This window comes from Canis lupus, chromosome 21, assembly GCF_048164855.1.
Source record: "Canis lupus baileyi chromosome 21, mCanLup2.hap1, whole genome shotgun sequence".
Lineage (NCBI taxonomy): Eukaryota > Metazoa > Chordata > Mammalia > Carnivora > Canidae > Canis > Canis lupus.
Genome location: NC_132858.1, coordinates 30,258,649 through 30,482,317, shown reverse-complemented (window position 1 = coordinate 30,482,317; position 223,669 = coordinate 30,258,649). Strand labels below are relative to the sequence as shown.

At 42.6% G+C, this 223,669-nt stretch overlaps 2 protein-coding genes, 3 long non-coding RNA genes and 2 other non-coding genes across 13 annotated transcripts; 3 read left to right on the top strand and 4 right to left on the bottom strand.

Moving 5' to 3' along the window:
* The first annotated feature begins 739 nt into the window (after positions 1-739).
* Positions 740-4,763, top strand: LOC140612935 (uncharacterized). Its single transcript, XR_012014060.1, has 2 exons — positions 740-854; positions 3,821-4,763. It is a non-coding gene; the product is annotated as an uncharacterized lncRNA (long non-coding RNA).
* A 2,341-nt stretch (positions 4,764-7,104) lies between these two features.
* Positions 7,105-16,617, top strand: LOC140612939 (uncharacterized). Its single transcript, XR_012014065.1, has 2 exons — positions 7,105-8,243; positions 9,058-16,617. It is a non-coding gene; the product is annotated as an uncharacterized lncRNA (long non-coding RNA).
* Positions 10,641-45,527, bottom strand: ALKBH3 (alkB homolog 3, alpha-ketoglutarate dependent dioxygenase). Of its 6 annotated transcripts, none has more exons than XR_012014063.1 (11): positions 45,355-45,522; positions 43,467-43,612; positions 43,062-43,165; positions 42,020-42,054; positions 38,730-38,777; positions 35,988-36,091; positions 34,210-34,319; positions 28,474-28,683; positions 27,187-27,341; positions 11,728-11,826; positions 10,641-10,997 (listed from the first exon to the last, which is right to left on the bottom strand). XR_012014063.1 is itself a non-coding variant. In XM_072791189.1 (10 exons), the coding sequence occupies exons 2-10, from the start codon at positions 43,543-43,545 to the stop codon at positions 10,896-10,898; spliced, it is 891 nt and encodes a 296-aa protein (XP_072647290.1). In that variant the 5' UTR covers positions 43,546-43,612; positions 45,355-45,513; the 3' UTR covers positions 10,641-10,895. The 6 variants fall into 6 exon arrangements, 4 of the variants coding, with proteins under 4 accessions (XP_072647290.1, XP_072647291.1, XP_072647292.1 ...); XR_012014064.1 differs by having other exon boundaries at positions 27,187-27,338; XM_072791189.1 differs by lacking the exon at positions 27,187-27,341 and having other exon boundaries at positions 45,355-45,513.
* Positions 32,620-32,692, top strand: TRNAK-CUU (transfer RNA lysine (anticodon CUU)). The gene has a single exon. It is a non-coding gene; the product is annotated as a tRNA-Lys (tRNA).
* An 8,178-nt stretch (positions 45,528-53,705) lies between the features above and the next one.
* Positions 53,706-207,962, bottom strand: HSD17B12 (hydroxysteroid 17-beta dehydrogenase 12). 2 transcript variants are annotated; one of them, XM_072791186.1, is made up of 11 exons: positions 207,653-207,962; positions 150,640-150,686; positions 148,920-148,995; positions 106,642-106,749; positions 91,454-91,518; positions 90,563-90,607; positions 75,023-75,057; positions 67,978-68,059; positions 66,024-66,089; positions 55,466-55,615; positions 53,706-55,177 (listed from the first exon to the last, which is right to left on the bottom strand). In XM_072791186.1, the coding sequence occupies exons 1-11, from the start codon at positions 207,810-207,812 to the stop codon at positions 55,073-55,075; spliced, it is 939 nt and encodes a 312-aa protein (XP_072647287.1). In that variant the 5' UTR covers positions 207,813-207,962; the 3' UTR covers positions 53,706-55,072. The 2 variants fall into 2 exon arrangements, with proteins under 2 accessions (XP_072647287.1, XP_072647288.1); XM_072791187.1 differs by lacking the exons at positions 148,920-148,995; positions 150,640-150,686 and having other exon boundaries at positions 207,653-207,951.
* Positions 79,808-79,913, bottom strand: LOC140613692 (U6 spliceosomal RNA). The gene has a single exon (XR_012014581.1). It is a non-coding gene; the product is annotated as a U6 spliceosomal RNA (small nuclear RNA).
* Positions 113,213-115,354, bottom strand: LOC140612937 (uncharacterized). The gene is made up of 2 exons (XR_012014061.1): positions 115,230-115,354; positions 113,213-113,550 (listed from the first exon to the last, which is right to left on the bottom strand). It is a non-coding gene; the product is annotated as an uncharacterized lncRNA (long non-coding RNA).
* Positions 207,963-223,669: the final 15,707 nt, after the last annotated feature.

Here is a 223,669-nt window from a genome sequence, read left to right as displayed (position 1 = left end):
CCAAGGGTGCTCAGGCTGCCGGTGGGGGGAATGGGGCGCCCCGGCGTCGGCGGGGGCTCTTGGCCTCTGGGCCTTGCGGTCGGCGTGGGCTCTCCGGGACGGATGCAGTGGCCTCCCCTGGGCCCACGGCGCAGGGGACAGCCGTTACGGGGGTTGGAGCGGCCCGGGGTCCGCACCCCGCCCCTGCTGCTTTGTGTGTGCCTGGGGGGTGCCTAGTCACCAGAAGGGGGAATCGGTGCTCCGGGGCTTGGCGGGGCCACTCTCAGCGCCTCGTGTACCCAGCCCCGGCAGGCAGCAGGCGTGCTCACCACCTGAGCACCTGTCTCCTGTCCCCTGCTGTGCGGCCCACGGCACCCGACGGGTCCGACATGCAGGGGGCTACGGATCGGCTAGCTCACCCGGGGCTCCAAGGCCTTGGAGCAGCTGCCCCCACCCCTGGCTGGCTTTCTGGGGCCACCAGCCCTAACGTCAGGATCCTCAGAGGCTCAGGACGAGGTAACCCATCACAGGCCGTAGATGCTTCCCCTGGTGCGGACGGTGGCCAACGGCTCAGGTGCAGGCTGCGGGGCAGGCTCACATCCCTGGGGGCTGCCGGGGAGCAGATGGGGCAAGAGGATGGGACCAGACCACCTAGGGGCCTGGCCACCACCTCCCCCACAGCCCCACCCACGCTCTGGCTTTTGGGCAGAGCCTAGGTTTAAAAAAAGCAACCACCAGTTCTTCAGCTAATAACAGGGCTCCGTTGCCAAGGAGCCTGCAGCACCCCGGCCGGGTCGTCCTGGGAGCAGAGGCTGGGCGCCACGGAGGCCCCCTGCAAGGCTGGCAGCGCCAGGGTGGAGCAGTTCTGCTCACAGGTGTGCCTCTGCGTCTGGGGGCGGGGGGGGGGGGGGCGGTCAGGTCCCCTCCTGCGACCACTTTGCCTCCCCGCCCCCCCCCCCCCCCCCCCCCCCCCCCCCGCGCCGGGCCGGTGGCCAGCTCGGAGCCCTGGCCAGTTGGGTCCCCCGCACACACCTAGGAGTCTCCCCAGAGTTGATCTCAAGCCTCCAAAGGCTGAACGTGGTGACAGCTACTCCAGATGTTGCTGTTTTATGGGGGTGTTTGGTCCCCACTGTGCAAGTCCGTGTGCACATGTGAGTGCGTGCAACTGGGTGGGTGCAGTGGGAAATGTGAATGTGGTGGAGGGGGAGGGAGGGGTCAGCAACAACTACCACCTGGGTGCCAGGCTGTCGGGCCTGCTGAGCCACCCTCACCTCGTGCCCCCAGGAGCCTCCCTGCAGAGCCTATGGCTTTGGCCTCTGCTTCCGCCTTGCTCAGAATTAGCACTTCGTCTGGTACTAGTGTGAGCACAGAAGTGTTTTGATAATTTTGCTGGAGAGTTGCCATGACAATCCTCAGTAAGCTCCAAGAGGGGGTGTCAGTGTGCATGGGAGGAAGGGAGGGAGGGAGGGGGAGGGGGAGGGGAGGGAGAGGGGGAGGGAGGGAGAGGGGGAGGGGAGGGGGAGGGGGAGGGGGAGGGGGGAGGGAGGGGGAGAAGGAGAGGGGGGAGGGAGGGGGGAGAAGGAGGGGGGGGAGAAGGGGGGGGAGAAGGGGGGGGGAGAAGGAGGGGGGGAGGGAGAAGGAGGAGAAGGAGGGAGAAGGAGAGGGGGGAGGGAGAAGGAGGGAGAAGGAGGGAGAAGGAGGGAGAAGGAGGGAGAAGGAGGGAGAGGAGGGAGAAGGAGGGAGAGGAGGGAGAAGGAGGGAGAGGAGGGAGAGGAGGGAGAAGGAGGGAGAGGAGGGAGAGGAGGGAGAAGGAGGGAGAAGGAGGGAGAGGAGGGAGAAGGAGGGAGAAGGAGGGAGAAGGAGGGAGAGGAGGGAGAGGAGGGAGAAGGAGGGAGAGGAGGGAGAGGAGGGAGAAGGAGGGAGAGGAGGGAGAAGGAGGGAGAGGAGGGAGAAGGAGGGAGAAAAAGGGGGGAGGGGGAGGGAGAAAGGGGGGAGGGGAGGGAGAAAAGGGGGAGGGAGAGAGAGGGAGGGAGGAAAAAGGGGGAGGGGGAGGGAGAAAAAGGGGGGAGGGAGAGGGAGGGAGGAAAAGGGGGAGGGGGGAGGAGAAAAGGGGGAGGGGGAGGGAGAGGGAGGGAGGAAAAGGGGGAGGGAGAGGGAGGGAGGAAAAGGGGGGAGGGAGAGGGAGGGAGGAAAAGGGGGAGGGAGAGGGAGGGAGGAGGAAGGGGGAGGGAGAGAAGAATAGGGGAAGAGGGAGGGAGGGAGCCCAGAGGCGCGGAGAGGGAGAGCCTGCCAAGGCGGGTGGGAGCCAGGGCTGCCCAGCAGGTGTCACCGGCCTGCAGACACCCGGGGCAGCAGGGCCGCTGCGCTCCCAGGGTACCCCGAGGCCCACCCCACAGTCCGCGGTGCCGGTCCCGGCCCCAGGGTTGCTCCCCGCCGCTCCGCTGCGCCCGTCAGAAACCGCCGCCTGGACGGCCCGCGCCGCGCCCCGCCCCGCGGCGTCCCGTGTGTCCCGCGACCGAGGCCGGCCCGGGCAGGGGCAGGGGCAGGGGGTGGGACGGGTGCGCGGCGGGCCGGGCCTGGAGGGAGCGGCCCACGACCGCGGATGCCCTCCGGAGCGCCGGCTGCCCGGGACCTGCGCCGCCGACCCGTCCCCGCCCGGGCCCGGGGCTCCTGCCGCAGCCTGCGGCCCGGCCCGGTGGTGGCGAGGGCGCGGCCAGCACAGCAGCCCCGGAGCCGCGGCCAGCGCCCTGCCTGTCCCCGCGGCCGCCGGGAGGCCCCGCCTGTGCCCCGCCTGTGCCCCGCCCGCCGCCGCGTGGGCACCGCGTGGGCACCGCGTGCTGCCGCGCCCGTGGCCTGCCCGTCGGGGCCGCGGGGGTCCTCCCGGGCCCAGCTGCGCGCGGCCTGTCCCGCTCTGGCCCCGCTGTCCCCGCCACAGGCCCCGCACACGGAGCTGGGGTCGCTCCCAGGCCCGCCGCCGCCGCCGCAGCGCACGGAGTCCCGGGCTCCCGAGCCCCCGACCGCGCCCGAGCCTGGGCGGGGGGCGCAGGGGCTGGCGGCGGGCCCAGGTGCGAGGCCGTGCGACGGGCGGCCGCCCCGGGGCCCAGGCAGCGGGAGGCCCGAGGGAGGCCGCGGTGACCCGGCGGGACGGGGCACCCGAGGGCCGGCGCGGGAAGCAGCTTCGGGCGCCTCGGCTGGAGCGGAACACGCCGCAGGGGCGGGGACGCAGGCTTTTTTTTTTTTTTTTTACCGTGGGTTTTGGTCAAAGAAGCTCCCCCAGGGACACCGGTGGCTCAGCGGTCTGGCCCCGCATCGGCCCAGGGCACGACCCCGGGGTCCCCGGACGCGCGGACTTCCCTGGTGGCGGCTTGCAGGAGGCACCGGGTTAGGGCCCGGCATTTGAGCTCAGGGCGGGTCGGGGCCCGGGCCTCCGTGGGGGCGCAGGAGCAGTGGTGGGTGTGGGTGCGGGCGTGGGCGGTGGTGGCCGCAGCCGGGGCCTCCCTCCCAGCTCGGTCAGGGCCGCCGCTGTTCTCACCCGTGGCTCGGCCTGTGGGGGTCTGGCTCCTGCGATCCTGGGGTACCCAGGGGCTGCCCTGCCCCTCGCTCCTCCTGAAAGCGGCCTCGCAGCCCCCTCCCGCTGGCCAGGCCCCTCAGCAGGCCACCTAGGCCGCCACCGCCGGACAGCCCTCTCCACTGGCTGCTGCCCCCGAGCGCAGCCCTTCCCCACGGCCGCCCCAAATCCCATCTCATGCTGCTCCGAGCGCAGCAGCGCTGTCTGGGCCCCGTGCTTCACATCCACCTTGTCATCGAGCTCCTTTGCCAAGTGTGGGTCTTGTTTTCTCAGCAAATGACACAAGACACAGCCTCAAGGCTGACGCTGCCCGAGACGGACGGACTGAGGGCTGGCGTGCTCCGGGCAGGGCGGCCAGCTGCCCCTTCCTTCCTGGACAGAGACGCCTCGCGGGGGGCCCTGCGTGGGGCCTGAGCCCGGGCCGGCTACTCCCGGTGCTCAGAGCGCAGCTGGGGGTTCTCAGGTGTGCTCAGCACCACTGGTAGGAAAAGCTGGCGAGCCCTTTCTGGAAAGCCACGGACACCATAGATTCGAGGCCTCATGGATACACAGAGCCTTCCAAATCCGGGCGAGGACCGTGCTTTTAGGGACGTATTCTAGGAAATAATAATGGACGGGCACGAAGGCCAGCCACAGGACAGCAGCCTAAGTGAGGAGGTGCTTCTGTTTCCTGAGTTGCAAAATGAGGATAAAAATAGCTCCTGGCCCCAGGCGGCTGTGACGGTTAATAGTCATGAGGCGATACACGTGCGGCACTGAACACAGCCTGGGCGCCATATCCAGGCTCTGTAGAAACGTTACCTGTTCTTTTCATTTGAACTGAAGTCTGAATGAGGCCAAAGCCTGGGCTCTTAGCTACGACGCCACCCGGCCTCCCACGGGCCCCTCTCCTGATTTCCAAAACTGACCGGTTACTGATAACAGCAAACACCACCCCAACGTCAACAACGATCTAAATATCCAACGTGATGGCACAGGTTAGAGACCACCACGACCAGACACAACACTACGCGGCCACGCAGAGCCATGTAATGGAGAGTGATTAATGTCCCGATGGAAGAGCAGCCCGGGGGCTCAGTGGGTTAGCATCGCCTTCAGCTCTGGGGGTGACCCCAGGGTCCTGGGATTGAGTCCCCGCAGGGAGCCTGCTTCTCCCTCTGCCTGTGTCTCTGCCTCTCTGTGTCTCTCATGAATAAAAAAAATATTAAAAAAGTCACACACTGATGATCTTTTTTTTTTATGGTGAAAAAATCTATATTTAGATTTATAGCCGGCTGGACTCAGTTTAGATGATCCCAGTCTGATCAAGGTGCTGACCTTGGCCACATCAATGTCATAGAGCTTCTTCACAGCCTGTTTGACCTGGTGCTCATTGGCCTTGACGTCCACAATGAACACAAGGGTGCTGTTCTCTTCTGTTTTCCTCATGGCTGAGTCAGTAGTCAGGGGAACTTGATGGCATAGTGATCAAGCTTGTTTCTCCTGGGGGTACGCTTTTGAGGATACTTGGGCTGACTTTGGGGCGCAGGGTCTTGGGCGATTGGAATGTAGGTGACATGCGGATCTTCTCTTGGTGACTGTGCAGCCTTTCAGCACCGCTGTCTTAGCTTTCAAAGCCTTTGCTTTTTGGCTTCGGCTTTGGGAGGGGCAGGGGCTTCCTTCTTCGTCTTCAGCACCATCTTCGTGAAAGGACGCACTGATTTTTTTTTTTTTTTTGCACCGATATTCTTAATAGAAAAGGCTAGGAAAGGAGGAGTTCCGTACAAAGTTGCTTTTTTTTTCTTTTTTTGTTTTAAGCTACAAATATGTAGAAAAAACACTGCAAAACGTGAAGAGCTATTTATGGTCTCTGGTTGTAAAGTTACAAGTGATTTTCCTCTTATCTTTTGAATTTCTTGCAAAAGAACACATACTCCTTTTGTAGTCAGGAATAAAAACAATTTTTTTTTAATAAAAACAAAAAAAATTTTTGAGAAAGAAAATGAAAGCCATGCTGGCTTACTTTCATCTGTGACGGGAGGGTCGTGTCCTCCTCTTGTATGTTCCCCGCTGCATCTCACACACGCTCTGTGGACGTAAGAGCCCTGGTCCTGAACCGCGTTCCAGCCTGGCAATCCTGTTTAACCTTCCAGGCCGAGGCGTTCTGTACAGAACTTAGTGCCAGCAAGGACGAGAAAACCACGGGACTGTGGGGGTGCGTCCGAGCCTGGCTGGCGACCTGTCCCCCAGGCTGGGGACCCTCCAAGGCGGCCCCGGGAGAGACAGGCAGTGGGGTTAGGCGGGGGGGGGGGGGGGGGGCGCGAGGGGACCAAGCCCGGAGCATGTGGCGGGGCCGCGGGGAGCACGGGGCTCTGAGGCCAGGCCGCTCTGGCACCTGGGAGCGCTCGGCCGCGTGGCCTCGGAATGTCCCAGGAGACGCCTAAGTGCAGCCGGATCTTGACACGATGGACCCCAGTTGTGGACAATTTTCATTTCGCCCATCCTCCTCCCGAAGCTCCTGGGCCTCCCTCGCTGTTGCCCGCAAAGCTGTGGGGCCCCGGAGCCCGCCAGGGGGACAGGCAGGGGCACAGGCAGGGCACAGGGCCGCGGTGGATGGCAGAGGCACAATTCGCCCGCGGGAGGCCGGGCTGCGGTCACCAGGGCACGTGCGGCGTCCCACTTGGGGCCAGCAGCCTGGGTGACCAGCCACAAAGGAGGCCTGGCAGGGGGGGCGGGCCACGAGCTGAAGCCACCCGGCTCCCTGCCCCCGCTCGGCTGCAGTGTCCCCACCACTCCTGGTGCCCGGGTGCCCGGCGCTGAGCAGCCCTGGACCTCAGCCTCCTGGTCGGGGCGGGGGCGAGCAGCCTGCAGGCTCCGGGCCCACCCGTGCCCCGGCTTGGCCCGGGGCCTCCGTACCTCCTGCGGGCCTCCTGCTCGCTGCCTCCCGCAGGTGCAGGGACCACAGGCTCCTGCCAGAGACGGTGCAGAGGAAGCTGGTGGCCAATCCCCGACATTGCAGAGGAAACACTGCAGTTTCCTCTCCCCAGGGAGGGCGAGGGCACGGAAGGCATTCTCGGGGGCCTGCCTGGGCATCCCGGGGCCAGAGGGGGAAGCCCCCCCCCACCCGCCGCAGCGTCCCTATCCACCCCTCCCACGTTCCTCTGGCAGGGAGGCGTGTTCTTGGGGGGTGCGCACTCCCCTCCTGGAGGGCCCCACCTGTGCCGTTCTCCAAGCACAGGAGGGCACAGGATGGGGGCTGGCGGCACAGGGACAGATGGGTCACCACGGCCCGGGACGGGGCAGCCAGCCCTACAGTGCCCGGGGCGCACGGCTTCCGCCGGCCTGCGCAGGGGCGTCCCGGCCACCACGTGTGCTGCCCCGCAGGCCACTCCTGGGGTCTCTGCTGCTCCCGTGGGAGGACCAAGAAAGCAGCCCCTGCAGCCCCAGGAGTAGGAGCAGGGGCGGAGGGAGAAACCGAGGCCGACTCTGAGCGGAGCGCCAGCCCGTGACCCGTGCGACCATGGCACGAGCCAGATGCCTGAGCCCCCGAGCCCCCAGGCCCAACGCAGGTCAGGGAAGCCCCTTCTGGCGTTCACCTTTGCTTCTGCTCAGAAACCTGTAATCTGCGTCCACAGGGACAGCTGGTGGGATGAGAGGCCAGGATCCTGCCTGAACACGTCCACGCTTCTGGAGGCCCCAGGAGAAAGGGGACCAGGCGTCCAGGAGTGTGACGGGCTGGGGTGACGGCACAGACGCTTCTGTAACGACGATGCGGTCACTCACACTGTGCGCAGCACTGAGAAAACCGGCTTTCCAGGAATGCTGCTGCAAGCGTCCCGTCTAAGTGCCCCTGCTCCCCACACTGCTCCCGGACGCACGGCCCCTCACCGACCGAACAGCAAAGAGGAGGCTGGCAGGGCACTGCACAGGGGCACGGGCCGAAGCCTGCTGGAGAGGAGCCCACTCCACTCTGAGGGACGAACGCCCGCGTCATCTCCCTGCTGACCTCACACGGGGCGCCGCGTGCCAGGCTGGGCTCCAGCAGCCACCTAAGGCCTCATGCGAGGGTTCTTTCCAAAGAGGAGATGGGGAGAGGGGCACGGCTACGGCCCAGGCCCGTCCGAGGGCAGCGCGGGGCTGACTCGTGTTAAGTAAAGATTCAAATCAACAAAATGCATCGCTATGGAAACATTCAGCTTTTTCAAAACCATCGCTCAGAAAAATAAAGCAATCGAGACTTCAGATTCAACACTTACCAAGTGTTTATGACCAGAAAAGGCAATGTGGGTCTTGGATATTCCGCAGCCAAGTAAAAGCTGCCAGACTCAGCGGGGCAGAGACCCATCACGTGCGGGATTCCTCCACAGGCCCCCCGGGGCCTCCACTCAGCACAGCACCCTGTTGCGTGGCGATTCAGGGCACAGAGCCACGCACTGAGCAGGGCCAGCCACAGGGGCCAGGAGGCCGCAGACTCGGGAAACGTCAGGGTTACGGGCTGTGATCCAAATGCCACCGAAGTCAGTGGACCAGGTTTCACGGTGGAGGATACATGATCGCTAGCTGCTGTTCTGAGGCGGCCTGCCTGTCATCGAGGCGCTTCCAGGGCACCACCCGACCCGTTTCTTCGGGCCACCTGCTCGCCGCAGCAGTACCCTCATGAACTATGAAGCGTGATGCTGACTTTGCGCGTCCTCGGGGCCCCCAGTTGTACTCACAGGTAAGCATGAAGAGGAAGGGGCCACCACCCACCGGAGTTTGCTGGGATACCACCAGGAAACACGGTCTGGGTCACAGGAAGGGTGGATGAGATATATCCAACTTGCCAAAAACTGGGTTCTGGTCCCCAAAATGAGCTTCCTTAGTTAAAGGGCCAGTTGGAGATGCTAATGATGAGAGGAGATGCAGAGGCCTGCCCTCGCATACGGGAAAGCAGAGGACAAACACGGGGGCCTGGCAGGGGCCTAGGGTGAGCAGGGCCTAGGGTGAGCTCCAGCAGGGGCTTAGGGTGAGCGGGGCGGCCAGCTCCGCAGGAGCGAGCGCAGGGGTCCAGGCTCTCAGGGATGCCCGGCAACTATTGGGCCTACATCCATCATGGCGGAGGAATAAGCACACAGTTTAAGGGCTCACCCGTGGTCTGAATTCTGGTTCTGCTACTTCCAAGGCCTATTACCTCACTCTACCTTGCTTGGGGGACTCAGCTGCCAGTCTCTGCAATGGGAAGAGCATCCCTCTCCTGCAGGGCTGTGGGGAGGATGAAGGATGACATAGAAAGTTTCCAGGACAGTGCCTGGCAGGTTACTAAAAATCAAAAAAGGGCAGCAAACAACTAAGGGGGTTTTTCTTCATGGTACGTTGTTATATTTACTTCCTCCGTTTTACAAGCGCTGTCAGCAAAGTAGCTCAGCCCTGAATTCCTGGCTAAGATTTACGGCCAGTAAAACACAGCGGCAGGTTGGTGCGGTCACGGAGCGTCCTTGGCCAGGTTCTGAAAAGTCCTGTCCAGTCCTAAACCCTGTGCTTTAACTCCACAGCAAGTATCTGCTTGTCATTTCAAAAGGGATATCATCTTCGTGGTTAGAGAAAAAAAAAGGCAGTCCTACCACCGGGTGCCGAGAAACAGAAGCTGCGGTTGCTGCTCTCAGATGAAGATGCCCCGGCGGTGGCCCGGCTGCGGGCACGGAGCATGCATCTGTCTCCCTGGCAGCCCCAGCAGCGACGAGGGAAGAGATCAAATGTGCAGCTGACACGAGGGGAGGCCCTGACCCTACGTTAGGAGGGACGCCGTAGGACCGGGGACCAGCTGCGGGTTCTGTGGTCTACGGGGGCGGAAGAGGAATTTCCCGATGTCATGCATCAGACTCACAACCCAAGCTGGCTGTACCATCCTGGCCAGATTTTGTTTAATAGGAAAACAGCCAGGAATTAGAGGCTTTATTTTATTTTTATGGTAATTTGTATCTCCCTCCCTAAAAGGCTTGGTGTGATGTTCAGATTTTATAAAGCGCTGAGCATTTCTTAGAGAAAGGAGCTATCCACACGCAAAACATCACCAGAAAAGGGTGGGGGTGGGAGGGAGCCAGAATCCGACAGAGAGCAGGGCCTGCCTGGCCCAGAGTCCCATCAAGCACCGGGGAAGAGCCTGCCAGCTGGTGGCAAGTCCCACCATCCCCGAGACCGTGCATCTTACAGCCCGGAACACAAACAGGATCACAAGCAAGAAGCCTCTACACATTTTCCCAGCAGGCAGCCAGGGAAACTCTAACTCTCCTGCCCTGTTTTCATCCCTTTAATTCCATTTTCTTTCTCTTGAGTTTTCCTTGGTTTGGAATCAATCCTGGGCAGCGCTCCTAGGTCAAGAGGTCAAGACGACACCTGATTTATGATGCAACACAGGGCGGCCACCCTGTTCTGTTTTGGGAACCTTGGTGACATCACGGACTAACTGTGGGATCTCGGGAACTTGTGTCTAAGAGGGCACTGAGTCAGAAGACAGCTTTCGTCACAGGGCTCCCGGAACCTAAAGGAAAAATGACTATTGGGTAACCGAGTGTGTCCCCAGGGGACTGCTCCCGCTTCTCTCTGGCTTGGGCTTAAGTGACTCAAGTCGTTCTCCAGGGGAAACTCATCTGTGCGGGACAGCTGTCACCAGCAGGACATTTGCTGCTCTTCAGCCTAAATTTCTCATGACATCACTCCATTACTTCTCTCTCCGAGGGGACAGGCTTCTCTCGTGTTACAAGTTTCCCGGTGGCTGCCTGCAGATGGCTGGGCTACCGGACGAAGCCTCTGCTCCTTGTTCAGAGGCCTGTACCCAGCGTGTCCCAGGAGGGAGACTCGGTTAGATGAAGTGCTCCCGGAACACGCAGCTTTCCATTACGGAAGTGGCAAGCCAAGATGCTGGGCCGTTGAGGTGGACTTCACGAGACTCGGTGAGGCCTCCTCTGGTTCTGGGCAGCGGTCTGCCTGCCGAGGGCTGCGGTCGCCGATGCCTGTTTATATCCTACTTCACGGAGTCACAAGGAGCAGACACGTGCGCATTTACCCTGGTGGCGGGGCCCACTCAATTGCCTCAAACGAAGCAGGGAGGGCGGGAAGAAACAGTCCACAGACAAAATCACCCGTGAGCACGGCCACAGCAGTTTTAATTTGTGTAAAGGAAATATGTGATTTCAAGATGTGATCGGGGAGCAGCGTCCCAGCGGTGAACAGAGCACGCACGCGAGCCGCTGGCCGTCTCTGAACAGGACTCCGAGCTGGGAAGCAAATCCCACCCCGTCTTCCCCACAGCTACCCCGAGAGATGAGCTGCACCAGCCTCTGCAGGTTTCTTCGCAGCGGGAGATGTGCTCGGTGTCAGCACGGCTGCTCTCTCAAGGTCTCACACCACCAGTGCCTCCGGGGTCTGGATAAACCGTCCGAAAAGTCAGGTTTATTCTCGGTTCTCTAGAGTGGTACTCTCTGGGGACTCGGTGCTGAACAGAAATATAAATAACGCTGACATAAACACATTTATGACGACAGGACGATTTTGATTTCACCCCCCCTTCATCCCCTGTGAGCATCAGTAAAGGATCTGAAGTTTCGTGGAGAAAGGTTTTCTTCTCTGAAGTCAAGTGCCCTCCCACCCCCCGCCCGCCCATCACTCCGATAAGCCAGCGCCTTCACAGGGAGGTCTGTATCTCTTGTAATCGTGGATCTTCCTCGCAGCTTTCTGCCACTTCCCACATCTCCTAAGCACATAAGCGGCTGAGAGCCAAGACGGCCATGAGCTCGCACTCCCGTGCTAAGCGTTTACGTGAACTTGCACACCCTACAGGTGACCTGGCTTTAACACACGCAGGCCTAAGGTGTGAAGCTGTGCTAGCCACTGGCTACCTGAAGCTATTGAAACGAATTTAACTTAAATTAAAAATTCAGTCTTTTAGCACACTAGCCCCATGTCAAGAGATCAAGAATAGCTGTGGGTACTACACGGGGACTTAGGAGACGCAGATACTTCCCCCGTCACAGAAAGCTCGACTGGACGCCACTGCTGCGGATGTTTGCTCTGTAGAATCAAAACTCCTTGAAAATGTGCCACTGTCCTGCCTTTCGATCATGATAAAAGCAACTTGCTTTTCACCATATGTACTAGGGAAAGTACTACTCGTGGCCGTCAGGGCACCGCCTCCGTGTGAATCCAAATTCCTTGCATGTTCTCACCTGCCAGTCGGCTTGTGTGGCTCCTTCCATGATTAACAAGGTCCCATGATCCAAGGGTATCTTCACTCTTTCTACATATGTGTAGTCTCCGTTCTCTTCCTAGAAAACAGCATTCATTGCACTACATTTTCTGCTTGTGTGATCAAGATGCAGCAGAACCTGACAATGGTCAAGGGATGTGAACCTCTGCTCAGCTAGACTGCAGGGGTTCACCTACTGGCTCCGTGCGTGGCAGCCGCTGGGCCTTAGGCAGGTTGTGTCACCACTCTGTACCTTAGTTTACTCATCTGTAAAATGGGGACAACGACACGACCTGCCACATCGGGCTGTTTTAAGCCTCCACTGATGCGATTTGCATAAGTCACTTGGAGACTGGCACATATTAAGTACAAGTGCCAGATACTATCATCATCAGCATCTAAAATGAACAAGAACCCGTTCTGGCCTGTGAAGAAATTAAGTCACTTACACAAGAACTCTTTACGTGTGTTTTATGCTGCGCTCTGTGTTTTGACATAGTGTGGAAAAAAATGGGATTTAAACAAGACGTGGTGTGATGAGTTCTCATCGCCTTTTTACAATTTATGCTAATTCACTAATCATGCCTATGTTAAAACAGTTTACAACTCTTCCTATAGCTCCTCTGGCGTCTTGGAGATGTATTCTTGTTTCTTTCCAGAAGCGTCAACAGCAAGATTTTCTTACATAAGGGAGCTCTGGCTTGACCCGAACACTGCTGCAAACCGGGACTGGCGGTCAAACACTTCAGATACAAATGCCTTGCATTTACATTGCCCCTCTCCTCCAGGGAGCTCAAAGTCAACTCCTGTCTGGGACTCTAGTGGAGCTTCCCGCATGGCCTGGGAAACAGCCCAAAGGTGGGGTCCTCCTGCTTCGCAGCCAACAAAGGGGTGCATCCGAAGAGCTAGTCAAGAGTTGAGACCCAAGTTTCCTGAGTTTTCCACGTCCATTCTGGGCAGATCCACCCATTCACCTACTTCACTTCTGATGCAAGGGATTGCGTTTGGCTTACTGTAGGATTGATTTCACTGCAATACTGTGTTTATGTTTATACTGTAGGGGTGCTTCTCAGAACATAACTATTTATAATGATTTCCTTTAGGAAAGTCAAAATCAAAACAATAATGAACTTGCATAAACAGTTTAAGTTCCAGGTCCTGACCCTTGGCAGTGACTTTGTGGAGCACAGTCCTAACTTCTACAGGCAGAAGATAAAAGCAGTGTTTGAAATAACTTTTGGTCTTGGTGATTGACTTTAATTATGTCGCCACCTTTTCTTTTGTAGTAGCAAGTAATAACTATCCTCTGACCCCTCAGCCAGCCAGAGGGCAGTGCGAAGGTGACCCGGCCCTGGGTGGCCCCGTTGCATCTCCGAGAAGCAAAAGTCAGCTCTCTGAAAAAAAGGATTCCAACCAGAGAAGATGTATGTCCTGCTGGACAAAGTATACCAGAAGGGAGCGCATCATCCATGAGATCAGAGGCGCAAGGCTCCTGGATTTAGGCCGCAGAGTCCGTTACTGACCACGGCTCAACACAGGGAGGAGCAGACCTCCCGTGGCCCTCCGCATGCCGCATGCTCGGAGTGCACAGCATGACCTACTCTAAGTGCAGACATGGGACAGGGCGGCGTAGTGGAGAGAGGAAAGACGCTGAACTGCACATAAAGCCAATCCTGAGACAAAGATCTCTTCAAGCGGTAGAAACACTACTGAGGAGGAAGGGACGCCAAGGCCAGTGGAAAAGGAGTGAGCACTGTACTTCCACCTGGAAACATGTGGCGGGCACAGAGCCAGCAAGGGAGAGAGGGTTCCACGTGGCAAGTGGGAAGCATCGGCCCTGACAGAAAGTGACGTTCAACAGAGCCATGTTTCACTTAATGTTCCTAAGATCTGAATTTTTCAAAGGAGAGAAAGCCTCAGGTTGCTGTTAAACACACTACATTCCATTTAAACTTTAGCTCTACCTAAAAGCAGAAGACGGAGCTCCTTCACGAGGGATAGAGCTACTCTTGATCAGTCCCCAAAGGACAGTGAGACCCAGGGCACCCACTGTAGGAGGTGAGGTCATTACTTTGCTGCTTGTTATCTGTCCCTTCCAACACCCTTGGCTCCGAAAGCGTATTCCTAATTTGTAGAAGGAGATAGGAAAGAGGGCAAGGGATTCTACTAAGGCAACACAGCTCACAGATACATCCTCCTCTTGAGGCCAGAGCGCCAACAGACCCCTGAGCCACCCTCTAACTTAAGCAGGGCACACACACACTTTTTCCACTTAGGAAATAGATTAAAAAAAAAGAAAAAAAGAAAAGGCCAGTGGAGCTCATGTGGCTGTGCCTAAAGCTCAACTTGATAAATGGATAAGCAACGCTGGAAGGAAGGGTCAGACTGTTTAGAGGAGTACGTTCACAGCCATTAAGCATGCTTAAGTTACCAAAACACGGCTCTGTAGCCCTTTTCATTTACTTAGGTCTTTCTTCAAAACAAAACAAAACAAACCCCTAAAAAAACCCATGGCTTAGGATAAAATTTTCCATTCCTGATCTCAGTTAAAAGAGGCTTTTTAGGGGCGCCTGGCTGGCTCAGTCAGTAGAGCATGTGACTCTTGATCTCAGGGCTGAGTTCAAGCCCCATGTTGGGCAGAAAGCTTTTTTTTTTTTAATTTTTTTTAAATTTTCTTTTTATTTTTTATTATTTTTTTAATTTATTTATGATAGTCACAGAGAGAGAGAGAGAGAGAGAGAGAGAGGCAGAGACACAGGCAGAGGGAGAAGCAGGCTCCATGCACCGGGAGCCTGACGTGGGATTCGATCCCGGGTCTCCAGGATCGCGCCCTGGGCCAAAGGCAGGCGCTAAACCGGTGCGCTACCCAGGGATCCCGCTTTTTTTTTTTTTTTAAAAGAGGCTTTTTTTTTTTTTTTTGAAAGAAACTTTTTTTTTTTTTTTAACTTTTATTTATTTATGATAGGCACACAGTGAGAGAGAGAGAGGCAGAGACACAGGCAGAGGGAGAAGCAGGCTCCATGCACCGGGAGCCTGACGTGGGATTTGATCCCGGATATCCAGGACCGTGCCCTGGGCCAAAGGCAGGCGCCAAACCGCTGCGCCACCCAGTGATCAGTGATCCCGAGGCTTTTTAGGGTCTCAATCGGCTTATAGGGTGGGCTCCGTTGTCACTGACATTCTGGTTTTCTACACAAAGTTTTACAAGTAGATGAAAAAAGCAAAAAACATGCTTTTATATGGATTCTGATCAACACTCTCCCCCCTCTCCCCGAGCACAGCTGGTTCATCTGAACACTCGATTATGATTCCCAAAGAGCGCTGGGGCTTCCCGAAGTTCTGCACGCCCACTTCTGCCTCTCAATGTAAACCTATTCAGTTTCCTTTAGAAAAATGGTATTTAGGGGAAAACGTCTGGCTGTATTTATCGTTCTGTCATTATTAACCATCCAACAGATAGGAAACCTAAATATGTTTCTTTTTTTTTTTTTTAAGATTTTATTTATTTATTCATTCATGAGAGACACAGAGAGAGAGGCAGAGACACAGGCAGAGGGAGAAGCAGGCTCCATGCAAGGAGCCCGATGTGGGACTCAATCCCGGGTCTCCAGGATCACACTCTGGGCTGCAGGCGGCGCTAAACTGCTGCGCCACTGGAGCTGCCCCCCTAAATATGTTTCTTTTCATTGGAAAGGTAATTTCACATTTTATAAGCTATATGTAGATTTTTTCACATATTCGCTCCTTTCTTGTCCTAAAAAGGTGCCTTAGGAATTTCAACCAACAACTGATGCTTGAAAATCCGCAGCAGCGGTGTTTCTCTCTACTACAAAAGTAACACATGTTCACTGAAGTAGGAGACACATGTAAACGACTGGTTTGATGTCTGCTTTCCTGCTCCCTCCCCGATAAACCCCGTGAACAGAGGACTGCGTCGTCCCGTCCTCTGAAACATGCTCTGCACCTACCGCACGCACCAACCAATAGCTGCTGAATGACTGAGTGCCAAGAGCACCAAGAACATACAATCCTATCATCCAGGATCAGCGCCGTGCATGCACAGGAAACATCCTCTCTACATAATCACTTTACACTTGGAACATTAGAGCGTGAGCAGGTTTCTTCATCTCAAATGTACAGTATTTCAGAAATGGGGTTATAGAATATTCCTTTATATGAACATATCTTTCCTTCTTTAAACTCACAAATATTTTTTCACCACTTGTGTCTGTCAGGCACTGAGCTAATGCTAAGAATACAGTAATGAGGTACACAGTGTTGGACACGGAGATTTTAATACACCAGCACTGCTGGAAAAAAAAAAAAGAAGACAAGAAAGAAACAAAGGCTACTGCAAGTAGATCCTGGGAAAAACATTTTTGATTATTTTTCTAAGGATATGCTCTCAAAAATGGAATTACTGGATCCAAGAATACGAACTTTAAACCAGTTTGATTTATACCATCAAACTGCTTAAGAAGGTTGTGGCAATTTAGAATTCCATCAGGAAAATACTACAGTACCTATCTTTTGGTCACATCACCAATACCAAACATTACCAACTGAAAATGACGAAAAAAAATTCAGGGGAAAAGTGACAATTCATTATTCAAACAGAGAATTCTTTAATTATTAACCCAGTTCAACATTTCTTCCCATGACTATTTGCTGTTTGCATTTACTCTGTTGTCAACTCTCTGTTCATGTTCCTTGTCCATTGTTCTACAGGATGTTAGTATTTCTCTTATTGATCTGTAACCACAGATAGTGAGATGTTTATCCTTTGTCATACTTTCTGAAAATATTTTTCTCATTTGGTATTTGTCCCTTAACGGAGTTGATGATACTTAATATAGAGTAGCTCAAAGACTTTTGGAGTCAACTCTGACCTTTCTTTGGTTCTCCTTCATGGTTTTTATGCTTAGAAAGTCTTTTCTCAACCTGGGGGAAGTTAAATATACAACTGCCCTTTGGTTAACAACAACAAAAAAAAGAGTTACACTTCTTTAGATTTAACTTTTTAATCTACCTGGAATTTGGCTTCCCCCAACACCAGGCTTTTTCTGGTGACAATTTCCAAATACTTAAACCAAGGCATCCTGCTAGACTTTTTGGACAGGATCAACCAGTGTATGCTGCCCAGGGACAAGGCTTGTTAGGAACTATACATACATCATTGCTAATGCTTATTACAACCCCGTAAGGGAGGTGATATTTTCCATTTTATCTTAAGCAAAGGGAGCTGGAGGGAAAGCACATCTCCAAGGCAGAAGGCCACAGGAGGAAGGCAGGGTTAGGATTTGGACTTAGATCTGCCTAGCTCTAAAGCTTATATTCTTCCCATTATACTGTGTTCTCCAAAGTGCACTCTATTCCTTCTGAAATCCCACAACACTTTCTGTCCTAATTACACGGCACCCTGACTGAACTGTTGAGGGTCACAGACACCAACAAGTGGCACAAATGAGGAGTGTGGGCAGGATGCAATGCAGTGGGGGAGTGGAAACCGTGCAGAACCAGAGAGCATGGGGCCTGCACACAGGCGGAGCTGCTCCACGGCTCTGGCTCACTGTTCCTTCAGGGTTGTCTGATTCTCTGGGTTTTCCAGGGAGGCGAATATATGGGATTTTTATGTGAAAGCTCCTGAGTCATAAATTTTGACAAGTAATTGGATTTCTTTAAAAACGCTGAGCTGTATAAATAAGTCTGAGGAGCAGATTCACCACAAGAGCTGTCCACCAGGGCTGATGATGGGCCCATCCCATGACTCCTTCTATGCCCACGTCTTGTCATCCTATCTGGCCTGGAAGTTCCCAAGCAAGGCCCGTTGTAATCTGCTGGGCTTCTTTGATCCTGCTTTGCATTCCAGACAGTAGTGCCTGATAGAAAGTTCAGGAAATCTGCTATTTCAAGTATATATTCTTAATGCCAGTGACCCAACTCAAACAGAAAAGGTCATTCAAAGCAAAATATACTTCCAAATTAGTAATCTCAGTTTACAGTGAGAGATCTGAATTTTCAAGTCATCTCTGATCCTCTGATAAGTAGAGAAGCCATTTTTTAAAAAAGATTTTATTTATTTATTCATGAGAGACACACAGAGAGAGAGAGAGAGAGAGAGAGAGAGAGAGAGGCAGAGACACAGGCAGAGGGAGAAGCAGGCTCCATGCAGGGAGCCTGACGTGGGACTCCATCCGGGGTCCCAGGGTAATGCTCTGAGTCAAAGGCAGATGCTCAACTGCTGAGCCACCCAGGCATCCCCAGATAAGCTATTTATTAAAAAATTTCCATCATTTCACTAAGAAGATGTTGATAAAAACAAAACAAAATGAGCAGAAAGAACAAAGCAAGAGCCTGCTACCTGTTTCTCATTTCCTGAGCTCTCAGGAAGCACCCGACACACAGTAACTATGATTAGTTTCTGCACTGGAGGCATCAGGGAAGGCTTCAAGGCTACAGAGAGCCTGAATCCTAGAGCAGACTTAAGTTAACAGGTAGGTGGAGAAAGGTGGAGAGTGAGCGCAAGGGAGGGCAGAGAGGTGATCTCAGGGATTGGTGCAATCACACAGGTAACAGGCAAGACACCAAAGCAGGTTGGGCATAGATTATGTAAAGATTTGACAGTCTGAGTGAGGAGTGGACATTTATCTTTTGTTCCAATTGGAACAAATAAAGGCTTCTGAGTTGGGAAACAAAGTGATGAAAACAGTGAGCCCAATCCTGGCTCTCTGCTTCTCTTTAGCTATTCTCTTGCTCTGAATGATGATGTGCGGTTCCGTAGCTTCCCACATTACCTACATCGTTAGTTCTAACTCAGTGTAACAAACAGTTATCTGAGACACGCTACGCAAGTGATTTACCAGTGAGCTTCAGCCGCCTCATCCGTACAGCAGGGCGATTAGCGGTATGGACTCCCCAGGGTCATTGGAGGGCTGAATATAAAGCACTCACAACAGGGCCAGGCAGAGGCAGCACCACACATTTGCTATTTATCATCATCATCAGTATCCTGTCATTGTCATTCTGACAATTCCCAAATGATGTTCCTAGCACAGGCCTGTTATCTGAACTGCATACCTAGATAGCCAATGGCCTGCTTCCCGCTGGAAGTCCCAGTATCTCCAACTTAGCAGACAGAAGGAACTCTTGATTCCATCTACAAATCTTCCTTAAGACCACAATCGAATGCAAAAATCCCTGCTCCATCTCCATCTGAGTAAATAGCACCTCTACCCACCAACTGCTCAAGCCAGAGACCTGGGAGCCACTGATTCTTACCCTCGTATCTAAACTATGGTTGGCAACTTCTATTGGCTCACCCTCAAAACACACCTCAAGTTCATCCACTTCTCTTCATCCTCATTGCTACCACCTTAGTTCAAACCAGGAGTCTCCCACCGAGTCTCCCATCCTATTTATTCTCCTGCTCTTGTCTTTCCTCAAACCATTCTTCACAGAGCAGCCCGAGTGATCTTTTCAAAATATAACCAGATCATGTCATAATCTCATTTACTCCTACTGAATTTGGAATAAAATCCAAACTCAGAGTTCTAACTACAAGTTGTAATTATTTCTCTGTTCATTTGATTACTGTCTAGCTCCTAAGACCCCCACGACGGTAGGCCATGTCCATTGCTCTATCTTCAGAGCTGAGCATAGTACCTGACATATAGTAAGTAGGTGCTGAATTAGTATTTGAGGGACAGAGGAGATAGAGAGAGAGCAACCTGTTCTGACTCTTCATGTGAGCTGGGACTGTGATCTCGGGGTTGTAAGATCGAGCCCCCCCCCATGGGGTTCTGTGCTCAGCGGGAAGTCTGCTTGGGATTCTCTCTCCCCACCTCTCTGTCTCCTTCCCCCCCACTGAAATAAATAAATAAATAAATTTTTTTAAAAATGAAGATAATTTCTATGTGAACCTGACCAAGAGAACAGTGATATCATGAGCATAAATGGACTTACCAACAGGTAGAACTGTGGAGTTTTCTGAGAGAACAATAATACATCTGATTTTATAATTTCAGTTCAGAAGCCACATATGCTATTTAAAGTGGAAATGCCCCCCCCCCAATAAATAAATAACTAGAAATGTTCTCTGAACACGTAAAAGTTATGACCTGAACTTGAGATAAAAGTCAAGACTGGAGATAAGAGACTGAGGAAGTCACTCCACCTTAAGAAGGAACCGTTGAAGCCATAAGAACAAATGAAATCATGTTTATTAATTTATTCAACCAAAATACATATATACCCACGCATAGTGCTAAATAATGGGGACGTGGTAAGAGGGAAATGGACCTTGCCCATACGGCATTTACAATCTATAGCCGGTTGATAATCTCCTAAAAACTAGCGGAAACAAAGATAACAGACAGAATCAAAGATAATTTTGAATGTCTGTATCAGAGGGGTTGAATGGAAAGGAAAAACCCTTAAAGGAGGTAGGGAAATAGCAATGAGAAAAGAGTGAGAGTAGCTAAAACAACAGTATTCCAGCCAATAGGAAAAGGAAAAGGCAGCTAAGAGACGGTTGAGTTTCAAGCAGAGAGGTGATGGATACGGAGACCAATATACAAGGAAGACAAAATGATGATCAAGAAAAGGCTCTTTAGGACAATGGTACCTCTGTGTTAGTAAAATGACGGAGATGGATCTACAGAGCAGGTGCTCAAGAGTGAGTTCCGTTGTAAGGAAAGGCAAACTGCAGACATAGAAAACTTATTCCAGAATTTGTGCTTCAAAAGCAAAGAAACAAAAAGCCACCCCAGATGTTAGTAAGAATGTCTGCAGAATCAAGGAAAGGGTTTCCTCAAGATGGTAAGAGGTAGAAAGGAATTTCCCGAGCTCTCTGGTCCAAGCACCGATACATGACGGAGCTGCCTGACAAGCACGATCAAGGCTTTCTGCAGACTGAAATGATTATTGAAACCGAACGTCAGCCTGTGCTACTATTATGCAACCTGCTGAGGGCCAGCTGTCCCTTTACTTGCCCTGCCTCCCAACTTAGGACTATGCCAATGCTGTCTCCCTCTCTGCCTTTTTTAAAAAAAGATTTATTATTTGAAAGAGAGACAAAGAGTACACGTGCACGTGTGGGGGGGCTTTTGGGGGAGAAGCACAGGGAGACAGTCTTTAGCAGACTCCCCACTGAGCGCAGAGCCCAACTCCAGGCTGCTGGACATGGGGCTGGATCCCACAACCCTGAGAGCATCACCTGAGCCGAAATCAAGAGTTGGACACTTAACTGACTGAGCCACCTGGGCACGCTTCCCTCCCCACTTTTTCAAAGATTTCTTTTCAGCTTGTTTTTCCAATTAAATAATGGCGTTTTCTCTTGCCCTTGAGATCCCAGCTGGCTTCTAGACTGCTTCAAGGATCAGCTAAGCTTGCAGCTATATTTCAACTGCAAAGTTGTTCCTACATTATAGAGCGTTGATACGGGAACACAGCCAGACTTAATCTTCATAGTGGTAACATACTTTTTAAATCTGACATAAACAAAATATATTAGTCATGGAAATTATGGAAAGAGAATAAAGCTAGGACCTGACAATGTCATTTCTAGTTATTCTGCTGACTCGAACCACACTCTAAGTGATGGCATCCTCAATATTGATCTGAAATACATTACTTTAAAAAAAGAAGTAGCTGTTTCTGAAACGAGATCTGCTAAAGTAAAAGGCTGGCTGGAAAAATAATAGATTTGAAATCACTGAGGTTATCTGTTCAAACAAGTTTAAGCTCACTTGCCACATACAAATCCTTGGGTTTTTATCCAACTCTTTCCTGATTTTTGGCACTGATTTGGTGTGAAGGTTCTGATGAGGTGAATGAGAATACTATAGGCGTGAGGGACTGGTACGGGCGATCAAGCATCATATCCCAGCGATGCTCAGTGATCTCAATAGTTCAGTAAGGCAGGACCTCACCCAGGTCTTGCTTGGGAGGTCTGGGCAGTTGTTCCTCACAACAAAGGCTCTGTTAAAACCTTAGCACGGGGGACCAGACTAGCAGAACTGCCTGTCCTTCTGGATGGAAACACATGGAAAGGCAAATGGAGGGAAATACTGCTGGCAGTGTCTGTTGTTCAGACTTGTTGTCAGCATGGTATTGGGGGCAGCAGGGGAGCAAGGAGTTAGTGAGCTTCAGCAAAAATAAACATGGCTTTACCCTCATTACAGTCATCTAGCAACACTGAATGTGCATTTGCAACCAGAAGACTCGATGTAATGATGATTCCATTCTTGGTAGGATATTTCCAAGAAATGTAACTTAAAGGAACTGCTATCTGGAAAGAGCTCCCAGCCAACACTGTAGCGCCAGAAACAAATGCTCTCCTTCGTCTAAGGGCAGGCAAACAAGAACAAATTCCACCACGTCTGACATCCCGCTGACCCCAGGCCCCAGCCAAAGTGCAGGGTTCTCCAGTCATCCATTAAAACCACATAACTCATTCCCCAACCGTTCTTGCCCGTGAGCTGATCACACACAATTCCCCCACTCTCTCCCTCCTGTACCCCTCCACTGTGTGCCCCGGAATTCCCAGTCAGCGATGAGCAAACACTCCTAAGCCCCCAACTTCAAGTGCTCTGAAGGTTCCCCTGTCCTGCGTGTCCTAACGGAAACTTTGCTATCTCCAGGATCCTGAATCCCTGAAGCCTCTCATGTGGAAAGTGACTGTATCTTTCACCTCCAGACAGCCGGGAGCTGCAGCACACGAACACTTTCAGACCATTATTCCCATGCCTCTTCTAGAAATCCCTGCTCCTCTGAGCTCATGTCCCTGCACCTGCTCATCTCCGCCTTCTCTGCCTTGGTGCCAGGTAGGCACGAGGACTAACAAGCTCTTAATTGGTCTCCTGGCTTCCACTCTTGCTCCTTTCTAGTCCGGGCTCCACACAGCAGCAACTGACTCTGTAAGACGGTAAGATTATCCATCAGATCACGTCACTCTCCTGCTTCACACATTTCAGTGGTTCCTCATGTATCTCAAATCTGCTCTTCCTGAGGCTCAGGAGCCTCTCCACGGCCTGGCCCCCACCCACTCTCCCCATCTCTTCACCTGCTCCACTCCTCGCCTGCTCACTCTGCTCTGGCGTGGAGCTTCCTTCTCCTTCCTCAGCCTCACTAAGCCCTCTTCCGCCCTAGGCAAGCAGTCATCTACCATGAAAACAGCACTTAGGAAAGAGGAGAACATCACCAGAAGGCTCAGGAATACTTTTTAAGAGTATGGCAAGGGGAGAAAAAAAACTCTACCATTGGGACACGATTTTAAAAAGCCAAGTTTGGAAGCAGACCTCCTTCCTAACCATGGCACATGCAAATCTGATGAATCACTTTGGAAAAGGTTGTTCTTCCAACAAGGACTGTCAGCAGCACTATAAAGCTGGGTGATCCTTGGCAAAAATTAATTCTTCCAGTGGCAGTCAGGGCACGGATTCCAGCTGAGACAAGGCCCCAAGGCAGCAAATGATGATTCCAATTCCTATAGGACTTTGAGTCTGAAGATAATTCAAGTCCTACCAGAACTACTCAGCTTTATCAGCTCAAACGTACATTTTCATTTGTCCACCCATCCACTCACTCACTCAAACCAAACCATTAAACGGCTCTAGAGCTATGAGCTCAAAAACTCAGTCCACATTCTTGATGCACAGGTCACTTCACCTTCTTCCCGAAGTCTCCCTTCTACTCCCTTAACAAATCCCATTTCACAGCCAAGGCAATCTTGGGATTTTGGTTTTCACGGCTATTCATTTCCTTTTCCGATTTCCACATCTGAGAAGTCACTGTGGCATCTACCATTTTTAACAGCTTAAAAATTCACTGATTATTCCAACAACTTTGCTCCCATAACATAGCCATCAATTATCACCCCATTTACAAAAAAGAAGAAAGTATAAATGAGATGGATAGGTGCTTTTGACAGAAACAAAATAAAAAAGTGATCTTCTAGATTTCATTTGGGGTTGTATTAAAAAGACCATAGCTACCAACAATTTCTTTCCAGTATTTCTCATAACTTCTCAGAACAGACGCTCTGAACTGTAGAGGGGCTGATTAAGAAATACGGATGACAGGCCCGGCAGCAGAGGGGTGCCAGCTCCATGAAATACTGCACCGTGCAGTTTATCTAGCTCTTAAATCTAGTCAGTGTTACAGTATTTTGGATTCTAATATCCTCACTTCTTCTGAAGTCCTGGAAAAATAGGAGTATTGATGATCAAAGTGAGCTGCTCACACTCCACTCTCCCCTTAGTGGGCAAAAAACCAACGAGCAAGATAGGTACTAGGAACTCTAATCCACGGGAAGCTCACACGGCCTCCACCATTGGAAGTGGTTTTACAACCATCTCTTCTGGTGCTATAGACAGGGTCTGCATTCATCAGAAGGTGCTAGAAAAAGAAGTGGCTTGAGAAATGTTGAACTTGCCTCAACTCAATCACCCTGGGTGGACAGAAGCCCTTCACATTTTCAGGATTCAGCTGATGAAGGGCAGAGCTTATCCATGGGTGATGTGCTAGAAGAATAAGGCTTCTGGCATCTAAACCTCCAGCACATCACAAACTTCCTGCTATTATCTAATATCCCCCCAACTCAGCCATCACTGTTTCCATGGTAACCGACAGAGAAATAACAGCCTGCCAAATGGCTTTTGTAGTTCCTTTTCCAGCTTGTTTTTCAGGATAGAATTAAAGCTAGCTGGGAAAAGAACCAGACTAATCTTTACAGCAGAGACACGATGCATTTTGGAAAGTACAACTGGGTCTGGGACAACGAGTATAGACAAACTTTAATGAGCCCAGCTTGATAGAATAAAAAAAGGTTCTTGGTTTCTAAAAGAGTGTCCACTAAAGTATATTTGGTAAGCTTTACTTTTGTCTTGAGATAGTATATCCTGACATTGGCCAGAAGGTGGATATGGTGCTATTCACACTGTCTTTAACTGAATTAACAAAAGAAGAGATGGGTGAACGGAACGGCAAGATCAGGCAAGTTTACTTCACCATCAAGTACCTTGTTATCATTAAAGGAAATGGTGGGACACCTGGGTGGCTCAGTAGTTTGGCGCATGCCTTTGGTTCAGGGCATGATCCTAGGGTCCCGTGATCGAGTCCCGCATGGGGCTCCCTGCAGGGAGCTTCTGTCTCTGCCTCTCTCGTGCTTCTGTCTCTGCCTCTCTCTCTATGCGTCTCTCATGAATAACTAAATAAAATCTTTTTAAAAAAATAAAGGAAATGGTAATTTACTCTAAAATCAAAATGAATGAGCAGGAGTTGACTGGCTTGGACTAGAGGACAGTGAAGAAGAATCAGCATCTTGGAGGAACAAAACATTTATCCTAGGGATGATGCCTACATGAGGCTGGCTGGGCCAAGTACATGGATCGGTACTTAGGAAACAGAGAGCTCCGAGCCCTCTCAGCACAGGGCGACTGTGAGGAAGGCCATGTAGAGAGTAGAACTGGGGCAGCCTTCAGATGATCAGCAGCTACGGAGACCTGCCGAAGGTGCGAGACAGCATGACAGACAGCTGCCACAGGGGTGGAGGGGATGGCATGTAACAACAACGACAGCAAAATGGCCCCAAATGGATGCTTTTCCTGTCTCAAAACTGCATACTTGAATAAAGTACACAAAATCTCATGATTCTTCTGTGTCACTTTCAGATGAGAAACTTTGACTCAAGTCAAACAGGTATTTAGCTTCTCTTCCGATAGGTTAAAACGAACTGGATTTTGAAAGAGATTCCCTCCCACAACCTCTAACATACTCTGAATGTCTCGTTGACAGACGTGAAAATTACAGCCTATAGTGGCCTACTAAGTTGGGTTCCTAAGTTTCCTGACAGAAAATCAGACTCCTACAAATTTTGCACAGAACGCTAACGTAATTTATACTTTTTAATTTATGCTTTTACCCTGAGTTGTATGAATCATGAGTCATGCTCTCAGAGCCCTCACCGGAGTTTAGCAAGAAGATTCACAATAACCACTTCCTTTCAATCCTTCATAAAAGGGATCATTATGATGAGATAAAGATGATGTACTCGAACATGCATTTCTAAGGCTGTCAGCTCAAAGAAAGGCTTCTGTACTTCCAGTCTAGCTTGATTTATGAAGCCCTAAGGTTTGGCGTCAGTTAAAGAAACCTGAGTGAGTCCTTTCTGAAGTTTAAACTTGGGTCTTATTTACCCAAGAACGGAACTTACAGGTTCTGGGAGTAAAAAGCCACTTTTAAACATATTCACTAACGCATGATGATAATTTCCAATACATTCTCCTTCAATTTTCCCATCTTGAACAAACGTCAGAGTTGAAGGGATGTACAATTACAATAAACTCAATTGGAATTCAGATTACACAGGAAGCCATGACATATTAGAGTCAACAGCCTGGGGTAGGACACTGACACCTTTATGTTTTTTCCCAAATCTGTTGCCTCAGCCGACTCAGTTTCAAGAGCCCAGATGAATTTTCTTATGAGGTCTGTATTTTTATTATATCGGCCATCATAGGTATAGTGTAGATTCCTTTGCTACTGGCAAATAATGAGAGGGATGTTACCACATTTTTAGTATTTCATGGCCTATATTTTCACTATACTCATCAAAATAAACTGTAAGCCTTGAGAAGATACAGCTTCAGTATGGGCTGTCTCCCTCTTAAACTGAGATTTTATTCCAAATGGTTCCCTTCAAGGCTGCGTGGTAGCTGTATTATCCATCTACTCATTAACCTAGAACATAAGTCAGGTATATTACCAAGAAATAGCTCTTGGTTGCCACGAATAATGTTTTTATACGAGAAAATGAAGACCTTCCGCTGTCTGGGGGAGAAATGGAATAGGGGTATTCTGGGCACCAGAACACTGCTGATGCTTAATGGCTGGAAACTGCTTCTACAGTAAAACTAATTATCCAGACAGCACGCTTTGGGAATCCTTAGGCTTCAAATCTATAAATAGGCCAAAAATGTTTGTAAAAGGGGGTGGTGGTGAATGTATGTGTGTAAAGAAACAGTAATTGGACACTTAAATACCTGGCAACAAAGAAAGTAACCGAAAAGAACAAGAGGCTGGGATTGTACCAAACATTATAGTGGATCTCCCACAGCTTATGTGCTGGAGCTGGAAGGAAAACTCTCGTAGGAAGGCACAACACTAGCATGTGCTAGCTCATAAGCTCCAGGAGGGAAAACATCACTTCATCTTACTCAGTCATTGCTACAGCCCCAGCTCCCATGACCATGCCTGACAAAAGGTTGGTGTTTCTTACTCTCGGCTTGAAAAGAGGATCTGAACTTAAAAATGAGACACGTGGTGTTCCTCTGCTATTCACGTAACAGGAGTCTTACCAAGGGCAGGCTGAACCATTCATATAATTTCTTTAACTCGGTTTTAACTGAGTAGAAGGCTGCGTAAAAAAATATAACCATACCCGAAGAGAGTATGGCAAAGGCTGGGTTGTCTGCTCCTTGAGTGGTACTCCCGGTATGTGAGAAGGCTAATAATCACCAGCGAAACCGTGAAGTCTCTTTGAAGTGCTCAGGAACAAGTTCACTCAATAAGTCACTGGCAAATGACAATCCCCTGCTAACACAGACCAAAGAAACAATGCAAAGAAAACCTAATCAATGGGAATTATACCAACAAAAGCTGCTTCATGGCATAAATGCAAAACAACACAATATGCTTCAAAATACCATGCTTGGAAGCCGAAATCCATGTCAGGGAAAGAGCCCAGTCCATTAACTATATTCTTAGAAGCATATCTGATGAAGAACAGACATGAGCACTGACACACTAACTATTTGGTCTGGATTAGGTCATATTCTAAACATAGCCTTATAAGCCTTTCCACACGGACTGAGTCTGCTTTAATGTTATAAGCTAAATGGCTGCGAACCTTGGTTAGAGAAAGACACAAAGATAATAAGATAATCTGGTAGAGGTTTGCTCTTTTGAGTTCCTACTACCCTTAGTCCTACAGTCTTATACTTCCTTGATTTGAGAAAATCAACAGTCTTCGTGTCCCTCAAATGTCATGAAATACAGGCAAAAGCTGGGATGGAAAACTAAAGTTATTATGTAGTTTAGTGACAGCTTCTCTAGCCTGGACAGACCACCACCTCTGGTGATCTGGCTTGAATATATACCTGTTTCTGAAAGCACTGCAGGTTCACCTCTGCCTCAGAAGATGGCTGAGAAGGGAGTGAGGATGCTCACAATGTTCGCTCACAGGGAGGCAGCAACACAGCCGCGGGGAAGCCTTACTTACACTAAAGTCTTCTTCAGGGGCATCCTTCCCACCTCACATCTACTAGCTCGAGCCTTCCCTTTATAAGCCTTCCTTCACAGCACTCATCGTGGTTCCAATATTTCAATAATTAGCACTATCTGTCTATCCTGGGTCTCCCGAGGACCGGGATTACGGCTGTCCTTTCCACCCAATGGGAACGGCCCCTGGTGCTGGTGCACGGTAAGCAATCTCTGTCGGGTAAGTGAATGAATGAATGAATGAATGGCTGCTTTGGGAGTCCAGAGTTAACCAGCGGAGAGGCAACCAGCTGAAAACGTTTCAACAAAAAACATACTCCTATTTCCTACATCTGAAAACGTGAGCTTTTAAGAGCTCTACTTTTTTCACAAAATATCAGAAGGTATGAAAAAGATTAAAAACAAACAAACAAACAAACAAACAAACAAACAAACAGAGAATACTCACTGGTGGGGGCTTCCTTCTCATCTCAAAAGCACGTGTGGCACCAAAACTCAGTGAAGCAATGACGGGACATCTCCCCAGCGAAGGTTCATCGTCGCTATGCCAGTCAACGCTGTCCTTCTCATCTCGGTAAAGATTGCAGAGCAAGGAATTGAAGGTGTGGCCGGTGTTCTCTTCGATTTGGTCCTTTAGTGTGCGCAGCACAGCAGGCCACTGCCATGGCAGGCCGGGAAAAGGGGGCAGAGACAGTTCACAGAAGACACAGGGTGGCAGCCACATGGAAAACAGAGGAAAGTGTAAAATCGGCCATGTTATAAACAGGGGCGTGGAAGAGGCTAAACACTTGGAGGGAACAGCCAAAGGCACGAGGAGTCCATTCCCTCCCGCTGTTTCTATTTTGAAGCAAGGTGACCTCCACAATCTTATTAAGGTACCGAATCGGTACAGCAAGGTCACGAGGGCCAAGCCCACGTACCCATCTCAGCCTTTCCGTGTGAAGGAGCACCTGTCGTTACACTCAGGGCAGCCACCTCCTTAAGGGACCAGGTCACCCCCATGGGCGCCGGGCACCCAGGTAGTTGGCAGGGACAGCCCGAAGTCTGGGGAGTGAAACAACTTTCCCACTGGGTGGCCCTCTGTTCATTTGATTGCTATTTTATCATGAATCACAGACTTGCTTTAAAAAAATATTTAGTATTTCCAGAGTGGCTAACTTCCTAAAAATAGAACCTGAAGGGAAAAAACATTCTACAGAATAGAACCATGACGTGGCCTGTGAACTAGAGTTTAACCAGATTCCACGGCCCTGCCTCCCGAGCACCAGCTCGCGTCTGTGCAGTATCTGGGACTTGCTGTCCCGCCGCGCGGGCTGCAGGAAGCTGTGACCCCTGACCTTGGGTTGTACTGGAGCTACCGCAGCAGAGCTATCAGTCCTTGTTAGACTCCTGTCCTTCCAAGAAGCCTCAAGAATTTTACAGAGCTTCCTTTTCTGACAGTCGTTCTCTTATCACTATCAAAAATTATTGAGGACCTCACAGAACTTTCTGTTACAGCTATGGCGTTTATCACACTAAAATTAAAACTTAGGGATCCCTGGGTGGCACAGCGGTTTAGCGCCTGCCTTTGGCCCAGGGCGCGATCCTGGAAACCCGGGATCGAATCCCACATCGGGCTCCTGGTGCATGGAGCCTGCTTCTCCCTCTGCCTATGTCTCTGCCTCTCTCTCTCTCTCTCTCTCTGTGTGACTATCATAAATAAATTAAAAAAAATTAAATTAAAACTCAGAAAATTAAACTATTGGTTAATTCATTTAAAACTACAAACCTGTGATGCGTTAACATAAATATTATTTCACAAAAAATAAACTCTATTTTCCAATACAAAAAATTATCAAGAAGAGTGGCACGGTTTTCCAAATCTCTTTAATGTTCGGCTTATCTGAAGAGAGGTGATTCTCCTGTCTGCTCCTGCATTCAGTCTGTTATAATATGTTGTTTTATAGAATTATACGAAGAAAACTGGCCTCACAAGAATATGTTGTTAGAAAAGGGCACGAGTCTTTTCCAGCCTTTCCAAATAATTGTGGATACTCTGTGCTATTTTAACACCAAAACTTAACAAGTGCTGATCTCCTAAATGTCCGTTGCAGTGTGGGATCTGAAGTGTGGGATCTGAAGTCGTATCAACAAAGTTCTCATATTTGGTTACATTTAAATCTACTGGTCTGGGACACCTGGGGGCTCGTCTGTCCTTGGCTCAGGGCGTGACCCCGGGGTCCTGGGATCAAGTCCCGCCTCGGGCTCCCTGTGAGGAGCCTGCTTCTCCCTCTGCCTGTGTCTCTATCTGTCTCTCTCTCTCTCTGTGTCTCTCATGGATGAATAAATAAAATCTTAAAAAAATAGAATAAAATAGATCTGCTGGTCTGGCTTGCACTACTGGTCTTTTAATCCTACATGATTCTGTAACATCAAGCATTGGTCATGTGGAAAATACTGACCCACTGAGTAATGCAGGCTGACATTCCTGTTGATACATTTCATTATATAATTTTTAAAAATCATACCCATGAATATCACCACTGATCTCATCAGAAAAGACTAAGTAATAGAAAGAGGTCAGGATTAAAGTGGCAGATACAGCTTTTTCCAAAATTCTAAATTTCTTGAAAACTCAACTTTCATAAGTAACAAATTCTATCCATTGTTTTCCTTGCAGTGACACTCACTTCACTCATTCATGAGAAAATGTCTACTAAAAACTCAAGCCTGAATAACTACAGTTTGTCTGCTAGTTGTTCTACTAAACAAAAATGGTCCATGATAAAAATAGGTAGTTCAGCTACAGCTTAAACAATCACACAAGTGTTTTGCCTTGACAACCACCATAGCCTGGCTTGTAGCAGGAGGGCTTTATGCATGTTTCCACTTCTTCAAACTATCAAAGAGACAGGAGCTAAAATACTGAGTTTTAATGAAACTAATAATGTTTACTGCTTTGAGGAACATTCTTAAATGAAACCAGTTTTTTTTTTTTTTTTAAACTGGAAGTGCACGGTGGTGAAGAATACCATGATTATTTGTATAGTTTGGTGACAATGACCTGATTTATGCTCAGGCTCCAGCAGTTTTATCCACCATTACTTTTGTATCATCAGTGCAAATTCGACATAGTGAAAATGTCATATATTCTTAGTATTATCATAAAAATAGTTTGGACTTGGCACTCCTCAAAAGGACTTTGCAGACCCCTCCAGGTATCCACAGATTCTACTTTAAAAACTTTTAGTGAAGGATGTTCAACAAAGCATGATATTATAAGTATATCCCATGGCTACTTTGGGGTAAAACTGCCAAGGAAGCATATGTGGGAATCACTCAGCTTTGCTGTGATGTAGCAGTCATGTAAACTGGGATTTCTTATTATGATACGAGCATTACATTCTAAGCAGTTTTTTTTTTTTAAATAAACAATGACAACACCGCATCCAACTTAGATCAGTAAAACAGAAATGTTATTAAACTAACCTATGTTCAAGAGAATAAATTTCAAAGTGAAATCCCATAATAATGTTAAGTAAGTTGTATTTCCTATTTATTTTATGGTTTTAAGCTTATCTTCATGGAGGTAAAGATCAGATGCTAGGATGATACACTTAGCAAGAAAAACAAGAATGTAAAGGAGGAAGATAGCTCTTCTGTAATGTGACTGAGAAACTAATTAGCACCTCCCTGACTTGCTTAGGGACTGAGTACTGTGATAACTCCAAGTTTGCATTATGTTTCTAAGTGGGCATATATTTTTACTGGTTATTTTTGGTGGTGAAGTAAGGAGGAAAAAAAGGGGATAATGAACTCGAGGATTAATTTAGACTCTCCAACCAATACTCTATATACAGATCCCTCAGAACTGAATGTCTAAATTAAAATTCAGCATCATCTCACTGTTCAGTGAAGACATTCTATCCTTAAAAGACATTTAAGGAAAAGAGTAGGAGAAAATATGAATCACAGAAGTAAAAGGACCTATTCAGTGGGTTTCAAAAAGTGTTTTGTAGAGTCTTAGGTACCACAGAGAGGTGTCTCTGGCATTACAGTAGGAGAAAGGAGAGGTCAAGCTGGTGGGACTCAAGGCCAGTCAAGGCACTCCTTCATTTTCATACATTGGATTCTTTAAGATTTAGTTCAAAAAAGGCTAAAAGAAGTTTCATAACCTCTGACTGAATTTGCTCCTGTGCTTTAGATTATTAAGCTTGAGGTAATAATTTTAAAATTAAACAAGTTAAAATTAAATAAGAACCCCCAACACACCTATATACCTTTAAAAAAATCTAAGAAAGAGGCATCTCTTTTGATTTTGTTCAAGATGGCATATAAACAAAATCTTTTAGCAATAAATGCAAACTTATGAGCCAGCCAAATTCAAATAAAAGAATTCTAGTTTGACACCTTAATATCCAACAAAAAAGCTTGCTTGAATAAATTACGGTATGTACATGTAGATTATGGGATACTACATAGCTATTAAATATGATGGAAAAGAATACTTAATGATATTAAGACATATTAATGATATAGTTAAATGAAGTATAGTACACATAATTGAAATTTTTATAGAAAAACTCTATTTCCCTAAAATGAAAAAAAAAGGGGGGCCTTGCTGGCTCAGTTGGTAGAGCATGTGACTCTTGATCTCAGAGTCGTGAGTTCAAGCCCCATGTAGGGCATGGAGACTACCGGCAAAAAAAAAAAAAAAAAAAGACTGGAGCCAAACATCAGATGGAAGAATTACCCAAAATTTTAATATTCTTCATGTTTATCTGCAGTTTGTAAAATTTTCAGTAATAAATTCATATTACATACATTGTAAGAAAGACTGTCAGTATAACATTATTTTGAAGAGTTGTCAGATTGTCCTCAAAGCGTAGGTGGCCATATCTCACGTGCCTTATGTTTACCTAAAGCCATGGTTCTCAGCCAAGGGCAATTCTGCTCCTAGCAGATGTCTGGCAATATCTGGGGTCATTTTTGATTGTCACACCTGGGTAAAAGAGTGCTTCGGGCACCTACCGGGCACAAGTCGTGGATACTGCTAAATCTCCTACAGTGTACAGGCCAGCCCCAACAGCAATGCATTATCCAGCCCCAAAAGTCAGTAATACCAAGGTTGAGAAATCCTGTTCTACAAGATTAACTAAAATGATGGGAAAGAACTTCCCTAGAGCCTATTTAATCCTCAACTTCTCTGTTATGACTGTTGACAAGCAGGTAAGTTAATTCTGGCAGGAACATGGCCAGCCATCTGCTGGATGGGTCTAATTCAATTCTCTTCATGTTTCCAAACCAACCTCAGCTAGAAAGGGTCTCAGCACCTCGCTGGTCACAATTCTAAATGCAGCCCTACAAACAAAAGCATGCAGCTATCTCTTAGGTGAAAAAGCCACGTCCCCACTCCCACCTCCATCAATATTCTACCCTTAAACATTTTAGTAAAGTGGGAGTTTATTATTACAAATTACTACAAGCTCTAAAATGTGTCATATTTCTGCTTATCTCAATGTCCTAAGCAACACTCCATTTCCTTCAAAGTCTCGTTCAATAAAGCACAAAATCATTTGCCAAAGGCAAGATTCCAAGAACTAAACAGGGAGCTATTTCTTGGACCTTAACTCTATCCTTTGGAGAAGCTTAATTTATATACTAGAATCTCCTTGTCTACTGTCATGGAAATTTTCAAAAACAAAAGAAGCAGCAGAAATAAGCCAAAAGCATGATAAGATTTCCAGAGTCTAAGAGCTGCAGCCACAGAATGAGTACAAAGCCAACAAGAAAAACACCCAATTTTTTTTTCACAAATGGCAAAAGAGCCTGAGAAATGGAAAGAGATGTTCTGACCTCACTGGCCAGTCATAAGAATTTGGCTCCACAGCAACGTGTACCAGAAGGCTATGGTCAGAAAAGTTGGGGAAAGGGGAAGATTTGAAATAATGGTTCATTTTCCTGAAATCCTTGAGCCTAGTTCCAGTTTATTCTAGTTCCAATTTTTCTCATTCTCAGAGTTCATCTCTAGACCAAAAAATACATCAAGAATGATAAGCACAAAGACTCAGTGTTTGAACCCAGAGGATTTTTGGAACTAGGAACCAACATGCAACTGGGTAAGAAAATATGCGTTATTTTATAGTAATCTACATTAATAGTACATAGTCTATAAAACCATACCAATGACAATATTCCAACATACGTGAGGATTTGGTTCCATAGTGATTCTTGAGTAAGTGTAAGGAAGTTCTCCATACCATGCTGTAAGTCTCGGTTGCTTGTAAGTTACATCTAAGAAAGAAAATATAGGGCCTTTGAAATGGTTTAATGCCATTTAGGGTGTATCTACTGAGTGCCATGCAAATGTGCAAGAAACTATGAGAAATACACGGGCAGAGTAAAGATGGGCTCTGACCCAGGGTTCCATGTTCTTAGAGGACATGGGATTTCAGGAGTAGAAGCAGTCAAAGGAAGAAGACGAGAGGGTACATGGGCAGAAACCACGTCGGCAAAGGCTCTGAGGTGAGAGTATGTGTGACTTGTTTGTGTCAGTGATGACATGAACAGGAGTGGAGGCACACTGCAGAACGGTTCAGACTAGGGAGGTCTATAAAGCTGCGTCTGAACACTTGTAGGCAGGAGTCTGTGCCACCAACATCCACACAAGAAACAGGCAAACTGTTCATCCACGTGTCACCTTTTGATTTTGATGAAGACAAAGGGGCTCTGACCAACCACAGCATGCAAATGGGTGTAGTCAGAAGTTTCTGATGTTCAAGTGATCTAGAAGGGAGTTATGCATACATCTATTTTTCCCTACAACTGATATCAACTGCTATCATTAGACCGATAATGATAAAGGCAGCCAACCTTCACTGAGGGCTTACCGTGCACCAGTCATTCTGCTAAGCACTCATCATGCAGTATCCCACTTTATTATCACAACAACCTTACGAGGTAGGTACTATCATTAGTCCATTCTACAGATCAGAAAAGGAAGGATCCAAAAACTATTTAACTATAATTTGCTTAAAATTAACATTTACTGGACACCTGGGTGGCTCAGCAGTTGAGCGTCTGCCTTCGGCTCAGGGTGTGACCCCAGGGAGCCTGCTTCTCCCTCTGCCTTTGTCTCTGCCTCTCTGTGTCTCTCATGAATAAATAAATAATATCTTTAAAAAAAAATTTAACATTTACTTTGTATGACAAAGCCAGCAATCAAAGCCAAGCTGGCCACCAAAAGCCCTACTGTGGAAACTCTGGAAGTCAGGAGAAAAAGTGGACTCCTATTCTATTGCCTGAGTCATAGAAATGAAGCCAGTATACTTTGCCTCTTTCTTTACAGAAGATCTGAATTCAATGTACCAGAAAGCAACTTTTACGCTGGAGCATAGACGTCCTCAAGTGGCCACGTCTGGTACAGCAGATACTGTTGGCCTGTGGATGCCCACAGAGGAGCTGGTTCCAAGTCAGGTAATCTTTACAAGCTCACGAGAGCACAGATGCTGAAATGAAAGGACACCAGACTCTTCCAGTGAAACTAAAATGAGAACAAAAAGCCAGTAACAAAGATTATAAAAGAATGTCTGCCAAATAGTATCAGAAAAAGGAACGCTCTGCAAGTTTCTATAAAGAAAGAGGAAAGATGGCACTATTTAAGTAATAAAGGTAATGAACAAACCTGAAAAGAGAGATATCAACCATTGATCGGCCCAACAAACATCCTTTGGTTCCTTGACCCCCCGTCTCCACGTTCCTGCCCCGTTGCCCAGATCTCTGAGCCTGCCACCCGCTGTTTCTTCTGCCTGGAAGACTCTTCCCTGCCCCTTTTGACTGGTGAGTCCCTACTCATCTCTACGGTCTCTGTTAGGTTTTGAATCTGTTTAATTAAGACTGGCCGTGGTCAAAGAGGCAACGGCATCAGAAAACATTCTAGAAAGGGAGACCAGGCAGCAAGTGCGATCTCAGACATGTACTTACCCTCTCTGATGCCGGTCCTCTGCTTCCAGGGAACGACCTCACAAAGCTGTTCCAATACCCAGTCGGCTTCTTTTAAGTCAATAAAACCAGGATACAAACACAACCTTGATGCAGAAAGAACCATTATTAACTAAAGAACACAGAAAAGAGGGGTGCCTAGGTGGCTCAGTTGGTTAAGCATCTGACTCTTGATTCCCATTCAGGTCATGATCTCGGGGTCCTGGGATTGAGCCCCATACTGGGGGCTCCACATGCTCACTCACTATGGTCTGCTTGAGATGCTTTCCCTCTCCCTCCGCCCCCTCCCCCACTGGTGTGCACCCTGCAAATAAATAAATAAATAAATAAATAAATAAATAAATAAATAAATAAATAAAATATTTTTAAAAAAGAACACAGAGGTGTTCCACCTGGGGGCTCAGCAGTTGAGCATCTGCCTTTGGCTCAGGGCGTGACCCCGGGGTCCTGGGATTGAGTCCTGCATTAGGCTCCTTGGGCAGAGCCTGCTTCTCCCTCTGCCTGTGTCTCTCATGAATAAATAAAGTCTTAAAAAACAAAAAAAAGAACAAAGAGAAGACAGGCTAGTCTCTAACCGTTAGTGGAGGAAGTTAATCTGGATGCTTCCTTTCATGGGTAGATGAAATCATCTTACCACATACGCATGGCAAGCAGAACCTAAGTATCACTAGGTCATGACGTTCCAAATGTGAAATAAACTTTCATGTTAAGGCAAATAAAAGAGGCAAAAAAGGAAAAAGAATGCATGAAGGCTTTTAGAAACATGCCTCAGACAGTGCTCCATGACCACCTACTGTGAAACCTTGGGCAAATTACTTAACCTCTCTGAACCTTGGTTCTTCTTACCTGTAACACAAAATTAATCCCACCTCATAGTTTCACTATGAAATGTAAAGAAACTAATAAAATGCCTGGCCCTGTGTATTTTCACAATTGCTCATTTTCTGAGGCTGTTAATGATAGGGAAAGCCATCACTTATGACCGTATCAAAATAAACATTGCTAAATGAGGGTTCTTTCTCTCACTGAATATACATGCATTTCAATAATGACAAATCAGCTCAAAATCATTTTGAATATCCTTCTTAAGAAATGTTCTCAAAGGGATGCCTGGGTGGCTCAGCGGTTGAGCACCTGCCTTCGGCTCAGGGTATGATCCTGGAGTCCCAGGATCGAGTCCCAGGATCGAGTCCCGCATCAGGCTCCCTGTGTGGAGCCTGTTTCTCCCTCTGCCTGTGTCTCTGCCTCTCACCTCTCTGTCTCTCTCATGAATAAATAAATAAAATCTTTAAAAAAAAAAAAACAAAAAAAGGAAACGTTCTCAAAGCCCTTGGAACATTCTGTTGAACTTCACACTCTGCAGGTGTGTTTGATTTTTTGAAAGAGCCAAAGCTCACTTCAGCCATACCTGGTTAACAATGAGATGCGACCAAAATAATGCAACTGGTTTTCTTGCCTGATAGTTAAACTGCTTGGAAAGAAGTTTCTGAAGTTCTTTCTAACACCTCATTTAGATATGCAAGTTCTGATATATTGAATTTAAATGCTTTATTGTTATAGTGACAATTAGTATACTCTTGCATTAAGGGAATGCTTTCAAAATGTTTTAAGATTTTTATCTATGTATTTGAGATAGAGAGAGTGTGTGTACAAGCAGGGGAAGGAGCCGAAGGGGAGAAAGAACCTCAAGCAGACTATTCACTGAACACTGACCCTGATGTGGGGCTCAATCTCACGACCCTGAGATCGTGACCTGAGCCTAAACCAAGATTGGACACTCAACCACCTGAGCCACCCAGGCATCATTCAAGGTGTTTCTGTTTTTAAGATTTATTTATTTTAGAGTGAGAGAGAGAGAAAGAGAGTGTGAGTGCACAAGTGGGAGGGGCAGAAGGAGATGGAGAGAGAAACTCAAGCAGACTCTGTGCTGAGCGTGGAGCCTGATCTCACCACAGGCAAGATCACAACCTGAGCCGAAACCCAGGGCTGGATGCTTAACTGACTGCACTATCCAGGTGCCCCTCAAAATGTTTTTAATGATTAATGCTAACTATACCCTAAAGTGTGTATGCTTTAACTTGACTAAAACTTACCTTAATATAGATTACTCATGTAGATTAAGGATAAATTTTTAAAAATAAAATATATGTAATAATATTATTAATGTGATGATAATAAATGTAGTAATACATATGACGTAATATAATAATAATATGCAGCACTCAGAGCACAGCAGTGGAGGCTAGATAATTTAATTTTATTTTTTAAAAGATTTTATTTATTTATTCATGAGAGAGAGAGAGAGAGAGGCAGAGACACAGGCAGAGGGAGAAGCAGGCTCCATGCAGGAAGCCTGATGTGGGACTCGATCCCGGGTCTCCAGGATCATGCCCTGGGCCGAAGGTGGCACTAAACCGCTGAGCCACCCGGGCTGCCCTAACTCTAATTTTAAGTTACTATGTGGCACTAGGAAAAAGTTCTCAATCTCCCTTTGGCCTTCATTTCATCTGGAAAATTCTAGAAGTAATAGTTATTATACCTGACAGAGAGGCTATGAAAATGTTTTGAAGTTAGAAATGCTATATAAAAAGAGATATTACTAAATTCTCACTCCCCAAGACCTTCAGAGGCAGAAGTTAACTATTTCAAGTAAGGGAGCAGAATATCCTAAGAGACTGTAACTCGATAATAATTATGGTCACTTCGTAGAGAGTATTCACTTACCTAGATATGCCTGTGGGTGACACGCTGATTTCATACACACCCTCTTTGCTACAGAAATGAAGAAAACAGACTCGTTAATACCAGCAAAATAATATATTCCAGTGCCCACTCTTTGCAGTGAAAGAGCTGTGCTTAGTAGTTCCCAAACGTCTGGTCACCAAAACCATTTCAGAATGAGGACGCACCACAAGGGAGGCATAACTGCACCTTCTTCCACCACTGAGGTGAAGGGCAGGGTAAGATGGGGGCAGATCACTGATGTCACTGGGAACTGAACTCTGAGAGCATCAGGCCATGGAGACAAAGACTGGGATAAAATAAATTCTGACTCTACTCCACTGTATTTCATCCATAATTTAGGCTGACGTGGTCCAGAAATCTAGCCAGGTGGTACCAAAAGGAGCATCTCTTTGGGGACTCTGGATTAGGTGCATCTAACAGGTAGCACGTACACCTCAGGGCTGAGCTGCTGCTGCTTTCACATACATGTCTGATGAGGTTCTGCTCTGATTAAATCCTTCAGAGGCTCCCCACCAACTTCTCAGCACTCCATTCAAGGTCCCCCTGATGTAGCTCCCACCCACTCACGATCCTCTACTGCTGTTTGGAATTTCCTGAATACACCCCAGTATTTCTTTTTTGTTGTTGTTAAAGATTTTATTTATTTGAGAGACAGAGAGCTCAAGCACGTGCAGGGCAAGAGGGAGAGGGAGAAGCGGCCTCCCCGCTGAGCCGGGGGCCGACGCTGGGCTCCATCCAGGACCAGCCTCCTGGCAGACACTTGACCGACTCAGACACCCAGGCGCTCCATACCACATATTTCTAATCCTGCTTCTCTACAAGCTGGAAGGCCTCCCTGCCACCCAGCACCCCAATCCAATCCACCTGAGCTTTGGTCTGGCAGAAAATTCTAATTCATTCCTCAGTATCTCAGTTCAGCCTCACCTTCCATGATGCGTTCCTGACCTTTACCCACCCAAACAGTGTTGACCATCACCTCTTCTGTGCTACCTCTAGACCTTACTCCAAGTCTACTGTTTCACTATATACATGACTGCAATTTATCTGAGCCGATGTCCCTTTCACTTACTAAACTATAGGTGCTGAGGGGCCAGGAATGGGTTACTGCTCTGTCTCCCAGTGCCCAGCACGTAGCAGATGGGCAGTAAAAGCTTGGAATTTAATCAAATGTGCAAAAGTACAAAACTGTTCCAGATGTGCAAGGTGGCCAGGTCCACAGTGAGAGAACTGATCCAGGCTGCAGAGGCTCCTACACCAAGCCAACGGTGTCAGATCCTTCTCTGACCCAGAACAACACGAAGGGACAGTTTCTACTTCACTGTCTGCCATGCAAGTTAGCAGCTGGGCTCTTAGGCAGATGTGAGAGCGCCTCTGAGCAAATATGTAGGCAGTTATTGTCCCGTTTACCACATCCCTGAATGAGTTGCCTATAGTTTCTAAGAAGGCGAATATACTGTTTCAGTGTGATTATTTTGGACCATGTTTAGAGATTAGCTCACGTCAAACATGGGTGAAATTTTTATTTAATAAAAATCTAACAGAGCTAACTTACGATAACCAGAATTAACAAACCCGGGGGTCAAGCAGGAAACAGCTGTGTCATTTTACTCTGACTTGAATATTCACAACTGCCCATTTTTTCAGCCTGCGTGTCCCATCTGTACCTGGTAACAGGTTTCATGGTTTTGTTTATTCTCCTTATCACCAACAAAGGCAACGTCACATTGATGTTCATAAAGCAGACTGTTAGAGCCACCAGACTCTGCCTTAAGTGATCATGTAGTCTAAACCTTCAACATTACAGACAAGGAAACTAGAGTCCAGAGAAATGGCCTTAACTTACCTAAGGACTAGTCACATAGCTAACTAGCGGCCAGGCCATGATTGCATACCCTCTTTGAAAGTATGATGACATCGTGTTGGTTTCGAATTTTTCTAGGCTATACAAGTCAACCTGCAAACAGCCAAACAGCCTAACAGACCATTCATGAGCAATAACATACACACGCTGATTTGTTAAAATAAAAGGATGCTTTCTAGGGCAACCTATCTATATCAGAAGGAAACATAAGGAAAGGAGAAGTCAAAGCATCTTTTTTTTTTTTTTTTTTTAAAGACTTATTTACTGTGATGCCTGTGTGGCTCAGCGGTGGGGCGTCTGCTTTTGGCTCAGGGCGTAACCCCAGGGTCCTGGGATCAAGTTCTGCATCAGGTTCCCTGCAGAAAGCCTGCTTCTCCCTCTGCCTGTGTCTCTGCCTCTCTCTCTGTGTCTCATGAATAAATAAATAAAATCTTTAAAAATAAATATTTTTATTTATTTAGAAAGAGAGAGAGCACACAGCAGGTGGAGGGGCAGAAGGAGAGGGAGAGAATCTCAAGTAAGCTCCAGCTCCCTGTTGAGCAAGAGCCTAATGCAGGGCTCGATCTCCTCACCCTGAGATCATGATCTGAGCCAAAATCAAGAGTCGGACACTAATCAACTGAGCCAGCCATGTGTCCCACAAGGCATCTTTCATTAATTTTGCAAAAGAATATTTTACATACAGATCAGTGTAGGAGGAATTATAAATTAAAAAAGATATTTTATATACAAATCAATATAAGAGGAATTTAAATTGCTCTGGAACAATTGCAAGAACACGTAAGGCCCTTTAGATTTCTAGCAGCTTTCATAAGTGTTGCTAGTAAAATAGTACCTGACTAAAGTCTCTTCAAAAAGCCGTGTTTTAGGGCCCCTGGGTGGTGCAGCCAGTTAAATGTCTGACTCTGGTTTCAGGCCAGGTCATGATTTCCGAGTCTTGAGATCGAGCCCTGCAATGGGCTCCAAGCTCAGCGAGGAATCTGCCAAAGTTCCTCTCTCCCTCTGCCCCTCCCTGAACACACTCTCTCAAATAAATAAATCTTAAAAAAAAAAAAAAAAAAAAAAGTGCCATGTTTCAATGACTCAGAAAAAAATTCCCCTCTGTTTTTAGCTAGGAGGTACTTTAGCTTACAGGGATCTTAATGAAACAGGTTCAGGAAATCAATACCAGTGTCCGAGTTTAAGGTACACACATAATCTTGTTGCATTTTCCACACCACCAGCAAATCGAGGAAGGCTTCTCAAGAGACCAGGTGTAAAGACACGTAAAGATACAACTATTCCAGCCTCAAATTATGACAGTGATTGGGCCGTTATCTCTTCCAGATGGAAAAACTGGGTGAGGGAGAGACCTGGGCTCTCCATTTTACTGTGGGCAACAAATGCAGAAAGGCAGGAAATTACTTACTCAATCACTCGTGGCTCTGGGGCTCTGCGTACTACCTGTAAGGAAACAGGCAGGTTTTACTTCTGGAATGATCCTTAATGCTCAGAAAGGCTTATTTGCAAGATTACCATATCCTCTCATTTCTGGAAAAAATTAAGTCAGATTTAAAACTATCTCTCTTTTATTTCAAGCTCTTATTATCCCACCAGAGACCTTGTCTGCTTTTCTTAGAACTACTTCACAGTTGCTAGTGGGGAATTAAAAATAATAAAAGCAGAATTAATCCATTTTCAAAGCAGCCGATAATTCTGAAAAACCTTCATTTCAGGAGATCTTCTAAAATAGAAGATATATTGGGCCACCTGCACGGTGCAGCCAGTTAAGCGTCCGACCCTTGGTTTCAGCTCAGGTCATGATCTCAGGGTTCTGAGACCAAGCCCTGCCTCAGGCTCCAGAGTTAGCACGCAGAGTCTGCTTGAGCGATTCTCGCCCTCTGCCCCCCCACTGGCTCATGAGCATGCACACTCTTTCTGTCTCTCTCAAATAAATAAAATGAAATCTTTTAAAAAATAAAACAGAAGATATAAACTTTAATCATTATTTATGCAATCACTATTACAGAAAGATGCCTGATTTTTAGTTTTCCATGTTACTGAAAACAGTGAATCTTCACTGTTTCTTACAAGTTTTCCCCACAAGAAAAAAAAAAAAGCTAAAAAAATCAGGCATTGTGCTAGCTGAAAATTTCAACTCAATTCCAGAGACGTCCGCTACACTAGCACCAAAGACGATACGGTTTTAGAACTGTTAGAACTCAGATAACCAATGTACGTGTTAGTCGTGGTATAACATCCTTTCCCCCAAAATGGGAATTATATGTGGTCATGTTGGGAGCAGACTATAAAGAATCTTCAGACAAGACTAAAGAATTGGTGCTCCACATTTCATTATTATTACAGGCCTTTTATTTGTGAATTTATCCAGCCACTAATGGAATGCCTACTATGTGAATATAGCTTTTACAACCAAATCTGTTAGTGTCCTAGCAGAAACAAGAACTTACCTGCTGGGGTTCTTTGAACACAAACTGCTTGTCCAAAAGCTGATGCTCCTGGTTCATCCAGGTCTGACCAGGCCTCTGGTGGAGATGGCTTCTAGCAGTGGCAGCTGAATCAAGAGCAAGAACAGATTCAAACCAGACTCAGAAAGTCTGCTCTAGAGAGCAGGGGCCCATAAAATCTACCTGAAGATAGCCTATGACACCCAGAAATTAACTATAGTCGGTTGAAGACCCCACTACACACACTGAGACGTTTGAGAGCAGTGACTAAACATGAGGACCACCAAACACCAATCCTCAATAAAAGATCACCATCAAGAAAATCGAAGTACCAGGTACATTTTAAGTAATTCCTTAACATCAACAGAAATGCAAGTGCATTCACACAAGATCCCCACAAGTCCTTGCCTGGCTGCGCAGTGGCCTGGCTCTTAGCAGGGCCAGCCCAGGCTCCCTGCACTCGGGCTCGCCGTCTTTTGTCCTCCATGCTGACCAAAAAGGCTTCTGCAGTTAGCTTTCAGATTTCACTCCTGATTAAAACCACACAATGGTATCTGTTTAAAAAAAAAAAAGTGCTTTTAGTTAGGATTGGGAGCATGGACTACCTAAGGGAGTAATTATAATCCTTTCAGCGTCAACGCAATCAGAGATTCTATGTAAAATTAACTTGTCATCACAAAATCTCAAACAAGGAGCCTACATCACTTAGGACTGCCGGTTTTAATGTTTTCTTTTGCAATTTTATAGTCCTTTTTTCCTTTCTTTCTTTCTTTCTTTTTTTTTTTTGAAATAAAAATTTTTAAACAGGCTTCTTGCCCAGCACTAGGCTGACGTGGAGCTGGATCTCACAACCGTGAGCCAAAATCAGAGTTGGACGCTCAACCAACTGAGCCACCCAGGCGCCCCAACAATCTTAGAGTGCTTTTGCCTCTTTCACAACAAAGTACATATTAAGAAATTCTAAGATCTGGGACCCCCAGGGTGGCTCAGTGGTTGAGTGTCTGCCTTCAGCTCAGGGCGTGACCCCGGGGTCCTGGGATCCAGTCCCAACGTTGGGCTCCCTGCAGGGAGCCTGCTTCTCCCTCTGCCTCTGTGTCTTGAAAAACAAAACTTGTAAGATCTATCATAAACCACATCAGCCTTACTAGTCTGCAAGAAACCTGTAATACTCCGTCACCTATATGGATATGAGAAATAGGCTGAGACTCTGTTTCCAAGGGCATTTCCATATTCCATTATAACTGGGGCACATGAAACGTCCCTGGATGCTCGTTAATGCTTGTTAATGGCCTTGTCTCCGAAGATCTGACCCTGGACAGATACAAGTGTCGGTCTTTGCGACAAGCACTGCAGATGCCCTTAGCGGGCCTGTACGAGGACCACTGGGTTGATGGAAAATCAACTCAGGAAGTCAAGAGGAGGCAGATTAACATTCAAACTTCATTAACTGGGCAGCCCCGGTGGTGCAGCAGTTTAGCACCACCTGCAGCCCAGGGCCTGATCCTGGAGAGTCGGGATCGAGTCCCACGTCGGTCTCCCTGCATGGGGCCTGCTTCTCCCTCTGCCTGTGTCTCTGCCTCTCTCTCTCTCTGTGTCTCTATGAATAAATAAAATCTTAAAAAAAAAAACTTCATTAATTTCCAGCTTATAATAATAATAATAATAATGAAAGACACCTCATAATTGCCATTAATACTTTTTTTTTTACCAATAAAACTTTAGCTCCCGGCAAACACAGGAGCACAGCTACAAAAAGACAAAAACGGAGCTTCGTGCCACCTGTTCTGAACCCGTGATCCATTTCTTTACTGATCCAAGCAAGCTTTCACGTCCTCATGGGGACACGACCTCTCCTTGTGGCCTCTTCGGCCGACGGTTTCCAGTCCTGCTGAGCTGCGCTGAGCTGGGCCCAGGAATGTGGACCTTTGGCAAACTCTCCGCAGGTGATAAGTGTGTCATTCCTTCTCGTTTAATAGGTGGGGGGACGAGGGAGCCTGCCACCCGCCCAAAGGAGTTACGGGGAGGCAAGCAGCAGCCCTGCCGCCGACCTGGGGCCCATCCCCGACCTGCTGGTTCTGTGGCCCACGAGCTGCTCACTCAGCCCATCTTGCATCCTGACTTTTTTTTTTTTAATTTTATGTATTTATTCATGGGAGACACAGAGAGGCAGAGACCCAGGCAGAGGGAGAAGCAGGCTCCCTGCGGGGAGCCCGATGCAGGACTCGAACCCAGGACCCCGGGGTCATGACCTGAGCTGCTTAGACCCCCCCACATCGCCCCTCCCCCCGAGCCACACCTGCCGGCCCGCCCGCGAGCGCCTCCGGCCCGAGTCCCCGCTCCGGGAGGTCGGGCGCCGCGGTGCAGGCCGCGCGGTCCCCGCGGGGGAAGAGCCTGGGCCTCCGCGGCGGCCGCGCCTTGTGTTCCGGGAGCCCCGGGAGCGGCGGGGGAGGTGGGGGTGGGCGGCCCTCTCGCCCGGAGCGCCCCACGCCGCCGCCGCCACGCAGCACCCGCCGCTTCCTCTGACGTCACGCGCCGCCGCTTCCGGCGCACGGACGCCGCGGTCCGGGCGGCTCCGCGTTCCCAGCGCCGCGAGGGCCGGGGGCCGAAGAGGCCTAGGGGGGCCCGGGGGGCACAGGGAGGAGTGGGGGGAGGCCGCGTTTGCTGGGCCGGGCCCCGCAGGGCGGGCCGCAGGCAGCTCGGCCCCCGCCTCCCGGGTCCGCGCCGCGGCGGCGGGGCTGCTGGGACACCGGTCGTGGTGCCCTAAGCGCAGGACCCGAAGGTTAGGGACGCTCGGGGGCTCCGCGGGGTAGCGTCGGCCTCGGCTCCGGGCGTGACCCCGTGGTCGCGGATCGAGTCCCGCATGGGCTCCGCGCGGGGGGCCTGCCCGCGTCTCTGCCTCTGTGTGTGTCTCTCACGAATAAATAAATAAATAGAATCTTAAAAAAAAAAAAAGAAAGAAAGAAAGATAGGGCTTGAATGCTCCCCGGGAAGGCCCGGACGCCCACGGGGCGCGCTCCCATCAGAGCCAGGCGCGACCTGGGCGTGACCTGGGCGAAGCGCCGTGGGGAGGCCGAGCTCCTGATGCACGTAGGGTTGGGCAGGGGCTTGGAGCGCCGCGGAAATTGGACGAAGACGGCTTAAAAAATAAAAAGCAAAAATGCATTTGATCAGTGGAGGGGCGGGGAGGGAACGAAGGGTCTTCACCGCATTTGAGTCTCCAAGTAGCATCTCTAACCGCGGATCTCACCTGCGAACGTGGCACGAGCAGCCCCGCCTGTTCCCAGGCCTACCACGTAGCAGGCACCCGGGGGTCCTTAAAACTCGGCCTGTACCACCTGCCGCTGACCTGCACACTCGGGGTACCCCGCCCACCTGATCCACGGCATCCATCATCCTTTGTTCTGCTTTGTGACATTGAGCAAAAATGATTTATCCTAGAACTGTAAGGAATGAAAAGTAGTAAGGCCACACTGTGATTTGTCTTTTTGGTTTTTGTTGTTGTTCTTTTTTCTTTTTGGTCCCCATCAACTAGTAATTTGAACACTGTCTGTTCCTGGATCAGGAACCTTGGCTGTGTCTCCCAAGGGAGGTTATTTCTTTCTTTTCAGTGATTACAGTTTTGGAACGGGGACAAAGAAGTTTGGACCAAGGGGTCCCTAGGAGTAGTGAACACCTCTTCAGCCTCCAAGTCGAACAGCTGTCAAAAATCAATCCATGGCCCGCTTGCATCCAAAATAACTGTCTTTTTAACAAAATCACCTGCATTTTTTTTTTTTTAAACCAAGTGTTCAAGGTGATTCGGATGCAGAGAAAGTTTAGGAACCTTCAGGATGCATGTAGGGCCCGAGAGGTTTTCCAGGACACAATGCTAAGGGCAGGACGGCTCGGGTTGGTTACCCTCAATACCCGGGAGTATATAGTATCAGAGAGCTGTTCCACGTGAGCCTCGTATCCGGGTTTCCCGTCCCTGCAGCATCTGTGTTGATCAGGGGGCACCCTGCCTGTCAGCAGGCTGTATTGTCCTGCCCGCGCCAGCGTGTCTCCCGCGCTGTGGGGTCCAGCCCTCAGCATCTCCGCAGCGGGGGCTGCAGGTGCGGTGGAGGGGAAGGGGCTCCTGCTGACCCCAGGGCTCCCCTGTCGGCGGGCAGTGCTCAGGCCTCCGTGGGCCAAGTGCAGCCTAGTGGGGCTCCCAGCCTCGTTCGGCTCCTCTTGTGAGGCGACAGCATCGGCCTGAGAGCAACGGGACCCCAGGGTTTGGAGGAGCGACATGTGCTTGGACCCGCTGGCCCCGAGGTCACCCTGCACATCTGGAGGCGCTGGATGTCACTTGCTCTCTTGTCCGAACAGACTGCCCGTCCTTTGCTTGAAAACCCCGTGAAGCCCTCACGGGGAGCCAAGGACTCAGAGCGTGCCATGTAGATGTGGACTTCCCAACAGACGGCAGCGCCTCCCTGTTTGGCGGCGTCCTTGGGGGTTGGGTCACCATTTCGTCCCTGCCGGCCTGGACCGAGGTGTTGGTAGTGGTGTCCCCGCACCTGTGGTGTCTGTGTCCTTACGATGTCCCTTCCCCTTGAGGTGATACCCTATTATGGGATTTGTGTGTGTGTGTGTGTGTGTGTGTGTGTGTGTGGTTTCTGTGTGTCAGGGGTGGGGTGGGGGGTTTTTTTTTGTTTTGTTTTTTGCCTGGAACTATATAGTTTCTGTGTCCTTTTGGTTCCTGTTTCAGGGTGATCGTGGTTGCGGGCTGGGAGCAATAGCCGGCAAGTGGGGGCGGCTGGGCCTGGCCCTTTGAGGAGCGGGCGGGCCCCCCTGCCCAGCCGGTCCCCGAGGCCGGGTTGTGCACTGCTCAGGCTGCCCTGTCTTCCTGCCCAGGCCGGCGGCTCCGCGAAGTCCGCCCGTGTGCACCGGCGACCCTGGGCTGCGGGGCCACACCAACGTCGCCGCCCATCGAGGGCTGGTGGGTCTGGGTGGCTGCACCCCACGTCTGTGCGGCAGCCTGCTCAACCCCGGAGGCCGCAGGTCAGGGGCTCCGTCCAGCTGCGGCGACTCCAGGTGCTGCCCAACGCCGTGGGCTTGCCTCGAGGGCGCGAGGGGCCGCGGGCTGGTGGGGCTGCTTCCGAGCACACGGTGGGGGTGTCCGCGGCCAGGCCGCGACCTCGGGCAGGCTCCCGGGGCTGCAAGGACACGGCCGGGCAGCTGGGCCCGGAGCGCCCACCCCGAGCTGGCAGCCAGGCCGCCTGGCCCCGCTCCGGCCTCCGCTGCCTGCGGGCTGCCCCGTCTCTCACAGTGATCCCGAAGTATTGCATTATTGCAACTGACACTTCATATTCACGTAAAGCATTAAAAGCATTAGTGCAAAACCACCAGAACTGCAGAACGACTTTTGAAAAAGAATCAAACATAACAGCGAAAATTAAAAGCCCAAATGAGGTCGGGAAGTGTCTGCCCCGGGTCCTGGGATCCACCCCGACCCGCTTCCTGCTCAGCGGGGAGCCCGCATCTCCCTCCCCCTGCTTGTACTCTCTCTCTCTCTCAAATAAATAAATAAATAAATAAATAAATAAATAAATAAATAAATAAATAAAATCTTAAAAAAAAACCCAAAAACCCAACAAAGACTCTACTTCTGGGTGGGCCATGGTAGCGGTAGGCCATTACTCCACTGGGACACAGAAAATAAACAAGTAAATTAGTTTTGTTTTTATTTTTTCCCCCCTTTGAAGACTTTAGAGCTCTGCGATGCAGTGCAGACTAGCTTACCTGAAATGCTGAAGAGCGAGCCCTTGCCGGGTAAGTTGACCGCATCGTTCTCTGGGGACATTTTCTGTGTGACAGCTGAGGACTGGGCTTGCGAAAGGCAGTGGCATCTCCAGGGGGAGACAGAGAATCCAGCAGACCGCCTGACAGCCGCTGGGATGGCCTGATTGACTGGAACACCGGGAGCCCCTCAGTGCCCCTAAATGCATGAGTTTCCCTCAGAGGCATTTGCGGAGCCACCAGAGCAAGAGAAGGGAGCGGGCTGGGCCGGGAAAACAAGGCGAAACCGTGTACAGTCTCTGTGCTTAAAAACCAAAGTTCTGAGAAAGAGCCCACAAGAAACATGCGACAGGTTTCCTATGCCGACATTTGAAACCACAGGGCACCGAGGCTAAAAAGGTGGCAACCTAGTCCTGGCTCAGCTCATACCTGCTTGGATCCATCGGTCCTTGCTCCAAGCCTTCTCTGGGGAGCAACATCATCGACCTCAGTCTTTGTGGTTCTTTTACAGAGAATTTCTGGCATATAATAAAAGAACAATTATGGGACATGCAAGGAATCAGAAAAATGTGACTGATCATCAAGAGAAAGCAAAACAAGTAGATCTCCAGATGACCCAAAAGTAGGAGTAAGCAGAAAGAACTTTAAAACAACTCTTATGAATACATAAAAACAGAAGAAAAGCAGAAAACAGGTGAAAATGGTACATTTTCAATAGATAATTGGAATTAAATGAATCACATCAAGTACATAGAAAGATAATAAAATGATTGAAAAAATACATACTACCAAATACTAATCAAAATAAAGCAGAGATGGCTAGTTTGGTATCGCAGAAAACAGATTTTAAGGCAAAAAGCATTAGCAATAAGGCTGTCACTAGATGACAAAAAAAAAAAGAAAAAAGAAAAAAAGTTCAACTCGCCAGGAGAGCATAATTCTAAACTTTATTCACCAAGAAGATAGCCTCAAAATGTATAAAGCAAAAACTGATAAAACAAGGAGAATTTGAAAATCCATCATCACAGTGAGAGATTTCAGAGCACTTCTTCCAATTACTGACAGGTCAGGCAAAGGACCGTGAGTGCAGATATGGAGGTTCGCACAATCAACAAGCTCGGTGTACGTACACAGAAAACACTCGGAAAATAAACATTCTTCTTGAGCACAGGGGGTCCATTTTAAAAAACAGAGAGGGAGGCAAGCTGTAAGAGACTCTTAACTCTAGGAACCAAACTGAGGGTTGCTGGAGGGGGTGTGAGGGGGACGGGGTCACTGGGGACGGGCAGCGAGGAGGGCACGGGGTGTGATGAGCACGGGTGTTGTGCACAGCTGACGAATCACTAAATTCTACCTCTGACACTAGTAATATAGTATATGTCAATTAAATTGAATTTAGGTAAAAAAAAAATTAGCCACACCTAGACATAAACTACATCTCAAACACTTTCTAAGAATCGGTAATATTAACAAGTTTACATTTGTATTAGTTTCCTATGACTGCTGTAATATTACCGTGAACTCAGTGGCTTAAAACAAGATTACTCTCCCATGGTTCTGGAAGCCAGAAGTCCAGAGTCGGTGTGTAGGCCAAGATCAAGGTGTCAGCAGGGCCCTGACTCCCTGGAGCCTCTGGGGAGTAACCCCGCGCTGGTGCCTGACGGCGTCTGGAGGCTGATGGCCTTCCTTGACTTCCAAGCTCTGCCTCCGAGCTCATGCTGCTTTCTCCCCATGTGTAATCGTCCTCTTACTAAGGCAATGTGTGATTCCATTTAGGGTCCGCCTGGATAATCTCATCCCAAGATCCTCTAACCTAATCACATCTGCAAAGACCCTTCCCCACATAACGCAGCAGTTACAGGGTGCAGGGATGCGGACCTGGTATCTTTGGGGGCTGTTGCTCAGCCTGCTGCAACATGAATAAACATATTTACTTTATGCCAGGTTACACCTTGAGCACTTCAGAAATAGGAATTTTTGCTCACCAACAGTCTACGAGATAGGTGCAGGTGCTGTTGTTATTCTCATTTTGAGGAAGGCAAAACTGAGGTAGAGGAAGGCTATAACTCGCCTAAGCTGTGTCATACCCACATGTTCTCTGGCCACGATGTAATTACTTAGAAATCAGTAACAAAAGATTTAACTTTTATCCTGAAAAAAAATTTAGATTTATAGGAATTTTGCAAAGCAGTACATAGAATTGCCATATACCACCTTTCACCTAGATTCTTCCAATGTTAACATTTAACACATTTGTTTTATCATTTTCTGTCACATAATTTTTTCGGAGCCCTTTGAGATTAAGTTGCATAGTTAATGTCTCATTAACTAAATACTCTAGTGTGTATTTCCCAAAAAACAAGAGCTTTTTTACTTTTTTACAGCACAACGATCAAACTCAGGAAATTAACACGGTACAGTGCGATTACCTAAGCTACACACCTTACTCAAATCTCACCCATTGTCTCAAACATGTCATTCTTAATCAAGATTCAACCCAAGATCATGTTAACATTTACTTGTCACATTTCTTTAATCTGAAACTTTTGACAAATTTAATTTGGTTCTTTAAAAACTACTAAGGGAGACAAATTTCTAGCAAAATGGTCAGGGAAAAGAAGGTGAGAAGACACAGAGGATATTGGGAAAGGAACGAGCAAGCTCAAAAAAAATCTAAGATTCCTCAAGTTATGACAATAAATTTGGGAAAAAACAGGAGTCAATGCTTAGAATATTTTTTTTTCCAAAATTGACTCAAAAAAAAAAAAAAATCAAAAGCTTGAGTAGTCTTATCACCATGAAAGCAACATCAGCAGTAGTTAAAAATCTTCCCACAAGTAAATACCAGGGTCAGATGATTTTATAAACTTCGAAGGACAAAGACTGCTCCGATCTTCTCGTCTTGCGGAGCCCAGTAAAATGAACCACATTCCCCAGCTCATTTAATGCAGTTACAGTATCGACACGAAAGGCAGACACTGGCAGACCGGTTCCTAAATACAGATGCAAAAATTCCAAGTAAAATACCAGCAGCTTGAATCCAGCAGTCCAACGGGAGCGAATGATGACCAAGGACGTAAAGGTGATTTTATACTAAAAAGCCGCCACGTAAACTTGACAGTATGTGTCAATTAAATTGAATGTAGGTAAAAAAAAAAAAAAAATAGTACAGGATCTGAGGTCTCCAGCAGACTCCATGGAGGCAGGTACCCCCGGCGCTTCTTGGACGTGCCAGGCATGTGCACCCCCGCTTCCTCGGGCGGGAGGGTCCAGCCGGATTTCCCTCCTCCCCGAAAGGCTCCCAGGACCCTTCAAACGCCACCAGCCGCATGCCCAGCCTGAGTACTGGCTCCCCACTCTCACCCTGCGCACACTGGTGCCCCCCCTTACCTTGCATGACATCCTCCCCTGCAGCACACAGCACTTCCACTATGTCTCTGTCTCGTCACCTGTCTCCCTCCTTGACTTGCCTCCCCTTCCCCCAGCTCCCTTAGAAGCTCTCGGGGGCAAGAACTTCTGTTCCTTCGTTCGCTGTAGCTTCTCCAGCACCCCCAGGAGGAGGGATGGGTGCAGGAGGAGTGGACAAGGTTGTAGGGTGCCATCGTCACACGGACATTGTTTCATGTAATATGTGTGTGTTCTCTTCTAGATGTTTCTGCACAGCCCTCTGCTGAAAGAATCCCATTCCGCAAGGAATTCAGGTTCTGTCCACATGTATAAGTTTTCATCACGAGGTGAGCAGCAAAGTACAAAGCCGTGAAGCCTTCAGCATTTCTAACTGAATTCGTTTCTAACATGTTCGACAGAGAGCTTTGAGAATTTCCTTTGACACTGTAACTGCAGAGCAAGTAGCAGAATCCGGGGCCACCCAACCCTCAGGTAATTGCTGGTGTCAACAGACTTAAAAAAAATCAGAGCACTACCTGAGTTTGTTCATCCTGCGAGGAGTCACCGCACGCCGCCGCTCGCCGCTCACAGGGCAGTTCTGCTGTTTGAACACAACAAACGATCCCACGACGGGAGCTCATCTCTTTAGGGCAGGGCCGCCGTTGAGGAGGCCGAGAAGGACAACACCTGCACTCCCTCCCAGCGTGTGCTGGACGTGCACAGACCAGCAGAGCGGCGACGTCATGACGCGGGCCACACGATCCTGTCGCGCTCCCCACGCCACCGCTCGGATGGGCGAGAAAACGAGAAGCGCAAGGCTGCAGATTCTACAAATCATTCTTTTACTTTACTGGTTCGGGTTCAAACCTTACCTGGCACACATCAGACTAGGACATCACGCGGAAACGCATATAAATCTAAAAAGCATGCTCCACTATTTTGAAAGTTCAGAGTGTGCTGAGCTCTCTTTTAATGACTTCACCTACCTAGAGACAGATTTTCATGCCACTATCTTCAGTCTTGAGTGTCAGATACAAGAAGATACTTGCCAAGTTGAAGTAGGAAAAGCTACAGCTCTGGAGTTTGGAGACGGCGACAGGATTTCCTGGTCAGAACACAACTGTTTTCCAACTTGGATAGAAGAGAACATATTTTGGGGATCCCTGGGGGGCACAGCGGTTTAGCACCTGCCTTTGGCCCAGGGCGCGATCCTGAAGACCTGGGATCGAATCCCACGTCAGGCTCCCGGTGTATGGAGCCTGCTTCTCCCTCTGCCTATGTCTCTGCCTCTCTTTCTCTGTGACTATCATAAATAAATTAAAAAAAAAAAAAGAGAGAACATATTTTGCATGTTTGTACATCGATCCCTCCCCAGCGCTACAGCCTCCACCGAAAACTACTTACTACCCACAACAGTCAACCAAACAATGTGTGAGAGTAAATGAAATATCGCCCAGGTGGTTTCACCATTTCAACAACAAAATGAGAGAGAAAAAGGCAATGTGTTTTTCATAAAACTAAGTTTATTCAATTTGAATGATTCTGAGATTATGGTCTTGCTTTTTGGGTGCTAAAATGTCTTTTCTTCTATATTATGATGCTAATAGCGATAGTACTTTGAATCTTCCTGTTTTTGCTTTACATCCTTAGCTGGCAAAATTAAGAGCTAGAGACACCTAAACAATGTGATTACTTTTTCTTATTTATTTTTTTAAAAATCTCCTGGCGCTTAAAACTCAGAGCCTAAGAACCAACAAGCCTTGGTAAAGACCTACCTTCTGTGTTACTTGTTTCATAATATTGAAGTATTTCTTGGTGATTTCCCTAAAACAAGCTTTGGAGCAGGATACAAGGAAAGTTTAATTTATAGTAAAAGCAAGTGTAAAAACAGCCTTAATTTCAAGCACCAAAGAAATACATCTTCAATCAACACTGTGGTTATATCACCTTTTATTAAAACTAGTCATCTTGCTATGTATAGGGTATCAATTTAAAAGCAGAAGGCCACTTCTGTGTTATCATTATGGTTTTAGGAATAGCCTGCAGTCACATACACGAACAGGACTGGTGCGATGTAGAAGCGAAGGCGGCGGAGGCCCAAGCAGGCCACTCTCCTGGGTCAGGGTGTTAGTGGCACCATCGGTGGCTGCTCATATCAATGTATTTTTGGTCCTTTTACTTATAAATCATACTATCTAGTTTTCAGTATTTACATGCATTTAAACTTGAGAAGAAATATGTATTAGGGGAAAGCACGTATTAGTGGGCTTCAGGTGTCAAAAGGAGCTCCATATTTCTGTGTATTATTTTTACGTCATTAGCTACCTTTGAGAACAAAAAGTTCCACATAAGTGTACAAATTGGGACATGTTTTTAGGAAACTTCATAGCAACGCATATTGCAGTGTGTCCTCCCATAAGTGAATCATTTAATCTCCACTCCCTCAAAGTGTTAAAAACAAAAGAAAGTAGCTAGCCATTACTTTGTAAAGTATATTTCAGAGAAAATACAAGAACCATCATCAATGGTATCTGGGGCCAGATGAAACCACTGAAGCATTATGTCTGATTCTGTCCTGTGATTTGCCAAGATGGTGTTGCTTCCCATTACACTGTTCTTGCTAGTATTCGTTCTATGTCCAATTGATATGAGCATTTATCCTAAACTTCAAAATAATTCCTGGTAGAATTCAAAATATACGTCCAGAACTCCTGAAAGCAACTTCTGCTTTTCTCCCAATTATGCCAATTTCTAGCCTAATAATAACTGATAAAATGACCACCGCAGATTTTGGAGAGGGGTGGGTGCCTTGCCATCAGCATGCGTAGGCTGGCGCACCTGGCCAAGCTACTCAGTGCAGTTATCAATGCTTAGTTCTTCTTGGCTTTCTTCATGTAGCGAGCCCGCGTGGACTTGCCCAAATTCATGGTTATTTTAAAATAAAGCCAGGTAGGCATGGCTGAAATTATTGAGTCCTATGGAAAGAAACAGAGAGATATGTAATTACAGCCTACAATTTGGGCTAATTTAGAGCATCTGATCTTATGTTTCACTATATTGTTGTTTTGTCAGTAAATTTTAAAGTTCTTGGGCGTTTGAAATAAGACGTAAATGCCTCATTAGTAAGTCTAGACGGTGTATGGATGCTAATACATCACATGCTATTCTGTGTGGATGCTAATACATCACACGCTATTCCGTGACTCCGTGGGGAAGAAAACCCCAAACCAAAGTACTGACTGGAGACTCGGAAATCCACATACCATGAGAGAATGGATCAGATACCCGGTGGTTCGGGACTGCAGGCCCACTGTTTGAATCGCAGACTTCACATATGTCTCTGCAGATGGCTTATCCAGGGTTGGCTTTCGGATTTTGGATAGCTTGGTAGCTACGTAGTAGGGCAGGACACTCTGGAAAGGCAACACACATCCGCACCGCAAAGAACAGAAACAAAAAAACATGCTGTTGATTAGGTAGACCACAAACTCGGAACTTAGTGACGCTTGATTTCTCCTGGTGCAATGGGGAAGACATTCGGGTGAAATCTTCAGAGAGAGAAGAAGGGAGAAGCACACCGAGGGCCAGCTTGAGAGAATACATGACAGTGTAAAATAAACTGCAACAAGGCAATCTATCAACGAAACAATCTGAGACTGAGAAAGCATTAAAAATATGCACAAATAGACCTTTTTGAACCTTTAAAAAGGCGGCACTAGACAAACCTAGAGAGCAGAGCTTCTGGAGAGGATACTCTTTCTACCCTCACTACACTGAACATGGTTACAAAACCACCATGAAGACTTTTGACATTTTATTCTCCTAAAGACATAATGCTCATTTTCATAACTTGTGGCTCATTAACATGGTTCTATCAGCTTCAGTGCCTCGAAAATAAGCATTTCGGGCAGCCCAGTGGCTCAGTGGTTTAGCACCGCCTTCAGCCCAGGGCATGATCCTGGAGACCCGAGATCAAGTCCCACGTCGGGCTCCCTGCATGGAGCCTGCTTCTCCCTCTGCTTGTGTCTCTGCCCCTCTCTCTCTCTCTCTCTCTGTCTCTCATGAATAAATAAAATCTTAAAAGAAATTAAATAAAATAAGCATTTCCCTTTCTCAGACCTTAGCTACTACTACCCTTCCTCCTCAGTTTACTACTCTGTGTCTGAGTTTTATAAACTTTGCTACTGTAAGACAGGATCATCCCTCCCCCCGCTTTTTTTTTTCTTTTTTCTTTGCAGGGGAGACACTATTACCATAATGGAAACAGACTGGGTAACCAAGAGAAAGACACTTGACGGGAGTGGTGTGAGATGACAGATCTGAACACTACTTGTTAGAAAACCTTAACTAGTGTCAGGTTCCTTACTGCCTAAGTTTGGTTCATTTGGGGATGATTCAACATAGGACACAAGGAAACCCTATTACAATGGGTCCTGAGTCATGGCACAAGAGGTTCCTTCTACAGCTTGGAATAACTTGGGTTTGGTTGTTCAGTAAAGACTCAATGAATGGTTTTTGCGAATTTATCACCATTCATGTATTCCCCCACTTACTGAGCAAAAATATTTTGTCAAAAAGGTCTTTAATTTTAAAGCCATGCTGCAGCAAGGATATAGCATGTGAGAGCACAAACCAAAGAGAGATCTCAGACTCACACAGTATGAAATAGAGTTCACCGAGGCCCTAACAATGGGTAAGGAAAGAAAACTTTGTTTACTGGGGTGATTAGCAAGCAAAGCAAAAGAAAGCACATGCATATGGACCATCTCAAATGATGAAGGAATATAAGCAAGTCACGTCACATCTCTGTCCTGGTTACAAAAAACCGTGAAGATTTAAAAAACCATTTCCATCTACAGATCACAAGCCTGCTAAGGGTACTGTAAAGTTCTGAGTGTCTCAGGATGAAGACAGTCTGATAATTATACCTTCCAATTACACCATGATATTATCACACACACACAGCCTGTAGATACACAGCATAAATTGGACTATTTTGATCTTGTAGAAGAATTAAGTGGCACTGCCTGGCTGAGCCACTTGATGGTGCCACAAGTTAACTCACCATTCAGCTAAACCATCCAGATAGCTGAGGGAACCTCCTAGCTCTGGAGGTGGAGGCAAGAGACACCTGCCTAGGAATTTCAAGCTGAGCTGTGTTTTTCCAATGAAGAAATGTAAATTCTGTTCTGGAAAGGGTATTTATTTCCAACAATGGCTCAAAATCAAGGCAGTTACCTTGGCCTAGCAGAAGATGCAAAGGATTCAGAGATGAAATGACTTTAGAGCTAACATCTTAAATAAAGTGGAGGACGTTGCCAGGTAAAGAAACAACGGAAGAACGTTTTGGGTAATGAGAACAGCAGGAGCAAAGAAAGGGAGAGACAGAGAAGATGATGTTCTCAGGCAACTGCAAGCTATTCAGTATGGTTCAAATGCCAGAAATGTGTGGAGCAGGGGCAGGAGGAAAGCTAAGTGGAACAGAGAACTAAACCCAATCACTGGAGAGTAGTGATTTCTAAAGCATCAGCTCCATGAAAACACGGTCTTATTCCCCACCACGTTGCCAATGCTCAGAGCAAGTAGTACCTAGCAGACAGGAGGGATGCACATAAGATCTGCTGAGTGACTTAGCAACAGAGTACCTCCATGTGCATGGAACTGTAGAACTGTACTGGGGTCCCCTTGCACTGCTAGGGGTTAATTACACCAGCAAGTCGACGATGTAATATGAGATTTTAAACCAAAATTTTAGATATATTTTTTAAAAGATTTTATTTATTTATTCATGAGAGACAGAGAGAGAGAGAGAGAGAGAGGCAGAGACACAGGCAGAGGGAGAAGCAGGCTCTGTGCAGGGAGCCCGATGCGTGACTCGATCTTGGGACCCCGGGGTCACGCTCTAAGCTGAAGACAGATGCTCAACCACTGAGCCACCTAGGTGTCCCTATATTAGATATTTTCAAGCTTAAGCAAGATCTTCTCTCTAAACCATGACAAACTTACTGGTCTAGCTACTTGCCAAGAATTTAAAAAGGAGTATTTCAAGTTCTATGTAAAAGCAAAGAAATCCACCTCAAAATGTCATCTAGGCATATCCTCAAAGAGTTTACCAAAACCACAGTAAATGATAATTAATCCATTTTCCTGCCTACTCAAGGAAACATATCAGTGAACAGGTTGAGAATACACTCACCCTTCCACGGGAAGTATTTTGGGCAGAACAAATTTCACCAGTCGCTTAAGCTCAAAACTTTGCCATTATAAAGATTACCACTTGGAAACAACCTGGGTCTTCACAGCCACAGGCAGGCAAGTGCCTTGGGATTCCAACTTAGAAGCCCAAAGTGAAAATAACTAGTTAGGCCATAAAGCAAAGCTATTGATGTCTGTCCTTATTCAGCTTGTTTTTTAAAAAATAAAAATCCCTGGAGACAATATGGTATCTTTTTTCTCACCCACTAGAGTAGCTTGCTTAGTTAATTTGGTCCTTAGAAAACAGGGAATCCCTGGGTGGCGCAGCGGTTTGGCGCCTGCCTTTGGCCCAGGGCATGATCCTGGAGACCCGGGACCGAATCCCACGTTGGGCTCCCGGTGCATGGAGCCTGCTTCTCCCTCTGCCTGTGTCTCTGCCTCTCTCTCTCTCTCTCTCTCTCTCTCTCTCTGTGTGACTATCATAAATAAATTAAAAAAAAAAATTTAAAGAAAACAAATCAGGCGGCCTGACTCAGAACAGGAAGGCCACTGTAACTAAATGTCATGGAAAACTGGAAAGGTGGATACCCAACACCATGTGGCAGGTATTGGGGTTCTTGTGGTACAGCACCATTGGAAAGGGCCAAGCAAAATAGATGTTATCAATGACAAACCCGGAGATTCACCTGGCTGGAAAGGATTGGAGTCCAGTGATCCCCAACAGGACTAACGTTACTATTTTTTTAAAAAAGATTTTATGTATTTATTCACGAGAGACACACCGAGAGAGAGGTAGAGACACAGGCAGAGGGAGAAGCAGGCTCCCTGCGGGGAGCCTGATGCAGGACTCGATCCTGGGGCCCTGGACCCTACGGCAGACGTTCAACCACTGAGCCACCCAGGTGCCCCCTAATGTTACTATTCTTAAGCCATTTTTTAATGTTGGTACAGCTGACCAGATAGGATTATTTCCTGGGAGAATTATATTGCTTTATAGTTCTACTTAGATTCCATCTGTACTAACAAAGACACACTCCATTACCTCCTTTTATTGGCATTGGCAATTAACAAGAAAAATGGATGAAGAATTCTGTTTTCAATCCTAATAGCCACTTCTCAGTGTTTAGCTTTCTAGCTCTCTGAAGCCCAATAGATGTCTATGATTATTCTAAGCTATAAAATATTTAACAAAATATAAAAGAGGAATATCTTTTTTTATTTTTAAAAAAACCTTGAATTTTATTTTCTCCTTCATCTCAGTGTGTCCTATTTATTTTTTAAATTTGTTCTGATTAGGGCAGGCTGGATGGCTCAGCAGTTTAGTGCTGGCCTTCAGCCCAGGGTGTAATCCTGGAGACCCCGGATCGAGTCCCACGTCGGGCTCCCTGCATGGAGCCTGCTTCTCCCTCTGCCTGTGTCTCTGCCTCTCTCTCTCTCTCTGTGTCTCTCATGAATAAATAAATACAATCTTAAAAAATAAATTTGTTCTGATTAAAAACTATATTTAGCTGAATTAACAAAACCACCAACTATCACCACCCAAGAGGTTCAAAGTACTGGAAAGTGATAAATTAAGAGAAGGGGGCCCAGTGAATGTCCCCATTACAGTGAGTTCACATCTAAGCAAGTATTCTTCTGTAATCTCACACTAAACATGAGAAAACCCGTTTCATTTTCAGGCCAGTTGAAACCTACAACTGCCTTCTCTGGGTTTCTTGGTCTCAACCTATGTCCTCATCCTCATCTATCCTCTAATAAAGAGTCAGATAAACTAAACCCTAAGGGATGGTTTCAGTTTGCAAATGATCTCCTTGTTGACAGCATTTCCAGAGACTTGGTTTCCCAGCTCCAAGGCAGAAAATTCTATGAAGCAGAGCAACGCCTCCGAAGATCACACACTTCGGAGGTATTCAAGCCCAGGATACAAAATCATGTGTGCTGTTTTGGCCAGGAAAGCATAACATGAATCTAATCATGAGGAAGCATCAGATAAACCCCAAATACGGAATGTTTAATTCAGAAAGAGCAAGAGGAGTACTGTGCTCTTTAAAAATGCCAATGTCTGCTGTTTGAAGCTGGTAAAATAAAAAATAAATAAAAAAAAATAAAATAAAATAAAATAAAATAAAATAAAATAGAAAACGTCCATGTCATATAAACTATGAAAGGCTGTGGATATATTTCAGATTAACAGAAACTGAAGGGATGGGACAAATATAGGATACATGGTCCTAGACTAAATTCTTTGCTGGAGGATAAAAAATGCCATAAGGAATATTATGGAGTCTAAAACTGGAATACAGACAGTAAATAAGGTAAAAATATTATATCAATGTTAACTCTGAAGTCGATAACTATGTTGATAACTATTACATAAGAAAATATCCTCATTATTCGGCAACAGACACTGAAGTATTTACAGGTAAAGAACCATGACGTCTGCAACTGACCTTTCAATAATAAAGCAAATGTAATAAGTTGCATAACATTAAGTGAATCTGGGTAAAGGGGACTAGGGTGTTCTTTGTACTATTCTTATTCTTACAGCTTTTCTGTAGATTTGAAATTATTTCCAAATAAAAAATTTTTTAAAAACAAGGCAGTTAGTGAAGGTTTTACAGAATAAAAGTTCAAGAAGTATAATTTCGGGAAGTTGGTGCAGTCTTAGCTACTTCTTATACTTTTTCAGCACCCTAGCTAGCTGGTACATGGCGTACAGATGGAGCCAGTGCCCAGTCCTACCAACTCGCCAGTCGGGTCACTTAGGATTTTGCCCTCTGAAAGAGTTAAGCGTAATTCTGACTGGGCTTTAATTATAGGGCAGTAATGAAAGCAGTCCTCACCAACATACCAAGAGCACACTTTTGATAAGGCCTACTTAAGAACGAACTTCTTACCCTCAATTCAAATGTAAGAGACAGAATTTATCAGGTCCTAAATTCACCTTTCCATTTGCTGTCTCCACTGTTCATTTGCATTTCCACAAAATCCTTATTTCACAGCAAATCTGAATTTATGAAGTAAATTTTAAATGCTCTCAATTATTATTTTGCTCTCAAAAATTATAGGAGAGAAGTTGAGGGAAAGATGGGAAGAGAAAAGCAAAGGAAAAATATGGATAAGGAATTAATATAAAACAACCTAAATTCAAAAAACATATTATCTTCCTCTCCCCAAAGAGCCATCTGATACACATTCACACGGAGGCAGACCTAAAAAGATAGTTTTCCTTCCAAGGATTACGAGAAACTGAAATTTGGTAACACAGCATTAGCCTGAAAGCCCTCTAGATAGAGAGGTCGAAAATTCAAGACCAGAGGCCTATGTGAGCAAGAGAAGAAGCTCAAAAGGTCTCTAAAATGAATGTGTCCCGCAAAGTATGGCCATGTGTAACCAGAGTCTTCCGTGACCCCAAGCAAAAGGCAGGTCCCTGGTGTGCCCCAAATTACATGTGCCATTAGCAACACAGAGACAAACAAGGTTAAAAAAAAAATCCAGATCTCAAGAATATATTGAAGTGTGGGGAGGCAGGGGGGCCAGACTCTCTGGCCGAGGTAAATAATAAGAAACAGGAGAGCAGAAGGAGAGGCGCATCACGCGGCTGAGATCGGGTTTCCCAGGCAGGTGAAGTGTGGCCTGAGCCCTGAGAGATGGATGGAGATTAGAGGCTCAGGTGTGAATGGGGTGCGGAGACGGGGAGGGGAGAGGAGAGGAGAGGGGAAGGTGTGCCAGCACAGGCGCTAGTCCTGGGCACTGCCGGGGGCAGAGCACGTGCTGGACGCCACATTGCCCAGGCTGGCCGGACATACGGAGAGACGATGGGGTGGCAGGAGAGGCGATGGCCTGCTAGAGTGTGAATTCAATCCTGAGCATCGCAGGCAGCCACTGGGGGGCTATGAAGGAAAGCAACATTACCTAACTAGGGTTTTAGCAAAATCACCCAGGAAACAGTATGTGGGATGGAGTGGAGAAGAAAATTGCCAATAAATACTCCTGGTCCAAAAAATGTGCAGACATAAACCACCACCAAAGAAAAAAACAATAATTTTTAACTCTGAGCTTTATTTAGACCAGATGTTTTTGTTCCTTTGGTCAGAACTAGTATGATATCCTATTCTACTTCAGCATTCTGATGTGTTCACACAGAAATGACAACTGTATTCTCCTTCCCAAATATGTGCGTTTTAATTTTTTCGCCAAATTCACACTACATTTAAACCTTGAATGAATTCATTTGAAGGAAGACAATGAGCAATGAAATTACATAATTCAGAATTCATTATTGGGGAAAAACAAGTTTATCAAAGTTAAATGTCTCAAAAAACAAATGCTAATATGTTTTTGTAGTAGCTTCCAGTCATGCCAGACTAATAGGCAGAGAATATGGAAAAAAGATCTTTGAGGAAAACAAGCTGTGGGAATGAGAGAGGAGACAGTCCTGTCTATTCAGAGAATTTCAGAAATCGCTCGTCTGTGTTCACAGAGTGTAATATCCCCCTTTGTCAAACACTTGCAGCTTCTGACCATGCTGCCTGAAGATCACTCACTGATGGGTCTGTAGGATTCCTGCTTTAGTCTCAGGAGGTGTTTAAAAATTCTGAAATTAATAACTTGATTACAATAGATTCCTCAGAATGAGGAAATGGCACGACTCCGTGTGGCACGGGATGCCTGACCTCCCATGAATGCGTTGCTGCTTTCTTGTTACTGAAAGCCAGCACATTCTGTACGGCAGATTTCAGCTACTGGCATTAAAACAAGAGTCGAGGACAGAAGGGGGAGCATGATAGGTCAGTGTAAAATTCAGGATTCTTGAAAACCCAGTCTTCTTTCCCAATGTGCCCTGTGTATTTACGGGAAGCTGCAAATCACAATAAGACCAAAGGGCTAGGGTGTCCCTGGGTGGCTCAGCGGTTTAGTGCCTGCCTTCGGCCCAGGGCGTGATCCTGGAGCCCCAGGACGGAGTCCCATGTCGGGCTCCCTGCGTGGAGCCTGCTTCTCCCTCTGCCTGTGTCTCTGCCTCTTTCTCTCTCTTTCTGTGTGTCTCTCATGAACAAATAAATAAAATCTTAAAAAAAAAAAAAAAAAAAAAAAAGACCAAAGGGCTATGACGTCTGAGGTCCACTTGGGCGAGACCTCAGGTGGAGGCTTAGAGGAAGCCGACTCTGGATGGTCCTGGAAGATGAGGAAATTCTGACCTGACCTTTCCCTAACAACTACTCCCTCTCACTGTGGGGGCAGTCTTCACAGATAGAATAAAAGGTGTTAGAAACTAGATCTACACAACAGGTAGGGCCGTCTTGACTGTCCAAAGAGACAAGGGATGAAATGCAACCACTCAGCTAAGTACCTTCTGATTCCAGAAATGCCTGAGCTCAGATGGCACCAACGTGTTCAGTACTGTCCTGAAGGCCTCAAATAAGGAGCCCAGTCATTAAAAATAAAGGTTTTGGCGCCAAACAGCCTTGGATTTAAGTCCTGGTTCAACATGGACAAGGGGCTTAATAACCTCTTTAACCTCAATTTCCATAAATTTACAAAAGATGATAATCACACCACCTTATGAGGTCATTACGAGATAAAATGAAATAAATGGATACATATAAAGTGCTTAGCTTAGTGCTGTGCCTGGAAAGTAACCCTTCAAATATTAGCTATTGCGATGACTGGTCATCTGGGGCTTCAGGGTGCAAAAATTGAAATACTGGGCTCCCAGTAATGAGAGCCATGATAACAATGGGGTGCGTCAAGAAGTGGGGGCAGGTCGCAGGTGGGAGTAGGAAAGGGGTTTAAGCATTGCAACTTCTCCTAAGACATTGTCACAAATGTGCCTAAGCATGGAAATGCTGTGAGACATTATTACTTTGTGTTGAGCAAGAGCTGCTTTGAGACAGATACTCATAAAAATTCCTACATTTGCTTTCTCTCACATTTGGTATTGTATTTCCACAGCATTGTATCTGTTAGCTACATAATAAAAGCAAAGATCTCTACAAAAATTAAGTCAAAATGGGTCAAAGGCCTAAATGTAAAAGCTAAATCTATGAACTCTTGAAAGAAAACAGGGGAGACCTTCATGATATTACATTTGGAAATGATTTTTTGCAAAGGACACCAAAAGCACAAGCAATGAAAGGAAAAATAGATAAACGGACTACATCCAGAGTAACAACTTTTGTGCCTCAAAGGACACAATCCACAGAATGAAAAGGCAACCCACAGAGTAGAAGAGAATATTTGCAAATCATGTATCTGATAAAGGGTTAATATCCACAGTATATAAAGAACTCCTACAATTCAACGATAAACAGGTAAATGATCCGATTCAAAAAGGGTGAAGGATCTGAACAGACGTTTCTCCAAAGAAGATATATTATGGCCAATAACGAGGCTGAAAAAGTGCTCAACGTCAACTAATCATTGGGAAAATGCAAATCAGAACCACAGAGACCACATGCTACCCATTAGGACAGCTAAGACTCAAAAACAAAAACAAAACAAAATAACAAGTATCGGCAAGGATATGAAAAAATTGGAACTCTGCTATGTCGTTGTGGGAATCTAAAACAGGTAAGCTCCTATGGAAGAAAGTAAGGGAGCTCAAAGAAAACAATACATACACACACACACACACACATACATATATATAACTGCCACCTGATCCAGCAATTCCACTTCTGGGTACATTTCCAAATGACCTGAAAGCAGGGCGTCAAAGGGATAGGTGGACACCTCATGTTCACAGCAGCCAAGAGGTGAAAGCAACCCGAGCGTCCAACAGCAGCTGGATGGATAAACACAACGCAGTGTACGTTCACGGTGGAATTCTACTTGGCCTGACAAAGGAAGGCAGCTCGCACACGTGGCTGGACGCGGAAGATGTTCGATGGAGCGCACTAAGCCAGGCACAGAAAGACCAAAACTGTATGAAGGCCCCCGAACGAGATCCCTAGAGCAGTCAAATTCAGGGGGACAAAAGCAGGGCGGAGGCTGTTGCCCAGGACGGGGCGGGAAGGGAGGCGTTGCTGTTGAATAGACACTGTCTTGGTTCCGGAAGATGCAAAAGTTCTGGAGATGGATGGTGCTGAGGGCGCACAACAAGGTCCACGCACCTAATGCCCCTGAACTGAATACCCACAAGTGATTTAAATGGTGCTTTCTGGTACGTGTTTTTACCACAATTAAAACAAACCGAACCTCACTCCCACACGGCAGTCATCCTGAGTGTGCCGTCCACTCTGTTCTAGGAGGAGCTGGCTGTCTTCCGCTCCCCACCGGCCCTGCTGGTTCTTACACAGCGGGCTTGGGAACAGTCACAGCACACCTTACACTCCTGGCAGCTAAGAGATGCCGACGGTCCCAATTTTCTCAAAATAATACTGCAAGAAATAAAACCATGCACTTGGTTCTTCTACTTTAAGAATCCCGAGTTAAGAATTCTAGGGGATAATTTTTAAAAATCTAGGCATAAGTGCATAAAAGAAAAAGAAATCATGTCTTTAATGGTGTGCTAACGTCACACTCACTTCCTTAGGAATGGGATTTTCTTTCGTTGCCAAGACAGCAACAGTTGCTGTGGAAACCACACAAAAACAGGGACACGCAACTGAAACAAACCCCACTCACCTGCACAAAGATGCCCTTGCTCCTATATTCCTCATGGAGGCACCGAGAGAAGAAATCCACAAAAGCCTGGGATGGGGTGGGAGTGAGAAGGAAACACACGTTACATCAATCAGCCTGATTTGTAGCCATGGCAACACAAATAACAAACTACCCATTTAACATTGGAGTTTCTAATCATTCTTATTTCAAATGCAGAAGAGACCCTAAAAAAAAAAAACCCTCAAAATCTCAAGTTGTTTTCTTTTCTGCCACTAAATCAAGTATTTTTAGCAAACATAATCTCCAGATCAAATTTTGACTTAACCAGAAAGGGTCTTTTCTTTTTTCAGAAAATTAGTTTTCAAGAAGAAATGTTTTATTATATAACAAAGACTATGTTCCTCCTCCCCACTTGCCATTCAAACAGAAACACAATATGAATTCTGTTCCACTCTCCTCTATAGGGATTTTGTTGTCAGTAAAGAAAAGAAAAGAGCAAGAATCCTTTTGGTCCTTTGGGATGGCAAGATCCAAGAAGTGCAGGTTTGAATGTGACAGCCCATCCTCTGATAGTACAGTTTTAAATCTATTTGTAAAATATAATGTATCATTCTTCAAATATGGACTCAACTCAGGCTTAAAATGCAAAGTATCAATAATGACTCCACTAGGACCCAATTAATCATGTGCCCATGGAGAGCAGGGTGAGAGGGTCCAACAACCACCACAAGAAACATGGTGTCCGTTTTGACTACCCCCCCCCCCCGGTTTTTCCAGCGGACAAAGAGCCAAGTGAAAAAGAAGGCAAGCATTTTGCTCTGGAAGTTCTTATCATATTATATTTTGCTCATTTCCCCCTCAAAGCTGGTTTAATCTCAGCATCCCAATGGTCCTTTTCATTTCAGGGATGTATCCTTTGCCTCAACAATGTATAAGGCGCCATGGACCTGTAGGCAGCAGGAAATGTATCCTAAATAACATTTCCTACTAGTAATGTGAAGACGTGAGTCGTGACATAGTATACAATTATGACATCTTACAGAGAGTTCTAGAAAACTCTGGTCTCACTCCTGTAGTTACAATAAATACCCAGGATTCCGAGTAAGTGGCAAAATACACTCTCACCCGGGCTACCTTGCACCTACTGAGTGAAGTTACGTCCTGACTGGCTGCAAATTCTTCCTCTGGGCTCGGCAGAGTTGGAACTTCTGCTGGAGGAAGCTGACTCATTCACAAACCAAATCCCCAGTCATAAGCCTCACGCTCTGGTCAACAGAGCTGGCCTGGGCCAGTGAGCTCTCTGCGGAAAGCACAGTCAGGCATACCCTGTTCCCTTGCACTTTGCTTTGCCTACTTTACACAGACTGTGCTTACAGAACTGAAGGTTTGTGGCAACCTTGCAGCAGGCGAATCTGTCGGCAGCATTTTTCCAACAGCACATGCTCACTTCTTGGCTCTGCGTCATATTTGCCAATTCTCACAATATTTCAAGTTTTTCATTATTATTATATGTGTTATGGTGATCTGTGTTCAGGGATTACCACATGTCGCAAGCTCAGATGACAGCATTTTTTAGCAATAAAGTACTCTTTAATTACAATATATAGACTGCTTTTGTAGACACAATGCTGTTGCGCACGTAATAGACTACAGCAGAGTGCAAACATAACTTTTATATACACTGGAAAACCAAACCACTCATTTGACTCGCTTTATTGTGACACTCGTGCTTCTGTGGGGGTCTGGAACCACACCTGTAATAACTCCGAGGTATGCCTGAATCGGTTTTAAAACCAGTCAACTATTAGAAGAATAAAGCATCTGTGGATCTGGGATGTTGGCGTCCCACCCCTTTCCTTCCCAGTCTGTTTGAAAACAGCCAAGAAGAGAACTTCAAGAAGCTTCTATGCTTATTTCTCAGACTGAATAGTACTCATCATTCTTATTCTGACATGATTCACTAAAAATTGTTCACCTTGGTTGCAGAGTAGATGGCCAACAGTGGGACTGGGGCCATGCCACTGGCAGAGGAGATGTTCAGAATTGCCCCTTTAGACCTAAAAAGGAAAATGCACCAAGTAAACCGAATGAAATCATATATACGATGGTTCGTAAATTACAGATGGAGATACAGAATGATTTTAAACAGAAGAGGAGAGCTGTCTTTCTAACACACATCTCTCCGCGCCTTTCATCAGCACCTGATATCCGTGGTCAGTGAATGAGGCATAACTCAATCAACTAAAAATAGCTCTTGTTTGCCATGAGCTCATTCCTGTGTTAGTAATCCAGGGCATGACCAGATCAGAGCCACAGTCTCCTCAGTCGATCGCTCCTGTAGGAGGTCTCCTCTGGCCGCTTCACCAAGAATCCTCGCTTTTAGAAACACTCTCATAGTCCTTGCGCACCTTTATTTTGGCCTGCCGTCACATACTGCCTTGCTGTCCTGTTTAATCATCACATGTGTTTTTCACATGTTTCGCACGTTTTTCTCCCTCAACAAAACTATAAGTTTCTGTACATCATAGTCTTTGTCTTCAGCTTTTCCTCAAAACTACCCTGCACAGTCCTGAGCACGTAACAGGTGCTTAATAAAGCCACTGGCGCGAGTGAATGGCTAGGTTCTGCCCTCCTGCTTCCTTCAGGTTAGATATTCAGGCGCTAAACAAAGAGCTGACGATAAAATTATGTAACTCTATAGGTGATCAAACCATATTCTTTGCTAAAAGGCGAAGCTCAATTTCTACTATAACTTCTAGTGACTTCTGAAAGCTGAAAGTCAGAGAGTTATAGGAAATACTAATTTTATTAATAAATGAAAATTAACTGGAGGAAAGCAATGCTGTAAAATACCCGTTATTAGCAAGCACATAAGGGCAAAAGGGTTGCCTGAAGTGTGGAGTTAGGGTTTTAGGAATTTTAAACAGAATTAACGGCCAACTCTCCCCTTTCTTCTCAGGCTGGAGGATGGGATGTCCCCTTCAGCTACTGCGAACAACCCTACCTACCTCCCAGCCTCCAGGTGAGGTTCCTTTCCTTTCAACTCAGCTTCCCTTTGTTCTTTTTCTGAATTTACCTCCTCCAAGACCTATTTTTTTCATATTTTTTTAACAAGATCTATATAGGCCTGTTTTATGCAAAATAATAAAAGAAACATGATTAAATGGAATCTAAGTTATTTTAGACATAAATCTGAAAAGAAATAATCCCAAAAGGTCACCCAGTCCATCTGCCAGCCTCTAGGCGAGATGCCACAAACGAAGTCTGGACCCTCAGCTTCCTGTGTTACCGGAAACAAACTGTTGTCTTTGTTTTTATTTTTGAACCCAAGTCCTTATTAGTAACATAAACGTTCCTAGGCAGTGAAATCCACTCACATTTTGGTCATTGAAATCAAATTTAAAATTAAAAAATGTAATATTACGGTTTTAAGGGAAGTTGGAAATATTTAGGGAATGTGTTGATTATATCATTCTGGTATGTTTTGCTTGTATCTCAAGAGACAGAAAAGCCTTTTGTTTTTAAATAGGGGTAAGAGAGTAAGAGTGTCTCTCAGGAGTTAGAACCCAGTCACTCTAAGGTAAAAGCTAGTAATTAGGAATGAATATCTAAGATTTTGATTTTATCTATATTTGTGATAAACTCCTCCGATCAAAATGGACTAAAAGCCATTTCTGTTACTGGAGACTTTTAACAGAGTATTAATTTATGATGTTTAAAATATCTTTATCTTTTTAGGGTGTTGAAAATGTTCTCAAATTAGATTGTGGTGATTGCTACACAGCTTTGTGAACACACTAGAAACCACCAAATTGTACACTTTAAATGGGTGGTTTTTATGGTATGTGACATAGATCTCAATAAACGTGAAAAAGATAAAAATGTATTTATGATATATTATAAGGTGCCACCTGTAAGCTCAGAGTAAATTCCAACCAAGTGAAAGCTAAGAGAGCTATGGGATCTTCTGCAACACAGAATACTTTCTGAGAAGTAACCCCAAATCCTGATAAGTTGCACCCCCTCCTGAGCTCTAACCTCTTCTCATGTAACCGGGAATTGCTATGGCCTCACTCATTTGGAACAGATGAAGAAAAAGCTAGTTTAGAGTAGTTGTAGATGATAATGTTCTTCACTGAAGCTGTATTATATCAGTGCTGGTTTTATTAGCTGGATTATGTGCTCTATTATACTCAGATTGGCAGAGGTGGTTGCATGTGCCCTTGAACAAAAATCTTAATATTTTAAATTTCATTCCTCACAAGTGAAATGCATTTTAAAAGTCTTCCAAAATTAAAGTTTAACATTACCAAATACATTTTAAAAATTAAATCTTGATCTTACTAACACACGCTTTTAAAACTTCACTTACCAAAGCAATGATTTCAATGAAGGAAAATTTATTTAAAGGCAATAAAAACTACCTGTTTTAAAAAATAATAGACTAATGATCAAATATGCCACAATTATGCAGGTATGCCCTTTGAACTGTTTAGTTCCTTTGAGGGAACTAAGATCTTTGTTTCTCAAATACTCTATTCCAAATAAAATTTCTAGGAGGTAGAGTTTGAATTAGCGAATAGTCAGAATTTGAGGGAACGTTATTCAAACACTCTAGAATACATTACACAAACCCGAGACCAATGAAGTCTAAAGCAAGAGCCCACTAGACCTGAGGAAATAAAAGGAGAGCATTTATAATTGTATCATAATGACAGCGGAGAAACACCCCTTCTACGAAAACTCTGTGCTAACAAGAAGCACACGTATTTGTCTAGCAAAAACCTTCCTCCCACACCCACACTAGCACAGAATTCTCTTTCTCTCCAAGGATAATAATATTCAACTTAGTTTTGTCTGAATCATAAACAACACGCTGGTGCAGCTGTCTCCATCCCTGTACCGTGTGCGGTCTCTATTCCTCACGTAGGGATGGGAATGAACACTTGGGACCGCGAGGCACAACGACTCGTCTTTAAAATCAACTACTTTGTCTGGCTCTAATCCTCCATCTAAGCAGAATTAGTGACGTCAAACCAGTTTCCATGGCAGAGGCAGACTCATGACAGCTCTGTTATATCAAGCAGAAGGACAAAATGGGCTTGTGCTTAATTGCACACGAAAACAAACATAAAACCGAACCTTAGTTAATCTCTCATTTTCTGGGGACTTGGGGAGCAATTCTAAGATTGGAAGGTACATTAACAATATTTGCTGAAGTTCCATAATGAAGACTCATGTTGCTCATACTTCAGCACACTTCCCAGCCCGTTATGACAAATACCCAAATAAACAACTCAAGTAATATTTTCTGTGATAGAACATTCTTAATTCATCACACTGCCTACTTGCTAACAGCCACACGATGGTGTCTCAGTGGTACACATTACTGAGGATCTACCAGAACTAAAATACCACAAAAGCAAAGCAGAAAACACCACTGCTGATAAGGAAGCACCTCTCCACAGAAACACACTCTCTGCAATTACTGCCCTTTCACCAGCCAAACGTGAAACTCATCCAACCCTACAAAATTCAGTATCTGGTATTTGTGGCTTCCTATCGCTATGGTCTCCAGTAGAACTCCCTCAGACCTGTGAAAACCCCATCCTAATACTCTCCTTAATTGTCACCTGGATAAAAAAAACTGGCCAGGCCTTTATTTTCCCATAAGTGCCCCCACTATTCCATCAAGCTGTTGCAGGGTCCTCGTCCACAGCTCTATAAAAATACTATTGTCATAGAGGAAATGCTAGGTCTCCTTTGAATAAGTCACTGATTTCCGCCTTCCTCGGTAACCTCGGCACTGCCCTGCGATGGGGGCTGGGCGGGGGTGGGGGCGCTGCCGTGAAGGACTGGAACACAGGGTCAGCTCCAACACGGGAAGCTAACTGTATACGGAGTTTGATGGCAGACAGGGGAGACTGCAGAAAAGACTCCATGATGATCCTTCCTGTGTCCATTTCTTCCTGGAGGGTCATTATTTATTTATTTTTCTTTAAGCTTAAACATAACACTGAAATTGGTACAGACAATTCTCTAACAGACTCTCAAGACTGAGAAACATATCAAAACAGAGTTCTATGTCAGAGAAGAATCCTGGAACACAGGGGTCAGACATATAATTAGAACCAGCAATCCAAATACATTATACAAATCCTGCTTTGCTGAAGAAGTTTGCAAACATTTCCCACATGAAAGAGAACTGCCTGCCCTAAAACACCATAACATGTCATAATTCCACCTTAAGCAATACAGTATGAAAGGGGCTATTTTTAGCTTTTCCATGGTTGTTATGGCAACCACCTCCTGGCTCCAGCTGTACACAATGTTTATAATTCCAGAGAAGTGGAAAGAGCAAGTTTCCTCTATAATGTAATTATGCACTTTCTACTTCTGTGGTAATAATACCTTAGTTTAATTATAGATACTTGTTTAGTGATAGTCAGTTGGCTTTAGGCTATCGTTCTAGAGGGTTTGGAAAATCTTATACATCAGAGGTAGAAATCAGTGAAAGGGGAAAAACAACAACAACAACAAAGGGTCTTTATAAAGGACTCCGTTTTACTCAATGGAAATATGACTCCTATGGAAACCAACCATAGGAAATACGCCATTTAAGGATGGTGTAAAGGGCAGGCTATACTAAAATCACTTGCAGATGATCCTCTCCTCCTGGGCACACGGCTAACAACATTCCTGGACTCCTAGGCAGTTAGTCGTAGCCTGCAACTGAGTTCTGGACAATGGACTGTTGGCAGCAGTGATGTACACCATTTCCAGGCCTGGCCCAAGAAACCTCCCATAAAACCATCCTCATTCTCTCTTCCCTCATCTGCTAGCTGGATGCAGAAAATACAGCAGAAAACTACAAAGCCCAGGGGAAGAAAAGCCCCTACGTGGAAGGAGTCTGAGATCCCTGATTGACGGGGTAGAGCAAAGCCCAACCACTGATCCACACCGGCTGTGTACCAGCAATCAGGGGGAAAAAAAACCCCTAACCTCTAGAGTGTTAAGCCACTGAGATCTTGGGATGGTCTCTTCTAGCACTCAGCCTACCTTAATGAACACAACTAGTAACTCCTTTGAGTGGGCACCGCTGTCCCCTCCTCTCCCAAACCAAAATACTGATTCACAAAGTCCACTTCCCCTTCTTACTAGTTCTTAGCAAGTGCCACAGTCACCCTCATGGTGTCAGGTTCAGGCTACAGCCTGTGATGGCTTCCCACCAGATCATTTCTCAACCTTAGTCTAAATCAACCTGATTTCCTACAGGCAAAGATCCAGTTCATCTTCCATGATAAACTCTGCTCGGTTAGTGCCTGCTGAATGAATGGATCCCCTTCTTTGCATTCTTATCTAATGCTCCAGCTATGACTGCGATCATGGCTGCTAGGTCTCTAGAGATAGGAGTGAGGTTCCTGGCACCCTAGGTCTGTATCATTTACTAATTATGAAGCTTCACAGCACTCCAGTTCTTTGGGACTCCAACTTTCTGTCTATCAAATAAGGGAGGGGCTGGTTTCAATTACTTAAAGTACTAAAATTCTATGACTATTGAAATCCATTATGATCTGCAAGATTACTTCACAACCATCATCTCTTTTGATATGGTTTTCACCAACTTACTTAAAAATTCCTTTTCCAATACTTCTGTGGCTTATAAGTATTTTGTTTTTAATAGATGGATTCACTGTCCTGAATTAACACCAAGACACTGGCAGATATCAAACTGGGTTAAGATGATGGCCAAAATTTCATCCCTTCTGAGTTCTAATCTGTCAGCCCCAATTCTCTGTAATTTACCATTTTGTCTCCTTTGATCAGTTTGTCATTTCCACATTGGACCATCGGGGGCACATTCCCACTGTTGACCAACTCGAAGCAGTGTCAGGGTTTGAAGGGAAATCTTACTAAAGGAATTGAAATATACCAAACTTCATATAAAATGGAATTACAAACAAAGACTGCAAAGAAGCAGTTTCTCAACCAGTCTCTGCAGATGCCAAGCAAAATGGATTCCTAACCTCGCTTCCTCAACTCTGTACAGTGGTGGGAGGCTATCAAAGGTAAATGAGTTCACACACATCACGTCCTTGTATACTTGGCACATAATCGGTATTCAATAAATAGCTGTAAGCCCTGCCTGAAGCTGGTCATAGAGGCTTCTTCACAGAGGTAGGGTCTTTGGGCTTTGCCCTTTCCAAAGCTGTGATTCCTCTGGATCTCTTCCAAACTCAAAACTGTTTTGCAGAGAAGGATGACTGTGAAGCCCTAAATTTAGCAAATGATCAAGCCAGCTCAAGATGTAAGCCCAGATCTTTTCAACAGGTTTCCTTTGAAAGCCTAGACATCATTCAGGCTTTTCCAAGGGAGAGACAGAGCTTAATTACAATTTTACACTTCATGCTATTTCAAGAAGAAACTCTACGACACATTTCTCAATGAAAATGAAGATATCTAGCATATCTTAGTGGAACCCAACTCAAACTAGAACACACATGGGGCTCCATGGTGCAGGTTTGTGCTCCAAGGGTGGGTTTGACATCTTATAACCATTGTAGAACATGCCTAAGTTCTTCATATGCCCATTTATCAGTTAAGAACTACCCTCCCCCCCAAGAAGATGGGGTCTTGCTTTGTGAAACTCCACTGATTGTAGTTCTGAGAGCATATAGCTTTAAGAAGGCATTCCCAGGAATACCCCAGGAACTCTGTCCGCCCCCTCAGAATAGCAGGCAATTGAGTTGGTGATGGTGACTCAGGCAGACTTTTTAATCCTGATCTAAAGGAACCACCACAACCCTGGAGAGAGAAATAAAAAGGGAATCCAGTGGAAAAGGCCTCCACCACCAGATGACTCATGCTCCATCGTGTGACTTGCCAGGCACATTACTCTGTTGCTAAGACATGGAGGATAGGTTCATTAGTCACTTTAATGAATTTTGCAAAGAAAGGATTCTCCCTATAAATAATCATGAGCTGTCTCTCTAGTGTTTGTGTGAGAGCTCGTGACTCACCTTTCCACCATGCCGGGCAGCACCAGTCGTGTCATCTGCAAAAGAGAAAACAAAACATTCGTGATGGCTGAGAATGCAAGCAACAGATAAAGAGTGGAGAGAAGCCACCCACTCAAAACAGAAGGGAATCACGAAACCACTCACCACTCTACAGACAGCAGTTTATTTTATATACTCTATATAATTTGGCTGTGTCAAGAGTGCATAAAAAGGAATCAGATGAAATCGCTGGAGATAACACTGGGGATACATTCAGTACACTTGGCTAAAATTGGCCTTGCCTTAAACGTAATACTGGCACAGAGATCTTCAAATAATTAAGGACTTACAGTGAGATCTCCCAAAATGTCCTCCTGGAAAAGGACATACTTTATCAAAACAAATATCTGCAAACCAAGATTACTTAAGATTTCTAATCTTAAACACTCCAATGATCTTTTCCTATCAAAAGAGACTTTAGAAGAATGTCATAAAGTGACAGCTTGGCAAATGTTAAGTGTATCTTCCTCTTGTTGGCCTAGCTAGCTGTGAGTAAAACACACCCTTGAAGAAAGTTAAGGTTATCATGATCTCTCGTAACCAATGACAAAAAAGTGACACCTGCATTCTCAAAGGGCCTCATAATAATTGCTGAGGACATACACTGAATATGAGAGAGAGGCTACTTCTAAACTCTGTGTAAGATATTATTAAGTAAGAAAAGGTAAGACATCCACCAGCTTAGTCAAGGCCACATCATAGTTAAGTACTGAGGTCAGAACATGAATTCCTGATTTGCAGGTACCGTTAATCTTCTAAGAAGCAATGCTGCTTTGTCATAGAAAAGTTGGCATGTATGCCAAACACCGGAATTTTAAGCGTTTTTGTCTTGAATAGTAGTAGTATGTCTTAATGAAAACAGTACTCTGATGAGAAAATAATTTTTTTTTCCTAGAATATTTTGAAGAAAGAAAATGTATTCAGCTTTACCAAGGTAAAATCTGCTATGCAAGTGCTCCCAACCCAGATGTTAAGCTGGGAGCTGCTGCATACACTTTTCCAGGAAAAACAAGTTCAAACTGATACTGCATCATGGAAGACAAACTGACACACTGCCAACTTCGAAACAAAGAAGTGTCTTCAAAGCCTAGGGGAATCATGTCAACAGAAATTTCTGGATTTGACTGAATCTAAGGGCCCAGATTAAAAAAAAAAAAAAAAAAAAGAAGAAGCCATGAGAAAGCATTTGGCCTAAAGCATCCCATGTCTCCCTCCTTCTTATGTACAAGTCTACGTTTTTCATGTTAATAAGCTCATCTTCACAGAATGAGGGGCATGTGCTCTATGACTATATTCTACAGCGTGAGATGTGATCAGAAGTAACACCTGCAACTTCTTGATCATGGCCTTAAAGGAGAGAAAAACACACATCCTCTTCTTTACACATTCCTCCTCCTGATGGCTGGAATGTAGCCGTGGTACAAGGAGCTAAAACAACCCACTTAACCCCCAAGATAAGAGCCGTGTGATAATGGTGGCTGAGCAACGAGATGCAGAGGCAGGATCCCTAATGACTGGGGAACTACCCTGCCAAACCCTGATTACCTACCCAGCTTTTTATCTGAGAGAAAGATACATTTCAATTTTGTTTAAGCCACCGGTAGGTCTCTGTTAGAGCAGCCAAACCACTGCTCTAATAAAAATTGACCGTTTGTGTTGACGAAAACCAAGTAATGTTAGGTTTTTAAGACTTAAAGATGAAATAATCCTCAGAGCAAACCCAACCAGAGATTATGCTGACAACCCAAATGGCCTCACTATTTTATAATTTTTACAACATGATTCTGTTTCTTCTCTTCTTCAGGTTTGCTGACCTGATTCAAGATATGCCCTCAGAGCCTCGAACCAAACTGGATGGAGCCAAGGCAGAGAAAAAGCTGATTTCAGAGTTGATCCTTTCAAATTAAATAACTCTTCGAACTTCTTACATGCTTCCCAAGATGTGCCTTCTTATGGGAGCACACAGTAATTGCTCAACATATAGCTACTGAATGTTCCGACAAGTGTGGTACACAGCAGGCCCCGTTCAAATCCCAGCCCTTCCACTTACTAGCGGTGTGACCTGGGGTTACTTCCTTTTCTGCAGAGTGCATATGGATTCAACAAAGGACACTTACACAACATAGGTTTTTATATTTTGAATCTCAAATGAGGTAATGTATATAATGGACCCAGCACAGAGCTTGTCACAGAGCAAGCCTCTGAAGAGAAATCAACATCCCTTACTGCCACCACATACTCTTCTTTCAGGATGCAGCACCACCAAGTATGCAGGCCTCTTGTACATATGTTGTATCCAACACAGTCCAGAGCCAAAAACAATGATAAAGTTTGAGATCATCAAGTTCAACCCACAACACAAGTTTCTGGACAGTTCCATCATTCCATCAGTACTTAAGAATACCTCAGTTGGGATCTTCTTGGGGTAATGGAATTTTTCTAAAATTGGATTCAGTGATAAATGCACAACTTTGTGAATTTATTTACCCTTTAATTATATACTGAAAGTGGATGAATTTTATTGGTTTATAAATTATTCTTCAGTGAAGTTTTTATTTTTTTATTATTATTTTTTATTTATTTTTTTAAAAGATTTTATTTATTCATTCATGACAGAGAGAGAGAGAGAGAGAGACAGACAGACAGACAGGCAGAGGGAGAAGCAGGCTCCGTGCAGGGAGCCTGACGCAGGACTCGATCCCAGGTCTCCAGGATCACACCCCGGGCTGAAGGCGGCGCTAAACCATTGGGCCACTGGGGCTGCCTCTCAGTGAAGTTTTTAAAAAGATTTTATTCATTTATTTGAGAGAGAAAGAGACCACGAGCAGAGGGGAAGGGAGGGGAAGAGGCAGGTTCCTGCGGAGCAGGGAGCTATGGGGCTCAATCCCAGTTCCCCGGGGTCATGACCTGAGATGAAAGCAGATGTTTCACCAACTGAGCCACACAGTTGTCCCTCAATGAAGTTTTTTTTTTTTTTTAATTTTTTTTTAATTTTTATTTCTTTATGATAGTCACAGAGAGAGAGAGAGGCAGAGACATAGGCAGAGGGAGAAGCAGGCTCCATACACCGGGAGCCCGACATGGGATTCGATCCCGGGTCTCCAGGATCACGCCCTGGGCCAAAAGCAGGCGCTAAACCACTGCGCCACCCAGGGATCCCCCTCAATGAAGTTTTAAAAAATATCTTAATAATCATATGATTGAGTTAAAGAACTACAATCACAAAATACAGTGGATATTACTTTATCAAACCCAGGAGAAAAAAGAGCTCTCAGGGCTCTCAAAATGTTCTATGTTTATCAACTTATGGCCTGAGCAACCTGAGGTAATAAAGAGACATTCTCTTGTTTAGTCGAGGCCACGTGATATACTTGAACCTGGGCTGGGTGACAGGAGCTCACTACCTAGCTGGAGAACAGACGTACGTAGAAACAAATCATTGCAAGACATAGTATTAGTGGGACAATAGAGGTAAGAACAGAGAGCACTAAACCTTAGGAGAAAAACTAGTTATGTCTCAGGAATCAGGTCTAGAGCTTCACAGATTGCATTTCAGTTAAGTTCTGAAAGAATAAATAGGAATTCATCAGGCAGAAAAAATATTACAGTTGAAGGAATAGAATACAAAGTCAAGCAGCTGCAAGAAACTACAATGTCCGCCATAGAACTGATGGATTTTAAAGAAACTTCTGTTGAATGGAGTTTATAAAGAAATTCACGTGCATCCTGTGATAGATGTCATGCAACCTGCATATCATACTACATCATGGACAGTTTCCCACGCTCACACAAACTGACGTACTTCAGGTATATCAACAGTTGTGAAGCATTGTATCGTAAGCCTCGGTTAGGTGCATTCCTAGCAACACCTGAAAACATTTTTTATTTAGCACATTTCATCAGGGGACCATAATGCTTAGCTAACGTATGAGGTCCCCAAGCACTCCATGGAGAGAAGCGATCATTTGGTCCTCCAAGTCCTGGGATCACCAGAAACAGAATAAGGAGACTGACAATAGACTGTTCTCGCCCCATGGCAGGGATGTGCGCATGCGTGCCTGCTTGTGTGTATGTGTGCATGCACGTGTACACATGTGCACGCATCTATAAGAGGAAATGAGACTTGTTAACTGAAGACTAGCTAAGTGGAGTTCACTGGGGTAGCGATGACTGGCCCCCCGACACAAAAGGAAAGGATGGGATTTGTAGCCAGTGATCACCCTGAAAAGCTACCAGGGAAGTCTACAAAACCTGTCGATAGATTCTTTTATTCTGACCAGGGAACCCAGAACTATATGGCTATGAACAAGTGGTTGTGCAGAATTGTAAAGTTCAATTTAGATTTTTTCCAAGATATAAATTTACATCCCTAAATATATCCAATAAGAAATATTACTTTAGCTGGGATATTGAAGAAATACAAATGCATGCATGGGGAGCTATTTTTTCCTTACACTGTGTGCATGTCATACATTAAATGTTTCCTTTCTGAATGGCAAAAACAATTATCCACAGAGACAAAATAAAACCCTGTAAGATAGAATCTTACTTACAAAACTACATTAATAGGTAAATATTAAATATTTGTGGGATGGTCTTTGATGTACAGACATGTTCAAAACATATCCTTCCCCTCTCAGTTTTAGTAAGATATAACTGATGTAAACTGTATTAGTTTAAGCTCTACAGAATAATGATTTGATATACGTATATACTGCGAAAGGATTACCACAATAAGTTAACATCAAAATTATGGAATGCTGCATGAATTTCTAGGTCATCCTTGTATATGGGCCATGCTATCTCCATATCATTTCAATTTTAGTAAGTATACTGCTGCTGAAGCAAGCACCAAAATGTATTCTTTATACACGTGAATTAAAACTCAAGAAGTTCAGGGGCTCCTGGGTGGCTCAGTCCAGTTGAGTGTCTAACTCTTGGTTTTGGATCCAGTCATATCTCAGGTTCGTGGGATAGAGCCCCACACCCGACTTCACACTCAGCTCAGAGTCTGCTTGTCCCTCTCCCTCTGCTCCTCCCCCTTCTCGCACGTGCATGTGTGCTCTCTCTTAAATAAGTAAATAAATCTTAAAAAACAAAAATAAAACCCCTCAAGTTTAAGTAACTTAACATAAAGATGAAGGAAGAAGCAGTGTTTTTGACACCTAGGTATTAAAGGACCAGAAATACTTGTTGGATGCCCAATGACCAAATAATCCATCAAGTCCTCTCATGAAAAAGTTAATTCTTTTGCATTGTTCATTAGCTTCTCCTTTTGAATTCTGGCTCTAAACTATTTCTCCTTGCCACAAAATGGGATCTTTTTAGATCTGTCAAATAATAATACCGCAAAGCCTAAGAAAAGTTAACTTGAAATCTGCCATGCTTTTATAAATCTGATTAATAACGCTTTCATCTATACTTAAATTCGCTTTTCTTCTTTTAAAGATTTTATTTATTCATTCATGAGATACACACAGAGAGAGGCAGAGACACAGGCAGAAGGAGAAGCAGGCTCCCTGCAGGGAGCCCGATGTGGGACTCGATCCCAGGACCCCGGGGTCATGCCCTGAACTGAAGGGAGACGCTCAACCACTGAGCCACCCAGGGGTCCCTAAATTCTCTTTTCTTCTAATCAGATTATAAGCCATAATAAATTCGACTTCAAGCCTTCTTTGTTTTCATGTGCATATACAAATAATTCTTAAAATTCTATGCATAAGCAGAGAGGCTTCACCATGTTCAACATCAAAATAAATCTCTTTGACATCAAGTTTTACATAGGATATTTTAACTAAGCTATTAGTAGTCTCATTTTACTTTGCATGCATCGATTGGTATCTTGATATCTGGTTATTTATACCATATACCAAGCGTTTCTGTGAAATCTCACTATCTATCTGAACTCCCATTTCACAGCTCACAAGCTGTTTCTGGAGTTAACTCAATATGCTAATTTTAGGCCATCTGCAGGTGATAATTGCTGTACCAGGAAATTTTTTGTTCCTTTTAAGATACTGCTAAAATAAAGTTACCATAACTTGTAAGTTCAGTGGTTAAGAATATTAGAAAAGTAGCAGTAAACATGATCTCTAGACTTGTTTTCTTCTGTGTTGAAGTCGTTTCCAAAAGTGTAGAGCTGACAATTTAAATTTAATTCTTTCCTAAAAAGTTATAAAAGTTGCTGCAGTAGTACCTCTCCAACAATGAGAGCTTCAAATCTTTGCAGAAAAAAAAAGGATTTAAAGATTTCATATATATATATATATTTTAGTGACAGTTTCATCAATCTTTTCCACAAAAAAAGTCCCAGAAGCCTAAAATCAAAGGGAGAAAGGTCAATATATATCATATTGCATCTAGATATTGTGTTACTTTGTATGCAAGTTGGCCATAGAGTATACAAATATACAAAGATAAATGAAAGTCTTTAGCAATGACAGCTCAATTTAGAAGTCTTTCTGGGGAATACCACATATTCAATCTCAAGAGTGAAATATTTACTGGTATTTATTACCCCAGCTATATATATTCTGGCTAGGAAATAAATAAGAGGCTGATTTAACTCATAAAAAAAATCAAATCAGGATTATTAGATCATTTAGCTGAGATACCAGACTTAAAAATGCATCGGCTGGCTTAAAAAAAAAATCTCTGAAAATGCTATATTAACATGTAACCATCTTAGTATTCTTAAACTTTTCTCACATTTTCGGCAATCACTTGTATGGTTTTTGTAATTAGAAAAGCCCCTACAAATAATGTTATTTCTGAAAGAAATTAACATGAATAATTTTTTTTTTTCTCTTTCACTTCTCTGGTATCAGTAATCAAGAGCTCATGGAAAGGAACTTTATTTTACACTCAAAAGCCCTAAACTTGTAATACAAACAAATTATACAAATTACGCAAATTGTTTTACAAGCAAGTGATTTATTTTAGAAGCAAATTATTTTTGTATCGTGTAACCTCTGGGATTTGGTCAGTTTCTGTAGAGAACAGGACAAAGAAAACACTAGTGTATTATGCTCAAAAAGACAACCAAAAACCCAAACGGGAAGATTAAAATTCAAGACAACTTAGTAAAATAAGAAAACAAATATTGTCACCCACATTGTTATTATATAGAAATAGAATTTAAAGCGTAACAACTTAACCTTAGAATCTCGGCAAAGCCCCAAGATCCAGGCTGTTCATATAAATAATTGGGTCATCACAAATCACCACGTTGTCCACATCTGCCCTGCCTTTTATCCCAGAGAAACCTGCGTGGGGTAAACAGGATCTGAATTCAAGCGACTGAAATACGAACTCATACAAACTAGAAGGAAGTAGATACAAATGCCTTAAACAAGTTTTCAATTGGAATCATTAACAGTAATTTAGAGAATCATAGTCTGATAGTGAAAAGCATTACATAAAGTGACAATGATGTTACACCATGCCTGTTTGGGAGGAATTAAAGGGTGACTCATTGGAAGTCATGCTGGAATGGCACAGCACACATTTCCTTTAGCAACTGTGTAATTTGAGCTCCCTGGCACTGAGAATACAACTTTATTAGAAATTCTTAGAATGTCACCTGTATGGCTAATGGAATATTTAATGCAGAGGGGATTTGGGGGGTAGGCGGTAGTCAAAAGCTTAATTAGGTAAAAAAAAAAGCTTGAGTGTTTTGAGGTCTCCAGGTATTCTTTCATTTTCCTCTTTAATCATGTTTTAAGTCTATGGAAGTTAACAGCCCTCCTTACCATGGCCTGCCCCTTACCACATATTAATTAACCTGAAATTCAACCCCACACCATAAAAAAAAACAAAGTTTTTCCTATCATAATAAATTCTATTTTGATAAATGTTAAAATAATTGAACTAAAGAAAAATAAAAAAACCTTCCAGAACCAAGACGGCTGCACGCCAACGGATAATAATGAATTTAAAGGCATAACCTATAAACTCTAAACAAAAATTAAAAAAACACATAAACCCCCATACACTGCTTTTCCAAGTTTAGCGCATTATGATATGCTACGTTTCCATTACTTAAATTTTCCCCAAATAAGCTGACTTCTCAAAAAGTGACAGATTTTAGGAGGAGAAAATAATTTCTAAAGTTCTCAAAGAGATTTTCACATTTTCCCCCACATAGAAGGCACCTCTCCTATAAACTAGCTTTGCTTTGAGCTGGGAAGAACCTTAGAACCAATCTACAACTACTCACTCGTTTTTCACAGATGAAAGCTATGCAAAGAGTGGTTGTCATGCGGTTTGGCAAACCCATCATTTTGTAGTTATGCCTGAAGCAGCCCTGTTACTGAGGCTCTAAGGGCTAAATGTACCCAATTATTTGGGAATTTTTAGGAGCATAATGGTAGTGACTTTCAAAATGGATTAAAAGACTCTGGAGACTAACTTGGAACGTCTTCATCTAAAAAGCCCCAGGTGGGGGTCAGGGCTGAAGGTCATTCTCTCCCTTCCTACAATTGATTAATTTCCCAATGTTGTTAACATAAATTCTTGGGGCAGGGTGGAGGAAGGCGTTCTTAGCACAATCCCTAAATTAAATCCAATTAGACAGATGAACAGAGATCCTTCTCGTGGATTTCCAAATTAATAGAGGGCTCCCTCTACTGGTACTGCATCACATGCCAAAGGCAAATCCAGGTTAAGAAGGAAGCCAGGGCTTCTGTGCTTTTCCCCCATCCGCAGGTTTCTAACCTACGCTGTGGGCCGAGCGGAGCCTTATGCACTTCTGGCTGAGCACGATGGAGGACTACCTAGCAGTAATAACAGGGAAAAAATAGCTTCTCAAAAGCACGCAAAGCACTCCGAGTGCTTTGATTTTAGATAATCATAGGGATGGAAGAGCCTGATTTGGTTAAAACCGTGCTAATCCTTCAACTCCATCAGGCAGGTATTCCGTGGGAGGAGGACCGGGCACCTGGCGGTACCTGCCCGGGGGGAGCCGACTGCAAGGCCTGACGGCCGGGCGGGTGTCACGAGGGAGCCCGGCAGCCGGCGCAGGCCCAGGCCCAGCGGGGCCAGGGGCCTGGAGGGGCAGGCCTCGCCCCCGACGACCTGCCCCCACCTGCCCCGCGCTCACGTCGGGCGGCAGGTCAGGTCCGCGCGTCCCCTCAGACTTCCCCGGGGAAGCCGGACGCGAGGTGGGAGTGTCCAGATCCCGAGACCACGACCCGAGCCGCCGGGGTCCGCGCGGGGCACACGCACCCGGGCCGGGCTCGCGACCCCCGCCTGGAACCGGGAGGGCACCCGCCTGCGGGTCCCACGCTCCCGCCGCTCACGTCAGTGTAGATGCCGACCGTGGGTGGAAGCTCGGCCTTACACAGTACGTGGGCCCCTTATCCCAAAGACAGAGGGTTTTCCGTTTTCTGACTCATTCATTTACTCGGAAGCATTCGTGCTGGACCTGCCTGGCGGGAGGCCCGGGCTGGGGGCGGCAGAGAACACAGAGAAAGTGGGTCCGGCCCTCGGGCTCCCCGCGCCGCCGAAGCTGGGCGAAGGGGACACCCGCGAGCGTGGAGGCTCCCGCGGCCCCGTGGCCAGAGCTCCGGGCCCCCACTTTGCCTGAATATCTGATGAAGGAAAAACTAAATCGGGATCCCCTGTGGGAGACTCCTCCCCGACCAGTGAACCCAACAGAGCTCGGGGGCCCTCGCCGCAAGGGGAGGCTGCGCTTACCCGCCCCCGCCTGCGCCCGGCTCCGGGTGGTACTGCAGGGGCCCAGGTGGCCTCTCTGCTGTCAGGTCGGCGGCCTGGGACTCTCCTGAGGGGGTCAGGCCCACGCAGGCCCACTACCCGCGGCCACCTTCTTCGGCAGGGCCTCCGCAGCCCCAGGTCAGGGCCACCAGAGGGACCGGCTGTCCCACCCTCAGGCAGGAACTGCAGGGAGTTCAGCTAATACTGTTCCGGTAGGGTCGCCTCAAGATACCCTAAAACTGTCACTAAAGTCCCTCTGAGGCCTGGGACCACGACTCCCCCCCAGCAATCAACGCAGTACCAGTTTCCCTTGCCAACTCTGGGGCTTCTGAGATGGAAAGCCCCCCAGGCTAAAACCACAGCATTTTGGAAGAGTCGGGGTCGCTACCTGGAGGCTTAGTGACCTCCAAACGCCCCCAATTCTGCTCCGAGTGACGCTGCTCTTGAGAAGGAAGACTTACCTCGGATTTTAGTCACAAAGCATCTGAAATCACATTAAAAAAACCCCCCAACACCCTGGCCAGTAGGGCCTCTCTCCCAGAGGAAGGGTGCCCCCCCTGCTATGCGGGTCAGCCTCGGAGCTTCCACACCCCCGCTCTTCCCGCCTGCACTTCCCCACGCGGCAGAGGCCGAGAGCAAGACCGCAAGGCTCTCAGCAAGGCCTCCAGAGAAACTCCCCAGCTGACTTCCACTCGCAGCTGTACCTCCCGTTAAGCAGGTCTCCCACAGCGGCCGGGAGGGCCAAGCTGGGTGCCAGGGTCACGTGGCAGGGCTCCAAGGTCAGAACTATTCTGGTTAACAGTACCCGACTTCCCGGGACCACTCACCAGCCTGCACCGGGGATGACCCACAATTTCTCTGGCCAGGATATCTCGTTTTTATTAGTCCTCTGTTGGCACGTAGAACAGAAGCGACCTTTTAGAGTCCTCTGCACCCGGACCAAACCCTAATCCTGGCCCAAGGGACCAGGTCATTCAGTATTCGCGAAGCGGCCCAGGACCTACAACAAGCTGCGGGGGCTTCCCCAGCAAACAGCTCCAAACTAAGGGCACAAACCCGTGACGGCCAGGGCACGGTGACTTCTCAGCCGGCCGTTCCCTACTACGTGGTTTGGCGAGGACATAAAACTTGGAGCAGCCCGAAGATGAGAAGACGCTGTTCTCTTTCTTGTACAAACCTTTTTCAGTATACGTGTTACGACATTAGGCGGCAGACACCCCTGCCCCAGATCCCCTGATGTCCAGCCACCATAAAATCTTCTAAGATTCTAGAGCCAGACCAATTTTCATCTTCTTTTAAGTTACCCTGGGGCTCCCAACAAAAGTTACATTTCTATGGAAAATGCAGCCCTGGCCCTGGGAACGTAACACAGTCAACTAAAGCACAACAGGGACAATACACCCTAGGGCAAATCACAGCAGCACCAAAGGACATAAACCTGGGAGCCTCACACAGAAAACCTCATCAAGGTGAAGGCCCTTTGTTCAGGACAAAGAAAATAAACACCCACACCACGGAACACACAGGCCATGTCACTCTGCCACCAGACCCGCCTCTTTAAAGGTCCATGGGATCATACCTTCCTTCTGCTCTTAGGCTTCCCAGGGCTCTCCATCCTCCTGCGCCCGGCACCCAAGCTCCCGCACAGTCGCATCCTCAGTCCCCCCCACCCCCCGGCCGCTGGTTGGTCATCCAACGCACGACCCTCGCCTCCCGCTGCTCGAGTCAAACATTCTCCCCCTGAACGAGTACTCGCTAGTCAACTGTGCCACCGAGATGCCAACCCCTCAGATCCTGTTTACGGCACAAAGACCACTTGGCTGTCCTCCAGATGCATCAGGTTCCATGACGAATAAAGCAAGAGTTTTGGACTGTTTTTCCACTAAAAGTGCCCATCACAAAGGCACAGGAAAATTCATGTTTACATGAAGGAGAAATTAAAGGATGATTAGTTAGCGTAATGTACAAGTGGTTTAAATAGCAAACTCCCTTACTGCTTTGTAAATGGGACTTAATTTGCAAAAATCAGGCTTATACACACACGTGTTCAGACTATCTATCCAGTTCATCTGGCGGTGACACTTCCCAGTAATAGGATTCACGGTGGGGTATGACAGGACGTGTTTAATAAGTCAGCATGCCCCGCCCCCCCAACTCATTTCGTGGGAACAAATACATATGCCAACGTGAAAAGAGAAAGTGGAAGAGGAAGATTGAAGAAGTGGGAGAAGCATTTTGTAATCTGTCCAGATCTTAGGACTGGTGCCTCGTTATTACCTCATTGTTGTTTTAAAGAACCTGAGCGGTATGATACCGTGGCGCTGGACTTGAACGGCTCCATCCACAATGCCTCCCAGAACTACTCATCTTCAAGCAGGGACATGAGGAGCTACCACCATCACACCCTGCTCTTGCTCAGATGCGGCGTGGCCATGGAGCACAGCAGGCAGATGGGTTCGCACAGGTCAAGGTCAAGACCCCAGCCTTTTATCATTAGTGTTCTATAGACTGCCAGCCAAAAACACATCTTTTGGGAGTCGGAGGTGGCCAGGGTTTTATATTACAAAGGTACACAAACATTTAAGTACACTGATAAAAGCAGGACGTTGTAGGAGAAAATACTAACGTATCTAGAGTAAAGACTTTGCACGCATCTGACAGGAGTTACAATGATCAGAATTAACACCGCTGTAAAATCGAGTTTAAACACTTAAACATATTTTTCATCATTAACTCATTAAAATATATTAAGAAATACATGTACATAGTTTTAACACTCATTATTTTTAGGCATTTGGCCAGATGTTCCAGAAAAGATAATCAAAACAATAGAACACATCAGTCATTTCAAAAGGCAAAACCACAAATCATAGACCTGAATGTTAATTTTGAACAAAACACTTTGCTTGCTAAAAAATAAACTCACGGTTGCATATATTTACTACAAATCTGAAGTAACATTTAGTGACATTCTTTAGGGGCCTTACGATGATTTGCGTACTCTTCTAAGAGATTTGCACATATGACCTTGTTCAATTCCCAAAATGACTCTATGAGGTAAAGAGATTAACACCCTTAATTTACAGATGAAAAACTGAAGCACAGAGGGCAGGTAATTTGTTCAAGGTCATACAACTAGTAAATTGTAGAGTTATTTAATTATCTCTCGAAACCTCACACAGTTTATTGAAGAATGTTAACATTTATACAGGTGTGCCAAGGGAAATACCTTCCAAACTTACAGACGGCACCCGGGTGGCTCAGCTGGTCAAGAGACTGTCTTAGGCTCAGGTCATGATCGAGTCCTGGGCTCTGTGCTCAGGGGGAGTCTGCTTCTCCCTCTCCTCGGCCCCTCCCCGCTGCTCACGCTCTCTCTCTCTTGCACGCACGCACACAAGCACTCTTTCTCAAATAAATAAAAAAAAAAACCTTAAAGAAAAAAAAGCCTATACAGATCTATTCATATCGACCATGTTTTAAAAGCATCCATTTTGTGTGTGTTGGATCTTGCTCCAAATCTACTCAAAGATCCACTTGTTAGTAGTTTATCTTACTTAAACCGAATCTTATGTAAGAAAAAACGCTGGTTAAAAACAACAGTGGAAAAGACATAGTAATTATTTCTTTTATAAAACTGTCATATTACAATATAAATCGGATGAAGTGCCTTTAAGTAGCGAGCTACCAAATGTTACATGGTATGCATACAGCAACGGTGAAGCTTTCGTTTTGGTAGCTGGTTTATGTGAACCCACATATTGCTAAAATTGTATAAGATCACATAAAAACTGAATTACCGGGCAGCTTGGGTGGCTCAGTGGTTTAGCGCCTGCCTTCGGCCTGGGGAGTGATCCTGGAGACCGGGATCAAGTCCCACGTCAGGCTCCCTGCATGGAGCCTGCTTCTCCCTCTGCCTCTCTCTCTCTAATAAATAAATAAAATCTTAAAAAAAAACAAAACAAACCGGAATTACCTAAGCACTTGAAAAGCAACATATATATTATATTACCCAAGGAAATGGGCATAGCCATACATGAAAAGTTGGACAAGGCATGAGATTTTAGGGTCCTTGCACTTGAAATCAAAGCAGGTAACAGATACGATTTCTCAGGACATGAAGACATAAAGAGAATTTTTCTTTGAACATTCCCAATAGTGAAAAAGATCAAGTCTGTGCCATAAAGTGAAAATTAGTAATTAAGTTCTCATTTGTATTTATATTTATCTGGTTAATTCTGATAGTTTTGAAGTATTTTTTTATTTCCTTAAATCGAGTATGTAAGAAAATGGATTTGGCTTTTGTCAGTACAATGGCTCCCCCTCTTTCTTTTTTTTTTTTTTTTGTTTTAAGATTTTATTTATTTATTCATGAGAGATACAAAGACAGGGGCAGAGACACAGGCAGAGGGAGAAGCAGGTTCCTTACCAGGAGGCCGATGTGGGACTCAATCCTGAGACCCTGGGGTCACGCCCTGAGCTGAAGGTAGCCACTCAACCACTGGGCCACCCAGGGGCCCCATAATAGCTCCTCCTTATCTTCCCAAGGTTTCAAGTTACCCACAGTCAACCCAGGTCAACTGCGGTCTGGAAGCAGATGATCCTCCTCTGACCTACACCGTCAGAAGGTCAGTAGCAGCCTAACACCAGGTCACAGCGCCTACGTCCTTCCTCTCACTTCATCTCATCGCATAGGCATTTTACCATCTCACATCATCACAAGAACGGTGCGTACAGTACCATCAGATATTTTGAGAGAGAGACCACATTCATATAAATTTTATTACAGTATATTGTTATAGTCATTCCATTTTACTATTATTGTTAATCTCTTACTGAGTCTTATTTATAAATTAAAGTGTATCATGGGTATGTCCATACTGGAAAGTATGTATGTATAGGGTCTGGGAGTAGCTGCGGTCTCAGGCATCCATTGGAAGTCTCAGAACATATGCCCTGGGGACAAGGGGGACTGCTGTATGTTCAAATGTGAAGCATTGCCTATGGAGCTTCTGCCTCAGGCACTACTCTCTGCTAGGCGAGGATGTATAATCAAGGTACAGTACCTTACTTTTAGTGACTGCTAACACACAAAGTGTGCTCAGAGGCTCATATTTGCTACCTATTCTTCCTGTTAGCACATGATTAGCTGTGGTGTCTTTGGGTAGCACATACAAATAGCATGCCCACCAACTAGAAACCATGTGTGCCTAATAACAGTCACTCTTGCATTACAGCCCCACACTACCCCAACATTTAACTCATCCATTTACATGGTCACAGGGGATACAAAATGGAAATAATTTATCAGTGAAGAACTGTGTGTAGATGAAAACTCTATAACAATCAATCCTTGGTCTAAGCTAGTTTGTGAGGTCCCAGGGCCTACTACACTGTTTGCATATGTTTGGTGTATAAAATACATTTTATGTATTTATTCATGAGACACAGAGAGAGAGGCAGAGACACAGGGAGAGGGAGAAACAGGCTCCCCGTAGGGAGCCCGATGTGGGGACTTGATCCCAGGATCCCAGAGTCACGCCGAGCCGAAGGCAGACGCTCAACCACTAAGCCTCCCAGGTATCTCTGTCCGGTTGTTAAAAAGCAAAATTATACATTTTTTGGATCTTCAGCTCTTTCTACTTCCTGAAGACATAAGGAAACAGACGGCCTTCATCTGGAATACATACTTACGTGGAAAACAGGAGTTTGAAGAGAACAAAGTGATCATGTGATTTTTAAATAGAACGAACCAAAAAAGGATGACATATTTATAAAGAAGCTGCTTACCTTACAAACAGAAAGAACATTAATATTAATCAGTTTCTTGATGGTCTGCAAAAGAAAATATTGATAATTTTATATACATGTGATCATGGAAGGAACCATATTAGATATTTATGTAAGTGATCTAGCAAACCACAGAGTATTTCCCCACATAGAGACAAATACTGGAAAATGATAGGAGTCAGGGTAGAGAGGCAGATTTTATTTTACTCTCAGTGTTATAGTACTTTTCTACCAAAAGCAGCAATTCATGCTAATATGCAAAGTTTAAGGTAGATGTATTAAGGAAATTCTGGAAGCAAAAGACACTAAATCTAAAATAAATATGCTATTTTCTTTCTGCTAATATCAAAAGGAGAAATTATTGAATCTGAGATCCTCAACAATTTTTTAAAATTCACATATTTCTTCAATGACATGCTTTTCTAATTTTCATTAAAGAATGATGCATGCTGCAAGAATACACCTTTCATTTTGGTAGGTTTACCTGAATCAACCATATTGCTTTAATATTAACATATTTATGATTTCTAAATTGATGTTTAGAATCCTGATACTTAAAACAGAGCTATTTTGATATAATAAAAATAGAAATAAAAATAATACAATGAGTTCTTATTGAACCTGGCACTATACTAATGAGGTTACATTTTCTCATTCAATCCTTCTAACATCCCTATGAAGTTGCCTATTTTATGGAGGTGGGAATGGACACTAAGTGTGGTTGGGATCATCTCCAGTAACTCAGGGATGAGTCAGATGAGCCCAAGAGCCAGAGTGTGAACCTCGGGCAGGCGGACTCCAGTGTTCACACTGTGAACCAGTATACCATACTGCCTCGCCAATATTCACATGCATTCTTTTTGTTACCATACTATGCAAAGAAAGACTTACATTGTCCAAGTCAGGAACATCCAAAAAGTATTCGGGATACTCATATGACATTCCCACGTTGTTCACTGAAATAAGACAAGATCGTTAGCTGGCTGACGTATACTCTATTACACAGATTTCTTGAAATAATGACATTAATAATATCAAGACTAAAATGACACATACAATAACTAAATACTGTTGACGGCTGGTGTGATTTTTCCCACACTCTTGCATCCAAAAATCTATCAGTGTAAGTATATAGTTCAACCATCTTCTCCGTCATTAAACCCTTCCTGTACCTACCATCCAACCCTTGACGAAGGGACTTTTTATTCGCTTCCATTTCCCTGGTCCCCTGGAGTGGGTGTACTCTGCCTCTGCAATAGCTACTTGTACATATCGTCTATCTCCTCTCTAGACTTACATTTTCATAATGTGGGAGAAAGCAAAGAGCACTGACTGCAGTGTGGGGGACTGGAAACCAGAGCTCTACTAGAAGGGGAAAGCATGTGACTTGGGATAAGTCACATATGAGATGCATCTTGGTTTCTTCATCTCTAATGTGAGGGTTTGTTTAATCATTCAACAAATATGTGCCATACACCTGTGTTTGTTTGCCATTCACATGCACTAGGAACTAGAAACACCATGAAGGAAAAGGCGGTTTCTGGCATCACGGAACGTATTGTATTGCAGCAAGAGAAAGGCACTGAACAAAAAGAAACAATTATTTCATTATAAAGGACAGTGCCATGGGAGCCTATTCCTGTGGTCTGACCTTGTCCAGGAAGTGAGAGAAGGCTTCCTTGTGGAGGCCAAGAGAGTGGGCCAGGCTACATGTCTCCAGTGAACCATCCATCCTGACCACATCATGAGCCCTCAAGGATCACGTTCTGGTCCTCCTGTACCTTCTCTCCTCAGTCACCTCACCTAAGGTCGGAACTACAACACAATTGAGAAGCCAAGAAAAAAATTTATATACAACTAGATATAGGATTAACACTCAGATATGATTTTCCCTAGCTTTGGAAAGACAAACCCCAAATAAGGAACATTTGCAGGAATCAAAAAAATACATAAAATATCTTGGAATTTATTTTAACTAGTGTTGAACTGGATAATCTTCTCTATCTACATTTACTCACTATAACAATCCTATTAGGTAGTTCCTATTATAATCTCCCTTCTACATAGTAGGAAACCAAAGTTCACAGCAGTTAAATAACTTGCCAGAGGTCACAGAGCAAAGTAAGGCTGGGACTCTGACTCTGGACATGTGACTTCGGAGGCTCGGCTCTTTGCCACCACCATTAAAGCCACCATATGCCTTCATCCAGTATTCAGTTTGGGGGGTAAAATCAGTAATAACTGAATAATAAACAGAAATCCGGTAGCAATTTTTAGTAAAACTAAAGAATTAGAAAAGAAAGGTTTCAGTAGCAAAAAAAGATGATGAAATGATCAGACTGCTAAAACTTAGAAGGAATTGTGCCAAATAAACTTGACAGTAGTAACAGTTACTTTTTCAATAGACTATCAAAATTAGTAGTTTGAAATAAATCAATAAGGGTTATATTTAGCAGTAAGCCAGTCACTTGAGGCCGTGAGTCTCAAGATGTTACTCGCACAATTTGGTCATGACGGATTGAACAACATCACTGAAACTTATCTGAAAATTTGAAAACAAAGGACAGTGGCAAAGCAAACTGTACTTAATTATGATTCATGCCCCTTTGAACAGGGACTATATCTAAACCTAATTGATAACTGCAGGCCCAAACCCATTTTTAATTTATTCAACAGGTTCTCTGCCCAAGAGAGGCTCAAGGAATGGAGTCTATAAAAGACCTTTCAACAATTGAGACTAAACTAGTTAAACGTGAGGCAGTATGTTCCCTTGCCTTTGCCTCACCCACCAACAGAATTATGAAGGACTAACTCACAGCCTGACCAAGAGAAAGAACAACTAACGCATCTGCTAAAATGCTACAAATAAACAAAATCTTTGTTACAAAGCCACTTTAAAATAACAGAATCCTCAAAGAAAGGTTTTGCCAAATTGTAATGTTCTTCCGGATCGAAGAAAATTTCCAACACATATAGCCAACCCCATCTGCATTCCCTCTCCTGGGTCTAGAAAATTTTCTGCCTTCAGATTTCTTTCTAGCCAATGGAAATATTAGTGCTCTATTTCAAAATGCCAAAGAAAACTGAAGAGTATAATTATAAATCTTTTAAAATCTGGATTTGGGCTGGGGGTTTTTTGTTTGTTTTTTAAATCTGGGAACTCTAGAGACAACACACTTGACTTTGTAATCTTAACATGTACTCCAAGTACAAAGTTGGGCTAAGGAAGCCCACAAAAAACTAAGCAAAGCAGGGAAATGCCACTCTGATGAAGATGGCACTAACAGTAGACAATCTTCAGATCTGTTTCTTTCTTTTTTAAAAAATTTTATTTATTTATTCATGACAGACACGGAGAGAAACAGAGACACAGGCAGAGGGAGAAGCAGGCTCCCCGAGGGGAGCTCGATTCGGGACTCGATCTGGGGACCCCGGGGTCACACCCCAGGCCAAAGGCAGAAGCTTAACCACTGAGCCACCAGGAGCCCCTTCAGATCCGTTTCTAACCAAGCAAAGGAGAGCTGTCAAAACTACCTACTTGCGGGGGCAGCCCCGGTGGCTCGGCGGCTTAGCACCACCTTCAGCCCAGGGCCTGATCCTGGAGACCCGGGATCGAGTCCCACATTGGGCTCTCTGCATGGGGCCTGCTTCTTCCTCTGCCTGTGTCTCTGCGTGTCTCTCGCCTCTCTCTCTGTCTTTCATGAATAAATAAATAAAACCCTTTAAAAAATTAAAAAAAAAAACTACCTACTTGCGCAGTGAAATGAGGACATCTATTTAACATAGTTCTAAAGGAAAACAGGTTCAACACTGAGAACTTCAGCTCAAAGAAATGAAGAGAATCACATAGAAGGGCCATGTTGTTATAACAAAACAACACACAGAATTTTAAAAAAATGTTAAAGCTAGAATAGATCTTTCAAAGCATGAAGCCCAGTTTGAAGAGGGAGAGGTACATGCCAAGGTCACACTGGCAGTTTGTCAATGCTCGGGCTTAGGACTCTTAAATCCCTTCCTGTTTTGTCAGCTGCACATTTTGTTTGCGAGACAGACACCACCCAGAATCTCTCCACGCTTGGTCATCACTTCAGAGTGCAGAGAAAAACAACTGTTGCTCCTAAACAGCTATTTCCATAGATTGTACACTAGTGCAGATCTTGGAAAAAGGCAATCCCATTGCAATTTTATTTTGAGACATGAGGTGGCAGCAATAACCAAACGGCAGACAGAAAGCTTTCAGGGAATTGGAAAAGGAAGAAAACAGGCGTTGGGTAGGAGTGAAGGAAGGAAATATTTCCATTATAATGTAATCTCATTAAGAATGGGTGCGTGCAATGCCATCTTTATATATTACAGAATTCATTATGGAATTTACCAAACCAAATAATGTCGCAAGTTGTTCCAACATTATTCAGATCATTGGAAATCCCTTCTAAACGGTAGCCATTTAAATTGGCATTAAGTATCTGTCGTCTAGTAGTTGAGAGCTATTTCTTTTTCTTTTTTTAATTCTTCAAGTAAGACACCAGAGACAGATTTAAAATTTTTTATTCAGTGACCCACAAAAACCTTTCATTCATGTGAAAGACACCGAGTCTTTCTGAAAACAAAGGATGTCCGTGTAATCTCAGAATTCCAACCAGGACTCCAACAATCATCAGAGGATCACGAACAGATATAAAATCTTCCCATCAGTTTCTCATTGGAGTTCTAAGATAAGAGGAGTTCAACAGAAGAGATGAAGCAAACAGAGAGCAGAGGTCACGAGAGACCAAGAACAAGGACAAGTTAAGTGGAAAGAGAAGGGGAGATGGAGGCCAAAGGAGCAATCCTACTAGAGGGGACCCTCGCTGGGAAGAACTGTCAGAGTACTATGCTCAGCTGTGCCCTCCACGCCCGCCGGGCCGGACTTTCTCGAAAACACCAATACCGATGATGTACGGTATTCTAAAGCCTCAAAATCCAGAGTAATTCTGAAAATGTTACATAAATATCCTCTATCATACTACTGCTAAAAATCATTTCCACACCTCCTTCTTAAAAAAGAACATACACAAGATTTCGGTTTCTTCTAAATTCATTTGCTGCTGTTTTTTTGACATTACTAGACTTCGAATCCTTTACCAAAACCAGCTGTTGTTGAGATAATGCTGTCATTAGAAAATCAGGTTTTTGGTGTCTGGGTTGGGCATGAGGGAGAAGCAAACAATAAATTACTAGAAAATAAAAATCCACTTGAACAGATGCAAAGATGACAGATACAGGTAACCACACACAGAACACCTTCAACCTGCTTTTTCTAGATTAATTAGGCTTAAGAAATTAAGGTGGTATAAAAGTCCATCATTAATGGTTGGGCTTCCCAAAATATGTCAGGTAATGTAAAGTATTCCCGATTTCTCACTCATCATATCAAAGTACAAATGCTTAGGTAATTTCAGTCCCATACACACCACATTTGTAGTGATACATACAAACCCAGTTCAAGCACTCAAATTCAAGTCTAGAGAAGTGGAAAACCTATTACAGTTCATTAATAAAATGGATTAGGAAAAAATGCTGCCACTTCATTATATTTCAAAACAAACTGAATTTTTAAAATGTAGACGTCAGTAATAGTGTATATGCCAAAAGTAGGGGGAAACCTGTTGTGTCTTAAGCTTTTGAATTAACAAGGTTTGGATCTCAGGGTCCAACAGGCCCGAGTTTCAGCGCAGGGTCTCCTACCGCCAGCTCCTACAAGAGGCAAGTGATTTCACCACCATGAGCCTTGGTTTTCTCAATGTCCTTCTATATAAAATAGGGCTAATAACTTAAGAAAATGAGATGGTAAGTATCAAACTTCATGTCAAGGCCCAGAACACATCAGTGTGAGAGTAAGTGGAGGAAGAAGTGTTGTTATTTTTGTGTGGTCATTTATTTAACAGGTAGTCATGGAACTGCTCTGTACCCGACACTATTCCAGGTGTCAGGATGCAGCAGGACGGGCAAGGTCCCTGCTTTCATAAGGTGTGAGCAGCGGTACAGAGGAGAGACGGAAAGATTGCTCTGGACATAACTGCTCGTGCTGATTAACGGCATCCCAGTTCCTCTCTCCTCTCTTTCAAGTGGATCTAGTCTGACAGTCTACAGAGAGTTTGCAGAGTGAGGCAAAGAAAATTCCTTCTTTGCCTTACTTAACATATTGCTGTAGCTAGCACATGTTCATACTCTGACAGATGATATTTGGAACACCATGTAAAACATTTTGCAAACTTTACAGTTTTCATACACTTGTGAGTAGCAATTTCTAAATAAAAGAGAGTTTACAAGGCTTTAAATTTGCAGCGCCTTTAATCAGAAATTGAAAAGTTAAGACTGAGTCAGAAGCAACACAACAGAACATTTCGTTTCCACTGTTTAATTATAAATTGCTATGTGATCCTCACTACAAAACTAGGTAAGATCTTCCATCCGTAAACTCAGGAGAGAGGAGGAAAGACGGATGACATGAAGTTGGTTGTTAAATCTTGCGAACGGGAGGAACATTCATCAATTTCTTGAATTATGGTTCTATTTACATTTCTGAGATCACAGCTAATTACCCAGTTTTAAGTTAAAGGTTCTGCTTTAATTAATACTATTAGTGGTTTTCGAGTGAAAGGAGATACATTTGAATTCTAAGTCTTATTCTCACTTTAGAAATCCAATTTCATCCAACACATCTAATGGAACTATAAGGCGCTACACTTAGTTTGATAATGTTCCTGGTGAGTCTCCCAGTCTTTTAAAAAAAAAAAAAAAATCCACGTATCTATTCCACTTGGCATGATTGGCGACACTAGGCTCCGGTCTCATTCAAGATGAAGGAGGGCACAGATGCCAGAGATCCAAAGGTCTACTTGGATTTCTCATAGCTCTCTCAAGTTTAACATTATCCCAAAGTGAAACTATCTTTTTCTTTACAGAATTTGCTCCTGATCCAGGGTTTCTTGTCTTTGGCAAAGAGCACACAGTTGTTCAAGTCAGAACCTGTAAGTTGCTAATTACTACTTGTATAATTCTGGAAAATGTATTTAACCTCCTTAGGTCTTATCCATAAAATGGGCACAAACCCAGTAATGCCTACCTTATATTTACAGTATTGTTGAGGACTGCAGGAGATCCGTTAGCATGGTGTCTGACATATAAAAGCACTTGAGGATGTTGGCAATAATGATCAGAAAAACCAAACAACCGCTACTGTTATCGATCATTCCTTCTATCAGACAAAATCTTTGATGAGGACCCTCCATCAACAGATGTTAGTCCTGTTTCTATTTCCTGCACATCTCTGTAGTCAATCTACTTCTAACCATTCCCATTGCCCGCATCCTAATGTAGCCACCATCATCTTGTGTCATTGCTTAAAAGAAGCTTACTGGTCTCCTTTGATTAATTCTCGCCCTCTTCCACTCAAAGTCAGACTAATCTCTCTAAAATTCTAATAGGATGTCAATTTACTGCTTAAACTCCACAATGTCTGCGTTGTCCTTCCATTAAGCCCAAACCTATTAAACAAGGTTTTCTAAGCCTTTCGTGATCTGGCCCTGCTTAGTCTCTTGACTCTGGCCACGGTCCCCTTTGTGGTCCGTGCTCTAGATTTACAGGTCTTCCATCAGTTCCTCCAACCTGCCAAGTGCATTCGCTTCCGGGTTTTTCTTCTATCTGGAAACCCTTCCCATATCTCTTCTCCCAGGGTTGATCAGCCTTTACATCTCAAATGTTACTTCTCAGAGACCATCTCTGACACTCTCCACTTTCTCCATAACACAATCTTTTCATCACATGTAACACATTCCCAAATCTTCTTTAGTCGATGTCATACAAGATGGCAGAAATAGTATCAGCTTTATTTATTGCTGTATCTCTGGAATTTTACTTGTTGAATGAACTGGTACATGAATCAACCAACAAATAGGAAAGGAAAGGTGTCCTGTAATGAAGTACTGGTCTGGTCTTTGTTCTGGATTCCCGGGGTACAGGTTCTCAACTCTTGCCATTTCCAGGGTGACAGGAGTTTCTTTGTTATTCATGGTGGGCCTCTGGATCACACCCGAGTTTATGCTAACGAGATGAATCAGGATGGGGCTTGGTCACCAAAAAGACCAAGGGTGTGACTAGAAGGTTAAGGCTTTGAGCCAGCCCAACCTGTGAAAAGGGAGGGGAACTGGAAACTAAGTTCAATCTAAGAGCCAATGATTACCTACATAATGCCTACATAATGAAACCCCAATTAAAAACTCTGGGCACTGAGCTTCCTGGCTGGTGACCATCAATGTGCAGGGAAGGTATTGCACCCTGACTCTACACTGAGGCACAGAGTTCAGAACACTCTCAGAGCTCACCCTATGTGTCTCTTTATTTGGCTAATGTTAATTCCTATCCTTCATAATAAAACTGTAATTGCGAGTATAGTGCTTTCCTAAGTCCTAGGTGTTCTGGCAAATTATCAAACCTGAAGGGATCATGGGAACCCCCAAATTTGTAGCCAGCTGGTCAGAAGTGCAGGTGGCCTGGGGACTGCCGAACTTGCAGTAGGTGTCAGAAGTAGGGTCAGTCTTGTTTGGCACTGTGCCCTTGACCTTGCGGACCCCACACTAACTCTGGGTGGTTAGGGACAAAATTTGATTGTGTTACAAAAGGGAAATTTTAGAAGTGTCTTAAACTCCTAGAAGGCACAAAAAAATCCTATCCTGGTATAATAGGGAAGCTCCACTGCCTCTGCAAACTGTCATCCCATCACACTCCTGCAAGCCTTTCCTGTAGACCTCAGCTAACAGCCTCTGCCCTTTCTTGAGTCTGAGCCCTATACCAGAGCTACAGGGGTGGGAGGGGGAGAGAGGGAAAGGTGGGTGGTATTTCTAAACACATAAAATTGATCTCTGGTTCTCTCTCAACTAACTTTATTTTGCCCTTCTATTCTTTCTCCCTTTCTCTGCACCCCACTGATGACCAACCTACCACTAACAGTTTCCTCTTCAAGTTTCTTCTTTTCCATTTCAAAATGATTTTTCTACATCTTTCACTAATTATAATAGCCATTTCCTATACGTGACTGACCCAGCAAGAAGTAGACTGGTAATAAACTGAATGTACTAATCTCAGTAAGATGTAATGAAGATGTCACTGACCCTTACAGAGACTTTTTCTCTTTTTTTTTTAAAGATTTTTTTTTTTTTTTATGAGAGAGAGAGAGAGAGAGAGAGAGAATAATGAGCAGGGGGGGCGGGGGGGTCTGAGGGAAGGGGACAAGCAGATTCCCTGCCGAGCAGAGAGCCTGACACGGGGCTCGATCCCAGGACCCCAGGATCATGACCTGAGCTGACTGAGCCAGCCTGGCACCCCTTTCAGAGACATTTTAAAAATGTCTTAAAGGTAATTTTTTTTTTTGAGAGAGAGAAAAAGAGAGAAAGCATGTGTTCAAGAGCGGGGGGAGGGGGGGTCAGAGAGAAGAGAGAGTGAATCTTAAGCAAGCTCTGGGCCTCGATCTCAAAACCCTGAGGTCAAGACTTAAGCTGAAATCAAGAGTCGGATGCTTAACCAAGCCACCCAGGTGCCCTTTCAAGCTAATTTCTAATTAGTAAACTTCCTGAGGAGAGCAAGAAGGTAGTAAGTAGCTTTATAAATTTCTAAGCTCTCTGAAAGCAAGACTCTTTGACTTGTAACTTCCTGAGTCAGTTGGGACTGGGAAGCTGCACAACTCCTAACAAGTTCCTTCCTTCCTAGCGATTCCAGAGGAGTTTTCCTCAACCCAGTTCCTGCAGGCCCTTGGCTCTCTCTCTCTTCAGTCTACACCTACTCTTCTTCCTTTGATATGTTGGGAATGAACTGTAAGGAAGCCATCTCTGGATTCCAACCCAAATAACCTGGGAGTTTGCCATTGGCAGCTAAATGGCCCTTTCCCTGATTAGCCAATAATACTCTTGGGTCTTCTGTTAAGCTTTAAGGACTTAAGTAAAAACAGAGATAGAGTAGACTTATCTTACTATCCATCTCTGCTCAAACCATATTTTAGGATAAATATTCTCAACATTCAACTATTCTCTACCCTAGAACATTCTGGAAAATGTAGGTTTTATGGGAGAAAAATGGAACACATATGCCTTCCAAGTATTTCCTGTAATCCATAAGGTTGCATTGGGCAAGGGTAACAAAAAGATATTTTGGGATTTAGCTGAGGAGAAAGTAAGGAATATAATAAAAAAAAAAAACAAAACCCACAACTATCAAATATATAAGTGGAGCAAGTATTCACTTACAAAGGGCATGAGAAGAAAGAATAGTAAGTTCTATTCCAGCTTTTGCAGTCAATAATTTTTTGTAACTAATTGACATTTATTATCTATAGTATTGTTGGATCTATACTATTTTATTATCTATGCTATTATCTATACTATGTCTATAGTATTGTTAATATGATACCATTAAAATGATGTCTCTTGGGGCGCCTCAGTGGCTCAGTTAGTTAAATATCTGCCTTTGGCTCAGGTCACGATCCCAGAGACATGGGATGGAGCCCCATGTTGGACTCCTTGCTCAGCAAGGAGTCTGCTTATCCCTCTCCCTCTACACCCTGCCCCCCGACTGTGCTTTTTTTCTCTCTCAAATAAATAAGTAAATAAAATCTTTTAAAAAAATGATGCCTCTTAATGAAATTGTGGCATTGCGTACAGATAGAAAAAAGTCAACAGGTAACCAAGAGTCCTGAATACACTAAGTGAGCACAGCATCACATCAGCCTGTACCAAATGATTCTCCTGATTTTGCAACTTACACAAAGCACGATAGTATGGGTGAGAAAGACCTTGACAGCATTTGGCATGGGGAAATTCTTGGTCTAGGATGCATTAAGAGCTTGAATAAAGCAATGATTGGCTTTTTTAATGAATCACAAATAAAATAACTATTTTCTTCCAAGAGGACCTTTTTATTTTTCTTCTAGAATAAAGAACGTCACTTTTTAAAGGTTAAAAAAGTCATAGTAGGGGAATTTGAAAGAAAGTATTATTTGTGGCATACATATTATTTGTGGCAAATCCAAGGTTACTCTTTTGGCCTTGGTAAACTACGCCTCCTGCAATGTATTGTGCAAAGTCCTCCAAACCAATTTAGAGCATACATGAGAATCTCTCCTGAGGAATCAAGTAAGTAAAAGCATTATAGCAATCGCATTTTGTTAACCGATTGTTTGCTTATTCAAAGCAGTATTGATGTCATTTTCTCTAAATAGTTGAAGTTTTTTAAGTTTTCTCAAATCTGTGTTTCTTGGCATTTGCCAGAAAGAAGACAGCAGATGCTTACTTACTTTACATAACAGAGTTAAGAATCCAACTTCTCCACCTTAAGCATTTATAGTCTTATCAAGTTACTGTGACCTTTCTGTATAAATCCAGACAATTCATGGCCCTTTTCTCCCCACTTATCTTACTGAAAATCTGATGTTTCTTTCATGACAAAGGGCTTTAGCATTTTCCTTTGTAATTGAGCTGATACTAATTTTCTTTATTAAGCACTGACTACATACTTTGGTGGTTAATGCCATTCAAACACAGAGTACAGCTTGGTGATTTATTTTTCATTTTATCATTACTGGTTTCATTAATACTCAGTAGAAAAAAAATCCTCACCTAGATTGCGAGGTCTTACTAAAAATTGATCTACATGTTTATTATTTTAGGAAATGTTAGAAAGGTGAGACTGACATTAAGCACAGGAGGGAGCACAAATAAGACTACTTCCTCCTGATGAAGCAGAGATGGAGGTATGTGGGATCTGGGTGGGGAGGAGAGGGAAGAAAAAGGAGCTACATACTCCGGGAACCATAAGAAAAAGATATCAGACCTTCATCCCCACCCCAAACAGGTTCTACAGTGTTACATCCACACTAGAGAAGGAACTCTAAGATTAGAGTTGAAATATGACCTGGTGAAAACATGTAGCTCATAAAAAAGTGTTTTATGCTTATATTGAAGGAGTTTTAATAGTTCCCTCAAAAACCTTGACAAATTGGGACACCTGGGTGGCTCAGGTCATGACCCCTAGGTCCTGGGATTGAGTCCCACGTCGGGGCTCCCTGCAGGGAGCCTGTTTCTCCCTCTGCCTGTGCCTCTGCCTCTCTCTGTGTCTCTCATGAATAAGTAAATAAAATCTTAAAAAAAAAGACCTTGACAAATTAAAATTACAAAGCAACGTAAGTATATCTGCTAGTAACTGTCGAGAATTATGAACACCTCATGGTTCACGGTTAAGGAGCCAGATGTGGTAGGACAGGAAGAAAACTAAGCACAGAGCCAGCTAATAAGAGGATGCATGTGGAAATGGCGCCACAGGCTTGAAAGGATTATGTAAACATCAGCTACAACTATTCTTATTATTAATTTGTCACCAAATGGAAATCTACAACACAGGAGTGTGTGAGATCAGTACTCGGTCAGCACAGCGGAGCGACAGTGTAACTCTAAAGCAGGGTGTCCAGCCTCAGGGCTGCGGAGACCTCAGGCCCTTGGCTGTGAGAGCCCGGCCCGGGCACTGGAGGATGTTTCGCAGCATCCCTGACCTCTACCCCTCGGGGCCAGCAGAACTTCTCCCACCTACTCCCTCCATTAGTGAAAAGTAGAAATGTCTCTGGACACCGCCAGACAATGCAGAACTGCTCCTGGCTGGAAACCATGTTAAAGCATAAGAAAAACATAGAAATTATGGCTCTCCCACACAAATTGAGGATGAGAGACAGCCAATATGAACTAGAGTAAAGATGTCCCTCACTGGGCACAGATGGCTGCCGAACACTTAAAATGTGGCTACTCTGAATTGAGACACGCTGTACGAGTAACACACACACTAGACTGGAAGACTTAGTATGAGAAAGAGAATGCAAAATATTTCAGTAATTTTTTACATGCTTCTTCTGGGATGTCTATCATGCAAATTAAGATCATTTTTTTACATGGATTACATGCTAAAGTGATATTTTAGATACAGTGGGTGAAAATAAAATACATTATTAAAATTAACTTTATCTGTTGTTATTTACCTTCTGTGTCTCACATTGTATTTCTACATTTCTACCAGACAGTGCTGAACTTGTGCAAAAAACTATCCCTCCATATATTCCATGCAGCCTTTGATGACAAAGAAGGGAACTAAAAGTGCTCTGTCCTCAGCTTTCTTCTTATACGCTCTATATTCTCCTTGCACGATCTCCAGCCTTGATGCTTCAATGAGATTACTACTAATCTCCAAGTTCTATCTCCTGTTCAGAGCTCAGCTAAAACCTAGATCTGGGGGGCCTGGCTGGCTCAGTTGGTAGAGTATGTGACACTTGATCTCAGGGTTGTGAGTTCGAGCACCCACAATGGCTATAGAAATTACTAAACTTTAAAATAAAATAAAAAAAAAAACAGCGAGAGATCCCTATATTTTTTTTAAAAAATAACACATAAATAAAACCTAGATCCATATACCTAACAACTTACCAATTCCACTTGGACATCCTAAAGGAACCCCAAACTTAAATGATCCTCATTTCAAAATAGATTCCTCCAGGAAGTCCCCATTTTAGTAAACGGCCCCATTGACCAGGTTCTCAATCCAGAAACCTGAAAGTCATCCATGACTTCCCCCTTCTCTTTCATCCCACTTGCAATCTCCTACAAAGTTCTGCTTCATTTACTTCCTAAATATTTCTGGAATCCTCCTTGCTCCAATGCCATTGATTGGGCCAAGTCACCATTACTTCCCTTTATGTCAACTCCCTCTTCCCTTTATACTCTTATTATACCCTGCCCTGCCCTGTCTTTCCTATTAGAACATTACCCTACATGAGGTCAGGAACTTTCTTGTTTTTTGCTGTGTCTCCCGCTCTCTGATGAATGAATGAATGAGAAAAGAGGGTACAAACTGCTAACTCACAGGCTGCAATTTACTAAAGAGCTAGACTACAAAAACAATGGTTCCATTAGCATAGGAGACCGGGAAAATATCGTCTTCATGTCTAAAAGCAGTGCTGATATGTTGACACAAGTCTTAGGATTCTAGAAGTGGAGAAAAAGTGCTTGGCCACTATGTGCCTTGCACACTCATCCTTAACAGATCTTTCTATTGTGCCTAAATTCACACTGTAAACTTTCTAGATGCTGGATCAGGAAAGAACAGCTGAAGAATGTCTTTTATAATCCTCCAGCCTTGTGGGAAAAGGATGCTTGACATTTTCCATCTTCAATGTCATAGTCCCGGAGTACCCATAGTTTCCAAGATACCCAGGGAAAAACAGCTAAAAGTTATGCAAAGCTTCAAACAATCATGAACTATTTCTGAAAGAAAATTATTCTCCCAGAATATAAATTCAGGACCAATCTCTCCTCATTAGGGATCCTCAATCTACTTTTGTGCCTAAGCCAGCCTCATCCCCCTGTGCACGCACGACTAGTTTGAAAGGGGTGAGGACAGACTATGGCAGTGTCTAGCCTAACTAGAAAGTTACAGCTGCTACTGATGAGGACGTGTTAAAGAGTCAAGAACTTTATAGATGTTGGTGGTGTTTTGGGTATTCCAGAACTAGGCTAAGGAAGAGGGATTTGTAAAAAAGAGTCCAGGCAATACATGTATTTAGAGAAGAGCATGTAGACACAGAGGCAAAAATCAGATCCATGTCTCCATTCACCTTTTGCCACGGGCTCTCCCAGAAGTGGGAGTAGGGGTGTGGGCAGGAAAGACACAGGTTATATGTGTTTAACTCTTTTATTGCCTTACCCAGAAATCATATAAAAGACCAATCTTTTATAGTATGGGGAAGGGAGGTGGGGTCTTGATAAAAGAATGTTAGGAAACATTTTTTTAAATGTATTTTCTCTTCATTTTTCCTCCTTTGATAACCCCCAAAAGAAAATGATGGCAATTATCAGGTTCATACCAATTCAGCCAGTGGGATAAAAAGATTTAGCGAACAAGCAACTTTTTTTTCTCAATTAGATGCTCTGTTTCTTTCTGGGAAGGACTCAAAAATGGTCTGTAACTTTCCAAAGCCCACTTTTCCCCTTAAAATCTGGTAAATCTTTACCATCATAATGTCCAACACTTGCCCTATCTCCTCAAAAGCACTGGGTTTTGGTAAGAGCGAGGTAGCTGAGGAATTAACAACAGGGAGTAGTAGACTTGGGAGAAACACACAGAATCCCAGTCGTACCACCCGGTCTTCACATGGCCTTCGGCAAGTCTCTTGGCCACATGTGCTCAGCGGGGGTGATCTCACTCCCAACAGGACAAAAGCTGGTTCAGGGCTGGGCAGTATATGAGCTTGCGCTTTGTGTGATGAAGAAGAGAGCTGCAGATAGCACATGAATAAGACATACCGTGGACCTGTGGTGTTAAAATTTCATGAGAGGGAAGATTAGGGGAAAATGATGTCTAAAAAGGCTCCTTGGACGAGAGGAAGGTTAGGTAAAGAACAGAAGGCTGAGAGATACTGCCCTTAGCCTTTATTCCTCAACTGTCAAAATGGATCACCATCACCCACCGTAAGGAATTATTATGGTAAAACCGTATCTAAATGCACACAAGAGAGGGGCAGCTGGGTGGCTCAATTGGTTCAACAGCTGGTTCTGATTTCGGCTCAGGTCATGCTCTCAGGGCCCTGGGATCGAGCCCTGCTTCAGCTTGCTCTGAGCTCTGTGGAGAGCCTGCTTGAGATTCTCTCCCTCTCCCTCTGCCTCCCCCCGCCCCCGCTCATGCGTGCACATGCACACGCTCTCTCTCTCTAAAATAACTAAATCTTTAAGAATAAATACATACATACGTATGTACATCTAACAAAATAGAATGAATGACAGAAAATAAAGCAGAGAAAACAACAAAAATTGTAAAAACTCATTAAAATATAATTAAAACCACAAAGATCCAAATATATATAATGTTACTAACAATCAACTGTATGAACAAGATAATTTCCTTCTCCCTACTCATTTTACCGACTGAATACCTAAGATCCAAAAAGAAAACGTACAGTTAAAGTTAAATAAAAAGTGCAAGATGCAATTTATAAATGTGGCAAAGATACGAACCTAAAACACCAATTTTAAGACCTGCCAAGCTTGTTTTAATTTTATCATAAATATCTTCTGATGCAAAGTCAACAGCAACGGTCCTTGTTTCCACCTTGAATTTTTCTCCTATGGAAAAAACACAAATGGAGAGAGAAGGAAAATTATAACATGGCAATTAAGATTAAAGCATTTGATGACATTTCCTTTTCAGGCTCTCACCCTCCCCCGCCCCAATTTGATATGAAATTTAGACTAGGATCATGTTAAGCAATCATGAGACCACCTAAGAGATGATACAGAGTCAACACAATAATTCTGCAATAAAAACTCCAATGTTGTTACAGAGCTGCCTGCCTGTTCCTTAATCAGTTCTCCTTCTATAAATCAGTGACTCCTTTTTAGACCCTTAGGTACAAATAATAAAACATGATTCATATAATAATGTTATATACTCTTTAAATATAATTGGTTTTGTGTTTTAATTGCAAATTGATATTTCATAATTTCAGGTAGAAGTCTTTATGTTGTAAAATGTTTTAAAGTGTGGTTAGAAAAGTCCATCTTATTAAAATGTAAATAAGATGCATATGACCGTTGTGGAATTTAGGGGCTTGGGTAATAGTTAATCGTCACTACATTAAAAAAAAAAACACAAAATACACAGAAGCAGAGCTACAAAGTGACAGAAGAGAGACCCCAGTGTTCTGCTTCGCTCAGGACGACTGAGCACACGCGGCACTACTGGACATTGCACGTGGAGAGATGGGACTCTGGAGAAGCGGGACTCATTGAGGTAGAAATGCAGAACGTTTACTTGTGCCCTCCCTCGTGAGCCACTGGAGAAGAAGGCGAGGACTGTGGGGTCCCCCGGTGTGGGTATCAATTTTATTTTCATACCTATTTGCTAAATGACTTTGAGCGGGTCACATACCTCCACCAGCCTCAGCATCCTCTCCTGAAGATGCAAGTAGTGCTGGCCAACCCACGAACTGAGGCCCAAGTGCTACCTGGTGGTACACAGGGGCACCTCATAAATGCTAAGTCTCCTCTCTCCCCCACCGACCCTGCTCTCACCTCACTTAGTGCAATGCAGGTGGCTAAGAAGGTTTACTCTTTGGAACTTTACTGAGAGTTCAAAAGAATTACTTGAAACATCCTGCTTCCAAAAAATAATTTTTTCTTCAATCGAAGTCGATGCTGGCTCATCACAGGGCATACGTGAGTCCACATAGGACATTACTGTTCTTGATCTAACAGGACTTCTGCCTACAACTGAAGAGCTGGTTCACAAGAGATCTGTCTTTTAGTCTGCCTGAAAAGCCTTTTTTCTTTAAAGATTTTATTTACTTATTTGAGAGAGCGAGCGCACATGAGCAGTGGGGAGAGGCAGAGGGCAAAGCAGGCCCCCAGGGAGCAGGGGGCCCGAGGTGGGGCTCCAGGCCAGCCCCCCCCCCCCCCCCGGGGCCCTGGGATCGCGGCCTGAGCCACCTGAGCCCAAGGCAGGTGCCCACCCAGCCGAGCCACGCAGGCGCCCCTCAGGGAGAAGCACTGCCCGAGGTGGGAACCATGAAGGGACGCGGAGGAGACTGCGGCCCAGGCCAGACCGCACGCGGCGTCAGTGGCACTCTTGCTCTTGCAGTGCACGGGTTCTTGTACGTGCTCGTGTAACAGGGCCACAGACAGAGCTGTCCCCTCGCAGCAGCTCACCAGCAGGTCTTCTCAGAAATGCTTCCCAGGATTTCACCCCAAGTACAGAACACTGCCCCCCTAGAGCCACAGACCCGCCAGGGAAGGAGGCGCACAGCAAAAGGCTGAAGGATACCTTTTAGTAAATGTAAAACTTCATTCAGGAATGAAATAAGATAAATTTATCTATTTGTTTTGGGAAAAACAAACTGTGTTTCCATACTAGTGCTATATCCTGACATTTAAGAAAATTCTCTCTAGTAATAAAAGCGCCTCACAATTCCAGAATCAAATTTACTCTTTTAGATCTCACCGGATTTGGGGAATGTACTTATAATGTAGACTCTTACAGCCAGGCTTCTAAAAATATTCAGAGACCCTTACGGAAAGAATGTCATCTTATTTAATAAGAACGCTCAAGTAAGCTTCTCTTCGTGCTCACATTGGGTAAGCCAAATGGCTTCCAACGCAGGCTTTCTGGAGAAATCCAGTTTTGACCTCGCCTGTGGGTGGCCCCGTGTCCCAGGCTGGTGGCCCTGTGGCCGCAGGTGCCACTGTGGCTGCTTCTCCAGGGCCCGGGCCTGGCTGTGCCAGCCCGTAGAGCACAGGCCGTAAGCACAGGCCGCTGAGCACAGGCCACTGAGCACAGGCTGCAGAGCAGAGGCCACCGAGCACAGGCCGCAGAGCACAGGCCGCAGAGCAGAGGCCACCGAGCAGAGGCCGCCGAGCACAGGCCGCAGAGCAGAGGCCGCAGAGCAGAGGCCACTGAGCAGAGGCCATTGAGCACAGGCCGCCGAGCACAGGCCGCTGAGCACAGGCCGCAGAGCAGAGGCCACTAAGCAGAGGCCGCCAAGCACAGGCCGCAGAGCAGAGGCCACCAAGCAGAGGCTGCCGAGCACAGGCCGCCGAGCACAGGCCGCAGAGCAGAGGCCACCAAGCAGAGGCTGCTGAGCACAGGCCGCAGAGCAGAGGCCACCAAGCAGAGGCTGCTGAGCACAGGCCGCAGAGCAGAGGCCACCAAGCAGAGGCTGCCGAGCGCAGGCTGCCGAGCACAGGCCGCAGAGCAGAGGCCACCAAGCAGAGGCTGCTGAGCACAGGCCGCAGAGCAGAGGCCACCAAGCAGAGGCCGCCGAGCACAGGCTGCAGCGGTGGCCTGATGCTGCTCGGGCCCATCAACCCTCCCTGCCCCGGGTGGCCCCGGTGCCAGCCATACAGGCCCTGAGCAATTCTCTCTCTCTCTCTCAAGATTTTACTTATTTATGACAGAGAGTGAGAGAGAGCAAGCATGCGTGCACGTGATGCGGCAGGGAGGAGTGGACGGAGGGGGACAGTCTGTGCCACACTGAGTGCAGAGCCAGTCGCAGGGCTCGAGCCCAACCCTGAGGTCACGACCTGAGCCAAAGATCAAGAGTCCGGCGCTTCCGGACTGAGCCACCTGGGTGTCCCTGAGCAATTCCTTAAACTCAGAATGTCCCCCAAACACAGTCAGGGCTTTTGCACTTACTGTTCTCTCTGCCTGGAACGCTTGTCTGCATCCCCTGCGCCTGTTGGGTCTTTAAGCAAATGTTACCTCTTCAGGGAAGCCTTCCTTGACTACCTTTAAAGACCCACAACCACTCCTCCGCTAGCACCCCCTGCGCCCACCCCCCGCTTTATCTCATTCCATGGCACCTAACCATCCTCTAATATTCTATATGCCTTAATGATGCATGTGTGTTTGTCGTCTGCCTCCACCAGCATTAAACTTTGTGAAGATAAGAGCTTGGGTCTGTTCTGTTCATTTGTTCAACAATATCACAAAGGACCCAGGGTCTTTCCTCCCTCCTCTCTTACTCCCTTAGGTTGGCTCCCCTCCCTCCTGGTTTCACGAGGGCCACTGCCCTTGCAAGCATCCCATACAGATGGCAATGTGCAATGGCAGAAATGGGACATCCCGTTATATGTCCCTTTTATATGGCCAGGGGAAATTTCCCCAGAGTCCAGCCAACTCCTCTCCCATTTGTTTTCCCAGAATTATGAGATATGCATGCTCTTGACCTAGCCCATGGATGGGCTTTAGGGATTCCATTAACTGCCCCTACTACCACCATGCAGTTATGTGAGATAAAAGCGCCGGATGAACATAAGAATAAGACAGGACATTCTTCTCTCTCTGGGCCCAGGTAATCAGGAGAGAATTTTGATGAGTGTCTCAAAATGCTGAGGTGGGAGGAGCTGACTTCCTTAGGGAATTGGGGAAATAAATCTAGGTACCTTTCTCCTTCCCGTAACCCACCAGCCCCCCATCTGACCCTGCCAACAGAAGCCAATGCAGATGAACAGACATCCTCTAAATTTAGGATGTATTAAAGCACCTGGAACGAAAGTGAGTACTACATGTACATAATACAACCTTCATTTCCACTTTCTCCACCTCCCTAAACCCAGGCTCTTCATAAGACCACCAGCCTACACCTTTCAGCCATGGCCCTCTGCTGGAGAAGAATAAGAACTTGATCAAAGCCTTTGCAGAGGTTACTTTTGAGGACACTGATCCTTGCCCACCACAAAGGTGTGAGGGATGACAGTTGTAATAAGTTAAAATCAATACACTGTACATGTAGGATAAAGACACAGAAACAAGAGAATTTGGACGTTGCAATGGAAAGTCATAGACACTCAAATGCCCCTTCGAGGAAATTCTGGTTGCCCTAGCTGCCAGAATATCATCAGCCAACAGCTTTCAGGTGTCAGCCCCTTTAGAGATGGCCTCGGCGTCAGAGAGCTGCCTGGACCAAGATCATGCCTCTCCCACGACACCCACATCCAGGGACTGTGATCAAGGTGGGAGTATGAAGCCACTGGACAGCTTGTACCTGCCAGCTTCTGAGTCCAAAATTATGGTCTGTTGGCTACCCTATTTTCTGTTCTTTCATCATGCCCTAGTTATAATTATTCTAGCTTTAAGACAAGTTTTAATATTTCTAGTGGTGCGACGCTCCATTATTATTCTTTCTAAAGTTTATTGATTTATTTTTTAAGATTTTAATTATTTATCTGAGACAACGAGAGAGTGAGAGAGCAGGGGCAGAGGGAGCAGGAGACTCCATGCTGAGCAGAGAGCCCAACGCAGGGCTCCATCCCAGGACACTGGGATCATGCTCTGAGCCGAAGGCAGACGCTTCACTGACTGAGCCACCCAGGTGCCCTCTTTCAAAAGCTTATTGGTTATCCTTACTGTTTTCACTGGGATTCCATTAAACATTTCAATTAAATTTATGAAGGATGACAATGTGGCATTCCCTCCAGGCTTGCCATTTACTCAATGTCTCACACTAAAATCTTGAGGTTATAAATTCTTAGAGATATTAAAGAACTAAAAAATTCTATTATTAGAATATTACACCCCGTCATGCAAAGATACTCAATACTATTGATTATTCCTACTGTCAAATCACTTGGTATTTGAAATTGATAGGCTGGCATCCTGCTACCTACAACCGTGGCCCAATACAATCATGCCTTCCCTTCCTTTTTTCAGACTGAAGTGATTCTGAGATGGTCTTGGCCCACTGTTTCTCAGCCTAGTGGTGAAGACCAAAAACAAAGAAGCTTCTTCCTATGTGTGATATGAGCTGTTCAAGGCAGTCAACTCGCCAGAAATGGAGACAGAAAATCAACTCTGGCTTATAGGGAATGAAGCTAGGAAATAGCTGGGATGATAACGTTATTCCCTTTTTACCTACTAATCCACTGAATGCTGCCCAACCACAATTGTGGAATAAGACAAAGAAATATTATTTATAGGGATCCCTGGGTGGCGCAGCGGTTTGGCGCCTGCCTTTGGCCCAGGGCGCGATCCTGGAGACCCGGGATCGAATCGCACATCAGGCTCCCGGTGCATGGAGCCTGCTTCTCCCTCTGCCTATGTCTCTGCCTCTCTCTCTCTCTCTCTGGGACTATCATAAATAAATAAAAATAAAAAAAATCATTCAAAAAAAAAAGAAATATTATTTATAAATATAGAGCTACATAATGCCGAGTATCCTCACTGCCTCAAGCCATTGCACCACTTCCAAGCATGGGTGCCCTGCTCCTCCAGTCATATGGCTGATTTTCACTCCGAGGATTGTAAAATAGTACAAGGTCACGTCTGGAACGGACGCAGAAGGAACTGCACTTATAAGTTCAGTCTCAAGATGTTGCTAACACCTCTCAATATTAAAACTAGCACATCTTTAGGTTGATGCCTAGAGAGGCCATGAAACATATTCAGAATAGCTTTATGTTTAACATACTTCTGGGTCTGACCATCATTATTTTTATTTTGCTCAACAAACTAAATCTCTTAAATTTCAAGTCTTTCCTTAAGTATAATCATATAGTCTTAGAAAGACTTTCCTCATTTTTCCTCTGGGTGCCTGGGGACAGTGAGTCTGAGAATGCTAGAACAGAGATCTAATCTACATAAACTCACGTATTATTTACAATTTTTCTATCAATAAAACCAAAATTAATATATTAGTTCTCTTGTCCCTGCATCTGCTCTAAATAAATAATGTTTTCCCCCTAAGTTTCAGGTACTATCCATTATGAAATTCTTGTTACCTTCACCCTTCCCCATCTTTTCCATATTATAAATTTCATCATTTAAGATTCAAGTTGGGTCACCAGCCCTGTGGACTGTCTTTTCAGGATTCCCATTTCCTTCAAGGTAAAACTACTTACTCTCTCGGCTGTGTTCCTAGAGACCTTCTCTGTAACCTTAATAAACACTTCTTATAATATATTATGCAAACAGTCTATTTCCTAACAAACACAGATCACTCTCTGTCATCTTTGTGTATCCTGCACCCAGCTCAATGCCTGGCATAGAGCAGAGGTCGCTCAAATGTCTGCTGAGTAGGTAAAAAAAAATCGAGGCTGATGCAGCTGATTTATTAAAATCATCTTCTCAGTATTTCTTCAACTCTTCCCTATAGAAATAAAACTATATGCTAGTAAGAGATGTCCATTATGAGACATAACAACATAAAGTGCTTACTATCAGGCATTTTAAAGCATTTAGAGAAACTGAGAAACAACTCAGTCCCTCCACTTGTCCTGCATGCGTTGAACTACCGTTCCTATAGAGGCAGAAACATTTTAGAGTTGCAGGAAACCAGCCAGTCTCATGAATAAAGTACTCGAGGAGCTTCACTCAGGGCCTGGAGATGAAGGCTGAAGGTATTTTACTTACGGGCCCCTCTCCTATCCCCAGTCCTGAAAAAGATAATTAGGGGAGAGGAGTGACTCTTGGGGAAATAGTACTATATTCCATACCTCCCAATTTTAGCTTCTTAAATCTAAATTCATCAAATGCAATTTAGAACCATAAAAATGTATCACAGTGTTTTAAAAAACCCTCCATTTTCACATATAATGTTTTAGAGTATTTACAGTGTAAAAAGCACAATGAGCCTTTTGCACTTTCTCTAATTTTAAGGGGAAAACAAAGAAAAAATGTCCCCTAACTACATTCTCTCTACTTCCCTCCTTTGGCTATTTTCCTTTTTCACCCCCAGGCCTTACCATCTCCTTCCTCCCCTACATAGGGTGTCACATCTCCCCACAGAGACAGCCTCCCTTATGTAGCCATGGAGCAACAGTGATTGTGCCCTAGAAGGGAATAATTCTATCTGACTCCGTTTTTAAAGACTCATTTAATTATAATTATCAGAGATGCTACACAAATAATGGTCCATTTCTTTTTTTTTTCATTGCCCTTGAAAGCACTCTCATGATCATTTTAACCTCATACGAAGAGACCCATTTTCGGTCAAATGAAAAAATTCATCATAGCATCACCAGGATTCCATCCCAAACCAAGTGTTTCTTTATATTAACCCAAGATTATTATATTTTATTCATTACAGGCGATCTTACTCGAGCTACCACCTGAAATAAACACAAACTATATATGATGCAAATCTGTTCTACTGATAGCACATGAACAGGTCCCATTCTTTTGAAAGCCCCGATTTCCACACTGGGTTCAGGTATTGCAGACCCTCGGGCAAGGCACCTTTGGAGACATTTTCAAATAAAGATGTTTCTTTTCTACACTTAGGAACAAAACCAAACCAAACTAAACAAATGGCCCGCTAATGGAAACATCTGAATTTTATGTTCTGAAGTGAGAAAAATGCTAAAAATATTCCGAACATTGCTAAAGGGTCCAAGATGAGATCACTAATGTGATGTAAGGAGAGCGTCTACGTGCCCCAGAACTCAGGTGCTGAAGCCCTACCTCCAGGCCCCGGGTCTGGAGGGGCCTTGGGAGGCCACAGGGGAGGCTCTCTGGGGGGCTGGGTGTCCCCAGGAGCGGGGCGGAGCTCTGCCCACGTGCAGCACCAAGGCGAGGGCAGCTCCTCAGCAGCGGGCGCCCTCCCCGGCCCTTGACCTTGGGCCTCCGCCTGGAGGACTCGGGGGGCCCAGGCGTCCTTTAGGAGCGCACCCGGAGGCCGTGCTCTGGCGGCCGCACCGGCCAGAGCGAGCGTCGTCTGAAGTCGCGGGGCACCCCGGGGCCTGGGCCTGGCCGCCCGCAGGAACCCGGCACTGCAGGACGCCACAGCACCCTGCAGAGTTCTGGGGGCGGCCAGTGGCACCGGGAGCAGCCCGCCCGGCCTCGACCACCACGACCACCGGCGCCCTGCCTATTCTCTGTATCATCCATTCTTTCCTCTTTGCAGCAGCTGCATGTCTTTTCTCAAACTGCATATGTACATCCAAGTCTACTTTAAAAAGTCATTTATTTGTTCCGGTATTATTCGTGGAATCAATGGTCATGTGCTATTTTTAGCAACGCCTTTAGTGTCCAAGTCCTTCCTTGCCCAATCTGCCTGTAATTAACCTTTGAATTACTCTGTGTTATCTGTTCCAAAAGGCACATTTTTACTCACATTTTTTGTCTCTGAAATCACGATGCCATACAATTGATGGCATGCCAGTTTAACTGGTGATTTTTCTTTCTTAATGCTTACAAGCTGCCTCATTGTTTCATGATCACTGGTGTCTCAGATTTGATGAAAGAACCCTAGAACCCTGCTGACAATCCAGCCTTCTTTTTAATGTCACAAAATAGACCCAGGACAGCTTCCAAACACAAGATCTCAGTATTCCAGTGCTTATTCCACCAGCATCACTAGTTCCGACGGCAGATTTCCCATCCTAAACTAAGACCCAAAAACCTTAGCATACGTTCATTCATTTGCAACCAGACAAAGCATCTCACTCTCTAAATTGTCAGCTATGAGAGCAGTGTCCATGTCTGGGTTTTTCTTTGCCACTACACACTCCCAGCCCAACAGTACCTGACTCACTACGGGAGCTCACTATACATGTTTTGACTAAGTAAATTCAAGGACACCCTGAACAGCCCCACTTGTCAGACTTTACCCTGAGTATAACAGCAGATACTCTCAAATAGGTCATATTTTGGTGAAGGAGAGATGCGTGAACCCAACTGTTGCTCATTTACATGAACAAAGAGTGCAAAGAGAAAGCACCTCATTCTTGCACAGTGGAATTTTAAATAGGAGGTGACATCTACGTTGAGTCCTTGCATAGCAGTTGGCCATGCAGAGAAGGGGGAGAAGTGGGCAGAGGCAGAAAGCAAGGGAAAGAAAAAGCCTGTTCTGAGAATTCCTATGCAGTGCAGAGGGGAGGAAAGAACACACTCTGTAGCAGGAAGTGGACAGACGTTTCACATGCCAGGATAACAAACAGGACTGGTGACGTAATTTGCGGGGCCCGATTTAAACAAAATAAAAATACGGGGCCCCTTGTTCAAAAATTATTAAGAATTTCAAGATGGTAACAGCAGAGCATTAATTAAACCAAGTTTGGGCCCTTCTAAGTGGGAATGCAGAGGCCACACGCCTATGAAGGCAGCCAGCCCTATAAGGCTCTTAAACTGGGAAGTGACAAGATCACACTTGTATTTTAGGAAGGAAATGCTAGTGGCAGAGGAGAGGACACTGAGCCTGTTCTTTTTTTTTTTTTTTTTTTTTTTCATTGAGCCTGTTCTAAAGAGTGACGGGCAGCAAGGAGAGAACACAGCAGCTGCTGCTTTCGTCCCTTGCTGAGAAAGTCCCCTCGTCCCTAAGGGGAGAGGCAGACCGCCTGGGAGAGACTTCTGATTTAGCTTTTTGGTTATTTCTTAGTAGAGCAAGTTTTTTCTTGAGGTAGCTTACGTCTCTCTCTTCATTGGCTTAAAAAAAATGAAATTACTACCAATGAGATTTGGGCCAGAGTTGACCAACTTTCCACACAGGATCACCGTGAACTAAAAACCAAGCTGGCAAGCAAAAGATACTTTTTTTGTAACCCTCCATATATTCCTCCCTTTGTCTTTCAAAAAGAAAGATAACTAAAATTAGTCAGAAGTCAAATATCACACAGTACCTTCTAAAAATTCTGATTGAGCTACCTTTCTTTTTTTTTTTTAAGTAACCCTTTTTATTTTAACCTGTCACTTTGTTCTCACAAGACTGTTGTGCTTTTGTGAAATCTTCCCACAGGAAGAAAGTATTCTTTTCGAGATCTGGGTCTCTCATTTTGGTATTTAGAAAAAAGAAGCTTAACGGTTGCTTTTATTTCTTTAAAAAAAAAAAAGGAATTTTTGAAGAAATTACCATAAAATTTAAAATATCAGCTATTGAAATGAATATTTACTTTATGGCAATTAACACTTTGAAGATAAATATAGTTCAACAACATTTTGCCAAGAGTAGAACCATCCTTCCGTGCAACACATACACACAAAAAAGCCTCTTCATTTAAATTGTTAAAAGAGCATAGTTTTTACATATCAAACCAAAATAAAAGCAAAAAAAAAAAAAAAGCCTGATTTAGAGTTTCTTTCTCCTGCACTTTTAGAAATCAGGATAAGAACTTGACACAAATCATCCTGACTCTACGATACTCTGAAGAACCCAGAGGCACCATGTAAAAAAATACACAGGGTTGCAGTTAACATTCTACCAACTAAACAGGAGTAGTAACTACTATAGTTATCAGTTACTGAACATCAGCTGGATGTCAAGAATTCTACTAAGTGACATTACATCATTTAATCTGCATAAGAATTTACAGGTATATTGCTGAAACTTACAAATGATTATTCTCATAATTTTCAGTTTTCAATATTTAAAAGGCCATTATTTGGTTGCTGTTTTGTTTTGTTTTTTAATTTTGAAATAATCTCAAGCAAAGAAAAGTTGCAAATACTGTACAGGTAACTTTTCCTGAACCATGTCAGATTCAGTTGCTAACAAGATGTCATCCATCACCCATAAATACTTCAATGTAGTGGTTCTCAAAGCGTGGGCCATGGCTTTGAGGGTCCCTGAGAGTCAAAAATACTCAGACGTTAATTATCTGCATTCTTCAGTGTGTTGACACTTGCTCTGATGGCACAAAAGCAATGGTGTGTAAAAATGCTAAACCTGTACCATGAATTAGAGCAATGGCACCTAACTATATCCTCCACAGATTTGCAGGGAAAAGGAAAAAGTCAGTTGTGTTTGAGAATGTCCCTTGAAGAAGCAGTAATATCATTAATTGTATTAAATCTCTACCCTTGAGGACACATTTTTAATGTGCTGTGTGACAAAATGGGAAGTACACAGAAAGCACTTTTTCTGTGTGCCTAATTCAATGGGTGTCTTGAGGAAAGCATCTGTGCAACAGAGTTCTGTAAGCTGAATTAGGCTCTGTTTTCATACTGAACCATTTTACTTGAAAGAACAACGGACAGAAAAACCATGCTTCTTCAGGTTTAGCACATTTTTTAAAATGAAATGAGTCTGTCATTTTAGAAAAACAACCAACAGTATTTGTCGTCCATGATAAAATTTGAGGTTTTAAGTGAAAAATCAGAATTTTGGAAAACCTGTAGCTACCTTCATGTGCTTGAGAGAAAAGGTTTTTCTGATAAGATTGGGAATGATACTAATGATTGGGATTTTTTTGGTGCTGTGTCAACATTTGTGAAATCTGCAAAACTCTGGAATCAATACTGATGACCAACACACACAGTTATAAAATAGTAATGCATAAAAGACTTATGCAAAGTGCAAGGCAGACAAGTGGATTTTAATGTAACTGATTATGAAAATCCATTGATACGTTTTCAGATTCCCTGCTGCAACTAACTTTTAAGAAACTTCCATTTATGGAGTTTTGATGTAGTATCAAAGAAGAATATCCACAACTACCTGAAGAGGCTATTCTAATCACTTCCTATTTTCCAACTACATTACCATGTAAAGCCAGATTTTCTTCTACTTCAACCAAAATAACATCGCAGCAGACTAAATGCAGAAGCAGATATGCAAATGAGACTGTCTTCTACTGTGCCAGATATTAAATAGATTTGCAAAAATGTAAAACGCCACTCTTGTCACTGAATTTTGTTTTGCTTCAGAACATATAGTTGTCTTTCCTGCTAAAAAATGTTAGATGAACATACAATGGGTTTACTGTTATTCTTATAGGAATTAAATAATTTTTTAATTAGTTTTAATTTCTAAGGTAATTAACATTGACAGCTGTATCCTAGGTAAACCGAAGCTCTTTGGGGCCCCTCGACATTTTAGGAGTTGTAAAAGGGTCCTGAGACTAAAAAGTTTATGAATGCTGCTGTTGTATGTATTTCCTACAAACACAGTCTCCAAAATCAGCCATCAAAAGCAGGAAATTTATACTGATGCATTACTGCCTCTAGGCCTCAGAGTCTGATCCAGTTTCACCGACTGCCCCAACAATGTCCTTTGCAGAGAAAGGATCCAAATCAGAGTCACCTGACACATTCAGCTGCCATGTCTTGTTTAGCCTCTTCCAATCTGGATCAGCTTTTCCGTCTTCTCTTGGCCTTTACGACTTTGATACTTTGAAGATTACAGGCCAAATGGTTTGTAGAATATCCCTCAACTTAGGTGCGTGTGTGTTTCCACACGATTAGCCTTAGGTCATGCACCCTTGGCAGGACCACCGCCGAAGCGAGGCTGTGTTTCTCACCACATCCTATCGGGTGGCACACAGTTTCAATGTCCCACTACTGACTGAAGGAAGTCTGACCTCTTACTAAGATGCTGTCTGCCCGACTCCTCCCCGGTGAGGTTACTATTTTTCCCTTTGTAGTCAACAGGTATTTTGGTATTCTGTAGGGAGGTATTTTGATACTATATAAAATCCCATTTAAAAAAAATTGAAGTATAATTAGCATATGGTATTTTATTAGTTTCAGGTGTACAATATAGTGACTCAACTATTCCATACGTTCCCCAGTGCTCATCAGGATAAGTATATTCTTAAGAGCTATTTCACACTCATCTTCTATTCTCCCAGCCCCAGCCCTGAACCAGCCATTTCTCCAAGGATCCCTGGATCCTTTATTAGAAAACCTATCTAGAACCAAGATGTAGGTGCAGAGTTTGCTCATTGCAGTGGGGGTGTTGCTGCCCCCAGGAAGGACCATAGGCCTGGGCAACCAACACTAGCAGGGTAACAGGCTCAAGACAACCACATACTGGGGACTGTCCCACAGAGCAGCTAGTTGCCCACTGAGAGACACCACTAGAGATGCTTTTATAGAGAAGCCAAAGATCCAGGCTTTGAGGGTTCTCCTCCAGAGCTCAGATTTACATTTACGTTGTAAATCATCTTGGATACTAAACACACAAATGTCTTTGATGCATGCTGTGCAATAGAGGCTGATAAAATAGTGTTAAGTTAGGCTTTGGTTTGAGAAGGGATAGGTTTGTGGCCTTCACTTGGTGAATAAAAATGTAAATAAATACTTGAGCTCTGTAGGGGCAAAACAAGCTCTTGGTTACTTATTGAGTTTCATGCTAAATGTATATAAGCGACTAACTGTATACTTTGCTCAGAGCATTTCCGGAAAGTGTGCCAAACAGATATTGAAAAGTAAATCCCATCTGCCCACAGAAACAACTTTATAATTGGAATTTCTGTTACTAAAATCAATCGTAGCTAAGCCCAGTAATATACCATAAATACACAAACATACAATGCCATTAGCCTCTGTAATTTAAAATAGTAAAACTGTGTGCCCAAATACTGATTGTCTCGAAGACCCAATTTACTGTGAAGTGTGTGTATGTATGAGTGTCCGTGTCTGTCTGTGTATGTGTGTGTGTGGCCTGCAATACATGGTATATAAAAATGTATGTATTTGGCCTTAAAACATATTAGTTAGTCACATTTATCTTAATATACAACAAAACTGCCTCCTTAGAATTTAGAAGAATGATTTAAATGGTATGGGCTTTTAAAAAAGAAGTTCAAGGAAGTATAAGCTAAACCTTCTATATCAGTACATTTCTCTAGGGCTGACAGAGGCAGTGTCACTTCCATTGTCCATATACTTTCAAAGTATTGCAGTAGAAGCTCAACAGATATTAGAATAAAAAGGGATGAACCAAGATTGGTATTAGACCATAATGCCATGGTATTAGACCATGGATCAAGGCAGTTATCAGAGGAGTCCCTGAATTCCTTAAAATTGCAGGCAAAATATTCTGTATATTCCAGTGACCTTGAACAACACGGGTTAGACAGCATGGGTCACTTATACATGGATTTTTTACAGTACAGTACTGTAAATGTATTTTCTCCTTAGGATTTTTCCAATAGCATTTTCTTTTCTCTAGCTTACTTTAGTATAAGAACAGAGTATATAATAGATATAACACACAAAATGTGTTAATTGACTGTTTATGTTATAGGGAAGGCTTCTAGTCAACAGGTTATCAGTACTTCAGTTTTTGAGGAGTCAAAAGTTACACATGAATCTTTGACTGCGTGGAAGGTCAATACCCCTAAGCCCCAGATTATTTATAGGCCAACTATATACATACATATTTTTATAGGGATGTTTTTTATCATTTTGATTCACAAAAAGGTCATGACCCTCAAAAGAGTAAAAAATTTGGTTGTTAAATTAATACTCAGAAATAACCACCATGAATGGTCTGAGCTACATAACCTTGCAGACCTTTTTTTATGATATATATCTATATGTGTTATATACATACAAAATGTTTTCCTGAGTTTAGTATTTGTGGGGTTTTTGTTATTGTTGTTTTACAAAAGTAAGACCAGACTCTCTTGAAATATGCTACTCCACAACTTGCTTTTTTTCAGTAAAGATGGCCTTCCATGTCAATACATATAGATAGACTTTTTAAATTACGTGGAAAGGCTGGGCCATAATTTATTCAACCAGTCATTCAATACACAGTATGAGCAGGGACAGATCAAAGGAAGAATTCATTATACTAGAGAAGGGGAATGCATCAAGGAAAGCTAAAAAAAACCCAGAACGCCAATGAAGTCAGGAGTACTTTTTTAGGTCATTAAGACCTTATTAAAAACACAACAATAGCAAAAAAAAAAAAAAAAAAAAAAAACCGAGAAAGACAAAATAAGGATGGAGAAACTGCAGTGTTTACATGTTACCACCAATACCAAAAGCAGTTTGGCCAAAAAGAATTATGGGCGCATCTAAGGCAAGGCTCCTCACATGTGCCCCCTATTCCAGGACCTCTCCCCAGGCCAAAGACATGATAATAAGAGAATAAATATTGCATATTTTATATACAAATAAAGTATGCAAAATAAGCCCTGCCTTAAGGCAGAGTCTAGTCAAGCCCACCTTGGGGAAAGGTCTGGGGAAGAATCTGAGAAAGGCTCTACCACAGGCATCAAAGGCAGAAAGTCATAAAGGAGAGACCCCTGGAGTAATAAAGAGCCATACTGAGCCAGAGCTTTCCAGAGTATCTGGGGACGCTGGTCACTATGTTACCCACATAACTACAGTCAGACAGGTGACAGCACACGGCTGCAGTTTTAATTATCCATACCAAGGTTTGGAAGGAATCACTGACCAAGAAGAGGTAGCAGCTCACATTCTCACCACCCTGTGTATGAGCTGATCTAGTAACACAGAGTAATCTAGCTTTTTCTATCTCTAGTGAGGCCTGGGGCCTATCTTTGCTCAAAGAGGACACTGGAATAGGGGGCCATTGACAGACATTCAGATAATTTCTCATTTTTCACATGGTATAAGCAATACCATGAATATCCTGCACATAAATCTTTGTGCAGTTTACCTGAGTTTTTCTGTAGGATAAACTTCTAGAAGTAGGATGGTCAGATCAAAGAGTGTGTGTGTGTTTATAGAGATGGAGTACAGGAGGAAAAGGGAATCAACTTTCACTTTTTATAATTCTATACAGGTTGAATTAATTGGTTAATTTCAGAAAAATATCACTTTTCTCATTTTATTTATTTATTTTTAAAGATGTTACTTATATATTCATGAGAGACACAGAGAGGGGGCGGAGACATAGGCAGAGGGAGAAGCAGGCTCCCTGCAGGGGAGCCCGACAGGGACTCAATCCCAGGACCCCAGGATCACACCCAGAGCCAAGGGCAGATGCTTAAGCACTCAAGCCGCCCAAGCGCCCCTTACTTTTTTCATTTTAAAAGAAAAAAAGTATTTCCTTAGGTCAAGATTGGCTCCCAGGTCTATAGGAACTATAAAGAGAGCCAGGCTGCAAAGAGTCAAATATATAAAGAGACAAAGTGTTCACTAGAAGCTAGAGGAGTCGCTGGAGAGACCTGGATACAAGAAATAGGAGTCACTGAGGCAGGTCATGCCAAGGTTCATTCAGGCACAGGCTGCAGAGCTGGCCAGGGGCATCAAATGGTTAGGCCTCCCCATAAGGCTGCTCCTATCATGTAAGTAAACATGCCGGACTCTCTCCACTCGACACTCGTGACCACACACACTCCCTGGCAATAGGTGGAATGCTCACGAAGGAAGCCTCTGGCTCTGTTTTGGCTTCCTTTATACATGCCAACAGGGAGCAGTTACACTGGTAAGCGCTACAGCCTGCACGGCCATTATACTTAAAAACAAACCAATGCAAAAACAAACAAAACCGGGCATTCAATTTTATCATCCTACTAAACTTGATTTCAGGCAAGTTTTCCCTTAAAAGGTATATGTATTCTTTTTTTTTTTTTTTTTATGATAGTCATACAGAGAGAGAGAGAGAGAGAGAGAGAGAGAGGCAGAGACATAGGCAGAGGGAGAAGCAGGCTCCATGCACCGGGAGCCTGATGTGGGACTCGATCCCAGGTCTCCAGGATCGCGCCCTGGGCCAAAGGCAGGCGCCAAACCGCTGCACCACCCAGGGATTCCCCAGTATATGTATTCTTGAGTCTCCCAACAGAAGCAGGTTTCAGGGTCTGCAAATTTATATGCCAGTTCCTAAATCTTGGTTAGTTCTCCAGGAGCTCCCTTTAGAACTGAACAGTGTGAAATTTAAGTGCTCGGTCCTGGACACGTCAGGCACATGGGCTCTCCCTCCCACATCCCCCACCCCCCAGGACAGTGTCCTGCAGCAGCAATCCCCAACGTATCATTGCTGGCCACGCTGAGCACCTGGCCCCTCACCCGTGCACCCGGCTCACAGGCCAGACTCCATACTGCGTACTGCAGCTGAATACACGCCTCTCAAAATTTGGAACTCTGTTACTCTATTTCTCCCATCTCACAGGGCTCTTAAAAAAAAGAAAAATCACAACAGCAACTTTTGAGTGCTTACTCCATGCCAGGCACCCTGTCAAGTGTTTTGTGTGGATTATCTCATTTAATTCTCCAACTATCTTATATGACACAGTCAAGGACTGTCTCTGTTTCAAGATGAGGAACTGAAGTGAAATAGTTTGCCCGATGTCAGAAAGCTCTGTTAGAGACCAGCTGGGAACCTAGACACCCAGCGATGGAGAAGGTGGCTTATTCCCACCTACACTACTCTCTTGATGATGTCAGGTGCTGCTTCCCTAGAAGTTGAGGCTGGAAGCCCTACTACATTCAGATCAAAATTCTGTGAGGAACAAAACAAATATTTCAGTTTTAGAATTACTCTTGCCTTGCTGATAACTGTCACTACATTTAACTCATAAACTCACTTCTGAAACTCTCACTATATGAGAATATCTGGAAACATGGCCCTGAACACTCTGACTTTGGCTTATCGGTTTTTAGGTAATTTGATTCTGGATAGTGTCATAATGGTACCAAAGCATATCCTCCATAGTTTCTTTTTAGAAGGCAGTTGATGCTACAGACATTTATTCACCCACTGAACAAATTTTTAGAGAATACCTGCTATGGATCAGGTGCTGTTAGCCATGACCAAAACCAGGTTGCTTACCTTGGAGCTTAGAGACTATTTGAGGGAGAAAGGAAAGAAATAAGTAAAAATACAATACATCAGATTTGGTAATAAATGCCATCAAGAAAATATGAAGCAAAGCAAGGGGTAGGGAATGAAAGAACAATTATTTAAAAATGAGAGTATTTTTTGAAGCTAAGAAAATGTCCATTCCAAATTTGTCAAACTGATACCTCATTGCGTTTAAATTCCTGTGTCAAACCCTAATGTGCAACAAATTTGTAATACAACAGGTAATTAATGGATCAAATTACACAAATAATTAAATGGTGAATCCTAAAGAAGTAAATTTTATTTGTTTTTGCTATACTTTTCAATTATTTCTTTTCTTTAAGATTTTATTTATTTACTTACTTGAGAGAGAGATGGGGGCGGGGGCAGAGGGAGAGGCAAAGAGAGAATCTCAACCAGACCCCATGCTAAGCACAGAGCCTGATACGGGTCTCGATCCCAAGAGTCAGACACTTAACTGAATGAGCCACCCAGGCACCCCACTTCTCAATTATTTCTAAGCAAAAAATTGAATGCTTGAAAATTTTTCAAAGGATAAATATCACACAATGTAATGTAAAATATAAAACACACTGTCCATCTTAATAAACACCATGTCCCTATATATGTACTTTCAGTCCAATTTTTAGGAAGTCTAATTGTAGATTTGAGGAAGCCTATTGTCAAATCCCAAAGATTTGTTAGCCTACTTCTGGTGTTCACACCTAATGTGGGGCTTGAACTCACAATGCTGAGATCAAGAGTTTACCAAATAAGCCAGCCAGACATCCAATATCCTTTTACCTTTATAAGCTTCAACAATGACCACAGCATCACTGTCATGAAAAGTTACCTGGAAAAGTAAGGGCCAATGTCTTTTTTCTCCCTTTTATCCGCTCCCATTCCTCATTATCAAATGCCATAAGCAAACAAGAATTAAGAGCTATGAAAGCGGGATCCCTGGGTGGCGCAGCGGTTTAGCGCCTGCCTTTGGCCCAGGGCGCGATCCTGGAGACCCGGGATCGAGTCCCACATCGGGCTCCCGGTGCATGGAGCCTGCTTCTCCCTCTGCCTGTGTCTCTGTCTCTGTCTCTGTCTCTCTCTCTCACTGTGTGTCTATCATAAATGAAAAAAAAAAAAAAGAGCTATGAAAGCACATCACATTTCATTGGGAAGTCATGAAAAGTATTTCACTGTAGGAAGTTTAGTAAAAAAAAAAAAAAAAAAGCAATAGGTGTTGTATGTAAGTGAGGAATCACTAACTGTATACCTGTGACTAATATTACATTGTATATTAACTAAATTGAATTTAAATAAAAACTTGGAAGAGCGGGGCCTGGTGGCTCAGCCCTTCAGCCATCAGACTCTTGATTTCAGCTCAGGTCAGGGTCTTGAGATTGAGTCCCCTGTCTGGCTCTGTGCTAGGCATAGAATCTGCTTAAGATTCTCTCTCTGATCTCCCTCTGCTGCTTCCTGCTCACTCTCCTTCTCTCTCTCTCTCTTTCTCTCTCTCAAAACAAAACAAAACAAAACAAAAACTTGGAAGAGAAAAAGGCAGTAAAGAGGCTTGTACATCTTCCTCAGGAAGAATAAAACGATACAAGAGATAATATCCTTATGTGTGATTATGTCACGTATATGATACGTAGAAATGCAACATACATATGTATAAGAATATATATATGTAAACATATATTTGGCAAGATACATATAAGAATAGCACACGTAGGGGCACCTGGCTGGCTCAGTGGAACACGGAATTCTTGGTCTCAGGACTGTGAGTTCCAGGCCCACCCTGGGTGTAGAGATTAGTTAAAAATGAAATCTTAAAAAGAAAAAAAAAAAAAGCATGCGTATGAGATGCTACCTTGCACAGCACACAGTATGTGAGGCAATATAAAACAGAGAAAGGAGAGTAAGGAGGAGTCTGGGGAATGTGAGGGAGCAGATCACCTAGATCCTGCTACCGGTTATCTCCCGTGAAATTACGGAGATGCTAACTTTTATTATTCTCTCAAACACCTGAGTCGGCAAAATTATTTTGCAAATGTCAATGAATTCCAACAACTTTTCAAGTGGCGGCCTGTTAGAACCAGAAATGGGAAAAGCAGCGGCAAATTTTCTTTAGCAGTAGGTATTAGAGGCCTGGATGACGAAAAGCAGAAAGATGAGCAAAATTCAGTAACCTGCAGCAAGCATCCTGCCCACAGGGAAAGCAGTGTGGATCGTGTTGGGAGACATTTTGTGGACTGCCCTGGGTGAAAACCAGTTAAATTTCTCATTCTGCCCCAAGAAAGCAATGAACATATTATACCTGGAAGGGCAAAGATTGAAAGTTAGACCTTCCCCTACGTTCAAAAATGTCTTAAGGACATTACCTTGTTTGATCTTCACAACAATCTGCTAAGTTACACAGAGCAGGTATTATCAGTGTCACAGACAGGAACGAACCCATCCTGCACAAAGTACAACAGACTGTTTGAGGTTACAAAGATGCCCAGTGGAAGACCCAAGATGGATCCAGGTCACCTAAAAACTAATCCATGGTCACAGCATCATGCTCTCGTAACAATTCCTGGTATTTAATAGAACAATCTGGATAAAAACAATGTTGTCAGTTTCACAGTCCAGAACACTTTTTTAAAAGGTCTGGATTCCAGCTCATTTAAGAAGGTGGATAATCCTTAATCATTCAGATCCACTAATTATTAATGTCTACAACAAGACCTGATAAATGCCTATTAGATTTTCCTTAGAGTCTTTCCTGCCCACACAGGAGATTATATATACTCCTGCTATGTCCTCCCCACTGCTTTGAGCAGGTCTCATTTGCCACCCACATATTTAAAGTAGATGAATGGTAAAGTGAAAAATGATAAATTCCACCTCATGATTTTGAAATGTAAGTAAGGTAAACTGCAAATTCTGAAGGTCAAGAAGTTCAAGATGAATGTCATTAATTAAACAACCAAGTTCTAAAATTATCCATCATCATTTTCAAATTGAATCAAGGAAAATAAACTTTCCACAATACCTCACAGAGTTTTCAGCACTTTATTTACATACTCTAAAATGATCAGTCTTTACAATTTTATACCAAAGAAATTAGAAAGGAAACATTAATATTAGTTCACCATACAGAAAAAAGTTTGGCTTTTTAATAAAACAAATTTTAATATATAATCTGTAAGTTATTGTTAGCCATGTATATAACTGTGAGGGTGTAACTATGTATCTACCAGCTTTTTAATTTAGGGGAAAAGATTAAAATGAGAACTTGAAGAAATTAATTTGAGTTGCTTATAAAAGTGGGTTTATGAAGCAGAACATCATAGTAGAATGTACATGTTGTGGTCATGCACGACAGAAAAGCAGCTTTAAAAAAACATTTTCACAATGACTTGCTCAAAGAGCTTTCTGGAATGGCGTGCTCGCACGAGGCAGTACACTCTGTAAGTGGGCTGCCTGGGCCCAACCCTGGCTCTGCCACTCCTCAGCAACGTGATCCTATTAGCTTCCTGTGGCTGCATCACAAATTCCTCACGGAACTGAGTGGTTTAAAACAACACCCGTTCCTTATCTCAGTTTCTGTAGGTCAAGAATGTAGCCACGGCATACCTGGGTCCTTTGCTCAAGTCTCAGAAAGTTGCAATCTCATCAGAGGCTCAGGTTCCACCCTCAAGCTCACCCTGTGTGTGTTCACAGGATTCTATTCCCTGCGGTTATACAACTGGAGACCCCTCTCCTTGAGGCCACCTGCCATTCCCTGACACGTGGCCCTCCCAACACACAGCAGTGTGCTTCTACAAGCCAAAGGAAGGGCATTTCTGGTGCTTTCAATCTGCCACCTGAGGGAAGACTTGAGGCTTTTAAAGAGATCACCTGATTGGGTCAGTCCCACCAAAGATAATCTTTTGACTAACTTGAAGTCAACTGATGGGACCAAATATCTGCAAACTCACTTCACCTTTGCCATATAATGTAACCTAACCACAAGAATGTCATCCATTATATCCACCAGGCCTGCCTACACTCAAATCTGGGATTACGTGGGGTGTGTACACCATGGGACAGGAATCTTCAGAATTATCTTAGAATTCTGCTTACCACAAGTATCTTACTTGTGTCCTCTCTCAAATGGGGACAACAGAAGTACCAATCTCAGAGAGCTGTTCAATGATTCAAGGAGCTGATTTCTACAAAGCTCTCAGGGCAGTCTCCAGCACATGTAATCGTCACAAGAATAATGGCTCAATAGAAATAAAGAAGGAAAATAGTGGTCCACGAGTTGTTGGGTGCTCAACTTTGCTTGGCTCTAAGACTAAGGTGATACAAAATTGCAAAATCTTATACAAGTCATCTTCATTTCCTTTTTAAATTCTTCTAATATAACTGGAAAATATGGCACCCTGGGCTTGCATTGCCACATGGTAACAATAAGGTGGAGCTGCCATCTCTACATGGGGAGGGTTCTTCAGTTCTCCAGGCCTCTCCACTCTTTCTTATCTCACCTTAGCCTACCTGATTCATTTCTATCTGGTCTCTAAAAGCATATGCATCTATCTATCTATCTATCTATCTATCATCTATCTATCTATCATCATCATCTATCAGGGACAGTGAGTGAGAGAGAGAGAGAACACAAGCAGCAGGGGATCAGCAGGCAGCCCAATGTGGGGCTCAATCCCAGGACTCCAGGATCATGACCTGAGCCAAAGGCAGCCACTTAACTGACTGAGCTATCCTGGCACCCCTGCATATGCATTTCTGACTGGAAATCTAGACTGATCCCTTTCAGCTTATGCCCAGTGTACAATATAAAGACAGAAAAGATAGGCATGTAGCAAAATATATTTTTTGAAAATATAAGATGTTAAACATAAAAAATGAAAGGAAAAGAAGCAAAAAATGTACTTCTCATGCCATTTTTTAAAAGTCAAAGAGGAATAAGGTAAGGAATCCAAATGCAGCCATCAAAAAGAAATATTTTGTAGGCAGCACATAACAACAAAAGTTTGAGATTTAAATTTATTGCTTCCAAGAGTATGAAAAACTTATACTGAACTATGGGTTTGGGGGTTATAGTGGTATGTCAGCACAGGTTCGTCGACTGGAACAAAGGCACTACCCAGGACTTTGACCGGAATGGACGCTTTGTGTATATGGTCAGGATCTGTACCTTCCACTCAAGTTTGCTATGAACATAAAACTGCTCTAAAAAATAAAGTGTACTTTTAAAAATAAATAAACTGAAATATTTTAAAAATCTATTAAGACAAAAAATTTCTCCTCAAAACATTCTTTAAAATTTTTCAAAACATCTTTAAAATGGCTTGAAAAGTATTTTCTTTCTCCCAAAACCATTCCTAAGCATCTGACAACTTAAAATTTAGTCACAAAAAAAGATCAGGAACAATTCATATTCCCACAATGCTCATACTATTCAAGAAAAAGTAACCATTCCTATGGATTGATTCTCCATTCATCCTGGATCACAGGCTAATACACAGGGTATTTTATTTGCTTTTAAAAACACATTACCTTTTGGCCGGAACCGCCATCTTCCAGTAATTCGCCAAAATGACCAACACAAAGGGAAAGAGGAGAGGTACCCACTATATGTTCTCTAGGCCTTTTAGAAAACATGGAGTTGTTCCTTTGGCCACATACATGCGAATCTATAAGAAAGGTGATATTGTGGACATCAAGGGAATGGGCACTGTTCAAAAAGGAATGCCCCACAAATGTTACCATGGGGGAAGGGTCTACAATGTTACTCAGCATGCTGTTGGCATTGTTGTAAACAAACAAGTTAAGGGCAAGATTCTTGCCAAGAGAATTAATGTCCGCATTGAGCATATTAAACACTCAAAGAGCCGAGATAGCTTCCTGAAGTGTGTGAAGGAAAACTCAACTCAACTCAAGCGCCAGCCTGCCCCACCCAGAGAAGCACACTTTGTAAGAACCAATGGAAAGGAGCCTGAACTGTTGGAACCCATTCCCTATGAATTCATGGCATGGTAACTGTAAAGAAAATAATAAAAGACCCCAGGATTGTAAAAAAAAAAATAATAATAATAAATAAAATAAAATAAAAACACATTAATATCCCCCTAAAAGTCTGTACCACAATACTTGATTTCTTTCATCTACCATAAGCAGCTGCATTGTCAAAGAGTCCCAGAGGCAGTCTGCTGTGTAAAATGATGATTGGAATAATATTAAGCCCTTCTTATAGAGATCATCATGCAGTTGTGCCAGGAGAAAATTAATAATGCTTTAGCACTGTGTGTGAAAGGGTGACGGAAAGAAGACAAAGCCAAAGAAATAACAAAAATATTTTAATTCATGATTTGATTATGATGGTACAAGGTAACTTTATAAAGACACATATCTGTTCTTATGTTTTCAAGAATGAACTTGAAAGAGAAGACAAGGGTAGAGGGGGATCTTACAACTGTTTATTTTCCATTTAATGCAGTAATTTGCAGCATATTTAGTTCCTTCACCCTTAACATGATCTTTGAAATGTACTTTATATCTCCTGACTAGTAACCATTCACCACTTGGGAGGGCAAACTACTAGGTCAACTGACTTACAAAATCTTTATACATTAAAAGTTAAATAAAAAAGTCAGACATTCAGCTTTCAAACTATAGATATGTTTAGGTTTAACATTCATAAAGCACACCAAAAGCTAGGGTGTAAAAATCAAAACTTTCATATGAATGATGAAACTGCAGCCGTGTGCTGTCACCTGTCTAACCATAATTACAGAGGTAAAATAGTGACCAGCGCCCACAAATATTCTGGAAAGCTCTGGCTCAGTACGGCTCTTTATTACTCCAGGGGTCTCTCCTTTATGACTTTCTGCCTTTGTTGCCTGTGGTAGAGCCTTTCTCAATTCTTCCCCACACCTTTCCCTAAGGTGGGCTTAACTAGACTACATTTGACTCTGACTTGAATTAGGACATATTTTGCATACTTTACTTGTATACGTGGGGTCTTTTATCTTTATTATCATGTAGTCTCCTTAGGTGTTTTTTTGTTCTGTTTCTGAGGCGGCAATCTGCAGAAAGACTTTGTCTCGGTGCTAATTTCAAGTCACCTATTATATTTGCAACATTATCTTAAGAAATTATTTGATAGTGCCAGCAATGTTTTTTGTATGACAAGGAGACTCTCAGTATGTCTAAAGAGTTTAAGTCCTCTTATAGGTACAGATCCAAAATAAATATTCAAAAATGGGCAACTCAAATGTCCATCAACAATACAACAGATAACTAAATTGTGGTAAATAAATGAACTATAGTTTTTTGCTATTAGTAATGTTACTGGGAACAATCCTGGGCATGTCTTCAGAGCATATGAGCATGCATTTCTGTTGCATCTATAAATTATATGCTGATTGAAGAATCCAAAACTCAAAAGAATACATAGTGTATCATGCAATGTATATAAACCCAAATAAGTCAAAATTAATGATAATATTAGAAATTAATATTAGATGTTTGAAATTTAGTTATAATTAAAATAAAGAAATTCGGGGTGGGGGGGAAGGCGTAGTAATTGGGAGGGAACATGAGATTCCCGGAATTTTGCGATCTCTTGCTAACCTGTGTGTGTATGGTTTTCCTACATCCTGAGTTTATATTGTTTTTATTAATTAGAAAAAGTATTTATTTATTTATGTTTGTTTGTTTATTTATTTGAGAGGGAGAGGGAGAGAAAATCTGAAGCAGACTCCTCACTGAGCACAGAGCCTGATGTGAGGTTTGATCTCATAACCACAAGATCATGACCTGAGCTGAAACCAAGAGTCGGATGCTTAACAGACTAAACCATCCAGGATTTTAGATATCCTTTATCAGATATGTCATTTGCAAATATTTTCTCCCATTCCCTAGGCTGCTTTTAGTTTTGTTGACTGTTTCCTTTGCTGTGCAGAAGCTTTTTTATCTTGATGAAGTCTTAATAGTTTATCTTTGCTTTTGCTTACCTTGCCTCCTGACAATATGTTTAGTAAGAAGCTGCTATGGCTGAGATTGAAGAGGCTGATGTCTGTGTTCGCCTCTAGGATTGTCATGGTTTCCTATTTCACATTAAGGTCTTTTATCCATTTTGAATTTATTCTTGTGTATGGTGTAAGAAAGTGGTCCAGTTTCATTCTCCTGCATGTTACCGTCCACTTTTCCCAACACAATTTGCTGAAGAAACTCTTTTGTCCATGGATATTCTTTCCTGCTTTGTCAAAGATTAGTTGACCTTATATTTGAGGGTCCATTTCTGGGTTCTCTATTCTGTTCCATTGAACTATGTGTCTGTTTTTGTTCCAGTACCATACAGTCTTGATGACTATAGCTTTGTAATATACTTTGAAATCCAAAATCATGATGCCCCCAGTTTTTTCAGAATCACTTTGGCTATCTGGGGTCTTTTGCAGTTCCACACAACTTTCAGGATTGTTTATTCTTGCTCTGTGAAAAATGCTGGTAGTATTTTGATGGGGACTACATTAAATATGTAGATTGCTTTGGGTAGTATAGACATTTTAACAATGTTTGTTTTTCTCATCAATGAGCATGGAATGCTTTTCCATTTCTCTGTATTGTCTTCAATTTCTATCATAAGTGTTCTATAATTTTCAGAGTATAGATCTTTTACTTCTTTAGTTAGATTTGTTCCCAGGTATCTTATTGTTTTTGGTGCAATTGCAAATGGGATCAATTCCTTGATTTCTTTTTTTGCTGCTTCGTTATTGGTGTCTAGAATGCAACAGTTGTTGATGAGAATGCAGAGAAAGGGGAACCCTTTTACACTTGGTAGGAATGTGAACTGGTGCAGACACCCTAGAGAACACTATGAAGGTTCTTCAAAATGTTAAAAATAAACTACCCAATGATCTGGCAATTACACTACTAGGCATTTATCCAAAGGATACAAAAATACAAATTTGAAGGGATACATGCACCCTGTTTACAGAAGCACTATCAACAATAGCCAAACTACTATGGAGAGAACCAAAATGTCCATCTAACTGATGAATGGATAAAGAAGATGTGGTGTATACACATACACACACACACACACACACACACACACACACGGAATATTACTCATCTATCAAAAAGAATGAAATCTTGCTATTTGCAATGACATGGATGGAGCTAAGTAAAATAAGTCATAGAAGGGCAAATACCATATTATCTCACTTACAGGTGGAATTTAAGAAACAAACATAAATTTATGGCAAGAGGGGAAAAAAGAGAAGGAAACAAGCTATAAGAGACTCTTAATGATAGAGAACAAACTGAGGGTTGATGGAGGAAGGCGGGGAGGGATGGGTTAGATGTGTGACAAGTATTAAGAAGGGCATTTGTTATGATGAACACTGGGTGTTGTACGTAAGTGATGAATTATTGAATTCTATTCCAGAAACCAAGAGTGCACTGTACATTAAATACCTAAAATTTAAACTAAAAAATGGGCAGAGGACCGGAATAGACATTTTTCTAGAAAAGACATACAGACAGCCAACAGACACATGAAAAGATGCTAAGCATCACTAATCATCAGGGAAATACAAATCAAAACCACAATGAGATCTCACCTTACACCTGTCAGAATAGCTAGACAAGAAATATCAAGTGTTGGTGGAGGATGGATCAAGGATGTGGAGAAAAAAGAGCCCTTGTGCACTGTTAGTGGAAATGTAAACAGGTGCGGCCACTGTAGAAAACAATATGGAGGTTCCTCAAAAAATTAAAAATAGAACAACCCTGTGATCCAGTAATTGTATCTCTGGGTATTTACGCAAAGAATATGAAAACACTAATCTGAGGGAATACATATACCCCTAGGTTTATTACAGCATTATTTGCAATATCCAGGATATGGAAACAACTTCAGAGTTCATCAGTCGATGAATGGATAAGGAAGATGTGGTGTGTACACACACACACACACACACACACACACACACATACACACATTGAGTATTACACAGCCATAAAAGAGTATGAAATCTTGCCATATGCAACAACATGGATGAACCTAAGGATATTATACTAAATAAGTCAGACTGAGAAAGACAAGTACCATATGATTTCACTCATATGTGAAACATAAAGTAAAGGAAACAAGTAAAGGAATAGAGAAACAGAAAGTAGGATCAATCTTATAGAGAGCAGACGGTTGCCAGAGGGACATGTTGTGGGATGATAGGAAAATGAGTGAAGGGGAGTGGGAGATACAGGCTTCCAGTTATAGAATGAGTAAAGGCACAGCGCAGGGAATATAGTCCATAATACGGTAATAATGTTATACGGTGACAGGTGGTAACTACACTTGTGGTGAGCATATCCTAATGTATAATAGAAATGTGAACCACTGTTTTACCCCTGAAACTAATGTTAACATTGCATGTTGACTATACTCAAAAGTTTTTCAAAAATTTAAATAAAAAAGGAATAAATACATTCATTTTAATAAAAATGTTCACATATCCTAAAATTGATCCAATGATAATAACTGTAATAGGTAACTGCATTCAAACACAGACACGATGCAAGTTCAGTTTAGTTTGTTTTCTAATCTCTAGATGCTACATAACTGTGATATTATGTTTTGGTGATGTTTACCTCCCCCAAATTACCACTTAGTTCCCCAGCTACAATATTTAAAGCACAAATTAAGAGCAGAGGGGTAATGGAGAACATAGCACAAGAAGCCAGACTCTCCCCACTTGAGTCATTAACTTGATATGACTTGGTTTCTCAGACTTAGTTTCCATATTTAAAAAGTGAGGAGTTTAGTCTATCAGTAGTTCCTTTTTTTTTTTTTTTTAAGATTTTATATATTTATTCATGAGAGGCAGAGACACAAGCAGAGGGAGAAGCAGGCTCCCTGCAGGGAGCCTGATGCAGGACTCGATCCCAGGACCCCGGGATCACGCTCTGAGCCAAAGGCAGATGCTCAACCACTGAGCCACCCAAGTGCCTCCTATCAGTAGTTCCTAAACAGAAATGACCCTGAAAATCACATAGGGTATGTTTGCTAAACTACACATACCTAAACATGATTCTACTGTGTTCCCCCAAAATGAATATACTTACATTTTGTGGCTTAGTATTTTTATTGAAGAGTGATTACATTTTAGATTTTACAATGATATCACTACAATGTTAGAATGGAAACATAATAAAAGCTGATTCAACATCAACATTTTTTATTACTATTAGCTTGTTGTCATTAGATATTAATTGTATTCAAAGTTTATGAAATTTCTTGTCAGTTTTAATGACTCATCTTCCGTTTGATTTTGGCATTGTATATAGCAATAAGTCATTTAAATTAGTACTTTGTAGCTAAAGATTTATAGTTATAGAGTAGCATGTAACATAAACTCTGCATTTAAGATGTAATGGTACAATAAGATTATTAAAACAGTGGATAACTGACAAGAAAATATATAACTTTATTTGACGGAAAAATCAAGTTAAAGTGAATCTTTTCCAGAACACTTTCAAAGTACTTTCTCTCCATGATGAAAAGGGAAGCAATCTGTACATAAAAGCACTGAAGACTACATAAATACATCCAAAGAATACGCCTTTCCACGAATTCCTTTACAGTTTAAGTCCATACCCCAAATTACAATTATCCACTTAGAGTAACAACTAATAATTTTAAAGTGGGAGGAGAAATACCAATCATCTGCTTAAATGGGACTCATTTCAGAACACCTAGGTCCCACGTTTCCTCAACTAAAAAAAGTTTTTTTACATAAAAGTTACTGAGCCATCAATAATCCAATTGGAACGACCACTTACTGTTTTAAAGAAACCATGCAAACATAAGCAAATGTTTTAATTAAGAGGTATTGCTAGTGTCTGGCCATGGTGCAATCCACTCCCACATGCCTAATGCCAGCTGTAGAATAGCAACATTCAAGCAGCTGCCTTAATTGGAGATGCAGATCAACACATGCTAATTTGGCTAGGCCAACTAATTGGTAGGTATGCTACATTTCTAACAAAATATCCACCCATATTACAGATGTTGTTCTGTAGCAGAGGAAACGATTGGTAACAAACAGTAATGAAGTGGCAGTAAGGTACACTTGGTGAAACTATTTAGTTGGACAGCTTTACAGGATCCCACATTAGCTTAGAAAACCACTTATGCCAAAATTGGAACATAAACTGAATTTCAAAAGTAGCTTTCTGTGCAAGATTAAGAATACTAAGACATTTTACAAGAGCTCTTCAGTCACCAAAATAACACTTGTAAAGTGGACCCATCCCCCTTGACCATACCAGGCTCACTGAAAACATGCAAAAAAAAATTTAGTCCTATTCTTTCTTTAAATCCTAATGCAGACCAAACATTTATAGACATGTGCAAGATAATAATTATATTTACCAGGAAATCTGTAAGGGTAAAAACGAAGGGGTATGGGCCTCTTCTGTTTCCAACCATGATGGTATAACAGAGACTAGATTTACTCCATTGCCTTAAACTGAAAAAACTGGACAAAATATATGAAATGATGGTTTTCAGTGAGTGCAAGGTAGACAGTTCAGAATAGTAATACCCATGAGAAGGAGGAAAAATGAGGTGAGCCCTACCGCTGCCTTAACTTATTGCCTAGAGACTTTTTTAGATGGGAATGAAGAGAGGAACCTAAAGAGAGATCAATAGTTCCCCCGAGTTGAGGAAACGGGCTTGAGCATGTGGGGAAGCAGAGCCCCTCGGGTTACCAGGCAGTGTAGACAGAGCATGAGCCAGATGAACAGCAAGGAAGACAGGGACCAAACAAGACCAAGAGCACACTAAGAGCAGTAATCCTTATTTACATACTGCTTTCCATGGTTTCAGTTAGCCACAATCAACCACCGTCTGGAGGCAGATGATTCTCCTTTCGATGAACTGTCAGCAGGTCAACGTAGCCCAATGCTAGGTCACAGCACTTAAGTCATTCATCTCATTTCATCTCGTCACATAGACATTTTATCATCTCGCATCATCACAAAAACGGTGAGGACAGTACAATAAAACATTCTGAGAGACTGACACTCATATAACTTCTATTACAGTATATTGTTGTAATTATTCTATTATTTTTGTTGTTAATTTCTTGTATCTAATCTATAAGTTAAACTTCATGTTAAATATGTATATACAGAAAAAAAACAGTATGTACAGGGTTCAGTACTATCCACAATTTTAGGCATCCAGTAGAGGGTCGTGGAACACATCCCCCATAGATAAGGGCCACTGTATGTTCAAAGAAGTAGAGGGCAAACATTTTTTTTAAAGACTTTATTTATTTTATTCATGAGAGACACAGAGAAAGAGGCAGAGACACAGGCAGAAGGAGAAGCCCAATGCAGGACTCCTGGGACTCCAGGATCACGACCTGACCTGAAGGCAGACACTCAACCACTGAGCCACTCAAGAATTCCAGAGAGTGAACATTTTTAAGAGATAAGGGAGATACAAAAATGGCCTAAAATTTTATTGAGAGAAAAATATAATGTCTGGATTATTAAAAAAAAAAAACACTAACAGGATTAATGGCAGATTAGACACTAGAGAAAAAAAGATTAGTAAATATGAAGGCTTAGATCCCACATTAGCTTAGAAAACCACTCCCTAAAATGAAACACAAAGAGAAAAGAGACTCCTCCCCAAAAAAGAAAAGGAAAAACAACATCAGTGAGTTGAGAGATGACTTTAATCCATTTATTTTCTTTTAAAGATTTTATTTATTCATGAGAGAGGCAAAGACACAGGCAGAGGGATAAGGAAGATGGCTCCCTGTGGGAGCCCAGTGTGGGACCTGATCCCAGGACCCCAGGATCATGCCCTGAGCTGAAGGCAGATGCTCAAATACTGAGCCACCCACATACCCTAATCCATTTAATATATGTGTAACTGGAATTCTACAAATAGAGTGAAGGATAGAAAAAATATTTGATGGCCTCAATTTTTCCAAATATAATGAGAACTATAAACATGCAAATTTGAGCTCAATAAACTCCAAATAGGAAAAATATTAAGAAAAGTACACCAAGGGACCTCAAATTACTTAAAACCAGTGATAAAGAGAAAAATCTTAAAAGTAACCAGAAAAGAAAAAAATAAAAGTGTTTTATACAAGGTGGTAAAAATGAGATAGGAATGACAACAGACTTCTTGTCAAAAACACTACAGGCCAGAATGCAATGAAGGAAAGTAAAGTACTGAGAGGGGGCAAATAGAATCTGTCAGCCTAAAATTTTATACCCAACGAAAATACATTCAAAAGTAAAAATTTTTGTTCACACTTAGAAAAAAGAATTCATCACTAGCAGATCAGCACTGTAAGAGATATAAAATCTTTTAGGCAAGAAAGAAAAAAAAAAAACAAGATTGACTGAATTATAAATCTACACAAAATAATGAAGAGCATCAGAAATAATAATATATGTGTACATAAATAAGACTTTTAAAAATAAATTTAATTCTCTTTAAAATATAGTTGACAAATTATGGCAAAAATGTTATACAATCCATAACATACATAGAATTACAACGTATGGGGAATAGGAGTATACTGCTATCAAGTTCTTATGCTCTACATGAAGTAGTGGGAGCCTGTGAAAAGCTAAACACTGCAAAATCTAAAGCAATCACCAAAAACAAAGAAAAAAGATGTACAGCCAATAGCCAAGGAAGGAAATAATATGGAATGATTAAAAACATGTTATTAATCCAAACAGAGGCAGAAAAACAACAAGGGAATAAAGTACAGATGAGACGAACAGAAAACAAAGAGGAAATGGGTAGATCTTAACCCAATCATATCAATAACAATAACATTAAGTATAAATGTCCTGAGAATCCCAATTAAATGGCAGAAATCATCAAATTGTATATTTAAAAAAAAAAAAGATCAAATCTATGCTGCCCATAAGAAACCCACTTTAAATATAAAGGACATATAGGTTAGAAGTAAAGGCAGAAAGAAAATATATACCATGCTAACACTAACCAAGAGAAAGATGAACAACGTTGATTTCAGTGCAAAGAATATTACCAAGATAAAGAAGGTCATTTCATAATGCTAAAGGAATGAAGTCATCAAGAGAACACAAGGCCCTTAAATGTTAATGTATCTAATAACAAAGAAATAGACAAATTCATAATGATACTTAGGAGATTTTAGTCCTAATTGAGGTAGAACCTTGGCCAAATTAGAACTGGTTTGACCATCTGAATTTTAAAAGTGACTGTATGTCTCCTTTCTGATCATATCAGTCTGAAATATAATGTCACTGTAGCATTCTTTGAACTTTTAAATTTTCTACATAGATTTTATCAGTTAAGTTTATTATCACTGCTTCCACAAACGATTTCAACTTATGACAGTTGGTGTCTTTATGAAAGGATGGGCTCTTCTAAACTTTAGACAATACTGCAAATCACTGATGTGAATTACTCTTCCTGTCCTCCGTGTAAAATTTGCAAATGTCATCTTTCTGACAAACTTGGTATCAATAATGATTGTATTGCTCTGCACTGTCAAATATAACTTCTATGATTCTTAGTTGACCCTAAGATACTATACTAATATCACAGTGAGTTAAAGAAGGAGGCCTCTTAAAGAAAACTCCCAATTGGGATGGCAGAGTCACTGTGATAGGTGAATCTTACCATGTAACAACAGAACGTAAAGTTAACACATTCTAAGCTTCAGGTGAAAGTGTTAACTTATCTAAATATATGTATAAGTAAGTGTATAAAATACATTAAAATCAACAAAGAAAGCTTATGAATTAAGTAGTTTGAAACCAGTTGTTGAGAAGAACTTGATCTTTGATAATATAGTCTTCTCTTAATGAGAAAGCTGTAAAAAAATTATTCTGAACCTTCAGTATCCAGTCTGGCCAACAAAGGTTCCTTATCTCCCCCAAACACTCTCACTTTCTAATAGCCTGTTAACTTTTTAAGCTTTTGTGTTGACTTTCGTCATGCCCTTGAATCGTTTTTTTAACAAAAGTTTCTCATTTCTAAAAAAGCTGTATTTCCTAGTAACTATTGTTTCTTAAGGCTATGTTTTATTTTAATCACTGTCACTTAAACCAAAGCTCTAATCATTTCTTGTCTCAGGCACCTGTGAGTATGCTTGTATTTTGCTATAATCACTAGTCTCCTGGCAACCCTTTATGCTACTGCCTTCACAAATTTGGGCCACAAAATTAAAAATAATAAAATTGATTTAGACATATTTTATACCCAAACTATCATTGGTATTTCTCAGACAGCCACTAGGTAGCACTACTGAGCAGAGAGGATATTAGGAAAAACAATATAGGTAGTATGTCCTCAGTATCTTTAATTAGCTCAACTCTTATGAGAGCTGATCTGTTTATCAAGCCCACAACATGGGGAGAGCCAAAGTGTAACTAATAATGAATATCGTTCAACAAGTATGTATTTTTCAAGACGGACAGAAACATATTCATGATCCTGTGCACAGACTGGCACACAACTATGAACAAAATGATATCTAAGATTACGGTTAATTGGCGACAATTGTAAAACACACGTCACAGAGGTCCCTGGAGCTTTATCAATGCCTTTAGTACCTACCATAAGGCTCATGCCCTCAGGAAAATCACTGACTAAATCATATACCAGAATACGGTATTCTATTCTGACACTTATTTACTATAGTAAGTGAACCAGAGATCATCAGTTTTATTAGCAGGTGGTTCCTATTTTTCCTTCAAGTTTGCCCAAAGCTGGAAGCCCATAAGCCAGGTCAGAAAATTGAGTCTTTAGGAAGAAACATCCAAAGAATAATAGCCTCAGTAGAAAGAGGCCTATTGTAATACTCTTGACCGTCACTCATAGCTGTAAAAAATCAACTCCTGTGTCAGACTTCCTATCCAGTGTAACCTGATGCTGCCACCAAGCTTGGACTATGGTACAGATTATACCAGGAAACTGAGCCAGTGTCTAGAGGATTCTTATTTGAAAATCAGACACTAGCATGCTTTTGACCCAAGATCCAATAGAACAAGAATTCACTTTGCAACTGAATGAAATCAGTTTAAGGAAATTTAATAGTGCTTTTGAGAAAACATTTTTCTTTCTTAATTTTTCACTACCCACCTTTGTGGCTGTTGTACTTGGGCAAACTGGAATGAAGAACTCTTTTTTTTTCTCTTTAAAGATTTTGTTTATTTATTCATGAGAGACACACACAGAGAGAGAGACAGAGAGACAGAGAGACGGAGAGAGACAGAGGCAGAGACAGGCAGAGGGAGGCAGAGGGAGATGCAGGCTCCATGCAGGGAGCCCAACGTGGGACTCGATCCTGGGACTCTAGGATCAGGCCTGGGCTGAAGGCGGCGCTAAACCGCTGAGCCACCTGGGCTGCCCATGAAGTACTCTTTGAATGGTATGTTGCTCCAGCCGATCCCCCAGGAATCAAGAAAAATATTTCCTGAAAAAAACTTAATATAGCTCATAAACTGTGGCAGATGTATTTTCCAGATCCAGATTTTATTTTCCAAAAATCTCTCCCTTCCCACACGTTCTTCCAATGTTACCATGTCACTCCTTCATCAAGAGGTCAGGTCTATCCCTTTCCTCTTGAATCTGGGCAGGCTCATGTCTGCTTTGACCAAAGGAATCTGGCAAAAGTAATACTCTGAATTCTGAGAGCAGGTCACAAAACGATATGAGCTTGTGCTTTGTCTTGCAACATTCACCATGAGGGACGACAGTTACCCTGTGAGGAGTCCAACTACCCTGCTCTGGCCACGCTAGAGAGACTACACACGGGCACTCCGCTCAATAGTCCTGAGTCCAGCTTTCTCGTCATTCCCGACCACAGCACCAGCCCTGTGAGAGAATCCACCTTAAATCTTTTGCACCAGTCTCTCCACAAACTAGTATCACAGTTAGGGAACTCAGTAATGCCATAAGAAGCAAAGGAATTGTCCTCCAAGTCCTGGTGAAACTCCTGATGAGCATTTCTGACCACCTAAAGTGGTTATTATCTCACATTGGTAAGTTTGGGGTAGTTGTTATGAAGCAATAGCAACTGGAACAAAAACTATTAAATTGTTGAGGTAAATTTAAAGATGGAAACTGTATAGAAAATACAACACATATTGATCGGCCTTGTCTGTAATAATCAGAACAATGGTCAGATGGTATACATGTCCTTACTGAGTTCTTTCACCTTACATGGCAATGTAATTATTTGCATAGGCTCAATAAGAATCCATCCTTCTTTCTACTAGGATATAATTAGATAAAACAAATTTGTAACCATGACCATGCCAGAAATGTTTCATTTAACAGTAAATCTCATTTCATTAGGCATGACAAACCCACTAGTAAGGAACAATAATTACACTCCAATATGTAGAAACAACAGTTCAAAGAAACTATCCTGGCACCTGCTCGATAGCTTACAGAATCTCAGTCTCATGGGTGGGACAGAAGGTCACTTTCTGGGAACAGAAAGTTCCCAGACAAATCTGGGGATCTTGGAGTCAGAGGATACCTCTACAATCACAGGTACCATGAGCAAAATCCGGAGAGGCAAACCGGCTGGGTTTTGGTTTCTGGTGGTTCCTTACCTTAGAACATGTGAACTGCAAGGGCAATGAAAATACTCCTGGTAATTACAGAAATGACAGAAATACATACATGACTCTAGGGGCTGCATGATCTCTGATCCTAACATCATGTGGTTCTAGTTTCACTAACCACAAAAGTAAAAAGATGCACTAATATCTTCTGGAACTTATGTAAACAAAACAGGCTAAATATAACAAGGCATCACATTAATGATACTGGCAGTGCACCAGAAAATTGCAAAACACGCTTATTAGGTCAAATCTACAGATTTGATCAGAGCTAAGTTTTGAAAAAGTGAAACTAATTTTTTCTTTTTCTTTTTTTCCCTCTTCCTCTGTTGACTACAAACCAAGATTTCCATTATTAAAAGCTTTACATTTCAAGAGCTTATGGAGTTACACAGCTATCCCAAAGATTTACACTCTGAGATAATTAACAAAAAAAGAGAAACTCCTTTTCTAGTTTTTTTTTTTTTTCAATTTATTTAGGCTACCTCTACACCCAACATGGGGCTCAAACTCATAACCCCGAGATCAAGAGTTGGATGCTCTTCTGAGTGAGCCTGGCACCCTTTGTTTTTTAATCAGACAGAAATGTGTGGTTTTTTAAAATCAAAGCTGATTAAAGTGGATATAATCAGAATTACCAACTGCTATGTAAGAATATGAACATAAATATCACCATCTCTATATTCTGTGAGCCAATAGGTTGTTCTAAAAGCTAGTCTTCTTTAAACTGTGTTTTTTGAATGTAAAAATTTAGCTCAGAGTTCAAAAATGATCTAGGAGTTTTTTTCTTTGACAAATTAAAATCAATCATAATGCCGAATATATTAATAATCCTGGCTAACAAAAAAGAAAAATCCTGGCTAACAAAGATAATAAAATAAGCTTATTATATATGGGTTGACTCTCAGCTTGTATTAATTCAACGGGTGACAGGTATCCTTACAAAGAAGTGAAATTCATCAAAGCAGTCGATCCTGAGAAGGCACTATCCATTGTTGGCAAAACATTTAGTTCCCTACTAAATTATATATAATCCTTTAAAAATTTTCCTGAAGAACTTTGATAAAATATGTTGTCCTCCACACTCACAAGAAATTGCTCCTAAAGAAACAGAGTCCCCAAGTTTATATAACAACAGTGGAGAGGGCAGCCCAGGTGGCTCAGTGGTTTAGCGCCGCCTTCAGCCCAGGGCCTGATCCTGGAGACCCGGGATAGAGTCCCACATCAGGCTCCCTGCATGGAGCCTGCTTCTCCCTCTGCCTGTATCTCTCTCTCTCTCTCTCTCTCTCTCTCTCTCTCTCTCCGGGATAGAGTCCCACATCAGGCTCCCTGCATGGAGCCTGCTTCTCCCTCTGCCTGTATCTCTCCCTCTCCCTCTCTCTCTCTCTGTCTCTCATGAATAAATAAATAAAATCTTTAAAAAAACAAAACAAAACAGTGGAGAGTCAGAAGGTGACAGGAGCTCAGAAGAGTCCCTATTTTTTCTCAATTGGCACGCGGTTTGTTTTTCAATCCCCCTTCCCTCTTCTTTCAGTCACATAGAAAAGAAGGCGGGATGAGTTTAACCTTCTGGAGTGAATGTAAGACCTGGACTAGAAAAGACAAGTTAGCCTAGTTATAAACTAACTTGCTTAACCTATATTTCTTGACTAAAGTCTGAGTGATACAGAAATTGGTATCAGGAGTGGGATTCCCAAAAACAGACCTCAAAGAATTTTGGTATTGGTTTGATTTGATCCATAATGCAGTCCTATCACTATTAGTTAAATTAAAGCTGGCTACTGATTATAATAAAGTATCTAGTGAAGAAGTGCTTCAAGGGACCAAGTGGTTGTCACATTTGAGTTGAGCAGAAATGATGAGTACAAAGATTAGGGTATGGCATGGCTTTTTCTGAATGCACTGTAGCACTTACAGAAAGAAAATGACAAGCTTGGGTCCTTAAACACTCAGCTCTCATTTATGAACAGAGAACCAGAGAACTTCTACGGCAGCCCCAATAAAAACCTTAATGTCTTACAGCCACAGGGCTCACCTTGCTAATATCAGATTTAACTGTGCCAGGTACAGAATTACAATTTAAGCTGAACTCCGCAGACTCACCATGTCTCATGTATAAAAGTGAAAACTCTGAATGAGACCTGGGATGGGGATATCTGGGTGGACTCAGCTGAAGCCAAGGATCTTGAAGTCCCCAGCTATTCTGAGCCTCCCTTGCCAGTGGAAAGAGAAGAAGCCCGCTCTCCTATGTCTGAAGAGATTAGCTTTCCCAGGATTGAAGAACCTGCATAACCTCATGATAACTCTAAGTGCAGTTTCCATGCAAGAGAATTCCTCTTCTCTTCAAGACCCAACTAGACCATCTCTTACTGCTACTCATAACAGGGTAAGATCACAGCATTCTTTGGGGGAACAAGTATAAAGTCTGATCCATAACGTAATAACTTATAAACAAAAATAATTGCAAAAGTTTGCTAATTTGTATTCGTGGATACCTAGGAAATCTGAATCTGTGTGAGAATGAGTTTAAGAATGTTAGACCAAGGAAAACATAATGTAATACTGGATTGGGGTATTTTTTAAAATATGAATCACTTACTCAAGATTTAGGACTTAATGGTTAGCTTATATAACTGGATGAGGCTCTAAGAGTTAACTTGGCTGGCTGACTGAAACTTGGGACTCCATGATGGCCCTACATTTAAGAAGTTTGAGAAGCCACAACTTCCCTGGCATAATGTAGAAGCAGCGATTCAAAGGCTTAAGAGAATAGGAATGCTAGAGTGGATTTATCATGTGCAACTTGCACAGACAACCCCTCCACCACTACACCCCCGAAGAGAGCCTAGTGGATCCTCTCTTCACCTAAGGTTCCAGCATCATAATTGGAGTGCCACTATGTGGGCAAGAGGCTATTAGTCTAGCCCTTTAACATCCTGTCAATCATAAAATTTACCACACTGCTACAAAATGAAAACCTCCCCATGTCCTCCCTTTGTTTCTTACCTGGCACTATTACAAGCTGCAATTATTTCTTTGTCTGATTGCTTTGTTTTGTTTTTTGCTTTTTTCAACTATTTTTTTCTGTCTCCTCCACTCGACTATAAGTTCCATGAAAGCAAGGACTGCCTCTATCATGTTCACCACTGTCTGCTGACTGCCTAGCAGAGGACCTTGTACACGGGCATGCAATAAAGATGTGTTAGACAAACTAACTCTGTCAACATTCAATTCGGGTCCCTCCTTCTCCTGAAATAGATATGTCCATGGAAACATTATCCTACCAAAGAGATGATTTACATCTGAGTTGAAAACCTGTGCAGGCATATATAATCTCCTCTTTCTATTTCTTCAACTTAGAACTGAGGACCTGGTCTGCTGATACCATTTTTGTCATTAAATTTACATGATGCCCAGGAAAACATAATAAAGGTCAATTCAGTGCGTGACCATCTGTCCCTTCATGAAAATGTTTGAACAGGATCCTGTCTTTATCCAGAACCACATCTCTGCCCAGAGTTACATGTCACCTCATATCACACATTAATAAATTCTCAAATATCATTAAAGTATACTTCTGACTTGTTGAACAATTTTTGTACAGGCTGGAGCATTTTCTAAAAGACTGCTAGGAGCTTCCACTTCTTTCGGGAACAACTAGATGCTGGATTTGTTCAGATCATAGCATTTCAAAATTCAACATTCCATTTAATCAAAGGTTCTATATTTCAACTATGAACTGTTACTTCCAGTAACTAGTAAATGCTTCCATTAACAGCCAATTTTACCCACTCACATGCACAAATAAAATATTTTTATGATTTTAGGAGTTAATTATACATTGAGCACAAGTAACTAAGAAAAAACAGAATTAAGGTCCAGGTAATAAGTTCAACTAACATCTAAGTTAACTGCCTCAGGCTCATTAATCTCATGGCTTAATTCAAATTTATACCTTAGCACAACTTCAAAATACTGTATGTCTTGGAGCTTCAAGTGTTGTGTTCACATAGTTCATACCTTGAAAGTAAAACCCCTTAAATGCCAAAGATGTAAAGATCTGTGCCCACTAACAGGATTTAAAAAAAAAAAACAACTTTTTTTTTTTATAAAGATTTAGCATACTTAGTATTATAAAGATCTGTTTTTTACATAAAGATGAAGTGCATTTGAGTTGTATGTAATCTGTCCAGAAGGACCAGCTATGGTCTGGAAAGAAACAATAATAAAAATATATACATCACAATGATGTTTGAAAGATAAAAGAAGATAATATATATGAGAGAATAAATAAGTAATAAAACACCATATAAATGTTAATAGTAGGTAGTAATGTTAGTAATATAATACAGTATGTGGTACATCTTAAACTTACACAATGTTATACATCAATTATATCTTTAAAAAAGCTGGAAAAAAAACAGCAGAAATCCTCTCTCATCTGAAAGAATTGGAAGAGTTTGTTAGTTGCCCACTCATAGAAGTTAAAGTCAGAATCCTCGAAAACAATATATATACACTGTAACCATTTTATTTAATTTAACTCTTGCACAAATGTAATTCATTCACCAATCCTGTGTAGGACCCCAGGTCTTACACTTGACTTTAGATCTGTTGACTGGTATTCCAGACTTTCCTGCCTAACCCACGCCCATAACACATCATTTATGATTGCAGTTTCAGTTCTTTTAAAGGGCAGCAAAAATTTCAACACATATGGAACAATTAGAGAACAAATTTCTTTTTTTATCATTTTTTCTAATTATTTTACATTTGACTTATCACTATTTGACAGCCGATTTCTGAAAAGAACTCGCTTTACTCACTTTTTTTCAGAGCATTCAAATGAGTTTTTGTAGAAATAACTCCCCCTTTCTCCACAAATACTGCATCAGTGTGCAGAAATATTAAATAATAAATGCACTCAGCATAAGTTTGGGAACAAACATAGCTGACTCTTATAGCAAATAATTTGATTTGTGGGGGTAAAAGCATAAAAGTATCAACTGAGAAGCCTACCAGCCGTAAACAGCACACTGGAAACAGCAGCCAGTATGTTCTACCAAGGAAATGGACAGCACTGCTTTATCCAACTGGTCGGTTAGTTAGACGTCAGTTAAGAATCTCTGTTATATGGTAACTCAGGTCTCGAGCATAGGTGACTAAGAAGAAAGCTCAAAAGATTCCCTCTTGTGTGTGTATAGATAGTCTTTTGTATTTTTCTTCAATTACATATACCTTTAGAGGCAATGATGTCACTGAAACTAGTAATGTACTATCTGTTGGATAATTGAATTTAAATTAAAAAAATAGTAATAAAATTGTTTTTTAAAAAATGATGTCAAAGAGTTAAAAATGCAAGATTACTGAAATAAAGCAACAGAAAAGGAATTCAGGTGTTTAAGTAGAATATGATAAAATAATCAGATAATCTGATTCCTAACAACAACTAAATAAGTCAGTAAAAAACATTTTAAGGAAATTTTAACAGTCCTATTATTAATTTGAAAAAAACCGATGATCCATTTTAAGACATCCCTTTAACAACATTAGAAAGTTTTCTGAACTCTAAATAAATGTCAGTGCTAAATACCTACTTGAAAACATTCAACTTAGATTAGCTGTTTTCCTTTTGTAAACATAAAAGGATAAGAGGGTGTGTGAAAAACTTACTTATTTCACTGGAAACTTGATTCAGTTTATCCTGTGATCTGCTGATAAGGACAACCTTCATTCCATGTTTCGCTAACTGAAACAATAAAAAACCACCAAAAAGTTGAATTACACCTGTATAATTCATTAAAAAACAAAAATCAGATATTTTCTTGTTTTAAGAAAACCGGGTAATATGATAAGCCCAACGAAAAAAGCCATAAGCCTAAGCGGTAATGAATGGGCAATCCAAAACGAAGACCTTACTAAAGGATCCCCCCAAAGGGTTATATTTCTAAATCAAGCTAGTATATAAATGTCAAAGGGCCTCAGAAGGAGTAAAACTTTTACTTTTCATTTGGTACCCATCTACACTTTAGTTTTTAAAATCATAAATACTAGGTGGCATAGTTGGTTAAGTATCTGACTCTTGGTTTCGGCTCAGGATGTGATCTCAGGGTCATGAGATGGAGCCCCAGGTGCAGAATCTGTTTGAAAGTCTCCTTCTCCCTCTGCCCTTCCTGCTCGTGTTCATACTCTCTCTCTCTAAAACAAATCATCTTTAAAAATACATAAATAAATAAAATCATAAGTATCTATTACTTCTATAATTTAAGTCAGCTTTAAAAAAAATTCTGTTTTGGACTGGATACATAAAGACTGAAAGACTGGCATCAAAGAAAGATTTTAAACAGATCCCCCATTGAGAATGAGAAATTCAGTGGATCTGCCAGGATTGTCATCACAACTGGGCAGTATCATAAGCTGTGGTGCCTTAGCAGAACTAGAAGGCAGGGAAGCTTGCCTTAAGAGTACTACCATCAGGACACCCAGGTGGCTCAGCGGTTGAGCGTCTGCCTTTGGCTCAGGGCCTGATCCTGGATTCTAGGGATCGAGTCTTGCATCGGGCTCCTTGCATGGAGCCAGCTTCTCCCTCTGCCTGTGTCGCTGCCTCTGTTTCTGTGTCTCTGATGAATAAACAAATACAATCTTAAAAAAAAAAAAAAAAAGAGTACTACCATTGCTCCTGCTTTGTACAGTGGTCCTCAAGCTATCATGGTCCCTCTCATTTCATGACATTACAGAGAACTTGAACCCTTTGCCTATGTCTGTTAATATCTTTTGGTCAATTATAGTCCTCCTTCTCAAAAAACGAAGCCATGGACTAGCCTGGAAATATAACTATCCCATAATAATACAGCCATCTTTCAAAAAATAGTTCCAAACAACTGACATTAAAACTAATGACTATCGGGCAGCCCCTGTGGCGCAGCGGTTTAGCGCCTCCTGCAGCCTGGGGTGTGATCTTGGAGGCCCAGGATCGAGTCCCACGTCAGGCTCCCTGAATGGAGCCTGCTTCTCCGTCTGCCTATGTCTCTGCTTCTCTCTCTCTCTGTGTCTCTATGAATAAATAAATAAAAATCTTTAAAAAAACAAAACAAAACAAAAAAACTAATGACTATCCATAATTACACAATATAAAATAAAACTACACTATATTTTCCTCAATTTCAACTTACTGGGATATAAAGTTTTATATTCCTTTTTGCACAAAAACTTATTTTAAAATTGTCTTTGTGTAAGCAAACATGGTGTTTCTGACTAGACATAAAACATATCTATTGTACTATATAACATTATATTTGTTTTTAACTTCAAAAATCAAAGCTACTATAAGAGATCATCCCACATTTGTTCTTTTATTGTTACACCAAAAAGAAAGGTCTTGAAAATTACCTACCTCTTCTGCATATGATTTGCCAATTCCATCAGTACTACCTGTGACAACTGAGAAAAGAAAAAAAAAATAGTTTAGATTAAGAACTATAATGAAGAACAAATTATAGTTAGGACCCACCAGTTACACATCAGAGGACCTGTATAATACTTTGATGTAAAAGATGAAGCAATACTACTGGTTCCAATTTAAGATGGAAGACCCACCACAGTGGCTAAAGTTTAAAAGACTGCAATACCAAGTGTTGACAAAGTTGTAGAGCAACTGAAATTTCATAATTTCATACATTGCTGGTGGGTGGCTCTTAAATTGATAGAATCATTTTGAAAAAAAAAAACTGTCTGGCTTTATTTTTTTTTTTAATTTTTATTTATTTATGATAGTCACAGAGAGAGAGAGAGGCAGAGACATAGGCAGAGGGAGAAGCAGGCTCCATGCATCGGGAGCCCGACGTGGGATTTGATCCCGGGTCTCCAGGATCGCACCCTGGGCCAAAGGCAGGCGCCAAACCGCTGCGCCACCCAGAGATCCCTGGCTTTATATCCAGAACTAAATATATGCCTAGCTCATGACCTAGCAATTCCAAAGAGGTATGAATGCATCATGTCTACCAAAAGAATATCCATGGTAGCTTTATTTATGCATGATAAACATGCCCAAATATTGATCTATAAAAGAAGTAAACAGAGGTATATTCATATAATGCAATACTAAATAGCAATAAAAAAGAACTACGGATATATTCAAAACATGGACAAATCTCCCAGACTTTAGCTGAGCAAAAAAAAATAGAAACAGTGTGACAAAACTCCATGTATCCATGACCCAGCTTCCAAGACTAGCAACATGATTTTAACTACTCTTGCTTCAACTATATACCCCCCACTGCTTCTTCCCACCTCAAATCATTTAAGTAAATCACTAACATCATGACTTCATAAGAATTTCAGTATATGCTATTTAAAATAACCACAATACCATCATCACATTCTTAAACTGTAAATAATAAATCCTAATGAAATTTTCTATCAAATCAAACATCAATTATCTAATCAGTATGTAAATTTCCCCACGTATTTCAGAAAACTCCTAATAATTTGATCAAATCAGGATTAAATAACCTCCATACCTAAAATTGGTTAATGTCTATTAAATCTCTTTTAATCTATAGGTTCTATCTATCCACCTACCTTTCTCAATCTCCAACTCTTTCTCCTCCCCTCCCTCTCCAGCCCCACCCCTAATTTCCCTACTATTTGTTGAAGATACTGGGTCCTGTTACTTTTCCAGCCTGGCATTTGCTGATTACATTTCCCTAATATCTTCTAACATGTTCTTCTGTCCCTTACTGGTTACCTATCAATTCTTGATCAAATTCAAGTTTGGTTTTTTTGGTAAGAATATTCATAAGTGATACTGCAGATTTATACAGCTGGAGACACGTGTCTGCTTATCTTTCTTTGTTGTTTTATCAGCAGCCATTGATTACCACTGGGATACAGAATTTCATTAGAGGTTTCAAAACAGTGATCTTTGGGTTCTTTAGGGGTTTGGGGTGGGGGGAGTGCACTTGCACTGGGGAGGAGGGGCAGAGGGAGAGAGAATCTTAAGCAGGCTCCATGCTCAGCTCAGAGCCCAACAAAGAGCTTGATCTCTTGATCCTGAGATCATGACCTGAGCAAAACCAAGAGCCAGACGCTCAGTGGACAGAGCCATGCAGGCACCACCCTCTTCTGTTTGAATCCTTGATCTAAATCCTGTGCTCACACTGTTATCTCCTGATTGATCAATTTTTATATTACTTATTATAGTTGGTTGAGAACACCCACTCCCCTTTATCTTCCATCTCCTTCCAATGAAATTATAGCACAAGGGCTCTGTCAATAATCAGTGTGTACATCAGTATAATAATGCAACTTAATTCTGATACTAACCGCAGGACATGGGCCCCAGCAAAACTGTCCACACTTCGAGCATCAGCTGCAAGTTCAGAGGTCCCCACAGGCATCCACCCTAACTGACTGCAAAATTCAGGGTTCTCACAACTCCTCAGCTTCAGCAAAACTCACTAAATAATTCACAGGACTCAGGACAATGTAACAATTTGTGGTTACAGTTTTTTTAATAAAGGATACAAATCAGGATCAACCAAATGAATACCACAATGGGGCAAGGTCTAGGAGGGTTCTGAATGCAGAGCTTCTGTGCCCTCTCTGAATCAGAGCACTTCACCCTCACAACACATCAGAACTAAGAAGCTACATCAAGCTTTAAAGTCCAGAGTTTTGGGATCCCTGGGTGGCGCAGCGGTTTGGCGCCTGCCTTTGGCCCAGGGCGCAATCCTGGAGACCCGGGATTGAGTCCCACGTTGGGCTCCCGGTGCATGGAGCCTGCTTCTCCCTCTGCCTGTGTCTCTGCCTCTCTCTCTCTCTCTGTATGACTATCATAAATTAAAAAATAATAATAATAATAAAAAAATAAAGTCCAGAGTTTTTATTGGGCATCATTACAAAGGCATAGTTGACTACATACTGACATCTCACAGAACTCATCCTCCAAACCCTCTTCACTCCCAGAGGCTGGAAGTTTGAACTGGTATCATATGGCTCAGACTTCCAATCTTCTAGTCATATGGCTGGTCTTTCTGGCATGACTAGCCCCCATCTTGAAGCTATCTAGGTTTCAACCATGAGTCCTCTCATTGGCATAAAGGATCAGGGCCCACCCTGAGTAATAAAGACAATCCTATCACTCAGGAAATTCCAAGGATTTAGATGCTCCCCACCAGAAACGAGGATTAAGGCCAGTCAGATTCTTTATTACACAACAATTACTGTGGCTAGATAAATATATTATTCACTACTGAACCAAATAATATTGTACAACTACATTTCCTCTCTTGGCCAACATTTTTCTTTTCCTATAGTTTAAACTGCCTTTTTTCTTCCATTTGCATAGTTTTCTTTTTAAATCTTCCTCGTTCCCTAACAGCCTCTCAATACAATTTTCCACATAATCAATCCCATGAATGTGTTCCATTCCTTTTTTTCCCCCAGATTACTTTCCCAGAGCCTTCCAGCTGTTCCTCCCTGGAATGGCTACTCTACTGCACTGTTGTTGCTCTAGAATTCCCCTGGCTTCCCTCTCCTGTGCTGAAGCTCTTATTTCTAGATCTTGTTCTAGTCCCTTATTAGGGAGCATATCCACCGGTAACTTCCCATGGAAAGATGCATGAAGACATATTTTTGTGAATAGTTTTTTAAATAAACTTTTATATAAGTAATCTTTTTCTTTTTTAAACTTTTTAAATAAACTCTTATTCTAAAACTATTTTAGAGTAGTTTTTTAGACTTCCCAAAAAATGTAAAGATAATACAAGGTGATCTCTATATTCCAAGTCAGTTTCTCCTATTCCTCACATTTTACATTCGTCATAATTCATGAAAGAATATTGATACATTATAGTAGTCCCCTCTTTTCCATAGGGATGCATTCCAAGACCCTCAGTGATGCCTGAAACTATGCACAGTACCACACCCTGCATATACTACGGGTTTTCATAGGCATACATACCGATGATAAAGTTCTATTTATAAGTTAGGCATAGCAAGAAATTAATAACATTAATAACAAAATAGAACAATTCTAATGTACTATAATAAAAGTTATATGAATGTGGTCACTCTCTCACAAAACTTTGTTGTCCTACACTTGGCCTTCTTGTGATGATGTGAGACAAAATGTCCATGTGATGAGATGAATGGAGGTGAAAGATGTAAGGCATTATGATGTAGTCTTAGACTACTATTCCTTCTGACAAGATGCCAGAATGAAGATCATCTGCTTCTGGACCACAGTTGATTGCAGGTAACTGAAACTGTGAAGAGCAAAATCTCAGATAAGAGGGGGACTACTGTGTTATCAACAAAAGCCCGTATCTTTTTCAGATTTTCTGTTACTGAATGCCCCTCTGGTCTATGATGGCATCCAGAATGTCCCATTAAATTTATGTGACAGATTAAGAGAAACTTTTTTGACAATTTAAGAGAAAACTTTTTTTTGTGTGTATATCTTTTTTTTAAGTCTATATTCTAATCTCATACATGATAGTTAAACTGGGTATAAAATTCTAAGCAGGAAATCATTTTTAACAACAACAACAACAACAAAATTGAAGAAAACTCTCCATTGTCTTTCAGCCCCAATACTGTTCCTGAGTTCAGACCACTGATAAGTGACCTGCTTTTTTGTCCCTGGAGACTTTCAGGATTATCATTTCTTCCTTACTACTCTATCATGATAATATACCCTTCAGTGGGTGTTTTTCCATTGATTGGTTCTAGGCACTGATGAGCCTTAAAATCCATGATCTTCAATTCTAGCAGTTTTTTTGTTTTTTTTTTTTTTAATTTATGATAGTCACACAGAGAGAGAGAGAGGCAGAGACACAGGCAGAGGGAGAAGCAGGCTCCATGCACCGGGAGCCCGATATGGGATTCGATCCCGGGTCTCCAGGATTGCGCCCTGGGCCAAAGGCAGGCGCCAAACCGCTGCGCCACCCAGGGATCCCTCTAGCAGTTTTCTTATATTGATTCTTTGGTAATTTCTTTCCCACACTTTTCTCTTTCTGGAATTCTTATTAATCAGAATTTAGATATAACCATTTCTCTAATAATCATACTTTTCATTTTCTACTTTCCTGGAAATTTCTTCAACTTTATCTTCCAAACTTTCTATTGACTTTTAAATTTTAGATTGTCAAGTTTTTAATTTTGAAGAGCTCTCCTTTCTTATGATTGCTCTTGCCATCTTTTTTTTATAAGAGAATCTTTTTTTTTTTTAAGATTTTATTTATTAGAAACAGAGAGAGAAAGAGAGAGAGGCAGAGACACAGGCAGAGGGAGGACCAGACTCCACACAGGGAGCCCGATGTGGGACTCGATCCCAGGTCTCCAGGATCATGCCCTGGGTGGAAGGTGGTGCTAAACCGCTGAGCCACCTGGGCTGCCCCAACCATCTTCTTTTTTTTAAAAGGAGCGTCTTGTTCTTTAATTGAGACCTATTATCTTCTCTTATCTCTGAGGATATTAATTAGATTTTATTTATATACAGTTGACACTTGAACAACAAAAGACTTGAAGTACACTAGGTCCACTTATCCACAGATTTTATAAGTACAATACAGTACTATAAATGTATTTTCTTTTCCTTATGATTTTTTTAAGATTTTATTTATTTATTCATGAGAGACAGAGAGAGAGAGAGAGAGAGAGAGAGAGAGACTGAGAGAGAGAGAGAGGCAGAGACACAGGCAGAGGGAGGAGCAGGCTACATGCAGGGAGCCTGACGTGGGACTCCATCCCAGGTCTCCAAGATCACACCCTGGACTGAAGGCAACACTAAACCGCTGAGCCACTGGGGCTGCCCTCCTTATGATTTTCTTAATAAACTTTTTATTCTCTCAAGCTGAGTGTAAGAATACAGTCAGCTAACATGAAATATAAAATATGTTAATCAACTGTTATCAGTAGGACTTCCAGTCAACAGTAGGCTATTCGTAGTTAAGCTTTTGGGGATCAGAAGTTACATGCAGGTTTTCAACTGCACAGGACCCCGAATGCCCACATTGTTCATGGGTCAATAGTATTTATATTTTCTTTTTATAGTCTGTTTCCTCCACATTCCTTTTGACTGATTTGCTCTGTCTCATCTTGGACCATTAATATGCAACTAATATGCATACAGGGGGTGATTACACTGTGAGCCTTGCGCTAGGGTAATCAGTGAGCAAACGAGCTTTTTTATTAGGGATTCCACAAAAGTCTGTATCTTTTCTGAGACTCTTTGGTATCTAAGACGCATTTCCCAGTTTCAATCTTCTGGCTGCGGGGTAGTTGAGTAGCTATTAGTTCGCAGACTTTTTACTCAACTCCTGTTCTCAGTCAGGTATCTGACTTCTGCCTTCTCCTGTGCCCAGTTTCTCCGAGTCTCAAGCACATCTGGTTCAGTGGCCTTTCCTACCCGTCTTTTGAAGTACCTGATATTCCCAGTTGGGCTTTTCTGTGACCCAAAAGCAAATCTGTGTGCTTCCTAATGGTGGACTATCTGTGAGCACTCTGGCATCCACTCTGTGAAGTCAGTTACCACTCTTCTACCTAACATTTGCTGTTACTGGGGAATGAGGGATTTCAGAAGTTCCCTAGTCTTATCAAAATGGAGCTTTCTGTTTCCCATTCTCCCGATTTTTAGAAAGGATTTTCAAGAAATAAAAAGCTAGGAATATAGTTATTGGGTCAGTTCTTAGAAACTATTATGAGCACAACTTTGAAGACTACAATGATGTATAAGGTCCATTCTGGATATCAGCTGTTCTATAAATCACCCATTCCATGGTTAGGACTTTAAATATTAAGCAGAAACAATATGACTTTAAACAGTATAAATATTAAAAATTTGCCTGATCTTTTTAGAGAGATAAAAATATCATTTTTCTATGGGCGCCTGGGTGGCTCAGTGAGTTGAGTGTCCAGCTCTTGATTCTGGCTCAGGTCACAATCTCAGGGTCGTAGATCAAGCGCCATGCAGGGTTCTACACGCAGAGGGGAGTCGGCTTCTCTCTCTCCCCCTCTGCACCTCCCCCTGCTTGCACATGGTCTCAGGAATTCTCTAAAATGAGTAAGTTTTTCAAAAAATATGTCATTTTTCTATATCCTAATAATTCTCAAAATCAAATCCAGCACTACATAGTTATATATGAGCCAAATATTACATCACAAGTACATTTTTTTGTAAGGAAATAGGAAAGTATAAAAATTTTTATGGGCACAAAGAAATAAAAAATAAAATTGGAAACTCAAAGGCTCCCTTAGTCATCTCTGCAAGCACCTCTGTAGTCCTACAATAATCAGTCACCTACACAATGGCCAGGCAATGGGGGATCAACTATCTCTCCTCCATCAAAGGAAATGACAAAATTCTTTAGTTCTCTATGCAATACAGTAGGTAAGTGTTCACAATAACACTTGGTCATGTACAAACATGACCAAGTCATCTGTCAAACTTCAGTTGACCATAAGTTTCACTTGATGCAAAAAAAAAAAATAATAACTTTATTTAAGACACAATGAAGACAAGCATTGTCCTGCTCCTTTTGCTTTTAAAGATCCATTCTCTGCTTTAAAGCTACATATCTTGCAAGTGGTAGCATAGATAGCAGCTGGTAGCTGGATAGAAAAATCTCCTAATCAAGTTCATTAATTTTTTATTTTTATAAAATAATAGTGTGGTTCTATGAAGATGATACCATTTTGTCTGGGGAATCAACTCATCATTATTAATTTTAGGAAGCTAATCAAAGCATACCATATCTTAAATCAAAAGTCTTTTATGTTGCTTCTGGGGCACTGGGAAAAGACATGAAATAGATTACTATTTTTTATCCTTCTTGCTGTTGGTATTTTTTACCCATGTGCCTGTCCTGTCTTTCTAACAAAGAAGTCCTTTCCTACCACAAATAGAAAGATGGTATAAACTGAGCCATCTAGTCCAGTTTCCCAAAAATCAACATAGCACTGCTTAAACCCTGGCTTCCCAAGGTACTTAACATTTTCTTAAAATAGAGTTCTTAAAAATAAAATTTAATGGAAAATTTACTTGAGCACTATTTACTGAATTATTATTGTAAAAGACCACCAGTTTTAATTAATGTAAATAGAATATTAGTGTAAAATATGTATGTATGTATGTGCCTATTAAAATTTTTAACAATTCATCAGTGCAATACCTAAGATCATCTTTTGTTCTGTCTTTTGGGAAACATTTGATCTAACCCTGAAATACCTACCTTGCAATGAAAACCGATGAAGCAAAGACCAGCTCCCATATCATTCATATTAGAAGTATTGCTTGTTTTTTTGTTGGGTTTCTTAAAATGAAAAATCAAGCACTCAACCACAATGAAGTAAGGTGCAAAGTACAGAAACACCCCCAGGAACTCCTCCTTCACATGTTACATCACATCTGGGACAGAGCCCAGTTGGCAGCCGTCTTCCCTTCCTTTTTTCCAGCAACTGTGGCCTGGAATATAGACTGTTTCCCAAACTCCTTAGCAACCAGGTATGGCTGTATGATTAGATTCTGGAAATAAGAGGCGAGCAGTAATATGAGGGGCCTTGAATGGCTGCTCACAGGAAGCTGACTCAGCAGGGAGAAACCCCTTTGTGACCCCTCATCTAGCCAATTCCAAAGTGATGGCAGTAAGTCTGGCAGTCTTAAACTACGAGTAACCTTGAGGGTAGATGCCATGAGCTAAGATGAAGGAAGTTTCCTAAGGACTTCATGAAATTACCATGCCATGTTTTTTTAACAATCATTTCCTTTTTCATTACTTACCACAGAGTATCAAACATACAGAAATTCTAGTCTTCTTTAAACTGGGTGAAAAATAAACTTCTACCTTGTTAAAGTCATGATTATAGGCTCAGAAAAGCAAGAGTAAGCTGTCAATAAAGTCAATTATTAAAACAAAACATTTACTACTCACATGATTACAAGGATATTTGCTCAAGGTACCTCATTCATATCAAACAGTGAATTATCATAATAGCTATCATCCCGACCTAAGTAATCATCCGAACACATACAGACTTGTCCAATGAACTTTTCAGCCTTTCCTCCCTTATTTCATGCTCACAAAGTTAAGAACTATCTTTCTCAAATACCATTTTTATGATCTCATTCTTCTGTCAAGAAGTGACTGTGTTTCCCTATTACCAATTATATAAAACCTGAAACACAAATCCATTCACTTCTGGTTGCCACCACCCGGGGCTACCATCATTCATCTCCCACAGTAACTATTCCAACAGCCTACTAAATCATCACTTCCATTCCTTCAACTCCCCAACTCACTGTAGCCAAAGTGATCCCTCCAAAGGGCAACTCTGATATCACTGCCCTGTCTAAAACCAGTCAATGGCTTCCTACTGCCCCTGTTTTCCACGAGGTCTTCCATGAGCTTATCTTATACCCATCATTTTCCTCCTACCACTCACTTCCCTGGTCATGCTGAAGTTTCTCCAGTTCCTCCCGGGTAACAAGCTCTCTCTTTACAAATGTTTTGCTCTAGTCCCAATTCCACTCCAACCAGTGTATCCATCTCATCCTTGAAGTCTTCACCTGAACACCCCCTCTCCCATTAAGCCTTCCTTGAGCTCCAGACTAACAGAATCTCCTAGCTCTTTGCCCCCACAGTATTCCATACCTCCCCTCCCCTAGTGACATTCACCACAAAGGTTTATCTAAGGGTCTGTCTGGATCATGAAAGCTAACTGCTAACAGAGTGCCTGGCAAAAAAGTAGATGATTAATGAGGTTTTGCTGGATGAATGAATGAAAAAAGATTATGAATGGAAAACTAGCCTCATAGGATACTATCCACTGTTTTATCAACTCCTTTTTTTTTTTTTTAAGTAGTAATGTCCAAACACCTGCTATACACAATCCCATATATCCCTTGGCCCCTCTCAACATCAAGAACCAGCAACCTAAAATGAAATTTAAGAAATTTAACAAAGAGAAGTTTAACTTTACTTATGATGAATTTGTAGAGACACATTTTCTATAGATGAACCTGAGGCTGTCTTTGAAAAGAAATTATTTTCAATGTTAGAGAGAACTACTTCATTCATAATGTGCTATGGTGGATATGAAGTGAACAAATCCAAAGCAGGATTAAGGGGAGGGGGGCATGAACCATTTTGGTTTAGTAAAGCATGTCAGATTACCAAAGTAGTGACAGTTCATTGTTCTTGTCATTGGGATTTGCTTCTTCCATTAACACTGAGTGTTCTCAGATTCCATTTTGCTATGGATTAAGTGAGTAAATAAAGGTAATCTTCAACAATACATAGGAAAAAAGCTACAGGTACCACCCCTAACCCTATTGGTTGTGAGAGCAGGTATGATAGCCAGGGGCAGAACTGAGGTAGAGGAAGTAAAGGGAGGGGAAAAAAGGGAGGTTTAAAAAAAAAAAAAAAAAAGGCCTCTATCTTCCTATATAAATATAACAGCAGAACCCAAATTTGCAAGCCTTTGTGAGGATGGAAACTGACAACTAGAAAGAATATCCCAACTTGGCATCCAGAAGTGTCTAGCTTGTTATGGATTATATAAAATACTGGCAACTGACCAGGGCTCAGCTTCCAGATTTTATACAGTCAACAAAAATACTTTAGTTTGTGTAGGTTAAAAATATTCTACTCTTTTTGTCCTCAACTTGCTAAGAACAGATATTTTTAGTAAGTACCCAATCAACCTTATCAAAATCAAACATCAGAAATAGACTAGAGGAACACTGGAAGCAAATATGCTATTTTTAGCTCTTCTGACTATTCCCTGCCACTACCCACCAAATTCTGACTGCAGAGCCCATGCATAAGAGCTTAGTTATTCTAGGCAGGTTCCTTCTCCTGACCCTTTTTTTCTCCCTCCCTGAACACCTGAATGCAGAAAACACTCGATTGATTAAAGATTAATACTGCCGCAAACCATGACAGCTGCCTTTCCTCTGAATGCTTTTGGGGGATGGGGACAATAGAAAATGACAGAACTTGCATCAGTATTCCTCCTGGGGATCTATTACATGAAAAAAAATTGCTATTTCAATTCCCTTTTGTTGCTAAAAATAGCAGTCTCAATTGATTCAAGCAAACAGGGAAGAGGCTTAGCGGTGCTGAATTTAGAAACCACTGAAGTCCCAAAGAGCAAATGCTAACGTAGTCTAACACATGCCAGCTCATATTTAACAAAGAACAAAGAGAAGCATGCAGGCTGCAAGTTAATAAAACAGCAGCAACTTCCTGCATTTTTATTCAAGAGAGGCAGCGGAAGGGATGCAAAGTAAGACAACTGTGACTTATTCTCCTAATCATGTTTTGATAAAAAATAATTTTACAGGAAAAATAATCAGAGTATGCATAAACACAGGTAGTGTGGGCATTTCCCACAACCCCATGGTTTGGGAAAGTACACATCTTTTTTCAAGCATGGTACATTTACTAGAGAAAGAAAATGCCCAGCTTACACATGTGCCATTGCAGGAGAGGCCCCCTTACCCACGCCCTGTGCCCACCAGGCTCCCTCCTGAGCGGCCCTCTCTTCCTCTTCTCCTGACCCAACCAGATACTGCAGACAGTTATGGCTTATCACTTAAAAAACTAACAATCGGACAAAATAAACAAAGCACCTAGGTTTAGGATGGCAAAAAAGCAGAAACTGAAAAGCACTTAAGACCGCTAATCCCGTGGGCCGACTTCCTGGCAAGGCCTTGGATCTCCTGCTAGCACCACAACCCAGGAATCTCTTCTGCCTGATTTCTTCACTTTGCTCGGTTAACTGAAAACCTTTCCAGCTAATGATTCATTTCAGTTAATGCCACATCCTCTGGAGAAATGCAAAGCCTTGTACAAGAATTAAAAGGCTATCAATCCTTGTGTCCCTGTGACTTAGTGGATTCAGACTGCTTTGTGGGGATATCCAAAATGGGGGGACAACGGGGAAAAGGCATCACGAGTGTTGGAATTCTGACCAGGAGCTAAGGAATTACTACTCTGGATCACAAGCCTAAGAAGACACCACAGCGTGTAGGGGCCAAGGGCAGGCTGCCCCCAAAATGTGCCACTTTGGCATATTGATTATTTTAAATAAAAGTTATGGAAGAAACAGCTGCTGCAAGGACATTCAGACCCTCCTGTGTCCCTTTGAAAGCGGGAAATAAATCTGCCATATGAAAGGTACCCTGTGCTAAGAAATAAAAAGACATCCTTATCACCAGAGACAGGAACTTTACAGCCAAGAAAGCTGTAGAAACAAACCTGTTATTTTTTACTATCTTAGCCCAAATTCTGCTTAGAATTCCTTACTAGTTAAAGCTCTCAAACATCTGTTTTCTTTATCCCATCAATTCTTCAAAATGTATTGTCTCTTTGCCCAAAAAGTATGAAAACTGCCGGCCTTGGTCATTTCTTTGGGTCTCAATTTCAATATTGGGCTTCCATGCACACGTGATAAAATGTCTGGGTTTTTTTCTGCTGTTAACCTGTCTCATGCAAAGTTAATTACTAGCTCAGCCAGAAGGCCTTGAAGGGTAGAACAATTTTTCCCTCCCTACAGTGGAAGGGCTTTAGGCTTTTGCTATTTTGGTACAAAAATCAGTGTGTGAAGTGGTTAAGAACATGGGTGGAAAAATCAGACCAGAAAGGTTCAAGTCCAGGTTCCAATCTCAACTCTGCCACCTGTCGGAGGCTGGTTAGCCTCTAGCGTCTCAATTTCTTTATTTGCAAAGTGAAGTCAATACTAATAATGTCAATAATAGTATTCATCATTCAGGATTGTTTGAGAATTAAATAGGACAACATATAAAATACCATGTACTAAAGTACATGACTTGACAGTAAATTCCCAATAAATGTTAGCAATAGACAAAGAACACTAGAAAGTAAAAGGGGTATAGAAAGAAAAAAGAGCTACTAAGGTTAGATATGACACCAAAAGTACAAACAACAAAAGAAAAACAGCCAAGTTGGACTTTATTAAAACTAAAACTTCTTGGGAGCGCCTGGCTGGCTCAGTCAGTGGAGCGTATGACTCTTGATCTCAGTGTCATGAGTTCAAGCCCCATGTTGGGGGTAGAGATTACCTGAAAATAAAATCTTTAAAAACAAAAAAGCAGAAAACCTAAAACTTCTTGAACATCAAAGGCCCATATCAAGAGGGTGAAAAGACAAACCAAACAATGGGAGAAAATATTTGTAAACCATAGTTTTAATAAGGGTCCAGATTCAGAATATATAAAGAACTCCTGACAACTCAACAATAAAAAGACAACTCACTATTAAAATGAACAAATTCCAGAGATATTCATCCAGAGAAGGTATACAAATGGCCAACAAGCATCAGTAGGGAAATGCACAGCCACAATGACAATCTAGTTTGGCCACAATTTTTTAAAAAAGAAAATGGAAAAAAAAAAGAAAATGGAAAATAACAGGTGTTGGTGAAGATGTGGAGAAATTGGAGCCCTAGTACACTGCTGGTAGGAATGTAAAATGGTGCAGTTGCCCAGGGAAACAGTTCAGTGTTCTTTAAAAGGATAAACATAGAATTACGATGTGACCCATTAATTCCACTCCTAGGTATTACTCAAAAGAACTGAAAATAAATATTCAAAGAGAAATTTGTCTATGAATGTTTGCAGTCACACTATTCAAAACAACCAAAGGTGGAAATGACCAAATGTCCATCAACTGAAGAATGGATAAACAAAATGCAGTCTAACCATATAGTGGAGTATTATTAAGCCATGAAAAGGAATGAAGTACAGACATATGTTAAAATATGGATGAACCATATGGATGAACGTTATGCTAACTGACGGATGCTGGATACAAGGATCAGAAGCTGTATAATTCCATTTATTCGAAACATCCAGAATAGGTAAATCATAGAGAAAGAAAGATTAGTGGTTGCCAGGAGCTGGGGAAAGAGGGATGGGGAGTGACTGCTTAATAGGATATGTTGTTTCCTTTTTGGTGTCACAAGAATGTCCCGAACTAGACTGAAGTGATGGCTGCATAACACTGTGAAGCTACTACGCTTCACTGTATTGTACTTTAAAATGGTTTATGGTTCGTTTATGTAATGAGAATTTTACCTCAATTAAAAAAAAAAAATCTCCTTCAAAAAAGTTAATAAAGATTAGCTTTTTACCAAGGGCTAGACCAGAAAAGGAATAGAAATTCCTATTTCTCTTGCTGCATCATCCACTGAATTTTGCTGCATTGTCCCCTGAATTTAGGAAGCAAAAATCCAATCAATACATCATTCAATTTATACAACAGAATACACAGGAACCTAAGTTTGGACAGAGAACAGCCCCTTTCCATGTATCTAATACTGAGTGCCTAATATGTGTCAAACACAGTAGCAAGCACTTTAGAGACATTACCTGTTTTAATTGTCCCCACACGCTATTAGGCACAATCAGTACCTGCCCCAGGACTAAATGATGGTTACAGAAAATAAAAGATTACAGCATCTAGTTGACAGATAAAGAAAGCATCTCAAGCCAATCATCACATCACCTGAGTCTACCTGCCAGAACATGAATCCACTACACAACAGAACATGACTTACGAACTTGGAACAACCTGCAGTACTCACGTTAGCAATCATGCATGCTGCATACACTCCAAGGGGTCCCTTCCTCATTAATCTGATAATGTAAAATCCAACTTTATTTTTCACTATTCCTTAACCAGCCTCTCAGCCCAAGCCAGTCTGTCTGATGGTTCTCAAATATAACACACTAGGGACTCGGCTCCATGTTGTGCCCAAGTCAACCCTCATATTCAGGGTGACATTTCTCTTCACTCCCCACTGCCATCAGCCACCTTTCAATCACCTGAACTTCTAAACTTTACAAATCACAACTATCACTAGGTCTACCTATGTGGCCTTCAGGATACCAAAGCCCTGACTACTCTCCTATTAGTGGAATGTATACAAATTCAAAATAATTGGAACCAAAGGAATAGAACCAAAATTCCCTGACTTTTGGTCCGGTTCTTAATCCTAATGATTAATTAGATCATGAAACACGGCAAGGAAAAAGTTGATGGTATAGTTACAAGAGTCTTATCTCTGATATGTTATGTAATCTTAGCTTTTACTTTTTTAAAGATTTTGTTTATTTATTTATTTATTTATTTATTTATTTATTTATTTGAGAGAGTGTGTGTGAGAGAGAAAGAAAGCATGAGCCGGGGAGGAGCACAGAGAGAGGGACAAGCAGACTTCACACTGAGCATGGAGCCCTAGGCAGGACTCCCAGGAGTCCTGCCCATGAGTCCCATGACCCATGAGACCATTACCTGATCTGAAACCAAGAGCTGGACCCTTAAACCACTGAGCTACCCAGGTGCCCCTCTGGCTTTTTTTTTTTTTTTTTTTATGATTTTATTTATTTATTCACGACAAACACAGAAAGAGAGAGAGAGAAAGGCAGAGACACAGGCAGCGGGAGAAACAGGCTCCATGCAGGAAGCCTGACGTGGGTGAGACTTGATCGTGGGTCTCCAGGATCAAGCCCTGGGCTGAAGGCAGTGCTAAACTGCTGAGCCACCCAGGCTGCCCTAGCTTTTTCTTTTTAATGTGGACGGAGCAGCTAACATTCAAATGATAACTGCCTCTTCTATGCAACTGCTTTATGTTTAACATAAACCATAACATTCCCTTTACTCCTGTGTAAGATTTACTCATAAAGGCCTATAGGCTTGAAGTTCCTTAAACAAGTCCAAATTGGAACAGTCCTGTAGCTCAAAATAAGAAATATTAGTTTTGGGGGCGTCTGGGTGGCTCAGTCGGTTGAGCCTCTAACGCTTGATTTTGGCTCAAGTCATCATCTTAGGGATCCAGCCCCAGGTCACGCTCAGTGGTCGGCTCAGAGTCTGCTTGAGATTCTTTCTCTCCCTCTCCCTCCATCCCTCCTGCTCATGCTCTCTCTCTCTCTCATTAAAATAAATACATAAAATCTTCTAAAAAAAACAAGAAAGAAATATCAGCTTTTGACACATCTTATGGTTGTACACATTTAACTGGTAGTGTCAACTAAATCAAACATTTCCTTAGCTTGTAAACCATAAGCAAACACACTAGCAGGTCAATAGTGCTCGCGACATGAGTGTCCTTGAAACATACAACTTAAGCCTGATAAAAGTGAGAGTTGTAAGGAGATCTACATGGTAATTCCAGTAATTAACTTCTTCTGAATGGTCCAAATTCATATACAGCAAGGTAGATAAATATCCAGACAGAGTCTAGTGTAAATTATCTGGCTTATTCCAACCTAACTCAACCAGTTTAAGCTTTTAACGATATTCTTCAGCTAGAAGTGGGTAAAATCCTCCAGAACAAAGAGACCTTGGATTTCAGTCACTCTGATAGGTAAGTCCCTCCCCACTAAGAAGCCAATCTGCTTTTAAGCCACTAGGGTTATCACAGTAATACTATAATAAAGCCATAGCTTGAGCAAGAGTCTCCTAGTGAATAATTTCTTCCTCAAGGAATAAATACTTCCTGAAAGACCTGTATGTTAATGCTTTAATCAAGGAGGCCTCACCACATCCCCTAGGTACTTCATACCTAGGAGAAATTAAATTCATCTACATATAGTGCCTGACTCAAGTCCAGTCAAGAACTTCAAACCAGCCTCCCCGAGACACAGTCTGATGAGCAATTTATGATATGTACCTCGAAGACTGAAATAAATAACATGATATCAACAACAAAATTTTTAAAGGAGGTTCAAATTTATCTATTTACTTATTTATTAGTTTTATTCTAGTGAGCTCTACCCCCAATGTGAGGCTTAAACTCACAATTCCAAGATGAAGAGTCATATTCTACGAACTGGACCAGCCAGGCACCCCTCAACAACAAATATGAGGTAGGAAATGAAGAAATCTATTCTCTCAAGTGTTTTTCTTTCTTTTTTTTTTTTTTCCCCTCATCCCTCAAGAGCCAAAACCATGGAAGCACAATTCCTGCCTGTCAGACAACATCTGGCTGGATCCTCATTCTACTTTTGAGGAAAAACCAACACTGCCAATGCAATTATGCTAAGCATCTCAACGACTATCACACTTTTCAAAATGAACACTCAACGAGATACATTTCCAACAGAATCTTTTAAAGGAGCTTCATGTAATCCAATACTACTTTTCTCAGTTATTGAGATTGTATTCTACATAAAATAGTTGTGAGTTGACCAGCCGTAGGGAAGCCTATGATCTAGTCCTGGCTCTGCTAGCTAAGTGTCCCTGGCCCAGCAATTAACATTTCCGAGCCTCACTTTCAGCATCTCTTAAAGTGCAGTCACAGATTAAATGAGTGGCCAAGACTGATTCCATGACTATGATGAATATAGTTATAGCAATAATTTCTCTCTCAACTTTAATTTCCAAAACAAACATCCAGAAGCTTTAGAAACAGTGTTAAGTCAAGTGAGAGCTGTGATTTACTTAAAATAATAAAGTGGACCCTACAGCTAGCTCATCTTCAGAAATCCAAGGGAGAAAGAACATGAAAAATTAAATTTTAAGAAAATCTTTTAATTATTTTCAGCTTTTCTTCCACAGATCTCTAACACGAAAGGTAAAAAAATGTGATGCCTATCCTGCAAGTTTTATTTTACCTGTGAACCCTTGGGTGGGACCAGTGAAATAATTTTCTCCTTACCATTTGAAGTCTACCTCATTCAACTTCACAGATAAGCGACTATCGCAAATGTAGTGGTTAGGTACAAATGCAGTGGTTAGGTAGCAAATACAGTTGATTGGGAGCATTATGGAATCAGAAGAAGCATCATCTCCTTCCTTCAAGATCCCACCTCTTAAAGGCAATCTTATGTTATCTTTCAATGGTCTTATTCATTTACTCTATCTCTTTTTATTCTACAAAGGAATTATAGAAACTCACTACTCTAGCCAAAGTTCCCATAACTTTTTCAAATGTAAATGATTTAACAGTTCCATTCTCAAACTAGACTGAAAGAGTGAGGTCTCTGATTCCTTAAGTTAAAGTCATCTTGTTTATTGACCTACTCCCCTACCTCACAGGTATGCTGGAAAGATAACACTACCTGCTATTTAATGTTCTGAAAATACCTTCAATACCTCACAAGATGAGGACAGTGCTAAATTTATAAATTTTAGTGTTCTATTGGATTCTGTGAGACACAGAGTAGCCCTGGTTTTTCTTAATTGGTCGTTGATCCTTAAGATACAAGGGCATCTGAAGCAATTCTTTATTTTTTTTTTTTTTTTGAAGCAATTCTTTAAATGTCACGCGCCTTTCCCTGCCATCTGCTGGCCCTCACTAACTTAATGCTCCACTGCCTTCCCTTTTCAGTTTTTCAGAATGAGCATGACCTTTAAGATGCTGGTAAGTGGCAGCAATGTTTGCAATAGTAAAATTGAAACCATTGCACACTAAAGGACCACTAAATAAATTATAATATATAACCAAAGAATATATCTAGTATATATACACAGTGTATGTATAGTTTATATATAGCACATATGGAATATAATGATGGCATATATAGCAATATAGAGTATACCCATATCTATTATTATATATAGGATATCTATATTATATATCATAGTACATCAATACAACAGAAACACAAAGCAGCTATCAAAAATTATAGCACCAAAGAATAGCTATTGGTAGTAAAAAGTATCTGTAATATATTGTTATATTAGGCAAATCAAAGCAAAATTGTGTATTGTGTGTATTTCTTTTAACAACATTTCTCCTGAAGACCTTTTTTTTTTTAATTTTTTTTTTAATTTTTATTTATTTGTGATAGTCACAGAGAGAGAGAGAGAGAATGAGGCAGAGACACAGGCAGAGGGAGAAGCAGGCTCCATGCACCAGGAGCCCGACGTGGGATTCGATCCCGGGTCTCCAGGACCGCGCCCTGGGCCAAAGGCAGGTGCCAAACCGCTGCGCCACCCAGGGATCCCCTCCTGAAGACCTTTAATTGGAATTTCTTTCTTTTTTTTTTTCCATCAAAAGATCTTGTTTAAACTCTGGTTAGTTAACATACTGTAGTATTGGTTTCAGGGATAGAATTTAGTGATTCATTCATATAACACTCAGTGTATATTACAAGTGTCTTCCTCAATGCCCATCACCCATTTACCCCATCCTCCCACCCCCTTAGCTGGAATTTCTTTCTTTTCTTTTTTTTTTTTTTTTAGTTTTTATTTATTTATGATAGTCAGAAAGAGAGAGAGAGAGGCAGAGACATAGGCAGAGGGAGAAGCAGGCTCCATGCACCAGGAGCCCGACGTGGGATTCCATCCCGGGTCTCCAGGATAGCGCCCTGGGCCAAAGGCAGGCGCTAAACCACTGCGCCACCCAGGGATCCCCCTCAGCTGGAATTTCTAATGACCATTATTTAATGATAAGCCAAGTTTACCAATAATCTAGCTTATAAATAAGCCAATTCCCAGATGCCACAGGAGTAACAAGTCCAGTTGACATCTTTTATAGAAAAAAAAAAAGATTTGTATACACATATATGTGTATGTTTGTTTGTACAGTGGAGAAGGTCTACAAAGTCTAAAAGGTCATACATAGACCAAGAAGTTGATGGGAATTACCTCAGAGGACTGTTAAGTACTTTCCTTTACTTAGTGGCATTTTCTATTCTCTAAATAATAACTAAAGGCATTTCTTGGATAATATTTTTATAAAGTTTAAAATTAAAATTGTATTCCGTAAACACTAACTTAAACAGAATCACACTATGGAAGCCCCTATATGGCTATTGCCATGGTGAGATGGTCTTTTTAATTAGTTACCATTGAAAGCCTAGGACAGAAAAAGCATTTAATAAATTCAGGCTTTCCAGAAAGGAAGCAAAAAAGGGCACTGGACCTATTTTACCACTTCTGGAAAAGTGGGCACCTTTTTCAAGTCCACCTCCCCTGGTCTGAGACCAAGAGGTACAACAGGCAAAACACAGAGAAACAAGACTGATTGCAGAGGGGGATTATTCTGGATTTTTCCTGCTTTACCCTAATACCTGTACTTGAAGAAAGAGCTGTAAAACAGCAGTAGGAGATGGGGGTATGTTCTATGAGGGTAACTTACATGAACAAAGTGCCTTGTAATCATGAGTCACCCCTCTAGCATGCTAAAATTCAAAGAGTCTCAAAGTTCACATAAAGTTCCTTCTAAATGGGGTCTTCGCTAGACCCTTCTTATTCAGGTTTGATTTAAATATGACAGGGCCACTTTAGGTGAGTTAGCAGATATCATATAAGAATACTCAGGGAGGGGTGCTTAGGTGGTTCAGTTGGTTACACATCCAACTCTTAATCTCAACTTAGGACTTGATCGCAGGGTTGTGGGTTTGGGATCCACATTCAACTCCAAGCTGGGTATGGAGCCTACTTGAAAAAAAAAAAAAAAATATTCAGGGAAATAGCTACTGAAAATGAGAGCTGCTGTAATATTTTACAGTGAATTTGTTGTCTGATAGAATCTACATATTCCTTCTAACAAGGGCTACTCAATCAAAGGGAACCAGGAAGGCCGCCCTCAGCTTCAGTGGGCCTCTCTGTCATCTACTATCTGCCTCTCTGTCACCTACTATCTGTCCCCGTCACTGAGAATGAACCTGATCTTATACCCTAACCAAGTCCTCAATATAAAGTATATTTAAATAAGTTTACCCTTAAAGGAATAGCTGTGGCTTCACATTTATATACTATATAAATAAAATCTATTCTTAGAATCATTACATAAAGCACATTCCCCCCAACTAGCTTAATAGAAATCTGAAGAATCTTTTTAGAATGCAAACAATCCCTCCAAACCCAACTTTCGCTATTTTTATAAATTTATATTTTCTTACACCAGGTTTTCTTAAGAGTGGATCACACCTGTATTCTGACAGGTTAGCAGCTTCTAATTTGGGACAGAATATGTACAAGAAATCAGATGGAAATTTAATAGACAGACCATGTCATAACATTTGTTCTTGTAAGAGTGTTTCAGATACTCCCTAAATGTGTTTAATCTTGGAAACTCACCCATTAGGAGGCCAGTAATGAAGTTCGGAAATTCCTCTTTCTTTCATTCAATTCATGAGGTAACCAAGTGGAGAATCAAATAAACAAAAAGACACTCTCTCCATGACCAAAGGATTCTAAGAGTACCTGTTGAGTAAGGTATGTCCCTGGGGCTTGGCACTAGGAAGCTCTGACGTAGGACAAAGCTCTGGACCAAATCACAACCAAAGGTAAGCCTCAGGCAGAGCTGCAGAAATCAAGAAACAGTGCTTACATGGGCCATCTCAGGCCTGACGCACACCCTCAAGGTCTCCTTTCTTCCTCTGCTCAGGCTTTTGGGATTCAACCTGCTAGCGCCTCCATCGGCATTACTCTCACCTATCCTACCCCCTCTTCTTGTCGTCACAGACAACACTGGTCTGAGTTACTTAACTAGCTCAATTCACTCATCCATAAAATAGCAACATTGGTAGTATTTAACTCAGAGATTACGGTAGGAATATGGATATCAAATCCTTGCAACAGTTCCTGGCACACAATTAGACTGATGGGAAGTGTCAGCCATTATATGTTATTATTACTGCTGTTTAGAACAATGTTTGATATAACAGCACTATATATTAATATTATTATTTGCTTTAAAGTATCTGGTTCTAGTCATTATAGACAGTGAGAATAGTAATAAGAACAAAGGAAATGTTTTTAAATTTAGAAATCTTACCCAAATCTTATCTTATATTCATGGTTCCTGACTACTTGTGGACCAAGAGTACTCTCATCAAAAGTTCACTTTGAGGATGACACCTCCATCCTTTCTCACATCTGTACCTCCATTGTGCCTTTCTCTTACTGAGCCTTCGTTTACTAAAACTTAATCATTCTCTTGTAGCCTAATTTAAATGGTCCCTTCTCTATGAAGCTTTCTAAGGCCCACCATCCAATATGCTAACAATTTGCATTTTCCTTTTATTTTGCCTTTCTCCTCAATTAGAATATAAGCCTCATGAGGATAGAGATTGTTATGCTTTTATTTATGGACGAATCCCTGTTATGCTTTATTTATAGAATAGTACCTGGTTTATATATATTCAATAAATATTGTTGAATGCTGACTATTCAATCTGGCCTACCCCAGACTCATCAAATAAATCTTTGCTTGAACCACCATACTCAGGTGTTCTGTTGCTTACAGCCGAATACATTCCTGACTGTCAAAGTACCATAGAACACGGTAAAATATTTGTCATTATCCCTGCTAATGTATTACTGTTACTATGAATTAACTAGTATTTATATGTGCTAGATATGATATTCCATATTTTTGGCATATTGCTAGATAACAGTAACTTTTGAGGTACATACCAATGTTTCAGATCAAGAAACTGAGGCTCGAGGCTCAGGAAAGCTAAAACAGCTTGCCCAAAGAAACACAAATAGGAAATGACAAACACAAGTTGTAAGCCCAAGTTTCTGGCTCCAGTGCCTATACTTTTACCTAGTTTAACATACTAGGTCTGTGAAATAGCCATATATAAGTCTTCTTTCCTTAAAATAATTAAGTTTAACAAGTAAGGAATCCTATTATCCAAGCCATGGTATCCACCAAAGCAACTACTGTTTTAACCCCTTAAATATCTACTCTGTAAAAAACATTCGTTAGAAAGATGGACAAGTAAATACTAAGCCTGCTTGGGAAATTTAAGCCCCTGTAAAAATAAGACCAGATTAAAAAAAAATAAGACTGTTTAAAAATTAATTTGCTGTATTTATGACTTTGCCTTGCTTTCTCTTGAGTGTGGGGATTCTCCTTCTGTTTGGATTATTATTTGCTACTCAAGGGTCTAGAAGAAGAAAAAAAAAGAAAAAGAAAAAACACCATTAAATGATTGGTGTTGTACGTATTTAGAGATAATGATGTATTTGATGGATGTATTTTCAATGCAAACCAGCAGGTTGTCTGCCACATATGGCAACCCCTAGGCCCTTGTGCAAGCATTGCTCATACAAAATAATGTCGTCCCTAGGTGGGTGAGACAAGGAAACACACACACACACACACACACACACACACACACAGAAGGAGATATCTGGAGGAGGCAGAGCCAAAAGCTAAATGGACCCATGAAGAGAGCCTGCAACACACGCATTTCTCTTTTCCTCTCCTTCAACTCAGTAATCTGTGACAGTTCCCCCTAACAGACAATAAGTAGAGATGTGTAAGCAGCTGCAGATAGATGAATGAATTCTGTGACACTGAAAATCTGTGAACTGAAGTACCTAATACATGAACTGAAATAAAAAAAACATTCGCCTCCTCCAAAGAGTTGTATGAACAAATCAAAGGGAAAAGAAAAAAGTTGGAAAGACATTGAGACAAAGAACAAAATCTGGTCTGTGTGACACATTTATAAAACTGATGGCCTGTCAGCGAGACACTGATGAATATTTTTTCAGGATAAAAATGGCAACCTAGTGTCTAAAAATAAACCACTGTGCTGCAGACCTGTCTGGTTCAGCTACACCACTGGAATACAAACATTCTCACTCACTAGTATATCTTGACTCAAGGTTTCACAAAGAGAGAAAAACTGAACGTTTTGCTAGCAAGAGAAGATATTTTACACAGTTTTAAATCAGTGATGTTCTCTATACAGTATACATTTGAATTTAAGTTCAAATGATTTTCATTTACTAAGAAAGGTAAAATAAATGGTAACAGCAATAAACCATTAACTCATCTTAAGTAAAAGATTTCCCCCAAGTCAATTACAGTAAAACAGAGTAGTATTATGACCATCTTGTGATAATATCCTAAACTTGCAATCTAAAAATAAAATTATAAATTATTTCTAAGCTATGCTGATTGGAATGGCAGATCTAGTCAAAATGCTACATCCAAATGACTCGAGATGGAGTGAAAACCTATTATCTCATTTTGCAGCTAAACTACAATAAAAAGCTGCTAGCTAAAATGCAAAAGTAAATTTCTGTCCTTTACAAACAGCACTTTTATTCATCAAATCCATTCGCCTTACTAAATCCTGCCTTATGTGTTATGATTCTGGTCTCAACTGAATGGTAATTTCAATTCTAAGAGTCACAAATCTCTGAGAAGCTCTTCCAGAACATTTTGATTACTATCATGCCACTATTTTTAATAGTAAAGATGAATTAATTCTCCCGAACAATATAACACGAATATTTACACTTGATCCTTTAAGACCACACACACCCAGTTAGAATAAAAAGCGAAAAAAAAATCAGATCAACATTTCAGGGACCAATGACATTTTCACAACACAGTACCCACACTGCCTGATTCTAAATGGTATTCAGTTGTGCTACTCACTGCACAGTAAATAGTTACACATTAAGTAAATACATCCTCCAGTAGTCATCCATATACTCCCTCCATTGCAGCTCACATCTCAATGTAAAAAATAGCCAAGTTTCTTAATGAAAAATGTATGAATAAAGAATCATAAGATAAAAACAATGTCAACTTTAGGGGTTTTAATTATCATTGATCTTACTTTCATTAGTAGACCTCACAAACTTAATAATGGTCTCACTTCAAGCTTGTTCCTCTGTCAGAATTCGCGTTGGGACCATCCATTCATTCACTGACACCAAAAGCCTGGTAGTCAGCTTTGAGTCCTTTATGCCCACATTCTGTATCTAATCCACCTACAAGACCTGGCTACTCTCTCTCCAATACATACCATATACAAGCACTTCTCATTTCCTAAAGCACTGCTCCCTAGGTTCAAAGCACCATCATTCATATCTAACCTAGATGACCATAAGGCTTCTTAATGTCCATCCTACTTCCATCACTGGCCACTATAGTCTATTCACCACGCAAAGCCAGAGTCATTTTTATAAAAAGCAAATGACATCACATCACTACCCCTCCTGAATTCCTCCAGTGACTTTCCGCTACTCAGAACAAAATCCAAAGTTCTTCCTATATCCTACAGGATCTTTCATGACCTCATCCATGCTCGCCTCTTGTACTACCGTCTTCCCCTTGTACACTCTACTTATTTATGTAGCTCAGCCGGAGGCCTTGCCTTTTCTCAAACACATCAAGCCCAGTCCTACTCTGCCTCTTTTTACTTGCTTTTCCCAGTCTAAAATCCTCTTACCCTTCAGAAAACTGTCTCTTTCTCATCACTAAGGTTTCCACCCAACATATCTTCAAAGAGTCTCCCTACCTCCCCTAACACACACCAGTTGCTCTCTATCCTCTTTATCCTTGCTTTATTCCATTAGAGCACATATCACCATCAATGATTGTATTATTTATGGGTCTAGTTGATTATTGTCAATCTTTCCCTACTTGAAGTTCTTTATCTGTCTTACATATATCACTGTATCCCCTAAAAATTCTAATATATAAATCAATCAGCTATAGCAACAGAGAATACAAGCTCAAATACCTATAGAAGCCTGACAGGTAATGTGAGTAAAGCAGGCAATTTCCAGCTAATGTGGAAATGCAAGCCCAATACTATTACTTACCATTTTTCAAGAGAGGTCCGATACACAACCTTCTGGATAAATCCTAATGTTGGCAACTTACGCTTTTTTAAAAACTAAAACTCTGTACCAAACGTTGCCAAATAAACCATGTCTGTAAATCAGATACATACACAGGCCATCACCTGTTATTTTTTCTCCTATAGTAAATCTCCTAAATTTAGACTTAGTAGGTGTGATAGATTATTCGAAAGGTGATATTACAAGAGCCCCTTCCATCCTAAATGACCTTTTATAATGTACAACTGTCATTCCTCCTATCAAGAGAGGAAATCTATTTTCCCCTCCCTATGGATATAGGACTTGCTTTGATTAACCTGCTGACCTAGGCCTTTGGGAGACCTTGCAGTCATGTAAGGAAGTCCAGCTATAACTATAACCACTGGAGAGAGAACTTGTGGAGATCCAAGACCCTAAAGATGAGGGAGGCCATCTGAGATTCTCTGGGCTCCATCAATACTCCAAAAGCAGCACTAGGGCCCCAGACATGTGAGGATATAATCTCTAATCCTCCTGCACCAGCAAAGCCATCTTCACGGACTCCACATGGTATCAAGGTGAGCCATCCCAGCCAGCCCTGCCCAAATTCCCAACCCACAAAATTGTAAGAAATGAAATGATTGTCGTTATAAGCAATCATAGTTTATGGTAGCATGTTTCTCAGTAATAGAGAACCAAGAGAGAAACTGATACCCAAAAATGAGGTGCCAAAAACAAAAACCTAAAACGTGTGGCGTTGCTTGCGACCAACGGACAGGTAGAGGCTGGAGAAGTGGCAAGTAAAACGGTAGCAAAGGCCAGAGGTGCCATTAGAATGCTATAAGAGGCAGGAGAAAAAGCAAACCAGGTCACAATAGCAGTAGGATGTTTGGCAAGGATGTTGACCACAATGATGTGAAAGCTGGACTATCTAATGAACTGTGAAAGCTGGACTATCTAATGAACTGGTGGATCTGGCTAAAGATACTTCCGGGTAGAATGTTAAAAGTGCCAACTGGCTTCTTTTAACTGCATGTGAAGAAAGAAATAAAGACCTGTTTAATTTTCAAGCTGAACTTAAAGATACAAAGGGCACAGGACAGTCTTGCCAACTAGCATAAGATTCTCCAATTAAGAAATGGCCTCAGGGTAAATATCACATTAAGAGTTTGTCCATAAAATCTTTTGTTGAGACCTTGGAAAGATTTAAGTATTGCCTAACAAACCCTTCTCACCTATACAAAGGGACTTGTAAGAATTTTTTTTTTTTTTTTTTATAATAGTCACACACAGAGAGAGAGAGAGAGAGAGAGAGGCAGAGACACAGGCAGAGGAAGAAGCAGGCTCCATGCACCGGCAGCCCGACGTGGGATTCCATCCCGGGTCTCCAGGATCACGCCCTGGGCCAAAGGCAGGCGCTAAACCGCTGCGCCACCCAGGGATCCCGACTTGTAAGAATCTTAAGGGCTTTATCTTATAAGCAGCCTGGTTGCTCCAAAGCACAGAGAGTTTGCCTTGGAAAGGACTTACAGATGTGGCCTTGGGGACATGGAATCAACCCCCAATAAAATGCATAGAAAACTCTTGATGTTTTTAAGAAAATTACAGTACTAAAACTATCACCAGTTTGGATTAAAAGAGAAACAGTTCAAAATGAAAAAAAAAAAAAAAAAGACTCTGAGGGGCTGCAACTTCACATCGAGGAAAAATAAGTTGAAAAAGCTACTCAGCTGTGAATAAGACTCATTTCTTATGAAAAAACAAAACAAAACAAAAACAAAAACAGCAGAGAAGGAAGCCAAGAGCAGAGTACAATAGCCTCAAAAACAAATGTCTTAGGAAATAAATCAAAGGAGCAAAACTCACTTACTCTCATGATTCCCAATGTGTGTAGTAAGAGAGCTGACAACAGGTGCCCAGATGGATTTCAAAATTGCTACGGACCAATGCTGGCTATATTCTTCCCTTTCTTCTCCTCGTTGAATGGACTGTCTACGGCAGTTTTCCCATCCCTGTCTCACCACTCTGCACTCAGTGCAGGCAGGTGAGGTGGAAGGGTAGGCAACTCCTTCTTTTTAGTTAACAGATTCCAGATGAGAAGAAGGTGCACCAAAGCAGCTGTGCCCAAGAAACTTCATGTGCATTGGGTCCTTACTTAAATAAGGTCCTGGACTTCAAGTTGATGCCATAATGAGAGAAGACCTCTGGGAGAGGGAAGTGCATGCTGCACGTGGAAGAGATGTGACCTGTTATGTTCAGAGGGCTGGCAGCAGCAGAGGTTCTCAAAAATAGCTGCAACAACACCTCCCATCTCACCCCACTTGGCAATGGGAATATGCCATTCTTCCATTACAGGGTGGAATCTTTTCTCCTCTGTGTTGCTTCTGGGCTGGTCCCATGACTTGCTGTGGCCAACAGACTGTAGCAGAGGTGACATGATGGGACTCCCAGGTCAAGGCTTTAAGATATCTTGCAGTTTCTGTTTTTACCTTCTTGGAACAATCTCAGTGCAAGTATAGCTCAGTGTAGTCTAGTGAATGATGACAGACCCTACGGAGAGGCCACATGGAGAACTAAGGTTCCCCAGTAAACACCTAGCACCAAGGCCCCATATTGGATAATATTGGATCCCCCAGCCCCGGTGGAGCTGCCTCAGCCAACACCACGTAGGGTCCCACTGAGCCCTGCCCAAATTCCTGACCTACAAATTATTAGCAATTAATATATCTGGTTGTTTTTCTAAGCCACTGAGTTTAGGACAGCTTATTATATAGCAATAGGGAACTGAAACATTGAGGGAAAAGCCAGTCTGAATAATGGAAACATCTAAATGTTTCCATTTTGAAAAAAACATTTTAAATGCTTTTAAACATTCACAATGACTTTTTTTTTTTTTTTAAGATTTTATTTACGTATGAGAGAGACACAGAGAGAGAGGCAGAGACACAGGCAGAGGGAGAAGCAGCTCCATGCAGGGAGCCCAATGTGGGACTCAACCCCAGGACCCCGGGTTCACGCCCTGAGCTGAGGGCAGATGCACAACCGCTAAGCCACCCAGGCATCCTTCACAGTGACTTTTATAATGTAGGATTCATTTCTGAATTCACCAAATATTTACTGAGCATCTAATATGTGCTTGGCACTGTTCAAGGCCCTGGAAAAAGAGCCATGAATTAAAGCCCTGTAAAGCCTAGTGAGAACAAGGAGAGGCCTTTAGGGAGCTGCTTTAATAAATAAAGTGATTTTTAATTAGCCCATCAATATTGTAAGTAAGTGTTTGCCAAATAACTAAATCTAGTTTTAACTTTCTCCTTGAAATTGTTACTTGGATATTTTATCACTGTACTAGGAGCTATTTTTAGCCCAGCCCTTCTTCAGACTGAACTAGAAGAAAAACAAGGTCAAGATGATATAAGAACACGAGTAAATTTTGTGCACCTGAATTTTCAGATATCTTCAACATACTAAATTTATTCCCTGATTTAGAACATTAGCACTTTCACACCTTTGCCCCTGCTGTCTCCTCTTCCTGGAGTGCCCTTCCCTTGCCTTCTTCACCTGGAGGACTCCTGCTGCCCTCATCAATCACCCCCACTCCAGGTGCTTCTGCCCTCCACTGCATCCCATGCACACACATAGTAGTCCCCCAACACACACACCAGCGCCTCAGCAGATGCCTGAAACCACACATAGTACTGAACCTTATACGTACTATGTATTTTTACTATACACACATACCTATGACAGAGTTTAATTTGTAAATTGTGCACATTAAGAGATTAACAATAGTAATTAATAGTAAGATAGAAAAATTATAACAATATACCGTAAGAAGCTATGTGAATGTGGTCTCCCAAAATATTTTACTGTACTATACCCATCCTTCCTGTGATGATGTAAGATGATAAAGTGCCTATACAATGAGATAAGTGACTGACAATTACATCAAAAGGAGAATCATCTGCTTCCAGAACCATAGCAAATCGCAGGTAGCTGAATGCACAGCACAGTATTGGGCATACCATATTATAATTTCATAGTTTTTTGTTTAATTGACCCTACTATACATTCCCTGCTCCTCCAGGGAAGTAACTGTTTTCCATTCTCAACCTAGAAATTTATATGTAACAGTAAGCGACAAACGTCTATTGAATGAAATGAGTGTTGAAACTTTGATGAAAAACCATGGTTCTCTCATCTGTAAAAAGAGACAAGTAATCCAAGCACAAGATGAAATTGCAACTGCCTGGGAAACCATAAAGCATTATTCAAACTTTTTATCATTATTTACCAGACATGAGCACAAATTTCCTCTTTCCAATACTCAAATTTACTCTCAAAATAGGAAGACTTGTTACACTTGAGGACCTTCAGAAAAGCGTATCAACTCCCAAATAAAGTTCCTACACATGTACAAATGAATTCTGGTTCCGGGACGAACTGGGTGGCTCAGCGGTGGAGCATCTGCCTTCAGCTCAGAGCGTGACCCTGGGGTCCTGGGATCGAGTCCCGTGTCGGGCTCCCTGCAGGGAGCTTGCTTCTCCCTCTGCCTGTGTCTCTGCCACTCTCTCTCTCTCTCTCTCTCTCATGAGTAAGTAAGTAAATCTTGGGAAAAAAAAAAAAAGGATTCTGGTTCTTTTTTTTTTTTTTTTTTTTTGGTCATTCCATTTGCAGTCACCTATTCTATCCTATTTACATGTATTTTAATCCAAAAGAACCAAAGAAAACCTTCAGGGTTTTAGACACACCAAACAGGCAAACACAATTTAATTGGTGAGTTTTTAGAGTCACAGAATTTTAGACCTATTTAGGTCTATTTAGACTTACTAACTTAGTTTTCAGGACACAATTCCTCTCCTTTTCACATAAATGTAGTTATTTGAAAATAAAGTGCTTACATATTACAGTATCTCAAACAAGATTATAAAAATGCATAGAAAATTCTATTGGATAATACCCTCTTAAATGAAAGAAACACACTCTCAAACCAAATTGCTGAGAGACTTCTTCCAATATAGCTTTCAGCCCGCAGTAATGAAAACATTGTGATATTTCAGAAGAAATGTTAAACAGGGGGGCATAGTCTGGGGAAAAGGAAATAATCATTTTTTCATAGGTTGATAGGATGCAAAAAGCTTACATTAAAATTCATCCTTTGACATGACTAATATTCCAATTAAAGACAATTCATTTTGTTTAGCATAATACTCTCCTTGTAACATAGACCTTTTTCTTAACCTACATCTTCAACATCACCACCTCTAGAATTTGAAATAAGGGAGTGATTTTCTAATCAGCCTTCCCACCCTAAAAGTCCGATCATTTTCTTTAGATTAATATACACGCTATAGTTTTAAAGTATCCTACCTGTTAAGATATACGAGGCATGTGTTATGTGGAACCCTAAGAGCTAAAGATACTTTTCAATCGATGATGCCTCCAGAGAATATTGAAGGAACTAAGGCTGTTGGTCTCTGTACTAACGTCCTCAAAGTGGTGTGTATTACTGGTTTAGTATACTCCATGAAGGTGGGTAGAGATTTAAGTCTCTTTTGTTCAATAAGGTAGTTCAAGCACCGAGACCAATATGTGGCATGTAGTAGCTGCTCAGTAAACATTTGTTTAGTGACTGAATAAATGGATGAGTATTTTGCTTTCTAATAAAGAAATAAATGTTAATTTTCTAAAGCCTAAGTTTAGCATAGCATATACTTTTGAACGGCTCTTTCTAAAGACAAACATCTCTGTAAACTTATCTGAATTTCTATTTTTTAAAAGATTTTATTTAATTTGAGAGACAGCACAAGCAGGGGGAGGGGCAGAGGGAGAGAGACAGAATCCCGGCTGGGTGGGGAGCCCAACTCAGGACTTGATCCCAGAACCCTGAGATCATGATCTGAGCCAAAGTCAGACGCCAAACTGACTGAGCCACCCAGGTACCACCACACTTATCTGAAATTTAAAAGATGACAAATTGGGGCACCTCGTTAAGCATCTGATTCTTGATTTTAGCTCAGGTCATGATCGCAGGGTCGTGAGATCGAGCCCCACATGAGGCTCCACACTGGCCATGCAGCCTGCTCAAGATTCTTTCTCTGCCTTCTCCCCTGCCTCTCCCTTCCTTAAAAAAAAAAAAAAAAAAGAGACAAATTTATCCAGTACTAAGACTTACATTTTATAGTCATGAATTAGGTCTTTTCTTTTGAAACATTAAGCTTTCAAAAGTGGGATCCAAAGATGGTTTAAAGAAAGTGCACAAATTCAATGGCATTTTCAAAGAATTTCAAAGTACAAGAGTAAATTATTTACCCAACTAAAAACAACCACAGAGTATCTTTGTTTTGGAGTCTCCTGGGAGGCAAGCTGTGTGTTTTCAAGCACTATATTAAAACCCAGAGGAAACTTTACTAATATGAATCATCTTCAATAAACTTGCAGAAAGTGTTCGGTGCTCATCAGCACCCTCTAGAGTTCAGTTATTACAGTTAGGATAGATCTTAACACGTAGTAATTCATTATTTAAAATAAAAGTGATAAAACGAAGGTAAAGAATTTTTAAGAAATATAAATCACATTCTTTTTTTAAAAAAAGTTTGTTTATTTGAGAGTGAGCGAGCATATGAGCAGGGGCAGAGGGAGAGAGAGAGAAGCAGACTCCCTCCCCTGCCAGGCATGGAGCCAACGCAGGACTTCATCCTCAGATCCTGGGATCATGACCTGACCAAAGACACTCAACTGACTGAGCCAGCCAGGCACCCCCATAAATCACATTCAAGTTATGATTTTCCTTCAAAAATTTCAAAATTCCCCTCTAAAATTCCACATATCATGTTTTAAAATGAGCTGTTTGGTAGTATCTCTTTAAGAAATTTATGTTGTTCTGCAAGATGGTTCAAATGAAAGACACTATGCCTTTAAACTTTACTATGCAGGGGCCCCTGGGTGGCTCAGTAGTTGAGCACCTGCCTTCGGCTCAGGGGGTGACCCCAGGGTCCTGGGATCGAGTCCCACATCAGGCTCCCCGCAGAGAGCCTGCTTCTCCCTCTGCCTATGTGTCTGCCTCTCTGTGCCTCTCATGAATAAATAAAATCTTTAAAAAATAATAAAATAAACTTTACTATGGAAAGATTCTTGCTTAAAAGCTTATAAATTAATTAGGTATTTTTATTTCTAATTGTCTCCCATACACCTAAATTTTAAGACTCACTCTAAATGTAAAAAGGTTTATATAACACATAGTCACTTAAGATAAAGAAAACTGCTTTTATTTCTTGGATATATAAAAAAAATTCAAATGATAATTCACTATAAGGACACCTGGCCCAAGTTTTATAAGAATCAAGAAAAAGAAAGCCTGTGTTTACTATTTTTCAGATACCACTCACTAAATTATTTCAGCAAATTTTACCTTCAATTCGCACCAAACACCAAATTACTATCAAATCTTTTGTTTCTGCTTCAACTAAGTCATCTGGTTCTCCCACCCTTCCCCTGGCAGAGACAGAGGAAGCCTGCAGGTACAATGTGCACATCATCATGCAGCAAAATTCAGCACCCCCTAACCCTGGTTCCAGTGCCCAGGCTAGACCTGCACGTGTACCAGCCCGTGCTCTGAGCATGAGCCACGGCAGTGCTCTCAGGGGCTCAGGCATGTGCAGTCATCATTCCCACAGACACCAAGAGACCAAAATCAGGCCAGGCGTCACAGCACAAGAGCAGTCCTTTCTATTTAGAAAAGAGGAAACTAGTGTTAAATTTCCCGAGTGCTATGGTCATACATAGGTGCTGCAGCAAAATGTTTCCTGTTTATACCCACTAAATTAATTTGGGGTATTTTTTGTCTTCAAAAATTAAAAAAATAAAAATAAAAAGTTATCATCTGAGTTCATTCTAGGCGGAAAAAATCCAATTACTTCCTACTTTCAACTCTTACTAGACTTACCGAATGTTTCATAAACTGAATACGTCATTATGGAGGGTACAAAACACAGCAACGCACTGAATCAGCTACTTTGTGAAAGGCAATTATGTCAAAGCAGTGCTAATAAACCCCTTTTTGGATCTTCAACAAACTCACACAGTACTCATGCATAATATTTTTGTTTCTGAGGAGTGAAAACCACCTCTTTTGTGCAGAAAATAGTTATGCAGCTCAGATCTTACCTGGATGCGTTACATCCTCTCCTCCCTGCTGCTTTTATTACTTAGGCTACTTCACTGCCCTGTGTTTTCTCCACTGGAGGGCACAGTTAGCTAAAAGAAAATTTGGTAAAACCTAATTTGGTCTGTTCTATAGGTCCAGAAAAAGTATAGGTGAGAAGAGGTTAAAGCTGCTATCAGAACGCATCTTTCAGTAATATATCTGAATTTCATTTCTCTGTTCTCCTTGAAAACCAATTTAAAAGATAATCACTAATTGACTAACAGCTAAGACAAAAAAAACTGTTCCAAACACCACTACCTATAAAGTATCCTTAAAAAGAAGATGGAAAGCAAAGAATGATTTTTTTTAAAGTGGAAATGACCGACTCTAGGTACAGAATAACCTGAAGAATAAACACAAATTAGAAATTCTCCTCTTCAACAAGAGTATACACAGCTACTAGAGACTCAACAAGGCATCTCCAACGTGTTGTTGAATCACTCAGTTTGTTTGCTATGACATAAATCATACGCTTTGCAAAAATACTTGTTTTTATTTTCTTTTCTCTTAAGATTTTATTCATTTGACAGAGAGAGAGAGAGAGAGAGAGCACACGCACAAGTGGCAGGGAGGGGGAGAGAGAGAAAGAGGCAGACTCCCCACTGAGCAGGGAGCCTGATGCGGGACTTGATCCCAGAACCCTGGGATCATGACCTAAGCCAAAGGCAGACACTTAACTGACTGAGCCACCCAGACATCGCTTGTTTTTATTTTCACTGATCTTCACCCGGAAGGGCCGAGAAGTGATTGTTATTTTTATTTTCTATTTTGGCCTTATCATTTTAGAGACAAGCCAATAGGATGCTATTTGGCAATTCATTCACAGCTCCCTTTTCTTTATAAACCTAAGCAATCCTAAGAGTATAGTCTAAAATATTTTCAAGACATTCAGAAAAAAGATCAGTAAAGAGACATGTAAATATTGCACTTCTAGATAAAGTCAATAAATATACAATTTTCAGAAGAGCTTATAAAACTTTGTTTGTTGTTTTAAAATTGCTTTTGAGGAGAGCCTGGCTGTCAGTTGACTCTTGGTTTTGGCTCTGGTCATGATTTCAGGGTCAAGGGATGAAGTCCCACATTGAGCTCTGCGCTCAGCATGGAGTCTGCTTGTCCCTCTCCTTCTGTTCCTTCCCCTACTCCTCCTTCTCTCTCTCTCAAATAAACAAAATCTTTTATAAAAAATAAAATTGCTTTTGAATGAAACTTTTAAGCTTCAACTTACCAGTAAGCTTTCTAATAAGCTTTTGCTACGTTGAAAAGTAATGTGATGGAGAATAAGTCTATGGATATTACCCAAGGGGATCATGTTTTATTAGTTCAACTGAAAAAAAATTATAACTTCATTTGTTATGATAGTCCATGTTAATTTTTTTAAAGCAACAAATGGAGTAAAATAACTTGGGTGGGATTAAGTCTCCAAAAAGATGACCTAGGGGTACCTGGGTGGCTCAATCAGTTAAGCATCCAATTCTTGATTTACACTTGGGTCATGATCTCAGGCGCCATCAGGCTCCTCACTCAGCAGGGGTCTACTAAAGATCCTCTCCTTCTCTCTACCTACTATCCCCACATATGCACTCTCTTTCTCTCAAATAAATAAATAAATCTTAAAAGAAAAACATCATCTAGGGTGCCTGGGTGGTTCAGTCACTTAACCGTCTGCCTTGGCTCAGGTCATGATCTCAGGGTCCTGGGGATAGAGTCCCGCACAGGAACCCTGCTGAGCAAGGAGCCTGCTTCTCTTTCTACCCCTCCCCGCTGCTTGTGCGCTCTCTCTCTCTCATGCTCCCTCTCAATAAATAAAATCTTTAAAAACAACAAAAAGGAGATCATCTAAATATCATGTATTTTAAATAAATTATTTGTTATTTTAAAAGTGATTTGCTAAAAAAAAAAAAAAAAAAAATCCCAGCTAGGGTCTTCAACATAATTCAGTGGTAGCCAGACTCACCTCTGCCATTCTCTCTTTTTTTTTTTTTTTTTAAATTCATGAGAGAGAGAGAGAGGCAGAAGGAGAAGCAGGCTCCACGCAGGGAGCCCCAGTCTCCAGATCACACCCTGGGCTGAAGGTGGTGCTAAACCACTGAGCCACCCGGGCTGCCCACACCTCTGCCATTCTAAGAGAAGGAATTCCATTTGCTGGATAACACAGTTGATTGCTCCCAACCTTCCCCCTAATTATTTAAATCACTGCTCCTCGTAAGAGTATTCTAGGCAGTGGAGTAAGCTAGTACAAAGTTTGTGCTGTAGATGCACAAGGAACAGTAAGGAGGCCAGTAGGGTTACAGTGAAGAGAGAAAATTCCATTCAAGTCTGAGTTCAAATGTCACCTTAATGGGAAAATCTTGCCTGATTACCTTACGTAAATTAGCAGAATACAAACTTCCCTCTGTCCTCCTTAGTTATGTTCTATCATCTACCTTGCTTCATTTTTCTTCTTAGTGCTTCTCACCACCAGACTTACCAAATATTTATTTGTTTGCTTATTGTCCATCTTTCCCTATTCAAATGCAAGCTCCATGAGAGCCAAGACTTGGCCCATTCTGTTCACTGCTATACCCCCGGCACATCACAAAGTGTTTGGCACAGCAAAGGTGATCAAATATTCATACATGAAAGGATAATTATGGAAGTAGTGAAAGGGCTCCAGAATAGAAGGTACAATCTCTCTGATGATAGCTTATTCTTGATGATATTTCCACAATACGGGTCATATGCCCAATACGAGGTACCAATCCCGAAAAGGAACAGAAATGGTAGTCACATTAAAAAATGTAACTAAAGAGCTGCCCTAGTCTTCTTGTACTTGCCTTTGATCTATTACCAAAGAATGAAATTCTTTATTAATCAATAATACCCTACCTTAAATAATACTTGTTCCTTAAATACAAGAATAGTCATCTCTCCAAGGCCAATGAGTCTTTCATATATAAAAGAGGAAGGCTGCAAAAGAACGCAGAGTCCATGTCCCCAAGTTCCATATATTGTTGCTCTAGCTCTCCAGTGACCCAGATGGCATATTTCCCCCACACTTGGGACTTTAAAAATAAAGGAATATAAATAACACTGAATCTCTAATTTTACACTCGATTATCTTCCAAAACAGGAATATCTGAAGCAGATTTCATAATTTTTTAATTTAATAGTATATTAATATGGGGAAATGGCAAAGCTAAAAATATGACAGCAGGATAATGAACACTACTGACTTCTTATTAGCTTTGGAATGGATTAGAGAGAAATATGCACTCAGGACAGTACAGACACAGACCCACATGTAAACATGCTCACATCACCTTTGCTTCTTTATACAAAGTCCTCATCTTTTTCTAATTCAGTTAACTGATACTGACTGGGTCAAGTTTCCCAGATTATCAGGTACTCCCTAAAAATAAACAGTTACTTAGACTAACTTAAAGTAGACTATACTAAGAAATTTATGTCAAATTAATTAAAAACCCAATATTCTCATCTGGTAACAGTTCTCAAAGAGTACTGGCAATAAGACAATCCTTACACACCTATTGTCTTGGGATTTATAAACTGTAAACCTGGGCACTAAAATAATTTAAAAGCCCAATACTCAGGGGAACCTGAGTGGCTTAGTCAGTTAAACGTCAGACTCTTGGTTTCAATTCAGATAATGATTTTAGGGTGTAGGATAGGGTCCTGCGTCAGGCTCATGCTCAGCAGGCAGCCTGCTTGAGGATTCCCTCTCCCTCCACGGCTGCCCCTCCTCCAGCGCATGTGCACACTCTCTCTCTCAAATAAATTTTTGCAATAAAAAAATAAATATAAATAAAAGCCCACTATTCAACGACCAGCATAATCAGGAGGGAGATTTTATTTAATGAGACTGCAATCACGGCTCATACCAAGCTGGCCTCCTTTCATCCATTTCAGTATCTGAATAGACAGCAACAGGGTCGACCATACTCAAAAGGAAATGAACAGCAATACTTTACATTCACCCAAATCTATAGGATTTTAATGATAAAATATTCAAAACAAGAAATTTCCCTCCTTTTCTTTTGAATCTACAGGTTGAGATTTTTGCTTGCTTTTAGCTGCAAGTAACAGAAAATAGCTTTAAGAAAGATGGGATTATATCTCAAAGTAATGGGCAGGATAGGCACCTCCACAGGAGTCATCAGAAGTTCAGTGAGGGCGCCAAGTCCCGGGTGCTTTCCGTTCTTCCGTTCCGCAGTCGTGGGTGCGGGCTCCATCTGATTTGCACCTCGGGGCCCCAGGGGGGCTGCTGGCCCCCATGTCAAGTAAGCTCTTTCTCTGGGCGGCCTCCTCGGAGGCCTCCGTCGGGCGGGTCACCCCTCGGGCCCGGGAGGTGGGCTACTGCCCAGTCCTAGGCCAGCCCCACCAGGGGACAGGGCCACCAAGATGAGCTGCAAGCGCCCAGGCCGCTGCGGGCCCAGGAGGGCTACGGTCGGGCGCCCGGGGAACAGAAGTGGGGCCCCGTCGGCAGGCAGCCGCATCCGGGCACCCAGGGCCCGTGGGCACCCCCTGCCCTCGGCAGGCCCGGACGGGACCAGGGAGGGGAAGATGTCGCCTCACCCCAACCTGTACCCTCATCAGGCCCATTTGGTATTGATTCAGTCTCACCGGTATTTTTTGATGCTAAAATAATGAAAATAGGCCAGAATTTCACCCTGAGAACTCCACCCCGCCAGCAGATGGACTTTATTTATTTTATTATCTCCAGGAATGAGTTCCCTCTCTCTTCCTCGGGCTTACTCCATTTGCTTTAGAGGAGAGGAGAGGGAGCACGGCCACTGTGGTGGGAAACCCAGCTCCCGAGCGCCACCCCCTCCCTGGGCAACACCACCAGAGGCAGGTGCCGAAGCCAGGACACCCAAATGCGCGGTGAACAGAAGTGCGTTCAAATCCAAGTTCCCCCCCCCACCAAGAGCCCTCAACCAACGACAGTGCCATTGGTGCATAAACACCTGGGTTTCCTGGACCTGCAGGTGAGATAACCCTGAAACGTGCCCTCTGCACCAGCCCTGGAGTTCCACGCGGGCCCAGGTTCGAGTCTACCGCGGTGCTTGAAAATGTCCCTTGCACTGGCTGTGCTCCCTTTCCTGTCTCACTCCCTACTGGTGGGAATCACCTTCCAAATAAACTGCACCCGATTCTTGCCTCTCAACATCTGCTTCTGGAACAACCCAAAGACACGAATAGAAAAGGAGAAAAAAGCAAATGTTTCCAGTTGCAGTAATATTAACAAATAAATTGTCAAAACATATATTAGCTTATGAATTGCAAAGAATTAATATATCTTGAAGCAAATATTATTAAAACCTTTGGGTATTTATATATAGTCCTAAACTTTTCTAAGTTTTTAAAAAAATAGATTCCAAGTACATTCTGGAAAATATTCCCTCATTTCCAAGATAATACCTTTGCTATAGAGATCTAAAAGGTACTGCTTTGTCATCAACCTTGTAATTCATAAGAATCTAGCTGAAATAAAGATGAGAACAATAGAAAATCTCTCACTAAAGAAAAAAGAACTCTCTAAATATCTTTAAGCCTGAGACAGGAACAGTGAGGTATTGAGTAAGAAATGACAGGAACTTATAATCATCTTTTATAATGATGCTTATAATACAATAATGGGACTTTAAACAGTTATGTCAAGTTTGAAAGTCTTCCAATTATGTCACAGTTGAAATAACATTTTGCTACCAATATCTCAACGATATCGTCAATCCACTATACGTAACCATAGCTTTGGCATATATTAAAAATAAGGTTGTAGTTTAAGATACTTCTTTAAAACTAACACAATTTGTGCTTAAATTAGTTTCACTTTTAATACACATAGTCGTAAAAAATTATTTTAGGTGCATTCTAAAATTGACATATATTGGATAATCACATCGAAGGAGACTCAGGTGTTGATCACGACAAAGTTACAACAGATCTGAAAATAAATCTGAAGCAATTTGAGCCTCACACAAACAATTTAATCAACTCCTGGGGCAATTCTATTTCTAGATTTCTAATTGAAAATGGAAAGGAAAAAGGCCAATGTCAGACACGTGTAAAATGCCTTGAGCTGTCTGCAAAGGGGGCTCAGGGGCTCAGCCTCTGGGAAGGCGGGGTGGGTGCTGTGGCAGCTGTACCCCCCTCCTCACTTTCTGCGCTGCTGCAAGGAAAGGGGACGGGCACAGGGACCAGGACCGGACGGGTCCCTGGCGCTCGGCGGGGCTCTGCCCCCCGGCCTCCCCGCCCTGGGGGTCACGGGCCCAGGCTGTGCTCAGCACGTGCTGCGCCACCACCGAGGCCAAGAGCGGGAGCGTTAGGCTGGGCCCGCGCTCGTCTCTCCAGGGGCGGCCTGCGGGGCACCTGGTGGGACCCGGCCCCGGACTGCTCCAGGTCAGCCCCCAGCTCGGCCCCCAGGTCAGCCCCTAGGTTGGCCCCCAGGTCTGCCCCCAGGCCAGCCCCCAGGTCTGCCCCCAGGTTGGCACCCAGGTCTGGCCCCAGGTCGGCGCCCACCCTGCCCGGGGCACAGACCATCACGCAGACAATCAGCGGGTCCAGGCTCCGCCACCTCCTTCACCCCACCACCTGCTGATGACAGAGGCCCCAGCCCGCGCCTCCCCCCACTGCTCCCTCATTCCTGCACAGGCTCCTGCCCAGCTCCTATCTCCTCAGTTACTCCCCCTGCATCCACCCCCTAGGTCTCAGTTGTCCCAAATACAAATGTGATCATGACGCCCAACTGCTTACCATTCTTCAAAGGCTTGCTCAGAGTGCCAGGTCCCCCAGGAGCACCCAGCCTCCCTGCTCACCCCTCTTCTCCTCCAGGACTCTCCACCCAGCGACCTCAAGGTTCCCCTCTGCTCCTACTGGCTCCCCTAGTTCAGCAGGGCAATGGGCAGAGCGGCCAACAGGAGTTCAGGACAGGACTCCAGGCCCAGAGCCACCTCCACTCACCAGCTATGTGACTGAGCAAATCGCCTGCCCTCTCTTTCAACTTAGCTTCCTCTCAGTAAAATGAGGACATTAATAGAACCTACTTTATTGGATTATGCGAGGATTAAATAAATTCATTGAGGTACATAGAAAAGTATCTGGTTCATGGTTAGCTTTTTTATAAATATTACATCTCATTATCATTAACACCATCTTCTTCCCTCTACTCTTTTTCTTCTATACTTTGGATTAAACATTATTTCTTCTAGTAAACCTTCCCTAAGTCCCTGAACTAGGTCAATGCCCCCAAAGCTGGTTCTCTTACACTTTCTGGATCTGCTTAAGTAATGATCTCTGTCCTCTGCTACACCAATGGAGGCAGAGACTATGGCTTTCTTGCTCACCACTATTATTCCCATACTCCGTACTCAGTTTGACACATAGCTGAGTAAAATGGAAATGTCTTCTGATTACATTTAGGCCCGTTTTCTTTCTTCATCATTTGGTGGACTTAACATTTTTTTTTAATTTTTTTAAAAGATTTTATTTATTTGAGAGAGAAAGAGAGCGAAAACACAAGCAGGGCAGAGGGAGAAAGGGAGAGAAGGAGAGAGGGAGACGAGAGAGAGGGAGAAGTCAACTCTCTCCACTGAGCAGGGACCCTGAGGGAGGGCTTGATTTCAGGACCCTGGGTTCATGACCTGAGCAGAAGGCAGATGCTTAACCAACTGAGCCATCCAGGCACCCTATTGCCTTAACATTTTTAAAGAAAAAAATGGGGCACCTCGGTGGCTCAGTGGCTGAGCGTCTCCCTTTGGCTCAGGTCATAATCCCGGGGACCAGGAATCGAGTCCCACATCAGGGTTCCCGCATGGAGCCTGCTTCTCCCTCTGCCTGTGTCTCTGCCTCTCTCTCTGAGTCTCTCATGAATAAGTAAATAAAATCTTTAAAAAGAAAAATAAAAGAAGAAGAAAAAAATAATTAGAATATCTTCTCTAGTTTTTTGGCCCTTTAAGAATCATCAGTATGTATCACTTACGTTAATTTCACAATAAAGATAACTTTTAAAAAATCCACCTACAATGAAAGAAAGAAGACTTAAAGGTTTCTTTCCTCTAAATGTAATAAAAATAAACTTAAAAAAAAAAAACGAGGCCACAAAAAAAAATAGTATCACAAACAGAAAATAAGAAAACATTATTCTCTCAATTCTTTCTAGTTAAGTTTTCAAAGTCTTCAGCCATCCTTCTATGGTCCTACTTAAATTAAACTTCTATTATTTGCACCTCCCCAAAATCACTCTTATTGACACCCCTATTCCCACCCCCAAATCTCCAATTAGTAAAGACTGGGAATTACTGGGTATGCTGCTGTGTGTATAGCAATATACAAGTTCCAAGTGGTTGGATTTTCTTTTCCCCTAACCTATTTCAAATGCAGAAATGCAGAACTAGCCTTAAATAGAATCTCTATTTCACTGTCAAAATTATAAGTAAATATTTAGTACAGAAATCACTGGGAGTTTTAACACTATTATAAATCAAGCCATGGTACCAAGAATAGACATCCGGCTAAAAAGTATGCACATTTAAGTCCAATGTCTTCTTCTAGGAGTAGCTTGACCATAGTCCGGTGTTCCCCGATAAGCATGATTTTAAGGATCATCTTATTTGTTAAAAATACACTTGCCCATGTTCTTTTCTTAGAGATTTTGATTTAGTAGGCCTATAGGGAAGCCCTAGACTCCATATTTTTAAAAGCACATCCAGTTATTTTTTATGGTCCATGTGAGTTTGGGTAGCAGCACGGCAAAAATAGACCTTTCATTTTCAGACAAATTTGAGGAAGTCTCCAACTTAGAAGCTCTTGTGTGGGTATTCCAAATTGCCTTAAAAATCATTTTTATCAGGAACTTTGGCAGCAAAATAGAAAGAACATGGAGCCTGGAGCCCCAAAACCCAGATTCACTTTCTTCTGCCACTGATTGTAACCCTTACGCCAGTCATAGTATCTCCCTCTGATCCTGGCATATTAAGTAGAAATAATAAAACCAATCCTAACCGGTTTCACTGGTTGTTGTGGAAATCATTTGAGAATGCTTGCAAAATCACTTTGCAAATTAAGATATGTCATCATTACAGTAAAATTTCATTAATTCAGCCTCCTCTAATTCAGAATGTGTGAACACTATTGTCTAACTCACTGTGGGTTTTTTTTTTTCACATTATCTATAAAGAGATCATCACCTCCTTTCACATGACAGGCAATGGGAGGTATTGGAAAACACAGATAAGCAGCAGCTCCCTGTTCCCTAGCAAAATTATTAAACTGAATGTGCAAGATTAGAAAAGCTTGTTTACTGTATTAGCTCCATTTATGTGACAAGTCTGGAGGTTGAACCATCATTAAAACAAGCTTGGCAATATTTCTACTGGAGTTAGCTTGGTCGTGAGCAGTTAATGCCAGTCATTACAGTAAAACCAATCTGGAGAATGAGTTTTCTACATACTAGGAATGTTAAGGGAGCACTAAAACTGGCATTTAAACTTCTAAAAGATACTGTAGCCTTTCCTGGCCACCTTGAGGAACACATACTAAAACAATACAATATTTCCTTGGCAATTCAGTGTCATCAACATAATCTGTAGTTGAGAGGATAAGCAGAAGTGAGACAGTAGGTAAGAGATACTGGATCAACTCACTTAGCTTATATCACTGTACACATGAAAAAGACACTCCAGGGACGCCTGGGTGGCTCAGCGGTTAAGCGCCTGTCTTCCGCCCAGGGTGTGATGCCGAAGTCCTGGGATCGAGTCCCATGTCAGGCTCTCTGCATAGAGCCTGCTTCTCCCTCTGCCTGTGTCTCTGCCTCTCTCTGTCTGTCTCTCATGAATAAATAAAGTCTTAAAAAAAAAAAAGAAGACGACACCCCAGTCTAACATGGTGAAGCAGTGTTCTGAGAGCATAACACATGTGTCATTTCTTCCAGGCTCTTGCACAATGAAGGCTGTTTTGCCCCATACCAGTTGCAGAAATACAGAATGAAGTCCAGTTCTGCTGGCATCCTCATGGCTACCACTGATCACAAATCTCTTCTACTCTATGTCAGAGCCTGCTGCTCATCACTCCCACCACTGCTTTTACTCAGTTTACCAGAGAAGCATCCACCATTCTCTGCCCTTTGCCACTGACCCGCCTTGCATGGCCATTCTCTAACTGGATGTATGAGCTTGCAGCATATTTCTGTAACAGTCTGACTGAAGAGGTCACCAACAGCCCTTCTGGTTTCATTACTCCATCATTGTTCTCTTCTGCCTCCTAATGATATTTCAATTTTCTTAAGTCTCTCAAAAAATGACTGACTAATGTTTTGTAAAGATTATCAGCCGAGGGATCCCTGGGTGGCTCAGTGGTTTAGCACCTGCCTTCAGCCAAGGTTCTGATCCTGGAGTCCTGGGATCGAGTCCCACGTCGGGCTCCCTGCATGGAGCCCGCTTCTCCCTCTGCCTATCTCTCTGTGTCTCTCATGAATAAATAAATTAAATTAAAAAAAAAAGTATCAACCGACTGTTGTATTCATTCCTTTGCATGAAGCAAATAAACTATATATATCCAACACTCTGGGGTTAACTTTCTAGAAGTTATTGGCTATATACATGTACAGTCAAGGCTTTCCCACCCAGAGATCTTCCAGGGAATTTAGCTCACTATCTCCAACAATTCAAAAAGTCTGAAGGTTTAGAAGGCATGGGAGTATTTTATCAGGACTTCAAAGTAACAAGACTACATTTTGGTCAACAGATCCTAGAATTCATTTTTTTTTTCACTAATTCACTCAACTTTACCAATTAGCAGGGTTTTGCTGAAACTTTAATTGGAAAAGTCATTCTTAATAAAATAAAGTCTATTCCCAAGAGTTTCGTAAAAATGTGGAGATAAATAATCTATATATTACCCAAATTCTATTAATACTTAAATGTTTATTAAATGTGCAGAGTGATTGCCTTCCTGTAACAATCACCTAAAACCACAGAAGAAGAAAGGTTAGCTTATTACCAATGCTACTCAAGCACATCTTTCTGATCTCACTGCATTTCATACTCTCAAAACTGTTATCCTCCCTGCTATATTATAATAATTCTGTAACCAATCTTTATGTAACCAGCCTTGGTTTAATTTAATTCTAGCTTCTTAGGTGTGTATCACTTGAAATTTTAAAACAAAAAAGAGAAAGGATACACACATTTGCAAAACAAAACAATACAAAACCAAAGCAAAACACCCCTCCCCCAACTGAAATACACCAGAACCTTAAGGAAAAAAATATTTATTCAACCAATATTACTTACTGTGCACTCCCAAGGGGCTTATAGCTTGGAACAAATGCGGTAGTGCATGCGTGTGCATGCACACACACGCAATGACTAACAAGGTAAAGCGTGAAAAAGCCCACAAGACAGAACAAAACAAGCACTATCAGAGTTCCAAAAGTGCATGATCACTTCCACCTGGGCAGCCAGAAGAATTCATAATCTGGCCTCTGAAAAGTAGATAAAACTTCACAAACAGGAAGAGTGAGGAAAGATGTGCAATCGGAGGAGAAAGAACCCTCTGGACAGAGTGAAATCAACATCCACCAACCAATGAAACAGCTACAGGTCTCGGCGCAAACTCAAAGAAGCCAAAAGAACCTGAAAGTATAAGCATGTCGGGACACACACTCAAGGGCACATCCAAGGAAAGATACAGAAAGGGCCATGAAATGAGACCAGAAATAAGCATAAGAACATGAGGAGAGAGGGCCAAGGAGCTTGAGATCTGCATAGACATTAGGTAACTTGAAATTTTGGTGGAACATGTAATGGGTAACTTGTATGGAGACTTTTTTGGAAGATGAAACTTGCAACAGAGTGTAAGATTCAATCGGGAGGTGACACACCGGGGAGCTTGGAAAAGCACAGATGGGAGAAAGCCTGCCCGGGTACATTCCGTGTGATCCCGCCAACTCCTCTAGAGGCGGAAAGGAAAGTGTGATTGGAAGACGTAGAGATGGAGGAGCAAAGTGGCCACTTGCTGCGCTTGGCCCACTGGTGTAATTTATTTGGCCCACAGAGTAAACTTGAGAAATGCGCATCAATCTTAAAAAATTAAGAAACTTTCCATGTGAAAATGGCTATTTGCGGCTTCTGATGAAAAATCCATGAAGACAAGGCCAATGTTACAGAAGGGTCACAACTGGAGGAGAGTCCACGCCGCAACACCACGCAGTATCCACACACGTACTTACAACCTGGGCCATTCACTCACTTCCTTTACCTGCTGGAGACATCTGAATTCGCCATCCTGATTTAGAGGCTGGGTGACTCTAAAATTAGCAAAAATAAGGCAGTCCAGAACAAGCTAAGGAGAGCAGAAAAGCTGTTTATAGGCACACTAGGATTGAGATCTTTGATAACCACCCAGAAAGGAATATGCAGTAAATTATTAGAATTTTGAGACAAAGCTGGGAACAAGAAGATGGACAGAGATGGGAATAAGAATTATGCCCACAGGGGGTGCCCTAAGTGGCTCAATCAGTTGGGCATCCACCTTCAGCTCGGGTCATCCTGGAACCCCAGATCGAGCCCTGCGTCCGGCTCTCCGGGCTCCCTTTGCCCATCATCCCTCCCATGTTCGTTCTCTCTCTCTCAAATAAATAAACAAACAAACAAATATTTTTTAAAAAAAGGAATTATCTCCACAAATAAGTGAGAGCAGACAAACATCAGCTAACATTTATATAGCATTTAGTACATAAACACTAAAGACTGCTCTAAGTATTTTATACCCTTTAATGCATTTAATCATTACTTCAAACCTATTATTATCCCAGTTTGACAGAAGAGGAAACTGAAGCCCAGAGGTTAAGGTGACATAATTTGTAACTGGCAGAGCTGGGGTTCAAAAGCAGGTCATCTAGTTCCAGAGTCCATACTGTGAGAACTTCTTTTTGATATTAAAATCTGCATTTTGTTTTTATACTAAATAATTTTGTTTTAGAGTCTGGGAAACTGCTAATATTTCTTAGATTTATAACTAAGCACTTAAGAGAATACAGAAAGAGACTAGAACCCCCCCTCCCAGTACATTAACCCTTAATCTCAAAAATTCTGGAAAACCCTAAGAGGTATTTTCATTCATTCAACAAATGCCTATCAGCATTTACTGTGTGCGGGCACTGTTCTAGGTGCTTGTGATACGTAAGTGAACAAAGGCAGATGTCTGCCTTCGTGGTGCTTCCACCGTAACGGGGTAGACAAACAAGAAACATCGTAAATGAGCAAAGTATACAGGATGGGAGACAGTGGCAAGTGCTGTGACAGAAAGGACCAGGAGAGCAGGGTACTGGGGATCAGAAGTGGAGTCAGGGTGAGAGGACTGTGAGTTCAAAGGCAGGAAGGAAATTTTCACGGACAGTGTGATATTTGAGGAAAGACCGGGAGGAAGTAAAAATTAGCCACGTGGCTATCTAGGGGAGGAGCATTCCATGAGGGGGAATAAGCAAAGGCTCCAAGGCAGCAGTGTCAAGCATATCCAAGGAACTGAGTTCAAGGAGGCCTGTTCAAGGAAGAAGTGAAAGTGATAAGGAAGGAGGGAGGGAGGGGGAGGAAGACCGAGAGAGAGGAAAAGTGGACAGAGATGAGGTCACAGGTAAAAGAAGGCAGGAGGCAGGTGGCTCACAGAAAGAATTCTCGTTTTTATTTTTCATTTTTTTATTTTTTAAACAAAGCCCCTTCTATCAGAGGAGTTTTTTTTTTAATATTTTATTTATTTATTCATGAGAGAGAGAGAGAGAGAGAGAGAGACAGAGGGAGAAGCAGGCTCCATGCAGGGAGCCCGATGTGGGACTCAGTCCTGGGACTCCAGGTTTATGCCCTGAGCCGAAGGCAGCGCTAAACCAATGAGCCACCCAGGGATCCCCAGAATTCTGGTTTTTAATATGAACAGGATGAGAAGCCACTGGAGAGATCTGGGCAGAGGATCACATGATCCAACTTGAGCTTTTCAAGGATCACTGGCTGTTGTTTAAGAATCGGCTGGGGGGTGAAAAAAAAAAAAAAAAGAATTGGCTGGGGGGTGAGGGGGGTGGAGCAGTGTGGAATCAGACAGGAGGCTGCCATCACGGCAAGGCAGGAGATTTCGGTGGCTTACACCAGAGTGCAGAGGGGACTGGATTCTGAATATTATGAAGTTAGAGTCAATGGGATTTCCTAAGGACTGTGCACGGGGTGAGAGAAGAGGAGTTAAAGAACATTTACAAATCTAGTTGGAAAGGTGAAGAGAACTGAATTTTCCTAAACCTCCAAGCTTAGGCTCACTAAGGGGAGCCACAGTTCAGGGAAGCACTTGATGAATCTTTTCACAAAAGCAAGAAAGCCTGCTCAAGTAACGCTAATTACCTCTCAACTGATGTGTTCAGAACTTCAAATGTCTAAGTTTACCGGCTGAGTGAACTATAATCTTGGTTTCGGGGATCCCTGGGTGGCGCAGCGATTTAGCGCCTGCCTTTGGCCCAGGGCGCGATCCTGGAGACCCGGGATCGAATCCCACGTCGGGCTCCCGGTGCATGGAGCCTGCTTCTCCCTCTGCCTGTGTCTCTGCCTCTCTCTCTCTCTCTCTCTCTCTGTGTGACTATCATAAATAAATTTTTTAAAAAATTATATTCTTGGTTTCAAGGATCCCTCTTCATCAAGTAAGAGTAAGGTATACAAATAAAAAAGGTCCTTAAGTATGTTACTTGGTATCCACAAAAACCACAGAGGACTAAGCTGGCGCCTCAGTCACCTGTCCCTTCAGGTCTAACACTCCTAAAGAGTATCAGCCCCATTGGGTAGATGAAGGAAGTTCCTCTCGGAGGTTAACCATCTGTGCCCGACGTCAAACATTTTAGCCCCCCGCAGAGCGCACGGTGCTGCCCTGAGCCCAAGCCGACCCCCCGGGCGTCCCCAGCGCTAACCCCCCGAGTGCTCCGGGCCGTGGGCTCCATCCAAGTCTGGCAGCCTGCCTTCCCGTCCCCCGCCGACTGCCTCATTTAAATAGAAAATAACCTCATTTGCCGGCGGTACAGAGACCTCTGGAAGCTGCATAGTCTGCCGGGAACCGCCAGTCAGAGACCTGGCAAAGTGCCACTGGGCAGGATGAGTAAGCTCAGCGGAGCATCCTTGCGGAGCATCCTCGCGGAGCATTCCTCGTGGAGCATTCCTCGCGGAGCATCCTCGCGGAGCATTCCTCGTGGAGCATCCTCGCGGAGCATTCCTCGTGGAGCATCCTTGTGGAGCATTCCTCCCGCCGGGCTGTGGCCGCCTCCCGCTCCCGCTCCCGCTCGCCCGGGTCTGCGGCCTGGCCTCACGGCGGGACCCCTCGGGCTCAGCAACGGGCCCGGCCCGCAGGCCCTGAGGAGAGCACCTCCCAGCCGCAGAGATCAGCTCTCCCCCGGGGAGAAATGGTCTCTGAAAGCAGATAACCAGGAGGGCACAGCGGCAGCCTCCATGGTCTAAAACATGAATTTGCACTTGGGATTCTTTGGGTTTCTTGATGGCAATTTTGACTAATTATCGAATAACTTGCATTGGTCCATCTCTGCGGCAACGCAGCAACGTCAGGAAGGTCACAGAAACCGGGAATTCTGTCTAAAGCAAAACTCAACATCCTCCTTCTGCTTCAAATCCCTTCCCCTGCTCTCCCAGTCCTGGGGGAGGTGAAACAGCCCTGCTGCCTGGCTCCTTCCCCAGCCCCTCTCTCTCCCATCACACCCACCCCTCCACTCTGGCTGGCTCTAGTCACTCAGGCCATTGCACGAGTCCTCCAACCTCGACTCAGCCTCAGAGGCCAATGCCTGCCTGTGGCTGGCCATTCCCTCTGCTCCTGCTGCTGCCCCTCCCTTCTCATCAGCCCACCTCCTCCCTGGCCCCCTCCTCAGCCGCCTCACTCCCAAGCTCTCACACAACCAGGCGTGTCTTCTTTCCACCACTTAATGCAGCACAACTGCTCATGTGACTACGGTCCATCTAAGGTCCACGGCAGCACTCACCAGTATGTCTGGCTGCGGATGGACAGATGAACAGTGTTGTACCACACTCTCCTCCAAGCACAGGAAGCCTCTGCTTACCCAGCCTCCCAGCCTTAATCTCGGTCTATCTCAGAAGACATGGGAAAATGGCTCTATTTTTATTTTCACTAAAGATGATAAAAGAAATGGAATAAAGGATCCACTGTGCTAGAGACTGAATTCAGATGGTATAAACAAAACTTCGGTTGAAATCCTAACCCCCAACGTGATGGCATTAGGAGCAGGGCCTTTGGGAGGTGAGCAGGTCAAGAGGGTGCAGTGTAGTGAATGGTATTAGTGCCCTTGTAAACGAGCCTCTGGAGGGATTCCCTGGTCCTTCTGCCATGTGATGACACAGCAAGAAGACAGCTTTCACCAGACACCAAATCTGCCAGCACCTTGATCAGGGGCTTGCCAGCCTCCAAAACCAGGAGAAAAATTGTTGTCTAAACCACCTAGTCCAGGGTGTTTTTGTTATAGCAGCCCAAATGAAAAAGATACACTATTTTTTAAAAGTTTTTTTTAACATACCTTCTCTACAAAGACATTTAATGGTACTGGAACTGATCTATTCAAATCCACTTACCCATGTATTCTAAACTTATAAATCTCATTATTTAAATCTTTCAACACATTTTTTTTTCTGGAACGGAAAGAAATTATCCTCAATTCAACCACGCAAAACAACCAAAAAAAATTAGTCTTGAAGCTCAACAACTTCAGTTGAAGCAGCAATGGTCATCTTCTTTCTGAAGATGTGGTCATCCATATGGACTTGCTCTTACTAAGCCTTACCTTGTCAACTAGCTCAAGTAATTAGTGCAGAATGCTACTACAGCTAATATTACTAACAATGTTATTAAGCATTTGTGTGCCAGGCACTGTACTATCTGTTTCTTGTTTGCCCTTCACAATGATCCTATGAAACAAACACAGGTATTATCCCATTCTGCAGATGGAGAAAAATAAGGCTTATGAATGCTTCATACATTCCTCCGTGTGACAGTGCTAGTAAGCAGAGGAGCTGGATTTCAAGTCCAGGTGTGAGTCTCCAAGGGGGTTCAGGTTTGACTTTTAATTGGGAAACTTTAACAGTGCACAGAAAGGAAGGGAAGAAAAGAAAGAAAAAAGAAAAAAAAAAAAAAACAGAGTGGCAGGAAATAATGAGGGCTAATGAGAAGGTGTGGGGAAAAGATATTCCAGCTCAGAGTACACAGGCTGAATTTCTAATACCACGAAACCATCTTTAGTTTCCCCTCCACGTAAGATGAAGGTAGGCTCTTAGCTCTGGTTCTCCAGATACACCTGCTTTGTCTCACACAGCTCTAGCCCTACATCTTTAAGGTTGCCCTGCAAACTCCAACCTGGACAGCCTGCTCCATTTAGGCCCATCGACTCCCTTTTTGGAGCTAATGTGCAGAATGAAAAGGTATCTTATCTTCCAGAACTTTTATGACTAAATTCATTTGTTTCTCTGCCCTCATCCACCTGCTCTGCTTTAAAACAAAAAACAAACAACCAAAAACACAGCTTAAAAAAACAAAACAAACAAACAAACAAACAAAAAACATGGCAGGACTGTCATCAACAACTCACCAGCAAGACGAGTTATACTTGAGTTTCCTGAATGTCAACAGGGAGCATATTATTATTATGTTTACCAAGCTGGACCTCCAGAGCATCACTAAATCCACAAAGAATGCCAGAGTGATAAACAGGAAAAAAAACAAAAACAAAAAAAAACAGCATTTGAGGTCCGATCCACTCACAGTGATGACGGCCAAACTTTGCTTCATTAGGCATCTGAACGCCTTTCCAATGTTTTTGCATGCAAGAAGATTCATTGATTACAAATCTGAAGAAAATCCCATGCTACTTGATTCTAAAACGTGCTACCTAGACCACAATGCTTCCAGAAACACCAAGCATGTACAAATTTAAAAGTGAGCCTTCAATTAAAAAGCAGTATATTCCAGGGCACCTGAATGGCTTGGTTGGTAGAGCACATGACTCTTGATCTCAGGGTCGTGAGTTCAAACACATGGTGGGGGAAGAGATTACTTAAAAATAAAAGCATCAATATCTGACTTTGGCTCAGGTCATGATCTTAGGGTTCTGGGATGGGCCTGGTCAGGCTCCCTGCTCAGTGGGGAGTCTGCTGCTCCCTCTCCCTGCTAGTGCTGTTGCATGCGTGAATGTTCTCTCTAGCTCTTTCACTCTCTCAAGTAAAATCTTTAAAAAATAATAAAAATAATAAAAGCTGCAAAAATAAAAAAATAAAATAAAACCTAGTACATTCCTAGGATATAAAGGAATCCACCCCCAAGTACCCATGCAGTCTATAAACCAATCACCAACACACAAGCATTTGCATATTGCAGAATGGACAAACTGGCTTCAAATCCTCATCTTCCAACTCACTGGCTATGAAGCCACAGACAAAGGAAGTCATTTACCTAAGCCTCCGTTTCTTCCTCTGTACACTGGGGATAATAGGGCATAGCTCAAAGGGTGATTTAAGCTAATCTATGTCAAGTGCCTGGAACACTTCAAGCATTCAATAAATGGCAGTTATTAATATTTCTTCTGGGCTTGCCAATTTAAATAATTAACATTTCATACATAATTCCTCAAATCATGTGATACTTCAAAGCCTAAAGAAAGGGACCTACTGTCAATGAGCCCTGGTTACTCAAGCAGCCTTCAACCCCTGATGTAACTAGACCAATCCTGTGTAGTTATTCAATGTAAAAACAACAATCATGCACCACACCCAATTTTGAGAACCCTTTGATTCTTGGAGCTTGGCTAAGCAAAGCCAGTTTGATTAATGGTTTTTGCTACAAAAGAACCCCACACCCCATGACCTTTCTGTCTTCATTGTCCACTGAATTAGGAAAACCTTGGAATACACCAGGCCCAAATGAGTTCCATCAGCATCCACAGCTGCAAAATCTCAGGGATCTGCTAATATAGATGTGCAAACAGCAAAATGCAGCGGTAAAGACCCTTTGCAACATCTAAACCCACTCCACAGAATGGAATATTATTCAGCAATAAAAGAGAAACAAAGCACTGTAACATACCACATGGGGGAACCTTGAAAACACTGTGAAAATGAAAGCCAGTCAAAAGTATCTCACATTGTAGGATCTCACTTCTAGGACATTTCCAGAATAGGCATATATATAAATGCATATAGAGAAAAAGATTAGTGGCGGACTAGGGCTCGAGGGGGTAGAGCATGAGGAGTGACAGCTAATCGGTACAGGGTTTCTTTCAAAGAGGATGAAAATGTTCCAAAATTAGATTATAATGGTTGTGCAACTCTGTGTCTAATAAAAATCTTGAACTGGACACTTTAAATGGGTGAATTCCATGGTATATAAATTATATCTCAATAAAGCTATTTTTTAAATCTAACTGCTTAGTGGATCCTTTATTCTTTGCTGCCTGGAGCAAAGAATTTATTTATTTATTCTCTCCATTAAAAACTAAAAATACGAGCTCAGAGTGCTGTCTTGGGCCTAAGGTTATAAAGTATCTGGGCTTTAGAAGTATACTTACCTTGCCTTTCCATCTATCACCTCCACCTTATTTCTGTATCAATCATTTTAGATTAATTGCAATGATGGAAACTGCTCAAATAAATGCAAAATTTATCTATGCTCAAACCAAAGCCTACAGATTACATTCTTTATTGCCCCATAGTAATGACTGTTCTCTCCTTTATTTAGTACAAACTGACCACTTTTGTCAGCAATCTTCTTCCCATCTCTTGCCATAGTGACCTTCAAACAACTAAAGCTCCAGTTCCACAGGAGCTCTTTGTTCTCCTAAGAAATACAGGCAGTATCCCCTAACAATGACAGGCAAAACTGGCAAAACCCATCTGCTAGGGACCTGGTGAAATCAGCGTAACTCACTGGAGTGGGAATTGTACTGGACAGAACTAGAGAAAAGAGAGGACTTCACTCTGGATTACATGAAGGAGATAAACCTGAGTATGGGCCAAGTAATGCATGGTCTTAAAACCCTAACTAGATTAAAGAATATGTGGTCTGAAATATTTTTACTGATTGCAAAGCATCTCCGTTTTCAAGTTTTTACAAGTTTTGGGGGTTTTGATTTTTTGTTGATATGAGGACATACAACATTATACTAGTTTCAGGTGTACAACATAATGATTTGATAGTTGTATATTTATCAAAGGATCACCACAGTAAGTCTTGGTAACATCCATCACCATACTTATTTACTGAATTTTTTTCTGGCCAATGTGGGGCTTGAACTCACAACCCCAAGAGCAAGGGTCACATGCTCTACCAACTGAGCCTGCCAGACACCTCTTGTGATGAGAACTTTTAAGATTTAATCTCTTGGCAACTTTCAAATTTGCAGTAAAGTATTATTAACTAAAGTTGCCATGCGGGGATCCCTGGGTGGCTCAGCGGTTTAGTGCCTGCCTTTGGCCCAGGACACGATCCTGGAGTCCCGGGATCCCTGCAGGATTCCCGCGTCCGGCTCCCGGCATGAAGCCTGCTTCTCCCTCTGCCTGTGTCTCTGCCTCTCTCTCTCTCTCTCTGTCTCTATGTCTATCATAAATAAATAAATAAATCTTTAAAAAAATAAAAAATAAAAAAATAAAGTTGTCATGCTGTCCATTACATCCCCATGACTTATTTTTCCAAGCCTTCATTTTTAAGTTTACAAGCACTTACATCAACGCACCAGTTACTGTGGGAAAAGACCAAAAAAGAAAAAAAAAAAAAATTGGGGACCCACACTCCCCTCCCCTTCAGATTCTAAAATCTGAGAAGAAATTAACTAATTAAATTAATATGCACATGAAGAAACTTAACAATAACAATAAATATATATTATCAACTTAATGAATGTTACTATATCAAACTTAAAATATTTAATTGGTTATGGAGAGGAAGATGTTAAACACTACTACTACAAAGTAGAAAATGCCTCCCTAGTACTGCCTGCTACCACCATTTATTCAAAGAAGGCTGCACAGGATTAAGATACCAATTTCATAGGGGAGAAAACTTGTGAGTGCTAATTAATTAATTAATTAAAATTTATTAATTTAATTTAAAAATAATTCTTAAGTCCTAACTTCGGTTAAACAATTATCTACCTAATTTTAATCACAATTTAACTCTATTCAAGCATCATCTCTGCTGCTTTGCTTGTCAAATTATTTCAGTGCATCCCTCCAACAGATACAAAGCTGTGGAAGGCTTTGTTTTTCAAAGACTTCTTGAATTTGGAGAGGTAAAGTAAATATTTTTAAGTTCAGGCCACCACATATATGTAATGTTACAAATAACAAGTTATCATTTCTTCTGCTTAAGTACCTAAAGAACAGATTTTTCTAACAATCCAGGATAGACTGAACTCAACAATCACAAAGTCACTTTACAACACTATGATCCTCTCTATTCTATCTCAGCATTCTGGTCCAAATTTCTTTCCTAAATTTTTTAGACATTTCCTTCAATTTAGCAAGTATCCTTCCTCTGGGATCAAACCTTTTCAATGATGACTTAGACCATCTGAGTTATTAGTCACCGGGGCCTATTATATTTTAAATAGTTTTTTTTTTAAGTTATTAAGGGGGATCCCTAGGTGGCACAGCGGTTTAGCGCCTGTCTTTGGCCCAGGGCGCGATCCTGGAGACCTGGGATCGAATCCCACATCGGGCTCCCGGTGCATGGAGCCTGCTCCTCCCTCTGCCTGTGTCTCTGCCTCTCTCTCTCTCTCTCTCTGTGACTATCATAAATAAATAAAAAGTTTTTTAAAATTATTTTAAAAAAAGTTATTAAGGGACACCTGGGTGGCTCAGTGGTTGAGGTCTGCCTTCAGCCCAGGGAGTGACCCCAGAGGTCCCGGGATAGAGTCCCACGGGATAGAGTCCCACGTGGAGCCTGCTTCTCCCTCTGCCTGTGTCTCTGCCTCTTTCTCTCATGAATAAATAAATAAAATCTTAAAAAAAAAAAGTTATTATCATTACTCTTTGCTGGCAAATCACAAAACTTCATCTTGATATGCGATTTCCTAATGCACTGGAATCTTGTGTAACTATCTCAAAAGTTCACAAGCAAGTTTTCCAAATCAAGAACTTAGGCAAGTCAATTGTGAAATCATAAACTCTATTATAATCAAGTTGAGCACTTCACTTCTTTTTCAAGGAATATCAGAAAACACTAAGAGACTTTTAAAAATAAGTATTATAATATGGGATCCCTGGGTGGCTCAGCAGTTTAGTGCCTGCCTTCAGCCCAGGGCCTGATCCTGGAGTCCTAGGATCGAGTCCTGCATCGGGCTCCCTGCATGGGGCCTGCTTCTCCCTCTGCTTCTCTCTCTCTGTGTCTCTATGTCTATCATGAATGAATGAATGAGTGAATGAATGAATGAATAAATAAAATACGTATTATAACGTGAATAGTTGCTTCACATCCTGGACAAAGCTCTTACACATCCATCCATTCCTGCTTGAAATCTCTTTACGTCGCTGTCCAAAAGGTTAAATTTCTTATGTTTTTTTCCTACTAACTTCTTTAAATGTTTTTGAATGAATAAAGTGAGGACTGTGGAGTTGCCTTATTTGTGTACTTACTTGAGCCTAGTCTGACAGCAATCCTTAATCACTCCAAGATTCAATCAAAATGCTAAGTGAGTGTACGTTCAGTCATGAAATAGCAGGATAATCGCAGACACAGAGACCGACCACAGCACACTACTTGGTTTAGAAGAAGAGGAGGAGGAGGAGGGGGAGGAGGAGGGGGAGGGGGAGGGGGAGGAGGAGAAAGAAGAGGGGGAGGAGGAAGAAACGAAAAAGACAGAAAAGCAACAAAGAAGAAGAAATGAAAGACAGAAAAGCAACAAAAAAGAAGAAACGAAAAAGTCAGAAAAGCAACAACAAAAAAAAGAAAGCAAGCACAAAACTTCAATGCAAGTGATTTCCCCACTTCTCCCCCGCGACCTTTCCCTTACACCTCTAGGGCCCGCCAGCGGAATGGAACGAGGCCTTTTCCTATAAACCTCCTTCTGCAAAAAAAAAAAAAAAAAAAAATTGCTCCTGACTTCTACCTGGAGAGCAGCCGTGTTGCAGAAGCGGTGGCTCTGTGACACCGCAGGACTCCAGGGAAGTTTAGGACAATCGAGAACAAAACAAAACCCCGTAGATCCTACGAAACAGACCGAATCCAAATAACTGGGAGAGAGGCAAGTTTCAAAAAAAAAAAAAAAAAAGGCAGGAAGACTTGTGAAATTCCACGTCTTCTTCGTCCCTCCTCATGCCCCGCAAAGTCCACAGAATGCCTTTCGTCCTGCGCACGGGGCCACTATTCAAATCAAGCGAAAAACTTTATTAAAACACACACACACAGACACACACACACGCGCCGTCCCGGGGGCGAGCCGCCGAGCGCCGGGCACCGCCCGGGGGGCCGCGAGGTGAGGGGTCCAGGCCCCGCCCCCGCCAGGCCCCGCCCCCCGCCGCGGCCCCTCCACAGTCGGCCGGGCCGGGCCAGCCTGGGTCGGCCGGGGTCCAGCGGGCCCGCGGGGAGCGGGGGGGGCCCGGAGCGGGGCGCCGGGCTGCACTCACCTGCCCACTCTCCGAGCTGCGGCCCGACCCCTGCCTCGTGACTCAAACCCCAGAGCCGAAGAGCCGTGAAGAGCGAGCACGAGAGGCGCAGGGCCACGTAGGCCACGGTGCCCGCGCCGACCCAGTACAGGAGGCCGGCGGCAGGAAGAGCGCTCTCCATGGCTCCAGCCGGGCCTTACTACCTCCGTGAATGGAGCCCCGAATGAATGAATCCAGGAAGAGGCGCGGGCCGTGACCGCGAGGACGACACCGACGCGCGCGGCTCCGGCGCCGCTTCGAGCCTAAGCCCCGCCCACGGCGCCATAGCCGCGCCGCCATTGGCTATCCGGCGCGCCCTCTGCGCGGAGCGCGTCAGCCATTGGCTGGCTCCAGCCTCGCTCCCCGCCCACGTCGCTCCCCCCGCCCCCCGGCGCGGGTCCCCTCGGCGCCGGCTGATCGCCCGCCTGCCAATCCCGCGGCAGCCCCGCCCCGCGCGTCGCCACGCCCCCGGGATGCCGCCCGGCTCACCCCACCGCGTCGCGCCGGCCGCTGATTGGCTGCGGCCGTGCTCACGCCTGCGGGAGGCTGCGCTCCGATTGGCCCGCGAGACCCGGCTGGGCGGGCGCCCGGGACTCCAGGGGGCGGGGTCCGCGATGTTGCGAATGAATGGAGGGCGGTAGTAACAGGTGGGCGGGGAGGCGCGGGCTGGTTCCCACCAGGGGCTCTATCCTGCCGTCAGGTGCACGTGCCGCCGTCGCCCTCGTGAAGTTTCCCGGGTCGAGGCTCGCGTCGCGCGCGTCTGTGCCTGCCGCGGCGGGCACCTTCCCCCGGTGACCCGCACGGGGGCCTTCTAAGCGCCGCGTCTCCGAGGCCCTGGAGTTCAGGGCAAATAACTCCATGGACCCAGGTAAGGACCATGGACCAGGTAAGGACCACGCACGGGGACATAGGAGCTGGAAGATGAACGAGAAATAGAGGAACACAGGCTGATGAATAAGGAGTTTGGGGAAGAGACTCCATGACGATAGAGAGGTTTCTTTACTCTCTTTTTAAAAATCTAAAAAAAAAAAAAAATTTTGGAGGGGGTGGGGAGATAGAAAAGTGTATGGACCTAGTAGAGATAAGAAAATCACCTTGGCAGAGCTCCACAAGGTAAGCGCGAGCACCTGTGTAACGTAATAGACTGCTTTGCCCTCCCTCTCTCGTCCACCCAAGAGTTTTTGTTTCCTTTTTCGGGCATGGATCTGGGTTCATATAAAATCCCTAACATTTTCTTAGCCGGTAGGGACTGCTGATTTCGAGGCTTTTTTAAAAGGCACGAATTGAAGGGTAGTAATTGTAAGAATCAACAGCCCGACATATCCTGAAGCTAAGGTAATAATGTCCTAATATATGTGCTTTCAGAGCCTTAGCCCTCTGCCCAGCCCCCCTACTCTTTTTCCACCCTCTCATCAGATTAATTAACTATAACCCTGAGGCTGTTACTGTTCTTTATAAACTGTCAAGTGTCTAGCAGAAATCAGCCGTGTGAGTCGAGCAGGCACATTGTGTTTTGATTGAATTTGACACCTCGGCCGAGGCTGCCTGTCCAAGTCCATGAAATTCCACCATTGCTCTGTCTCAACCTCGCCCTCCAGCCAGTCTTCACCGCAGTATAGCCCCTGATGCATGTATCCTGATTCATCATTGCTCACCAACTAAGGGCCCTCAAGATATCTGAGCTCCTTACAAAAGGGCAGCGGGAGGGGAAGAAAGCTATTACGAACCAATAATGCAGGGTGCCTGCTGGCTCTGTTAGGGTTGAGTTGGAGCCCCACGTTGGGTGTAGAGATTACTGACCACTAAAACCTTAGGGGCACCTGGATGGCACAGTCAGTTAAGTGGGGTCCTGATCTGGGGTGGTGGGATGCACCCTGCATGGGACTCGGTGCTGGGCGGGAAGTCTGCTTGAGGTCCTCTCTCTCCTTCTGGCACTTTCTCTCTTTCTTTCTCTCAAATAAATAAATCTTTAAAAGGTAAAATCCTAAACAAATAAATAAGCTAAGAATATGTGTTTTTGTGGCATTTGTATGTATGTCTATGGCCCCCACTAGAACTTATGATTATTGGAACACTATGCTGTGAGTCCATAGGACCTAGAACAGTGCCTGGAACCCTGAAATAATAAAAATCTGGCCAAAAAATGGAAGTCAAGATTCACTCATTCAACAAATATTACTGTGCTGTAAGTGTGTACCAGAAAGTGAGCTGGGTACTGGATATCCAGGGGTGAGCAAGTGGTCAATTCTTAGTCTCATCCTATTGTACCGTTCCGTAGTGAGTGGCCTCTGTTGCCCTCACCAGCTACTCCTTCCCAGAGTCCTTCAATGGCCCCTCCCCATGCTGGCTTCTATACGATCCAGTGCCCTTGGACTCAGACCCCTGCTCTTTTTACTTCTCTACACAGTCTCTCTACATCATTGTATCCAGTCCCTTGATTTTAAGTGTCAACTGTAGGTTGATGAATTCCAAACGTCTCTGGCCAGGCCCAGCTTCTGCACAGAGGTGTGCATGAATGCGTCACCTCTACCTGCCTACTCAGCATCTCCATTAAGATGTAAAATAAATACCAACATCTCAAGTGAAACATGTTCAAAACAGGCTCTACTCCGTCAAACACACACACACACACACACACACACACACACAGACACACTTCTCTTCTTCCAACTGTTAAAGGTACCACCATTTACCGACCTTCTAAGGTTTAAAACCTTAGGGGTCAGTTGTTCTTTCCATTACATTCCCATATTCAGTACCACCTCCCAAATATATCGTCCACACTGCCTCCAAAATGTATCCCGACTGACCACTTCTCTCCACCTCTGCTACTACCAACCTGATCCAAATCACAAACATTTCTTCCCTGAAATATGGCAGTAGCCTCCTCACTGGTCACCCTGAAAGCAACTTGAGTAGGTTTTGGGTTTTTTGTTTTTTTTTGTTGTTGTTGTTTTATAACTCAATGAGATATTATTTCTTCTCCTCAAATCCCTTCAAGGACTTTATAAATCAGATTAAGAACAAAATCCTCCAAGACCAGTTTATCTGCCCTGACCTCTACAGCAGCATCAACCATGCCCTCCTGTGCTCACTTGATTCCAGCCACACGTCTTGAATTTCCTGAAATAAGTCAAGTTCATTCCAGTCTCAAAGCAGTTCTGTTTCCTGTTCCCTTTCTAGAACCTCTTAACCTCTATCTCCCAAGGCTCACTCCTTTATATTATTTGGGCTTCTGTTCACACATTCTCCCACTTAGAGTGGTTTTTCTCTGATGGACCTACCTAAATAGACCAAGTCGCCTCCTCTCCTTTGCCCTGTCACTACTTATTCTTTTACCCTAATTTATTTTCCTTATAACACTTAATGCCTTCAAATGGTTTAATTATTTGGTTTTTGTCCACCTTCCCAATAGAATGTAAGTTCATGAGGACAGTGACCTTTACTTGTTCACCATTGTATCTTCACCTAAGATGTGCACCTAAGAATAACTCACCCTTAGGAGTGTGCAATAAACACCAATAAATGAATGATGAATAAATGAAAATAGTCTAGCCAGAGAGGCATACATTAAGCACATCCAATGAGTTATATGATAAAAATTGTAATGAGTAGAAAGAAGAAAAGAATAGGGCTGAAGAAAAGAGGACCTAGTTTAGATGGGAAGCGGGGATTGCCCTGAAAGGCCTTTCTAAGGGAGTAACATTTGAGCTGAGATCTGAGGCTAAGTAGAAATTAATCTGCCAGAGTCAGGCTAGGCAGAGGAAGGAGAGAACAGCAAATGCCCACTGAGGGTTTTGCTGTGATTTTGAAGAACACATGTGCTTCTAGCACCTACCACAGCATCTGCCATAAAAATAAACAGGCAACAAAAAATAATTCTTGATTTTGGATTTTTTTTAATGAACAAGGATAGGTACCGTAGAGATGGTACTTTCTACTGTTGTTAGTTTTCATATTGAGTATGGTATTTTCACTCAAGGAATATCGAAGATTGAAACCATCTCATTTTGGTACCCATTTTCTTTCTGTAAGGTCTGAGGAGAATGCTTACAATTAATAGGAATAATCTTTATTAAGAATGCACACATTAATTCTGATCACCTCAGCCTTTTAGGAACATTATTCTATTGACTAAAAGCAGCATCACAGAGTGAAATGATCTGTGCCAGAGAAAGCCCTTTGGGGTCCAGATGGCTCTACACTTTGGGAATTGAATAGCAATCCTCTATGGAAAAAAATTATGAACCACTGAGAGCCTCTAATGCAGGGGCATGTGGGTGGCTCATTGGTTAAGTGTCTGATTTTGGTTCGGGTCATGACCTCAGTGTCCTGGGATGGAGCCCCACATGAGGCTCCCCGCTCAGTGGGGAGTCTGCTTGTCCTTCCCCCTCTACCTCTCCCTTTCCTCCTGCTCATGTGCTCTCTCTCTCAAATAAATAAAATTTAAAAAGTCAAAAATTAAAAAAAAAAAAAACCTTCTAATCCATACAGAAACCTACAATGATTCAGCAGTATTCCGTGCTAACATTTAACGTACAGACCAGGATCCCATTAGGATTGGCGGAACCATCCTAACCAAACATATGAAACCATTAATGGCTCTCTAAAGAGGAAGCGATACTATAAAACTCTGGGCTTTGGTGTCAGGTAAATCTAGGACCAGATCCAACTCTTAACTCTTATTAGCTGTATGATCTTGTATGGATTTGGCTACTAAGCATCCAAATTTTACATCAGTAAAATTGGACAATGGAATATTGAGCATTTAGCAGTGATTGGCAGAGAGGCATTAAGTGTCCAGCGAGAAAAATGAGGCTTAAAATATAGTGACTTTCCCTATGGACGCAGAGCGAGTAAGTGGCAGAACTGAGATTTCAGCTAAAAAGGTGTGTTTATGAAATTGTGTCTCAGTAACTAGCTCAGAGAAGGCAGCATAAAAAATGATTAACAGAGAGATGAGGAGTCTCTGGAAATGGTTGGTTGTTAGACAAGTAACATGCTCAGACACAACCACATTAAATTTCAGTCTCATTTATTTAGAAGATTTAGAGTTCAGAACGGTCTTTAATATGGAAAAAATGTGAATCAACAATATTGCATCATATTAGTATACAGATGGTCTCATTTAATTTTAGATTCATTTTTAGTATTTCCGTAAATTGAGTTTCAGATCAGATTTTCATGATGAAATCAGGAGTAGTTCAATATAATGAAAGAAAATTCCATAATTAGGGAATTTCACAGAAGCTAGGAATTTTTAAGAATATCATTACAACAGAGCTGAATCCTTCATTTGGCTAAATAATAAGACTTACATGTTTTTAACAGTTCTGTCTTCTAGCTCATCTTCATTTAAACACAGCTCAAAACATTGCACTTAATCTCTCATTTAAGTTCAGTTTAGATGGTGTTCAATCCTGGATTAAAAAGGAAAAAAAAGGAACCATGATTAATAAACAGGTTTTAAAAAATCTGAAATTTTTGGCATTAGAAATCAGGTTTCCAAAAAGTTAATATTTCTTTAACAATATTGCACATTAACATTTATTATGCTTCGTTATTACATTAGCATCTTCAAAGTTGACTTCACATACATTATCCCATTCAAAAGTCGCAGTAGCACTCCCATCTTTCCAACAAGAAAACAAACCCTTGGAAATGAACTCTTGCCTAAGAAAACTAAAACCAGTCATCTTGAAATACATGATTAAAAAACATGTTTTAGGGGCAGACCGGGTGGCCCAGTGGTTTAGCTCTGCCTTCCGCCCATGGCCTGATCCTGGAGGCCCGGGATCGAGTCCCACTATGGGCTGGCTCCCTGCATGGAGCCTGCTTCTCCCTGTGCCTGTGTCTCTGCCTCTATTTCTCTCTCCCTCTGTGTGTGTGTGTGTGTGTGTGTGTGTGTGTGTGCGTGTCTCATGAATAAATAAATAAAATCTTTAAATAAACATGTTTTGGTATTTTATTTTTTAGTTTCAAAAGCTCACAGAAGTATATAAAGTGAACAACTATCCCGCCCCATCTCTGATTGCCACAAATGGCAGCTAGCAGTTTGGAGTCCATTCTTTCATTTCTTTTTCTATGTAAATATAAAGCTATATGATATATACAAACATACACACTCTTTTAGTTTTATTTTTTTAAGATTTTATTTATTCATGAGAGACACACACGGAGAGAGGGAGAGAGAGAGGCAGAGACAAAGGCAGAGGGAGAAAGGCTCCCTGGGGGGAGCCCGATGTTGGCCTCGATCCTGGGACTCCAGGGTTACACCCTGAGCTGAAGGCCAGTGCCCAACCACTGAGCCACCCAGGCGTCCCATAGACATATTTTTTTAAAGTTAAAACTGTGATCGTACGAACATTATCCAACAACTTTCTTTCTCCACTCAACAGACCATTACAAATATCCTGGTGAGCAGGGCCTGGCCTGCTTGGTTGGATGAGCACGCGACTCCTGATCTCAGGGTTGCAAGTTTGATTCCCACATTGGATGTAGAGATCACTTGAATAATAAATGAATACACTTAAAAAATATACCATGGTGAAAACTTGAGATATCAATATTGTGCATTAACTGGATTTATTTATTGCACCAACAGATCTATTAATCATTCTAATAATCTTACCCCAAATACTCTTTCACTTTAAAAAAAAAATGAGTGCTAGGGTGAATAAGTCAATTAAAAACTAGGTAAAAGGAAAAGTAAGCAATGTATTTCATCAACATCATACTTCCAGCCAAAAATAACCAAATTTCAGGATGGTTATGCAAGCAAACTGAAGTAACATTAGGGAATTCAGGGGAAGTTTGTCTTCATCTGAGTGCTTACTTTAGCAATGGACTCAGGATTTGCTATGTTTACTCATATTTTTCTAAAATTTCTAGCTACTTTAATTGCTATTTTGCCTAGTTTTCTTTGTTCCTTTTATTATATTTGTAAGTATATTTAATACAGGGGTATCTGACTAGCTCAGTTGGTAGAGTGTGCAATTTTTGATTTTGGGGGTCATGAGTTTGAGTCCCATGTTGAGTGTAGAGATTATTTATTTGATACATACAAAAGATTACATGAAATACATAAGCTAGTTATAAATCATAATATAATGAAAAACTATAAACTCATCACCCAATGCAAGAGTCAGAAAACCAAGAACCTACCCTATTCCATAGTTCTAAATGTTCTGTATCATTCTACTGCTTTTAGGTATAAATATTTGAAGTATATATATGTATATACATATACATGCATGTACATACTTTATCCACATTTATATGAAATAATAATATTGTACACTTTTGCTTATTTTTGAGATCTATTGAAAAACATAATAGAGTGGATGCTGGAGTATGCAACCCCGATAGCCTCTCCAGGACCAAGACAGTCATTCGCAGAGAGTGCTAGTTGCTGAGGGCTCCCAGTTGTGTCCTCCATGGGAATTGTTCTTGGCGGAAGGGAGCTGCTTTGCTCCCTCCCATGGATAGCCTGCATCCAATGCCTAGTTAATGCAGGACTACAGATGCCTGGCCCACTAATCTCAATTATGGACATCTGTGAGGCCGTCCTACCTTCAGAGCTCCCTGTGGGATCAGCCCAGGCTTCTGTTACTCCTGAATCACAGCTCAACTACTCCCTCAGCATAATCCTCCTTCTCTCACTCCCTTACTGATGCTGCTCCCTAGAGCACTCCATAAATAAGTCCCCTGCAAGCAAATCTCAATTTCAGAGTCTGTTTCCTGGGAAACCTGACCATATTGGTTGAATTATGTCCCCCAAAAGATATGTTGAGATCCTCACTTTCCCTCACCAACGTATGAATGTGGTCCTATTTGGAAATAGAGTCTTTGCAGATGCAATCAAATTAAGATGAGATTAGCCTAGACTACGTTGGGCCTTAAATTCAATCACAGAAATGTTAAGGATTGCCAACAACCACCAGAAACTAGAGGCACGGAATAATCCTTCCCTAGGGCCCTCAGAAGGCCCTGCCAACACCTTGATTTTGGACTTCGAGCCAACAGAATTGTGAGAGAATAAATTTTTGTTCTTTAAATCTACCTAGTTTTTACCAATCTGTTATAGTAGCCCTAAGGAAACTCATATATAAACCTAAGACCTATACTTGGGTAGTCTTCTGGGACTTGCTTTTTTACTCAACATCACGTTTCTAAGATTTATTCATGTTGTTTTACTGAAGCTGTAGCTAGTTCTTTTTTCTTTGATATCAATGGCAATATCTCATCAGAGACATATTAATAATATACATATGAAAAACTTTGTCTAAAATGATTGTGCCTGTTTCAGGGGGCCATCTTTTTGTTTACATTCCTTTTATTTCCATTTTTCTGATAAAAATTTCCATATAAATTTAATATTCATTACATAACTACCTTTGTATGTGTAAGTGTGCATTTGGCAAAATAATGATCCTCCCCACACTTAAAGAGATACACATCCTAACCTCCAGAACCTGCAAACGTGACCTTATAGAACAACACATTGTGATGATGTGACTAAGTTAAGGACCTCAAGATGGGAAGATTATCCAGCTGACCCTAATCTATGTCACATGGGTCCTTAAAATTGAAGAACCTGCCCCGATTTGATTAGAAAAAGAGATGAAACTATGGAAGAGTGGTCACAGAGATGCAGGGATGCTAGCTGGAAGATGGAGGAAGGGGTCAGTGAGCCAAGGAATGCAGGCAGCCTCTAGAGGCTGAAAAGAGGCAAGGAGACAAATTTTTCACGAGAAACTCTGAAAGGAATACTTTAACTTTAGTCCAATGAGTCCCATCTTGTAATTCTAACCTCAAGCCGTAAAGGTCTGTCTGCCCTATAGTCTTCAAAACCACCAAAGTTCATCCACCAGCAACCATAAAGGTCTATGTGTTTCACTCATCAACAGAGCCCTGGTAAACAGTAGACTCTCAGAATGCACTCATTAAATGAACGCATGGGTTATTATGGTTGGAAGAAAGGGTAAAAATTAGTGACAGGGAACAATAACCTCCACTTGAGAAAAAATCAGTCACAACTTAAAAACCATGTAGTTTGTCTGTTGGCTCTACTTCTCTCTTCAGTTACATATAACTCATGATTTTTTTTTCCTATATAGAACCAAGAACTCACATTGTATAATAATGGAAAGAGTCACATTTTATTGTCTCACCTACTCCAATCCAGTTTGTTTGCTGTCTGAGGTGGAAAGAGCAAGCTTTAAAAAGAGTGAACAATTAGTGGGTTACTCTTTGACATCCCAGTTGGGCCATCTGGTGTGTCTGCAACTTCGTTGTCCCCTCTTACTCAAGAATGATGGGCTCTTAGGAAAACCATCTCATGTTACCCAGTTTATAGGACATTAAAAAAAATGCTGGTTATGCTTCTGTGAAATAGATATTGTTAGTGATAATTATTGTTATCTGTAAAGGGGAATCTAAATAGATTTTCCTTTTTCTAGCTCCCTTCTATTTTACTTTATTTTGCATTATGAGAATTTTAATAAGCCTCCTCAAATCTTGGAAACAAGGTCAGAATAATGAAGAAATAAATAGCCCACCTTTCCTAGCATCCCAGTATTGAGGGAACTAAGAGAAAAGCATGCCTAATGGCTGTAAGGTGAGAGCACTAGGAGGGAAGCAACAGTAGCAGGACTACAGTGTAAGGGCAGTCGGGAAGGCAGGGAGGTGAGACCTCAGGCAACATACAACTGCAAAACCTCGTTGGTGTACAATGAACTACATTTACTTCTCACCCCCACGTCTATGGGTAGGCCAGGGTTTGGCTGACACAGGCTGGCATCAGCTGGGCTTTGCTCCTGGCCATGGGCTGGGCTTATGTCTGCTCTGTTTCTCAATCATCTGGGAACCACGTAGGTCAGAAAATAACTCTAGAGAACTCATTATCATATATATTGCAAAATATTTCATCAACAGAATCTTCTTTTCCAGTAGTAGAAGGAAAAAAACAAGCCCTCGATTGTGTGACCTTGGATAAATCTGGTATTTCGTTAGCTCTCTTGAAAAATGGGAACAGCAAATAATGCCCACCCTTTGGAGAAGATGGAGATGACAACCAAGAAACCCTAAGGACCAACTAGATTTACTCTCCTACCAGAGAGTGGCAAATGGACTATTTGCTTTACCTCATCCTCTTCAATAATTCTCATTAAACTTCTTTCTCTGTCAATTCTACAGGTGAAAAAAAATATCTCCTTTCCAAATGTGTTTTCCAACACCACCAAGAAATTAAATTAACTCAGTTTGGATACTACCTGGTGATAGCATTTGACCCCATAGGCTTAGTCCCACAAGACTGTCCCCACTTCAGATATGCTACACGTCCAAGTTGTTGCCTGTGCTCCTGACCAATGGGCTGTATCTGGAGGTCCCCACGACTTCCTCCCTGGGTTCTATTAATGTGTAGAATGGCTCACAGAACTCAGGACGACAGTTTACCTGACTGGGTTACCCATTTATAAGGAAGTATACACTTCAGGATACAGCCAGATGGAGAAGATGCAGAGGGGAAGATAAGGTACATGGGAAGGGATGCGGCAGTTCATTGCACTCTACAGACATGCCCCCTCCCAGCACGCCCACGTGTCCAGCAACCTGGAAAATCCCTGAACCCCATGCTATTGGGTTTTTATGCAGGGTTCATTACATAGGCATGATTGATTAAATCATTGGCTATTGACAATTGATTTAACCTCCAGACCCTCATCTCTCCAGAGGTAGGGTGAGGGACGGTACTGAGAACTCCAACCCTCCAGTGCTGGTTGGCTCTCCTGAGAACCAGCCCCCATCCTCATGAGTTTTCCAAAACTTATTAACATAAACTTAGACGTGATTGAAAGGGTCCTGTTATGAATAACAATACGCTCCTTCCTCCATTTTTATGGCTGTGAAGCTATTTCAGGAACTGATGACATAAGGCTGAATATTATAACCAAAGATGCTCCCATTACTCTTTTTCCTTAGGAAATTCCAAAGGTTTGGGGAGTTGTGAGCCAGTTAGAGTGGACGAGGACCAAATATATGTTTCTTATTATAAATCACAATATCACACATTGTCCTAGTTTGCATGGTTTTGGAACTGAAATTTTCTTCATATGCTTATTTGCCATTTATATATGTCTTTTGTACACTGCCTGTTCATATCTTTCCCTCCCTTGGTATATTTCTCTTTTCCCTAATGATTTGTAAAAGGTTATTATTACAAGGTTATTTGCATGAGATTATTAACACTTTTACTTACTTTTTTAAGATTCTTTTTTTAGTTATTTTGAGAGAGGGAGAGAGAATGTGTGCATGCATGAGGAGAGTGAGAGGGAGAGAGAGAACCGCAAGCAGACTCCATGCTGCCTGCAGAGCCTGACGTGGAACTTGATCCCACAACCCTGAGATCAGAAACTGAGCCAAAATCAAGAGTGGGACACACCAACGGAGCCACCCAGGTGTCCCTACTAACCCTTTTAGAAATATATTTACTGGGACCCCTGGGGGGCTCAGCAGTTGAGCATCTGCCTTAGGCTCAGGGCGTGACCCTGGGGTCCCAGGATCGAGTCCCACATCGGGCTCCCTGCATGGAGCCTGCTTCTCCCTCTGCCTGTGTCTCTCCTCTCTCTGTATCTCTCATGAATAAATAAATAAAATCTTTTAAAAAATGTTTTTACCCTTTTGTTATGGATAATTTCAAACATATAAGAAGGTAGCCAGGATAATATAATAAGCTCCCATGTATAATTAACTTTCATAACTATCAAGTTATTCCCGATCTTATTTATACAACTGCTTCTCATTTCCTATATTACTTTTTAAAGTAATCTCTATGCCCTTTGTGGGGTTCAAACTTATGGCCCCAAGATCAAGAGTTACATGCTCCACTGAGGCAGCCAGGTGCCCCCTTTCCTGAATTATTTTGAAGCAAATCACAGAAAACAATAATTTTATCTGATTACTTCTGCATATATCTCTAAAACTATAAGGGGCTCTTTTTCAAAAACAAAACATAATACCATTATCCCACCTAAAAAATTAACAGGATTCTTACCATCAAATTAGTGTCTTTTGTTTAAAATGGTCTCTTTGCAATTGTTGATATGACTAATGTGCTTTTGTCTGAAGCACATCTAGATCAAATGCCCCTGAAATCACAGGCTGCATTTTTTTTTCTCTTTCAAAGTTTTCAGCATACTTTCCATCTGTGAAAAGTCGTAAAGGAAACCTCACTGAAAATGGAGTTGGAAAGCCCTAATTGGGGAGCACTGACATGTAAACCACTGGTTGCAGCCTGCTTGGCCAGTAAGAAGGAAGGTTTTCTTTCTGCCCGGGCAACAGCCACAACCTCAAACTTGTGTTCTTCTCCAGTGAGCTTTTGTTCAAAACAGCCCCACCTAATTTCTTCCTAGAACCTAATAAAGGCTTACCTTCCCTTTGTCTCTTTAGACGTACCAATGGTTTTTATAGTTTACTTGTCCTGAATTGCAATTCATCTGCTATTCCCGAATAAACTCATTTTGCTAATAAAATAACTGGCCATCTTAAAGTTGACACACATGGAAGATTCATCAAGTTGAGAACATGATGATGAGCATGGAAAACTAGCAAGGAAGTAGGGTTATTGAAAAAATGTGTTTAAGTAAGCTGCAAAAATAGGTAGAGGGTGCCCTGGATGGCTCGATGGTTTAGCGTCTGCCTTCGGCTCAGGTCGTGATCTCCACGTCATGGGATGGAGCCCATGTGGGGCTCCCAGCTCATGGGGAGTCTGCTTTTCCCTCTCCCTCAGCCTCACCCCCTGCTTGTGCTCCTTCTGTCTCTCTCAAATGAATAAATAAAAAAATATTTTAAAAAAAATGGGTAGTTAGGTTGGCAAAACAAAGAACTACTGAGAGTGAGCTGCTAAAAACATGTGAAATCAATAACTAGACTCACCCAACGAATAATCACCAGAAACATGTACAAATGGTCTATTTAGGAAATAGCATTTCACTTTCTGAATACCGAAGGAGAAAAAAAGAGAAAAAGAATATGTGAATACAGTAAAGGTGAACTAGCTTCCTTCTTAGAGCACAAACCTTGGGGGCCTGATTCATCGTTGTATGCCCTGTGAACAACTGCTCGCTGGGCTCTCACACACCTGTCCGAGGTGAGATTCAGAGTGAAAGAACATGTCTGGGTATAAATTACAATAATTCCTTGATACCAGTCATCTGGGAATAAAAGGCTGACACTCCAGTTTTAATTAGGGAGAAATGACCTTATGCAAGACACGAGTAGTTCCAGCGTTCTCTTTTCCATTCCTAATCCACACATTGTCTTAGACATTTCTTCGTAAGAAATGTCTTATTTATGACTATATTTCACATTTTATTATATGTGTTTATATGTGTGTTTGGTGAAGATATATGAATGAACACTCTTTCTGGAAGTTCCTTAATATGGATTTGTAGATACCAAAGTTCCAACTTTTAATATTTTCAAAAGTTCCCCATAAATAAGTTACTCATTCATCATTTGATGAATGAGATATTTTAACTATTTAAATGGGAATGTTAAAAAACAAAACTTGCTTTCTAAAACTAAGAATATTTATTTACACAAAATTTTGTGTTTTAAAGATTTTATTTATTCATGAGAGACACACACACACAGAGAGAGAGAGAGAGAGAGGCAGAGACACAGGCAGAGGGAGTAGCAGGCTCCATGCAGGGAGCCCGACGTGGGACTCGATCCCAGGTCTCCAGGATCACACCCTGGGCTGAAGGCAGATACTCAACCACTGAGCCACCCGGGTGCCCTACACAAAATTTTTAATCAACTGGGCTTAACATAAAATAAGACCTTGTGGGGATCCCTGGGTGGCGCAGCGGTTTGGCGCCTGCCTTTGGCCCAGGGCGCGATCCTGGAGACCCGGGATCGAATCCCACGTCGGGCTCCCGGTGCATGGAGCCTGCTTCTCCCTCTGCCTATGTCTCTGCCTCTCTCTCTCTCTCTGTGACTATCATAAATAAATTTAAAAAAAAATTAAAAAAAATAAGACCTTGTGTACAGAAATCCAATTAATTGCAAACTTACAGATAAAACAACAACAAACAATTTGTGGACAAGCTTATAATTTTTGATTACAGGTGTCTAAGTGTAGAGAAAACATGATTTAAAATGTTTAGGGGACGGGGTGCCTGGGTGGCTCAGCCAGTTAAGCATCCAGTTCTTGATTTGTCTCAGGGTTGTGAGATCAAGCCCTACCTCAGGCTTCACACTGGGCATGAAGCCTGCTTATGATTCTCTCTCTCCCTCTCCCCCTCCCCGCTACTCTCTCTCCCTCTTAAAAAAAAAAAGTTTGAATACTACCACAAACCTTTTTCTACTTTACTTTCAAAAAATTAATGGACACTGGAAAATATATCCAATTTTATTTTATTTTTCAAAGATTTTTCTTTTTAAGTAATCTCTACACCCAGCGTGGGGCTTGAACATACAATGCTGAGATCAAGAGCTGCATGCTCTACCAACAGAGCCAGCTGGGCATCCCAAAATATACCCAATTTTAGATAATTCCGTACTGTTCTAGGGTCTGTCAAAGTTGGAGATACAAAACTAGAGATTTCTGAGTTAATCCATTCTTTCTTTCAATCATGAAATGAAAATTTCAGGATACCAAGAGAGAGACTAATCAAAGCCTTTCACAGGCCCTTTATTTCCTAGTTGACTGTCTATTCAAACACCATTTACTTTACCTTCCCTGGCTCAAGGTGGGAAAATTTTTTAAAATTTTATTTATTTATTCATGAGAGACACATAGAGAAAGACAGACACACAGGCAGAGGGAGAAGCAGGCTCCCTGTGGGGAGCCCAATGCAGGAATCAATCCCAGGACCCCAGGGATCACGCCCTGAGCAGAAGGCAGATGCTCCACCCTTGCCACCCAGGCATCCCTGAAGGTGGGAAAATTTAATTGTCTGAATGTCCTGAACTCCTGTTCTGGGCTGTTCAACCAGTATATGGGATATTTTACCAGCAGGCTTTAGATGGGATGAGCTATTCTGATCCTTAATATATCCCAGGCAATGTACTAAGGGTCCACGTCTAATTAATCTCATTTTAAAGCTCTTCTGGGGGATCCATGGGTGGCTCAGCGGTTTAGTACCTGCCTTTGGCCCAGGGCACGATCGTGGAGTCCTGGGATCGAGTCCTGCGTCGGGCTCCCAGTGGAGCCTGCTTCTCCCTCCTCCTGTGTCTCTGCCTCTCTCTCTCTCACACACACAAATAAATAAATAAATAAATAAATAAATAAATAAATAAATCTTAAAAAAATAATGCTCTTCTGATTTTTATTATTTTTTTCTCTTCTGATTTTAGATACAGATGGATAAATGTCTTCTTAAGGTAATTCAGGGAGATTTTTTTTATAAAGTCAAAGCTAAGGGTATCACCTTGAAGATTCGTAAATATTAGTATCTTCAGGGTACATATAATCTCTGTTTTATAGTAAGAAATAACGAAAATGGCCTATCTTATTGCTAAAGAACATTGGTCTAAACATTTAATCTCTTCCATTTCCTATTAAAAGAAAAAAATATATATGGGGGCAGCAGATTTTCAGATTGTATTTGCATAATATCACAAAAATCCCACTTGCCCCTCATTTATCAATGACAGTGAAAAATGTTTTGCTCTATTAACTGCCAGTTTTAAAATAAAAACAAAAGTAAAAAACTAGAGCATGTACTGCATTGTAATCTGTTTTTTTACTTAAAGTAGCACATATTTCTCCAACTCCCATTTTCTACGTAATTTTTAATGGCTTGACAAATTCCCTGTAGGAGCATCATAGACAGACCTAAACAGCATTGTATTGCTGGGTATTTAGGTTGTTTCAAGTATTTAGCTATTATAAACAATGTTGAAATGAACACCCTAGTAAATTTTAAACATATCTGATTATTTCTTTATATTAAATTCTTAGAAATGCAGTGACTGGGGTACTAGATGGCT

Excerpts from the sequence above, each read along its gene's own strand:
- ALKBH3 (XM_072791189.1), bottom strand. The coding sequence starts at position 43,545 with ATGGAGGACAAAAGACGGCGAGCCCGAGTGCAGGGAGCCTGGGCTGGC. Across the intron at positions 42,055-43,061 it reads TGTTCAAAGAACCCCAGCAG|GTAGTACGCAGAGCCCCAGA; the intron begins GTAAGTTCTTGT and ends GTTTCCTTACAG. Across the intron at positions 11,827-28,473 it reads TGAGAAGGAAGCCCCCACCA|GAAGAGAACGGAGACTACAC; the intron begins GTGAGTATTCTC and ends GCTGTTTTCTAG.
- HSD17B12 (XM_072791186.1), bottom strand. The coding sequence starts at position 207,812 with ATGGAGAGCGCTCTTCCTGCCGCCGGCCTCCTGTACTGGGTCGGCGCG. Across the intron at positions 148,996-150,639 it reads GCAAATCATATGCAGAAGAG|TTAGCGAAACATGGAATGAA; the intron begins GTAGGTAATTTT and ends TTATTGTTTCAG. Across the intron at positions 75,058-90,562 it reads ATGTTCTTTCTGTTTGTAAG|ATGACACGACTGGTGCTGCC; the intron begins GTAAGCAGCTTC and ends TCTCTTTTGCAG.